Consider the following 234,027-nt stretch of genomic DNA (forward strand, 5'->3'; position numbering starts at 1 on the left):
TTTCGGGTCCTTTTAGCAGTCGGATTTATCATACAGAGTTGGAAATTCTTTGAGATGTATCTCCAGTACCCCTCATCAGTAGAACTCGAAGTTGTACAACCCGCAGATGTTGAACTGCCGGCTTTCACAATATGCAATATCAATGAGTAAGTATAACAAGAGAATTTTTATTCGTAAGAAAATAATTCTCTTCTCTAAATTTTTTGTTCTATCATTCATGTTTCAAAATAAGATTTAAATTATGCAAATATTATCAATAAAAGTTTATTAGTTTTGAAATTTATGAAGTACACAAATAAGTTTTATTTAGAAATAGAGAGGAGGAATATGAAATGAATATTTAATACTTAAATATTAAAAAAGACCTCTTGTTGGCCATATAAAAAAGTCAGGCGAAGTCTAGTTAAATTTTATAAAGAGCATATTAGAAATATATTTTTTAATTACCTTAGAGAAATTCTTATTACTTGATGTATTTAAAAAATTGCAAAATGAATGTTTTATTGACATTTTATTTTTACAAATGTATTTTTAAAAGAATAAATTATGGTAATAGTTAAGAAAAAAGGTTTTTACTGTCTCGCAATTTTCCGTTGGGGATAATTTCGTCTTTAATTAATGGGAAAATATCAATTCGCTTTTCATTATGAAGTTAAAATTTTTGGAATTAGAAACTCAATCATAAAGGAATTTTTGATTATTTAGTTTCTCATCTTCTTAGCTAGTCTAAGAATAACATTTTTTATTGATTATATGCTTTTATAGGATATCTTTTAAAGATACCAATAACGGTGTAAATCTTGAAAATCTTATCAATTTCATATAAATTATAATTTTTTTTTCTTTTACCAAAAATTGCAAAATTTTCTTATCAAAAATTAGTAAAGAAAGGAATTTCTATGTAAAAGGATTTTGTTCTTTCAGGATCCGTTCCACTACATACTGTGAAAAAATATCCAAAATATTGCGTGATTCGGGATTTTTTTTGAATGCTTTTATAGGATATCTTTTGCAAAAAAAAAAAAACCAACAACGAATTAAATCTTGCAAATTTTATCAATTTCATAAAATTTATAAATCTTTTTTTCTTTTACCTAAAATTTAATTTTTTAATCAAAAATTGTGAAAAAAGGATTTTTATGTAAAATGATTTTGCTCTTTCAGAATCCGTTCTACTCCCTACTGTGAAAGATATCCAAAATATTGCGGGACTCCGGATTCTGATCCTCAGTTTTGCGTGCATTTCGCTGAATATTGCAATCTCGTTAATACTTCGAAAAAGGTATGAAGTTTGTTTTTAATAATTATCAACATTAATAACCGAGTTAAAAATTATTTTTTATGACTACGAAATAAAATCCTAAATACTAATATAAACCCATATAAATTCTATTAAAATTAAAGCGAATGTGCATGCGTCTGCGTATGAGTTGGCGCATTGCAACATAGAAAATTTAACCAAGAGCTTACAAATTTTTCAAAATATAATAAATTGTAAATTTGTACTTGTTAGTGATTTTGTAAATTTTAATTAGAAATTTAATTGATTTAAAATTAAATCTCATGAAAATATTATTGCACAAAACATTGATATTTATATCATCTTAAAATTTAAAAATTGTCTTTTTATCTGGATACCAATTTTGTTGTCGAACAAATTTTTCTGAATTTTGGCAACTAAAAAATTCTAAAGATTTAATAAAAAATTTCATTTTCGCAGTGAAATCTAAACCACTCTTATTGTTTAATTTAATGCTTAATCGCTTGAAAACTGAGGAAGAAAGATATTGTTTACACCTCAGTTAACATAGGAAGGTGAAATTCCCGCGTCTCAAATGTCAACGCGCAATTAGAATATATGTTACTAAGAAAACTAAGCTTTTAACAGCACTTTCATGTCTTGGAATGAGTTTCTATTTAGAAAGCTCATGTATATAATAAACAGAACAAGTGTAAGGCTTTTAAGATAACACGGCTTTAATGTCTGTCACAATTTGATGCTTAAAAATATTTTGCTGAGTGGATCATGAGCAAAAATTTTTGCATAAAAAATTCAGTTGAAATGAAACGCAATCAATATTCATTTTTGCATAAAAAATTCAATTGAAATGAAACGCAATCAATATTCATTTTTGCATAAAAAATTCAATTGAAATGAAACGCAATCAATATTCATATCGAATCTGCTTGTCGTCAAAGGCGACTAATAAACAATAAATATCAATGATTTATTTAATCTGTATTAAACCCAACTACTTTTGATTGAGCTATTTTTCATACTTCATTCAATAAATTTTAGCCAATACATATTTGTATAAAAATATAATTTTTGATGATAGATGATGACAAAAGGCAAAGGAAGAATACTGGGATTAATGAAGTTCATTCATTAAAAATTTAGTTACGATAACACTAATCGAATTTACTATACGATTTTTACATTACGTTATTATTTCAATGGTGAAAATAGTCAAAATATATCATTTAGAAGGGTAAATTGTACAAAAAATTTAATTAAGAACAATTTTTTTCTCGAAATCTTGTCTAAGGCTACAAAATAAAAAGTGATATATGATTTATCAAAACAAGAATGAAATCAACATTAATACTGTTTTCGATCACAGACAGAAAAAAAACTGCGCTTATTTATATAATTTAACATATTTGTGGAATTGTTTTTATCGACTGTGTGAATATAAAAATTTAAAATTTGAACAATAAGATTTCTATATTTTAAGGATTGTGAAAATTTGATGAAAGCTTACTATCCACTTGAAAATAAATTATATATATGCATCTTTACAAAATATTTTAACTTTGGCAATTTATCTGTAGCAACAGATTCATTGTAAATATTTCCACTGCCGTGGAGATTTTTTCATTTATTATTTTTTTTATCCTCGTGTTTTCACATTGAGAAAATAACGTGACAGACAAAACAAAATCGACCTCCAGATTTTAGGGAGTATTGACATCTTAGATCGATCTGAAAGAGGAAAAAATATTGTTGTAATTTCGGAAATTATTTCTGAAAAACATCAAAATTCTGTAATGAAAAAGGAACAAGAACTGGAATAAACCGGAAATCAGCGGAAAAGACAATTTCAGATGCTTTTACAGTACTTTTATTGATGCAGTAGAGACCGCTTGGTTGTATAACACAAACACAAATCATGTTTAACCACCTGTGAAAATGGTAATTTGATGTGAAAGTACATTATAACTGTAGAGACAAAAATTTTCATTTTTTCTTTTCAATCATATTATTTCCAGATTAATTTTTTATTCGCAAATTGTATTTCATATTTTTTGGCTCGAGATCTAATGAAAATCAGAGATTTTTGTTATTTTTCGTTCCATTATTTTGAAATTTCAAATGGGATTTATTTTATTTATACACTGGTGTGTAAAACTTATGGCAAAAAAGCATCTGTTGCTTAATTCCACAAGAAATCATCTAAGAGACATGAAATTCAGAAATGAGAGATAGCATTTTGTACTTAAACCATGACAAAAGCATAGTTGAGCAAAAAATATGAATAAAGTATGGAATACAATGAATAAAGAATGGAATCAAACGAAAAAAAAAGACTTTATTGAACTCATAGTATTGTTAAACATGATTGTATGTCCAAGAAGAACAAAAACAAGCATATGTTCCTTAGTATGGAATATGCCCTCTCCGTACTTCTTTGCATCGTCTCTTCATACTCAGCATTATATTGAAGTAAGAGTGCCCATTCCTCAATCAGCATCTGTTTTAGTTTTTGGGTGTTCCCCGGTGGAGGTAATCGTGCCGCAAGGCGCCTCTCCAAAGCATCCCACACATGTTCTATGGGATTTAAATCAGAAGAGAATACTGGCCAATCCATTCGAGCGATATCTTCACTTTCTAGTAGCTGCTGAACATCAGTAGTTTGGTGTGGCCATGCATTTTCATCCATAAAAACGAAGTCTGGTTCAATAGCACCTTGGAACAGACGCACAGGGGGAAGGATCTCCTTACAATAGCGATCTCCGGTTACAGAACCTCTGTGGGAAAACTTGGAGCTCAGTCCGCCCGTTCAGCATAATGTCTCCCCGACGACAACTCCAGAACCACCGAAACGGCCTCTTTCCTTGATGTTACTGGGATGAAACCATGTTGCGATTTCTCTTAAAATCAACTGGCGTTGAGAATTTTTGTGGCACTGAAACGACTATCATCCGTAAAGAAGACACGACTCCATTGATGAGACGTCCAGTTTTTGTGCTTCTTACACCACTAAACGGTGCCACCGACGGCCAAGTTTCAAAGGGATGCAGCGTTCCGGACAGTAGGCGAATAGGTCACCTTTGTAAAGGCGTCTGGCCACAGAAAGCAGCTACACTTGTTGTTCTGTTGCTGTACACAGCTTCTGAGTGACGCTTGCTGATTGGTATCGGTCTCTTTTCGCCTAAGGACGATATATCGGTCATCCACTGCAGTTGTTATCCTAGGGCGGCTACCACCAATCTTTCTAACACCTGTACCTATTGTCTGGAAGGCTTTCCAAGAGCGCGAAACGATACTTCTGTTGATTCTAAACTCTCCAGCTACACTGGTCAAACTGCGCCCCTCCTCCAGTTTTCCGATCATTCTTCCACATCTGAAGTCGTCCAGGTGATTTCTTCTAGCCATGTCTTACGAAACAACTCATTTGCACTTGCAACAAATGTCTTTAATTGCGCCTCCGTTCTTCCTTTCATTGTAGTATTGAGCTGCGCGCCCCGACTGTACGCGTTTTGTGTACACTCACGTCATCTATGATGTTTTGTTTTTGACATTTGCATACGCATCACCTTTTGACTGAATTGCGTTCTCATTGTACTGATCGCAATAACCCCTTTTCTGCAATTTCATGGCTACTTGCTTAAAATTTAAATTGTTGCTTAAGCTTTGCTAATCAGTCTATTTTCCTAGCCAGTTTTCTCAAGTAGTTCGTTCATCGGGAATAGTGATTTTACTTAATTTCAATTAAAACAACTATACATAATTTTCAAAAAAGCATTAAATTTGGATAGAAATTAAAATTGTTTATTTTAATAACCATAAACCTACTTTGTCTATGGCGAAATGAACATTTCTAATGGTGTTGAGTCCTATTGCTTCAAACTGCTATCAAATGTCTGACTGTCAAAAGGTAATCAGTCTTCTATTTGCAAATTGTGATTCGCGGTTCAAAAACTTCTCCCCATGTAGATAATGAACAAAATATTTCTTTTTTGTTTCTCAAAAATAAAAGGGAATGACGCTTTTAAATATTCGATGGAACGATGAAAGCGGTGAACAGTGAAAATGTTTTTAAAAAATTAAACTAAAAAATAATTTTTAAAAATCAACAAAATGGTAGCATTATCAATAATCAATAAAGTGATATCATTAAAAATTTTTTTTTAAATTTTAAAATGACATAAATATAATTTTTTCACTATAATATTTTCGGAAGTTATTGCAGAAAAATTCGTCTAATTTTCTTCATATAAACACATACACATTCTTCTTGACTTTTAGGAGAGATTTACCGCGTAATTGGCAGAGTATTGAAATATTGTTTAAGAATTCCTTTTCTACCTGCAATTTTATTTTGGTTTGTTTTGCAGGTTCCCCTTTTCAGCGACAAAGCTTTCTTCAGACATCTCTCTCGCTACGAACAACAAGTATTCGGACACCAGTACAGAGACTTGGTGAATACTTGTACAATTGAGACAGATGACGAAGAAACCGAATGTTCGTAAGTGAATACACATAATATTCAAATATGGTTCACATCCAAAAATTCTTCCTTTTCGGCATCTGTATATCAATTTAAAGATTGAAACTTGGTAAATTTAATCATCGTTGTTTTTGTAATAAATTGATGCACAGTGTTAAATTTTTTTGGGGGACAGATTCTAAATATAATTTGATGTTATTGCATTTTGGATACATTTTTAAAGAAATTGTAAGGATGGACATGAACAATATTATAAGATAATGCTTCTAATGCTACAAAATTATGTTCAGACTTACCCTACTTTTTCTTTATATTGTTTACTATTTTAAATAACTGAGCGTTTTGTTTAAAATATTTTATTCAATTAGAATATTATAAATTAGCCTCAAGTCAAGGATAAGGAAATATCAACGACAGTGGTTTTCTTGTCAATAAATATCGGCATTTAATATAAAAAAAACTATATACATTTGCCAATGTTTTATTTATCGTTTGCTTAAAAAAAAGGAAAAATTCTTAAAAATATGTAGTTTATTTGGCAAGCTATAAATTGAACTGCTTTATTGACATTCTTTTTTAAAAGAAATTTGAAAGCTAATTTTTGACGCTATAAAATTTAAAACAAATTTTCCAAAAGTATTACTTTATTTTGTTGCATAAAGCATGTTAAAAATTGATTTTAATATTCACAAAGCACATTTTGGCCTGTTTTATATTTTCAATAGTCATCATTTCTACATTGGCTTTATTTCAAAACGTTTTAACATTAATGCATTTCTCATTTTTCTTTTTGCAACCAGTTCAGAGCCAGTATTGGTTCCGGCCTTGAGCTTTTCTTACGAAGTTCCTTTCAATTGTTTCATGATCTATTCTCTTCATAAGAAACCGAATGGAAATCCTCTTAAAGTCCCAGTATCAACCAGTAAGTGATGCCAGTTTTTGCAATATAAAAGATGCAAAATTGTATTCGTAGACGAGTGATTTGCATCGTTTATATGCAAATATACTTTCATATTTTTGTGTCATTTACTTAAGCGTAGGCATGCCGTATTTGAGAATTTTAAGAATCATATTTAAATATTAAATTCTAATCGAACTCATTTATCTTTAGTTGAACATACTGGACGTACTGATTACATTTGTTCGGGCCTAGAATATATGATGAAATATTAAATTTGAATGTTCAGAAAGAAATCGAAATTCGGAATTTTTATTTACTTTGATTTAAAACTTTCTTGACTGTTTTCTTTGCGCAATTGTAATATTAACACTTTAAGCCCCTTGCCAGTCATCGGAGACTGACACTGAATTTTTTGTTCAGTTTCGTCAGTTACTCCTGACTGACTTAATACTTTTCATTCAGGCCACTTCTGTCTGACTGACTTAATACTTTTCATTCAGGCCACCTCTGTCTGACTGACAATAAAATTTTCATTCCGGCTGTATTAGTCATTGATGACAAATGATATACATTAAAAAGTTACATTCTCTTAATAAATTTGAATGTTAAAATCATGAAATTATGCACCTAAATGCATACTATCTTATCGCAACTTCGCATTGATCTCCGGTTGTCAGTGTATCAATGAAATCGAATATCGTGACTGGGCTGAAAGAATATTGGCGCTTAAACTGTAAAGAGAAAAAAAAGGGAAGTTCCATTAAATTCCCGAAATAAAGTCCAAAACATTTTTTTCACCTCAAACTGAAAGGAATGTTGACATGTATGTTGGAAGAAATGTATGCTGACAAATTTGCATAAAAATTTGAGTATGTTCAAAATATATGCTCAACCAACACAAAAACCACTCTTCATAATTCAACCCAAAACTGAAATTTTTATGTTCTTCAATTTATAAGATTTTGCTCAACAATTAGTATTTACTTTAGGCAATTTGATGGGTACTTGATTTGATGTAAAAATTAATTAAAGTAATATTGATGTCTTTCGGAAGAACCTAACAGAAATTACTGAGTTTGAAGGAAAAAGTGCATACAAAGATAAGAGTATTAAGAATTCAGCAAACACTCATATTTCCAAATTGACTGGTAATTTTTTTTTTTTTCAGAATTCCACTTGTCACTAAATTTGGAGGTTTCAGAGTATCACCCCTCTCATCTCTCAAGAGGCGCTCAACTTAGTATACACTCACCCTACCACGTCCCCTCTCCTGTGAGCGAAGGTCTCTTCCTAAATATGGGAACCGTTTACAGAATCTATGTCAGACTCGTAAGTTCAATACTATCCGATAACTTTAGCTGATTTATACAGTGTGCTCTTCAAATGGATAAAAAAAACTCAGAGGATTGTTAGTAGACATGAAGAGGAACTAAATTTGTAATGAAGCATGATGTTACAAACCACTTTAAAGAAAAAACGCAGAAAGGTTTCGATGTAGCGTTGGAGGACAAGAACAATGATGAGCATGCAATTTTTCTGATTTTATTATTACAAGATTTGTGGGAAGAGACGATCGTTGACGTCGTTACATAATCTACAAAGACGTAAAAACGATTTCTGAATGAGCTCGAAGATATCAGGTATGCTTTCGATATCATCAGCAGAGATGTTAATCTGCTCTATAATTGACTCTCTCCTCAAACATTGAGGTAAATGAATGATTTAAGATGATTCCATAGAGAAGAGTATAACGGATTAAGATCTGGTGAACGTGGAGGCCTATAAATGAATTCTATGAGTCTAGACCACCTGCGATATCGCGATGATTATGAAAATCGCGTGGAAAAATATCTTGAGGCGATATCATGCATCAATCGCAGGCCTCGCTCCATTGCGGTCCGTACACATTGCAACATTTCAGGAAAGACGCGTTTCTTTTCTTTTTGTCACAGAATATCCCCGAACTTAGAATCTCTAGGATTCCCTATAGGTCGAATGGATAATCGTGAAAAGATTTATTAAGAAGAAAAAAAATGTTAAGGTATAATGTTACACTGTATAATTGTTATTTTGTATACATCCAGTATACAAAATAACAATTATACAGTGTATGTTTGGTGGGAAGTATGAGTTCAAGAATTTGATTTGAAAATATTTCTTGGAGAAGGGCTTGATTGAGGATGGAGATAAGAATTTTTCTGGGCTTGAGGGAAGATGTATTGAAGAAAAAAGTTGCTCCATTAGGCGTTCGGAGAAAAAGGACACCCTGAAGAGAATCATTGAGAATTTCTGCCTACACAATGGCAGGCACTAAACCTCTTTTGAGATTTCTATGGTACACTAGCATGAGGATTATCCATCGTCCACATGTTTGCCTTATGTGTGTTAAAAAAATGTCTTCTGGACTCAGGGCGTGCGTGTGTTTTTACCGAATTTCTTACCCTCAATATTCTTTGAGATATTACGCTTCTGTACAATTTTTGTTCTTCTTAATAGCTATTAATTATTCTTTGAGTCTGTTGGTTTATTAACAAGACACCTTAATTATATATAAATTTGCCTTTTAAAGCAAAGCTGAGGTTATTTTGGCACACACCATGATATTTTAAATCGTGACTGGCAAAGTCGAGACTGCATATTTCTCTGCAAACGTCCGCATCTCATGGGCTGAAGTACTCTTGACATCAACATGTACACGAGGAATCGTTGATGGTATCTGGCTTTTTATAAAAATTTCATGCTCTTTTTGTTACTTGATAAAATTACTTCCTCTATTCTTAAAGTCTGAAAGATATTAGCTTTCGATTTAACTGTTGGATATATGTTTTTTCATTTTACAGAGATTCTTAAACTTTTCTCCCGTTAAATTTTTCTTCTAGTAATAAGACATTTCGTGCCTCCTATTTTATTAGCAAAAAACATTGTAGCGTTTAGCAAATTAAAAAAAATGATACAAGAGAAAATGACGCTAATATATTAAACAAGTTTCATTAAATTGGCTGAATTCAAAGATTAATGACTGAGATTCATTTGGTGACATCCTGGTGCACCAAGAATATTAGTTTTAGTTAATTTTAATTAAATCTTTCATATATAGATTGATGTTTATTATTTCAACAAAATATTTTTAATCATCAAAATGGAACGGACATTAAAATTGTTTTATTTTACTAACCATCCATCTGTTCTGTTCCCTGTATACATGAACAATTTAATGAAAAATATCACGTGAATCAAGTCCTGTGATATTATACAGATATTAAAAAATATAACTGGGCAGTTTACAGTCTTCTGTAGCATTATTACAACACTTTCTTATTCCTCCCGTAAAATTACGCACATATTAAAACAGAATTTTCTTTCCTTGCTTTTAATAACGAAATAAAGTCGTAGGATTTACATTTTGCTGAAACAATGAACTTGCTTTCAATACCCACGTAAAGATTTTGGATATCTCCCATAAGAGTTAATGGAAACACATGTTGCTTCTGAGCAACCCTGCACATAAAGAGTTAAAAAGACAACTTTTTGAATTTTTTAATGATCTAACAATCTTTGTGCAATAATATTTTCGGAGGTTTCACAGTATAATTTCAATATTTTTCTTCATTTTTAATTATTTAAAATTTTGATCAAAGTCTTAAAATAATCGTGTTTAGGTATACATTTCCTCCTCAGAAATATATTTGTTTCAAATTTCATTGATCTGTGATAAACAGTCTGACCTGTAGAGCGCTAACAGACAAACACAAGTTCGTAATAATTAGGAAAAATTAGAATCTTATAAATAATGAATCTAAAAAAAGCAGGAGCTTGAAGAAATTTTTGCAAAATCCATTTGGTATTGCTACCTATTGTTTAAAACGTTCCACTATTGAACATACAAGGGCTGTTTAAAAAGTATCCGACTTTTGGCCAGGAAAAATATATTACTTACGAGACGAAATTGAGACCCTAATCCCCTTCAAAGTAGACCCCTTGTGCTTTCACACTTTTAACCCACCGATCCTTATTCTGCCAGAAACACTTCTGGAGGCCTCTTTTGGAATGGTGTTCATCTCCGTTGTCGTGTTCTGCATTGTTTCTTCTTCTTCTTGCGTACAGCTGACCACCCCGCCACCACTGAACGTAGTAGTACCAACAGGATGCATTGTCTTTTCTGTATTCAAAATGGGATTTTTTTTAAAGACATCTTCAATTTCGGAAACAACCAGAAGTCACAAGGAGTCCTATCTGGAGACTTGAGAGGTTGGGAGACGGTAGGAATTCCATGTTTCACCAAAGAAGTCTGAATCAGTCATCTTGAGGGAAATCGAAAATCCGACAAACACTTATAACAGCACCTTATTCAACGGACAGCAGGCAGCGAATGACACATTCGAATACGGAGAAAAAAAATTCAAGCAAACGCATTGTTGCGCTCAAGTTGTCTTCTTCCACTAAGCACGGTGGCATTATTAGCATCATTACCATAAGCAGGAAAATTCAAGGTCCGATACTTTTGAGACAGCCCTCATATTTTGCATGTCGGTTAGTTGGTTGACATTGTTATGGAAAAGAAGAGGCAGTGTTTGGACATAATTTTCGTTATGTTCATTTGAAAAATGTACTTGCCTTGTCAGAGAGTTGTGTTTTCCAGCTAAAAATATTTCAGTTTAATTAATGTTTTTTCTTTTTTCTCAGGCAGAAAAGAATTTGTTGCCTCCTCCTTACAAAAGCAATTGTATAAACTATGAGAAACAATGGAAAGAAAATGGAGGAACAGGACCAGTCACTGAAAAGGTCAGATACCTCATATTTTCTTTGTTTAAAAATATCTTCATGCACCAAAATGAAAAACTTAATCTGCTGATAATATGAGGAGTAATCATTAACTTTTAAACAACTCATGAGTCTAAAATTAATCATTTAATAATTAATGAACAGTGAATCTTATTAGATGAAAAAAGCTTTCGTGAAGTTTTGAAAAAACTCTTTTGGAGTGTATGCTTAAAATATCAGTCATTACAATAAATTATTATAGTTTAAAACATACGATTTGACAATCTTTGAGGAACTTTAAGAACAGGAAAAAGTCAAGAAGCAGAATGAACAATTTTCTCCTGTCACTTTGCTGTACTGATATCGCTTGGAGATCATTTTGTTTGTTGTTGAACTATTATTATCCATTTAATAATTGATAATGAATTTTATTACTAATTTATTATAAAAAGAAAGTTTATTATTTCAACAATTTATTCTAATTTAGATGTGCAAAGAAAAGTGCAAACTGGAAAAGTCCTTGGATGCATACGGGTGTGCTGAACGTCGAATAGATTATCCTCATAACAAAACCATCTGCGCTAACCGTAAGTTTTATGGAAAGGTCATTATTTGTTTGTTCTTGGTAAATTTTCCATATGAATAGATTATTTGCAAATTATTTAATTTTTATTTTTATTTTTATTATTAATATTATGTTACATAGTGTTCTTTTTTGTTGTTGTTGTTGTTTCTTATGGCACTTGCCATGGACAAGCCCGCTGTTCGAAGACAGCCGATTTAAGCCTGAGGGGGAGCGCCTCTGGTTTCTATAGTAGCGCTATCTAGGGCCCAGAGAACGACTTAGCTACACACACGTCACAACCCTTTTTACTGGGCGGACTTTCCTTCACGCATTCACTCAACCACAGATCGTAATTTAGACTTGAATCAGAGAATGATCACCCCTGTTCCAGTACCCCCAGTGGTATTACTCTCGACATGGAGGACTTTGTGACCACGATAGATTTAACGCGCGTCAGTCACATAGCACGCGGGGAATCTTCGACCGGCGGGGTTCGAACTCGCAACCTAAGGGACGCCAACCAGGCTATCCCGGCCTCGTGTTCTTTTTTAAATATAATGAGTGCCTTTTCATTTTTATGCTAATGTTATCGAATCTTTCATTATACCAAAAACCAACAGAGATAAATTTCTTGGAATTTGGTAATTTTCTATGAGAGTTAGAACCCTAAAAATATTTATTCGCATGCTTGCATGTAAAACGTTTATGATTTATCTTAAGTGAAGAATAAATAATTATAAAAATGTATAAAAGAAGTAGTTTATTTTTCGCTAATACGAAATCATAAAAAAAATGTGACCGATTTGAAGCATAATGCGATTGTACTTGTTAATTAAAGGTAAAAAATTGCTGATAATTTTGACATCTTAATTTTTTTTACCATCTTTAACATTAATACTTTTGGCATTTTTAATACAAACAATGGAAGAAGATGTTTTCTTCGTAAGTTAGAAACGCATTCAAACACGCTCTTGAGATTTCAATGCCAATTTGGTTTTGGCGCTACATTTGGCACGTTTTGGCTCCTTAATTTTTAATTAACAAGTTTCACGTGGTCATGATTATGCTTCATGATTCATGAATTCCTTCGGTTTTTTTTAGAAATAATGCTCGTAAGTTGGATTCTATTTGTAAACTGCATGATGTAAAAGTTTTTACTTTTTAAACAGTAGGTGCTCAGTACAGTAGAGAATTTTATAGCTTTAATTATATTTTTAAATAATTAAAGATTAATTCAAATTGTAACTCCCACCTCAATAATTTCGAAGAAAGTTATTACACACACATATATACATGCGCGCGCACACACATGCACAATCGCTTGCGTTTAAAATTTCCGAAATTTAGCTTTTAAATGGCATTAAATTTATTTCCATTTAAACTTTCTTAACTTTATTGAAATTTTCAAGATTAAATATAAACACAAATTTGTAGTTATGCTCTTCCTTTATATAAATACATGCGATGAACTAGCAAGACGGTGAATTATCAATGCGGATATTTTAAATATTATCATATGACTGCAAATAAAAATAAATTAATTTTTTTTCAAATTATTATTAATTTTAACACATTGCATGTTTCTTAAAACATGATAATGTTTGTATGCTCCCATTCTTTTTGCAAATTGCACGATTAAAAAATCTTTACAAAACAGAATGCAACGGTTGATGGTATTAAGCTATATGAAGACAAGTTAGAGGTATCAAATCTAACATTTTTATGCTACAATGCTTTGGGCGAGAAGCTCGAATCTCTCTCCTTCCTTTGGTTAATTCTTCTACAATATATCAAATCTATTTTGTTATCAATTAAATTAATTATTTCATTTTATTCATTGTGATTTCAAATTATTTCGATTTAGTTTTAAATCCTCTAAGATTAAACTTAAACGACTTAACTATGATTTTACTAAGACTTAACTTAAAAGCGCATTTTATTTCGGATAATCCTCCATTCATATCTCATTTCAGAAACATGATCTCATCAATTTAAATAAGTAGTTATTAAATGAACGATTTACAGCTATTTAGATTTTTAGAAAAAAGAATATGAAAAATGCAAGTACATTTAAACAAAGCGATTCTTTTCAAAATATTTCAATATTCAAAAACAAAAATAAGTAATTTCTCTCTGGTTGATGCCTTCAGTAATATCTCTGAATTCTGAGCATCCGAAGATACAGCACCGATTTCTAAGACAAAATATTATAGAAATAAAGCCGATGCCACTTTTATTATTTGACTTTCCATGCATCTATTTCAGTTTTATGATACTTCAAATTTTGATACTCACGTAAAAAAAATTTATTTCTCAGCAATTTTTAACTTCGGAAGAAACACAAGTTTTCAATGTGCCAAAAGCTGCTCATCACCTTGCAGGTAAGAGAAAATTTTACATTAGAAGATCTCTTGTAGACATCTTCGTCAATGCTTTTTATGCCACTAAAATATTTTCATTGTTCTTATTCTAAAATGTATCTGTGCTAATATTTCAAGTATTTCAAATTTTACAAAATTTATTTTTCCTTTTTATTGCAAACGATTACTTAAGTCTGACATAAGTTTAAAATTGAAAAGATTGAATAGTTTCTTTATATTATAGTTTAACTCAAACTGATGGTTTTTATAGTATAAAATAATATTAGTATTAGAATTATGATATCGATATATATTGAAGAAAATTAAGAAACTAAAGAAACAATGTCAAATTTCCAGTTTTTTAAAGCTCACTTTCTACAATTTTTGTTTCATATAAGAACTTATAGTCCCTGAATTTGTCAGTGTTTGCCTGTTTTCATACACCCTTCATTTTTGAGGTGAGTTTTAATAAAACCTACTTCATGGTACATTCTCTACGCAAAAAACTGCGTTAGAGTTCACCAACCACGACCACTGAACCGATTTCAAATTTTTTTTTATATATATATATAAATGATCATGATCTATATATACGACATCACTTTTCGACTGCTCTACTACAACTGAAAGCCTCGAGAGATGTTAAAAAAACATTGGAATAGTACCATACCTTAACAATTGAAATGATTTCGCAACTTTTATTTGCCAGTTTGAAACATTGCTGCCCAGTTATTCTTATTGAATAGTAATCAGAATTCCTAATCAATTAGTAATACACTAGATATGGATTAATAATATATAATCAAACCTTAATTTAAAATAATATTTTCTTTTTTGATCATAAAATGTATTTCATCAAAATTGATTGACATGAATCGTTTAATACTATTAATATAATTAGCAAACAACTAGTTACCGGAGGCGGCTGTAATATTAATATAATTAGCAAACAACTAGTTACCGGAGGCGGCTGTAATATCAATATAATTGGCCAACAACTAGTTACCGGAGGGGGTTGTAATATTGATATAATAAAATCATTCATGATATAATGAATATCCAATCATAATATTTGGTATGCGTTTCTTCTTACAGAATGAGAAGATACGAAGTTCAAGTGCAAGAAGCTGATAGTGAAGGAAGTCGAGTAAGTTGTGACGAAAACAAGCATTACATTTATTTACAGTAAAATTTCAGCCGGGATAAATATTTTGAAAGTTGCTTACGAGAGATATGAATGTTGTATCAGCAAATTTCTCCACTTTGCAAATTTTGTTATGAATTCTACATAATTAAACCGTTAAAAATTTTCCCCCAAGCAAAATTAAGGCCCTGCTTTAACTCACCAGGCCCACTGGTGAGCATGCAATGCATAATCTAAGACAACAGTAATATTAGGTTTGGCAAACGCATTGGTTAATGCACGGGATTTTATTGGTATGCGATTTCATTTATGCATTTAAAATTTCATATTATTTTCCAAATGCCCAAGAATTGATTGATTTTACTTTGATGCAGCAGGAGATGGTTTCAGCGATACAAGCTTATTTATAAAATATAAAACAAACTTCTTTCCAAAAATCAAAAATTTTTCCGACATGTACTTATTCCAATATTTTTTTATTATCAAAAGTAGAACGCGTGATGGATTTTACAAACGCTGGACAAACCCGATGCAGTTAAATCTAATATACAGAATTGATTTTCCTACAATAATAATAATAATAACTAATATGTTAATACTCATCCGTATACTGAGCAACACAATTTTATCAGCCTTTATCACCAACATTACAGGCTTCAGTACATCTGTATCACGATTGTATCCCATTTTCTACATTCTGACAAATTTATTTATGCTTTTTATTTTCAACATCCATTGTCAAGCAACTTCAGTTGCGCTTTTCGCATTGATTTGCTAACCACTTCGCTGGCAAAAGATCACACAGGTGCATGCCAACAAAGTCTACTGTTACTCACAGCGAGGCCATATAAAGTATCCAAAGATACCTTATAGAAATCGGAAAAAGAGTTACATCTTCCAAATGAATTTTCGAATATGCTCTTGCAAATTGTGTTCCGGCTAACAATTTCACTCGACGGGTCGCGAACATCATTTTTACATTTATGATAATTACCTGCCGATCTGTTCAACACGTCGTTAGCGATTTTGTGACAAAAGCATTTCGACATGCTTGGCACATCTTCCCGGCGCAAATGGTTCAATTCAGGGTGAAGGGATTCGAACAATTCCATAGTGAATATACAGATAATTTTTGCAATTGATCTTTAAAATGTCAAATGCGGGTATTTGATTTGTAATATATCGCATCTTCACATTTTTTTCCCATTTTTTAAAAAATCTGCTTCCTAGTATAAACTTACTATTACACTTTAGATTTTATAACTAAAATTTGAACCCTTTTTATCATTTTTCTTAAATATTATATCCTACAAGCGACGGCGTAGTTGTTAGATGGTAAAACTGGAAATAGCGGAGAGCCATGGTTTTAAGAGGGTCCGACTCGAGGTTCTTTTTATGATGAGTGAATTATTTTTAAACTTAGTGATTATGGGAAGTTTAATTACATTAGGGGTTATATTATAAACATGTACTGTCCAGTTACACCATTGCTAATGAGTATATCAATGAATATAATAATTTAATGAGTATTTGGATATTCCCTTTATACATGCTATATAGTATATTTTCGTTTGCGTAAATTGAAATATTAGACTGGCAGAACGTGGTAAATAAATGCCTCCTAAACGAATGAAGAGCCCTCTAAGTCAAATGAGAACATTACCATACAAAAAAATATCACCCAAAACGGTTCCCAAAAGCTATAGCTGAAATTTATCGATTTAAATTCAAAACTTAATAATGAAAAAAAAATAATTTTATCAAATACAGCTTAACAGATTGGAACTGTATTGAACAAGATCCAAAATATATGTTGTACAGTGTCCTCATTAAACTCCATTAGCTTAACAGATTGTAATTGTATTGAACAAAGAAAGGTCCAAAATATATTTTGTACAGTGTCCTCATTAAATTCCATCAGCTTAACAAATTGTAATTATATTAAACAAAGAAAGGTCCAAAATATATTTTGTACAGTGTCCTCATTAAATTCCATCAGCTTAACAAATTGTAATTATATTAAACAAAGAAAGATCCAAAATATATTTTGTACAGTGTCCTCATTAAATTTCATCAGCTTAACAGATTGTAATTGTACAAAGAAAGATCCAAAATGTATTTTGTATAGTGTCCTCATTAAACTCCATCAATCATTAGTGGCGTATGTTTAGTGATAGAAAATATGCGATACATATATATTTTCTATATGAATCTTCAGAACCTTAATAACTTCACAATTAATTTTAGCAAGTAAAAAAAATATATATAACGTGGACCATTATTACAATATTGATCCATCTCAAAAGTACAGACTTTATATTTATAATAGATGTTTAATAGGGAAAATCCAGGGTTTTTCCTTTTTTATTAAAGAATATAGAAATGGTAAGTATAAAACAAAGTTTGCTGGTAGATAATGTAAATTAAATGTTAAAATAGAACAAAACATAGAAAGTGTAAAGCTATTTTCCAAAAATAATTTAATTTTTTTATTTTAATTTTCAGGGAAGCTGCGTAACAGCAAGTGATTTATCGTAAGTAAAATTTTATCTTATAATTCATAACCCTTTTATAATATAGAATTAGCATTCAAAAATTGGTTTGATATTAACATATCTTTTATCAATTATTAATCTTGTTTCAACAGAAGAAAAAAATCCTTTCAATTGAACTAAAAAAAATTAGGAAAATGGATCAAGGAACTCCAAGCATTATTTTGTAAAATGGAGCTTACAAAAATTTCTTTCTAAAAGATCAGTATAGTTACATAATGAAACTTGAAGAAATTGTTGCATATAACTTCAAAAATGAGAGACAGCAACTTCATTATCCAAAGTATTTTTTGCCAATTAGATTTTTTGTTTAATCATTAAAATAAAAAAAGGTTTTTCCAAAAATAAGTTAGATTTTTAGAAATCCTCAGATCAAAATTAAGTGTTAGCCACTTTCTCTAGGGATGGATATCGAAAGCATGAGAATTTTTCTAACAATTTAATAATTCCTTTCAACAAATCTTATTCTGAAAATGTCTTTAAAAATTCGTTAAATAATTAATTGCAATGGTGATTCACGTCTTTGGGACTTTTTTTTTTCTTGTGCAATTCAAATATTGGAAATGTTTTGTTAGGAAAATGAATTTGAGATGCTACAATACTCAAGATATGCAAGTCTGTATTAAATACCGAAGTTGATGGTTTTAATATATGGAATGAATATTGCTATTAGAAATAGTTGGCATAAAATAGTGATAGATCAGTCGAATTGTCATGAAAAATATTAAAAGATAGAAAAATTTATGGCGATAATTTTATTCAAGTCGTTTAAGTTGTTGAGTTGGCTTTTGAAAACAGGCTTCTAAGTTTTTATCCAAATATGTTGCTGGATAAAAGGTAAATTTGGAACAACAAATTTTCGCTGGGTGTCAATAGCTATTAATTTGAGAGGGGAATTTTGATAAGAGGTTGCACTATTAAAAACGATCGATAAAATGAGCTGCCGGAAGTTATGATAGCTTAAATAGGTTAGAGTAAGTTAAAAAAAATCCAGATGTGAAAAAAATATTTCTTTTAAAAGAATAATGCCACATTTTTGAAATTTTACGCATTAATTTGAAAATAAGTACGTACAATTTAAAAGGAAATAATTGATAAAAGTTTTGGATTGGTGCAAGTTATTTTTCTCAAAAAAATGCGACTTCATTGAAAAAAAAAAAAAAATGGGGTCATCGAAAAATGGCTGCAATTACTTTTATTGTATCAATCTGAATCCTTTCCCGGACTGAAAAATAAACCTACTGTTAAAATATTTATCTTTGTTTTCAGATGGTATAATGATCAATTTTCAGAAAAAACTAAAATAAATGAAAAATATTTTTTAAATTTGCACTTTTTGTTAAAATTTATTTTTGACCTTATTAAGTTATTATAAATTTTGACAGTTTATCTTTAGGTTTTCTTCTTAAATTGCAACTTTTTAATTAAAAGTTTTCCTCTTAGACTGACAGCTTTTTATTTAAATGCGGAAAGTCAGTTACAAATTCCATCCCCCCCCCCCCGTATATGATAACAAATCCGCTTGCAGACTTAGACAGTCAATTCAATAATTTAAGCCAATAAAATTGTTATTATGCATTTTTTATGCCTAAATACAGTGCTGTTGAGCTATAAGCATACTAATAGAACCTACATCTTGATTTAAACTGAAATTTTTTTCCATTATTATTAAGTAATTACAAAAGAGAATCGATATATGAACAAAAGTAGGTGATCTAATCAAATGAATATTTCTATGGTTTTATATTATTTAAATAAAATCAAAGCCTTTTGTAAATATATGCATCCTTTTTGAAATATCCTGTTTAAAGCATACCTTCCTATTCCGGAATTACATGCATAGGAAATTTCCCCGACTGTTTGAAAAGAGGAAGTTATTTCAATTATCTTTTGTTTACTTTTTGAAGTTATTAGCTTTTAGTCTGATAATCCAATTTTCAATAAATAATTGCACTATACTTACTGTTTGAACTGCTGGCTCTTAACATTAAGAACTAAATTTGAGATCTATCAGATTTATTTGCACTTACTGAAATCAATTCACACGAAGTATCAGATATACAAGTGTAACTAAGCAAGTTGCCTAACATTTAACTGTACATTGCTTTCACCATTTTAATTTTGTAAAATCGGCAATAGAGAGGGTTTTTTTTATATATATAAACTTTATTATAAATATAGAGGCACTTTATTTTAGAGCCATAAAAAAAGTTACTATGAGTATCACAAATGGTTGTTAACTCAGAAATTATTTTATTAGAATCTTTTACTACTATTACACGATTTACGTTCTGTTCGATTGCCATTTTAATTTTAAAACTTTAATTCTTTTGATAGCATTTTGATTATAAAACAAATTATTTTGATAATGTCTTTCGTACGGATAGAGCTTGGATGATCAGCTTTTAATATAACAATCTAACAATGAGCTTTTGATCTAACAATCGATTTAACTTAATATATTGTCATCATTATACAACTCGCGTTGTATTCTGCAACTATTTTATTTGTTAAATTATATGCTCTCTTTGTAATTTCCTCAAATTCTGTAAATAACCTCTTAAGCTCAAAATTGATATTTTTTTATTTTTATTGAAACTAATATATTTTAATTGTTTAAAGATCTTATCTCACGGAATTGCTGTTGAAATAAAATCTCCAATCATTTTAAATTCCATTTTTAAAAGAATTCTAAATTATTATTTTATACAAAAGAAAAATCATCTGCACTAAAGAGTTGCCTATCAATCGTTTAAATACAGAGATTGTTTTTTCAAATTAGTAATTTTTTTTCCTTCTAGAATGCTACATTATTCAGTAGCTATCCTGTAGATTCAAAAATTAATTTGGAGATTATCACAATATATTGTAAGATATTCTGGTGATGTTCTGTACCTTAATGTTTCATGTTTTATATCGTGAAATATTTTTTAAAAACCCTGGCACACCAGGAATTGGACGATGAATCGATTACAAAATTCTTCTTTACAAACATGAAAAAATTCAAGTTCAATGAAAGTATACAAAAAGATTGAAATAAAATAAGTAGTTTAAACTAACTTATTAGTAATTAAAATATTATCTAAACAAAAAAGCTAGCTATCTTAATTATATTTATCTAATAAGCACTAAAACTTGAAAGGCTTGAGCGTTTATAATATTCCATGAAAAAGAAATCTGTGTCTATTTATTTATAATTTAAAATATCATTTTCTATACAATTTTATTACTGTAAGAGTACGAGTCTTATTCGCTTGCCCTGCCTTCCAATTTTATTATTTTCTAGTTGATATATCAATAAGAGACAATTTTCTTTAAAACTTTTCTTTGTCTTTTAAATATTATTTTTAAATCTATTCTTCCAGATGTGCTACCTTAGTTCACATCATTTTCGAGAATTTAGAAATAACGACCTTCACTTATACTCCAAGATACGAGGTAAGTCAAGAAATAGACATAATCGTGATTGTTCATGAAATGCAAAATAATATGTGGAATATCAGAAATTTGCTAAATTTTGCATGAAAACAATCATAGCACTATATAAAACCATTCCTTCAATATTATTGTAAGCTGATAAATAGCTATTAATAAACTAATAAAAGATTATTAGTTGTTATACAAAATTATATATTCATGGCGAGTATAAAGCTAAATACCATTTTGATAATGACTACCTGTTTGAGGCCAAACTATCTTTAAGACATGAAGTTCCAGGTTCGATCCAGTTCTAGTCACGTTAATTAGGCGATTGAGTATCAAGTTTCCTCTCGTTGACATGGCGCGGAAATTTGGAAAGTGGCTGATGATTCAAGTATGGCGGCCCTCGCTATCTGATCACTGTACAAAATTACGTCATTTGTCTCCACGTACCCTTTATGTTGCCAGAAAATAAATCGTTAATGTCATTAACTAAACTAAATGGACACTTTCATAAAAAATAGTGGAAAAAAAAACCCCCCAACTTATATTCGTATGAGTATTTTAGAAAGTTAGACCCTTAAAGAAAAGAAACCACAGGTTTCTCTTCTCACATCTCAAGTTTCTGTTAAGAGAAATCACTTATATTCAATATGCTTTCGAAATCAAACATTTATGTTAATTTATAATTTTAATTTAAATAAGATATGGAGTTTGATCTAAACAACGACTTAAATTTGGTATGTGGTTTTTATAAAGATAGTAAATATTAGTAGATTTCTAACACAGTTCTATTGAAATTCATTTACAGAAAATCTGTTTGCCGGAGTATGATAATTGCAAAACGTAAAAAGCTAGATGAATAAAATTTAGATTCACCATCTGAAGTAAAGACCTGCATCAAATTTTGAATCCAGTCACTCGAGGGGTTCTGTTTGTCTATTCTTTTATATGCAAGTAAATATGATAGCTAAAAAGAAAATTGCAATTAATCACATGAATAAAATTTGGTATGTGACCCTGTTTCTAAAACTGAAGTATTAACTTAATTTTAGTTTTAGTCCACCACGAAAAAAACTTCCTCTTGACAAGCTAGAAGGCAAAGGTAGATTCATTTACATCTGAATTACTATTTGGCAACATAAATTGTTGATGTCAGAAACAAAATTAGGGTTGGAAAATTACTTTTCAGCTCCTAGCGTCTGAGATACTGCAATTATCGAAAAATTTTAAGATACAAAAGTTGTTCGTTTTAATGAGGCGCATATTTGGCTAATTAGATTTATTTTTGTATCTTCAATATTAAGGAAGCTATAGCGAAATGAAGATTTTAACGCCCACCATTTCCATCTCCTATGAATTAGATGGGCCATTTAGGAGCTCGTCCAAAATTTTTACATTTCTAACATATTCCAAGCCAATTAAAATCACAAATAAAATTACTCTAATTATCCTGTTCATAAGATAATACGAGTAAAATGTTTTAAGCATAGTGGTTTTGGGTTCTAGAGAACATGGTCGGTGGAAAACTTCAGAAATTTTCTCGAAGTCTTGTCAGGAGAACATTGCAAAAGGTAGTCTTCCTATAGGAATCTACCTAAGAAAAAGGTGTTCAAAATGCATTATCGGTTCTCATCATTATTACTACGCAGTACTGTGTGGGATTCTCAAAATAAGATTCTGAGCAGTCATGACCTTCAAAGTTTTGTCTAAGGTGCATAATTCTATGCTACGTACAAGGGTAACGAGTAATATAGTAAAGTACATGTGAAAGTTTGAGAGAGATGCTTCCTTCTAGTTTTTTTACGTGCACGCATATAATGCGTACGACTTTTGATGTGGTATAAGAAGCATTTGCAGAAATACATTCACGGGAAGCCAAGAGTTAGCAAGTTAGAATCGAAATAGTTTCATGGTAGAATCTCGAGATGGAAAATGGATTCCTCTTTAGATCAAAGGGTGAGATGAAAATTGAATCCACAAGCGTCAGATGCTTTTCTGCTCAGTGGGTGTGATAAAAAAGCTGACGTCTTCGTCATCTGAATAAAGATCAAAATTAAGAGATCCTTTTTACTTTCTCGTATACGTAGCATAGAGAAAGCATAGTAATTTGATGAATCTTAAAGTTTTAGATCTACCTGAGTTCGAAAAACACAGTTTTGGAAAAGTCCGCCTATCTATCTGTGACAAAAATAATTTAAAAACGCTTTGGTTCAGATGGATGTAATTTGGTATACGGTCTTCATAGCAAATTTGTAGATTTCAATCAAATTTTGTGCAAAATCCGCTCAAAGAATGCCTGTTTGTCCGTATATAATTTAACACGATTACTACTGCAAAACCAAGAGAGCTAGATAGATAAAATTAGATACACAGAATTAACATCTATAGTCTAGATGCCTTTCAAATTTTGAGCCACAACCAACACGAGACTGTTCGTCTGTCTTTCTGTACTTTCAGAAACGTGATAACTCAAAGACGCAATGACTTAAACATATCAAATTTGGTATGAAATTTTGTGGTTACAATTGCAGTTTTGTGTCAAATTTTTGTTTCAGTCGGTTGAAAAAAACGAGTCTGAAAGACAAATGTGAATTTTGAATACTATGAATTGCATGCCAGGGATTATCGCCAAATAACTCACCAAGGATGACACGATAGATTCAGTAAAAATATTATATCCACGCCAAAGGTTAATACTTCGTAATTATTATACGCCGAGGCCATGTAAAGCGTTTTCGGAGATAACACTTTTATTAGATAATATGCGAGGAAGTTTACTCCTGCTCGTTGTTAGTCCAAATCTTTCCGTTTACCTAAATTATGAAGATTCATACCCGTCATGGGATGTGGGAATCCCTTATGAAATAAGATACAGGAGAAAATTTTAGAGAGCGATTGGCTTTGGTAAAATCAGGCCAATTATATATGTTTACGTTTCCTTTTAGCCAGTTGGCATCCTGAGTTTTATCGGCGGCTACGTGGGCCTTTGGTTAGGCATCTCTCTGCTGACAGTGTACGATTTCCTGGAGACGTGGATATTCCGCTGCATCGCAGCAGCCAGAAGGAAGTGGAGCAACCGGAAGGGGAAGAATCGAGTTTCCGACATCCATAAGAATCTGTCTAGTGTATCCATCAAATCACCGTCCTCTGCATACAGGAAGAGATTCACCTATGGATCGCAGGTATTTAAAAGATAGAACAGTGTTTGGAAATTTCATTTCCTTGATCCCACATTGCAATGAGTGGAGTCAGGACCTTTGTGAGAATTTAACCCGTTAACTGTGAACCGAAATATTTCACTGAAAAAGGAGCTGTACAAATTTAATTACTCGGTTAATAAAGTAATGATAATGGTTCGAAATTCCAAATTTACAGTTTGTTCTGCATCATAAATATTTAGATTGTTAAATGTGCACAGAAGACAGTATTTACCAGAGGAATTCAAACTAAAATGATTCTTAACTGTAAATAAATATTTTGCCGCAGAAAAACTCTAAAAAACGTTCTTTTCAATCAGAAATTTAGCTAAAATCAAAGAGGCCAATTGTGAGAAAATTACAAATTAATTATGAGCAAATTAACTCTATGGTACTTAAATTAAGGTACACTTAAACAAATGCATATTTTGATAAGAAATTTAGCCGAATCAAATAAAAAAAGGAAGGGGGGGGCAGTTATGAGCAACAAATTAACTTCATGGCATCTAAATTTAGATTAATCCCTTAAGAAAATTAACACTGTTTTTATTAAATTTTAGTCTATATCCTATATGTGCAAAGACATTGGCAAAAATGTTACATATCAAGATAATTCAAAAATTAGGAATAAGTGATATTAATTAATAATAGGATCCATTAATCATTAATTTATATTTCAAAATTTTATTGACTTTGTACTTGTGATTAGATAAATCTGCACAATATATACAGGGTGTTCATTCTAATCATGGCCCCACAGTTAATTTTTAAACCCTTAGAAATAAGAATTGGAAAAATACTCTAAATAACATGAATTATATTTTATGCTGTTTGAGGCAATGAATAAACTGTTAAATTATTAAATTACGAAATTAAAAAATTTAAAATTATAATTTTTTATAGTCTTCCTTTTTGTTTACTTATATTTAGCAAAATATTCTTGCTATGGTAAAGTTTTAATTAAAAAAAAAAAAATAAGTCCCATGTTTCTGTGACTAAGACCGAGTTATGAAATTTTGAATGACTACAGACCACTTAAATGACCATCTTGAGGAAGAATCGGTAAAAAAAGCAGTTGCTTAAGGCAGTCATTGATTGAATGCTATTAGTTTACACCAGTTTCACATCTGGGTCAGTTTCAGTAACATGACCTTTCCTTCTGATTAAAATGTTAGTGTCAAGAATGTTTAGCAGGTAAAATTGGACCGGAAAACTATAAACTTTACAATTATGTCAAAAAATTATAAATATTTTCTTATAATTATCTAAATGAAAGCATATGCATATCTCTAATTTTTTTTAGAGATTGACTAGAAGGCCATGACCAGACTAAAGGCCTTGTAGTCTATGTATATGAGAGGTCACTTATGAAATTAGGTGAAATTAGCTATGACAAGCGGAATCTATGTAAAAACAAAATAATGGGTTATATCTACAAAAAGAAAAACTTCACAGGTTGATAAAATAGTCTTTAATCACTCAAAAATAAGCTACACATATATTTTAAATACATAACAAATATAAAATGCACCATCAAAATAGTAAGAAAATTGGCAGAGACCACAAACACCAAGAAAAGTAGTAAAAAAAAAAAGTTCCAGAATACAAAAACATAATTTAAATGGAATATATTAAATGGTGCTTCTCACATATTTGCATTTTAATAATAATAGATTGAACTCTTTCATTTCAATAATTTAATTCAAAAATAAAATTTCTTTGCTAGGTTTTAAAACTGCTCAACAAAACAATTTTAATACATTATATTATATACATATATGCTTAATAAGAATATTTACAAATTATATATTATGAAACAAAAGGAACTATAATTTGAAATTTATGAAATAACAATATAAAAACTTTAATTTTTGAACAATTTAATAATAAATAGATAGATAAGAACATTAAATATATCTCAAAATAATATTACATATCCAACAACGGGCTTTTATGTGAATACTTAAAAATGTTGCAAATATACATGTACATTAGCTTTATTCTCAGACTAATGTGAACTTTCAATTAGAAACATTTGCATGGCATTATAATGCCAGATACAATTATTACTTTACTTAACTGAAGAAATAAATTATAATTGAATCATAAAATTCATATTAACAAAGAGTTTGTTAATAATAACAAAAAAGACTTTACTGCATAAATCTCAATTTCATAACTGTATTTAATTATGAAATAAAAATTTTCAACTTTTTATAATTCACCATGAAATACATTTCTATAAAAAGCAACCATTGTTTTATAATTAAAATCACAGTACATACAGATTAACATTCACATAATATTGAGAAGTGGAAAAATCTTTTGGGCAGTGAGAAAAAAATTAATGATTCAAAAGATGTGCACTATTACATGAGTATTATCCATCTCTTTAAGCATTTATTCAGTGAAATCATAACTGAATGTAGAACATTTGGAAATTGTCAGTTGAAATAATTCTAATTTACCATTTTTAATTCCTTAATAATTAAAAAGAATATTAAATAAATAATTATTCCCAAAATAATATTTATTTATTATGTCAATAAAGAAAGTAATATTACTTCACTAAAAGAAAATTTTAAAAAGTTATCAATCTTTCCAAGATGGATTTTAAGGAAATATGTACAGACGCACATATATGACCTATTAAACTTGAAAGGATTAAATATCAAATATTCGAAAGGTCTGGAGAGTAAGGTGGTGGGTAGAAGCAGCATTTTTCTTATTATACTGTAAGTCAACTTTCATATAGCAAACGTAATTTAAAAAAACAACAACAACAACTATGTTTATTATAATGATTTCATCAACCTTATAATGAATCAATTCAAACTTCCAAAAACAAACTATTTTGAATGGTACTGAACTTTTAAAATTATAAGAATATATTGCATTATTTAATAACCAAATGTCAGAAATTGAAAGGGAAAAAACCCCTTTAACATTTAATATTCTCAATAATATATTTTATAAATTAAAGTAAGTAATACCTCACAAAGAAGGAAGAATTAACAGTATTGTCAATAGATAAATGCTTTTTCTAAAATATATATATTATAATGTTTGCTTTGGCAATCTTTGTAATGTAATCTTTAAAAACTTTAAAAGACGAAACTCATTGAAGCATAATAGAAAAACAATACATTGAAATAGCATAAGCAAACATCAAAAGAAAATATTTTTTCAATTAAAAAAAAGAATCCTGTTGAAAATTGTTGTTTCAGTATATAATATATATCCTGGAAAAATTATCAATTAAAAATATACAAAAAACAATATAAAATAATGTGTTTAAATTTATAACAATCTGAATCATCATATGGTATATAAATGCATACGTTCCACAAATATCTTTCAAAAAGTCGAAAACATTTCTATGAGCAATAATTTGCGTGTCAGTTTAAACTCAAATGCTTAGTTCAGTCATTCCAAATTATTTATTTCAATCTTTCAGTCCAATAAGAAATAACTCATTAATTTTTTACAATTTCATAGAAAAAAAGCAAAATTTTCACATCAAAATTTAAATTACATTCTCTCTCACATGTGAAACATATATTTTCACATTAAAACATTGAGTGCTAAAACCTATTTTTAATTATTTTTCGATATCTCTCTATGTAAATGACACAAGAAATCCACATATGATGGACTTCCATCACCACCTCGATCTTCCACAAGAAAATGTCTAAACACAATCTCAAGCTTATCTCCTTGAACCATGATGCTCAACTAAAGAAATAAATTTAAAAAAAAGCACAAATTAAATAATATATTCACATAACTCATTCTCAAGAATATTACATTTGCTATTTAAAAGATCTTGAAATATCCATATTCTATAGCTTGATAAGTTAAAAATCTATTTTAAAGTATTCTATACATGATATGATTAAAACAACTATCTGAATTATTATAAATCTCATGTATAAATGCTTTTAAAATGCTTGAAATTCGTTTATTGTGTAATATAATAAAGACATGCCATTTTTCGATATATATATATATATATATATATATATATATACATATATATATATATAAAGATACTTTCTTTTAAGAAAATTTGAAAAATGCATATACTGTTTCTATAAAATTACATACATAATATCTCTACTAATAATAAAAAGAAAAAATGTAACTGTTGACACTGTACATTATGGATTGTTAGATGAAGAGCTTCCAAATTTGACACACATATATTTGGAAGAAAGGAAATATAGCTTGAGTATATATTTTGATTGCAAATTAAGCAAAATTTTGGTTTTTAACATCATTAATTCCTAGAAATCATTTTTTCAACTTCTTTAAATTAAAAACACAAACTTCTTCATTATGCAATTCAATCCTTCAATTTTTTTTCACTAACTTTAATAAATTTCCAAATATATTTACTATCTGTTGTTTGGGTCATTAATATGATTTTACTTCTCTTGACAAGTTTGACAGTTTTTATTGTATTATTAAATACTAGCCGACTTTGATGATCAGCTGATTCACCAGGATTAATGCTCACTACAATTTCCAGTTAAATATTTCAAGTAACTTGATCTCTTAATAACTTCTTCAGCAAAATGTTTTGAAGCATCAAATTTTTATAGTTGCATAATTCATACTTTTATAGAAGTGTTAAGGAGTTCTGTTTATTGTATATGTTTCTCTCTAATTATCTGTCAGCTTTCATGAAATCTGAACTTTAAATTAAAATGGAACTTTAATTAATACAAAAACATTTTTTTTTTTTTTTTTTTTTTTTTTTTTGCAAAAACCAAACATGTTTTTTTTAAAAAAATATGTGTATAGAAAAAAATATTATATACACTTCAGCATTGAAATCTTATATACAGTTTTTAGAATTCATACAATATCTTAAAGAATTATTCAATAAAAAATTCTGTGGTTAATCACACAATTCAGTTAATTTCTTTTCAAAAGCACTAAAATGATATAAAACATTTCTATCTTTTGTGATCAAATCTAACCGAATTATAGTTTTGAAAAAAATAAAAAAAATATTTAGAAAATTGATAATAAATAAATTCAAAGCTATTAAATTAGCATCATTATAATTTTTTTCAATATTGAAACAATGCAAAATCTAATTTTGTGCTATAATTCAAACTTATAGTGGAAAAAATACAAAATTTAGGTTATTTCTTAATTAAATAAAATTTCACTTTTTTCTTTTTCTTTCTGGGCTTATAAATGTGAAACCAGAACACTTATGTAACCTCCAAGGTATACATGGGTCAAATTTGGTAGTTGCAAGACAAACAGTCTGACTTGTAGAATGCCAACACATCCACACACACACACAACTATTAAATTGGTATCATTAAAATAACAACTTAAAAAAATTCTGAAACAATATAAATTCATCCTTGTGCAGTAAAATTTTTGGAAAAAAAAATGTCAATGAGTTTTGGAGTACCAAAGCTCTTGAAGTAAAATAGATATGAATGCAAACTATAAAACTTTCACCAAGTTAAAAATATTTCCAACAAATAAATAAACATAGCCTGAACTAATTTCAAAAAATATATTTATTTATATCCAAGTTAGCTTTTTTCAATGCATAAAAGGTATTTTATTTCATTAAAATTTTACTTGCACATCATCTGAATTTTTAATAGCTGATATTTCTCTTTAGTAGCTTCATATTAAGTGTATATGCATTATTATAGTTATTACATCAAGTAACAAATCATGGACATTATCTGACACCAAAAAAGCTTTTCTTCGCATTATTAACCGCTTAAAAATTAATCTTTTTAAAAGGTAGTATGATTCTAGAAACTCAATGTTATTTTAATGACCAATTACATATTAATAACCCAATAATCTTATATTGGGTTATTAATATGCAAATATTGTATATGTTAAATTTGAGACTAAAAATGTCAGTTATCTTAAATCTTTACATTGGCAATTAATTACAGTTGAATGAATTAAAACTAGTAAAAGAGTACATTATTAAAAACTTTGTCATAAAAGTATTTATCTTTTGCCTCTTTAGTTTCATTTTTATAAAGAATAGATATGTGCAGGTGAAAATAAGAGCACAACAGCTAGTATCTAATAAAATTCATGTTTATAAAGAAACTTACTCTCATAAACCTCTGGCGTCCATTTTCAATTTCTTCAATGATTTGGCGAATCTTTTCAGACAAAGGATTATTAAGCTCTGGTAGAGAAGTCTAAAAAAAAAAGAACATGATATTTATATAACGTAGTGGTTTTAAAATCGGAATTACTATTTAAATATAAAAATAGAATGGTTAGAGGAAAGCTTGTACAAAGAATATAGTTTTGGATTAATCACCCGTAAGTTTTGGTTTTTAAACTTGCAATGTGTTACATGAACATCTTTAATCTTAAATAAATCCAAATTAATTTTTAAAAATAAAAACATTTTAATGTAAGCAAAGTTAAAAAATACTTTCCTATTAAATATAAATGTATAAAGTGAAAACATCAAAAGTTTATATTCAAATTATTTGTATTAATTCACAGTTAGGTTGATTAAGAAATACTTTTGATTTAGATATCAAATTTGATAGCATTTTTATTAAGGCAATTTCATAATAAGCATATACATTTTTAATATTCCTTTATACTTTTTAATTTTAATATATTTTTTTATATTAATTCTTTAAATTACAGAAAAAGAGAAAATGATTTAGAAACTAACCTTTTCCTTAAAAATTAAAATATTTTAGAAAATTTTCATTAAAATTTGAACAAAATAAAGATGTTATACAACCATTCACAAAGACATGGCAAATCTTACCTTCTGTTTATCGACTTGATTAGTACTCTGCACACCAAGCACATTTTGCAGCCAGTCTGGGTTGATTGCTTGCCCAATCCATAAAAACATATAGATGCCATTTTCTAGAAAGGTAGACATAATACTCTTTAATAATACAAGAAAAAAAATCACTAATCTCAAGATGGCTTCATTTTATCAAATAATGAAAGAATACAGATAATTTCAGAATAGCTTTAACTTGTTGGTTGCCATGCAAATCAAATGTGATTCAAACTTACAGTTAAAATTCTCTGCTAGAGTTAAAATGCAGGAAAAAAGTAGGTGGTAGGTGGCTAGGGAAGTAATTTAATCTGAAATCACAGGCTTGAGTTAATGGTCGTAAATATGTTAAAAATTGCAGTTAAGCAATGGAAATACATTCATTTTTTCAGTTCAAATAAATAAAGAGAGAGGGAGAGTGAGAAAGAGAAGGATTCTTTAAAAAGTTTTGCTGAAACAATCTTTACATAATTTTAAGGACAACAGTTCAATGGGAAAATTTCTTATTAATAAATCACAATTAACTTTGCCACTTGAAAATACTTTTGACCAATTTAATTAAATAGAAAGAAATTCAAAAAAGCATTCGTAATTTACAATGCAATTTTTAAATATATAGAGAAGTGTAAATACTTTTAGAACTGACAGTTCTTTATGAAATTTTCAAGGAAAAATTTCTAATTACAGGGTTTCCATTCTTTCCCAGACTAAAAATTTAAGGGCTTTTTAAGGGTTTATTAAAGGCTACTCTCCTGTTTTTCAGGTAATTTTTAATACAATGATTTGATGTATTATTAACAATGAAAATTAAATAAATTTATTACAAAAATAGTTGAACATGAAATTTTCATCTAGACACCAACATTTTGAGTTTGCCTTTATAAATAATTAAATAAAATATAAATAAATAAAAGACAAATATATATTTTGAAAATTTGTTGATTATGAATAATTTTTCAAAAGAATGAATATTAAACATTTTTATCATAACTGTACTCTTCATAACAACATAAACACAAAAAATTACAAATATTTTGCAATTTTTTTTTTTTTTTTTTAATATTTGAATACACAGAAAACAGCATTACAAGGAGGAAGGGATAATGTTGCTTAAACTCTTTGAGCATTATAATCAATACTTTTTAATTTTGATTTTTTCCCCCTCCTCTTCTTCTAAGCAGTAAAAATTGACTGATTGACAGACATTTTGTATGATTTGTCTGGTAATTTTTTAGAACTTTTTTTCAGTTCCACAATTGACCTTTGGAAAATATCCTTTCTTATTTTTAGCTATTCAAATCACACAATTCTTATTCTATACTGAATTTCTTTTTCTTTTCACATCTGATCTTTCAGGTAAGCCAAATATTTTTGTCTTGCCCTTGCTATAGACAATCTTAATTTCTTGGCGATTTCAAGACAATGTGGATTTTTTCAAATAATCAATATTTTATTGAACATTATTATTATTATTTTTTAGATTTCAACGTCAATTCTTTAATTACAAGAAAATCCTTTGTCTATTAATCTTTCTAATCTTTTTCCTTTTTACAAGAAAACTATTAATACTAACTATAGCTAATGGATCATATGTCCTTAATTTTGAAGAATTTGGTTTCACTACTTTGTTTCAAAAAGACTTATACTCCATTACTATATAATCACATTCATTTTCTTTCAGCAAATGAGAATACTTTTTTCAATTTGTTATAACAATTACACTCTTTATCTTGTGGAAGAAATATAGTCTCCTTTATATGCAGGGGAATCTTTAAATAAAGAAAACTTCCACCCAAGTGCTCAAATTCCAACTTTAAATGCATTATTTAAAATATGCAAAGAGCAACTGCCTATATTCACCCCCTCGATATGGAACTCATCTCTGATTTGTTCTTGGATGATGTTAAGTAATTTACAGTTAATTGCTGGTCCACCCATTAAAATTCTTATCACCTTCCTCAGATCTAACTTTTTGGTGATCATCACTAAGTGTTTAAGTATCTTTTGCAGTAGAATGTCCCACAAAAACTGTGGTTAAATACCTTGTTTTAACTAGTTTTCAGTCCCAGAGTCTCTCTTGTATGTCCATCTGTTTGCTTTATAGACTTGCTTAATTATTCATCAATTGGTATAATTTTCAACATTGTGTAACAAATTATATGATAATGAAGTAAAACATGGAGTAATTCTAACACAAAAGAAATATATACACATTGTTGGATCACAGCTTCACTATTCAATTTCACTATCAAAAAACACCTTCTTCCTTCTAGTTTTATTAATCGTCTGATTCATTTTTTTTTTTATCCACTGGACATTCTTCATAAACTTTATAAAAGTCACAATTCAGTGAAAATTTTTCAAATTTGCACTGTGGATAAATCAGTTTTCAGTTCTGCACATTTTTATACTGAGAGCCATAATGAAGGAAAAATTATAGACTCAGAATTAAAAAGACTAAAGCCTTGACATAAAAATTATAGCTTTCATAGAGGCTATTAAAAGGATTATTTTTTTTATATTTATTGCTTTTTTAAGGCCTTGGAAAATTCATTTAATATTTTCAAATAACTGTGGCTAATAGAAAATTAACTTTGAATATTAATTAGAATTGTAATCAGAAGTTGAATATTTTCTTGTGTGACATCTTATTAACATTTGCTGTTTAAGTTATTAGTTATTATGAAAAATTAAAAAGAAAAAGAATTTAAGTTTAAAGAGTAATTTATAAAGAGTAATTCAATGGTCAAAAATAATAAAAGAAATAAAAAGAACTGCATAATACAAACTAATATTATAATATGAATATTATTCACCTAAAAGATAGGCTCCATTGTCACTTAATTTTTCTATTGAGCATCGTATTGGATTCGGGATTCCAACAAAATCAGGATCAACATCATGCTAAAGATTAATATATACATATATTTAGTCGAAATTCCACATACATATATGTCTGTAAAAAACAAACAAAAAAAAAGCATGACGGGAAAAAAATGCTTACCAATGGGAAAAGAGTAGGATAAAAATATGTGGCAGTGCTTTGTACATCCATACTGTTGACAATGAGCATTGCAAAACTTCGATCATCTAGTGATATATCAGGACCTTAGAGAAAAGAAAGAATCAAAAATTTGTAACTCTACAAAATCAACATGCATGTTTTCACAAAAATAAAGAACTGTATAAATATATTATTAATAAAGAGATATCTTAATACACTAAAACTATATATATAAAACCTCATCATTATTTTGCAAATATTTAAAATGAATTTCAGTGACTATGAAAACACCATTATTTGGTGTTCATTATGTAAACAAACATCCTATTTTTCATCATAATATTAGTCATCAATTCATAGACACATTTGCAAAAAATATAAGAAATGTAAAAAATCTACAAGAAAAAAATTTGACGTGATTACCATTACCTCCAGATATAGCATCACTCTTCAGCAAACAATTCACATAGAGAGGCAAAAGCTTTAATGTTTCTGGCAGTATCAGTTGTCCAGATCCGGTGCTCGTAGAACAATTCTTTCGATAGCAAGCCAAAATCTTTACACTTCGACTAATTAAATTGTTTTTAATTTGTTGAGGGCTGTGATCTAATAACTGCTTCAAAGCTATCAAAAAACAAAATAAAAATTATTACACAAAAAATTATCAAACTCGTATTACATCTTAAAGATTCATTCAAGGCTTTAACTCATGGTCATTTTACTATAGAATACATTTCTAAAGAATACAAGATAATTACCTTGTTTTGCCAAAAAGTTGACAGTTGTGTCCATCTCACAAGACTTGTATATGTCAGGCATACCAACAGATGTAGGGAAGGCTATATTGTGAACTCTAATACGTCTGTCCCCTGTGCGGGTGGTGTATAGTAATGCAGCCTGGACGAAAACAGTCTCGCCTTCAGGTAATTTATCATCATAGGCAAACTCAACAGTAATAGCTTTAAAACAGTCTATTGCACTTAGTTCAATATCCGTGGCATTGGACATGTAGAAGTTTCCATAGTAAAATACAGGACTAATACCTAATCATACACAAGAATTTGAGAAACAAAGTTATTATACATAATAAATAAAGAAATAGTATTCATTTATAATTCAGAAACTGAAACATTGAACCAGTATATATTTTTTTAGAAAAAAAAAAAGAACAAAATGATTCTGATAATATATGACAACAATAAACAAAGTAGAATAATAGTTTACCAGCACTAGTTCGTACTCTTAGAACAGCATCGAATGCAGCAGGTGTTGTGATGTTCCTTTCTAGATCTTGAAGAAACCTATCCCCATCAACATGAGACTAAAATGAACAAAAGAACATAAGCATAAGAAATTATTTCAAATATGGTTTGTTTATTAATACATTATGCAATAAGTTTGTTTAACTGTTCTTTCTGTTGAGTCTGTGATATCTTAAAGACATGTTGACATTCAGTCATCTATATAATGACTCTACAATAAGACTATGTATTTAGCTGCATCACTTATTGATCGCCAGATTAAAATTTGTTAGGGAAATATAATTTTTTATGATTAATGATATATTGGATGAATTGTTGACTGATAATATCTATACACCATCAGAAACAATTATAAACACAACCTGAATGAAATTATATTATCAGTCAACAGTGACACATTCCAAATGAAAGATATATAGTTAGTCATTGGTGATAGATGAGGAATGAAATAAAAGTTTACTATCAGCCACTCGTAACTGATGTCACCAGAATGGAAAGTTCAGTGTCAGTCACCAGTGATGACCAACATAGCATTTAACATGCTAATTATTAAACTATATGATGCAATGAGTTTCAACACCTAAAATTATTACAGGATCATAATTAGTTTTATATCAGTGTAAAAATAAATATAAATGAAAAAGCTTTAAAAAAATAATGCTTCTATAACTCAAAATGAAACAGAATTATTGAAAATAAAATTATAACATATATATGAATAAAACAATCACAACTTAGACAATATTAATAGCATCTAATAGCTTTGAGTATAAAATTTTCATGCTTTCATAAACAGTGCTTTATTTTTTAATTCTACTATTTTTTAATATTATTTTAACATTATTCAAATAAAGTCATCCTAATTATGTCTTAATCTGATTATGCATATCTACAATTTAAAATTCAAAAGTCTTATGAATATTTTCTTTGTTCATTCAAGGATATTATAAATATTTGAAATTAACATTAACTTTTAAAATTTTTTCTTATAATATATATATATTACAGACAGATTCTCACACAGATTTTTTTTTGAAGTGAGGATTTAATCAAGAAATAAGAAAAATTTTAAATAATAAAGCAAAATGGGCTAATTTATCAAAAAAAAAAGTTAGGATTTCAATTATTATATATAAGACTATTATCTAATGAAGACAAAAGATGATAATCCAAATTGTAATATTCCACTGTTCTTTATAGATTCATATAATTATTAATGTCATTTCAGTGAAAAAAATTGTTTCTGCTCCAGAAAAGCTTTAATGGTTGTTCCTGTAGTCAGCTGTGAAAAAAATAACCCAAATAATTTAAAGGATTTGATAATGATCTAAGTAATAGAATATATTCTGTCTGACTATACGGCAACTATGATTTTATTCATTGAGACATAGAATGTACAAAGATCTCTAAACTAACTACAGTGGCTTTAGCTTAGACAAGATAAAGCAACTAATTTCAACAAAGAAGATCAGAGACTTGAATCTTGGAATGATTATTTCTTTACTGATGAGAAACAATGATGAGAAATTTCAACCAATAAGAAATATTTGGATTTTAATGAAAACAAGTAATTTTCCGAATCTTAATTATACATGAATTAATTTATTATATATAATCTACTTTAGATGAAAAATATACATATTAAAATTAAAGAAAAATTAACTTAACCCTAAAAAAATAAAACCATGAAGGGATAAAAAATATTTACCTGGAAATATGTGTACTTATAAATTTGGCCACCAGTATGCCTGCACAAAGGACTCATGCTAGCTATATCCACATAAGCATTAGGGAAAAGAAAAAGATCTACAGCACATCCAGCAGCAACACATTCTTGAGCCAGCTTGCTGTAGAAATCAGTTTGTGGAGATAAGGCAATCTAAAAAATAAGAAATTGAATTTATTCATTCAAATTCAAATGAGTAAAATCATTAAAGTTAATTAAAAGTAGATCAATAGATGAAAAATAATAGAATATTAAAAAATGGATTGACATTTGAAACATAAATGCCGTGACACAGCAAATGAGGTTCAAGGGAGGTATAAACATCAGTCTTAGATTCCAACAGGGGGACAAAATATTAGTGTGTTCTGAATTGCTTCAACCAGCTATATGACTACATGATTTATGATCCAGGGTGGAAAACCCTTGGAAGCAACTTAAATTTGATATACCACTACTTTAACACAGTTCATTAATCAGTTAATAAACCATAAATAAGATTAGCAACGATGATTTAGAGTCATTATACTATAGTATTACTTTGAATAATACAGAAATATTTTTACTAGATACTTTCAGTTAGCAATATTATATATATATATATTTTCAAAATTAAAATAGATAAATATTTAAAATTTGGAAGTCATTGATATTCTTATATTATTGCACTTTTTAAACATGATGCTTACATAAAGAAATTAATTAAATAAAAAACCTAAACAATCAAATTTACCTTTTCATATTTTCACTTACTTGCATTAATTATTATGAGTCAAGTACAATTACTTGTATTTATCGGAGTATCTCTTAAAAATAAGTTAGTAAAATATTTTTCAGATTCCAAAGATTTGATTGCATTATTTAATTGGATCATTAACTTCAAAACACTTACCTTTTCAAAATGAAAATTTTTAGATCAAAACAAATGACAATTTGGTTAGTTAACTTTGGATCAGTTTCTGAACTTTTTTTTTTAGAAACAAATTTCTTAATCATTACTTTGCTTTTTAATGAAGAATATTATAAATAATATCTTATGTTTCTAAAGTAATTATTCTTAAATGGAACAAAGATAATTTTAATTCCTCTAAGTTGCCAATTACTTTGATTAAATAAATTTAAGCTTTCAAAAATGAGCATAAGAACTACATATTTTGAAATCTATTCAAAAATTTGTAAATTCAAGAATATTTTATTCATAAGAAAATACACAAATAAATACGAATAATTCACTTTTGAAGTAAATTTGGAAAAAGGATACATACACCCACATATAGACATATAATATTAAGAAAGTAAAAAAATGAAATTGTTAAGGTTAACTTACAAATAAATAAATTTCAGTCATAATGAAACTTATTAATAATGTTGCTTTCTGCAACAATTATAAGCAGCTACTCAAGCAAGAATATTATTTTAAAGATTAAAAAGTAAAAATCACTCAATTAGATACCATGGATTTCTGCAAAATTTTAAATGATAAAATCATTATAATATTAATATTTTCTATTAAGTTGGTATAAGATAGTACCCTCAATAGTGACATAATATTAACCCACCATTATTTTAGCAAATGTCAAACTACAAATTAACTTTTTTTTCATTTAGAATTACAATGATCTATTCTACATATAAAAGTAGTTAAATCTTGAGCATTTAAGTAAATTCTTAGCAGATTATAAATGTAAAGTAAGGTATTTTACAATTAAGCATTTAAAAATAATTAAGATGCTTGTAATAGGAAAAATTCTATTTCAATATAATCAGCATAAAAGATAAATCATGACTAAGAAATTCTACCTCAAATCAAATTAATTTGTAATCTTTTTATTAAATGCTAGACGAGCCTTTTCCAATCATCATCATGCATTTAAATGAAAATAATTATAAAGAGACTGCTCTTATTCTGCCATTTTCACAAACAAAGAAACCAGAACACAGGATTTCATGGGAAAAACTAGACTATAAATCATTCCCCTTCCACAATTTATATTCTTCCAAAATGCATCATTACAAGAAGATACAGAAAAAAAAATTACAAAATTATCTTTTAAACATTTCTAGTTTAAAATGATTGATTAAAACAAAGAGTATTATTAAATGATAAACAAATGTGAAATGTTGATACCTTTTGTTTGTCCGTCCCTAGCAACTTTTGACCTTCTCTATGAGGTAACTTTCCAGGAGCATCAGCATTGGGAATTGTAGCATGGAATATTAAAAGCTTTCCAGAGCAATTGGCATTCTTGAAAAAAAAACAAAAAACAAAAATTTATGTACTCTACTTTTAATGTAATAATATACAGAATTAAAATGAAAGAATAAGACAAAAAAATTGTTTAGCATAGATAAAATAAAGCATTTATTTGATATATAAAATATGAAATGACTTTCTTTGAAAAGAACAGACAGAACTAACTGGAAATCATATTTTTATTATTTTTCTTCATGGCTAAGGAAAGAGCTTAATTATTAAGATGCATTCCAGAAATTCTTTGTTAGAACCATTTTAATAGGAAGATAAAATGCAATGGAGGGGGAAGATAGTATGGAAGGTTTTGGAACTTATGCAATCTTAGAAGGGAATCTGCTGACAGGGCATTTTGATTTTGGCTCATATTAGATTCAGTGTGGGAAAATAAGAGATTGAACAGTTTAGAAGTTAAAATGAAATCCGAGTCCAAGAGATAACACAATCATTATTTATAGAATGTAGATAAATTAATTATACACATACACACACATATAAGAATTCCTGAAACCTCAGTTTAACGAGAAAATTACTTTAAAAAAATTGGCAATACAAATGATAGACAATGGAATGTTTAACAATACTAAAAATAAATAAACAGTCTCTGTAGCAAATTTTATGATGTAACAAAATTAAGCATTAAGATAAAATGAAAACAAAGAAGTTCAGTATCATGAACAGTGTTTACATTTTTAACAACAATGTTTATAAAATGTTTAGAGATGAACTACAATAAAAAAAATATACATTAATAAGTTTTAAAAATAATAAAATAGTACGTAAATATACCTTTAAAGCTTCCAGTCCAACTTGTATAACAGGGCCCAAGATTATTTCAGTAGCTGGTTCATTCATAAATATGCGAGGTATATGGTCCATTAAACTACAAGAATAAGTAACAAACAATTAGAATCAAGGAAATTCTATGGTACCTGATTAATATAAAAAGATCAAGTATGAACATTCTCATGTCTTGGTCATGGTTTAATATGCAATCATTTTAAAGCAGAAATCTTATAACTAAACCATTATTGCAAAGTTTTAAAAAGAATTTTTTCATCAATATTTGAAATCAATCAATCTATAGCGATTTTCTGATTATTGAATTTAGTTAACAAGTCAACAATTGGAGATCAGTAAAATTATGTAGGAAAGCCTTCTTTATGATTAAATAATCTAATGTTTTATCTGATAATATGTAAAATAAAATCTTTCTCTATATGATTGATATTGTTCAACAGATATGAGTAGAGATGGGTTAAATTTGGAAATATAAAATTTATTGGTTACTAAAAAAGATTCAAAAAATACAATATAACCAGTGACGTCGAAAGCTTTTAATTCTGAACAAGCCAAACACAGATGCACTGATGACAGATGTAAATCACAGCTGTATAAGTACAAATGATAAAGAACAATACAGAGTGACTGTCACAAAGCAAACTCTTGGCACAAACATCATACAATGAAGAACAGAGAAAGAATTTTCATATAAGAGTACTTAATTACATAATGCATTCAAAATCCTTATGTAAAAAAAAAAAAAAAAAAACTTTGGATTAAATATAGTGGCTATTGAAAATTTAAAAATATTCCAAAAACCTTTCATTTATTAAAATTTAACAATCTTTTACTTTAAATTGATTTAATGGACTTCATTACTTTGGCCAATATCAATGAATTTGGGTGCTACAATTGTTATCTAAAACATCAGGAAATTTCTGTAAGAAATATTCAGACTCTTTATAAAATACAATAACTTATATATTCAAGCTTTGAAATTTGCTGATATGGAATGGTCATTTTCTGAGTTAAATTGTGGAATTCAAGTCAAAGATGTCTTGCCAAATTACAAAAAGAGTTACATGTTTTAATAAATTACTCTTAATAAATTACTTTTAATAAATTACTCTGTTTTAATAATTTAATAATTACATGTTTTAATAAAGGAAAAATTCAAAGTTACATTTAACATTACTAGTATAATATAAATTATCTTAAAATATTTTATTTTCTATAATTACTACATAAACAACAAAATGTATGTTTCAAAATTAAAACGTTTATTAAAATTGAAATTAACAATCTATTTGAAGAAATTCTATTCAATGTATTACAGGTAATAGGAAGCACTGACAACCCTTCAAATAAACAACTAATTTCCTTTTACAAAGAAGGTTTATAACTAATGGCAAACTACAATTGATAAACTGAAAGCAGACATTCAAAGAGAATGATCCCAAAGGCAACATGCTTAACAATGTTTGTAATTTCATAAATCAGAACTTTTAATATCACCCATGTAATAACTATCATCATTTTTACCATTTCTGATAAGCTGCCAAGAGTTTGCAATTGTATTAACAAATTGCAGTCATGAAAATTTAATATGCATTAATAATTCTTTATATGATAATCATTTCAAGTGCCGATGCATATTTATTAAAACAATATTTTATTTATTATCAAACAAATATTTTATTACAAATGTCTAAGTGATAATACTGTATAGTATTTTAATGTTAGAAAAACTAAAAATTAAATAACATACCTATCAACAAGACCTTCTGCTTCTTCAAGAGTAACAAGGAATCCCTCCAATAACGGGACAAAAGCATTATGAACATCAGACAACACCATTATGTGTGGTTGAGAGAGATTTTTCTAAAAGGAAAGCATTTTTTTTTTATAATTCATTAAAATAAAGAATTATAAGACATGCATAAAAAAAGAGTTGATATAAAAATATAATTCTTTAGCAAAAATTCATAATTTATTATTTTAACATTTAAAAAAAACTTTTACAACTAATTTTAATTACAACTAATATTCATAAAACTTCCCTTAAAAATATTCAAACATTAAAATACATTTACTGATTTAAGATAAGATTTACTCATTTGAATAAAAATGACTCATACAAAATTCTACCATCAAAAAGTGAAAGAAAATAATTAACATACATTTAAAAAAAACAAGAAATTTAATAAAATAGTATTTACAGAACAAAACTAAAATCAAAGCTAAATGATAAATAATAAATGTATATTCATTTTCATAGTGTTTGAAAATGATGAAAAAAAGTACCTTCATGTTATAGAAATGTAAAACATTGTTGTAAGTGACAAATCCCACTCTCAATTTTGAGGTGTCATTTTTCTCATCACTAAAAAACATTAAATATATTTTAATAAAAAATAATTTTACATATATATAACAAAAAAATTATAAAAAGCATATAAAATTAAGGTTGATGACTTAAATATCATACATAATTTAATAAAAGTTGAGGTTATTATATGTAATAAAAAAAACAAATAGAAGCACTGATGAAAACTGAAATATTGCAAACAGTGTTATGTAATAAGAAACAGTTGTTTAGAGATAATAAAGAAAAATAAGTGAATCCAAATTTCATATTTACTTTTTCAAGGAGCGCAATACATGTTTCATATTTTCACAAAGTAATGGAACCAACCCATTACGAAATGTAGCACTGGAAACTTCGATCATAAAAATATATGCTGGAGGATTTGGCATTTCATCATTCTAGAATATAAAGCATAATCAAACTATTAAATATTTAGTAACATCAAAATGCAATAAAATTCAATATACATTTTACAAGCACCTTAATTCTTGAATAGATATATGATAGAAGAATTTTTAAAATACTTTTATAAAATTAAATTATATAAAATAAATTTAAAAATTTTGTACAAAAAATAAAAACTTAAACTATTTTATTTCACTCCTTTTTCAAAACTGTATCATCACATTGTATAATGCATATGTAAAAATTGCAATTTCACATATGTGAATATTTTTTTTTAAGTATGCTTGTTAATCAGGTCTAAAATAAAAAAAAAAATATCTTTAAAAATATGCTGTAAATATCCCTAATGCAATGAAGAACATCAAAAATTAATTTGGAACAAATTATACTCCATGTTAAATAACAGTTTAAATTGCATCAAATGTATAACAAAGAATTATGCAAGGAAGATAATAAAATCAAATGTATTAATCATAAATAATGTGTTTGAAGAAATCAGTTCATGTACTCCAAGTTTCTATTGAGAATCAAAGTGAATAATATAAAAAGCTATCTAAAAATCAACACAAATCCATAAAGTTAATTCACTTAGATTACAATGGCTTTCAAATATCACACACACAAATCATTATATAATAAGTTATCGGAATCCATAGTAATATTTTTTAAATTATATCAGTACAGTAATTTAAATGAACTATATAAATAATTACCCTGCAATACTCTTTTGTAGCTATATATTCATAAGAACCAAGGCAAAGCTCAGGACGATGATATTTGTCAGTTCTTTCTCCCATTCCATCCAGAAAGCAAAAATAATCTTGAGGTACTAAAATGAAATGCCACAAAGTTTTATATTTCAGAACAAGAAAATAACTACATATTCATAAGGAAAAAAATATTTGAACAGAAACCATTATTTAAATATTTTTATCTTAATTTTGTTAAGTTAAAAAAAGATTTTAAAAAAATCTGAGAAATCTAATCTTTCTTAAAGTATACTTATTAAAAATTTCTGCAATGAAATTAAGGATAGTTAAAAAAAATCATTTCTTATATATGTAAATTCTATTGACAAATGTTTAAAATGAAAGGATTCATGACACAATGAATATTGAAAATTTGACTATGAAATTTCATGTTTTTTACTTTGCTTTGTAGTTAATACTAAACACATTTAGAGAATTTTATAGTAAATTTCCAGATAATTATTTCTAAATACTGTTGAATTCTATGTCTAATCTAAATAAATTTTTTTATTCATAGTAAAAAGGATAATTTAATATTTTTCTCTTCTGCATATATAAATGTCCTTTTTATTCAATAAAAATAGAATTCAGATTTTTCATTAATTATTTCAATAGAACAATTTTTACAAAGATATAAATAAAAATTAACTTTATTTAAAGGAAAAAAAAAAATATTTCTCTCTCTCTCTGTACTCTGTCTTTTTTTTTTTTTTGTTCAATGGATAAGAGCCTGTATTGCTACATAACCACTTATTTAATCATTAAAATATTTTTTTTGTTAAATTGGCTACTGAATTATTAATAAAAAAGTACTTCAAGATATTAAAAGATATAGTTTTACATCATGCAAAATTTTTTTGATAGTTAATTTTTAAGAAATATTAAATAACATTTAAAAATGCTAACAATTTAAAACAAATGATAGAAACAGATTACCTTCTGTAACCACTTTACAAAAAGCACATTGGAAACTACGACCACCATCTATGAAAGTCATAAAGGGGCAGATATATGCTTTACATCTTTTGCATCTAAGAGGACCTTCTTGTCTGAAGTGGCATGTAGGAGGTTCTTGCTGACAGAGAAATAAATGTACTTGTTAAAATAAATTAGTGGTTTTTAGAAAGAAAGTTACATGCCTAGAAAATGATTTACAAAATGCAATTATATTTGCTTTACAACAATTGAGTAGTACATGCAAAACACATTTAAAATCATTCATTATAATTTATTTCATTAGATTCTGGCCAGATTAACCCAATTATCAACCAGTCTTAAGTTTTTTTCTAAAATCATTTTTCTATCCCTTCTTTAACCTAAAAAATATTTTAAAGATTTTTTTAACTGTAAAAACATACCATTAATTAATAATAAATGAAAGAAATCCATGTATACTTACAAAAACCAATGGATTATTTTAAAGAAAAATTATTTTGGATGTTTCAATTTATCAGTATTGTAATATCTTATAGTGACATAAACTATCATAATTTAAATGAGGTAAAAATCTTATCTGTTTAAGTAATTATCTGTTTTTAAATCCTACTTAAAATTGAAATTTCACAGATTGAGTAATTATACATAGATTTATAGTTCTAACAAAAACTAAAGCAAGCTTTAAAAATAATGAAACTTTATCACTTGGAACACAAATTATCACATGAAAGCTATCATTAAATCCCCAATGAAAGGCAAACAAAGCATCTATCAAAGCCTTTAAATACTTCGTATAAAATTCCACAATTTTTTTCCTAAATAACCGACTTGCTAATTCAAGAAATACTAATTTTTTTCACTTATTATCACTTATTTTTACTTATTCTTAACTGGAATTTTCCTTTCCATTTGGCCTACTTACATATAATTTTATTTATACTTAGTTGATATTATCATTTTGCTTATTATTAGCTATAGTGAACATAACTAAACTAACTACATAACTAAAAATATGCACTTTTTGCATGTTATTAAACTAAGTTTGCTATTTGCAACAGAACTGATTTTTTTTTCTTTGTTTCTAATAAATATTATGATACATTCTTCTTTTAAATGCCTATTCAGTTATATGATCATTGTAATTATTTGCAATATCTTCAGTATATATGTAGTTATAATTGAAGATAAACCCTTTCCTTTGTAATCAAAATTTATTACAAATTACATGAATGGTTCTTTTGGCTAAAAAAGAATTTTTTTTTTTTGAATTTAGGTGTAAGAAATATTATAATAAATTCAGATAATTTATTTTTGCACAATTTACAAGAATAATTAAAAAAACTGATTTATGAGTAAAGGTATATAGTAATTTCAATACAAAATTAATATACGAGATTTACCTCTCCTTCACGAAGACTAGCTAAAGGACTAATAGTGACTGAAAAAGGAAGAGCAGTCTGTTTCAAAACATCTGGGTTGTTAGGAAGACAATACAATGATGACCTAATAAAACGAGGATTACAAATGCCTGGAATGAAATAATTATAAAATTTTGTTACTTTGTTATTTCTATATAAGATTTAAAAAATACACAATTAACAATAAAGGTCAATTCCATGATAAGTTAAAAGCTCTTTAAAATATTTCAACAAAAGGATGGATGGACACTTGAGGCGTTTTAAAATATCAAACCTAAAAAACATTTGAAATTGATGAGGAATAAGAATATTTATTAATAATTGCTGCTTCAAAATATTAACATCTTAAATAAAATAAATATTCAACAGCATATTACCTCTGTCTTGCACAATAAAATCAGTTGTAACTAGTGGAGGCAACTGTCCTTTAACATCGGTTGTAAAATAACCACTTCTAAGTTTCTTATCTTCATCACGAAACTGTACCTATATGAAAACCACAATAATAAAAACAATATAATAGTTCAAAATGTACAATAAAAGCAAAGTATTTTAAACTATGTAACTAACAAAATCTATTTTAAAATTAAATAAATTGGAACCTTCTTATAAGATATTAAATCAGAAAATAACAGGCTTTAATCCATACATCAAATATAGTTATTCAAAATCAATTTAAATACATTAAAACAAGCAATACATACTGTGCTTGGCATCTGGTCTAGATCCAGTTTTCTAGGTTGTTGAGTCTGAGGCCCTGGAGGTGATGATCCATAAGGATAGCTACCAGGACTTTGAGGACCTGAGCCTTGATACTGAGCTGATGGCCATGGTGGACTTCCAGGAGGTCCTTGGTTAGGAGGCATATTAGAAAATGGAGGAGAACCTGGTGGTAAAGAGCCAGGTATAGAACCCATGGGAGGAGGAAAACTGCCAGGAGGAGGAGGAGGCTGCTGAAAGCCAGGTTGTGGAGGTTGGCTTAGAACAGAGTTAGGGCTAGAAAATTGTTGGGGAGGATATGGTGAATTAGGGGGTCCAGTTTGTAGATTTTGTGGAGGATGCTGATAAGGCATTTGACCTTGAAGGGGCATAGATGGAGGTTGTTGAGTATTGAAATTTGGCTGTTGAGGACCAAGATGAGGTGACTGAATATTTTGTGGAGGTTTATTATCTTCATGACCATTAGTGATGCCATTGCTATACAAAGAATTACTAGGGGGGTGCAGAGGGCTTGTAATTTGATTCTGGCTAACCTTTTGTCCTGGTTGTGGGGTTGTAGGTGGTAGATTTGAATGACCTGGAAGATACTGGTTATTAATTATTGGAGAAGTGGGCATTCCTGGTGGATTATTATTTACGTATGGATATGTGGCTCGTGGTTGTTGAGTACTATAAGTTACAGTTGTTGGCATGATTGGTCTGTGCTGAGGTGATGGAGTTCCTGGTATCATCTGGGGATTGCTGGGTGGTGGCCTACTCATTGGAGAATTTGGAGGAGGTGGGCCCAGTTTCATATCTTGCATCTGGTAAGCAAGCTAAAATTTAAAAAGAACATTGTATATTGAAAGTAATGAAACTTTCAGGCATGAATGATATGAAAACAAATTAAATAAAGATAAAATAACTATCAAAAACAGTTTTAATACAATTAAAACTTCTATTATTCATTTGAGATGTTTGTTTTCAAAAAATTTTGCTCTATAGAATTTCTAATTAAAAAACTTGCTTTAAAATTTTTAATAAAAGAAATTACAGTTTAAAGTGATATAACACATAAAAGATTGATCAGAATCTATTAGCCTTTTTTGCTTATAAAACTGAATTGATAATAAAAATTGAAAATATTCATGCCTTTAAATCATTATTATTAAACACTTCAAAATTATAATCTTTAATTTTTATATATTTAATCTTCTTCTTATATTTAATTTAATATTAAATATAGGAATAAGAGGAAAAAAATATATACATTTTGAATTTCAGAGCAAATTATGCCACATATTTATTATTTTAAAACAACTGCAATTAATACATTACCTTGTTTGCGTTTTGAGAATCATACATTTGAGTACCACCAGGTGGTACATGGGAAGAAGGGGGTGGAATCATGATTATCTCAAAAGTCTTATACAAAGATTACAGCAAGATATTTACATCATTTTCAATCTGGAACAGAATGAGAAAAACATAAGAAAGTAAATATACAGATAAAGCACAAACTTAAAACTTCCAAATATTATACAAAACTTAACTTCCAAATATTATACATATGTATATTGGGATTCATTAAGTTTTTATACAAAATGGTAGTATATTAATTTTTCAGTAATTAAATATTATCTGTAAGTCGTTTGTAAATTTTAGCATTAAACACATGACTTTAGTGAAAATAGTCAAAGACCATATCAGCATGCAATCTTCAGTAATTAATTGCTAGTATGTAATTAATACCTAAGTATCTGTTTTTTCATATTACTGAAAAAATGAATCAGTCTAATAGGAATAAGATTAGTTTTATAAGTAATATATAATAGCTTATCATTTCTGGCCAATTAAGGTTTTATTCTTGAAGCAGAGTAATATGAGAATGATACTAAAGTAATTAAATAAAAGAAATTTAAAACTTTATTTACAAATTAATACATAATATATTTTGATGAAATCCACTAAATACAATTACCTGCCTTAATATCAAACAAGAGAAGTGCACTATCATAGGTGTAGAAAAGATATTACGGAGTAATAAAAATTCAATTCTAAATTAAAATATTATATCTGAATTTCAGAACTGTATAATCAAAGTAAAGAAAGAAAACTCTAAAAATATAGTATGCAAAATCCCAAAAGAATGCAGTAGACTGTTATTTACTTATTTTTGTTTGCAACATTATATAGTTTTTACATTTTATTAATTCTATCATAGTAACATTAATTTTTAAGTTTATTATCACTCACATTAAATTTTTTTCGTAATGAGTAACGTGAAGAAACATTTGTAATCATGTTACTCTTACTTTTAAAAATACATGCATAAATAACAAAAAATATTTCTAGACGTTCGAATTATACATAAAAATGGTGAAATTCTAAATTATCTGTTTTACCCTACATTATAATTGATAATACTGAAAAATGAAATGTAGGATACATTAGGTCACAAACTATATACTCTATATAAATGCTTGAATAATAAATATACAAAATTAGAACAAAATTTTCAAATTTATTTACATAGGTCAATTTATTATCAAAATACATAAAATTCAATGATCAGGTAGGATGAATTAGCAATAAAATTATCATAACGGTATCACGCAAATATTTTTATCAAAACACACTGAAAAACCCCCCATGAAATTGGGTTACCTATATTTTTATGACAGTAATATTTTGCGAAAATTCATCGTATGCAGTGTCTGAATATTTAAACTGTTGGAATCTTTTAATAATAATGATAAAAATTGAAGAAATGACAAAAATGGACCAATTAATTCTTTTCTTTTGAAAGCATGAGTATATTCGAAAATCATCAAATAATTAATAAATGTTTAAATTAATCAATATACTGAAATTGTAAATATTTTTTACTGTAACAACACTATCTACGTAAAAGTTCTGATATAAAAAAGAATTAACAAATAAAGTGCCGACAAGATGAAAATTTTTACAGCTGATACAGCAACTAGCCAGAAGATAAACATATGTAAACAATCAAAATTTGAAGAATTAATTTTCTAAGTACATTTCACACTAGGAAATGATCGAAAAACATATATTTATACATTTTTTCTTTAGGATTTCAAGATATTTATGTTAAAACTCACTGCAGGAATGAATCCAGTAAACCAGAACTACAATCTTATTTATCGTTGACAGACGAATTTCGACTTCAACGTGGATTGATAACAACACGTCAAGGAAGTCTACGTTGCCATTTTTTAAATAAATAAAAAGAATAATGCTACCATTCTAATGTCAAAAAAAAAAAAAAAAAAAAAAAAAAAAAGGTGCTTTGGTATTTAAATAATGATTGTAATACAGCAGATAAAATTTACTAATGTTTCCACATTGTTAAAGCAAACAATTTCAAAATAAAATGATGTAGAATAACTTATACGTATGTCAAATATGATTATCTTGTTTAGGCATAGAAATGGACATTCCATAATCCTTGGATATTTGAAGAAGTATTTTGCTTGAAATTTAAAATAGTAAGTTTTCATCCTTTCATTAGGTAATTTCAGTGATAATGCTGTGAAGATTCAAACAATTCAATCTCGATCAATACACAAGAGCTCGAAAAAAAATAAAAGAAAGAAAAAGAATACTGATGTGTTTGTTGGAGGACATCTGGGAATGATCAAGAAGATAATGATTGCAATATTTATATAGAAACTCGGAACTGGTGGCTTCTAGAAAAATAATGAAGCAACTCTATTCGAATAAAATCCTCATGATATTTTAAGGCATTATGGATACCAAAAGGAGGATACCAAATTTGCCTGAGCTAACTGGTAAGATTTAATTTATTTCAATAATTTAAATTATATTATTTAAAAAAGAATGTTGTTTAAATTATGTTATTTTTCGAAGCATGATTTGAGTCAACAAAATCGTCATTCTGACTTGTTTTTAAACAAAAGCGCGTTATCTGAAAGTTAATATCTAGAAAATGACCCAATCTGAATAATATTGTACGATGCTTTTTATATATAAAGTGCGTAAAATATAGGAATGTTAAAATGTAGAAATATTTTTGTCATGATTTTCAGCAATGTTATGGAATATTGTGTAATATTATACAATATTATATAATATTGCATATTATATTGAATTGTATTTTGTTGTATTGAAAAATATTATAGAATAATAAAAATCTGATCATCAATATCAAACATCTTTCAAGAATTGTTCACATAACTGGGTTTAAATCCCTCATCGTACCTTTTAAATTTATCATTTGTCTCTATATATAATCTTAGTTTTCGGTTTGAACTCGAGGCGTCTTGTGTTTTATATCGTTGTCTTATCCACGAGATTAACAAGATTTCAGAAATAGTGTCATGCAATTAAGAAATCCAATTCTGTGTATTTATTCTAATTAAATTAATCCCTTATAATCTATCATTAGTAATGGAATTTAAAAGAAAGTGGTTTTCGATTGCAATTAAGATTTGCTTTTAATTACTTTTAAAAATAAGAGACTTACTTTCGAAAACATTTATTGCTTACATTAATTAAAACTCGGTTGACTCATTTTATATCTTGGCAGTTTACCTAACTAGAAAATTTTGAGAGGGTTTAATAATTTATGTATTAAATAACAGTATCATTTTTTAAAATTCTGATTTCAATGTTTAGAGACGCTTTTAATATTTATTTTTATAGTATTGAAAATCAAATACAGTTTTTAAAAAAGATAAATATTCCTTAGTTGTTAAAGAACAGTAGAAATTTTTCAAAAGCATAGCGTAAAGTTTTATCTAAAAGTGGATTTTATTTACAGGCGTGAACAGATGCTAGCTTACCATAATGTACAGCGCAATTGAAAAATATTATAATTTCGGCATTTATTGATGTTAATCAATACAAATCTATTATGATTAGTGTTTAGAAACGTAGAATTTATAGTATAATTTTTATTGTATCGTATCGCATTATAATGTGACGTAATATTCAGCGTCAAGAAGAAGAATTGTCTCAGCGGGTTTTTTTAGAATAATAATTTAAGGTAAGCGGTATTCTAATTTAAAATTAATAGTACCAAATAAGAACAACAAAGAGATGCCGTTGAATATCTTGTGTTAAACTAGATTGTTCTTAATATTTTATTTACAGTTTCTAGACAGAAAAAAATTCTCTATTCATTTTTCTTTCAAAACCCGAATGAGGTTAGGATAAAATTAAGTTAATGTAAATCCTACAGTGAGAGTTTATAAAATTCATTCAGCTGTTTTAGATGATTTTAACACAAAACTTTGACCCTGACACAACTAGAGATTTATATTAGAAGTATAATGCAATTTTTAGCAATTAAATAATGTTTCATATTTTTTTTTTTTTTTTTTTTTGCTTCATCAACTTTTTATTTTATTTATGCTATCTGTCTAAGAAACTAGCATTGTGAAAACTTTATCGACCTAATTTTTTTAATTTTTTATATCAAAACTCCTTTAATTCGATATATTTTTAAAGGAAGTGCATAAGATTAACCTACCTCTCATTCCTATGATCATTCGAGTTAAACAAAGTTCTCGGAACGCCCGAGTTTCTCTTTCAGAGATAAGAACACCATCTAAAACTGTAATAACAGCCGTTTTATTAAGGGGTTGATAAACGAATGAGACTCTTCTAAGTAGATCTCTACTAATCAAAGATGTGCTCGAACATCCTTTAAGAGTATTCAATCTTTCCCGGATATTTGATCAAAGAAAGAGGAAAAAAATCTCATAATAACATCCGAGCGTCTGGCGTGCAGGGCGTCATAACTGTATTGAATGAATGTTTGGAGTTTTTCAGTATCGTTAGAGTAAATATTCAATTTATATTTGCATTATTATAAGGTTGGTTAAAGAACCGAATAATCTTAATATTATGCACTTCTTTTGAAATATATGCAATTTTAATAAGTTTTAAGATTTTAAGTTTAAAAGGTTTTGTTTTGAATGCATGAATCTCTAACTTTCCCTCGTGAATAATATCTGTACACAAAATAATCGCAATGAAAAACGAAAAATTGAAATTAAGTAAAATTATCTTTATCTCTTTAACATCCAAGCACTTTTCAAGTGGCACTCCCTTTAACATCCAGACTTTTTCAGCTTGTCTCTGAAAGACATGGACTCTTCCTAGCTGAGGGGCAGTTACCCCCTGCACTCTGAAGTAATAAAACTGTCGACGCTCTACCTTGAATAATTGCATTGCGGTTTTCGACAACGATATTCATTTTCCATCAGCTTAAGAGTTTTATTCTAATGTATTTATATTTTTTAGTGTGAAGTGTTTCGCTCATCATCTTTGTGGGGTATATTTTTTTACAAAAAATTTGAAATTTATTCTATAATTAAATTTTTTTTTGTAAATTTCATGTTAGGCTTCCAAACCATTTAAATAAAAACTGGCTTTACTAGCAATTTCAAAAACATCTTTATGTTTCATTTAATTCTCAATAGGCTTTTACACTTTTTTTATTGCCAAAATTAAATAATATATCATATATTACCATGTAAAAAATTTTTACATAGTAATGTAAAACATACATTATACATATATCAATGCAATTAGTACATTTTTTTACATAGTATAGATGTCAATGCTTTCCAGTGATAAACAAGATAATGTTTTAAATCTTCATTTAATACCGAAATAAAAACAATCGTTGGATAAAAAAAATGTTATTGCTCTTTTTGAAAGATGTTTCGAAAATAATATGTTCTTTCAACACTCAGCTAAGATTTTTTTTTATTGTCTTTAGCATTTTTTTAGTATAAACGATTATCTTTATTGAATTTTTAAATATAAAATATTACTTTGCATTTTCGATAGTGATACTAAGAGAAAAGTTTTAGAACTTTAATTAATTTTTTAAAGAAGTTTTCACATTTTTTCCCCCCAAAACCTTACGCATTCTTGCTTTTACATTAAATAATCGAAAAAGAATGTAGGGTAAATATAAATTCCAAAAATATCTTTATTTTGCCACTCATTTTTACTAATCTTTTAAAATATAACTATTAAATTTTTTTTCTAACCAAGGGAATATATTACGTCAAACGTTATATATCTCATCTATCGAATTGTTTCGATAGATGAGATAACATATTTTTAAAACTTCATTTAATAATGAAATAAAATTCGGGGGAAAAATTACTCAGCGAAATATATTTCGAAAATACATTCCTTCAGTTTTCAGCCTGAACATTTTACTAAAGCATTACATTCTTCATAAACTAAATATGAAGATTTAACACATTTAAAATTACATTAATCATAAATATTACATTTTTAGTATGAACTGTCATGTTGAATTTTTCAAGCTGAATTTCTGATTTTAAAATGTTATGTGAAGTTTTCTATAGTATTGTTAAGACAAGATAAATTTTTGAACGATAGCTTCATATGAAATTTCCACAAATTTCCACACGAGGGAATCATTTGCAAATTTTTGATAATATGTACATTATATAGCATTTTTTGACTCCTCATCTCTATCTCTCTCGTTCATCTGACACTCGTTAGTTTCATCTCCTGCTTCTTTGCTTAGAATAAACGAGAGATCAGCTAAAGTATCATTTTTTGGCCTACCATCATCTTCGTTGATAGATCACTGTCACTTTCATCAGAATCAAGTAAAATTGCTTTGATTTCTTCTTCTTCAGTGTGTTCACGATTTCTTTTACTCATAATGAAGAAATAATAAGCGTTTTAATAGAAAAATTACTCTGATAATCCAAACACCCGATTCACAGTACATAAAATAAAGATTCAGAAATTCACAACTGAAGAAAAATTTTCAGAATGGCATTCTAAAAAGGAACTCAGTATTTATATAACTTATCTCATTCTTTGAAGAGGGCGATACATCCAATCTTTTTTTTTGTTTTTTAATTTTTTTTTAAAAGCGGTAGTTTGTACACGGCCTCAGAATTTCCGACACTCCTTTGATGAAAGAATAAGATGCTTGGAGTGTAAAACGACTTCCTTCCATAGTAACAACTGTCGCTACCCATTTTGTGAGAAAACTGCGATGTGAATAGGCCGCATTGACAATGCAATAATGGTTTGTCTTTATATCATTACAATAGTCTTACTACTGAAAAGGGCTTCTGATGCTTGTCCGAAAAATAAACAACGTGTCGGTATCCTTATATATCATTCATCGTTACCAGAGAACTTCAGTGGAAAATTTCTTTTATAAATGGCCATAAAATCTTTCCAATTTTGAGCTAACAACACGTGAAAACAGAAACTAAAACCCTTTCAAAATACAAAATGTACGCCAACAACCCATTTAGTGAATTCCTCCTCAACCCCTACCGCCCTAAGGCACAGGGGAAACTACTGTGAAAAAGCCGCGATTGTCAAAGATAACGAGGACCTCCTGAAGTGTTCTGTAGAGTAGCCTCTTTTAATACCCATCACCCCTAAAACGGCTTACAGCCGCCCCAAACCGCCCCACGTGGATGTTATAGGGTAAATTCTCAAACCGCCCCAAACCGCCCCGCTGGAATCGAGAGGGATGTACCCAAATCAGTATTGATTTTTATACAATATAGATATAGAGTTCAGAGTTATTAGCGGAAATTTTCTATGAGAGATTAACAAGCAAAATTTCTCCAGTTTTGCTTAAAATAAGATACAATAATTAATTTTACATATAATTAAAGGTAATTAAATACTTAAGAGCTATTTTTGAATTCATACCATTTCATATCTTCTTCGAATTTAAATATAATAATCAAATGAATTTCCCAAATGTTGAATTCATATTTTTCATATGTAAAATGAAACCATTGGAAGAAGATTGGGGTATCTTCTTTGAAACGGTCACTGAAATGGTTTAAAATTGCTAGTTTTTATAAAAGAATGATATTCAAATTTCATAAATTAGTCAGCTTTAGTATTGATTTAGTTGATTGGAGTTCAACAATTTTTATTTAAAATTTTGGTATCTCTAGAATATTTTGTTAAATATGATTCAAAGGGCAGGGGATCTATGTAAAAATTTAAAATTCGTAATCCATCGGATCATTTATTGACTCAAGCTACATTAAATATAATTATTAAGCTGATTTAGATAATTTCGTTAGCAGATATACGCCCCAAATTAGCTGATGACCCCTGATTATAGAGATTATCATATATGTTTGCCTTAAATTAAACTGTTTTATTGAATTACTAATATAGATATTGTAAAAGATCATAAACCTTTCCTCCATTTAATTTTTAGATATCATATTTCAAATTTTTTCACTTCATACACGCAACGCTTTGATAAAAGTTAATTATTTTCCCATTAACGTGCAACGTGATCGTATTGCTTAAATTTTATTTTGCCTTAATAAATTGTTGAAAAATATGATTAAATTATTTTTTTAAAAATCATTAAAAATAAATAATTTATTTGTTGGTTAAAGCATTAGTATCATTGAAATGATTATTTTATTAAACTTCAATATGATGTAAAAATCAATTTTTAGCTGTAAAATTTTCGGACGTTACAGTGAAAAAACACCAAAATTTCGCTTAATTTTTAATCAATCGAAATTCAAATTAAAAATTAAAAAAAAAATTGCTCCGAGGTGCACATTCCCGGTCTCCAAACTATTCACGCGCCAAATGCGATACCTGAAGGTCGAACCGTCTGGCCTGTAGAGCACCAACACTCTCTTTCTTTCTCTCTCTCCCTCTCTCTCTCTCACACACACACACTGAGCTTTATTATAAGTATAGATTTGTTTATTTATTTATTTGTAATCTAACACAGATATTAAACAGACTCCACCCTATTTAATTTTCAACAATGGTAGTAAATCACGCGATTAAGTATTTGATGAAACTATGAAAAAACGGTTTGAATTTCAAGGCATTAATATAATATGTTGAAAATTGAGTAAAAAAAAAAAAGTTAAATTTCTAAAATTCAGAAAAATTCGCAATACCATTATTTTTGTATAATTAAAAGAGCAATTTTTTTAAATTTCGGAAACTGTATAAAATTTATATTTGTGCAATAATATTTTTGGAAGCTATCTCGAAAAAGACTGGTATTCAGCTTTTATTTTAATAGAAATTCTAATTAAAAAAAAAAAAACGCTGGTATGTGGCTAATACCTAAGTACCAGAAAACTAAATGCGTGTTTTGGAAGCTTTTTTGATTGATTTAAAGCAAAGATGATGTATGAAATTTAATTAAATGATTGCATGCATGAGAATGTTGAGACGAACAGTCTGCCAACGCTTTGATAGATTTTGCTCAAATTTTTTGAAGGATCTACCCTTTAGATACCAAAAATGTGAACGCGTTTGCATGAATGCAGGAATATAATCAACTTTTGGGATCTGATTTTAATTTTGATATGGATTTACATTTTAGATTCTAAACCGATATACCAAATTTTATCCATCTGGCTCTTATTTGTTTGTAATTATCGTAGTAATTTTTATTTAGGGAGCCAGACATACAACTTCTTAGAAAGGATCTCTTTTAAAATTTGATATAAATCTACAACATTACACCAAGGACCTGATACCAAATTTCATCTCCCTAGCTCTTCTCTAGGAAGAAATAATAAAGAAAAACCATTTTTTTGTTATCTATTTCGCATATTGACAGATAAAGTTTCAAAACCTTCATTTTTTCGAACCCAGGAAGATATAAACATAAAGATTGGTTAAAATCTCAAATTCGAATTTTTTTGGCAATAATAATATTTTTTCTTTATATATCTTGTATACTAAAAAATAATAATAAAGGAATAAAAAACAAAAGAAAGGCTATATTGTTCCTTACTCGTTTATGATGAATTTGTATTCGTCCAAAAATGCGATCACCAGATTTTGACGAATCTTCACAATTCAGGCCTAACGAAGTCGGAAACACACATTTGTAAAATCATGCATATCTATCTGTGAACATGACAATTCAAAAATGCTTTCAGCTAGCTGGATGAAATTCGGTATTGTATCTTTACAATAAATTTGTTGATTTATGTCACATTTTGAACAAAGCCCATTCGAGGTAGAATATGTCTCTGAGAGTAATGAATACTCTAATGACTAAACTAAAAAAGCTAGATGGATAAAATGTGAGGCACAATCCCAACATTTAAAGTGTATACCTCTATCAAAGTTGAATCGAATCTATAAACATCCACTTTTTTGTACTTTTGCATGTATGTAAAGCTACAACTTAAACGAGAGAAATTTGGTATGGAATTTTGTTCCTAAAATTGGAGCTCTGTGGTAAATTTTGGTTTTAATCCGTCCGGAAAAAAGACTGCCAAAATGCACATTTGATTTTCTTTTTATTATACTACGGAGCACAAAACGCACACGCCTGGGTTTCTGAAAATAAAAATGTGAGCACTCGTGGCGTTCACGTCCTTGACAATGGTCCGCAGTTTTTATGCAGGAGAGAAGGGAATAATATCTTTATTAGAGAATTTGCTGGTTTTCAATATATTTTTTAAATTTATGGGTGTGGTCTTCTGAAATATTCTCGTATATTCCCTAACAAAGAATCTCTCACTCTTCAGCTAAGTGGAAAAATTGAATAAAACTGAAAACCTCATAAATGCTCAGACTTTTATTTTCAGAATTCATCTCATGAGAAACATATACTTCTTAATATAATGAGGGAAATCCAGTATGTATATTAGATGCGTGTTTTTGACCGACTGTAGCCAAAAGTTACCATTTGAACAACTAGATCAAGCAAAAGCTGCAACGTGAACAACTAGATCAAGCAAAAGCTGCAACGTGAACAACTAGATCAAGCAAAAGCTGCAACGTGAACAACTAGATCAAGCAAAAGCTGCAACGTGAACAACTAGATCAAGCAAAAGCTGCAACGTGAACAACGAGATCAAGCAAAATCTGCAACGTGAACAACGAGATGAAGCAAAATCTGCAACGTGAACAACGAGATCAAGCAAAAGCTGCAATGTGAACAACGAGATGAAGCAAAAGCTGCAACGTGAACAACGAGATGAAGCAAAAGCTGCAACGTGAACAACGAGATCAAGCAAAAGCTGCAACGTGAACAACGAGATGAAGCAAAAGCTGCAACGTGAACAACGAGATGAAGCAAAAGCTGCAACGTGAACAACGAGATGAAGCAAAAGCTGCAACGTGAACAACGAGATGAAGCAAAAGCTGCAACGTGAACAACGAGATGAAGCAAAAGCTGCAACGTGAACAACGAGATGAAGCAAAAGCTGCAACGTGAACAACGAGATGAAGCAAAAGCTGCAACGTGAACAACGAGATGAAGCAAAAGCTGCAATGTGAACAACGAGATCAAGCAAAATCTGCAACGTGAACAACGAGATGAAGCAAAAGCTGCAATGTGAACAACGAGATCAAGCAAAAGCTGCAATGTGAACAACGAGATGAAGCAAAAGCTGCAACGTGAACAACGAGATGAAGCAAAAGCTGCAATGTGAACAACGAGATGAAGCAAAAGCTGCAACGTGAACAACGAGATCAAGCAAAAGCTGCAACGTGAACAACGAGATGAAGCAAAAGCTGCAACGTGAACAACGAGATGAAGCAAAAGCTGCAACGTGAACAACGAGATGAAGCAAAAGCTGCAATGTGAACAACGAGATGAAGCAAAAGCTGCAACGTGAACAACGAGATGAAGCAAAAGCTGCAACGTGAACAACGAGATGAAGGAAAAGCTGCAATGTGAACAACGAGATGAAGCAAAAGCTGCAACGTGAACAACTAGATCAAGCAAAAGCTGCAACGTGAACAACTAGATCAAGCAAAAGCTGCAACGTGAACAACTAGATCAAGCAAAAGCTGCAACGTGAACAACGAGATCAAGCAAAATCTGCAACGTGAAGAACGAGATCAAGCAAAAGCTGCAACGTGAACAACGAGATGAAGCAAAAGCTGCAACGTGAACAACGAGATGAAGCAAAAGCTGCAACGTGAACAACGAGATGAAGCAAAAGCTGCAACGTGAACAACGAGATGAAGCAAAAGCTGCAACGTGAACAACGAGATGAAGCAAAAGCTGCAACGTGAACAACGAGATGAAGCAAAAGCTGCAACGTGAACAACGAGATGAAGCAAAAGCTGCAACGTGAACAACGAGATGAAGCAAAAGCTGCAACGTGAACAACGAGATGAAGCAAAAGCTGCAACGTGAACAACGAGATGAAGCAAAAGCTGCAACGTGAACAACGAGATGAAGCAAAAGCTGCAATGTGAACAACGAGATGAAGCAAAAGCTGCAACGTGAACAACGAGATGAAGCAAAAGCTGCAACGTGAACAACGAGATGAAGCAAAAGCTGCAATGTGAACAACGAGATGAAGCAAAAGCTGCAATGTGAACAACGAGATGAAGCAAAAGCTGCAACGTGAACAACGAGATGAAGCAAAAGCTGCAACGTGAACAACGAGATGAAGCAAAAGCTGCAATGTGAACAACGAGATGAAGCAAAAGCTGCAATGTGAACAACGAGATGAAGCAAAAGCTGCAACGTGAACAACGAGATGAAGCAAAAGCTGCAACGTGAACAACGAGATGAAGCAAAAGCTGCAATGTGAACAACGAGATGAAGCAAAAGCTGCAATGTGAACAACGAGATGAAGCAAAAGCTGCAACGTGAACAACGAGATGAAGCAAAAGCTGCAACGTGAACAACGAGATGAAGCAAAAGCTGCAATGTGAACAACGAGATGAGGCAAAAGCTGCAATGTGAACAACGAGATGAAGCAAAAGCTGCAACGTGAACAACGAGATGAAGCAAAAGCTGCAACGTGAACAACGAGATGAAGCAAAAGCTGCAACGTGAACAACGAGATCACGTTCCGAATTTCATTTAATTTTTTCATGTACAAAAATCATTAAAAACACGTTGCAATTTGTTGTCTCTTTGAGTTATCGTGTTTCTATGCATATAATTAAATAAATAGACAGTTAAACTTTCACGGTTTTGATTCAAAATTTGATTTAAAAAAATCTATATTTTAGATGCTAAAATTGAGTACAAATTTTATCGATCTGACTTTCAATATTTTTTTATATTTATCCTGTTCATTTGTAATCAGAACCAAAGTTCCTCGGAATGGACTTTTTTCAATATTTGATAGAAATCTACATATCTAAACGAATAAATGAACACAGAAATTTGAATAGTGTTAAGATCAGACTCTAAACTCTGTTTATCTAGCTCAGAAAGTTTTTCATTTAATGTGTTCGCAACTTACATACATATAACAAGAAATATTTTTACTAGATTCAAGGAGGTTTGAAACATGAAGATTCGTCAGAATTTCGAATTATTTAAAGATTACAATAATTTCTCTTTGCATACTTCAGATGCGAGAAAGTAAAAATTGATAACCTAATGTAATATACTAATTTTCTTCTTAGAATTACAAAAATAATTGTTTAATGAGAAAACGTAAAAATGACGCAAAAAAAAAAAGCTTTAGTAAAATTTGTCTGGAAAATCAAATGCAGTTTATTTTATTTATTAATTTCTAACAAGCAGGAATTGTCGAACTGAAAAGTAAAGTTTTACGATTATCTGTCAGGGCCGCGGTGGTCTGGTGGTAAGGTTTCTGGTTTTCGTCCTCTGGCTAGTTCTCTCTCGGCCAAACGCTCTCCCGTTGATGTGGTGCAAAGCCAGTTCAGGTGACAACCTCGTCATCTGACCACGATTAAAAATTAAGAGGTTCGTCTCAAAATAGCCCCGGTGTTGCTTTAAAACGGGACGTTAATATAACTGAAGTAAAAGATTAATTGTCGTGTTTACAAAAATCTGTTCTCAAATACAGTTTTATTGGTAAATTCTGAGAGATGGATGCAACAGACTACCTTTTATCAAGCATTCGAGATGAATTTTTAAATACTGAGTAACGCTCCGCTCTTTTTACAAGAAAAATGATTCTTTTCCCCTTTATTATTTTTTCAAAAAATGTTGCATTTTAGTCACGGCACCATCGAAAAATCGAATTATAAGGGGAATTGCGTTCAATTATACTTCCAATTTATATATTTTTCTCTCGTAAAAATCAATGAAAAAAATCAAAATCAATGCCATTTTAAACCCTTTATTAATATAAGATAAAATATAGACAAAACGTCGATGGAAATATTCGCTCAGTACACAAATCCTGACATGTTTAATAAAGGAAACATGAAGTATATAGAATTATCTTCAATTGACGGATTCAATTATCTTCAATTGAAGCCGCCTCTTCACGTTGAAAACAAGAGTGACCCAAAAAGGGCCTGAAGCATTCAAATCTGCTTTAGACAGCACAATGTTGTATTATTTTTACCATTTCCTGAGCCTAAAATTTCAACGGAATTTATTGATTTCTTGTCCGCTAAACACATAAGTTGCGTTCTTAAATGCATCTTTTTGGGAAATTTTTAAAGATAGACAAAAAAAAAAAAAAAAAAAAAAAAAAAATCACGATATATTTCTTTAAAAAAATAATTCGAGTTTCTTGCTTTGGTTTTTATTTTGGTACTTTAAGCAAAATTTGATTGAAAGAATTTTTAAATAAAATTTGTTTTTACTGAAAAATGTATTTATTTTACGAACAATTTTTTAAAATTAATTTTCGTTTTATTAAGACATTCAAAATTCAGAAGAATTTTAATAACATATATAGATATATCTGCCGTGTAAATGCTCGGCAGAAGGAAAATAAAATTCATGTTTTTGATTTCATAATCACAGTGCTGCATATGCAATCATATTAATACAGGTAAGAACTGATTCGATTACGTTTTTGCATAAATTACTTACTATGGATAATACACAATTATATCATATATTTTTATTTCTGCTGACAAACTCATATCGAAAATATTTAATATTTTATTAATTAAATAACTGCATTTTAATGAACTAGATTTCAGAATCAGATTTTTTTACAGCTAAATAACTTCCTATGATATAAAAAGCAACATTTAGTATGCCCAAAATACAAAGTATGGCGACAGCAGCAGCTTATGCTATCAAAAAAGTAATAATTAATTAGATTTTAGTCAAGGAATTATTATAATGATATAAAATATAATAAATTAGCAAATCTTGCAAATTTATTACTGAAAAAAAATATGGGTAAATAAAGAGTCGCTTATTTCCCAAGTATTCAGCAAAATTTGAGCCAGAAAAATTAGTCGAAAAGTACCAATTTATTCGCTATATTTCATTCTTATAATATTCTAATTTTTCCCACTGGAGGGCACCTCAAAAATGAGAATGAGAAGCCTTCGGTATGGTGATTGGTTCTCGCCTCCCTGGTGGGTACAGAAATGGTGTGGGGTCGACTACACCCTACCGATGATGGGGCGTGCTTCCCATGGAAAGAATTGTACTGTGACCAGTAGTGGTCCTTATGGCTCAATCACTTTTTCCATCAGTGTTGCTGGTCCGGTTATTCCATTTTTTTTTTTTTTGTGTGTGTGTGCCATGGAGCGGTTCGGAGTAATCAATTTATGATAATCAATTGTAATTCGGAGTAATCAATTGTAATTTCTTACCTACTAATTGACTAAAAATACTCGGAAATGTGGCACCTGCTTTATTTATCATCATTAGCAACTACAGGCTGAATGTTCGACGAGTGAAACAATTGTCTGTTACAACAACAATCGAACAATTCCTCTTTCTTATTATACAATAACTCCGTAGGATTTAAATTATTAGATTCTTTGATAGCCAACTCTGCACACATACTTTCCGAAATGGAGAGGGATTTTGCGGACGAAGCTCATAATTTTCGCCGACGTAGGATTAAAAGAAGATAAGCGATCGCTGAGATTGTAAGGCTTGAAGAACCGCCCCTCTCCCCAGTTTGGCCGCCTCTGATGAAGATTATTACCACATTATGTGCGTCTGTCGAATAATTTAATGTAAATTGGCCTTAAGGCGACATTTGCCTAATTAATGACACCAAAGAAAAATTTTGTACTGCGGTTTATGCTTATTATCATAGGCAGCAGGAGGACCTGATATTGATCGTTTTTCTTCTCGTGCCAAAGCTTTATAGGTAACAGAAAACAGAACAACATATAATATAAATAACATAGCATTTATGAATCTAACCTTTTTTAAAGAAATATTTCTTAAATTCTGTGGAAGTGATTCATTAAATAATAGTATAACAATGTTCTCTCTTTTGTGTAGTAATATACAACAAGTTAAGTCTATCTCAAATTGTTAACCCATTTTTCGACATCTTATTATTATTGTTTCTGAATACAAAAATTTCAGGTTAACAAATTCATCTGTTGACTTTCAAAGACTCACTTACACATGATACAGGATGAAAGGAGGCAAAACTCACTTACTTTTCAAAGTAAAAGATGGCGAATTAAGATTAATTTCTTATTACGATATATTAAATCAAATAATTAATCTCATACCATTAAAATAAAATTTCAGTAAAGGAAGTGTCTAAATCAATTGATGAAGCAAGTTTCACCATAATTACTCCAGCCTTCTAATCGAAAGATTCTACCTACTTAAGATATCAGACTAAGTTTGGGGGGATTAAAAAAACTATTTTAAAATTTATGATGTTTTTTTAATAATATAAATATAAAAATGACAAATAAAAGTGAAATTTTTTAAATATATAAGTAGCTCTTGAAGAAAAAGCATATTTTGATGTAAATTTTAACATTTATTAACAAAAATTAGGATTGTTCCAAAGAAAAAGAATTGTTACAGTTTTTCATTTTTCTTTGTAACATTGCATGTGTGATATATCTTAGAGTGTAATTAACTATTATCAAAGAATTATATTGAAAAATAAAATTTTTGTGCATAATATATGAAATTATCTATGAAATTTTGGAATCATTTTCAACGATATTTACATTAAACTCATAAATCCACTTCTATAATATTCAGCATCAGATCTATAGTTTGACACTCTGCATAACATAAAGAACTTTAATTATAAGTTTCATTATGATATTTCGATTATTTTTTGAGATATGTTGATACTCGAGCAATATAATTATGGAAAAACTCGTTCTTCAGAAATTGCATTTAAAGTTTTTAAATGCTTATTTATAGGCATCACTTACATATTAATAGTTTGTTATAACTTGGCTTTTAATTGACACAGAGACCAAATAATCATACCATTGGAAACAGAAACGTACCTATTTTTTGAAGATACAACAACAACAACAATAATAATAAAGCGAATTTTCATCCAAATTCATGTTTTCAACCTAGTCAGATACCTTAATAGGGTTTTTTTTCATTCTAAGGTGGTTTGTATTTGAATTTCATGTCAATCGACCCAATGTGACTTTAAGGAAAGAATTTTTAAAATTAAATATAATATAATTTCCTTTAACGCCTTAAGTCTGGTCCGATGAAGACAAATTATTTGACAAAAGGAGTTCTTCGATTTAAATTCCAGAATTTTATTTATTGTCTTAAATAAAACAAATAATATTTTTAAATTTAAAATATTCTATTGATACATTCGGAAGCAGAATGGTGGTTTCAACGGAATTATAATTGCTTGCACTTTCCGTTATAATGAATTAGTTTTTAATTTTAGTTCTTATTGAAAGGAATAACAAAGAAAAATTCTAACAAAATTTTTACTTAACAACAAATATTAATGAAATTTTGAGAAGATCGTAAAAGGAAATTTTATATTGTGTACATTAATAATTTTTTTTCTAAATTCTTTAGTCTGTAGAATGCATCAAATTGTTTTCTAATTATAAATAAATCAAAATTTTTACCATTTACCCTCTTTTGTTGTAATTTATTAAATCATTTTTACCATATTAAAAATTTTTAAAAAGAAATCTAAAATTGTATATTTGCAGATAATTTTATTATAAAATAACTATGTTAACAGCATTTAGGAATAAAATATATTAGTGTACTATTACATCTCAGTCTTATGACAAGAATATTTTGCCGAATTACGGAAGTAAAATTTGATTTATTGATTGCTTTCGTTTATTAGATGAACACTTAAATTTAGAAATTACACGAAAATTAATGTGATCAGATATTAAACTTCGAAAAATTGTAAGATGACGAAGACTATAATTGAATCTACAAAGCATAATTAATGTAGCCATATCATGTCTACGATGAGGAATTTAAATGGAAATAATGGAGTTTAAACAGAATGCAATTTAAAGGGAATTTAAATCTGTTAGCCGTCTACATTGATTCGTAGACACTGTTAGCATGACTATGAATTCTATTTAAGTAAAATGCAAAAGATAAAAGTTTGTAACTGGTACAGGAATTCTTTCAAATCTTTTCACTTATATAGAAGACGAAACAAACTAGTGAGTAAAAGAAACAATAAAAAAAAAGAACTTTAAAATCACCAAACAGAACAAAGTTGATTGTTGCATAATTAACCAATGGTTCAACGTCTTCCATACAACTTTTCATATGATTATGAATATTGCTGAACTTACGAGGCAAAGGGATAGAAACAATATGAATTAACCCTCATAGTTTCCAGTAAACTTGCATGGCAATTCCCACCCTTTCTTTTCTCATTTTCTAAGTTTGAAGGAATAAAAATAAAATAAAAATATAATAAAAATAAAATAAAATTCTTGGAAAATAAAACTACATTGGGCTGAAAACTTTTAAAGATATTTACACGTTTTTAGAACGATTTCTATAAAAAATTTAAAAGATGCAAATGTTTTGGAATAAGAATTTCTGGCAACAGCTTTTTATTTAAAATGAGAAATAATGTCCGTTACATTTAAGTTAAGTTTTCTTTCAAAATTTCACATGTAAACAAATTTTGTATTGAAAGATCCGTTTTCTCACTTTTTGAAGAGAAATATTCATATGGCATGATTCAAAAACATTATGAAATGCATGGGATTAAAAATTCTCAGTGCCGAATAAGCAACATCATTAATCGGAAAGGGAAAAACCGTCAGTCATTACTTTTACATGAAAAGAAGATTCCAAATGAATATCCGAAAGATGTACTATTGTTTTAAATATTTCGAAAGAGAATTTGTTGGATTAAATAAAAATAAAAAAAAAGACAGAATTAGACCTGCGCAGAAATTAGTTGCAAAATCTTTGAATATATCTACAAAAACAATAAATTAAATAATTAACCAAAACTTACAGATTAAAAAAAAACTAAATAAATATAATTTTCATCAGCTCTTGTTTTGGTTTATAGAACACTGTACGAAAACTATTATGGGAGATAAATAGAAATATCTTGTGACCTTTAAAAAAAAAACTAAACAAATATTATTAGATTTACTTAAATAAATGTAACAAAATCAATTTTTTTATATTGAAAATTAAGGGAAAAAAATGAAAAACTTAATTTGTCATTGCATAGAAAGTTTCAAAAGAAATTTGACTGTTGCAGCTTTTTTCCATAATGAAAAATTAAAAATAAGAAGGGAAAAAATTGTAAAATCAGTTCAACATACTATCGATCCGATTCCAATCCGATATTTACAGCAAAAATTCAGTTTCTTTATTCCAGTGACTTTCAGAGAGTAAAATTCTATTAAGGCGAAGCTATACACATTGAAAATCTGTCGCTGTAATATCGCTTTAAAAAAAAATCGAGACTGATACAGATATGACGTATATATCCTTTCAACATATTTTTACAAAATTCTCTGACGTTTCACCCTAGGATTATTATATCTTTGTTCTGTTGTAAAAAGTCCTTTTAAGCGCAAACTCACCACGATTATCTGACTCTGGAAAGTAGTCGAAGAAGAAGAATGGAAATCAGGTAACTGATGATTTTACGAAAATCCTTCTATCAAGGAACTCATGTGCAAACTTACAGTTCAGAAAAAAACACTACAAGATTGAAAATTATATATATATATATATATATATAAAAACCGTTCTTTACATTTTAAACATTAATTAAACAGCTATGAGATCGTTCCAAAATGTGTAAACGTTCCCTAAATTTTTATAATTTTTAAACATGAGGCACTGTTTTTAATTACTTTTAGAATAATCTATGTGTAGAGATTTTGGACTCTTTATGATAATGGCCCAAAATAATTTTCGCGTCTAATTTATTACTCATTTTAGTTAATACGTTCACACCCGCAAGAATAGAGAAATCAACTTATAATCTTATCTGTTGACCAATTTAGTGCAAAATTGAATTCATATTTCCAATTCCAGTAATAAAAGTATACAACATTTTATTTTTTTGAATAAATTGAAGTCTGTTATATTTTTGAATCTTCGTGCCTTCTTTCGTGTAATATACTTCCAAAAATTGATGGGCTTAAGAATTCATACATAAAGGATCATCATAACCCAACAACGGAAATCATTATGATTATTATTACACGATTGTTCGGATATGAACGAGACAGGCAGTTCCAAAAATAGTTTGTTCAGACTCCAGGTTCTTCTATGTCATTTGAAATTTGTGACGGTTACAATAGTTTCTCTAGATGCACTTAGTGTATGAGATGGGAAACGAAATGGATAAAATCAGTTTTTAAAGATGTCGTGCCCTTTATTATTGTGCTAAAATTAAAATTAAAAAATTTCATCAATAATTTGTAATCATTTGTTATAAATATTACTTAATTTTAAAATCAATTTTATCCAAATTCATTATTTGATGCTAAAATTCGTATGGAATGAAAAATACTGAAATAAATGGATAAACTGAAAATTAAAATCTTTCACGGTTTCGAACGAAGACAATCAAATAGACAAAATTTCAAAACTTAAAAAACACATAAACGGGAATAATATCAAATATAAATACTTCATATTATATATATATATATATATATATATTAGAAAAAAATGAAAATAAAAATCTTTATTATTTTCTATTTTTAATTTCATTTTAGAATTCATTATTATAAATATTGTGCATTCCTGAAATAAATTTCTTTCCCGAATTCACAATTAGATGACAGAATTGTAAAGAATAAAAAATAATTAAATTAATCGATTATGAAGTAATAATTAATAAATTATTTCTCGTACTGAAACAAACTTTTGCCATCGAAAGCACATAAATGTACAAAATTTCAAAATTAAAACACATTAAAAAGTGACAAAAAAAATCGATTATAAAATATGATCTTCACAGACATGAAATAAATCAAGTGTTTAGGAATAAATAATATTTTAACCTCAAAAATATGAAAAATATCAAATCGTTGTATACTTAAAAAACAATACTAGAATAATATTATAAGTGTTTAGTCGTAAATTTTTTTTCACCATTTCCTTTCTCCTCCTTTATACTGTAATGCTTCGTTTTTCTCCTTTATTTTCTGAGAAGGTTTAGAAAAAAAAAGTGAAGATATAAAAGCGTCTAAAGATGTTTGATTTTCTCATGATAGTAGAAAATGTAAAACAGTTCCATTATCAATAAGGAATTCCTCTTAAATGTGTTTTTGATGATTTGAGTGAAAATCCTAAATTAAAAAAGAACAAGCACTCGAAACAGTTTTAAATTATTTTTTGGGCCTGCTAATTTAAGTTCTTTATAGAAAAAGAAAGAAAATATATTCATTTTTTTGGAATGAGAAATTCTAGATTAGAATCAAAAATATATTTAGACTAAGGGAGACTTTTGAGTTCTAATATTTCAATATTTTATAAATTATGGCATTTTTTAATTCAGCAAACGTTATTAAAATAAGCTTTATAATTAATATTAAAATGATTTTATTTTGGACAAATATTTTCAAAAGTGTTAAGTTAAAAATCTTTCAAAAGCGGAGATTTTTGAATTATAGAAATACATAATTTATTTTCATTTTTTTGTATCATAAATTTTCTTAATCGTTAATTAAAAATTATATCAAAATGATGCAGATGGAATGATGTTTCTAAAAGAGATCCTTATGTTAAAGTGAGATACGATGAAATATATATATATATATATATATATATATATATTATTAATTTTCAGATTTCAAAACTTAAATGTTATATTACATTTTCAAATAAATATTAACACTTTTGAATATTATCTCTCATTATATACATTATAAATAATTAGACATTAGAAATAATTTGGGCTATCATATATCACTTTTAATATATACTAGTTTTTATATATACTGATATTGTTCTGATTTTAAATGCTTAAAGTATTTTTAACCTAAAAATTGATTTTGCATAAATAATTACAATACATGTAACTGTTTTTTTATCCATTCATCATAACACATTATTTAATTGGTTGCCATTAAGACTAAGTCAGTTGAAATCGTCACTTTCTTTCAATTCTTTTAGGCACCATTAAGTTACTACTTTAAATCGATAAAAAAATTCTAAAAATTATGAAAAAAATTATCAAAAAATAGTGGTAGAGTAAATTAGAATATAGCCGTATTTCAAAATCCTTCCCTATAAATTTTAAAAGAATTAATAAAATAGAAGAAAAAAATTAGTGGTGAATGGAGTTTGGCATCACTGAGAAGGTAAATTAAAATATTTCTTTTCAAATAATTTGCTCCTAAATTATTGTAGAAAAATGTCAACATTTCATTGAATTTCTTACGAATTGAATATTTAATTAATTTTGTCATTTTGAAAAATTGACGCTATTTGTCTTAATCAATAACTGAGCTAAGTTTGGTTGAAACCGACTCCATCATTAAGAGAGAGAGAGAGATGGAACTTATATATATGTTGCAGTAGATGAATGATATTTGGCATATGTCAACATTTTCCAATGAATGTCGATATTCTTCGGATTAAAGTGTCGACATTCGCCGAAGAATGTTGATATTCTCTTACTCCAGGTAACATATACATGCAGTCTTTTATTTATATTAAGATTACAACTTTATAGTATTTTAAATATGGTTATACTAGATATCTTCTCAAAATGTTTTCCAAAAATAATTTCCACATTTTTTTTAGAAATAGGCATGTACTTACAATGAAAAAAGTATATATATATTAAAATAAAGAAAAGAAACTATTTTTTTAATGTTATTTGAGCCAATAATTCTGAAAGGTTACAAAATATAAATTTTTTTTATATAGCCAAACGGTTTTAGAAGTCATGATTAATAAAATAATATTGACTCGATAATATTTAAAAACAGCCTCGCTTTTCTTTGTCCAAAAATGGCCGAATAATAAAGATTAGAATTTCATTATTTCAGGCCAATCAACAAACACCTCGGAGAAATAGCGGCCAGTAATTGGCATATCTTTATGGAGGTGGTCGTAGAAACAATATAAAATTGTCTAAAATACTGGATTTAAAGTTTTATTTATTGGACAATTTTGATTGCAGAAACTTCTTTTTTGTTTAAATTGTTAGTAAATAAATTTTACTAAACAGGATTTATAAGACCTGAGAATGTATAAAAACTAAGGTTTCGCAGCTTTTACCTTTATTTATTCAATTTAAGATTAATTTTCTAAGTAAGAATAATAAAAAAGTGAAAACTACTAAAAATTATGATATATAATATTTTTGTAATATGTGTATTAAAAACAAACAAACAAAAAAAAAACATAAGAAATAATTCTATACTTTATAAAGCATAAATGTAAAGTATTTTCCTAATAGGTTAAGTTTAATTATATTAACGTCCTGTTTTAAAGAAATAATACGGATATTTTATGACGGGCCTAGTAAATTTGAACCCTGATCATACGACGAGGACGACACTGAGCTGGCTCACAAATCTTTCAAAATTTCGGCACCACACCAACGAGAAGACATTTGGCCCAGATGGTTTTAATACTCACCGACCCGTTTACACGGTGGTCCTTCGGTGGAATCGAATCTCGAACCCTTCGGTTCTGAAGTCGAGATTTTATCATCAGATCACCATGGCCTGTTTTCCTAGTAGGAAGAATATGTCTGTTTCAAAGAGAGAGATATATGAATACAGAATATGTCCGTCTATAACAGTAGAAATAATCGATTTTCTCAAATCAGAGAGAGCATCTTTCATGTTACAATTTCACAATATATTTTTACACACTGCAACACTTTACAGTTTGACTCACCTTTTCGGAAGAATGAGGATTAAAATAAAAAAGAAAATTTAAAGTGAATACCCTTAACAATAATATACTTATTTACAAAACTTAATTTGCGTATTAATAATTAAATTAATAATTTGCGTAATAATTAAATTACAATATTTGCGTATTAAATTTCTTGAGGAAGAGTTTATTTATAATCATTTAAAATCATTTAAAATTATATTTGCAGAACTTGCAGCTATTTAGAAAAATTTACGCTTTCGTTCAATTTTTAAAGACATATGCAGAGTAAATTTGCTCAATGTGTTAGTTGCGTGTACCTTTGCTTCTGTTAATTAATCGTTAAATATCTGATGTTGATAAATAAGACACTTTGTTGCAACAAGTCTTTGAGAAATTAAAATTTAAAACCAATTAATTAATGAAAATGAACAACAATTTCTTTGTTTTTTTTTTTGTTGAACACTGCCATTATTGATAAGCTAATTAGGATGCAAACACGCCGGTTCAATGGAAAAGTTAAGTCATTGAACATTTCATGCTAAATTTGATTAGAAGTAACAGAAATTGCTTCTACATAAAAGGGCATCTCGATAAAAAAAAAAGAGTTAAAGAGTAAAAGCCAATATTTTCAAGAGAGCTATTTTCTTTCTCATTACAGTATTGATTCGATGATTGATTGATGATAATCCATAAACTTCATTGAACGAACTTCGTTTATTTAGCAAAAAGTTTCAGCTGGATCTTTACTTTGAGCGTGTTATTTATTCTTCAAATTAAGAAAGATAATATCTTCACAATGAAATTTTCACTTTCTCATATGCGAAGTATAAAGTATTTAAATCATCAAAAAATTCGAACTCCGGATTTTGACAATCTTAACATTTTAGACCATCCTAAATTAAAAAACAACAACACATTTTTAGAAAATCTCTGTCTGTCTGTGTCTATGACTCTTTGAGATAGACTGATGGAGTTTTATACACAGTGTTTACACCTAATTTGTAAAATTTTTTAATCAAATTTTGTGCAAATTTGGTTCAGAATATGTTTGTCTGTCCGACTATTCAAATGTCAGTTACCACGATAAACGGAAAGAGATAGATAAATAAAATTCAGCATTTAGATTTAACATTTATAGTTTAGATATCTATCAAATTTTTAACCAAATACAGCAAGGGACTGGCGATCGGTTGGTCTGTACTTTCAGAAACATGTCATCGCGATAAAACAAAAACGTAATGATTTAAATATATGAAATTTGGTATGGGATTTTGTAACTACAGGTATAGTCTTATTTCAAAATTTTGTTTCAATTTGGTTGGTATGGAATGGTTTCAATCTGGTTGTTATGGTGTGGTATGGTTTCAGTCTGGTTGGCATGGTGTGGTATGGTTTCAGTCTGGTTGGCATGGTGTGGTATGGTTTCAGTCTGGTTGGCATGGTGTGGTATGGTTTCAGTCTGGTTGGCATGGTGTGGTATGGTTTCAGTCTGGTTGGCATGGTGTGATATGGTTTCAGTCTGGTTGGTATGGTGTAGTATGGTTTCAATCTGGTTGGCATGGTGTAGTATGGTTTCAATCTGGTTGGTATGGTGTAGTATGGCTTCAATCTGGTTGGTATGGTTTCAATCTGGTTGGTATGGTGTGGTATGGTTTCAATCTGATTGGTATGGTGTGGTATGGTTTCAATCTGGTTGGTATGGTGTGGTAGGGTTTCATTCTGGTTGGTATGGTATGGCATAGTTTCAATCTGGTTGGTATGATATGGCATAGTTTCAATCTGGTTGGTATGGTATGGCATAGTTTCAATCTGGTTGGTATGGTATGGCATGGCATAGTTTAAATCTGGTTGGGTTTTGGTACGGGATTTTGTGACTGTAAATGTAGTTTTGTGTCAAAATGTTTTGTTCCATTTGTTTTTGGAAAGAATGCTTCTAAAACCTAAATTCGGTTTTCGAATATTTTTAATCGCATTCCAGGAATTAATAAGGATTAAAAAAACTCGCCAAGAATCGCACGACGAATACAATAAAAATACTAAATTTACGCCACAGGTTCATATTTACTAACTATTGCAAGGCAGTGCTATGCAAGATGTTCACTGGGATAACACTTGTTAGAGAGTATACAAAAACGCTTTGGGAAGATCACTGCTTCCGGCTCTGATAAATCTATTTTCTCGCCTTTTCTAAGGTTTTGAGATTTATCACTAATCGAAATTTCAACAAAATTGAATTGACCAACAGTATTAACCGTCATGATATGTGGCAGCATTTGAAAAATATAAGAAGTTGAAGACCTATTTGATTTTCTTCCTGTTCATGAAGATATTGTAATTAATGAATATTCTACAATTGGGGGACTTATTACAAATTGTTCAGAAATATAATGTAGACAAATGTAGTAAATGAAGGAGACGATAGAGAAGATGATTTGAAAAAACATTCACTAGAGAAATTGTCAATACTATGACACAATGAAAAAGAGGGTAGAATTAAATTTAGTAAGGACCTTTGGATCTCTTACTCCCATTCAAATGTCTTTTATTTTTTTAAATTTAATCTATATAAAAGTTGTTTTCAAGTGACAATTATGACTACAAATTGAGATAATAAAATATTTAATTGAAGATGTCTTCCAAACAGTTGGTTTCAGCATTTCGTGCATAAAAGATTTAATTTTAAAAAATTTGATGCAAAATTATAAAAATGTTAAATTTTTTTAATCAATTCCAAATACATAAATAAAAAAAACTTATCAAGCCCATTAATTTAGGAATCCTTTAGCCAACTGTAAATGAAAAAAAAATCACCTGAAAGCGATTTTAAAAATAAGGAAAAGAAGAAAAATATTCTAAAGTTTAAATAAGACTTCATTTTCATTTGAATATATTCAAACGTGTGACCAAAATAAATCTAATGCAAGCACGAAATTAGTTCTCTTAAGATATTAAAAATAGGACAATTTCAGATCCCTCTAACTTAATACGTTCCTAAGCAGAGGCTTGCTTGATAATCTAGACCTGATGAAAATGGAATTGTTCAATTTCAAGAAATTGTAATGGATGTTGTGTTCCATTTTTAATAAAAAGGTGGAATTTTTATGAAACATTAGTTCTTTACCAGCTACCTTTGGTGACCAGCTGTTCCACGGGAATTAACGAATCAAATTTCCAATCAAGTAATTTTTTTGTAATTTGGTTTCTTAGTAGCTTTTTCAGCAGAGTATTTTTAAGCTTCAAGCTTCGATATCCATTTAACTTACTGAGTTTTACGCCGTTCTGTTCATGCATCTCTCTAATTTTTTGTCAGCTCCCGTAATATTTGAACTTTAAATTGAAATGGAAGTGGTTAAACTGAATTACTAGAAAAACCTTTTTCGCCGAAACTAGCATTTTTCTTTTAATTTGAGAAAAGAAAGAATCTTTCGGCACTGAAGTCTTATGTGCGTTACAGATTATTTTATGCAATATCTGCAAGAATAATTCAATAAAAAAATTTTTCTGATTCATCCTAAAATTCAGTTTTTAGTTTTACTTTCCAAGGATTTAAATTTCTGTAAATGATAATATTTTATTTTATTTTAATCAATAATTGTACTTCTGGAAAAATTGTGAAGTCTAAATTTTATACAATCCTTTAGTCTCAAGTAATAATTCGCGATGAAGTTAAAATCCTGACATCTCAAGTTTTAAGTAATAGCAATAAAAAAATTCTATCTTTTACCAACACATCTAACCGAGCCATTGAAGTTCTTATTATCAGTATTTTAGAACAATCAATAATTTCATTTTTTAGGCCATTCATCTAACCCAGTTAAGTCAATCAATAAAGTGGTCTAAAAACGCACATTTTTACTAAACAGTAATATACAATTCTTCATAACTCACTCAGTTAGAGTCAGAATAGAATGGACCGTTTTTATTAAAAATGTTAGGTTCTTAAGAATATTTTACTAAATATGGCTCACAGGATGAGGGTCTATATAAAAATATAAAATTCGCTATTTATCAGAATAGTTATTGGTTTAAACTGCATAAAATATTATTTATTTAGACCATTTTTCCAATTAGATGAATATGCCTAATTCTAACTGTTCAGAAATTCGATATTGGGATCCGATTATAATGGATATCCTTCATATACATAAGAATCATGTTTAAATACCTGGCATCTCAAGACATTAATCTTGAGACATTAATCAAAACATTAATCTCATCTGATATTAATTTTATTAATTATAAAATTAATTTATAGATATTTTTAAAATTACGAAAGCTTTTTCTTGCCCCTCCTTATATTTCTAGAAAATATCATATTTCATGCTTATTTCATTTCATATAGACACGCGCTAAGAATTACTCTCTTCTAGCTTTAGTTGTACAATAAGAGTTAAATTAATTTTTTAATTTGAGCTTCTGTCAACGCGATGGCAACACTTTGATAGAAGCTAATTTTTTCTATATGCGCGTAATGTTCTCGTTTCTTTCGTTAAACTTTATTTGTATTTTGCGTGAAACAAATTGTTGGAAAATATGCTTAAAGACAAACTTTGCTGCTAAAGATGTCAATTTATCCATTTCAATAATAATAATATGCTTAAAATAGTAATGTTGTTTAAAAGTAATAATAATGATAATAAATAGTAAAATTGTTTAAATGGAGAGACTTACTTTAGGCATTAAAATATTGGAATTATTAAAAAGATATATATTTTCTTTTAAATTTTAAGAAGACGTAGAAATTTTTTTCGTATCTTAGTATTTTCGGATATTATTGTGGAAAAGCGTTATCTCTTCATTTAATTTAAAATTAATAAAAATTCTAAGTGAAATTTAAAAAATCTTTCTGAAGTATACATTTTCAAACTCCAGATAACGCGCGCGCGCAGACAGACAGACAGACAGACAGAGAGACAGACAGACAGACAGACAGACAGACAGACAGAGAGAGAGAGAGAGAGAGAGAGAGAGAGAGAGAGAGAGAGAGAGAGAGAGAGAGAGAGAGAGAGAGAGAGAGAGAGAGAGAGAGAGAGAGAGAGAGAGAGAGAGATTACTTTTACTACAAGTACAAATTAATATTTTTTTTCTATAATGAGATCAAAGAAAAACAAATATTTCGAATTTTTTTGAAAAAAAGAAGTAATAAAGTATAAAACATTCAAAAATTAAAAAAACTTTCATTTAATTTTATGAACATAAAAATATATTTAGATAAATAAAATTTATGAAGGGAAAAAAACCCATCTTCAATTCTTTTATTCGGAAATGCATCGAAATAGTATTCAAAAAGAAAAAAATAATAAAATACACTCGAATTGGGAAGAAATATTAATGAAATACACTCGAATTAACAGCCGAAAATTATTAAATTCTTAAGATTCAATTTGCATCAGGTTCCTAAGCTATCTCGTGGTTTTAAAACGTTTCTAAACCTCTTACTTTAAGTACAAATTTTATCACATAAATGGTTTTATTCAAAGAGGCTGATATTGCATAACTTTTCAATTAAACGGCGAATATTAATTATTTGAGGTTACTCTATGATTTGGAATTGCGGTTTGGCTCTGATTTTAAGAATAAATCGCCAAATGTCTTTAATTTGGCGCGAGTTTTCAGTGCTATAATTATGTAAAAAACAGATGTTGCACTTCTGTAAAAGTTATTTTCTTGCACGTATTTTACTATTGTTGGGAAAACATTGTAGAACTAAGAAACTACTTATGCATAAGACAAGAAAAATAATTTATGAACTTTGTTAAGCTTTAAACTAAGTACTTAAAATGGAAAAAGCATTATATGGAAATGGAATTAAACATTCAAGAACGATCCCATAATTTATGTGCTCACTTAAAAATTTTTTTTAATAGTAACATCTGGAATACAGTAAAAACCAAATGCGATTTTAGGAAGTCGGATGTCACAAAATTTTGTTCGAAATGATTAACTTTTGGGGCCACATGAAATTAAAAGATAAAAGTTATTATTTCTTTGAAAAAAAAATCGTTGCAAAACTAACTATTTTTATCATAAAAGTAATAAAAAAGTATAAAACATGGTGGATTGATATAGAACCCACAAAATTCTTAGAATTTTTCTAGAACAAATAAAGTGGCAGAAAATATATAATAGCTGGATATGAAAATGCAGTCTGGAATTTAGCCGATATAAAATCCTAGCTAGAAAGAAGTACATTTTGTGGTTTTAACCGCAAACCAACGGGAGACCTTATAAAAACAAGCCTATTAAAAGGCGATTGTATATTGACTTTATTTGAACGAAGAGGAAAGAGGGATTATAGACACATTGTATAAGAAAAAAATTTAGATACGAGTTCCTAAGTGATTACATATGAATATTTTTTCCATCTTACCTGCATATAAACTGTTTATTTAAATAAAAAGAAATTATGAATGCACTTAGTTTAACATGTTATTCGAAACAATCAGTTACACTACAGTATTTATTTTACAGTTTATCTATCTTTACTTATATTTTTGAATTTGTGCTCAATTTTACCATATTGAAATCGGATTCGAGATGGCAATATATGACATTGTCAGAATGAGAGTAGATAGAAAAAGGTTCTAATAGTTAGTTATAAAAATGTTTTTTTTCGTGTATGTGTAAAATCGCGTTCAGGAAAGACACCTATACAGATAAATTTAAAAAGCAAAAATATTAAATATAAATACATAAGTAAAAATATAATGGAAACAACGCAACTCGAAACGACGACCCGCAACACACGCGTCATTCATGCTATTTTGGCCACTATACTGTACTTCCCACATTTCGAAGTGGAAGTGAAGAATATATTTATTTTAATATTTAGTATAAAAAATGTTTTTTTGATGCAAAATCGCGTTTTTTTAGGAATATATACACTTTTATAAATTAAAACTTAAAGAGCAAAACCTTATCTAAGTATAAAATTTGATTCAAATCTTTAGAGCCGTTTCCGAGATACATGAAATATATATAATATTATTCGAATCCTGTCGGCTAAATAATATGTAACATATTTTTGGTTTAAGTAGAATGCAGGTTCGAATCAGTGAAGAGACTTTTTTTTAATTTCGTTTTAATATCCATTTCGAGAAAGCATAATTATTAACAAGAAGACGCAGCGCGGCACAAACACAGAAGACAAAAAGGGACGAACAAATGATCACTAGTCTTATATAACATAGGATTTCTGGCCAGACGCCAATTCAATACACGTGTGACCTTTGACACCTTTTCAAGGGCAGCCTAAGGGATCGCTTTCATTTGAAACGTAATGTTGATGGCGCATTATTTTTACAGAGGAATTAATTAAACCGAATGTGGAATTGGATCACGAAATAAGAGAATATTTTAGAATGAAGTTACGATGGGCTAAATTAAAATAAAATCTTGGAAATTAATTTGGATTAAATTACTAGTTTAAAATATCATTACATATATATACAAGAATTGCTCATTTAAAGTTATAAGCTTTTTCTTGTCACTTGTGCCAGAATCTATAAAAGGAGTTTCCTTCTTTTAAGATCCTTCCAGGTTCTTTCTCATTATGTCACCACTCGCCATATTCCAATTAGTGGCTATTAACTGTACTTGCTGCTCGAATAAGTATTCGTTAAAAATAGGCAGTTGATTACATTTATATTTAGCAATTAAAGCAACTATTGCACTATTTCTATACTCATGCAACGGTAAAATACCTTATATTTTGACACTAAGAAATATTTCTCATTATGGCAATGATTTTTACATACGGACCATTTCATTGAAATGCATCGCCATCATGGGCGTCTCGAATATGAATAAAACAAGAAGTTAGGAAATATCCATTTTGATCCAGTTAATAAAATATGTACTTCACGAAATTTTCTCGGCTTCCTTGGAACAATGTTACAAAGAAAAAAAAAAACACACGTCCATAACCTTTGTTTTGGATCATTTTTGCTAGGTGTGGTCCTGCAGCTCGTTTGGCTGAAATCCAGGGCAATGGGTGATATTACCCAACAGAAAAAAACCCAAATAATAAAAAAATCTAAAAAAATTATATACTTTAATAAAATAGGAGCGTGAAGTAAACAGAAGTGTTCGAAAAACGGGAATGTTATCTTTTGTGTTTAAGGTGCTAATTATATGTCAAAAAAATTGTTAGAATTTTTCATTTAGTAATGAATGTTTTGTAAAATCAGAGTTAAATAGATGTTCAGTTTTCAGATCCTGTTTTAGTTGATTAATTTTTGTCTTAACAAATGAAATATATAATAATCAAAAATATTATGTTGCGATAGAACATTTATGAGTAGAGTTTAAATGATTCTTTGATTTTTAAACGCCCCAAATTCAAATGAATCATTAAAAACTCAAAATATATCGATATCCAAACTAAGTCGTCTATTAGTAGAAGATAATTAGAAATGCCTACTATTTATATCATTTTGAAGCGGAGTTCAGTGTATTTTACTAAACTAAGAGTTTAACTGATAATTTTTTAAATATAGCTTATATTTTCAGCTGAGAGGCTTGGAGGCGAAAGCTTGGCATTGTTTGGCTATAGTATCCGAAAAAAAAATTCCTGTGGGAAGATGATTTTTATTCATTTTTTAAAGTTCAAAGAATTGTTTTTTAATCTTTTTTTCTTTTTAATAAAATTTAGTTGCTGTAAGAGCCTTCAATTTAAAATTTAATTAATTTTTCAAGATATTTTTAATGGCATATTATTTTACGGTACTATTTTCAATGTAAGATTAAAAAAAAAAGCCGGAAAACTTATTCTGAATAATTCATATTTCAATACCTGGCAATATGTTGTAATGCGTTAACAGAGACAATTTTTATTACCAATTAAAAATCTAGGAAATCATGTTTTTCATTGACATTTCGATTATATGTATTTCTACTAATAATGTGTGAATATCTGTGTATATTCTTGGTTATCTACTGTCCAGATTCTTTACTAGAGAAGCTATCAATTTGGCACTCGTTCATATCTTGGAGAAGAAGAATGTGTTTTTAAAAATGTTAATGGATTAGAAATTAAACGAAATTTTGGTGTTATTTCGTGATAACTTCTGAAAAATTTTTAGCAAAAAAATGTTTTTTATTCAGTTTTAAGATTCAAAAATTATCTTTTCAATGATACAGATTTAGTTGCTGTAAAATCTTAGATTTAAAATTTAATTAATTTTTGAAGGTTTTTTAAGTATATTTTACAGCATTATTTTCATCGTTGTGAATGAACCTCAAACTATTTTCATTGTTTCATCAATTATTTAATCGCATGATTTTTTCCAATTATCGAATGCTACGGAAGACGAATTCTTTTAATATCTGTAAGGTTTAAATCTCTATTATTAGTGGAGTTAGTTAGCATTAGCAGCATTTAAAAACATATTGCATTTATGCAATGGTTTTCATTGGTTTAAATAATTAAGTATAACATTCTTATATCTTATTTAGTTCTCTGAATTGTTAAATCCAGCATTCATATCTGTTCTTTTTTAATCAACAACAAACCGACTTAATTGTTATTTATGCAGTTTCAATGTAAGGCATGCTTTTAATGTTTTTTTTTATTTCATTGTACTTATAATGAAGGTTTAATTTTATAATGTAGCAAAGTGGGAAGTTTTTAAAGGGCGTCCGTTTTTAAACACTGTTGCTTTTTTCTGTGATATAATTGGATGCATAAAAATATAATTAGAAAAGTGTTAAAATGCATTCCACAATGAATGGAATGGTTTAAGGCTTTTAAAATAGTACGATTAAAATTTGAAGTTCAAAACATTTTGTCAAAGAAACCTTTGAGAGAAAATTACATAAAATGTTTAATTGAAAATTTTAGCAACCACTGATCTTAACTAACTAATTAGTCGTCAAAAATAATTAATTTAAACTAATTGTCGATTGATTTCATGCAGATAATCAAATAATTCAATTTGGGAATGGCGTTCGAAATGATGCATCAAGTTCAATCAATTCAACAAGGTTAACAATAAGTACTCATGGTAATTACTAATTGGACAATACTAATTAGTTAACTCAAGTAAGTTAGAGTCAGTTCTGGTTACATGAGTTCATTACTGCTCCCAATCATCAGTGTAATCCCAAATTATTTAAGAATAGCTGATAGTTTTGAAAGGAATTTAATTGAAAAAACTGTGCAATAAACTCACATATTTGAAATGAATGTCATTGAATTGTATGGAGATCTTTCTACAGAAATGAATAAGTCAAGAGCACGTGTTACTTCTTACAATGATGATGCGATAGCGCATGAATTTTTCTATACTATTAACAGTATCCAGCCAACTACTGAAAATACTTTGCATTTCAATGTCACACAGTAAATTTAAATGTTACGTACGGAAGGATTACGGATTTTTAAAATGGTATGACGTCTTTGTAAAGTTTTAAAACTGTTAACTGTGTCTGAAACAACATCCGGAGATATAGTATTTTAAACATTAGAAAAACAGAGGTTCCACTTCAATAGTTTGCAAAAATTGCCATAAATGATTACTGATAAAAATGGAATAAAACCTGAAAGCAAGTTCTTTTTTTGTGTGAAATTAAGGAAATAATAGATATTTAATTAAAAAAATTTAATATTTATATTAATAGATAAAATTAATATATTAATATGGATAATAATATTATATTAAATTATATTTTAATAATAAGGTTAATAAAAAATTTAAATGTTACGGATACAAGGATTACTAAGTTTTAAAATGGTATGCATCACTGTAAAGTTTTAAAACTGTTAACTGTGTCTGAAACAACATTAACAACACATTCAGAGATATAGCTTTTTAAACATTAGAGGAAGTTCCATTTCAATAGTTTGTAAAAATTGTCACAAATGATAACTGATACAACGGTAATAAGACATAAAAAAAAGTTCTTTCTTTGGAATTAAAGAAAGAATATGTATTTAATGGATATTTAAACCAATTTTATATATAACTTTAAAAATGTTGAAACTAAAATGAAATTTGAAAAAATAATGATGACTAGTTTCTAAATAAATGACAATATCTATCTGTAGCGTATCTTCTGTCAGCGTTTCATTTGGTGACGATTTTCCCCATCTTTCATTATTTAAACATCTGTGATACATATGGCAAAACATTTTCAAGCCGTATTTTTCTAATTGAAGAAACTGAATTATAACAGCATTTAAAAACATATTGCATTTATGTAAGGGTTTTCAGTGGTTTAAATAATTAAGTATAACATTCTTATATCTTATTTAGTTCTATGGATTGTTAAATCCAGCATTTATATCTGCTCTTTTTTAATCAACAATAAACCGACTTAATTGTTATTTAACCTTCTTGAAACGGCAATCAGTCGTTTAATCACGGGGAAAAGAGCCGAATAATTGTGGATTCTTTATCTTTCGATATTGGGTAAAAACAACATATAAAAGACTTATCTTCGTATAATCATTATTCAGATATGCTAAAAACTCTGCTCTGGTAACGAATATTAAAGCGACGAATCTGTAGAAGGCAGTATCAGAGACTTTTTTTCGATTGGTCTGCATTTATTTATATTGAAGCTTGCATTCATTTATATTCAATTATTTGCTTAGCTGAAGCTGTAAAAATATGATTTTTTAAATAACCAAAACATTTACCCTTTATATAAAAATTTCTTTATCCTTTTTATTCATTTTTTAAGAGTAATTCCTGACAAAAGAAAAGTCATATTCAATAAACCACATGTGCTTCTGCAAGGGAATCTGAAACGAAACCGAAATATCCATAAGCAGTCTATAAAAGAAAGCGAACTTTGAATGGGAGTTATATATATATATATATATATATATATATATATATATATATATATATATATATATATATATATATATATATATATATATATATATATATATATATATATATATATATATATATATATATATATAGTTGGCTACATACCAAATTAGATCTGCACTAAGTTCAACTCTGCTACCTCAAACGTCAAACAAAGAAAAGGTTAATTTCCGTCTCCAAATTTATGATTCCACCGTGCGAAGGCGATTTTTTGTGTTTTCTAGGGTTTTCCACTGAGCAGTTACAACTAGAATTTCTCTTAATTCTTAATTTCTTTTCTAGATTTGATTGCATTTTTTCTGTTTCCTTTGATCACATGGAATATCAAATAAATTGAATAAACTTTATAATATGAAGGTTTGCTATAGGCCTAATGGACGAGCCATTAATGAATAACTTTTCATTTATTTTGATGTACCGAATCTGTTTTCGAAATTACTTCTATCACTACAAAAATATCTATCAAAATATTTAACATTTCTTTCAAATCAGTGATGCAGTTAGTAATCAGTTAAGAATTAAAGTGATATCTAGATTTCATCACTTCTCTTAACATAGTAAATATGTATGTTTCTTTTCTACTAATACATCTTTTAATAAGTCAAAGCTCAGTTTTGAAAGGAATGTTTGCACACCGGCACAACTTTACTAAGAAATTCTCTTTCTTCTGTTTCGAGTATTTGAGCGCATTGCATTGAGATGAAGTGAAATTTAAACTTAGAAACTCATCGAGTCTTTTAATTTTCCTCAAATTAATCTTTGCTCTTCAGAGATGCCTGAGGCGAAGAGGGATACTTCCGGTGAAAGAGACTTTATGAAAGGGATATTAAATTTTAAAGAGTTCCAACAGCTTCTAACAGATATCTTTCATTTTTACTTTTATCAGCTATTTATTTTTTTAATATTTGAATTGATGAAGTGTTTTTTTCAAGAGAAGCCATCTGAAAAGAATTCATTTTCAGAAATATAATTGTGGTTTAAAGGAAAATTAATTAGTAGGAAAAAGAGAATCTTTAAAATTTACTGATTACTGTTATTCCTTGACTGTAGGGATATAATGATTGAAAAATTGATATTTAGATTTCATATTGTTTATTCTTATCCAATATTCGAATCAAATTCTTTAATATCATCACCAGGTATTAAGATTTTCTTCTATTTTATATAAAAATATATTTCACTCTTCCTTAAATAAACTGATATACCTATGAAACTTCGATTTTCATTATTTTAGAACCATTAATAATTCTTTCGAAGAACTGCAATGAATTTATTAACATATTTTTTCGAGTAGGTTATTCAAACGGTCTAAAATAATCAGACATGTTGATATTCAATGTTCATAATTCAATTAATTTCAGTCGAAGAAAAATGGAACATCTTGTTTAAGATTTTAAAATGTCAAGAATATATTATTAAATATGATTAATAGGATCTTGTGACAATATAAAATTTTAGTCTTCGCAATTTTCTCAAATTAAATTCATTGATCCCCCCCCAAATCAATATAATTTTATATGCCATTTAAGATATTTTCTAATTGGTGATATATATCTATCTCTCTAAAGGTGTAAAAGTTAGCTATTCAGTCACAATTAGAGAACGGTTCAATTAGCGATTCGGCCACAATTAAAGAAATTTGTTATTGGGGTAAAAATAGAGAGCTATCATAATATAATAGTAACTCTTGAAAATATTCCTAAATTAAATTCAACCGTTACACTGACTGTGAATATTCGTACCTAGATAGTTTGTTTGCAACGTGTTTCGATGTGAAATTGTGTTTATTTCCAATGCCGAACTCACGTGGGATTTAGGAAAATTAGATTACACTGAATTATTTAAAAAATAACATATTATATATACTATGCTTGTTATGTATAGTTAGCTTATTTTATATATTTCCAAAATCTTTCAACGTATGAATACCAATAATCCAGTCGCAAGAGCACGAAAATGTGGTCTAACATTGTATTATTACGCATTATCTATAGCTATGTTGGAAAATCACTTCTTGTTCATTATTGAAAAACGTTTATGTAAGCTCAAGAAAGGATATAAATATTAAATTGGCATGACACATTTTTGTGTTTTTGTGGACAGAATATATTGCTTTACTGCATTTATTAATTACTGAATATTAGATCATCTTTGCTTTCATTCTTATAAATAGATTGAATTTTTTTTCTGTAAAAGTAAAAAATAAACGTTCTGGATAAATAATAATAATAATAAAACAGAAATATTTTTTAATTAAAAATTCACACTTTATTTTCATTTTGCACAAACTTACACATTATTTCACAGTTCAAACATCTTTTATTCGCGGATGAGATTTTCACAGCACGTATAACTACATTCTCAGTTTGAAAAATTGTTCTAAGTTTCGGCAGCATCTCTTCGATATTCTAAGCAATAAAACAGAAAAAAAGCATTGATTTTTGTAACAAGCACCAATTTGGTTATTGAAAGAAAATGAATACATGATATACAAACATTTCGAATGATATTACATAAATGATCTTCTAAGCATACCTATAATCACAGAATAGCAAGGAAATTTTAATACATATATTTATTGCATAAAGGCACTTAAAACTTCATTTTTAATTTTTTAATGAATCTAACTATTCCAATGGCTGTTTTACTAAAAAATACTGAGAAAAGACATCTTTTTTGGATAAAAAGGTCTATAACAGGTAAATTGATAACTAGTTATTAACCAAAAAAATTTTTTTTTCTTCCACTTTACGAAAGAAAACTGTAATTTTTATTGTTCTGGTTTTCAGAAAAAAAAATTGCAATATTGCCATGTTTCTAGTGACCTATGTAATTTGATTTAGAAATTATTTTAAATTTTTAATTAATTAATTATTTTTTATTTTAATTATTATTTTTATTTTCAAGCAAATGATTTAAAAACTAAATTTTGCATCACAATTTTCAGACATCCCGAATCAAATATTTTAGAGATAAATATTTCGAATTAAAAAACAAAGTAATGTTTAAGAGTTTCATTTCTGTTTTCAATAAATATTAAAGTTTACGAAAATTTCAGTAGTGTTATTACTAAACTGACACTGTATTTCTATAATTTCTAAATTTTTAGCTTACCAAAAGTAAGTCATATTACTTGATCACTTGTAACAATCGCCGCATTAGATTAAAACTATCTGTAAAACTGTTTATTCATTTGTCAGAGTCTACATGCAGGAAAACTATTTTCTTTCTTTTTTACCTTACTTTACTATACTATTTCTCTGGCTTTTCCTTTATTTAACCTATTCGTTAACACTTCAAGTACAAATGATCATGTAGTTACACGTGAAATCATGACCGTCCTCCGGAAAAAAAGAGCATTAAAATAAATTGTACTGCAGCACGCTTTTGACTAGAATATACAGAATTATAATACAGTCAGGTTAACAAAAGGTCTCCACTCATAAAGTTTTTCTCCTTATAACAGAAATACACAATAGTTCCGAGAAAGAAATATCCTTGATATGGAGGAACCAGCATTATGATGAACTTTTTAAGAGCATAATACTTCACACATGATACGAACAGAAACGACTAGCTTTTTGCAACATGCATAAATTCATCATCCTATACATGATATTTGTTGAATATACAGCTTGGATAACAGTTGCATTGGAAATAATATTTGTTGAGTATATGCAAGTAATCTGAGCTCTTGAAGCAGTCCTGTTAAAAATGTTTTATACAATTTCATAATCCAGAATAATAAGAATATAAAATAAAGTAAAATGTACTGGTTACAATACCACAGTCAGAAACACTGATTTCACAATATAAAGGCTAACGATTTTTTAATAAGCGAGAATTGCACTTTTTAAATTTCAGAATGCTATATCAAGAATTTATTTGTTAAAAATGTGACGATTCTATGGAAAAAACTAAACTATAAAAACATATGACTAAAATGGCTATTTTTGTTATTTATACATGTTTATTCATTCACATTATAATTTATTTTTAAATAATTACAAAGTATACCAAGAAATAAATAAATATTTTATCAGAAAACATGAAAATTTCAAAATTATTTTCCAATGAAAATCTGGACCAATATAAATATTTTTTTGGAAGTAAAACTACCAATTATAATTTTGTTTAAAATATTTATCAGTGAATTTCCGTATTAATAGATTGTTTTTTTTTACCTATATAAGCTTTTAGATATTGTTTTAATGAGTATTTTATGAATATCCCAATGTCGGATAAACTGTACATGATATTCATTAAAAAAATTACGAAAACAATTCCCTAACTGGATGTTAAATTAAAAAAGAAAAAGAAGATATGCATCATTAATATACAAAATGCGAAATTTTTTGCTTTACACATTATTTGCAACACATTACAAATGTTATTTACAATGAGAACAAGAGACGTACTTTTCAAATTGGCGTAGCTGAAAAAAACATATTATTCATAGCGGAACTACTAATATTCAGGCTATTAAAGTCAATAGGAAATCTTTCGCATAAACAATGAGTTAACAAAATATATGAAAGATTCGAACGGTCGTGTTACAATGCAGTATAAAACTAATATTGCATTTATAATTTTCTGTTATTTTATTATTGCAATCAAATAAGTAAGTTGAAGAGAAGAAATGTTACACTTCATGCCTAAAGATATGAAATAAGAGCATTTAATGAATGTTATGATTAATTTTTTTTGTTTCGAATAGCTCTTTGGTCAAGTATCTTGCATCTAACCGGATACTGTGCACCACTAATATGCAGCTACAATTGAATTCAGGGTCTCGATATTGCGCTTATGTCAATAATCAAGTTCAGTCGATAAGAAAGTTGAGACAGACTGAATTATTCTTGAAAAATGTCAAGTGCACATATTTGGATTATCAGAATTCTCGTTCGAAACCCATCCATTGCGCTGTACTCGATTGTGAAACTTAACCTTTGGCAGATTTAGAGACACCACAATTTTTAACTAGGGTTGCTCTTGGCAGAATTCTCAATGGAAATAAGATATGCATAATTTTATGCTCAGTAATAATTTAAAATGTGATGTATCCAGTTAGTTGCAAAAGATTGCAGAATTGACATGTATTTTAGTAGCAGCATCAGCATATTCAGAAAGTTCAGCATCAGTGTAAGTGTAGTATAAACACAGCAATTTCTTTTAGAACTTCAATAGTCATAAAAGAAGAAATGAAACATATCGATATTTAAAATTTCAAGTTGCAAGAACAAAACTCGGCCATTATTTACATGCTATATGTCTAATCATTTTTTGCTACTAGAATTTATATTTCAAAGAACGCATTCAAAACATGTCTCTTCCATTAAGTTAAATATATATATTGAAATAATTAGTAATTTCTCATTAATTTTATAATGGAAATGGTAAAAAAATACGAAAACGTCATTGAATAAAGAATCTTATTTTTGTACTTTCTGAGCCAATTCTGTTTTATGAATTTCTACAAGGCATAGAGTAAATTTTAGTTGCTTTTTTGAATATTTATTGTATAGCTAATTTTATTTATATGGTATTTATTTATTTGCATAGTAATATTGGTTTCTTTAAGGGTTAATTATTAGGTCTAAAACAGAAATTCAACATTTTATTTTGGCATTATTTTGATACCATTGAAATTTACATTTTAGGGTAGAAGAGGAAAAAAAAATCTTGACTTTTAAAACAAGCATTTTCACATTTCACATTTTAAATAATTTACCTACGAAAAAAAAATCTGTTTAGTTACAATCTTTTAAGTTGGAACCTATGAAAACTTTTGATATTTTTTTACATAAACTCAGTTTAGAAATCAGAGGCACTCTATGAAATGTTTAGTTTCTTCTCATCTTATTCGTTAAGTTCCTCAGAGGGAAATTTTAATATATCAATTATAGTTAGCAAATTGCTTTTTAAATCTATGAATCTATTGATAATTGAACTACCTAATTTGAGATAGTAGTTTTTTAAGAAGGTAAAATATGAATTGTCAAAACCTGTTTACTATTTAATTGTTCATAAAAACAAAATTAAATAGCAATGATCCAACTAAATTCTTAAAATTTACCATCAGTTTGACTAGATGCACATTGCGAAGCACTTAGAGCACTAATTTCAACTGGGACATTAGAATTTCAAGTCGAATTCCTAGGATACTTAAATAATGATTTTGCAATTTTTTTTAAAAATCACTACAAACGAATTATTATTAATGTTCATTGTTATTTATCCATAAGACAAACAGTAAGAAACACTTATAGCCTGCATCAAAAAAAAAAATATTCTTTGAAAGCCCTTTTTAAAGCACCATAGAACTAGATCTTTAAATTTTCTCCATTTTTAAGATCATTAAAGGACTAGATTTCAGCAAATAGTATGTCTCCAATAAAGTATTTTACAAAATTGTCGTTTAAAATAGAACCGTAAGCAATAAGAGAAGATCTCATTAATTTTTTCATCATTTACATATCCGAAAGCAATGCAATAAAATAAGCGATATAATATTTGTATATCAAGTATTTAACAACAATTTATCTCAAATTATATTTTAATAATCAGAAGTGATAATATAATTTTTCCATTCAAAGAACTGTTGAAAAACTAATGGAAGAATATAGTTTCTTTTTCTATTAAAACTTCGATTTTTTTTTTGTAAAAAAGTATTAAACAATTTGAAATTTATGATTTGTATATGATAAATAAAATCATGTGAAAAATTGAAATCTATTGAAGTATAAAAACTAAAGCCTTAATTAAAGTAAATATACGCATGAATATTTGTGACATATAAATGCCAGAGAAAATAATATAATTTCTATATTTTCTTTCTTTCAAAACATCGTAAAAGAAAAGAAACAGCAAATTAATAATACTCTACGTGAATACTCAAAAAATACTCTACCTGATAATAAAATTAGGTTTCAGCCCTCATAGTTATTCTAAATGAGAAATTTCTTTCCAATAAAATGGTAATATTATTATCTGAAGTCATAGTTAAAAAAGAATAGATATCCACCATCACAGTTCAAATCATAAGAAATCCTAAGTAGTATATGGATCAGTACATCCAAAATATCACTACTTTGATATACGCATTTATTGTTAAATGTCTCGTCTTCTAAGCAATACTAACCATTGTCCACTCAAGATCCATTGTCCAATGACATTATCTTTGATCAGAATGGAACAGGCTCTGGAATAACAATCCGGGCGCGCTTTCTGATAGAAAAATCATGATAAATCGGAAACATGTTTCTCTTTTTTTTGGGGGTGGGGGTGGGGGAAGGATAAATGGATAGTAACAAAAGTACTATCGAACATTGATTCATTGGTATATTTTCCGTTATCATTTTGCTCGGAAAAAATTCGTTTAGATTACCATCCGATTCACTCAAAGCAAATTGCTGTATTGAATCCGAAATTTCTAAATATAAATTTATGCATCCAATGGATTGTAAAATAAAAGAGAATTAATGTTAGTTTATAAATATTGGTGATATTTATAAATAATCTATAAATGTTATTAAATATAATTATTTGTATTAATAAATATATGTTAGAATGGGTCAAATAACGCAGCCATTATTTTATTAGTTTTAATGCGATATTATAATGTTTTTTTAAAAAAATGAGATCTCGAAATTTATTAGATGGATAATTACTTTGCAAATTAAATCGAAACAACTATTTTCAAAAAATTTCTTGTTTTAAAATGCCAAGAAAACCAAAATTCCTCTTTTCAGACAAAATGACTTCGAATCAAGTCTTGCCCTTTTTTGAATATTTTCCTTCTTATTTTGAAATAAAGTAGAGGGCTTGGATATTGTCTTGATCGCTTGCAATATTATTAAAGCAATAAAATTTTATTCCCTAACATTTTATATGAGTGCTCCAAACAAGATTTTCTTTTTTAATTTGAATAATAGAAGTTCTATAGTTACAAACATTACTTTTAGATTTAAAATGTCAAAATATCATAAAAAAGTGTTGCTCAGCGGTAGCAAAAAGGAGTGGTATTTCTTTTAAACATATGAGCCTTAATTTTTTTTTCTTGTGATAAAAATGTGTTTTCGTAATGTAGTTTTATGCTTTTATCAAAACACCAAACAAAATACTCAAAAACTGCTATGTATGAAAATGCAATATTCAATATTCCTGGATTCTGGATAATGAAACCATCAAATATTACTATAGAAACAAATATTTGTCTGCCTACTGTTAAATGTAAGCAAAGCTGAAGCCTATATTTTCTTTCTTTCCCTAAGTGTGTAACATCTGCAGATTTATGATTTCTTCCTGCAAATTAAATATTTATTTTTTTATAATAAGAAAACATAATTTTCTGATTATTTTAAAGTATGCTGTTTTCGTACCAGCTTTTTCAAAATCGTTCATGTAACAAAATCCAGAAAAAATTGAAAATTTTGTTGGAAACAAAGCAGTAAGAGAAAAAATTTGATCGCTTGTTATTCTAATAAATACATTATAAATCACAGTCGAAAAAAAAAAACTAGCAGATAGTTCATATAAATATTTACGTGTTATAAATTATTATTACCGAAATAAAATGATAAAATAAACAATGAACAAATGATTTTCAGTAGTTTTCTGTTCATGAATATAGATATTCACTATTTAGTAGAACTCTTTGATGAAAACCATGAAAAACTGACAAATGAAATTGAGACTCTAAAATATTATAGGAATAGCTCATTCACTAACCTTATTGTCTTTAGTTAAGTTTCGTAACGGCTAGGATTGACAAAGAAAACCAAAAAGATAAACTAAAAACGAATTTGATTTAAAAATAATTTTCATTTCAGAGTTCGGAGCAGGAATCTGAAGTCAGAAAAGTCATCATCCATTTACATGCAAGACTTAGTTCAGTTGCAAAACTGACATTGAATTTAAAAGAAAAACAATTAGCCAAAATTATATTTGAGAAGGAATCATTCTTCATTATAAAGTACGAACTCTTTACAAGCATAGTAAATTCCGAAACAGAATTTATTTTCGCACAGTGTTCAAGGACCTAGTCCAGAACGAATCCTACACTGGTCTCAGAATTCAAGAACGTTATTAACTCAATATCCTTTTTATAGTAAAAACCAACCTTCCATCCGAATGCACGCAACCGGTGTATAATTTTTGTGCCGATATTTGAAAGCATGCCAGTCTAACCAGTGTGTAATCACTAGTTTCTGACATGAAAAATCTTCGTTACAGAAAGAAAGGGCACTATCCTCAGCTGGCGGTCTGTTGCAATTGTCTGGAAAGAAAGGCATCTCTCAAGGACGCTTCGTCCCCCGTACAGGGAGTCATGTCCCTTACCACCAAGGGAGTTGGTGGCAATGGGATATCATCCTCGACGTTTGACACCACTACCACTTCACTAAGGGGATGGCCGCCAGCGAGGGGATGGTCATCATTGGCGGGGGCACTGTCTGTGACAGAGGTAAGTGTAGTCTTGGTGGATCCTGTCTCCACGTTGGCGGCTGTCGGCAGAACGGACGAGTCCTGTCTTAGACCACCACCGCAGGTGGAGATTGTTTCCTCGTGGTTAGATCCTTGGTGGACGCTCTCCGTGCTGCCCGAGGAGTTGCTGGTCCTGCAGCTGTGGAACTCCTCTTCGTCGGGCGAGAAACGCTTCTCCTCGCTCTTGGCAAGTACGTTTGCAGTGAGCTCGGCGGCAGAGAAGACAGCCTGCTGTTGCTGGCTGCACTTCTCCGGTGCGTTCTGCACGTAGATGATGCGGTTGAAGGCCCGCCACCGCTTGAACAGTTGAACGTACATCTTGCACTGGACGTACATGAAGACGAGGCCGCCCGTGAAGCCTATGGCCACCACGATGAGCTTGGTCCAAAAGGGCCATTCCAGGACACCCGTGCGCATCTCCTCGGCGGTGCGGTCGATGAGCACGTACAAGGACCACACCACGCACGTTATGGCGACCACATGGAAGGTGATGGAGCATAGAACCTTGCGCTGTTCCACCGGTGACATTTCCAGCTTCTCCCACTGAAAAGAAATATAAATATAAATAGTAATTTTCTTATGCGAAGGCAAAGCGCAAAGATAAATTTGTGTAATAATTTTGATACAGATTTCTATTGAATATTTTTTTATTTCTTTTTATGTTCCTAGAATACGAGTAAAGAATTAGAATACACTGATTAATTAGAATGTCTAAAATTGAACATGACAGCAATTCATATTCATATTTTAAATATGTATATAAGAATATGTAGCAATTACTTTTAGATACATCATCGATATAAGATCAACAATTCAAATTTGAATATTACACGATGTTAGATCCTGGAATCCTAGTACGAGATCATGTCTTTCTTAAATAAAAAAAAAAAGAAAAAAATAAATTCAAGATTTCATTCCAGTTTATAAGTAAGAAAGCCTGTAAGGTAAGGTAAGGTTCGTAAAGGTATTCCTTTTACGAAAAGGTAAAAGGAATAGACAAAACAATGACCCTTGTTTTTTGGTTTCCTTCATTATCGGATTCGCAAATCCCAGCTCCTATTTCGGCGTCAAAGAAATCAGATATTTGGTGAACATTTGGCAGTCAGATTAAGTTAAACAGAAGTTCTCAAGAATACTAATATCTCTCATGCACACGTTATAGATTTTACATTACAAATCAAACGTAGCTAAACGAAACGTAGAACTAAGCGCAGTTACAAAAACCCTTAATGAAGCTGCTTGAAATGTTCGTATTGCAGTTTGTTTCCATTTAACTGTTGCCATTCGATAATATCCATCTCTACTACTAATAAAGATGAATGCGTTTGTCTGTCTGAATAATTTTGTGTGCTTTAGTATTCTCAAGTTAGACCATTTGATCTATAGCTGCCATGTTTAACATACCTTGAAAGGTGGAAATGTGATCCTCGGGGTGATTAAAAAAGTATTAGTTAGAATTTTAATTAATTAAGAAGCTAAAATTTGGCTTTTTTTAACAATAGTATTCAAATATATTACAGCAAAAAAAAGTTTCGTAACGTTTAAAAACTGAAAAAAATTACCTTTATAATGATACCAATTTAATCGTGCGAGTTTTTTTTTTGAATTTTATCATTTAAAATTTTTTTTTGTCTAATTTCCAACGTTGTTGCCCTGAAATTCAAACCGTTTTCAATGTTTCATCAAATGTTTAATCGTGCGATTTCTTCCATTGATGAAAGCTAGAGAAGGATTCTGTTAAATATTTATGCGGTTTATAAGACAAATAAATATGCGAAGTTACAGTACCGCAAAATTTAGGTATAGATGAATCTGACATTTTCGATTTCAATAGCTCTGATATTATGGGATTGTTCTCCATTAAAAATCATATTCGCAATAAAACAGAGCTCAAGTAAGACAATTATAGGAATGCGTCTTTAATGTTTGCCAGCTTCGAGGAATCAGGGGCATGGATTTATATCGAAATAATTTATTTGAAATTCAATATAAACGGCTATTCTGCTGGTCTTCAGAAGCGGCTAGTAAGAAATAAGAACAATTTTTGTGCCTTTCTCGTTAATATTTTATAAATATATATGTTTAAATTGATTGATTTATTGGTGTTACCATAACGATTATCACCCTGTAACTAAGTTTTATTTATAAAATGAAAATCAGTCATTGGACCGTAAATTTCACATTTCATCCAGATATTTTTTAATGACAGATTGTAGCAAAGACCAAAGAGTTGAGACCTGAAACCTTTATTATTCTATATTTATTATATTCTGACTTCATGGACAAGTTGGAATTTATAACTAATATTTTAACTTTCAGCATTTTTTAATTTTGTATTTAACATTACATTTCTTTCTGCTAACGGATACCTATATATTTTAATATGATTTTAATGATTAGTTTTGATTTGATTTTTCGTAAATATCAAGCATAGAGAAGGAAACAAAAGTTAGCAAGAGAGAGAATGCACGTTATTTTTTATAATCAAAAGCCTATTCTACTTTTGGCAACTGTATTCCGTTATCACTTTTTTTAGTTTCTCGAATACAAACTTGTGCTTCAAATGACAGGTCTTTTAAAGCAACGCATATTTTATACACTAAATAACAATAAGTTGCTTATCATATGCTATTATGGTCTTCTATGCTTTTGAGGTTTTCATAGTCTCTTAAAATATTTCCCACCTTTAAAATCACATTTTATTAATGCTAAACTGAGCTATATTTCTTTTATAATTCATATCTCACTGAAATGAAAATAGAAAAAGTGATAACATGATTTAATATTTCTAGATTTATAAAGGATGTGATCAAAGTCGTGAAATTGATTTATTTCCGAATAAACATTATTTACATCATTACAAAGAGCATTTTTAGTGTAATTTCAAGGTACTGATTTCATTAGTTTTACTTTACTATTATTTTTAACAATTAACTCACAATATTGTAACGTTACTCTACTAAGGTTTTTATATAGTTTCCTGATAATTAGAATTAATTAATTTAAAAAGAAGTCAACCACCACGCTACAGATTTCTTTAAGCATAATGCTAGTGTTAATAAATCTGACCTGCAATGCAGAATTTTATTGTCATACGGATAAAATCACAACAGAAAAAAATGATGTATGTCGTCATTAAGTTGAAAGAAGAAAGTATTTACGTTCAAAACGTACGTGTTCCGGTAAAACGAAATGATTTATGACATATTTTAGAAGAAAGGTAAAAACCAATAAAATTTTTACTTCAACTCAGACAAAGAAGACCAAAGTTGTCCGAAAATTTTCTTTCATTCTGGATAGTGTCCAAATGGGCACAAAGACAGATCAGAAAATGGGCAATTTGTCATTGTATGAAAGTCTGTCAATGCGACGACATTTCTTTCAAACATCTTAAAAAATTTATGGTAATAACCGATTTTATTGTTACAATTTCGCATAATAAACCTGAATATGACAAATATTTAGAATGTATACATTAAAATACTTTATTTATGGCAAGTTAATCATTTTGAGGTATACTTTTCAGAAATAAATAATTAAATATTTAAAATATGTTGTACCATAAATAACATAGAGGGTATTGCATTTAATTCAATGATTTATTGATTAGAAAATTTACTTTAATTGGCCAATGAAATTATTTAATGTGTATAATTAAATCATATTTCAGGGATATCGTTTATTGAAAATGAAAATGGTTTAAATAATATACATTTGCCTTACTTTTTATACTTTACAAGAAAGTTGGAGATGCTTTCAATAATATTTAAAACTTTTGAGACAGAAATATATCCCAAGAACTAATAAATAATCATTAGATAAGAAAAGATGCCTAACATCTTAGAAAATAAGAATTACAGACCTGAAAAGGTTTTTTGGACGTGCTGTCATGCACATGGGATAAGAAATCAAGGCCTTATGGGTTTGATACTATTTTCATTTGAATTTATTATAAAATTCTATAAAATCGTAGAAATCTCAAAATGTTTTTTCAGAAATTGTATAATTGAAATATGTCCAATACACAATATTTGTATTTATATATGGTATCATCTTAAGTAAAAATAAATTTGAAACAAACAATCCAATTATTTTACTTTTAGAACAAATTGAAATGATTTGTGCTTCAAGAAGTAAGTTATCAATACTGGATTAGCAAATTTTCTATAATAGGTTCTTAAAAGAATTCTAATTTGAGAATATACTAAAAGAAGATATCTACATGCAGCCTTTATCTTTTTTTCAGGGAAAAACAAACAAATTAAGAGCAAGATAGCCTATTAAAAGTCTATCAAAAATGTTACTATATACTGAGACATAAAAATTTTAGTGTCATATTTTTTTAAATATAAAAATACTTACATTAAATTTTAAAAATAAGTAGTAACTATGATAATTTGTAGATGAATAAGCCTAATAATGTTTGTGAAAATAAATTACGCATGATCGTGGTTACAAGTAACTCAGTTTCAATATCTGTGATGCTCTTGGTTTTTTTCACGGTACTAATGTATATCATATGTTAATTGGAATAATTCACCAGCAAAATGAATATTGCTATTGAGCGACAGAGAAGAATGCTGGTGGGCAAGATTTGCTCGTAGCAAAAAATCAATAACAGTAATGAAAAATGAAAACCGATACAATTTAAATTCACCAGATTTATCCGCTGCAGGAGTATTTTCAATGCCAGTTTAATAAAAGATTGAAAATACAAGAATAGAATGTAAGCAAACCAGATTTTTGAAAATCGAGACAAAACTATTTCTTCTACGTTGAATTCGCCGCCCTTCTGATTAAACAGCTAGAGAATGATGCAAAATTTAAATGCATACATTTATTTTATTGCCTAATGGCAACTGTTTAAACGATGAGTATAATAATAGTCCGAGGAGATTTTTTTCTTGAAAGATACTGGAAAATAGATCCATAATAAAAACTCATCTGTAAAATGGAAACAACTCTGAATATCTTACTTTAATATCATTCACGTTCACTTGCGATGTTCCGTGATAAGTAGAGCAATTTTAAACAGATCAGTATGTCCGCTCACTCATTGCATACGGTGGTTCTTATATTGGTTCAGTGGGCATCACTTGGATTTCACATTGCTTCCAAGGTCAGATAAGACTTATTTCTAACATTTTTCCGAGAAGCTAATTGAAGTGCAATGTGGTATTCGTCAACGGACAATGATGGTGAACGCACTTATTTGGACGAAAAATAAAAATAAATGCTCTTACAAATTTTATTTTATGTTAAAGGTATTTCAAAAGTTATTCTACAGTTCAAAAGGATATGAGCCATCATTTATGTTATATCTGGTTTACACAACAATAGACTAAACCATATAATTTTTGATTTAGGGCCTTTTGTAATATTCAAAATATAATCTTAAATACAGCATTTCTAACGCCGAATATTTTGAAACATTTATGTCCTCGCATGTTTAACACTGACATTTTGAGATTCCAAAAGGGAACTGATAATAATGCCCGTCATGTTAGTTTCTATATTAAAAGTCGACAATATAGTTAAAAGTGAATTTTTAAAATAAAATATGAAATTATATTCTTTTTTGCAATATTTGAAACTGTTTATTTTAAGCTAAAATCTATTCTACTATTCCCTATTTTTAAAAAAGAGAACTAATAGATTCCTATTATTCTTATGAATAGTTACAGCTGTAAGAAACTCTCGCATAGAATAACTTTAATTATGAAACTCCTATTCATCTACACGAAACTGAATAATTTTATACATCCACTTTTATTTAATTTTTATTGAATTTCTGATGATGTAAACATATTTGTTGCAATATAAAAGGGACAAAAATGTGAAAATGGTATCATATAAAATATCTATCAAAAACAGCAGGTATACTTCGTTCCGAATTTTCTCTCTACTTCTCACCGATGTAATTAATACATCATTACAGAGTACTCGATATTTCTTTTCGCTCATGCATAATATTTATAAGGTTATACGTGTTAAATTTAAGCTGTAGTCGCTAAAGATAGAAATTTAGGGAATCAATCGTTTGTAGAATTGTTTGTTCTCTAAAATTATTTCTGAATATAGAACGCTAAGGAATTTGAAATTTCGCGTATATTCTACGATCTTTAGTTTAACAAATATTTGTTAATGTTTCAAGTGTTAAGGTGTCCTTAAGGATTTAGATATTTGGCAAGGATATTTGTTAAGGATTTAGATATTTGTCATAAACACAGCATCCAATCTTTTCCAAATAAAAAAAAATCATTTCAGTAATAAGGGAGTCCTTTTCATCTGAATCGACTGACCTTTCTAAAAGGTTTGATCTTTGTGTGCATGATGAACTGGAACTTGCAGAGTTCGCAGCAGCGCGTGTCCGAGCTCTTGATCCACTGCTGCAGGCAGGACTGGTGCACGTAGCGCAGGGATCCAGCGCAGAAGCAGGGGGAAATGAGGGGCAGTTCGGCGTCCCCCTCGCAGTGGCAAATGCGGCAGATGTCGACGCCGCCCAGCGAGCTCGACACCGTCGACGGCTGAGAGGAGTGACGGCGATCCATGCGGGGGCACGTCGGGGACCCGGCACTGAAGGTTTCGGGCTGTCCGAAAGAAAAAAAGCAAACAATCATTATATATAATTCACTAGAAAAAAATCGATATTCAATTTTTGAAAAAATTTTACTAGTGGTCAATATAAACAAATGATTTATTTGTCGGTGAAGATGATAATTTCCTCTTCTAGTCCGAAACATTGTAAGAAGGTAATGCTTTGCACTCGGTTCGTCTGGCTTGAATTGACTCCCAAACTCACTTGACTGGGAAAAGCATATTTAATATCTTTTGTTTGCAATTTACAAAAAAAAAAAAAAAAAAAAAAAAAAAAACTTAAAAATATTATAATGTTAAAAAACAGTTATTCAAAAATGATTACCATATTAAAAAACGGTGAAGCCTTAGTTATCAGACATGAAAAGAGATTGTGGACTTTAGATAAATGAAAATGCTGGAAGAAAAAAAAATTCTAATACTTTTTATTTATGGAATTACTATTGTTTCTTTATGATTTATTACTTTTCATAACTCACACTCATATTCATGAAGTTATGTAATCAATATAACCATCCTAACTTATCTTAACGAAACGGAATAAAACGAGATTAAAATGATTCTATAAGACGACATAAACTTTTTTAAAAAGAAGTTTTTACAGAAAGTTGTATATTAGTTGCTATATAAAGCCAATTCAGAAAAAAAAATCATATCCATATTATAAAGTTCCTGTTTGATGTAGTTTAAAGCTGTTTTAATAATACTTTCAATATCGCTAATGAATTTACCATTACTGACCTTGCAAACGTTCGTCCCCAATTATTTTCTGTTGCTCATTTCTTCACTATTAAGAATCTATTCGGGAAAATCTTTTAATCTTTAGTTTACATTTAAATTTTCTTTTTATGATAACAACTCATTTATTTTAATTACCCACAACGGGATCTTCTTTACTGAGTACTATTTAAAATAATTAGCAAAATGAAGGAATAAGGCTACTATCCGCAATCATTGTACCAATATCCCCAGCCTTTATTTCATGTGAAATCAATGATATATTTCTTTGAACCACTCTCTATTTTCGACAAAATTTCAGAAGCATTACTTCAGACATTCTGCAAAGACTTTACCCCGTGGAGAAAAGTTTTGACAAAATTTTCCAGTTACAATGTCTAAATAAAATATTTAATGTGTCGATTTCGTCAATTTTTATTTCAAACAAAAGCTCATGATTTCCAGATACGCCATCAAGGGTTGTCTCCTTCTTTTATTTTGAGAGATATTATAAAATAGACAGAGTTTCCAAGATAGACCGATTGATCGAATTTTGCCCATTTTGGTCACTGTTAATTTCGGCAACTGAAAAGTGTAGTTAACACTGGAATGACTGGACTAGTCAAAATGATTGCTTGATCTCTGGTAGAATCTATGTCGATTACTAGTAGTTCTAGTTTGACAATTAGAATGCTTTATCTTTCATCATTTAATCTGACCAACGTGATTGGTCATTAATAGAGTCACCGTATACGGCAAATGTTAATGAGATTAATTTAGTCATACAGTCATTTTTAATGAAATTTAATGCAGCAAAATATATAATTTTTAAAATTATGTTTCCGCATACTGATTGAGCATTTTGAATTGATTGAATTAGTAGGAAAATTCGATAAGGTTGAGGTCTCTATTTAAGTTTTAATTTGAAATCTAGAAGAAAGTATTGGATGACCATAAGTATTCAGATAAAACAAAAATTTAAAAAAAAATGGTACAGTGGTTGCAACTGCAGACGCATGCACGCGCTCATATACGAGATTAACGACGACATTCGCTCGCATGTCGGATTAATTGGCATGCGGTCTGCAGCAACACTAGCTGCACGTTCACTTGAACACCTGGTATTGATCTGATTCGTATGTCCTATAGATAGTGAAATGAATAACCATTCAACTATCACAAATATTAGGAAATGCACTTACCGATTTATGACTTTTAAGCAAAATGTCGCTAAAACGGCCTATCGTAATTGGAAAATCTACTCTATATGTACAATTTAGAAGTTAATAATGCTAGCAGCCTAATCAAATTTTAAAAAAGTGTTAACAACAGAAACCAGTATCAATTATTTTTAATATATTTTATTTTAATATAAGAAACTAAAAAAGAATCCTATATAGCCTTTTGCAGTTTCAGTTTTTATATTTCTTAATTTATGTCGATTGCTGTGATTGAGTTAATTCGAAATCCGTGGAATAAACCACTCGAAAATAGAGTTTGTATATTTTATTTTAATTATTGCATGTTTAAAGTTTATGAAACTTATTAATAAATTAGCTAGAAAAATAATGTAGATAAATGATGGTATTTTTCACCATCACTGTTTTAATATGAAACAAATCATCTGAATATTATAATTAAAAGTGTAAATAACATAAAGAACTTAAGATATTATTCATTATGAAAACTCATAAGTTAAGCGAATGCTTTATACGGTATAATATAGTAAAAATTTATGCGACTTTCTTACAAACTGATTCGTAGTCTTGTTTCTAAAACGTACAAGACATTTTGAAAAATAAAGTATTTTACTAACGACGATTTATGACCAAACTACTCTATGTAAAGCCCTAATTTATTTATAATTTGTATAGCTTTTACAACATATTTCAAACTGAAAGATACTAAAATATATATTTGTTTCGATATTTCTTCTTCTTCTTCTTCTTTTTTTTTTAAATATTTTGGAGAGAATTCAGCATTTTAACACTTCATAACGGGAAACTATATATTTTCACTTTTGCTATCTCTAATACCTTTTTAATAATCAACTTTAATAAAATTCAAAACAAAATTTAATTTAAATTTAAAATCAAATCTAAATTAAAAAAAACATAAGCTAATTAAAACTCGTTTTAGATGGTACATTTACAATGAATGGTGTTAGGAATAAATATTGATTACACAAAAATCAATGGTTTTAATGATGTTCAGTGATTTACAGAAAGGTTATACCAAAATGTACACTTATTTCAGATTCACTGCGAAAGAAAGTTTCACTTAAACAATCATCGATATTTCCACTGAGACAATATCTCAGAAAAAAAAATGCACACACACACATTCATACAATAAATCTGCATTCTGTCATAACATGTCTTTAAGAAATCAATTCAAGGTTACATAGTAAATATATCACTAGCAAGCCATTCTGTGTCAAAACAATAGAAAGAAACCTTTGGTGGATTTTAAAGATACATCCATCATCTGTTTTTTCCTTTTTTAGACAAACCATTTTTCAACAAACAATGCAAGAAAGAAAGAGGAAGGGAATCCAGTCATGTCACAATTCTTTCAAGAACTGTTTGTAACATTTGACCGGGGAAACTGGAGTAAGATGAAATTAATAAAACAAACTCCCCTCATGCACTGCAAATCTTTCAGCATTTCATATTCTATATCAAACACTTACAATCCCCATTTGTCTTTTTGGATTGAAAAATGAAAGAAAGGTGAAGCATCCCAACCACCTTAATTAGCCGAGGCAAAAATCCATTCCCTAAAGGTCCAATGACATAGCGAGGAATTTGAATAGAAAATTTAGGAAGCGCAAGATGGTGGACTCGGCTTAATGAATTAACTTTTTCCATTCGTGGGAGGATAGGACAGAGAAAAAAAAGCAAAGAAAATGGGTAATAAGGTTGATGTCATCAATCTCTCTCTGAGGTTTGCGGGCGACGCCGCATCGGTTGATCAATACTAACTTTTAGAAAGAAGAAAATGAAAGCGTGTAAATTCCGTGTTGCCTTTTGCATCGACTCATCTCAAATAATCTTCTTGTGCTAGTAGATAATGGTATTCAGTACATTTCCATTCATTGCACTGACAATGGAAGGGCTACGAGGTACTCGAGTGTGCTGATTTGCTTATTTAGAATAAAGGAAAGTCAGACAGTGTCTGGTTATGAAGTGAAGATAGACGCCGGATTTTAAAAAAAAGGCTAGATGGCTAGAATAGGGTAGAAAGGATTTAGTAAAGAAATAGTATGCTTATATTGATCTTTAATATAAAGAGGGTACTGCAAATTAATGAACAATAATTTATCTCGATTATTTCATTTTTCTTTTTATCTTTCCGATACATTGTAAAGAGTGACGAAATATTCTTGAAGGAACCAATCAATTTGCAAGAATCTATGAATCTGTTGTTAAAGACTGATAAATTATGAATACATCAGTGGTTCTGATGTAGATATTATCTTGCTCAAGGGAAATCTAAAAGGCACCTAGTCATGCTTAGTTTTTCGGTTTTAAACGGAAATTCAAAATTTGATGTATAAACAGATCATATCGGCAGAATGTATTCATATGGTAAAGGAAAGTAATTTTACAATAAAACGTTACTGAATAAAATATTAATTGAACAAAAATGGATATATTTAATGATTCACAGTGATTTTCAGGAGGGTTATGAATTAAAAATCAATGATTTCTATTATAAAATGGCGGACAATTGGGTTGGTTCATTTTTTCATTAACACTGAAAAAAAGATATCACATAGATGAACAATTATGAATACTGATTAGCAGTAATTTTAAATTTCGGTTTGAATTATCTACACTTGCCATTGTTAAGTCCTTTCAGTTTCTGTCAAGGAAAAAAAAACATTCCATATCAATTGATAAGTCGTGATAACGCATGCAACAAAAATGCAACCTTAATAGATATATAACAGTAAGTATGTGTTTTTTTGGTAAAATTTTAAATCCTTCTTCTTTTTGCCTTTTATCGAATTGACAGTATTTTCTCTGGCATTTCATATAAAAGATATTGAAATAATATAAATAAAATGCATTTAATAATTCGAAATCTGATCGTTATTTCATATCAAAAAACATCGTTGCTAAAATTATCTAACTTAAATAATTTTTTAAATGTTAATATTTTGAGAGTCGTTTTGAATTAACGGATAATAAGCTATTATTTACATTGCTTTGCTGGGAATATAAGAATGGAGAACCGACTCAATGCAATAAATATCCGCTATTTATTTACTTTCTTGTTCTCTTATGATAACTTTCCTTTCGGAGTAGCGTTTCCTTTTCTCATTATTAAATTTCTACTCGGCGGTCATATGACAACCTATAGATTTTCACTACTGCAAGCAAGCAAAGGTTTTGGAAACTTGAATAAGGACACTATATTGCAATCTCTCGATGTTATAATGCCATTCAGAGAGTAGTGTAGATAGAAAAAGCTTTAATCTGCTTTGGTAAATAGAGTTGAGATTTAAAATTACCACAGCACTCAATATTGTTTGGACTTGTTGGGCCACGGGAAACTACTGATTTATTTTACATGTAAGTGCGTGAAACAAGTGCATTTCATTCGTCCGATACATACATAGATACATTATGTATAAGATACACTTCAAGCGTTGATAAACGTGTTAATATGAATAAGAGAAGGTTTAAGCAAGGGAGACATTTGTGTTATCTTCGAAACGATAACTATTCCTGCCCACTTAATAAAATTCCCCAGTTGTAGAGAAATTCCATGAAATCTCACTATGCTAATATTGTGTTCTAACAATATTAGAAACATTGTAGAAAGTTCCTAACAGCTTGCAAAAGCTACTTTCTCTCAACGAACCTTGCAACATTTGTCTGATTCTCTCCTTCCTCTTTTCCTTGAAAGAACGAAAAAGAGCAATAGATGTTGAGTAACCCATTTTACACGTTTCCAAGGGTGGAGAAGAAAGAGGAAAAAAATCGAGTAAAGTTGGCTTTCGATCGATTTCCTGTCAGGGACAGGATTACAGTGACCTGATTCGCTCCGTGAAACAGAATTACACGAAATAGCTGAGCGATGAGAATTCTCCGGGGATTCGTCTTCTTTATTTGCTGGACACGCGGTTATCCGATTACAAGTGGCTATGAAGGGAAAGCGTCAACATTCTCTAATTGATTATGGAACACGTAACGACCCACCTTCATGGAAATGAACCTTCTGCTTACAAAGAAGAAAATGGGATCAGCACTGTTATTTTCTCAGAGTGAAATTTTAACGTAATTAGTATGAAATTAAAATAGAAGATTTTTGAGAATCCAAAATGCTAAAAATTGAATTTCAATGTCACGATTGCAATTGAAATATTTTGGAATCTTTGCGATGCCAAACGGTTTTAATTTCATCGTCAGAACTGATATTATTAAAGGAAAATTTTCGAACCTTTCTTATGTATTTTTTATTATATTTCATTAGAGAATAATTTTCGCGAGAATGTACTCTCAGCTCTTACGATTTTTAATAGCATGGAGCTAATTCCCCATATTTATGAATGTGTCTTCATTTCTTTACCAGAGAAATTAAGATTATTGTCAGTGACAATGTTTAGATTCACTTTAAAGTTACTAAGCAGTCATAGTACGAATATAACCTTTAGAACACTACTGTATAGTGTATATTAACAATTTTTTAGGTTTAACTAATATTTTGTGACAGAAGTTTATAGCTTGCAACATCGAAAAGACTTGCTTCTAGATTTGAAAATTTTTGCAACTGTAATAATTTTGGAAATTAAATAATATTCCAATAAATTTGGAGTATATACTATGGCAAAACAATTTTAATTCTACAGTCTCATGACATGAGAATTTATAAATATAAATATTTATAAATTCTCAAGTAGTTTAATTACATTTCAGAGATAATTTGTACTGTACTTTAATAAAATGGTTAATATACTGGAGGAAAAAGCTTTCCCTCTCAATGATTGTGAAAAAACACAAAAAATGTTTCTCGAGCATTTTATCTTGAAGCAAGTTATTTTTAATTTTATTGTACTCGATCACATTAAATTATAGTAAAGTTATCAATCTAAATTAAACAGTGGTTTACAGAGTGATTAAACGTAAATTGTTTACGGATTTTGAAGACTTCAATCCGATATCTTTGATTCAAATAAAGTAAATTTAAAACTTCTAGAGAAATTTAAAAGCACACAACATTAATAACAAAATATCCTATGACGTTTCAGATTTTTTGAGAGTAAGATGTTTTATGAAAAAGATAATAAGAATGCTTTTAAATCTGAATTTTATGTAAGTGGATTTTTGTCTCGAATAATAATAAAAGCTAATATATGTCAACGAACGTTTTGTACTGCTATATTTATGCGTAAGACATCCTTCGACAATATTTCAAATATCCCCCTTTCATTTTCCATTGATTACGACCTAGCAATACTCGCACAGCATTGCTCGTGGCATAACATACAAGAGGAAAAATTAGCTTTAAACTTAAGTCTAGCCTCCACCCGATATGAGATGGAAATCAAACAAACGTAACAATTTGGACATAATGAGTTTTGAATCGCTGTTTAAAATCAGACGTAAACAAAGAAATGTATTATCGCATATGCATACCACAGCTCTTGCTATTTGCGCATGCACAGTTTGAGGTTTTCGCACATGTGCATAAGTGCAAAGCATAGATATTGCTGTTCTACGCATGCGCGAATCGTAATAGGAAAATAATTAAAATCACAATTACAAAACTTCTTTTTCTATTTTGATATGATTTTAATAAAGCCTTCCAAAATAAATGCCCTACAAAATGGTACAAATATCTCTAAAATCGGTTCTGTATTTCTCGAGTTTTTGTCTTTCAAATATATAGACGCTTTCAGGAGACTTCATTTTATACTATGTATAGATAAATTTGTATTTTTAATAAGATTTTAACTTTCCCCGTTGCTGTTATTAGAAACACAATTTCAAGCTTTTAAGTTTTCTCAATATGTACAAAGTAATTACACATAATAAAGAATAATAAATAATATTCCTTTTTTACCGTTAACCTCCTAAAATATTATTGAAAAAAAATAATTATATTAATAAATAAAAAACTATCTTTCATTGGTTCCAATTTAGTTTTCATCTCATTCTCCTGTTTATTTTAACAACTTTTAAAAAATACTTTTATGCGTAATTTGCAAAGATATTTTTCATAATTGGGATGGAATTAAAATCGTGTTCATTGCTAATACAACTATTTAGTTATATATTTCCATTCCATATTAAAACTAAAAAAATACAAATTCTATTCACTTATTTCTTTGGTAAAAGCATAATGAATTTTACTTTCTTTTTCATTTACATCATTTTTTTGTAATCAGTAAATAAAGCTAATAACATACATTATGGAAAATAAAAAAACGGCAATACTTATACATTAGGAAAATTCAACTCACCTAGTTGATTATAGCAGTCACTTTTTAAAATTCTTTTTATTAGCATAGTTTAATCTAATTAAAATTCTGTTGGACTTTAAAAATATCGTACTATTTTAACGTTGATATCAACTGTATAGTTTTCATGGGAAATAAGGAAGTGAAGAATTAGCATTGCCAACATGAAAATAGATATTAGACGTTGTGGACATTTATGTTTTATGATTTAATACCCTTAGGGACTTTAATGAACATAATAAAAAGAATAAATGTAAGAGTTCTATGATAACATGTTCTACATATCCAACACAATTCGAATTTTAAAAAGAACCATTGAAAGAAGCGTAATGCCAGAGGCAGTCTGTATATCAATAAAACTGGCTATTCAGTTCTATGATGCAAAAGTGTAGTTTTGCATTAAAAAAAACTGGGCTTGCTTCTCTGCTTCTCACAAGGCTAAGCCTTACAGAAAGTTTTGTTTAAGAAAGACAGCAGATTTCATCAAATTTAAGTGACTATCAATTTTTTATGACCATGAAACTTAATTCTGGTTTTTCCAATACCATGCTATGATTGCTAGGTCAAAATGTCGTTTACATATCGGCTGCCCAAACTGTATAGAATCCTATATCACCAATGAATCACCAATGGATAAATTCAGGAGCTTGCGTGACACTGGAAGAAGGGCAGAAAAATCGATGGCATATTTATTTACACTAAGTATTTTCGTCTTTTTGCCGCTAGGTTGGTCCAGAGATCAAGAAAGAAAAAAAGAAAGGCCTAGTCGCGACCTTACAGAAAATTGTTTCTTTTGAAGGGAACTGCGTATTTTGCAGAGCCAAAGGGTAAAGAATCAAGTTTATCGTTTAAGTTAGGCGGTCTTTGTTCGCTTCTGGTGGACTTTTGGGAGGAGAACGGAGAAAAGTTGCTGCAAAAAGTTTATTCAAGTGGAAAAGAAATGGTTAGTTCACAACCGAGACAAGGTAGAAAGAGAGGAATTAGGTTGTGCTTTTCTTTTCTATTTGATGCCATTACTGATTCGTTTTAGAAAAAATTCGTACCTTTCCTACTTTTCATTAGATTGTCGATTACGTAATACGTTATGTGCTTCATTATTTAGAAAGATTTTCAAGGCCGTGGGGTTTCTTAAGCCAGGTAGAATGAAAAAGTAGTAGGTAGACATATTTTTGAAAAGAAATAGAAAAGACAGACATTTTTTTTTGAAAATCTAATTTAATTCCACCAAAAAATTTCTGCAAAGTCAGGTGAATCTATAAAAGTAGGCACACTCAACTGAAAAGTTCATTCAATTAGATACAAATTCTTCTTTCTGTTATTAAATGAACAAGACTTAATTATTTAAACACAGTCCTTTATTTGGCATTAGTTTGAGAAAGAAAGTGAGGCTTTTCTAATATTTTACTTAAACAAAAAAAGTTTACTTTGAGATACCAAAATGTTCATGTTGAGCGACCTTTAGTAACTTTTATATTTGCTTTAGCTTTAATACATTTTTTTTCCTTAATAATTCCTATTGGTTATAAGATTAAGTACATTTTTTTTATTATTAGACACATGGTAATCCATTGATAAATATCAAGGAAACATACTGCATGTGCTTAGTTGAATAAACTGATATTTATTGTTTCAATAATGCGTGAGAGATGTCCGTGTACCATCATTCCTGTGCGCAAATAACGCACACAAAAATATTTTGCTATTTTAAAAGCAAATAGTCCGCGCTTTAAAATGAGAACTAATAGAAACAGAAGCAATAAAATTTGAAAATTAATTATTAATGTTCTAATTATAGAGGAAAATACTACAGATTAAGATTGAAATCATTTTTTTAGTAATTAATGACTGTAATAAACAGTACTTTCTTTACTATAGAGTATTTATTAATTACTTTTACGTTCTTAACACATTTTTTAAAAAAATATGCTAATAATAATTCAAAGTGATTAAATGCATTAGTTGTTGTTGAGATAGAATAAAAGACACTTTCCGGGTAGCCTACTGTTTGTGAGAAGGAAAATTATCCTCTTTATATATACCAATATGATGAATTGATTTCGTTAAGTTATTAAATACTGTTTTTTTTAGTTTGTTTCGCGTCTTATAAAAAATTAACATTTTAACATAATTATGTGATTTAAATTGGTTGTTAGCATCATCTTTCATCATATGATTTTTGTATTAACTATCTGTTTATTGATTAGGATTTATGAAACATTGAAGTTTCTTTTAGATCATTTAAAACCATTTTTTTGTTTTGTTAACACTGATTTATTGAAACTTAGCAGACAAAAAAAATCGCCTTTTTTTTTTTTTTTTTTTACTGAATCTTAATGTCATTTCTTGCTTACGGAATTCATGATATAGCATGTTAGATAGAAAATATTCAAAAGAAGACAAAAAAGTATTTAACATCTTGTTAGTAAAAAATTAAACATATCCGGAGCCTATCATGGTTGTTCAACATAAAAATGAATCTAGCAGTACAACTTCATTTACAAATATTATTTGCAATTCATTTTTTAGCTGCATCAGTGACAACAATAGTTGAAAACATATAATCAAATCTATCTATTATTTTTAAATATTTTCTCTTCAGATTTAATGCTATTTAAATGAATTAACGATAAAAGGCATAGTGCTTTTAGCTCTATCTATTGACAAATTGTTTCTTATGATAATTTGGCTGTATGGTTTTTTTTTATACCATGAGCTATTGAACTGTAACTGTAAGGTTTTAATTTAGGTAGAAAACATCTGAATCTTTGCATCTCATAAATGTAGAATATCAGAGTAATAATTAGAGAACTAGATGAAAAATGTCTATTCAGAAAACAAATCCTAAGGTTTTGAAACTAAAATCCTGTAGAATTTGGATTACTGAACGATATATAAAATGTAGCATAAAATAGAAGTTATTAGAAAATTTTTAGTTTTTGATGACTACTTCTTATGTGGGATTTCAGTATTTTTCTAATATACAGTGAAAAAAAATTAAATTCCTTATGGTTTCCCACTAAACAAAAGATTACTTATGGAGATATCGCAGCTTTCTCAAATAGATAATTATCCTATAATCAGAAACAATACTTTACCTGTAAAATAGAGCGCAAAATCCAAGCACATAACTTAAAATCTTTATATGTCTCATATCATATATTTTTTGTTTCGCAATGGAGTTTTGCTTGCCAGAATTCTTATTTATCACTATAGGTCACTTGATTGCCCTATAAATATGTTTGGACAGCTTTGCATATCACGCAACACAATATCCTCAAGGCTAGAATATGAGAAACGAGGTAGAAAAATTGTCGTTACAGCATGACAACTGTTATATGACCGAAGATTGTCTGAAGAAATGGGAATGTTGAGATTTCGAGTCGATATAATCTCAAATTAAAAGTTCTGATCAATAGTGCAAAGTATTGATTTGATCCTCAAATTTTCTGGAACTTGATGAATTAATGATGTATAGACAATGTTATTGTTTTTTTGTGATGCGCAAAAATTAAGCATTTCAAAGTATAATGCATTTCGGTTGTGGAAAGCAACACTTTTGAAAATAAGGATACAATGAAATGTAACTTTGATTGTAATGAAACTTTATCGTCTCTAAAAGAATCGAAACCTACTTCTAAATATTTTTTTTCACAATATTACAGTTGTGCCATCGTTTTTTAAACTTACTCCAGTATGCTATGATTTGATATTTTACATTTGCCTTGAATTACAAGACGGTTAACTAGTCAAATAAAATTTTGTCTGAAATAAGTCCTCAGAACATATCCTATTTATAAATATTATTAATTACAATAATGTAATTAATAATTACAATAATGTAATAATAATAAAAAAGAAAGTTTTTGTACTTTAGATCAATCAAAATTGAACGTTTAGGAACGTAAATGCCTTCGGAAGTCACAATTTCAAATTGAAATGTATGCTTTGTAAAGTTCATCAATGAGAAGTGAAAAATTTTCAATAAATCCTTTAGTTTTCATAAAAGTAGTATAATTTATAGTAAAATGAAAATAATAAATATTTATTTGGTATGCATTCATATTTATGTACCAAGAGAAGCTAATAGTACTATTTTAAATATCTCTTATGAAAAGTCAGCAGCCCTGTTATGAATTTGAAAATTAGAAACGGAGGCATGTATTATTATTTAGACATTTAAAATTGTTCTATTAATTCAATTCAGACTCCAAGTTACAGTTTAATTCAAATTTGAAAGGGCTCTGCTCATAGTGTTATTAAATTTAAAATAATTGGAAAGCCAGAGTAGGCTTCTATACAACGAGAAATATACAGATTGTTATATATCTTCAATAGACAAATAATGCTGTATGTTATTAAAATAAACAACTGGTTTTGTATTATTAAAACAAATATTAAATATAATATTATTAAAAAAAACAACTGGTCTGCAAATAATACAAAAAATAGAATATGGAGACTGAATGATGCATGAGTTTTATATTTTGAAGTTATTATAACGCCAATAAAGATTAGACTTCTTTTAATAAAAAAGCATAAACATGCTTTAATTTATATAGTTCTTTAAGAAAATGTTTTTTTAATTGATAGGGGTTCTCAATCAAAAAATACATGAAAAGCATATTAAAGACATCAAAAGGATGACAAACCCAGTTTGATATCTAAATAAATAGGATATAAATTATAAAAATGAACGGAATATAAACTACATAAAGATTTTAAAAATATTTAAAAAAATTCATCACTTGTCCGATGCTTTTGAATTTCTATATTGCAGAAATAAAATATTATATTTGAATAGACAAACAGAATAAATTTAAATTCTATAATCGAGTATTCATACATTGTTGAACTTGAATATTTCAGTTCAATAATGAAAGAATACGGCAAACTTATCCTGAAAGAATAAATCCGCCGTAGATATTTTAAAGAATAAGTTTGTCTTAAGCCGTAATAAAAGCTGGATGAGAGGTAATTCTCCTTTTAAAAAGATGTGCCAAAGAACGCAGTATAAAAATACTATTGAACATAAATGAATAATCAAAGCTAATAACTGATTTGCAATTGGAATAATTATAAATTTAACTACAAGAATTAAAAAAGCAGCTGAAATGAGAGTGAAAGCGCTTTTAATCATAAGAAAAGGATCAAACTTTTCTATGCATTTTGATGAATAGTGCGTGAAATAGTTCAAGGTAGAAATCTCCCTGATTGCTCCAATTTTTTTGAGATTTCTAAAAATAATAATGCAAGAAGTAGAGACATCTACTAAAATCTTCAATGTTTCTTAATATATAAGAGAAAAACAGAAATTGTATTCTTATTGTTTAATGGAAAGAATTTGCGACAAAGAATATTAAATTGTTTTATTGAAACTTATTAAAATAAATAAACAGTTTTCTTTGTCCCTTGGAATAACTGCAAACGGTATTTTTTTTATTTTACTTAACGTAAATAATTATTTTAAAATATTGCATCTCATTATGTTTACAAGATACTACAGAGTACCTTCAAAATTACTTTGTAAATCTTATAATAAAAGGAAAAAAATATATATATAATTCCCCCCTAGGGACAAGATGCAAGGTTCGAAAATATTTTTGGGTAACTTTTTTTGAAAGGAAAATGATAGGAAAGTACATATAAGAAACCGGAAGGGAACAAAAGAGCACCTTTTAGCGTCGCCAGAAGGGCAAAGCTCTTTCAGAACTTTTTGCAGAAACCTATTCTTTGGTCACGAATCTTACTGGCACGCGAACAGTTCCTTTTCCCGCATAGAATGCACAATTTGAAAATCTATACCATAATTATTTGTGTATTCAGAACTTTCCGACGCAATTGTCGTAGTTAAATCAATTAATCTAAGTGAAATACAGAAATAAATAAATCAGACCTTACAAAACGAGTCCTTCTTTCTTAATATATGTAAAACGTTTCGTATTGATTCCTATCTATTAGAAGAAAAAGATATTATAAAATAAATAAAGAAGATAACTAGTGTTAAATTTATGAAAATATATACTTAATTACCTCTGTCCGTTTTTCAAAATAATGACACGTTTCAAAAAGATAATCTATTGAGAAATATGTTATCAAATTTAATTAAAAATGTCTGACAAGAAGTTTTAATTTAATAGTAAACTTTTATCAATAATGAAAAAATAGTAATTACTACCATTTAAGTTGGTTACTATTTTATTCAAATTAAAGTGTGAAATATAAATTGCTTTTAATTATAGAAAAGCAATCATAGATAGAAATGAGTAATACAGGATCTTCTTCAGTTGGTTGGATATTATAGCAGCCATTATAAAAATAAATAATATTATTTTATTTTTTAACTATTTTTAACGATTACTTGTCAATGAAAATGTTTTCAAAAGAATACAAAAATTGGAAATATGCCCACAGATTAATTTTTAATTATATATATATATATATATATATATATATATATATATATATATATATATATATATATATATATATATATATATATATATATATATATATATATATATATATATATATATATATATATATATATATATTAGCTTATTTTGGTTGAAGCAGAATTCAGGTTCGAAGACACTGAAGAGACAATTTACAATTTAAAATTAATTTTAATATCCATTCCGGGAAAGCAATTTATTTAAAAGCAGACGCTGACAAAGCACGTCCACAACAGCGCAAAACAAAAGCAGAAGTAAGAAAGGAAAGAAACAAAAGATCACTAGTCATATATAACTGAAGGGATCATTTTCACTTGATACGTAGACTGATTGCGCAGTAATTTTTACACAGCTTCATACGTAGAATCAGATCAGGAAATAAGAGAATATTTTATTATGGGTTAAATTAAAATAAAATTTTGGAAATTAATTTGGATTAAATTAAGAGTTTAATATATATATATATATATATATATATGTGTGTGTGTGTCTGTGGAGAGAGAGAGAGACAGAGAGAGATAAGTTAACATTTCGATTAAATTTAATTAAAAACCTAATTAGGATTTAAAAAAGCCTTTCTAAACACCTACTTCCCAAGAAGTAACTACCTGCTAAATTTTGTTATTCTTGGTATAAAAATCTGTCTAGTGGAACATTTTGTATAAGTTTTAATCATACATAATCAGATCACTTGCACAGCAGTTTATAAACTGGTAATAGTATCAGGATTGCTTACAAGTAAACCATTTTGGAACTTCACCCAATACGTAACGTTATTGAGTACCAACAATTAGAACATCACCGGAAAAAATCCGATAAAAATATTATGAAATAATTTTACTGGTGAGGTATTCAATGAAGTAATAATAATGAGATGATATATTTAAAATGCCTAATAATAAAAGGACAATGCTTGATGTTGTAAAACGTTCATAACAGTTCATAGATGCGTGAAAAGAATCAAAGTAATCGATAATAATCTAATATTTTCAAGAAAAAACAGTAAAAAAATATCACTGCCTTTAGAACCTAAACCATTAACTGTTATGCTATATCTTAAATTTTAAATGCTAAGGAAGTTCTTAGCTTTTATGTGTTTAAAAAAGACAAAAATAGTAGTAAACACTCTGGCTTATCAGAATCATCTTTTGAAACTCATATTGCAGATTCTATTCAGTGACGAAGCAATTTAATATATATCAATGATGAAAGTAGTTGAATTCAAAGAAATTATTTTGTTATAATCAATCAAATTATAAAATAATTAGTTAAACATAAAGGAACAAAATTTTTTCAAAAATTACTTCTTGATAGATAATAGTTCTTTTCTTGCAATTAGAATTCTTTTGAAAATTTTATGTTTATTTAATTAGGAATAACAACATTATCAATCAAATTAATGATTAAAATTAATTATTTGACTTTAATTGTAACAAACAAAGTAATTATCACACCTATAGATGAAACTGCAGAAAGCTGCAGCGTGTTTAAAAGAAAATACATAACTTACTTTTAAGAAATTCGAAATGGCAATTGCGTTCATCCTGTGAATGCGTTATCAAGTAGTTTTAATAGTTCTATTTCTCAACAAACATAAGGTGTGTACTTCTGCTTGTTAGATAAAATAAGAAACTATTTTCGTTATCTGGGAAAACATGTTTGTACCGAAAATTGGGAGATCTAAATAAGATCAAACTGAGGATATTTATATTAAAAAGTAACACATCATAAACGTAAACGAAAAATCTGATCTTTTAGAGTCAGCGAAATAGATTTAAGCATAATAATTACAAATTAAAAAAAAAATGAAATTAAATTTCGCATCGGGAAAAACTACAAAGGAAACGAAATTTTAAGCACCACATTCTAAAAACAACACAATCGTTTTTATCTAGCAATGAAAATACGATATCAATATCGGATACGAAATTAGCATTTATTCAAGTAAATATCTTTCGATATCTTAATCCCCCACAGTTAAATTTTGATGCTATATGTGGCAAGAGATATTTTTTGATTAAATTTCATTCACTTTTTAAAAGGAATTAAGTACAGGTTTGAGCTCCGTTAAAATAAATGCCCATTTTGAAGCCCTACGAAAGCTATTTTGGAGTGTACCTCGTAATTTCATTATGGTGAGATAACCATAAAAACTGTTCTCCTGCCCTTTCTAGGCATTTGAGGAGATATGATCCGGCTGCCATCATAGCAATTTTGTGTTTTGTGGCCGATATATAACAGTTTCCGTTACTAGTGATACAAGCAACGAACTCTCAGCGGGAGGTACGATCTGTCATCGGTGATGTGTCTGTTTACCAATTCTTTTTCTCCAGAGAAGCGAGAAATAGTTTGTTTATATGGCAATTTCAGCTCAGGTGCCGTCCTCGTCACCTGACAGTGGTTCAAAATTACGAAGTCCGTCCCAAAATAGCCTTAGTGTTGCTCTAAATCGGGACGTTAATATAACTAAACTAAACGAATCTATTTGCTGGTATCGAACACGAGACTTTACCACTGTGCTATTCGGTTTTCTTAAATGAATATAGAAATTTTCACTAAGTTCCAAAACACAACAAGAAAAAGAAATGTCGATAATTTTATTTTTCGCAGAGTAAGAATAGTAACTATCTTATTAAAATTATGAATGGTTAATTAAATGGCACTGCGATACCTCTTAGATCTGCCATGTACAAGATTTACAAAATGATGCACAAAATTACCAGACTCCAAACATACATTACAAATCCATTATTTGGGTTTTGCAACTTTGGTCAAAAGTTCATATATCTCAAAGCAGCATTGTTTTGGTATAGTAAGTTGGTTGAATAGAGTGAAAACTTGTAGTATAACAATGATGAGAAAAAAGATTTCTTTTACCTTTTTATACTATCAATTTTTGAAAACTGACTTATTTATAATTCATTGGGAAAAAACTATTCAGTTCATTCGATCTCATCGTCTCTTTTGTTTCAGCACGAGTTTTTTTCCTTGGGTCAGGAGTATAAAAATGCCAGTGAAGTAACCTTCTCCAGAAGGACCTCTCTCCAATTCATTGAGCGCCTGACATATTTTTAGAAAGGAACGATTTATTAGATCATCATTCCACCCTTCTTCATAGCCTTCACACACCCTGTCTAATAACAGCACCATGATCGATATTTAGTCCCCTTTCCCGCCCTTTCAATGGTATGAATTCTTCGCTTTTAAAAGATGGTCTCGAGCTTTTTGATCCTCTATCAAAATGAGAACTATTTTGTATTTATATGGAAGGAAAAGTCAGAGCTCTTCAAATGTAAATCTTTTCGGATGTTTTTAAAAATGCATATTGAGGTAGGATACGAGATCATATATACTTTTACGTGAGCCGGAAAATATTCCATTGATTTTTTTATTGCATACGAAAAATTTACGATCATATATTCTTTCCTGATTATGACAATTAAACTGGCGGAAAGAGTACATTTCTGTTGGCTTATTAGTCATAAAATGTTTATGGCGAAACAAATTAAATTTTATTAACTAAATTATGGATATAAAGAACCTTATCTGAAAGTACTATAACAAAAGTTAAAATTCATATATTGATGGAAACATTTAGGATACCTGTATTTTATAAAATTTAATAGATCCACAAAAAATGGATAGATATTTAAGTAATTATTCTTATATATAAACTTGCTTTAATATTAAATTTATTATTACGAAAAGATTTATCTTGATGGGCACTTTATAGCAAACCATGATTTTCCTGCTTCAATTAGCAGTAAAAGAAAATCTCTTTTGAAAGGTTAGACCAATTGGTTTTTCATGAACTATCAATTTTAATCAAATAATTTTTTATAATGAACTAAGATTTGTTTCATAAGTTCATCATAAGTTTAATCATTTGTTTATAAAGTTAATCAAATTTTATAAAGATTTATAATTTTGATTGAATTTATAAAAAATTATAATTATTTTTCCACTTCATTAGGATTGAAATATGAATATTTTTCATAAAATAAAAAAAAAAATAGTAGATGAGATTTTAGTTTTATGCATTTTTATTGCGCTTAAAAGGCACAACAGTTTGTTGAAATAATAAGGATTGTTTCCCTAGAAATAATACATGAAACATCTTTGCAGATAAATTGACGTAGTGTTAATATATGCAATGAATGTTTTTTTTCTTTCAAATTTTAATATTCTAAGTGAACAATTTAGTTCTTTTTATATGGCTAAATTTATTAATTTTTTTTTCAAAAATATGTTTTGTTAGAAACAAAGAGAAAATTTCTTACAACTATTTTTCAAAATTCTTCCTAGCTAGTAAATATTTCATGTATATTAATATGAAAGTATTAAAAAAATTCTTTATTCAGACACATTATATTTCTTATTATATAGCTATCATTTTACATATAAAAATCATTTGAAAAGAATCAGTCGTGCAATTTAGAAAAGACATAATAAATCGCCTTAATGATAAGACTAATGACTCAAGTTAATAATTACTTACTTACAAAATATAGAAAAATATACTTTAAAAAGAATGTTTTATGTCTGACATCGCTATTTAAAAAATTCCAAACAATGAGCACAATAATTTGTACAGCGTAACATGAGATTTGAAAACGAAATATTTCAATATTAATGATTCATGTCCATAATTATATTAATGCATAAGCAGAAATATTTGAATACAAAATAATTTGTTAAAATAATTCACATTAGTAGACATCGTTATTTAAAAAAAAATTAACTAAGATAATTCCTTTTACAATTATTTAAAAGAAATCTTCAATTTATAAAGTACAATTTTTCAAATAGGTAAATTAATTTCTTCCACTTCAATTGTTATTCATCAGACGTTCACATAATCTAAATTAATAAAAATTAACAATGAAAAGATTTTTGTACAAAGCATTATGTTCTCTATAAATCCTCTTATTAAACTAATATCATTTATTTCAGCTCAACATTATTGAAAATTGAAAAGTGGAATATCATTATTCGCAGGACAGATAGTAATGTGTCTGATCATTAAGTATGTGTATAGATATTTCAAAGGATAGAGTTTTAATATATTTAAGATAAAATCAGATATGAGTAACTCATTATGGAAATATATTTCGAATAATTCTGTTATCACTGTATAGAAGTCAATTATGTCAATATCCACTAGGGCGAAACTCTTTGAATTTTGTGACAGCTTGATGGTAAGATTTAGTATTTGATATTTAGTGACTGGATCCAACTGAATGTCTATTAAGTATTTATTTATTTGCGATGTTGGTAAACTAGTGCGAACACAAACAGCCCTGTTGCTATCAATAGTTATGTTATTTAATCAAATCCAACACAGTTTTTTGTAAACATCCATTCTTTTACTAGATTCTTAGATTAATTGTAGCTTAAAGAAATTTATAAGTAATTTAACATATTAATTAACTTAATAGAATTCAAGAAGATGTAAAAAATTGTTCTACATATTAATCCGATCATGGAGTTTTGATTTTCGTGAAATAAAAAAGTTTCCGTCCAGAGTTGCAATACAATGCTACACACTCAGCTGGTCAAGTCAGTTGAAAGAAAGATTAAAAGAAATCGCAATCCAATTATATAATTTATTTAGCCTCTTGATATATGATGATTTCAATGAATGAATTTAGAATAATGAAATCTGTACGAGCAGTTGCAACTGAAGCTGGAATGAATTGAAGTATGCAACTTCATATAATTTTTCAAATTTTTGCAAGTTGGTGTAACATCAAATTTTGGCATTGTATAGGAATACTGAACAATGCTTCCAAATTTTATTATTTTACAACGGCAGTATCATAGACGCCTGCGATGCACTTACTTATTCAAGATGGAGTACTTCCTCATACTGGATTATGTATTCGGTTAGTTTTACAACAATGTTTATAGAAAAACAATTGACCAAACGTGCATTTCTTTGTTGATATCCATTGAGTTTCCCCTTTCACCATAGTTGTGAAATTTGGTTCTGGGATCAACTGAAAAATATTTATAAAGGAAGAGTTGATAATATAGCATCTAGAAGGATTGTATAATGCTACAAGTCTGACAAATTTACTTTGAATAGCAGTTTTGTGAAGTAGAACAGGCATATTTTGTACAGTGGGGATGGCAATTTATTCAGTCATATGTATCAGTGACTGAAAAATAAAATTTGTAGTGGAAATTGTGATTTCTGAACTTCTTTAGATTCATTAACTAAATAATACTATACTGTAGCTGATAATTAAAGGCAGAACTAATTTTTTGGATACATCAGAATTTCATGGTTATAATAGTACGTACACCAAATTTCGTTACATTTGGCCGAGCGATCTTTTTACAAGCTAATTCTAAATGCCTTACGTTATTTATAAATATCCAGTGCATGCAATAAATAATTTTTAATTTCATTCTCAATTTAAACCGATTTAAGGATTCATTTTGTGAAAAGCTAATATATGTAGCCATTTCACTGAGTCAGTTGCAGAGTGATTATGATGCATTTCATAGCCCATTTTTCAATTTATCTTAGGTATCTGCTTTGAAAACCAAACAGATGCATTTAGGAAAAAAATTTGAATTATATCCTGATAGCGACTGAACTTTTCATTGTCGTCACTGAATCGTCAAAGATTATGTTTGCATGATTTCAATGCATTCTCGATAGAGGTGTACCTACCTTAAGATGGTACTTCAATTAAAAGGAGAATTTATCTTAAGAGTTACTGAATCTAGGTGTAAACTATAAGATTCCAATGAGACCAATCAATAGCAATCCCAAGAATTAGTAAGTTAGAATATAGGAACAGTAGCTTAAATATAATGATTCGATCTTCAACTGTGGTGCAGCGTGGTCCTCGAAAGATGTTATTTGATCCTCAGTGTCCTGATTTGATATATGTTGCTAAAAAGAAACATGCAAGCACTTATCTTCAAGCTATCAAGATACCTATATTTGTCCCTCTAAAGCTAGTGCTGAGAGCAACTACAATCCCTTTTCCCCCATTGGTGCGCCAATGAACTCCAGAGAGTCAAGTGACGCTTAATTGTTAATGTAAATTCTCTGCTGTTCTAAATGCCCTAATATAATTATGCCTTTGTTGTCAGTTGGTATATGTCTTGATGAATCTTTTTTTCATATCGTTATCATACGAAATTCTATATTTAATTTTATCTTTAGTTATGATGAAATATATTTGATGCATTTAAATTTTATGAAAAACTGCTAATTTAATAATAATCTACTAAAAATACTGTAAAATAACTACATTTATCATCACAGGAAAAACAAAATTTCACTTCCTGAAAAATAATTAAGATTTTTAAGAAAACTGATTCCAGTTATAAATGGGGAAAAGAAATTCGTTGAAACAGTTCTGTCAACAACTTCAAATGAATTAAAAAAAAGTGAATGGAATATTTCATTTGAGTGTCTTGAAAACACTATTCTCACTTCGTCTTTCTCGGTGTTTGCGTAAGAAGGCAGATAAATATTCCTAGACGAATGAACGGGGCTATTTTTATCCATTCCTATGTAATCTCGTTGACGCAACTGCTGTAATAGACGGAATAGAGACATGAAAAGTGGAATATTTAGCAATCTCATCTCATTAGCAGCGATTCATAAATATTTTGAAGCATTTTTTGCCCTCAAATAAAATTTAATAATTCAGAAAAAACTTCTAGTAATATTTTGAAATAGTTTTAATTCAAAAAATGAGGATTATAATACTATTTAACATTTGGATATTTATTCATTAGAATACTGATTTTACATCCTCTGTAAAAGGCAGGTAAAAAGAGTTGAATGCACGAGCAGAAACAAATGAAGTACATAGAAGTACACTAACATTTATTTTTAGAAATCTCTAACTTCTTCCTTCATAAATGAAGTAGTTTGCATAAGACAACGAAAGAATGATTAGATGACATTCTTTCCATAAATGTTTTTTTTTTAAATTTTTAAGACGATTTATAGCCCGTTGTTTCATATAAATCAAATGAAATATTTTATAAGTAAATACACAACACAGGACAAAAATTCTAAACTAATCATAATATATAAATATCGTGGTTCTTTGCTTTTTAATTGTCATGGTTTTAGTAAAATGGATTTCGATATGGAAATTCGAAGAACTAAAAAAAAAAAAAAAAAAAACCGAAAGGCTGTTAAAATTTCAGGTAATTTTGTTGCTCCGAATCGTATAGATAAATTTAAATTGTAATGTTTATTGATACTCAGTAAGAAAAAACAATATATAGTCTAGCCAACATATATACAATAAAAAACGAATTTATTTTGGAACAATTAAGGTACATCAATCTTTTCCCCTATAAAACGTTTCCAATCTGGATCAGCAAACTTGTATCAGTTTTGTTTCCATTGTTCAAAATATCTTTGCAAACCCTCATCAATCAGTATCTTAAGCATTCTTGTCATGTCACTGCTTATCGCCTTTACGCAGTTCAAGTCAATAATATTATTTCAGCATTTAAGGAGCAAATATATATAATAATATAACAACGGACTAAGTTTGAAAATGGGGAGGATGAGCAACGTAATGATCGGATTATATGTGGAATCTCTGGGATTTCGTGATGAATTTCGCCACGAAAATTTTTCAGTCCCATATTTCTCCACAGTTGTTTGTATAATTGATTTATTCAATTATTTCATGAAAATCATTCGGACAATCAATCAACGACCGGAAAGAACACAAGACTGCACGATTTCGGAATTTTCATCAACATATTGATGAGATCAACGAATTGGTATATAATATCCATACGTGTTTCTGGTACATTTCAACTAATAAAATGCTAATAAAATAGAATTTCCCCATCAGAATATTTCAGTCGCATATGTTTATAACAGTTTGTATAAATGATTTATTCAATTATTTTCATCAAAATCATTTGGACAATCAATCAACGACCGGAAAGAACACAAGACTGCACGATTTCGGAGTTTTCATCAACATATTGATGAGATCAACGAATTGGTATATAATATCCATGCATGTTTCTGGTACATTTCAACTAATAAAATGCTAATAAAATAGAATTTCCCCATGAAAACTTTTCAGTACCATATGTTTATAACAGTTTGTATAAATAATTTATTCAATTATTTTCATCAAAATCATTCGGACAATCAATCAACGGCCGGAAAGAACACAAGACTGCACGATTTCGGAGTTTTCATCAACATATTGATGAGATCAACGAATTGGTATATAATATCCATGCATGTTTCTGGTACATTTCAACTAATAAAATTCTAATAAAATAGAATTTCCCCATGAAAACTTTTCAGTACCATATGTTTATAACAGTTTGTATAAATGATTTATTCAATTATTTTCATCAAAATCATTCGGACAATCAATCAACGGCCGGAAAGAACACAAGACTGCACGATTTCGGAGTTTTCATCAACATATTGATGAGATCAACGAATTAGTATATAATATCCATGCATGTTTCTGGTATATTTCAACTAATAAAATGCTTCTATTTTTGTTTAACAACATTAGAAAAATTCTATAATTAGAAAGAATTTCTTTTTTTTCACGCTACCATAATATTGCAGAAAATAATTCTATTTTAAAAAAATAATAATCTATTAAAGGATATTTTTTATTAAAAGAAAAAAAAACGAATTCCAGTTAAAACTTATAAAGCAATAAAAGTTTATAATGAATGCACATATATCTTTAAGCTTCCTGAATATCATTGACCAATTTTTATGGCTAAGAAGGGTAGCCCTGATCTTAATATTACTAGAAAGAATCGAAAATATTAATAAAATATTAATAAAATGATATTTCAATGAAAAGACTATTTATTGAAGGTATGTTCTCTATGAAGAATTTTTAATTCGTAAAATGCATGAATAGATATTTCAAAGATAGCTTTGCTTTTTGATCAATTCATGGAACTTACAAAAATAGCCTATTAATGGTTATGTTAATATACGAACAGACAGAATTAAGCAAAAACTCTTCTGTAACTTCAACACTAGAATAAAATATAAAAGATAAAGGTAGGAGTAAAAGGTTCATTTTTTGTGGAATATTGATTTTAAAGGAACTTATATTTTTTAAATGATTGAGAAATTTGATTTTAATTATAATTATCATTTCAATCTGATTTTATATAACCAGACTTTCTTCTCATTTGGATGTTTTCTTCATTTAAATTTTATTTTTAATTAATAATTTACTATAAAAAATGAATATTAAAAATAACAGAAAGTAACAGAAGTTCCATTATTTTTTTATTTCAGAAAAATGTTTTTTGATTTCTGATTTATCTATATGTAATGTTACAATAGAAGCAAAAAATAATTAGAACATAAATTTTTACGACTTAACTACGAACACCTAAAAATATATTTAAAAAAAGCAAAAAATATTGTTTCAAAAATTACCTTCATTTATAAAATTCAGTAACAATACTTAGAACATTTTAAATTTTGGAGTCAATATTTGAAACATAAAATTTTTCAAAATGATGAATTTCATGAAATCTGTGGTATAAGTAAAATAAAAAGGATATAAATATTAGAACTATTACCTGGTATTCCACAATGAGGTATAATATTTTCAGAAGATAATAAAGGCAATTTTCCAAATACTTGTTGCCATGGTAACAACTTGATCATATGACGTACATTGCTTGTGCAGTAATAGTTCAGTTTTATGTGAATAGCAGATAATAATAAAAATAACTTCAGTTTCAAATTATGGCTAGCGATTTTCAAATCAATATATCACATTAGAGGGTTATGAGCTGAATTTCTAAATTATATTGCATTAATGTATTCTTCCAGATATAACGAGCGCAATATACACGTAACGTACAAATTCTCAACGATGAATAGAAGAATAAGTTGAAGTACAGAATTTTTACTATGTGAACGATATTTTTAGAATTGCAGATTCACGCGCTGATTTTAAATTTTCTTTTGAATAAATAAATAAATTTTTAACATGAATACAAATTTTTAAAATTTAGTTTTCCAATAAATTTTTTAAAGAACGGAAAAGTTATTTTATTTTTAAACAATAAGTTGAATTTTAAGAACCGATCTTTTCCGATCTTATAAAAAAAATCTATTTTTGAATATTATATATTTTAAATTAAGGATTAAAATTATTAATTGTAATTCTAAAATTTTTAAAATGGCAACAAAATCTTATTAAAATTAATTCCATTTTTGAACAAATAGGCTTCTGATAATAAAAATAAAATAATATTAAAATATCTATATTGATAATCTGGCAACACAGATTTATAGTATATCAATATGCAGTAATGATTTTTTTAAAAAAATTATAAGAATGATTTTAAATAATATAAAAATTAATATTTAAGAGAAGTCGGTATATGAAATCTATGAAAAATTCTTTAACAGCTCTACAAATGAAAACACGAGCCCATTTTACATAATTTTCTATTAAGTTTTTATTTTTTTCAATATTTCCTAAAAGTCAAAGAATTTTTGTTCTAAATGAAAAAAATGAATTGAAAAAAGAATTTTTGTTCTAAATGAATTGCACAGAAGCTAGTTACGAGGGAAAAGTAAATAAAAAGAAATGTAGAAACATGTTCATATTATCTTACCGGAATATTATTAAATCAATAAGGACCGTCCTGCTTTATATTAAAACATTTATCGAACATTTTATTAGAGTTTAATTATTCTATCTATTTTGTGTAAAAAAAACACAACCGAAATCTAAATAACAGAAAATAAAAACGCAATTAAAAAAATATAAATTTTGAAATAATTATTGTCAAAATTATTAATTTAATTAATATAAAGCAATTAACATAAAAGAATGACTGAGATTAAAAGAAACAATTTTCATTTTCCAGTTTATCTAAATAAAGCAGCCCTAATTTATTTTATAACTTTACTCTTTCAACAGTACACAAAAATATTTTTAATCAAAAGAGAAACAGGACTGAAATATTTTTTCACGATGAAAGTTAATGGAATGTTAAAAGATTTAAGTGAAATAAGGCAGTTAAATAATTAGATAATCGATGGATCTTTCATCTGTTTTAATTATACATTTTTTTATACAAATGAAATATTTAAACAAATTCCAGGTTCAATATTCAGGCATTTTCCTCCCAATCCTATTTATTGTACTGAAAAGCGTTTCCAGCGTTTGGCAATTAATAAAATGAATGGTCTTTTAAAGACTTTTGCGCCGAACATAATAAACTTTATTGCAAATGTAATTGCCATAATAATCAAGTGATAAAATGGTAGAAGAATATTTTATAGGCAGTTTAAAGAGTATTAATCATCTCTTACATACGAATCACATGCATTTGCGTTGCATTTACTATTCATAAAAATCATTCAAAGTTTAAAGGGTATTCGTATAAAAAGATTTCACTAAATGTGCAATGTTGAAAAATTCAAAATTTGAACAAATGATATTTTATTAAAAAAATCAACTATTAAATTTTACAGAAAGTATTTATTTGTATATACCTAAAGATTTTGCTAAAATTTAAAATTAATTAAATATATTAATATTTAAATAAAAAAATATACTTCATTTTTCAACATTTAAGTTATTTTTTTCTCTCTTAGTGTTGTTTGCTTGCGAAGTTGTACTTGAAACTAGATTGACATCAAACTTTTATACTTATTTTCTCGTCACCAATTTACTGGAAACGCATATGAATATTAAATTAAATGATTTAAATATGCGACACAATTTTCTTTTAATTTCAATTTAATTGTTGTATCTAAAATTGGCAAAAAGGCAAATTGAAAAATTGCATTTTAAATAGTCTCTCTTTTATTATTCGAAATAATTGTTCTAATTTGAATTCCAAATAGCACGCTCTCTATTAATTCAGTAATACCTTAGAATTTATAAATTTTTAGACTATTATTAAAAGTTATCAGTAGCTGAACTTCTCAAAGGATTGTATTGACAGCAGATCGTGTTAAATAAAACAACTACAGGATCTAACTATAATTCAAATCAATTATCAAAAACTGAATCCTCAAACGACTAAAGAGAAAAAACTCAAGGGCATATTGTGACTGTTAAGTAATCAGTAAACTCTGACTAATAAAAAAAAAATCAATAAAATCTCTGTCTTAGAGCTATTACTTTTAATTAATTTTACGAGATACAGTTTCATATTTTGCTATTTAAAAGCAAAGTCTTACAAATGAAGGAAGCTAAATAATTACCTAAAATCATTTATTAAATAAATTAAAGAAATTTAATAAATAATTTAATTAACTTTATTCAATAAATAACAAACAGACTGTTGCAGTTCATTAACTGAAAACTGCAATTAACATACTGAACATCAAATTGCTAATTTGCTCTAAGAGTTTACGAGTAAAAGGCTTCGCTCTAACAGCTATATAACTGGCATCTGTTATGTATTATTTCAAAATATCCAACTTTCCTTTCTAGCATTTACTGAAGCAAAAAAAAAAAAAAAAAAAAAAAAAAAAGCCATTACAGTACCCTGATTAAACAGTCACAACTGACGCACAAATTCTGACGATTTATTGGCAGCTTCATAGATTTGAAAGTTACACTACCTCATAAAATAGTCAACATTTTTCTCAAGTTCTTCTGAAAACAAGCTTCGAGTTTATGAAAAGAAAAAAAACCCCACCTACTAAAACCTTTCCAATTTTTTTGAAATGATTTTTTATGATTTAAAAATTGTTTTATGATACTGAAAAGCCGAAAGATTCTTCACAGAATGCTATTTCATCGTCCCGTATTGTATATTGTTTCATACAGATTTTATGGTGTATTCTCCCTTTTATGTAGTAATATATTACGGGACGTCATTTTTCACTGGTGAAAAATAAAAATTGGCAATAAATCTAAAAAATATATAAATCGATTTTTTCCCCATTTTCTTATAGCGACTGAAAAATGTTATGTAATAATGTTGATGCTATTTCACTTATAGTTTTTTTCACGTTTTCGGTAAATGGTGATGTATTGGAAACTGAAGACAGATTATAATATTGTGCCAACATTCTCAAGAATTGAAAAAATAGTATTGTAACATCTATAAAAAATAAATCATCGGATATGAAACGGAGTCTCCTATTAGTACAAAATGCCTAAAAAAATTTTTACGATATATTTACGATACTGGCTGGCATTCAGAATATCGAATAACATCGTGGAGATATCGAATAATATCTTGTGCTAATATGGTCATAATTTCAGGGTACAAATTTTCTTTTTGAAGTATTATTTCCTATTATTTATATAATATTATCAATATATAATATTATTAATAACATCAAACAATTACCGGTATAAAAAATAACAGAAATCTTAGATGAATTACAAGAGGAAAATTGTATTGCTGAAAAATGGATAAAATTATCCTTTTCATTCTGAGAAGGCTTACTTCGTATAGATTCAGGTGATCAGCTCTTGCTAAATAACTTATTTAAGAATTCAACCACTTTTAATTAAACAAGATTTTGTGACTTTAATATTAAGTTGCACATTCCGTTATACTAATTGCAGAAATTTTGAATATTTAGTTGCGGACAATTTAATGTAACAATGTTGGTCTATAAGTTAAAAAAAATTATGTAAAATAATGTGTATTTGATTATGCATATTGAAATTCACCAATCCAAAAACTATGGAAGTTAATATATTAGTCAAAATGGTAACAATATCGGGCAATGATTATTATAAAATAAAATAATGCCATATATTTAAAAAATACTTTTAAAGTTTTGCCAATAAATGGCGCTGTACGAAATTTACAGAAAGCGAACAATATATTTTTAAATTCTACAGTATAAATTTGAATTATGAAAATGTGATTTTAAACTATACTTTCGCAATAAACATGCAACATTCTAATTAGTTAGCTGGGCTCACAAAGTGGCGAAATTAGGAGAATAAGTCAGAACCAGTTCTTGAAACTGTATTAAAGTTTTATTTTTCGTTATAACTCGAAAATGGTGAACGAAGAGGGAGGGAACAGACGGCCATTGATGATGTATCTAAACGTCATGAGTTTTAAAATGAAATAGAACGTGGTGAAATCGGTTGTGGAACACTAGCGAAATTCTTTGCTAAAGGAATACAATGAAACCTTATTTTTTTCGATTTTGCTCGACTTTAAAGAGCGGTGAGGGGGATAAACTATCATTGATGATGCATATAGAAGTGAATTAGATTATTTGCCGAAGTGGATTATCGGTTATGATTTGGTGACTAATTCTTTAGTTTTACTAAAATTTTAAATATAAAAATAAGAAGCCTTGCAAAAGCTTAAAAAATAATTGGAACTAAATTTAGAACAGAAAGCTTCTATAAAAATTTAAATTTGTTTCGTTATTAGTTAATGGTATAAGTACAACCAGAGTGTAGTGCTCCGAGCTTTAGCAACATTGATACACCTGAATGCTTTTTAGGACGCAATATGGAAATAAATTAATAAATTGATAGACTGATCAAGTAGGCTAAGATGTTGAAAAATAACGTCCCAAAAATTTTGGATAACTCGATTTATGTACAAAAATCAACCATTTTATTTCGGTGCATAATCGGTTCCGACATCATGTGTTTTCCTTTAGGGGATTTCATAAATGACCAGTCAATCAGTAAGCGCTGCGTAAAATTTACAAGTATTTTATTTGAATTTTTTCACTTGATAAATGGGGTCGTATCGTCTGAAAATCCTCCAGACCTATTTAGGTAAAAATAATATTCTCCAGACCCCTCTGCATTGGTTAAGGGATTTCGAACAATTTTGCATATGGTCCTGCAGTTATTTTCAAATGCAATTAATCACATTCTAAAAGTAGTTTTGAAAGCAATATTGAGTTTGAATAATTGACAAGAGAACTTAAAAATATCAAAGAGGGAAAGCGACTTTTTTAATATGCTGCCTTTTAAAAACTGCAAAATTTCAACAAATACTTAAAAAAAAGAACAAAAAGAGTTGCTTAAAAATTAATGACATTTTTAGTTTAAATTGTAACAAGCAAAACTATTAGAATATTTATCGTTTCTATTCATCTATTACTCTAAGAGTATGGTATGGAACGTGCTGGTTTAGCTTCTAATGGACCCGTAAATTCAAAAGTACTTATTGGAAAATGAATTCCATTGAGATGAATGCCATCCATCAAAGAACTGGCAGGCTTATCATCCACCAAACCGCATTTTCAGGAGAAAATGAACGATTTGAAAATAAATGAAACAATAGAATTAATTTATATTTTCAGTTCTTTCTTTTAATAAAGAAGGAAGCATTAGCTTGCAATTAGATTTTAGACATTCATACCTTATTTACCATTTTAATCTAAATGAATCACAAATTTTAATATTATCTTAGTTAAAAATAGTTTATTTGTTCCATGAAAGTGAAATATTTTTTTAGAGAATTTTCTATCTAGCTAGGAGAATTCCTAGAATGGCTATCCTATCTAGGCGAAAATGAACAAACAAACAAACAAAAAAAAAACCATAACGGAAAATGAAGTTTTACATAATTTACATGGAAACTGCAAAGTTTAGATGTAGTTTACAGTCTCTTACTAACAACAGAAGTATGATTACTTAAATTGTAAGTAATTCATATAGTTTTTTTCAAGTAATTTATATAATTACTTTTATATAAATTGAGTTAAGTGAAACAGAATCAAACTTTGATATCTCGTTTTATTAAAAAAGTACATTGATCACTTATTTTGCCATTAAAAAGTGTTATGTCTACAAAAAAAAGTTATCTATTTATTCTTACGAGTATCGTATTGTAATTTATGAGTGAGAATCTTTTTTTTTTGAATTTTTAAAATGAAAATGAAACAAAAATCCCCAGTTAAAATTCTTTTGTATACTTCCTTTGTTATGAAATCTATTTAATGAGCAGAATTCTATGGTATGAAATCGATTTCATATCTAACCCATAAAAGATATGAAGCAAAATATTACGTTACTGATGTTACAAATATTTCAAATATTGTTATTTATGAGTCATGTAGCTCAAGGAAATCATGGAATAAAATCTCTGGCATTATTTGCAAGAAAATAAATCATCCCATTTTTATGGCGGCATGTTGTTGTATTCTTCAAAAGCAAAGGAATGTGAGAAAGACACGTATTTTTCCAACATTCGGATCAATTAAATATCGTTTGCTCATTATTTAATTTAACATATATGATAAAATACCGATTCATAACTTGGAATGTATTTATTAATAAGGAAGAAAGTTCTAATTAATTTTTCTCAGTACTTTATGATTATTGAGATGAAGCATTATATTTTAAATTTTAAAAACATTAACAGAAATCATACACATTTCTTAATTTTAAAGAATACTGAACTTTTTTTAATAAATAAAATCTTTCTCGCTTTTTGGGACTATGTTTGTTATCGTTTGGTCTTTTGCTATTAATAATTCTTTTGTTTTCATTTTTTTTGTCAGCAAAATAATTCGAATGACTTGCTTGAAATCTTTATCGTATGCTTTCCTGCTTATACGTGGTTATATCATCATGAAAAAAATTATACATAAAATTCCAAAATTACATTACAAAATTATTACTAAATTTTTTCTCTCTTTATTTTAAACTGAATATACGAGAAATTGATTTAAATCTCTGTTGAAATTATTCATTGAAAATCTTCTAATTTATAAATGTATTTTTCTATTTCGTATTCATCAGCAGATTCTAATTTTTCTATTATAATTTAGGAAAACGAAGAAAAAAAAGAAACATACAATCAAACACCGAATATCTTATATATTTAGTTTCATAAAAAAATCGTTTGTCTTGAGAAAATTTTATTAAATTTTATTCCATTTGAAAATGCACTCATAGATTGTGTCATTTTTTAAATAGATAGTTCCTATATTAAAAAAAAGGTCCAACATCTATTTTGAAATATATGATTGCCTATTCAAAATTTCTTATTTGATTTGCCTGCTGAGGAAAATGCTTTTAAAATAGTAAATAACTAAATTTTAACTATCAATTACTTAGTTTCGGGTTATCTATTAAGTCTTTAAAAACATTTTTCAGTTCAGAATGTTGATGACATCATGCACCCGTATAACAAGAACTATGACTCTGTTACAAAATATAGGCAATTTGCAGAATTGCAAGATAATAAGAATGAATTGTGAAAAATATTTTGTCATTTTCAGTTCGTTAAGTTTTGTTTTCAACTCTCCAATGTTTGTAAAACAAAGAATTTCTTAGAACAAGACGATGACTTCTTTTAATGATCATACTTCGAATGTTTTTTCCTCTTAAAACAATAAACTGATATAAATTAAAGATACGATACAGCCTTTCATTTTATTTTTTAGAAAATTCCCCAAAAATGTAAACAAATAAATAATATTCATTCTTAGAATAAGTAAGGATAGTGAAAATTTTGTAGTTGACAGTTCAATCGAGGTGTAGTTAATTTGAACATATTTTATAAATGAGTATTCATAACAATTTTAGCTTACCTGAATTTCCGTAGCATGGATTCATGTAAGATATCGCCTCTTTAATGAATTAAAAACACCATTTCGAATTTCGTCCTGACTAATCAATACTACAGCAGATGGTTAAGCCTCGACCCGATTTCTTGCAGGAATTCCATTGAATGAACTTTTCGGCAGACGATTTTGGAAAAAAAATTCAAAGTTTTTCTTTGGAAATTTAGAATATCTACTCAATGTCAGTGGATAGAGATTGTATAATTAAAACTCTTATTGAAAAGACCCAAAACGTATTAGCAGTCCAGTCTGTGGATCAAGATTTTCTTAGCCGTGTTGCTAACAGGAGTTGCGGCAAAACGACAACAAACAACAGTGCCCTCTGTAGGCAGGTAAGTTAAAGAGAGCAGAGTTGGCTCTTAACGATTTGTTTTTGGCTATGTCTATTTCTGAATGCCGACGACAGGACTTGAAGAGAAAAGACCAAAGACCATATCTTTACAACAGTTTCTCGAGTTTATATACAAAAAAAGTTTTCAATACACACAAGGGAAACACTCTGCTTTATGTGAGTGCTCGAGGCAGATAAAAATTGATGAAAGTAAACATCGTTTTCTTAGTTGGAAAAAATTATGTTTGCCAGAATCTATATTAGAAACATTTTATCATGTTATAATAATTTAAGTACTAGTTCGTATGAAAGATTTCTCTCTTGAATAAGAATGAGAACTATGTATAGCAATATGAATAATATGGATTTTTATAATCAGAATAATCTAAGAGATGAAAGGATGAAATGAAACTTAAGAATCTCCTGGTATGAGCAATGAAAATAAATCAAAGTAATTAAACAATCCATCTTTTCAAAAAATAATTAATTTCCCAGCATATGATTTCTATGTATACCATTGCACTGCTTGCAATATTACTTTAGTTTTGTTGGGAAACAACTGATGCTTGCTTATAAGAGCTAAATACGACTAATTGTCTCGTTTTTGAAAGACTACTGAATACATTTCTTAGTAATAATATTTTATTTGGAATAGAGTACAAACAATTAATCTTAATTTCATGTATGATACTCGCGACAACCTGTAACACTTCCTCGAAAATAAAAGTGTAGACCTTAGGAACGTATAAAATACACGCTTTTTTGAATAAAAAGATATTAAATAAGTAAAAATCAACAAAAAAATGTTCTGTGGTTTTGTAGAAATTAAAGTTGAAATCTGAACCCAGGACAACATTAAGTAAAATCAATCTAATGCAGTTTCAAAATTATGGATATTTAGATATTTTTTAAAAATGCAAAATTATTATGAATTATTCCCTTTTAGTTAAAGTCCTTCAGATATATTGAATAAACGAAATTGATTTCATTTATAAGATATAAAACAAACAAGTAAATAAATTTCTATAAGAACAAATAAAAAAGAAAACATTTCTTTTTTTCGGAAAGAACGCAATGAAAAAAGACTGGTTATGGTACTTTGAGCTTTGTTTTGGGCTTCACTGCCCAAACGGTATGTTTAGAAGGAAATGAGTTTTACAGACGCGTTTGGGACAAATTGAACTACTCAAAAGTATTTGGCGTGTATATTGGCGATTTTGGGAATGCCATTTAGCATAATTCAGGTAATGCGATTCACATTGCAATAAGGGATTATACGATTAGGTCGTAATTCTGAAGTATTTCAGAAAATTATCTATGAGTAATGGATAGTTAGGAAATTAACTATGAAATGAAGAATATTTTCTCACGTGATTTATTTTATTTATTTATATTTATTTCATGAATAATTACATCTATTGTTGACTGATATTACGCATAAATTATGTTAATACATTTTTGTGCGTATGGAAGCATAGAAGCATATATTTAAAGGAAAGTTACTGAATTTGTTTTCAGTAACTTTTAATTATTTTTAATACAAATATTAATTTAAATAAAAAAATATTGCTATTTTATTTTTCAAGGGCAAATTTCAATCATCATTTATCTGATTACATGATTGCGATGAACAGAAATGGTAAATAGATGCTAAGTATTTCAGCAAATGATGGAGAAAGAACATATAAAGAAATCGAATTAATTTAATTGGAAAAATCAAAACGTTTGTCCATTGATTGATTCCTTTTGATTGCACATAATTACCTTTCCTATTAGCACAAAACATTATATGATATTTCCACGATGTTCTCTGATATTCTGAATGGCGTACAATACTGTGAAAATAAAAGAACACGAAAAATATAGAATAAAAAAATTATAAATAATTAAATAATAATCAGAATTAAAAAAAATCTGAAAATATAACTGCTGATTTTGAATTGTTTACCTTTCATATAAGCAAACGTTTAACATATCTGGGTGTCTGATTACGTCAAAATGATATAAGTCATAATTTTTATTATATTTATCGCTTTTATTTTAACACATTGACTGCCGCATGACACGCCAGTGCGTTACAGATAATATATAATTGTACCAAACCATCTATGTTATTAGATGAAACCTTCTTTACTACAGTCAGGAGATAGCAAATGAGGCGTCATCTAACAAGATAGAGGACCCGAATATTGGGTGTGAGTCGTGGCAGCGAAAGTGTTAAATCGCTTTTATTAAAATTCATTTAGTATTAAGACTCAGAGCTAGGTTAAAAATATTATTAATTTTGCAGAATTAATGATATTTTTAAAAGAAATTCAAAACCCATACATGAAAAAAAAACACCTCAAAATTTTTTAGCCACATTATTTTAAAAGTAATTCATAAAAGGATTTTATAAATTAAATTATTTAAAGAAAAATACAAGGATTTAAAATTTTTTTAGTATAGCATGCGTTTTATATTTTTAAATGAATTAGGGGATATATTTACATTGATTTGATGATTTAGTGGGTATTTTTGTGTAGAAATTAAAAAACGTCGTCTAAAAAATTAATTTCAATTTTTTCAATTAATTTCAATTTTTATTTATTCATTTAATTTCAATTAATTTCAATTTTAATTTAATTCACTTTATTCAAGGAATACATGGTATCTAAAAAACAAATTTTTTTAAAAATTATTGATCTTTGGAAACGTTTAAGTCGATGAAGAAACTGAACTTAAAGCTGAAATTAACTCAAAGATGAGGACAAAGGTTTTCAAAATATTTGAGCAAATTTTTTCTTATTCAGTCTGTTAAAATATTAAAATCAAATTCATTTTTTATTATGTATCCCATAAAAAATTTTTTACAGAGCTAATAATTTTTTAAATGCTCTAATTTTATCAATGTATTTAAAAGTAGTAGATTAATAAATATTTTTGTACTGATAATTATTCATCTAAAATGCTTTTAAATTATCACAGTTTAAATACGGTTTTGAGTCAGTATAAATACAATATGCTGAATACAGGAGTAAAGACTAGACAAAGAATTTTGTTTTTTGAACACCTATGCACCTGAGACATAGCTTGACTTATTTCAGTTTTAAAATTCTCATTTAAGCAATGAAAGATTTAAAATAAAGTAATAGAACAAAATATAAAAGCGTCTGGAAGTAAGGCAGATTTTGAATTAAGCCACTTATCAAAAATTTTCCAGAATATTTTGATAAATTTACAATACTTCATTGAACAATAATAAAAAATACCTATTTTACCAAATATGTTTAGTAAAATAAACATGTTACAATTGGTAACTATAGTGAGACAATACAATCTAAACTTTTGGATTCTTCATTGAATTGTGGTGATAATTGCTTATAGATAATATTAACATAAGATGTTAGAAAGTAGAAAGATATGAATGACCAAAGAAGAAAGAATGAATAAAGTAATGAGAGGTTCTTGAACCTCAAGGCTATTAAAGAATCGCCCTCATATGATTGATTCTTTCGTTAATCACATTAATGGGCTAAAATTAAAAATAAGGTAAGATCTTGTCACTAAACTTGTGAAATATTCTCCAGCTTTAAAAATTCTCACCAAATAACTATAATCTTTCAGCAAGGTGAAAAAGAAAATTTTACTTGAAAGAGATTCAATTTTTGTTTCAAAGGTTTTCCATATTTGTCTAATTATTTCTTGAAAAACTTTATAATATTAACAGTGCCATATAACGAATGTATTATATATTGTTACTAAAGAAGGATTATATATAATTTCATTATACAGGTAATCAAAAATGCGTGCGTAAAACTAAATTAATTCTTTTTCAAGAAGATAGATTGTTATAAAATACAAAAAGTCAATTTTAGGTCCTACCACCCAAGCTTTCTCTTTAATGAGAAAATGTAGATACTTATTCAATACCTTAAGAAAGAAATATCTCTTTCGACCAATATTTGGAAGTCCCCACTAGGGACATCTCCACCCCAGAAAGACAATCTTAGACCCTACAAGTTTCGAGTGATTTAAAAAATTCAGAGTTTGAAGGTATAGCAATTTTCTCTCATCCACCTTATAATCTGGATCTTAAACTGTCAGATTAGTACTAATTTTGCTCTATGATGTTTTTATTCTATTCTACTCTTAGCACTTTTCGTATTTGGACGATATTTAAAATCACTGCATAAATTTTATAAATCATATTAACAGAAAGATGTTAATAGTAATAGTTTTTACAGAAGAATTATCGAAAATTAACTATTTTTAAATTATTCATCAGTATGGCAATTTGGATTTACCATTGCATTCAATCGAAAATTTCAGTGATTGATGTCACTTGATAAAAAACAGGCAGTATTGAGGGAGTTTTTGGAAATTGCGACACTATGATGGAAATTTTATCTGCAAATGACAATAGTAAAAAATATTTTCAAAAATTATATTAAAAATCTGACGCATGAAGATATTTTATATAAGAAGACATTACATAAGAAAGACTTTATGATACGAATGTGCTAACCATTTCTTCTTCCTGTAGAAAAATTGCATCCTAGGAAAATTAGTGTCATAAAAAAACCCGTTTGCTTTACAGACATTGAAAAATTACTCTCAAAATATTATTCTAAAACTGGTAATTTTATATTTATACATTAATGCTTTTTGAATTGGAAAAGGAAAACAAAACATTTTATTAAAAAACCTGCGTAAATTTATTTTTGATTCACTATATTTCTATTTTCATTTAATTGATGTTTATAAATTTCAAGATTAAATTTTGAATTGCTGGGAAGATAAAAAAGTACTTTAATTTACAAATGCTTCAAATGTAAAAAAAAAGAATTTCCAAGAGATTGGTTTATGTGATATAATACTTGAAAGAAAATTGATACTAAAAATATGTTTCAAAATAAAAATAATACTGTGGAAAATATCTTTTTACGTGAGTTGAAGTAACAAGATTCATTTTATCTGATTTATTATTCCATTACAAAGCAATAACAACAAGAAAAATTATCCATTTTTTGCAGACAAAACGATACTTTTTTGAATCTAAAATAAATTGTTTATCTCTTAAAAGCTTGTGAACGAAACTACGCTCACTATATTTTCTAAAGCAGATAATTGGATGGTTTCAACAATAAATAGATAATTGGATAGAAATGATTTCAAAAATAGAATGCCAGAAAAAAACCCCTCCAGTCTAGAAGATCATATTTCCTCTTGGTATATTATGAAAACGTTCATAGCTATTGGAAAACGTTATGTCAAAATTGTTTCAGGAATTTTTCCCCTTTAGAAATACGGAAGCCAAATCTCCAAGAAAACAAATTTCACCAACGCTTTCCAGAGAACGAAATGTTATTGATTTACTTGTTAGCATCCAGGCGGGGGTGGTTGGAGCGAAGAAAGCTTGTTCTAGAAAATGGAATTTCTCGGCAGTTTTGCTACTTCAATCAACAAGTAAATAGTGTTTTGAAGAGCGAGTCATGATATGAGGGAAAATTATATTTTTTTGACCAAATTATTAAAAATTATTGGAATAAGATTACAAGATAATCTTAAAATTATTCCCTGATTAATTTTTTTTATGAAACAACCTTTGAAAGTAAAATGTTTTATTTTAAGACAGCCGTGGTTTTGAAATTTTTTCAATTCTACAGATAGCTCAACTAAAGCAGAAGCAGTGATTTTACATTCGATTTTCATCAAAATGGCATCAACGAAGGAAAAAGTTTAATATATTCTTTAGTTCCATTAATTTAAATTGGCCTTAATTGTTCTCTATCATTTTGAAGTTACATAAAGGACAGAATGTTTGCAACACCAATTGAAAATATTAATACACTCAAAGTTAGGGTCACAAATGTTGTGTCTAATTGGCAGTCGATATATTGGATAATAATCGTGAGAGAAGGGAATAATCTTGGCATTTTTCAAGCTACCGAGGATTCTCAAAGTGAAATTTACTAGCCAAAATTGTTTTATTAAATCTTTAAAATATATTAAAATGACCATACTCCAAATTGTAATAGTCTTTTACAGTCTCCTGTATGAAGTATGTAGAAAATATTATAATCATAAAAAAAAATCGTATTTGAGACTCCATGAATATGAAAAATACATTTAAAAAAAGTGTCTGTATGTCTATCTATCTGTGACAAAGGTAACTCAAAAACGCTCTGAGCTAGACGGATGAAATTTAGTACATTTTTACACCAAATGTGTAGATTTCTCTCAAATTTTGAACAAAAATCTGTTCAGAGGAAGTATGTCTGTTCGGTCATTCGAATATAAGTTAGTACTATAGCTACAGAACTAAGAAAGCTAGATAGATATAATTTGGTACATAGATTTAACATCTATATTATAGACATCTATCAAATTTTCAACCAAATCTAACTAAAGGTTGACTTTCTGTCAGTCTGTACTTTCAGAAACGAATAAACGTGATAATTCAAAAATGCAATGACTTAAATATATCAAATTTGTTATGCCAGTTTGCGACTTTAATGGCAGACCTGTGTTAAATTTTGGTTTCAGTTGGCTTAGAAAAACGCTTCTGAAACACAAATTCAATTTTCGGATACTATTAACCGTATGCCAGGGAGCAATCGCCAAATAGCTAGCCAAGGACGATACAATAAATTCAATAGAAATTCCAAATTCAAGCCAAAGGTTTATACTTTATAATTATTGTACATCATTACCATACAAAGTTTTGTCTGGGATAACATCTTTATTACAAAGTATGCTCAAAAGTTGTTTTTTTTTGGGGGGGGGAGGACTACTTAAGCTAGTTTACTATACTTTTTTGCAGTTAGGACATGACTTCGTGGCCATTCTTTATATTCTTGCCTTTCAAGTTGAGTTGTACGAGTTAATATTTTTTTTTCTCTTTGACCGAAATTAGAATTTTAATTTTTAAGGAATCTATTATTTGTTTATTTCGAAATAAATGGAAATGCATTAAAAGCTAAATGATCAATTTTAAGTTACTCAGTCAACTTAATAATTAAACGCATCGGAAATATGTTGTGACATTTATTAGAAATCATGAGGTGTTTTTTTCTTTCTTCTTTTTCTTTTGAAAATGATTGAGGTATTTATTTCAAAACTTTCATCGTAATAATTCTTTCTGCAAGTTTCCTTTTTAAACTTTTCAACATTTTTTATTTTTTATTTTTACCCATTACGTTGTTGAAGAAACTTCTCATATCTATAAATAGAATTGCTCTAGAAAGGGGAAGATAAAATCGATTATTGCGACCTTATTTGAGTTTTCTTTTAGGAAAAGTGGCATTTACAAATACAACAGCAGATTTCCAACCAAACAACCGCTTTACGACTTCAGGCCGCTTAACTGAAGATGAGCTGCAGAGAGGTTAATGTAAAAACATAAATTCATATTAAAAATATAAAATCCTAGTTGCAAAATAAATAAATCTATGAAAAAAATTACAAATTTTAGGAAATATTAGATTTATAATATCTATTTTCATTGAATTATTAAAATATATATTAATTAATTTGAAATTTATGTATATAATTATAGTTTATTGAAATATAAACTATTCATATAATTAGCCGTGCTGTATCTCACTTATCAAGTTCCGTAAAATAACAATTTTGAAACTTATGATTTTTGAAGTTATTTATAGTCTAACATGACAATTAAGTACTTTTCTTATAGAAGGAAAATCTTTAGCCAATAGTTGTGGCTAAGTCGTCAAAAATTTTAATATTTTAGCTATTTTTCGATGATATGCCTAATAAAAATAAATAAAAACATTCATTTGTGTAAAAATTAAAATAAATGAATAATTAGAATGCGAGTTAATTAAAAATATGCTGCTTTCAGATGTAATTAGTTCTGTTCAATTAAAAAGTGTTACTATTCAGCATTTATTTCAATTATGAAAGTATTATTCTTGGCTAAATGCGAAATTATATTTTCTGCTTAGTTACAAAGGGGCCTAATAATACGCACTATCTTGAGCTTATAAATACGTAACTCCGTTTCGCTTCCAAATCGAGTCTTTTGCAATTCGTCTATTTCTTAATTTCGAGAGAAAAGAGAAATCAGGCAATTAAAATAAGGACAAAGAGAATATATGAGCATGAATTACACCATAAAAATACATGTTCACAATTTTTTTAAAAATTAGAATCGAAATGCCAAATCAAAACATATGAGTAACATTTAAAAATGTAAAATTAAATTCTTACAATGATACGCGTAATAAATAATTATGGGTTAAAAATATATTAACATCAAAGCAAAATTATTCTATGATTAAACTGAATAATAATATGAGATTGAAATTCTCTGAAAGGCAATCTATAATTAATGTTGTATGATGAAATTTAATTGCGTACTTATAATTCCTCTGAGAAATAAATTAATCTGAAATTCCATGGCAGAGAATTATCTGTAAAATTTTAAAAATTTGAATAAATTCAATGAAATTAATTGAAATGGATATTGTCCATTGCATTTTAATTAATGATGAGTTTTAATCCGGTCACATATACGGAGTTCGTACTATTTAAACGTTCCTTGCATTCCTTTCAATTTTATTTTTACCGTCAAAGATGAATGGTGGTTTATTATAAGCTGTTTCCTAGAATGCATCTGAGAAACATACTTTTTAATTGTTGAATCACTTCTCAAAATAAGAATGAGTTTAATGGTCATAAACTTTCATCTAAAATAAAAATTGACGTAATCAATGTGATACGTTTGCATTGAGGGAAGAAGAATATTTTTTTTAAATGTTTTTCTAAAAATGGAATGTTTTCGTCTTTAAAGAAAATACAATGAAATAGCGATTTGTGATTTCCGTCGAAATTCGATAGTGCTGTGTGTGGTAGGCGATCACATCGTTGTAAACGTGTTTGGAAGTCACCAACTTTCATTTGAAGAAACTAGCAAAGGGGCTTAGACTAAATTTTATCACATATTCTCTTATATATGTAATTCTGTATCATTATCTTATGCCATTGGTGAACAATAGTTTACAAATAGCTAATTAGAGTGATAGTTTTAGCGATAAATCAGTAGCATGTGGTTAATACACAAGTATCAAAAAACCTTATGTGTATTTCGGTCTCATTTTTTTCCCGACCAACTGAAACCAAAATTTGACACAGAACGCAAATTGTAGCCTCAAAATCGCATACCGAATTTCATATTGTTACGTCTTTGGATTTTTGTGCTATTGCGTTTGTAAGCTTGTGAAAGTAGACATACAGATGATCAAAGTCTTGATATATTTAAATAAAATTTGACACATTTTTATACTTTAGAAGCTAAATCTGTGTATTAAATTTGATCCATTGAGCTCTAGTTGTTTTGTAGTTACCGCGCAGACAGAATTCCTCTGAATGGTTCCATGGCTAAATCCACGTACCAAATTTCATCTGTCTAGTTCAAATCAATTATCGTGCTCACAGATAAACAAAATTGTAAAAATGATATATATATATATATATATATATATCAGGGAGGTCTGAAACATGTAGAATTCTCAAACAATCGAGTTAGGAAATTTTCGACTGTTAAGATACCTTCTTTTTGTGTACTTTGGATGCGAGAAAATAAAAATTGTGAAATAAGTCCAATGGTTGCAATTGGAAACAGGTTCTTTGGCTTTGCTTTTTACTTTAGATATGGAAGTTTTTCAATTTCAGTTGCATTTTAAAAATATTTATATGGAAAAAAAAGCTGAAGAGATTAACTATATATTGATAAATATCCATAATGTAACAATCTTGAAAAATATCTCATGTTTTTAATAAGAAAATGATATTTAAATTATAAAAAGTTGGATATTTTATTTCTTGTTTTCAACATAAAATTTATTTAAACGAGAACCAAATCTTTTTATATCAGTTTCATGCGTCTAATACAAATTTATCGCAAATCTTGTGACTTCCAAGCATTTTAATACATACAATAGATGTAACTTGCATTCTGTAAATTGAAAAGAAAGTGATAAATTTGGGCAGAATTTCAATGTAAGCACTTTTACCATATATATGTAAAGTTATATAAAAATTATTTAACAGTTCAGAATATAATCAAATAATAAATCCTTGTTAACACTTTTCTTTGCCCTTTTCATTACAATATTATTACGGAACTTCGGAGTTCTTTTCTAATTTGTTGATCGATGAAGAAACAGTCCTTTAGTAACAGACGACGATTTTTATTAACACGAATATAAAGACAACAAATACACAGTCGAGACGAACACATGCAGCACACTATAACAAATAGTAGCCCACAAGTAGTAATTGGTAGTAATAACAACCACAGCACACAAAGCGGCCAGAGAGAATTCAGCAGGAGGAGGGAATCTACTTAGCTTTACTCTACGGTCTCACCAAACGTCTGCTCCCTACTTTAGCTGTACCCAACTGCAGACTCCCTACTACACAACCGACTAATCCACACACGACTCAATGCTGCTTCTACAATAAACACCAGGACTCAGCACATAGTTCAATTCAGCAATCACTTGAGCTCCACTCAACACCTATGCTTCGCCGGACTAATCCAACTGATTCGCTGTTGATTTCCAAAATTCAATACACGACTTTTTTCACTACTTACTTCTACTTGAGACTGCCGGCCTTTTACAGTTTACAGAGATGGGCGGAGAAATTTCTGGAACATTCAGGCATATCTCGGTTCCTATTGACTCTATCACTAAAATTCTGAAAGATTCCAATATTATCTATTTTATTGCCAGTCGCCAAATTTGTTGCCAAGCCCGGAGGTCACTGATCCGGCATCGGAAGAATTGAATAGAGCTGATCGTAAAATGGTCTTTCCTTTGATTGAACTACAAGTGCTGGGAAGTAATATTACAAATTTGTAACAATATGCTAATCAAATCCAAGCTTTAAGATCTTTCTCTTATACAATACCTATAAATCATGCAAATCAACACAAAAATGTATTTAAATTTGTAAGATTTTCTCGTTTATACAAATTGAATGTTTAACTTCTGTTGAATTCTCAACGCTAACGTAAATATTTTTAAATGACCGAATTCTTCAACAAATACTAGAAAAAGTAACTGATAACTTGTTTCAAAGAATTCTAAAAGTAATTTCAAAAAGTCATAAATTATAGAACTATTTTTTAAATATTCCACAAACGATTCGCTAAATATTTTCTTTTTAGAACATGCATTTTGTGCTCAACAAAATTTTAATTAAAATAGAATTTTCCGTTTATCATTGCGTACTTTCGAAATTTCGAAGTGATTACCTAAAGACGTTGACAAACAGTTTTTTAATCTGTGTTTATTTTAAAAGCCTACTAAATTTGTCTTTTACAGCTGATCTATGCATTTGTTTTTCAGCAAATGAAAAAAAAAGTTTGCGTTCGCCTTTCTAATAAAAAGAATATTTTTCATAACACGAATAACAAGTTATCAAAAAAGAACAAGAACACTCTAATAAATATGCAATCTACGAGGATGGAAATCAGCTGAATAAAAGAAATCAAGATTCTTTTTTTTTTTAGCTCCCTAAAGTTTCACCGTTGGGCACGAGTTATTTCCGTGTGTTTTTAGCTTCGCACGCGAAAGGAGCATTAACGCTACTAAAGAAATCAATATTTTCGCATTTATCAGATTATTTTTTATTTTAAGCTTTCGCAAGTCAATTTACTTAGTTTGCTAGTCAATTTTTCAGAATTTGTTATTTTAGATCTGATAAAAACATCAGAGAATAAATTTATATCGTTTGAAAAGTTAAACTCTAGTTTGTAATCTCTGAAAAGAAGCAAAAAACCGCTAAAACTGAGGTAAAATAACTCCATGTTTTCTTATTTATACAAATAATAAATATGAATGCGTGTGTGTGATCGCACAGAACGTGACCGTTTTGTTTTACAGCTACCAAATTTGACATATGTATACCATGAAGGATGTGTATGTGCACCTTGGTGCGATTTTTTGACATTTTAATTAGAATTTTAATTAATTAAAATGATATCAACTATTAAATGCTAAGCTGATTTTTGTCGTTTTCCAAAAATATTACAGTATAAATATAAATTTTACACCATTTTGAAATTAAAAAAATGTCATTTTAATGATGCCAATTTAATAGTCAGGAGATTTATTTAAAAATTAAATTTAGGAATTTTTTTTAAAAAGTATTTTTTTACCTAATATCCTGCAAAAGAAGTTCTTATCGTTTTCACTGCTTGATAAACTATGTAATCGTATGCTTTTTTTTATTGTTGAAAGTTAAAGAAGAAAAATTTTGTTTAATAACTTTTAAGTTTACGAGATGGATAAAAAAAGTGGTTACAATTTTGTGAAATTTATAAGACAGATGAATCACATGTTGATATTATTAATAGCGCCATGATGTCATGGGACCTGTAATAAATAAAGAAACATCTAACGTTGTATTCTTTATTTATAATAAAGATGAATGTGTATTAAAGTTCTACAAGTCAGCCCATTTGATCTGCAATTACTAAATTTGATACATAAATAACTTGGAAATCGATGAAGCGCAACTCGGATTGATTTTTCTGAAATTTTAATCAGTATTTTAACTAATTTAAAACAAGATGAATATTTCCTTTTCATTGTGATAAATTTTGAAAATATTATTGCACAAAAATTAATTGTGGAATAATATGAATATATATTGGAGTTTTATTAGTAATTAATATTGTAAAATAATTAGCACCTCAAAAATTAAAAAAAGTGTCCATTTAATGATATCAATTTAATAGTTATGGAAATTTTTCTTGAATTTTGACAGTTAAAAGTATCCTTTTACTTAAAACAAAACATTAGATTACATTGTTGTCCTGAAGTTCAAGTCGATTTCATCTGTTCAGCCCCCGTGTAGTTTACAAGACGAATGAAACAATGAAATTATAATAATGAGAAATTTAGAAGATAATTGAACTGGCATTTTACGTCTCGATAATAACATAGTTTGTTATGGTATCTTTTAATAACAAATAAACGTAATTTGAAAATTGGAGTTTTTTTGTTTTTATTCAAGGATGCATAAAGCTTATATATCCTTCATAAACTCGAAATAGGATTTTTAACGATTATTATAATTTTTGTTTTTGTATTAAGTGTAAAAAATGGAAATCTATGTACTTAAAATAATTAGGAGAGCAGATACTCAGGAGAGTTATTTCGTCAATGGTTGTTTGTCTTTCCCGTTTCTGTTTTCGTAAGAGATTTCTACAAATTATTTACAGGAAAAGACCTAAAAAAAGTCTCCAACTCCAACCACTAAAATAATTTTGCGAATTTTTATCTATTTGAAAAATTTATTACCTCTAAATATGTCATAAAAGGTGACTGACCATCATCTGTCATTTTTGAGAGACATTCCTGCTTCACTGAACACTCTATAACACAATAATAGAATACCACAATTACAAATATTGTACCGATTTCCCCAATTTTAATTTAATTTCAGCCCTCTTCTTCCACACTCCATCTTTTAGAGATATCTCAAGGCAAAAAAATGGCAGCATTCAGCTTCAATAACTGGACCGATCTCGCCAAATTTTTTATTTATTTATTTCGCCAATTTACCTATATGGATTGCAGATCAGTATATCATCTGATTATCATGTTAATTTGATTTAAACTAGTAATCTTATTTAGTGTGATAATATGCAATTCATTTAAATTGTGTGACATAATTAAATGAATGCTACTGATATCGTGGAGGAATAGGTGGTCGCCAAAGACGGCTAGTAAATTTATTTAAATCAACAAATAAAAACGCATACAAATAGCAGTAATAATTTAAAGATGATTACTAGGTCACACGACGGAATAGGAAATTGTAAAAATTCATTTAATTCTATTAAAATAAAAAGAAATAACTAGGGCACTTTTGAGTAAGCCAAATAAAAGTTATCATCATTATTTTGCCTGAGTACTGGAAGCCCAGTGCCACTGAGTAAAGAGAACCGATTGTTATTAGCTTCGGTTGTTATTTGGCTGGTTGCCATAGACGCCTCTATTAGTTTTCATTATTCACAATGATTAGGAAGAACGTCTGTTGTTCCTTTGCATTTTGCATAACTTATCATGTGAATCCAACCTTGAAAGAACAAATATGTTACCCATAACTCTATTGAAAATGCTGTATATTACAAAACAGAGGGACAAGGAAAGATATCTTAACTATGCTTTTCACTATGTGATTTCGATGTGAGCTTAGAAATATATGAGTATAACAAAATTTCTGACGTTGAAAAAGGTATTGATAGTAAATATCAGGAAAAAGAATGAAACTTCGCGGTTTTTTAAAATTTGTAAAAGCTAAAAAACGGTTTTTTTTTCAATCTGAATCTATGAATTTTTGTTTAACCTCTTAATTATATGAACATATTCTATATGGTATATTTTTTTAAAAATTCGTTTCAGAAAGTAAAGCACATGAGGAGTATTTAAGTATGATTTTTATTCTTTAAATTAATTATTACTTTTACATTATTTTTCAACAACAAATTCTATAATGATTCTTTGATGATGATATTGTGTCCGCGTTACCACGGAAAGAGGGTGCAGTAGCTTCTGAGGGTAAAGATCCCTGAGCACCCGAGGGCAGAAGTCTGACTTCTAGCTCATATGAAGATGAAACTCACATATTCACTTGCATAACCTCTTTTAACAGGGGGCACATTCACACACCTCACAGATAGAACACAGATGAAGAACAACCATGCCTGAACGGGGATTTTAACCTGGGACGCCCAGATCACGAGGAAGATGCACTACCCCTATGCAAGGACGCCGGCTCTGTAATTTGATGCATGTCAAAATAAGTTAAATAAATTGACGAAGTGCTCCTGAGAAAAATTAATCCTACATTTTGACTAAAAAGTATCCTAAGTACTCCCCTCACAAGAATTACAGATGCTGTAAATACAGATGGAATAGAATCATTATGATTTTTTTAACTTCGAATATATTTTTTAATATTTCTTTTGTAATAAATATATTGAATATTCAAACTAAGATGATAAGTTAGCAAAAGTCTGATTTTATAAATTGAATAATTAAAGCTGGTTTGGATGAAGTAACATGAGATTTTCTATAAAAGAAAAAAAGGAATCCATAGATGTCCAGGAATTTTGATTCTTTGTGAAAACAAACGAACTATTAATTAAATAAAAGTAGGTAAGTAAGTAAGCAAAATGTAACAAGTAAAAGTTAAATTCAATAGAATATATTTTTCTTATTCTTAAGTCTTGGTGACACTCACTAAGTCTTCGAAAGTGGGGTTTTTTTTATAAAGTAAAAAATAGTTTTCAAATTAAATTTTGGGTCTAAGCATTAATTTGTGATGAAATATACTTTGATAAAAATTATTTTACGTACCAAGTAGTTTTTGTGTTACATAATATGAAAAACAAGAAAAGCGACATATAATTTCATTTCGAAAAATTGCATTTGAAATTTTTATTGAATATTTTTACAGTTTGAGCTTACAAAAAAAAGTAAATGATGTTACTCTCCGCATAAATTTGTGGAATTTAAGCAAGGCAGTGAATGTCACAAGTGATCAAATTTATATCACAGTCTGATGCATGAGAGCTTTATGCTTTTTAGTACAATAAAGAAAACAAGTACTTGTGTATTAACTGCATAGCATTTACAAACAACAGTTAGAAAATATTGAATTTTTTTTTATTGAATCTAGCGTTTTTACTGAATCTAGCTCTCTATATTTTACAAATAATTACTGCCATGCAGTTAATATCTAATGCCTGTTTTGGATGTTTTTTTCGGACCAAAACTGAAACAAACCTGAAATTCTGAACTAAAATTTGAGGTAGAACTGCAATTGTAGTCACAAGATGACACGCAAAATATTTAAGTTACTGCGCTTTTGATTTATCACTCTTATATGGATACAAAAGTACAGATACATAGTCAACCCCTAGACGTATTTGATTCCAAATTTGATATGGATCTACATTTTAAATGCTTAACCTGTATACCAAATTTTATCCATCTAGTTTTTTTATTTTTCCAACTATCGTATTCACTTGAACTCAAATAGTCGGACAGATTTCTTCTGAATGTATTTCGTTTAAAATTTTGACAGTGAAGTACAAATGTGTCATAAACTCCTGAAACCAAATTTCATCCTTCTAGCTCAAAGCGTTTTTGAGTCACTCACAGACGGACAGAATGACGTACAAATACACATAATTCCAATGTATTTTTCGGATTCAGGGAAGTTTGAAACGTGGAGATCCATCAAAATTGCATACGAAGCATATAAGAAAATAAAAATTCATAACTTATTTTGTCCTTTATTTCAAAATAGAATATCAAATCAGCAAGAGTAACTGCGCCACAATATCTTTATTGAAAATTTATGAAAACGATATCGACAAACTCGACTAACGATTCTTTAGGCTAACACGATATAGGTCCATTTGTGTGTGAGCACAATTACATAGCAGCATAAAGATTGAAAAGAAAGACAGATTTTTATGTCGTTTTGACATCAAGATTACAGATCAAGTTTTAAAACCAATCGAGAAAATCATATTTTCTGTCCGAAAATCTGAATAGAACAACCTATCTTGGTTTCTGCAATGCATTTTTCCAATAAGATGTGCCGCAACATTAAGCCGAGTATGTGATTTATGCATGACAGTGCAACTGCACATTTTCTCTCGAATTGCGTAATTTCCTGGATGTCACATACCGAAGGAGGTAGATTGTACAATGGCCTCCACGGTCACCGGATCTTCACCCGTGTGACTCTTTTCTATGGATTCACCTTAAATAACCTTTTAACGTACGCCTATAAACGCAACGGAGTATCTCACATCGTGGATTGTTGATGCTGCGACTGAGGTAAATTGAGAAAAATCATTTCTTCATCGTTATAGACTGTGCAATGACACCAACAGCAGCCATTTCGAACAATTCTTGTAATAATTAATCCAATATATCTCTTTATAATTATTACTGTACTTGTTGTTTCAGCATGACATTAAATGTGTGTGCGTTTTTCGCGATTTTCACTTTCTCAACATGGTTGACTACATCATGTTCCATTGCAATTTTTCTCCACTAGATGTCACCTAACAGTTTTCAGAGTTTGGCAGTCCATTAAAAGAGCAATTATATATGCATAATGATCAATATGTGATAATATACGAAAAAGTAGAGGGAAAATATTGCTTTCAGTACAATAAGTGATAATCTTAATATTTTATCGTAGCAGTTATCTATATGATGATTTCAGCTTGTACACAGCAGCTTTTAAATCTCATTTTAAAGCGTTCGATTTCGAAGAATAAGGCGGGGTCCTCGAAGCTGAATTTTTTTTACAGAATTTCGCAACAATTGTGGTAGGCTTAACTATTTTTTTTGTTATAGTCCTAAAAGGAATTTGCTATCAATTCTTGTGACCATCTAAAATGGTGTTTTTTTTAGTGAGTTTCCAGACGCTTGGCACAATTCCAGCGTGATTGGCGTGAAATCGTACCGTGATATCAAGTCTTATCACTTTATCAATTATTTATATTGCTTTTTCAAAATGATGGCCCAGATTTATGAACACCAGTTCTCAGTCAGTTCTTAAATAGAGTGATTCCACATCAAAATGAAATTTTGATAAAAATTTTCATAATATTAATACATTTTTTATACTAAAGAATATGAAATAAATTTTTAATCTAATAAATGAAGTATTTTCTTTTTAACAATCACTGATGGTTTTGTCACTTTCCTTAAATTACAAATTAAATTGTTTCGAAATATTTTTTTTTAATTCTTACTTCCCGCGCAAGAAATTCTGCACTAAAAGTATTCCAAACAAGCCTAATTTGAGATTTGTAATCACTTACGCAAAATAACTTTTCATCCGTGAATCTGAAATGTTTCTCCGCAGTAGCAATTCAGTTCGGATTATTTAAAATTCAAAAACGGAAATGATCTCATAATGACGTCATATTTTAAAAAAATTGGTTAAGGTCAAAGGTCAAATTCAAATCAATAAAGTATACAGATTTATTGTTCTTCGTAAAAATCAGAAAATGACAATTTATTTGATATTTATTTCACATTAAAAACCTAAAATTAAATCTATTACTTTTTAAAATTACATATCTTTGATTTTATTTGGAATCAATTATATACGGCATTGGATATAACAAACCTTTCTAAGTGCATAATTACCTCCTAGATGTATGTTTTTTAATTATTATTATCCTGTACAATTTGGTAATGACCAAAATAAGTGAATCAAAAGTCATATAGTGAAAATACATGATTTATCTAACTATTTTATCAAAGAAAACCCAATCCCTGTTAAAAAAAATAACAAAAATAATTAACAATATTGATAATGGCATTATTATAGCAATTATTTTTCAGTTTAGCTGCAGTTCTATGGCAATTACATTTAAAAAAATCCCAGTAATCTATATTATTGACATTAAATTAATTATTTTTTTCAGTTTTATTACAATGCTACGGCAATTACATTAGAAAACAATGTAATCTACAATATTGATATTGGCATGTAGCAGTGCTATGGCTACTGCATTAAAAAACACAGTAATCTACAATATTGATATTGGCATTATTATAATAATTATTTTTTCAGTTTACTTACAATTCTATGGCAATTGTATTAGAAAAACAATAATCTACATTACTGATGTTGGCATTATTATAATAATTATTTTTTCAGTTTACTTACAATTCTATGGCAATTGTATTAGAAAAACAATAATCTACATTACTGATGTTGGCATTATTATAATAATTATTTTTTACGTTCACTGCAGTACCATGGCAATTACATTAAAAAAAACACAGTAATCTTTGAAAATTGTTCTTCATTCTTTCCGTTTATGTTTCGATTTTATAGTAAAAACACAGTAATCTTTGAAAATTGTTCTTCATTCTTTCCGTTTATGTTTCGATTTTATATATTTTATTCATGAAAGAAAAAATATTCCGATTCCATGTGAATACCTTCAAATAATTTCCTTCTAACCTATTCCAATATAATCTTTTTCTCTGAAAACATTTCTATTACTTTTTCCCGCCCCTTCTTTACCTATAGCCCAGGAGGAAGATTGATGTCTCGCTATTCTCTTTGCGCAGTCGAGTTATATAAAAGTCATCCGTGCGAAGGGAAACATATTTCCTGTTCCCCAGGAGAGATCAAATAAACACGGAGTTCTCATGTTTGATTGGATTGTATGTAAGACAATATGCAGTCTATTTCAGAAATACGGAGGCACCTTCTGGATTTCGGAGTTATGGCTATCGTCTAATTTGGGATATGCTGAGAAAGCTGAAAGACTTAATAAAACAAAAGTTGCTTAGTATTTTAGCATATTATAAACTTTTGGAAATTCAGAATTATGATTATTGACTGATTGCTTTTTGAGATATATTAAAGAAATTGAAACACTTTTTTGAAATGGATTAATTTTTACTTTTTCTTATACGAAATATAGAGATGGTATTGCAAATGTCAAAATAAATAAATAAAATAAAATAAAACTCAAGATTTTGACGTTTCTGCAACTTTTAGATTTTCCGAGTTCGACAAAGACATTTCTGTCAATTTGTTTGTCTGTCCGTCTTTCTGTGACATAGACAACTGGAAAACGTGTCGAGTTAGTCAGATGATGTTTGGAATTTAGTATTTATGCTAAATTTGTAGATTTCTTAAAGAATTTGAACGAAATAGATTCAGAGGAAGCTTATTCATCCAGTTTATTGAATAAGTCAACACGTTAGTTACAAAAGGATGTGAACTAAACGGATAAATTCTGGTACGCAGGTTTAACATCGAAAGTGTAGATACCTATCATATTAGAAGCTAAATCTGTCAAAGGATTGATAGTCTGTGGATACTACAAAAACGTAATAAATTAAATTTGTAAAATTTGGTAAGTGGTTTTATGACTATAACTGTAATTCTATGTCAAATTTTGATTTCAATTGACTGGACACAAGTTGGCATATATAACACAAATTTGAACTTGTGGCTTTATTGCTAAACTAGCCGCCTTTGGCGACCAGCCGGTTCGCCAATCTTAATGTTCGTTAGAATTTTAATAATTAAATATTTTATGCAATTCCTACTTTAATAGCTTCTTCATCAAAATATTTTAAAACTTCACATTTTGATTGTCATATAATTCATTCATAATATTATAAAGGCCTTCAGTCATAACGTAATATGTATCTCTCTCATTTTCTGTTAGCACCCGTAGAATTTATGCTTTAAATTAAAGTGGAAAGAATTAATCTTCAATTAATATAATAATATTTTTTACTGAAACAAAGTATTTTTTTGTAATATGATTACTGAAAACAGAGTCACTGAGCGTTAAAACTTTATGGGCACTAAAGAATATCTTTTTTAATTTATTTAATGTCTAAAGAATTTGTCAACAAAATTTTTTAGATTCATTATGAGAAGATCGATTAATTAACAATGTTTAATTTTAAATGTATCAAACACTAAGAAAATAAAACGAATCGTTTAAAATAAACGGTTGAAAACAGGTTTTAAAAAAACTACTTAAAAAACGATGTACTTAAAACTATAAGCATATACAAAAAATATATAATTAACATAAATACATTTTAATTACAAAAGCATACAGCGAACCTAAAAATAATTTAAATCCAGTCCGCATCCGTTGATAATAATTGTCAACACAATGCGAAATTCAGAACACAATGCGCATGCGTGAATTTTCAACGCCAGTTACGTAACGCAAATACGTGATTTTTTTCTACGCCAGTTGGGGCAACGCTATGCTGATTAGAAATTTTTAATTTCCTTTATTCTGTTTTATTTTAATTCAAAAGTACTTCAGAATGAATCTGAAAGATCGATTAATTAACAATGTTTAATTTTAAATGCATCAAAAATTAAGAAAATAAACAGAATATTTTGAAATAATCCGCGGAAAAATGCTAACCCTAGCCTCATTACTGTTGGGAGAAAAAAAAAGTACTGAAAACTTACTCATTTGGCGGTGGGGAAAATGGAAGATTTTTTTTGGCGGGAACGTTATTTTTTAATTAATGATTAAAATTCTAATTAAAAGTTCGAAAAAAGGAACCCCAGGTGCACATTCCCAACCTCCAAGGTATACATGTACCAAATTTGGTAGCTGTAGGTCAAACGGTCTGGCCTGTAGAGCGCCAACACACACACACACACACACACACACACACACACACACACACACACACACACACACACACACACACACACACACACATTGAGCTTTATTATAAGTATATAGATGGTAAGAATTTATCATCAACAATTGCACGATACATGAAAAGAAAATTTTAAATTCACCGCAAAAATCAATATTTCGCAACTATAGTTCGACAATATGATGAAAGGTTATTTATAATACATACGAGAAAGTTTTGGAGGGACCCCACTCCCTTTGATTTTTACAGATTCCAAGTCATAGTTAATTTTTGAAGTTAGTTATGCTGTTTAATTTTGAGTTAATTTGATTTGGGAAACACTTGTTTGTATTTGTTTATTACCATTCTAAAAAATTTAATTAAAGCATGCTTTAGTATTAGAATAACTTTTCATTCAAACAAGAAACAAAACACAAACATAATAAGAAGTATCATACATTATTATATTCAAAGTACGATGTCTCTCTGAGTCTCAGATAATCTTTTGACAAAAACTGTGCAACATGATTCAAAAGTCATTTGATTTTTTTTTTATATTTTCAGTTAAAAAAAAAATAACTTCGTTTATCTATCTTTTCACAGAATTTTGGATTCAGGATTTGATTGATGATGGTCTAAATTAGGCATATTCGAGGCACACAAGAAGCTTTTATCTATATCTTAGCAGTTTACTATTGTCTATACATAAATAGATTAATTCTCATAACAGCAATTGGGGAAAATTGCTAATCTGTGGATGAGATTTTATTTAAAATTACCATGAAATCTGAAAGAAATAGTATGAGTTTTAAGGTAGCTTGATGATAGTCTATTGGCAGAGATAAGAGAAAGTAAGAAAACCATTGTTGATACTGTCTTATTTATCGTACAGAGCTTTCAGCTGCAAGCAAATGAGCCCAAAGATAAATCTTTCTCTCAAATTTTAAGAAAAAAATGTAAGATATTAAAACTTCTCTGAAACAATATTTTATATTAACATTTTAGACTTGATTTATTTGTCTTGCGTTTCGTCTAGTGTAATTACATTAGTTTCTGCATTCTGGGTGTAGCGATTATTATAATTAATTAATTGCGGAATTTAGAGAGCAAGCTCTAGCCTACTTACATTATTATGCTAAAGAAATAATGAATGTATTTAAAACTTGTTCAGAGATTTGCTACCAATAAAATGAAAAGGAAACTAACATTTATTTTTGCTGATTCAAAGCAGAACCATAAAAAAATTAAAGCTGTCATTCATAATCTTGTTATATTATTGTAAATGGTTATGCTTAAAATAAATTTTGAAAATACTGTCAAAATCAAAGAAAGTTTTGAGGGGAAATAAAATTGATAGAATTAAAAACTTGAATTTTTAAATTACTAATTGGTGTAATAATTCTTTTTGTAAGATAGATGTTTCGAAATTAATGGTGGAAAACTGTTAAAATAAGGATCATTTCTTAATTAAGGAGTTTCAAATGCTTTTTTATTGAAAGAGATATTTATAACAATCTAATTAAAATTTTGGAAATCCTTCCTTAGTGATCTCCCTATAAAAGAAGGAATAATTATAAACGTCTGCATAACGGACTTTTGAATTACTTATCTCACGGAACGCAATTTATAAAAACTATCCAGTTTGTTAACATTATAATGTGTCGATAAAGTTTTTAAAGTTCGGATCTGAAAATATCTTCTGCTTTTCCAACGAAATCGTTTGAAAACATATTCGTGCACCCGCACGCACACATGCACGCACGCAAACGCACACACGCACGCGCATATATACACACAGACGCATACTCACACATTTTATTATAAGTAAAGATTAAGATATTTTTTTCTATAATCAAGTAAAAAAAAAATAAACATTTTGAATAATTAGAAAATATGTCATGTTTTCAATATACTCTAATAGCTTTTTGGATTTATTTGATCAGTTTACAAGTATTTCTATTAATAAAAAAATAGTTTCCCTTTCCGTTGCAGATGTTTTAATCTGATTATAAATGCCATTAAGTAATACATTAATGTAAGTATTTTAAATTTTATCTTTACATTCTTCTTAACAATATCCAGGACAGTACGGATACATTAAATGACTTTCTAGTAAATCGAAATCAGCGTTTAATACAGCAGTTGCCACCGCGTATAGAGAAATTTCATCATCGGAAATGCTGCTTAATAATTTAATGCCGGTCCGTTACGCGATAATGAGTTTCAGCTCCGAAACCGTCATTAAAATGCTTCGTTTGCAAAAGAATATCCAGTTAAGTCTTGCTGCGTGAGCGAAACGCTTTATTATTCTTATCAGAGCAGGGAGAGGATGTTTTTGTTAAATGATGTTTGCGAATTCTTTGTTACTTTAGCTCTCGGGAAATAAAGTTAAATAACTTTTTGATGTTGCCTGCATTGTTAAAGAATTTAAACACGGCGTGGAACGGATAATACTCAAAGTGCAAATTAAAATAAAGCTTTAGAATTGTTTACAGTTTTGGTTAGTTAGATCTGTTTTAAAACAAGGCTCAAAGAATTCTATTTTAAACAACGTTTCTAGAATTTTATTCTAAAAGATTTATTTTCAGCAGAATGTTTTTTTTTAAATTTTTGTATGAATAAGCATTATTTATGATTCTCTCATAGATTTAATACTTTCATTTAGTTAAATAAATATGAAACAATTTTTATTCGAAGGGTAAATCGAATCTAAGTTGACTATGAAAATTACGAATTACATAAAAAGAAATATAAAGAAATAGAAATATTTCTTGACTTTTCATTACTTTTACTTTCTAGTATACATAGTAGATAAAGAGAAAGTATTCTAATTGCCAAAAAATCGAACGCGAAATTTCCCAGAAACTTCATGTTTTAAACTTCTTTTTATCCAAAAAAAACCAACACATTTTTGGGATTATGTCTGTCTGTCTGCCTCTACTAATCTGTCTGTGAACAATACAATAATTCAAACAATGTTGAGCTAGACAGATGAAATTTGGTGTATGAGCATTCTAAGAAATTTGTAGATTTCTGTCAACTTTTGAACGAAAGATGTCCAGGAGAAGTCTGTATGTCTGTCTGGCTGGCTGCTATAACAAGTGAACTCGATAACTCGAAACTTTAAAAAGGTAGATAGGTAAAGTTTTGTACACAAGTTTAAAAAAGTAGAATTTCGAGCAGAAAATTTCAAAAAAGCTGATCGTCTATCGAACTATAATCCCACATCCAGAAAGTATCGTAATCGTCAAAAACTTTAGACGAATTTTTAATTTCTAGAACTCCATGAGTTCGAGAAACACATTTCTGCTATTATGTTTGCCTATCTGTAAACAGGATATTTCGAAAACATTTTCAGCTAGGTTAATGAAATGTAGCACTATGTTTGCAAACTTCTATCAAATGTTGGTAGAACATTTCTTTAAGAGGAAATCTATCAGTCCGGCTGTCCGAATAAAAGTTAACTTGATGATTACAAGAAAACAAGATGGATAAAATCTTGTAGATATGTATCGTACTTGGAACCAATTCCTGAACATGTATCAACCTACACTTTCTCAAATCTGCAAACGCGAAAAATTCAAAAGCGGTAGATTTAATATTTGAAATATAGTATACTTGCGACTAGAATTGTAGTTCTAAGTAACAATTTAGTTTTAATAGGACCAAAAGAAAGCGCACAAAATACAGATTCGATTTTCTTATACTTGTGTATGCCAATAATTAATGACAAACAAATCGACGAAAGATCGCATGTTGGGTAAAAAAAAGATCGATATTGTTTTTAAATCTCTTGCAATTAATTCAAAAGAATTAGTTTTATTTATTACTATTTGAGGCAAACAATTCTTATATAAGAAAATGAAAATCCGAGCATTTATAACATCCATGGCCTTTCCCAAGATCCAAAAATGCGGGAAAATACGATAGAGCATGCTAGAAAGTTTCAGGGAAACAACTTCCTCTTGTTTAAAGAAAATACGGAATAAACAATAACATAGCTTTATGATCTTGTTTAAGGAATCAACAATAACATAGCTTTATGATCTGCAATTTTCACGGAATTTTGTAAAAATAAAATCTTCAGCAAAGTTATTAATAATTTTGGTGAATATAGCACGGGTTTATACAGCAAAAAATACGAAAATGGATTTAGATGCAACAATTCATAAACAATTGGTGAAGCGATATTGGTTCGTTCCATCATTTTCAAGTGAATAAGTCCCAAAAATTAGCAAGGTAAAAGTTTTATTTAAGCAATTGATACACAAAATATTTAAATTTGTATGAACACATCTATTTAGTAACATTTGTAATCATAAAGATTTTAAACAATTGAAACCTTTTACTTTTGAAGTTTCTATTGTCTAATCATTTTAAGCGCACTTTTTTATTTTATTTTGAATGCCAAGGCAAGGATTGGCATTGTGGATCAAAGATAATATGAAAAAACAACTTTTCTCGAAAGTGTTTTTTTGCGTAAATTTTATATCAGTGCAACGCTCTTGAGAATTCGAGATTTTTGAGACGAAAACAATATCTATGAGAAATTTTAGCATTACGAAATATAAAAAAATTGAAAACTTTCAACAAAAATATTTTATCATCATAAATATCAGAATGAAAAATTATAAATGGTGTCAAAACGTCTAACGGAATGAATAAAAACATCATATCGTAGAATCATAACGAAATGGTAATATATTAAAAAAAATCTAATGGTCATTCTTTTCCTTCACAATAATTTTTCACTTGAATCAGTTGATTAATGTTTTCCTTCAAGATATTTTTCTCAAAGGGAAATTTCCTAGTTTGCTTTGTAAACATATATATTTTTCCCTCTGAAATAAAAACGATATTGTTTTCACATAAAAAAAAAGTGCAGAGAAAACACAACAATTCTTGCTAAACTTTTGTTAGAAATGCTGGTAAACTAGACAGTAAAGAACGGAAGGAAAAGAAAAAAATGGGAAACTTGCATTCCAAATTAAAAAAAAAAAAGATATAGAGAAAAAGAGATGACGTTGAGCATAGTTTTCTCATAAAGTGATTTTCATTAAACAAGAAATTATCTTTATATCAGACGGAAAAACTTACATATGTTGGGAAAAGGCGAAGTTTTCTCTTCAAAATATAATGCTAATTGGAGTTTTAATATCTTCATTCAGTACCTAATTCTGATAAAACTGCTTTACCCAAAAGGAAATGTTAATAATATAACCAAAACTAAATTGAATTTTAAAAGTAAATCATTAGTTGCGAAGAGCATCTCTTAATGAGACTTGTTTCCTTCAAAATATTTTCCTTCTCTGTTCATACAACGCTTTCAACATCTCATACTTTGTTGGAATAGCTCATGGGAATAAGTTTTCGAACTTGCATGTAAGGATAACCATGAAGTTTCTTCGTTCATTTCTGTAGTTTCAAATAACAGATTTTTCAAACTGGCTTTCAAGTATGGGAATAAAAGAGATCAAATAAGAATGAAGATTTGTGGTATGCTATAATTTATTTTAGAAAGATTTGATCCCTTTAGAACGCTCTAGCATCTATTCACAGACTATGAGGTAATTCATGTTTTGCTGCATTTTGACGCGATTGCCGATTTTAGAGCAAAACTGTTTCAAATGAGGTGTTGTTGAGCTTAGAATTTTAAATGACGATTTGTACAAATGAAAATAGATATTTTGTTGAGTGAAGATCGCCCGTTAAAGTGGAAGGGGGCTTAGGGGCATTTGATGAACGTCATTGATCCATTCATAGCATTGGAACAGACTAAAACAATTTTCGTTATAATCTAATTCCAACATCTAAAATGCTTTTGTAAAATTTTTCCCCAAATATACATAAAACTTTTAACAAACTCATTGCTCTTCCATTTCCGGAATGTTAAAATTACCAACTACACCACATATTTGCTTATTCTACCCCTCATAAAATAATGATGAAACGACGAGGCTTTCTTGAAATAAGTATCAAGGTGAATGCTATATAATGCTATTAGATTCTGGTCGATAGTTTAATGCATTAAATGCTACTTCAAGACCTCGATTTTATGAGTCAAGGATTTAATCAAAACAAAATAATCCATGTTACATATTCGTGATAAAGAAACTTTAAATCCAATTAAAACTTATTTTAAAATTATATTATAGAATAGTTATTGTTTCCTGAAAGTATACTTTTAAATAGGATATTTAATATCGCTGTTAGAATGTGACTATAAAAACTGATAACTGCATTTTAAGAAATAATGTTTTTTAACTGAATGATTTTGCATTGTTGAAACATCATTAAATTTGTTTTGATAAAACTTTTGGTCTAACGAAATTTGAAACAAATAGTTATTGAGAGACATTGTGAAAGCAATTTTGTATCTCGTAAGTAGTTATGTGATTTGAACTAATTGCAAATTATTAAATGGCTATCCTAGTTAACACGTCAGGTAAAAAAACTGAAAGATATCCATATGCTATATTTCCAGTTGTTTTATCATTACATTTTTTTTATCCAATATCCATTCGTTATTTTTTACGAAATTCTAATTCTAAGCTTTATAGCTCTAATATATGATACTAATTCTTATTACAAAATATTTAATACTTAATATATTTTAAGTTTTAATTATACCATTGTAAACATAGCATTTTAGCTCTTACTATACAAATTCCAGAAGCGAATAGAAGAACCATCTAGCCTGCCTACTGATTGAGATATTAGTTATGGAAAAGTGACGATGTTCTAAGTGACAATTCAAGTAAGAGCATCTGCTTCCTGCAGTTTCATAACAGAATTGATGCTCTGACAACTCAAATGACCGAATTCTAGTGTTGAAAGCATTGTAACAGTAAAGTATCGATACTGTAAGCGACCACTAAAATTGTCAATATGTTAAAAAAAAAACCCTTCTTCATTAACTATGAAGATTTAATAATTCCTTTTTTGCTCATCTTCGTGGTCACAGAAAATACTCTTTGAAGTAGGAGGACTTAGTTTTATTTAACCCTTTCTAGGGCCGTGGGAAGTATGCTTCCAATCAAATTTATCAATCTTTGTATGAAATTATGTAGGTTGGCTGACAAATTTTTTTAGTAAGTCAGAAACTTAGATGCTTCAGTTCTTTATCTCAGATAAAATGTCTTGATTTGTTACATAATTATTAATTAACCAAATTAACTAATTAATCAAATTAAATGTATCTAATAAGCTAAATGAATCCCTTTTCTTATTCTAATTGAATCCCTTTTCTTATTCTAATTTCAAGCCTAAAAATATTATAACAATATGACTAGAAACAAATGGCACTTTAAAAGGTTAAATAAAAGATTTCAAGGTATATCAAGCGCATTTCCTTCAAATTTTCTTAAAATAGTGAAGTTAGTATCAAGCGATTACTATCTTTTAAAATTAAATCGCTTTTGCTTTTAAGAATTATAGAATAATAGAACTAATTAATTCTTAACATTCTCCACATATTCTCAATTTGATACTGACTGACGAGGTGACTGTAGTGGACTAATAGAAAAATGACGGATGCGTCGGGTTTGAAAATAAGAATTTATGAACATGTTTTTGAAAGTACAGACCGACAGACAATCAACCCATTGTATTTGGCTCAAACTTTGATAGTTTTCTACACTATAAACGTTAAATTTGTGTACCTAATTTTATCTTACTATACCATTTCGCTTTGTAGTTATCGAACAGCAAAACTGGCAGATTTCTTTTGAGCGAATTTTACTCAAAATTTGATAGAAAGCTGACATTTGGTGTAAGGACCATATACCAAATTTCAGCCGTTTAGCTCAAAGTGTTTTTGAGTTAGCGTTATTACAGGCAGATAGGCAGACACACAGACGAATATTCTCTAATAAGGGGGGTTTAAAATATGAAGGTTCGTCAAAATCTCGAGTTCGAATTTTTTGACGATTGCTACTTTTTATCGATACCAAGTATACAAGAAAGTAAAAACAAATGCCTTTCAGAATTTAATGTTATAATGCAGATGGTTAGCATAATAAAAACTGAAAGATAAAGAAATAAAATATTAAGTATTACCATATAAAAAATTAAGGGAATTTCTTCCATCCCAGCGGCTTTTGTCTCACACATCTGACCATACAATGTTAATCCTAACTGTTACTTTGAGTAAATAATACCGGCGAAAAACAATGCTTTAACAAAATAAATGAAATCCTGCCGCTGTTTATCGCTATTCATTTTTCATTATTACTGAAAACTTGCACGTCATAGTCAGAGGATTTATGACTCAAATTAAACTGCGAGAAACAATTCATAACTCGCATTAATATTTATGTTGACGCAGATACATGCAAAGAGTCTTTTTTGAACTCGAAGTATTCTTCACTCAATTTTAATAATGCATGCCGAAACCATTCTTGTGATGAATGAATCCAAAATAAATTCTTCAAAGTTAAAAAAGCAATTTTTGTTTTTGGAAAAAAATAATGACTTGTGTCGTTCATTTTGGGACAAAAGTTTCAACGACGCTTTCCGGTACTTTTGAAACCAAAAGGCCATTTTGATGTTGACGTTTCGTTCAGTGAAACGTTTCAGATGTGGAAACTGACCGAAATAACCTGCTCTCTCCCCGTGTTTATTTTAGAAGCAGAACTTCGATTTTTTTTTCTTTACCTGCTTTACTCAACGACGTTACTGACAGATGAGGGGTAATGGAAGAAAGTGTTACGTGCGCTATTTTTTCTTTTGTTTACTTGGCACCAGAGCATGTAGGCAACATGAGATGCATTCTTGGATTTGTTGACAAAACAACCTTGTGAGTTTTGATTTCAGAAACCACTTGTCCTTGCTCCACTAATCAGATAAAGCGAGCATGGGACGTTGCCGTGCCGAAATACGCAAAATATATTTGACGCTAATTTATTATTTCTAAATATTTAAAATTTAGAAGAAAATACAGCAGTTTGAAATCAAATACTATCAGCGGAGTCTCCCCTAAACTTTCTCGCATACTCTCATATAATGGTATTATCTCAGAGAAGGTCTAGCATGGCATTGGAGTATGGTAGTTAGGTAATATTAATTTTTGAAGTGAGTTAACATTTACTGTATCATGTCATCTTTGGCGGTTAATATCTGATTTGAGGTTAACAATATCCGAAAATCGCATACTTTGTCATAAAGGTGCCATCCCTAAGAACGCCTTACATGGCATGTATAATAATTAGGAAGTATTAGCTTTTGGCGAGAATTTAGCACTTTGACTGAATTTTTCTTATCATCCTTGGCGAGTTTTTGGCGATTAATTACTGGCATGCGGTTAATAGTATCCCAAAACAGAATTTGTATTTTAGATGCATTTTTCCCAACCGATTGAAACTAAAATTTGATATAAAACAACACTTGTAGTCGTAAAATCCCATACCAATTTTGATATATTCTGGTCATGCGTTTTTGAGTTATCGTGTATACATATTTCTGAATTTACGGACCGACAGACTGTTAATCCCTTTTTGGATTTAGCTCAAAATTTGGTATCTGTCTACATTATAGATTTAAATATGTGCATTGAATTTTATTCATCTAGCTCTTTCCATTTGGTAGTTATCGTATTAGCTTATATTCGAACGGACGGGCGAAAAGATTTTCTTTCAACCGATTTTGCACAAACTTTAATAGAAAGTTAGAAATTTGGTGTAAAGATCGAATACCAAATTTCATCCATCTAATTCAAAGCGTTTTTGACTTATCTTTGTCAGGTCGCAGTTCAAGTGTCGTCCTCGTCATCTGACCACGGTTCAAAATTACTAGGTCCTTCCAAAATAGAGCTAGTGTTGCTTTAAAACGGGACGTTAATGTAACTGAACTGAACTGACTTCTCTAGAGGCTTTGTTTTTAAAAATTCTTCAAAATCCCGAGTTTGCTTTCTTTGCCGATTATAATACTTTCTATGCACTGCATATACAAGAAAGTACTAAAGCATTGTGCATACTATATTCAAAAGACTGAAGTAAAGCGGCATATAAATGACAGTCCGTTTAATTGAAATTTTAAGTTTTTCATTTAAAAGTGAAAAGTTTCTTAAAATGTTATGCGGAATGTATTCTTGCAGCCCTACTTCTGTTAATGATGTTCTATTTTAAAATTCCAATTTTTCAGTGAAAGTGTTTCACTCTTTAGAGGCGGTTTAGGCTTTAAAGATATAAAAAGAATAGTAATACAGAAAAGAGGAAATGTCGGAATTCAGAAAAATATGAATTCAAATACGACATTCTTATTAAAAGGACCGAACCAGTGAAAAAAACCTCTCATTATTCGTTTACCACAATTCATGGGATGTTACCAAACGTTCCGCTTTTCTTTCGACTTTTATTTGAAAATGGTAGGAAGAGAAGTGTGTTATTCTTCGTCTATCCTTATTTTCTAGGAAAATTCTCTGCCTTAGGAAAGGGATAACACTGACAGAGGCAGGAAATAAGGGAATTTCAGATAGGATTGATGGGGGGGGGCATACAATAGTGTTTTTTTTGTCGTATAAAAAAGTATTTTACGAATTAATCAGACTTTGATAAACAGGACAAAAATTTAAATGACGTGTAAGTGAGAAGCATATAAATAGTGTATTACTGTGTATTATTTTGCATCCGATATACAAGAAAATGACAAAAATAATATTAGTTCAGTTTAATCACATTGAGGCTCTTTTTTGAGACTACAAAAGACAATATTTAGAAATATCGTGTAATTTTTATAATATTTGTTAGGACGACACTTGAACCGATATTTCTAATTCCTGTCCACAACAGCTGATGGACATTGGATCTTGGAAGGATTTAATGGATAGAGTCCCAGCTTGGTATATACGCAAGATAGCCCATGGTATCCGGTTTTGAACTCGCGACCTTCCGATCATGAAATCAAGACTGAATTCAGATTCCTTACTTGAGACATGGTAGAAAATGCCATCCAGTTTAACAATTAAATCAGATCAAATCTTAAAATCATATCAAATATATTTTGTATTTTTACACTTAAAATGATAATAATTCATTGCTACTTATATAGCACATGTCAAATAGACAGAGCCAATTTCATTTTGAAGTCCATTTCGCACGCGTAGTTTATAGAAATAAAAGGAAAACATGTCACAATACAGCATAAAGCAAAGCAGAGTTGGATATTAAATGGCATGGTCTGTTAAGTTTGTCATGTAACGATTGAGTAAAGTTAGATTGCTTCAGTAACATATAATCTTTCAAAGTATAAACTTTATTTTGCTCATATTGTAATGAGAGCCATCTAGAAATCGAACATAAACATCAAAGAAAAAAAACAATATTTTAATTTTCGTTTGTAATTTATAGAAATCTATGGAATATTGTTTGATTATGTTTTGTAGCAATTGTTATGTTGTTATATTATATGTATTATATAACAACAGTATTATATTATATATTGTGATGTATTATAAATCGGGACAGCCTGGCTGGTAGAGAGTTGCATTCGCATCTCTTAGGTTGTTAGCTCGAACCCCGCCGGCCGAAGAATCTACGTGTACATGGTGGCTGGTGAATGTATAAAGCGTTCGTAGCCACGAAGTCCTCCAAGTCCTCCACTGGGGGTACTGGATCAGAGGTGATCGTTCTCTGATTTAGGTCTAAATTAGGATCTGTGAATGAGTGAGTGAAATGCATGAAAGAGACCCTCCCCGTGAAAAGGGCTGTGACGCATGAGTAGCTAAGAAGCACTCTTGGCCCTATATGGCGCTACTGAAAAAAGAGATGCTTAAAATCGCTGCCTTCATCAGAGGGCTTATCAGTGACAAGTGCCATATGCAACAAAAGCATCGACTATTATAGATAGATCTAGCAATAAATGATGTTTTCTTTTCTGTTTGTTCTACCAATTTTCAAGACTAAACTCATGGTTCATCCGCAATGCCTTAATATCATTTAGATTCAATACCTAACAACACAGACATTGATGAATTGGAAATTAATTGAATCAAGCCAAAAGGTAAGTCTAAATTAACTGTTCTACTATTTAATGAAGTTCCGAAGGAGATTTATTAATATTAACTTTTGCAACCTGCTTTTGCTACAACTGCATTGACATAAAACAAACCACCTACTTTTGTGCATGACAGCATTTTCACGTTCTGTTGATCATAGAGGTACTTATCAAGTATTATTAATGGATTCAGGATACATTAGGTTCAATTACACGCTAGCGTTTAGGTTGCCATGGAGTATGGTACATATTAATCGGGTGAGAATATGAGCTTCAAATGGTGATTCCTTAATCCTCCAAATATTTTTTTAGAATCTTATTTCGTAATAGATTGATGATTACTGATTAGTAATTGAGATTTTTGCATTAATTTAACATGAGTATTAAACTGGTTGGCATATGCGAGACGATTGAAATTTAAGCGAGCAACACAGTTTAAGTGTAATGGCACATTTTACAAACTTACTGGTACGGAACCGAGTAAAACCGAGGTATCCGACTACGTTCGAAGGAATATTTTTGAAAAACTGGATTTCTTAAAAAACTATTTATGGTTTTTAGATGTATTATCAATTATAAACACTATAAATACAAAAAAATATTTGAAAATATAATATATTTTGAAAAATAGGAAAATTTGTAGTAAATTTTAATGAAATTTAACCAAAACGGTTAGCACTCTATACAAAATTGTAATGCAGCAATCCTATTTTTCTCTGTACACGAGTTATAGAATATAATGATGAATGAAATGAAACAAAATCTAAGAAACATTTTGAGATGCAAAGAAGTTATGGGTAAAAATATACGTATATATACATTTTTTCCATAAATTTACAACTTAATTTTTCTAAAAACATCAATAAATGAAAAAGTATTTTACCAAGAATAAAACTTTCGCTTCATTTCATTGCCCATATTATTTAAAACACACACTGAAAATTTTATGTAAATACCTCTATTAGTTTTTGAGATATCATGTTAACGGTGGAGAATTTTTATGAAAATTAAAGTTTGAGAAAATTGAAGTTAAAGACACATTTTAGCTTAAAAATTGTTTAAAATTCTCCTGGATGATAGGTCAGGCCTTCCTTTTCCTAGAAAATACTATTTTGGAAAGAGGAAAGTCTGAACTACAAGAAAAAATAATAAAAAAAGAATTCGCCAATGTAGTCGATAACCAACATTTTTAACGTAATCGGATACCTTAGTACTTCGTTCCAGCTTTGTGAATTTAGAGGACGAAAATTGTCTTTTATTTAGGAAATTTGACTTCTAAGATTGAACTTATCAAAATTTTATCAAAAAGAAGTGTTACTAAATTAACCTTTTCCAAAACAGTAGGCTTTATCATCCAATTCATCAAATTCAATTTTAAATGTTCGTGGTGAGCTATAATACTACATTTGAGTAACGCCGCTGCCTTTTAGTGGCATTAGATACAATAATATATGAATAATAATTCACTTGATTTTTATTATTATGTAAAGATAGTACTATGCCAACTTTTATCACTGAATGGATGCTTAGAGTAAGTTGTTATCAAACATTCGATGAAACAAACAGGCAAGAAAATTATAATCAAAACTAAAATAATAAATCATAAATTTTCCAATTTTTTTTTATCTCAAACCACTAGAAGATATTTTGCTTTGTTAATTAATAAAATTAATCCAATATGCTAAATAAATTTCTTTTTTTAAATCCATCTCAATTTTAAAAATATTTTATATATCACTAACTGATATACTCGAGATTAGAATTTGATCGAGATTAGAATATTTTCATGCTTCATATTTTTAATATAGAAATTACTTTCATGAAAAATGCAACACGAATCCTTTCTTCGTCTGAAATGCTTTTCAATTAAAAGGAGAATATCAACTCAACCAGATGATATTTTTAAAAGCCTGCCGATGACTCATTTTCTATATAAATTATTAATATTTGTTATATAAATATTTTAAACTTTGCTCAAAAATACTGAAGTTTAAGATTGAACAAACAATTACAAAAATAATCAATTTCTCATTAATAAAAGAGTTAAAATAAATCAAGTTAAAAGTTGTTAATATGGTGAATTATAACTCATCTGGTTTAAAAAGCAGATTTAAGGAATGTATTGTTAAAAAATAGAAATAAAAGAAGTTCAGAAAAATAGCAATGAACGGAAACAGCAATAAAAGATTAATTCTAACAAAGTATTGCAAAAAAAAGATCAAATATTTTAACTATTATGCCGGGTTTACACTCGGCCAGTTATAAGACGGCCATTAGGCAGCGCATGCGTATAAAAGCTGAAAAATGCTTTTCGGTCGATGGCATGTAATTGTCCCAATGGGACAACAACATACCGTTGTATTGTATTTTTTTTCTTATTGCGCATGCATTTGTGGAATTTGGCGTTTTTTTTGGTGTGAAAAAACTAATCACTTATTATAGATTAATTCCGACATTTTTTGCTCTTTGTTCTTTCTGTTGGGAAGTTATGTTTCTCTTTTCATTTTGTTTGCCATATCTCTTCTATAATTTTCCTAATTTAGGTATGTTGATCATTTTTTTATTTTATATTTTACCATGCTTCTTTGTGTAAATATTCCTAATTTTAATACGATACGCAGTGAAAAAGAAAAATTTAGGGACACCAAAACAGCAATTTATTGCCAAACATGGAAAGCCTGGTTCTAACTTATGAAATTGTGACAAACATAAATCAGACCCTTTCTGCACATGCGCTGTTTATTGTCCGAGTGTAAACCTGGCATTTATAACAGAAAATCCTATTTCTGTAGAAGAAGAATTGAGTAATAGATTGCTACGTATCACTTTTAATTTTTAGTCAAATAATTTAAGATTTGGTCAACACAAATTAATGTAAATAAATCCACCATAGTAGATATTAAAATAAACATTATCAAAATTCTAAACGAAAAAGTTGATTAGTAGTTAACATTCAAATACGAAAAATAATAAAAAGTATACGAAACTAAATAAATTATTATACTTGTGGTTGGGTTTTCAAAATATTAAAAAAAGTAACTTATTGAAAAAAGATAAAATAGAATTATTTTCTAAAAGATTTGAGTCACAATAAGCAACCAATTCTGTTTTCTTTTTTCCTAATGAAAATTTTGATTTCTCTTCCTTATAATGTTGTTTTTCTTTGAGAGCAAAATAATATATGTTTGTCAGATTAAAAATGTGGAGAAGTTAAAAAAGAATACAAGGGCAAAAAGAGTTATAAGTGTATATTAGAAGATTAAAAAACTTCAGACAAAAGATGATTCACCAGATCAATTGAAGAAATGGAAAATCTGAAAATGAGAATAATATTGAGCTTTTGATACTGAAATAAATATCATTTTTACACATTGTATTGCCTAAAGATAATTTTGTTTAGGAAAAATAAATTTATACCGTTGCAGCATTTTCAGCGATGTATCAGCATTATTTTTTTTTAAGAAAAAGAAAATTTATACATGTGGTTTAACGTTTGAATGTTCAAAATAACGCATGGAATCATTCTATTTGGTAAAAATGTAGCGTATTAAGCTGATTCTGATATATAATATATATAAATAAATGGCATGTTAAAAACTGATTGATAGATACTATTTTAAACGTTCTTATAGTTTATACATTGAAAGAAATTGTTACATCTTATTATGAATTATAAGCTATTTAAATATAAAGGTGGATATTTTAGAACACTAGGAAATATCAAAATTATTGTAATTCATGAATAAATTATTTATATAATATTTGTATAGTATCCACGAATTAAGAATAATACAGTCTTATATAATTAATCGAATTACCGTGTAAAATGATCCATGAGATGATGACAAGGGTGAATAAATCGGACATGTTCTCATCTTGTTCTGACCAAATGGACAAGGAAACTAAAATAACATTTGCCGATGATATCTGCAGCCAGCATTTCATTTAATTTCCCTTTAGTCAAAGTGGTATTATTGATAATTTCGTTGAATTGTGCTAAGTTTGTTAAGAATTAAACAGCTGTGAAAACGAGAAACCGCAAAAGTGAATCTGTTGAAATCTGCTGAATGGACGAGTCGATTTTAAGTGTAATTGCTAAATGTTGTTAAGAGCTGTTGCAAAATTTTAACATTTCTCTTGACTGAGAAAAACAAATTTGTGAGATAAAAAAAGACAGTAGTGTTTTCCTGGTAATGCACGTGTAAGGTTTCCACGTGTAAAAGTTTTATTGATAAAATTAACTGAAGTGAAATTTCTAAATTTTGGCTCTATGGAACTTTAAAAAGAATGCGAATTTCTTAAAACTTTGCCAGAAAAAATTATTTAAGATGCGATTGGAATTGGATATTTTACAATATATTTTCCTGATTAAAAAATAGACAGCAGAAATGATTCATGAGAATGGGTATTATTTTTCAAAAACATTATAAAGAATGTGTTATTTATATTGCAGAAATATAATAAGACTTTCTTTATCTAAGTATCTATAATTTCAGATATATAAAGAAAGATAAAACACAGAAAAATATTTAGAAAATAGTACTTAAATATAGTTCCAAATTAAGAAAAAAGCAGATGGCAACCTATGTAAAAAATCGTTCTTTTATAATTAACTTTATATTAATTTAGGATCGATTATTTCGCTGTAAATATAAAAATTAAATAAATTCTATAAATTATTTATATGTGATTATAAACTTAAAAATATTTTTCTATGCAATGTTACAGATTGATCGAATTTATCTAGAATTTAATTGATATTTTTGTTCCAACTCCATTTTATATAAGTTATAATTTATATGTAATTTCTCTTTTAAAAAATATATAAATTAATTTATCTCTGGTAGGATAATGGCCAAGGAAAATATTTTCTGCTTGATGAGAACTTTTTTCCTTAAAGAGCTATTGTTTTTCATCAGGAACTATGTAAATAAATAGAATAAATGACTCAATTCATTGTCAAAAATTTAAATACATGTGACTTTAAAATAGAATGAACTATCCGAATTTCATCAGAAGGAAAAAAAAAGCAAACCTTATGCTAAGAAAAATTTGCTTTAAGGGTAAAGGTGATTTTTTTCCATCTTAATAGAATAATAAAACTGTCCTGGCATAGGAGTAGCGCGTCTTACCCGTGATCTGGGCGTCCCGGGTTCGAGTCCTGGTTCCGGCATGGTTGTTCGCCCCCCTGTGCTCTGTCTGTGAGGTGTGTGAAAGAGCCACCCTGTAAAAATGAGTTACGCAAGTGTGTGAGTGTCATCTTCATATGAGCTAAAGTCAAACTTTTGTTCTCGGGTACTCAGGGGGTTCCTTATCCTCAGAAGCTACTGCACCCCTCTTTCCCTGATCTCCTTGAATTGGTGTTCAATCCAAGGGAGATAGGCAACAACAACATAAAACTGTTTTAATCTCTCTGAATTCTGCAAAATTAATTGCAAGCTATAAATTTATTTACAATCAACTTCCCAAATCACTGGAAATATATAAATTAGGCAAATATAGTTACAAGCATCAGACACTAATTCTGTGTATTTGTAAACAGAACACCTCTATAAAAATATTTCCGGCGATAAATGAATAAGATTCTATATCATGTGACAATTTCGAAATAATCGCTCAGCAATGGAAAACCACGTGAGAAATTATTATTCTGCGTCTGTTACTCTACATTATTCTTCCTCCTCTATGCATTGTGCAGGAGAAATGTTTTTCCGCTGCCTCATCTTCAAAAATTGGCATATTTGAAGGCTGTTCGCTTCCATTTCCTCGATTCCGAAATACTTCATGTGTCATCCTAATCGTTTCATTTCCCGTTATTTGAGGAGATTCATTAATTCTATTGATAGGAAGGTATTATTTCTACTTTGTGTTTCGATAGCATTTTTTTTTCTCGAAAAATGGGGAAATGAACTAGCTTGGGTTTCTAATCAATTGTTTTGGGTTTATACAAAAATTATTTCTAGTTTGTGTCCCGATAGCTTTTTTTTTTTTTTTTTTTGCAAAAAATGGAGAAATTATTATCTTAGATTTCTAATCAATTGTTTTGGATTTACACAAAAATTATTTCTAGTTTGTGTCTCGATTTTTTTTTCTTTTTGTGAAAAATGAAGAAATGATTAGTTTGGATTTCTAATCAATTGTTTTGGATTTATACAAAAATTATTTCTAATTTGTGCCTCGATAGCTTTTTTTTTTGTGGAAAATGGAGAAATGGCTAGTTTTTATTTCTAATCAATTGTTCTGGGTTTATACAAAAGTTGCTTCTAATTTGTCTCTCGATAACTTATTTGTTTTGTTGTTTGCGAAAAATGGGAAATGACTGGCTTGGATTTCTATTCAATTGTTTTGGGTTTATACAAAAATTATTTCTAGTTTGTGTCTCGTTAGATTTTTTGTTTTGTTTGTTTTTTTACGAAAAATGAGGAAGGGACTGGCTTGGATTTCTAATAAATTGTTCTGGGTTTATACAAAAGTTGCTTCTAATCCGTCTCTCGATAGCTTATTTATTTTGTTGTTTGCGAAAAATGGGAAATGACTGGCTTGGATTTCTATTCAATTGTTTTGGGTTTATACAAAAAATATGTCTAATTTATGTCTCAATAGCTTATTTGTTTTGTTGTTTGCGAACAGTGGCAAATGACTGGCTTGTATTTATAATCAATTGCTTTGGGTTTATACAACAATGATTTCTAGTTTGTGTCTCGTTAGCGTTTTTGTTTTGTTTGTTTTTTTACGAAAAATGGAGAAGTGACTGGATTGGATTTCTAATCAATTTTTTTGGGTTTATAAAAAAAAATAATAAAAAAAAATTTTAATGTCACATTCTTAGAACTACTATTTGAAATACATTTTAAAATTCGAAATATCGAAAGAGTTTTTCGCAGTTACAGCAAATACCTCTCCTTTTTTATTTATTTTATTTTTAAATAAAATTTAAGACATTTTAAATTTTTATTCAATTTTTGATAAATTGTTTTAAATATCCAACATAATTTTTTTTAAATCAGCAGGAGTGGCATGTCAAGCATTCTCGCATATTTCAAAAGAAAATCACATATTAAATTTCATTTATCTAAGTCACTGCATTTTGAGTCATAATGTTTATATTCGTGCAAATATTCATACGACCAACCCTGTAGGAGATTTTATCTGGACTTTGATATGAATCTTCACTATCAGAGATAAAACTATGTACAAATTTCATTTATATAATTCATTGCGTTTTTGAGTTGGCGTGTTCACAAGCATACAGAACTGGGAACTTACAGATGGTCAATGCCTGGATGGATTTGAGAATTTACACTTTTGATACTAAAATATGTACCAAATTTTATTCATTAGTGTTTAAAGCTTTGCATTTATAATGTTCACTTGAGCTTGTACAGCCATATTGACAAACTTCTTACGAATGGGTTTCATTCAAAAGAAACAGACAGAAATCCATACAATTGTGTAAAGATCCATACCATCCATTTGGCTCAAAACGCTTTTGAGTGATTGTGTTTACAGGCAGACAGACATAATTCTAAAAATGTGTTTTTCGTGCTCAGGAACGTCTACAACATTAAAATTCATCAAAATCTCGATTTTTTTTAAATAGTTATAATATTTTCTTTGTATACTCCGTTAATGAGAAAGAAAAAAGTTAGAAGAATATAAAATAACACTTACATTTTTAAGTTACAAATAAGTAAAACGAATATTTCTCATGATCATTTTTAAATCCATAGGAAACGCGATCAAATTTTTAAATAAATAAGCGTTGTTTTTGTTTCCTAGTAGAATTAAATGTGGATATGCTAATGAGAGCTATATTAATGATGTTAAAATGCCTTTTTTTAATACCGCCTCTCAAATTCCAACAAGGTGATGGGAATTCATCCGAAAAATTACCCTACACGTTTCCAGAAGGTACTCCAGAACAATTTGCCAAAAATAAAATGATTAATTTAAATAAAAGACATCCGTATATTTCTGCATAGACCGTGGCCTTCTTAAAAGGATTCTGACATAATTTAAGGGTATTATAGTAGAAAATCTCTTCAAGCACTGCGATCGAATGCCTTCTTTGGTTTGTTTATTCGGTTCAGTAGTTTCTTTAATTATATCTTGAGATATTTAAACAAATAGAAATTTATTTCTGTTTTAAAGAAAATGAGTTTCATCACAAAGATTTACTAAAAACACCTATTCACCAAGGAAGAAATGGATGAAATTGAATGCTTTGCAAACAAGTCTTTTAATAAAATATCTTTTGGGTTGAATTCATTAACCGCCGTACTCATACGATCAAAGAATTATCACTTTTAGAATTCTTAAACTTAAATTAAATCATTCAAAGACCTTATAAATAAAAACAAAAATTAAACACAAAATTATCATGTATATTATGATTTCTTAATTGAATTTAAAAAGTAGCACATTTTCAAAACGGAAAAGTGTCATTTAAATAGAATATAAAAGGAGCAAATCAAACAGAGAGCTAATTAATTCTTTGATTTTTCTATTTAATTTTGATCTTTTAAATCTAGATTTAATTAATTTCTTTACTATTCATATGATTCACTAAAAATTGATTTAATGAATCCAATGTGATTTCTTTTTGGTTTATATTTATTTTGTGTATAATCCTATTAAATATTATGATTTGATTCATTATCTATTTATTAAAAATCTTTTATTTATTCTATTTTGATTTTTATATTCTATATGGAATATAAAATTCTATGCGATTATGAAAAAAAAAGTTAAAAAGGGTTTGAAGAAATTGAACATTTTTTTTTACTATGGCAAAAATCATATTTCTGCACTTTTTTTCTTGTTTTTGCTGAATGATATGAAATTTAAAAAAATTAATTCATTTTCTTGTTATTAGCCATCAAATGAAAGAATGAAATATATTTTTCATAGTGCTATTAAATAGCATTACCGACATGACAGATTTTTCAATTTAAACTTTTCCCTTTAAACGAATACCCTAAAAAATAAAAGCTTATTCTTTTTAAATGTTTGCTTTTACTTATGCATGAATATAAAACATCTCATATAATTATGTTAAAAATCTAAATCGCTGGATATAATACAATGCCTTTCTATATTCTTTATTTTATAAATCGAGTATAATAGATACTTCATGTTTAATATTTTAAAGGTTAAATATTAACACATTAAACTCATATCGAATTTCCAATAATATCACTCAATTGCAACGTTTTTTATTTGCATTTAAACCGTCACAAACATATACTAGATCATGTTACATACAACCAGATCATAAAAGTCATCTTTCCATAAAGATTAGAGACGTATATTATATTGATATTAAATGACTCAAATTTACAAAACATGACACTGACCTCAATATTACTACTGATATACTTTAAATAACACAAAAACAATTACAATATTATTTATAACGCATTGATTTTTTTCATACTTCTTTTTGAGACTTAGTAATACTAAGATTTCCTTCCCCCTTCCCCCCCATTTTTTCGAATATGAAGAAGATTTTCCCGATAAGGACGTGACACTGAAGAGACGTGATTTGGTCGAATCTGGAAATAACGATTGACAAATGGTTCTAGCTGAGCAAACACGAGGTGAAAAAATTACAAAGATCGATACATGCATTCAGGGTTCCTCACGTGCATCGATTAATTTTTTATACACATTATCTGACTTCTATTCCTTTTGTGTGAAATGAAATATCGGACTCTACTGCTTGCTGGAATATAAAAGCTGATGCACCATTTTAGAGTGTTACGTTATATTTTGTGATAATGAAGACGGAAAGTATTAAAAGATTAGTTTTGGTAATCATGAGTTAATGTGGCCTTAAAGTATTTTTAAGACCTTATTCAGTATTGATATAAGCAATAAGAGTAGAATATTTGATCATAAAATATAAAATCATGGCAAAAAGAACGCTGACGTTACACAGAAATATTTTAAAATTCGTTTTTCATCAAATATATTATAGCCTATGGAACTAACTTTTTCCCTACAAATAAGTTGTATATTACAATTTGAAATTTTTCCTTTGTTTGTAATAATATAAGTTATAGAAATGTTACGAATTTGATAAAAATGTAAATTTATACGAAAATAAATCACCTTTTTCCCTCCATGCGTATGAGAAATAGTCTTTTAATATGAATGAAATATCTAGGCACAGTTAAACAAAATCAGAAGGTAGGAAAAGATGCAAAATTTCTAAGTGATAATTTCTGTTGAATAAAAAGAGGCATTGCCTTGGAAAACTAAACTAAATAACCTGAAATACATTTCAAAAAATAACATAAAGAAAAATATATTCTTTAACAAGAGCTAGTTATCATGATTTTCCAAATAATAAATTTTAAAAATATGTGTTTTTAAAATAAGAGTAAAAGAGAAAGTAAATGAAAGTAAAATGGTTTTTTCCGTTATTTCAAGCTGAAAATAACGGAAATTATTTGAAATACATTTCAAAAAATAACATAAAGAAAAATATATTCTTTAACAAGAGCTAGTTATAATGATTTTCCAAATAATAAATTTTAAAAATATGTGTTTTTAAAATAAGAGTAAAAGAGAAAGTAAATGAAAGTAAAATGGTTTTTTCCGTTATTTCAAGCTGAAAATGTTTGGAAAAAAATCTTAGTTATAATAATAAAGAAGTGAAAGTAGAAATTTATAATTAGTTAGTTATGCAATAAATAAATGTATATTATCTATTATAATAAGTATGAATTTGTAATTGATCGAGAGAAAATTTTAAAATATTAATCTTATCGAATGAATAATCATTTCCTTCAATGTGCATGAATTAAAAAAATATATATTTTATATTGTAAAAAAAATACTGCAGGAAAATGGAAATTTATCTTTGAATTAATATAATTAAATTTGAAAGAGGGCAATTTTGCTAACCATAGCTTTAAAAATGTAAAAAATAATATGATTAAATGATTTGGTAAAAAAAAAGTGAAAGCGGCTTAGTTTTCGCGATAGTTAAAAAATTCGATTGAAATCCGAAGATTTCTTTAAAAATTTATTGAAATTAAAAAAAAAACAAATAATTGATATCATTAAAAGAAATCTCTTTAAATGATTGATTTTGTGATAGGAGAAAAGACAAATGATTTCAAATGATTAAGTTTTTGCATTAGTATGTTCGAATACTACAAAAAAGCTAAAATGTTTTAATTAATTAATATTTATTAGCGCTTGGAGCCATTTATATTCTAATAAATCGCTCCAAGAAATGCAATACCATTTTTCAATATACATTTGTACCAAATATCACAATACCGGTTTTTCTATAAAATAGCAAAGGACATACACAAATGGGTCTTTATTTTTAGTTAAGATAGTTGCATTTTATGATTTACCATATACTAAACTCCCTCATGTGAATTATCTGTGAAATACGAATGAATTTCAAAGAACAGTAGGGCTTATTCAATGCATTGTCTACTAAACACTTCGTTGATTTGTTGCCATTCGGCGTTAATTCGGCTAAGTCCAGATTCATCCCCATCTATTTTAATTTTAATAGAATATTTATAATTAATCGCCTTTGGTGACCAGCTGATTTGCCGGGGATATTGATTATAATTTATTTCAGATAAAGTGTTTAGATATAAATACAAGCTCATGATGCCATCAAACTATCAGACATTAAAGTATAAACTATATCTTTTCTCATAAATAAAGCTTAAATTGTGTCATAGCTAGTCAGTAGATATTGGAGCGTTTCAAAAGGGATCAAAACTTTCTAAAATAAAATATACCATAACCATAAATCTTCATTGTTTTGTCTTGTATGCTCGCTTTTATTCCCGTACTTGAAAGCCTGTTTGAAAAATCTGTTGTTTGAAACTACAGAAATGAACGAAGAAAATTCACTGCGATCTTTACATGCGATTTCGATAACTTATTCTCATGAGCTATTCCAACAAAGTTTAAAACGTTGGAAGCGTTATATAAATAAAGAAGGAAAATATTTTGAAGGAGACAAGTCTCATTAGATGGTTCTCCTAGCAACTAATGATTTACTATCAAAAATTCAATTTATTTCTGATCATATTATTATTATCTCCTTTTGAGAAAAGAATCTTATAAGAATCAGATGCTGAAAGCTGATATTAAAACTCCAATTGTTATTTTAGTCTAGAGAGAAAACTTCATCTTTTCTAAATACATGCAAGCTTCTTTACTCCGGATTTGATGATAATTTCATATTTAATTAAAACCGCTGAGTAAAATATGACATCTTTGTTTCTCTATCCCTTTCTCTTTCATTAAGAATGCAAGGCTCTTTTTTTCTTCTTTCTCATATAAGAAACACAGAGAAAATATTGTAGCGTAGAAAAAAAAATCGAAATAAAGATTGTGACGAATCTGTACATTTTAGAATTCCCTAATCGGTTGTCGTCGAACAGCGGGCTTGTCTATGGCAAGTGCCATAAGTAACAACAACAACAACAGAATTCCCTGAGTTTGAAAAACTCTGTACATCGGTGAAAAAGATAACTCTAAAGAATTTTTAGGGACCCAACTGTTGACAATACATACTTCTAACGCATGAGGGAACGCATGCCATTAAATGGCGACAACTTCCTTCACATTTTTTTTTTTTTTAATATCAGAGGGAAATTTATTTATTTGCCTTTTGGACACCGCAACTGCTCAAAGGAACTGCTTTATTTAGTTAATATTCGCAGTTAACTTTTTTATTAATATGATTAGCAGATGATTATTTTTAAACAAATCTTATTTTATCACTAAAAATTTAATAATTGCATTCCAACTAATGGAACTAATTAATATATATCGAATTATTTTAAGAGGCAAATAAAAATCTTGAAATGTCTGCAGATACGTCAAAGCGTTCTTATTTTTATTGATTCTTTTGTATTTATAATAGATTTCAAAAATGTTATTAATATCAGCTTCATAAAATAGTTTATAGGTGGCGAAGAAACTTTTTCCACTTCTTGAAACATTTTTCTTGAATAGATTCTCAGAATTGTTTTCAAATCAAGCAATGAAATGAATTTTCTCAAATATAACCTTGTAATTGAGTTCATGTTTGTTTTCTGTATTTTGTTTAGTTCTTACTGTAGCTTTTATATTGCGCAGGTTAAAAATATTTGTTAAGCTAAGAAAAGAAACCATAAATGGCACTATTGAGCAGGTGAGTTAATACTTCAGAAAAGTAGATTGGTCGAGGGAATTTATTGCATCCTAATACCACAGACGAAACACTGCTCAAGAAAAAAGGAATCATTAAAAGTTTTATGATAAATATTAACGGTGCGTCCATACAGTTATCTTACCAGCTCAGCTGCACGTTTATCAAAATACAGAACAGAAACGTGAAAGAAAGTAAATATATTCATTATTAATTTTCAAATAATAAGCGGTAATGCAGGGATACACGTGAAATATTAAATGATTATTTTATTTTAAAAAATAAATATTAGGGGAAAAATTTATATGAAACAGCTATGTAAAAGAAAACCTGTAATGATATTAAATTTAAAGGGTAAAATTGAACAAATATTATTATTATTTTTTATTCTAATATTAATTTTATTTCTATCACAATTAAACGGAAAATTATCTTTTTTATCATTAATTACAGCTGTATGTGCATTCTTTGATTACTAGAAAGGATTGTAACTTCAAAAATGAAAATATTTGAATTTTGACAGAAATAATTTGAATTGTATACACAAAACACAACAAGATATACAAGCGATTTTATAAATGAAAACGATAAAATAAAAATAAAATACGACTTTAAGTTGATAAGTGACGAATGAAATTTTTCAGATGCGCAAAAATGATCAAACGATGTTTAAAAGAAAAATATAATTTGAAAATAATAACAAAATAAAGATAATTCTGTTACCAAATTTCGATATGAATGCGTCACATTCATACGTATAAGCGACAAGAATATTAATTATCGAAGATTCATATAAATCATTCAAGCACAATCTAGAATAAAATAAAATATAGATTATTTTCTATTCTAAATGAAGCAGAGATTTAATAATCAAATTTAAAACCATTTGTTCTAAAGTGATTAACACTTAAAAAATGAAAGAAAAAGTGATTAGGAGCTTCCAAATCTTAAAATCCTGGCAAGCTTTCAAATATCTTAATTAAGAATCATTTGTTGATAATTTTGCCAAAGGTCACATGACTGGTTTCCCGCGTTTAGTTATTGCGTAATGTTTATTCTGACAGAATGAAAAAATATCAATGAACGCAGCATATCCAACAGAAAATAATATTTTTGAAGAATAGATTATTTTTATGAGAAATTCAAATTAAATATTTAATTTTAGAAAATTCCTGGAATAAGGGTTCGAAGATTTAACTATAATTGGAAGTTTTTAGAACATTATATATTGCACTTAAATCTAAAGAAAAAAAATTAACGTTTTAAAGCAAAGGCAGGAATTTCAATTAAATTATCGTATATTTAATGGTCTAAAGGACATTACTGAATGTTTAAACTCGCATGGAAGTTTAAATATCGATGCAATATTTAAATTCCCATATATCTCAGTTATTATTTTGTTCAAAAAATAATAATATTAAAAAATTTGTGTTTGAAAAAAACTATGTAATTTATTATTTTGTCCTAAATGTCATATTGCATCGCATAAAAGTATTAATTTGTATGCAGTACTAATATTTAATGCATTTACAAAAGAGTTTGAATTCCTGAAAATACTTCGGTATTTTATTAAAAATACTAACATAGATAAAGTTCATTAACAGATAATGTAGACAAAATGAATTTTTTGAACTTGTTATTCTAATTACATGTGATTAGATTTATAAATCTGAATAAATTATAAAAATATTCAAGTGTAAGCTAGCATCCAAGATTTTTCTTAAAAGTGATTACATTGTCAAGATACGAGATTTTCATAATATTCATCAGGAAAGATGGCTCAAATCGCTTAATCAACATTTAAAATGCCAAGCATTGTTTGTTTTCTCAGAGAAGTCATAATTTGCTGTAGTTATAAAGAAAAAAAAATCTGCTGCAATGACGTAGTAATGCACATTAAATATTATACGAATGGTTATTATAAGATTAGCATCTTTTCAGTAATAATGTGCTGATTTTTATTTTTATGATAAGGAATCACTACTGTTGACTTCCTATACTGATAAACTTGATGTACAACATTAAAAAGAAAAAAAAAATTTAATAAAGAAATCCTGAATTTTTTAAAAAATGATTCAAATCTAAATCAAAATTCCATAAATAATATAATATTAAAAACAATTTATTGAAATAATTTAAATAAAAAATATTGCATATTTTAAATAAAGAAATCCAATCATATAAATTCTATTTATTCCACATTTTTATTAAATAAAATTTTCATATTTAATCAGTTTTTTAGAACAATATTTGGATTCATTTCTAATTTTTTATTCCTTCTAAACAAAGAAAGATTTTTAAAAAAAAATTATTTCCCGTTTTTTTTTATATATACGTATATTGCTGAATCAATGCCACTAAAATTGTAAAGATAAGAATTAAGAATAAAAATCTAAATCGTTGTAATAAGTTTTTATAATATCGAATTATTTTAATTTAAATTGAGCTATTTTCATTCAAATAAATGAATGATACGTTTTTTGTTTATTTTCGTGAATTGAGGCTAATTAATCTTAAATTCTGAGAGGAAATACGTTGAGAAAGAAACCCCGTTCATTCATAAGTAAAGAAAATATTTTCTTAGATTTAAAAATAACAAATATTTTTCATTAGTTGACATACGTAACGGAAAAAATAAACATTTGAAAATTAAACTTTTTAAAAACTATTCTCATTATAAGCGTTGAAAAATAACTGAAATATGCTTCAAAAAATTAGTTAAATAAGATTTTTGTTTTTCTTATGAAAAAAGTTCTATCATTTTCTTACTTCCAAAATTATTCTAAATTTAATTAAGGTATATATACTTATTAGTAAGAAACAAAAAATAATCTTGAAAGATTACAAAATTTTTTTAAGTATCTGCCAATGCCCATTATATATACATCGTAATGAAAATTTATAGTACTTTTAAAAAATGTTTAAATTTTATCATAATATAAAAGGGATATATTAAGTCAATTAAGAAAAGAAAAAAAAATCCGGAATTATTTCTTAGAAATTCATATCCATCTTGAAAGTGCAATATAATGCTGAATCATTCATAATTTTATTATCCGTTCTGGATAAAAACAAGGCAACATAGCTTGGGGGAAAAAAATCAGTTTCGGTATTTCATTCATGGATATTGTACTTACCTTAGTATCATATTTAACTTTTTCCTTTTCATTAGAACTCTTTCTATCCGCCGGAGTAACCCGGATTTGCTGCAAAGGCATTTTTTGACGCGCACAACACAAGCCTCATGTCGAACCACAACACCACAAGCCGAGATCAGCACCAGAAAGCACCACACTCTCCATAGCACCACAGAAGACGATAGCAGACACTGTCTCTTACTCTCTCTCTATCTTACTCTTTGACTTCAAGTTTCATTTTTCGGAATACAAAAACAAACAGGCAGACGATCAATCAAAGAGCAGATAACGATCTTATACAAAAAAATACAAATGGTTCGAATCGTTTGGTTTTAACGGTTGGGAGAATAACGAAATAAACTAATTTTTGCGCATCAAACGCAAAAAGTAAATAAATAGTGGGAGCGAATCTTTTAGGGTGACTATTTTGAGGTTCTCATCGTGGATTCTTCACTGTACCCGGCAGCACACGACCAGAGTAGCTCGACTGTGGGGATCGTTCTCGTCGACAGGAGAGGTCGCACGTCAATGCGCGTGCGCGAAATGGGATGACGTAGGCATGTGATGAAACCGGGGTTGTGTATGAATTGCAAAAACGAGACTGGGTTAATGTTGAAATAGGTTGTATTCCTGGAGTGCCCGGAAAAAAAACTAAACATCTTTCCTTAATCAACATGAAATATTTTTGGTGTGGCGTAAATGTTACATTTTTTTTTTTTTTGCTCTTATAGCTTTATTGCGAGATTTACTTTTATCAGAATAATTTTTTTTCTTTTATTTTCCCATAGAGTTTCAGAGATAGAAAAAATATGCATGAATATTAAAGAGATATTTAAAAACGAAAGTAATTAATTAATTGAATGTTTAAAAAATTTCAATCATTTAATTCATTATTGTTTGCAAACGATTGTAACTGATTTTAATTAAAAATTCTGATAGTACTGTGAATATTTATTTCTTCATTAATTATATTATTTAGATCTATAATATTTATTGTTAATATAATAATTATTTCGGAATAATACATGAAAATTTACAAGGATGTTTTCTATATTTTGATGTATAAGATAGATAAAAATATTTTCTTTTCATGTGTGTTTATGATAAATTACCAAATATTTTCTTTTAATGTGTTAAATGATAAATTACCAAAAAAAATGTCGAAAAATCAAAATTTATTCAGCATTTCATCACAGAGTTAGATTCTGATTTTCTAACGTACAAAGACAGCGATATTAAAAAATCCTTTTTTATGGGAAAGAGTGCATCAATTATTGTATGCACTTTAATAAAGTGGGTATCAAAATTTTTCATTTCTACGAGCTATGGAAATTCAGATATTAGAACAATTTCACTAAACAATAAATAATCCCTATCTTCTGAAATTGATTCTAAAACAATACAGTACATACAGTACAGTATACAGTACTTACTCATTCCTGGATGGCAATAGGAAATGAATGCAAATGAATAGCAATTTTTTTTTAAATAATCGGCATGAAATGAATAATTTTAAATATGTGCTATTTCCAAAAGGTTTTTAATGATTAATTTTGTTACAAACAAATGATAATTTCGAATGAATAAAATTAAAAGGATGTAGTATATTATTTTTTTATTTAAAAATGTATAGCTGAAGTATTGTCCTTAAAAATTAGAATCATATTTCTTAAATCATGGTAGAAAATCAAACTTCTGTGTTGACTTTTGATGGTTTTGAAATTCTGCGTAATCATATGCATCGCCTCAAAATTTTAACTATAAGAAGTCATAATTTAGTAAAAATAAGAAATCTGGTACACAAATGAAATAGAGGATGATTTTATTACTTGTAGAGAGTATCAATTATGCGAGATTGAATCCTCCTCATTTCTCCCTCTTCCACTTTGTTGAATTAAGTCAGTATTAAGTGAAAAATGGAACTTTTTATAATGGAGGCTTTCACGTAATTTTTATCCTATAGAATGTGAAAAGGTTTCTCACTGTTATAATATACTTTCTTCACCTTTCAAATGATTTTACGGAATTCATCGATTTCTTCAGCGAAAAGGGGAAGCTTTTTACCATTTAAGATTCGCTATTTTGTTATATGTAACTGTTGGTTGTTTTTATATAACATAACTTTTTGTTATACAACAGTTTTAAAATAAATGGTAAAATATATTTAGTCAACTGTGCTACATTTACTTTTTTAGTTTTTGTACATTTTTTAAAAAGTATTTTTCGTCCTCGTCTTAATTAAGCTTTTTTTTCGCATCTCAACGCACTAGAATTCTGAAATGTTTTACAATTGTGTTTATCCTATTTTATTAAAATATTTTTATATTTTTAGGTATTAATTTTTTTAGCAATTAATTTATTGAATTGAAGAAAATTCTAAGATGAAAGGCGTTATTTAAGATGAACTAGAGAAAAAATTATTGTAAGATAGTATGATGTTTATAATAATAAATTATGAAATCTATTAAAAAACAAAAAATAATAAAAATCGAAGATATAATTTTAATATTTTATTAAAAAGTAGAAATAATGTAATGTCGAAAATTTGAAAGGAAAAAAATAGCAAAAGCGAAAGGAGCTGAAATCGAAACCAATCCATAATTAATGTTAAAAAAATTCGCAATTTCTATTGTCACATTTCTATGCCTTTATTTTTACACCCAGAATTTTAGTAAAATACTTTATATTTTATTTTTTAAAAATAGTTTTTCGGTTTATTTTATTTTTTTTATTTATATATTAAAATAGTTGAGATGGGTTAAAGAATTTGCATGAAATAAAACTCGGTTTCTTGAATCTTATTACGCAATGGCTTGAAATTTCACTGTTTGTCTTAAAAACAATTCAACTAGAAAACAATGTGAAAATTGTACGCTTATTAATGTTAGATTTAATTAATAAGGCAAAAAATGACAATTAAAAATATATATTCCATTTCTGAACGCAAATTATATTATGAATCTTTAATTTTTACATTTTATTGGAATTTGGAACGTAATTTTATTGCTCCCCAATACACCATACATATGCTTGAAATGATTTTGCAACATGTAATCTGTGTAAATAAAAGTAAAACGCATAAATAGTTTGTGCTATAAAAATCTAGTCTACAGAACTGTTTTATCAAATTTTACTCAGAATTGTTGCAAATCACAAATAAAATTTTGGTGAATGAATCGCGATAATTAACTAAATAGATGTTTTACATATTAAAAAGTATATTTCAATAAATGAAAAAATTATTTTATATTAAATGTTGCCAACTGTATTAAATGGAAATATTATAGATATTGAAATCACTATTATTATTGTTTTTGTCTCTGAGTTGGTATTTACAATGTTTGATAAAATTTTGTATTGTTTTTTAATTAATTAATAATTAATGAAATAAAACAAGGTTTTGACGAACTCATGAACAATCTAAAATTTCGAAAAGCTGAAATGCGAAAATCGTTTGCACAATTTTTATTTTCATTTTATTAAAAAAGAAAGCTGCAGAGGATAAGAGAATTTTATATTTTGTTGTAATTTTATATAATTGTATTTATACATTAAAAATATCATACATATATGTATGATTTAAGAAATAGCATAAAAATATTTTCATTCTGAGCAACGTCGGGTTTAACAGCTAACACACACAAGACACAACGAAGCATAATTTGTATTCTTTCCTTCTTCTAAAGTGCTTAATCGACTTACAGATTGAAGCGGAAGAAAATAAATTACCGGTTTAATAAATGCCGACCACGGACGAAGAAGGTTTCTATGTTGAAATAATTATCATATTTCAGATTTTTTTTCCTTTAAAAGGGAATTTGTTTCTCAGAGTTATTTGACCAAAAAAATAATAGGAACACTTTTATCCTTAGCCGAACACTTTAAAAAAGATAAAAAAAATAATGTTCAGCTTAAAATTATTTATAAACATGATTATTTAAATAAATATATGATACTTATAAATTTGAGAACAAAAAACTAAAGTTTTACATGTTTAAAGTAAGAGATTTATATTACAATCAAGTGGATATTTAATAACATGCTTACCAAGAAGTTTTAATATGACTTAGAACAGGAAATTCGAAGTTAAGTTGGCTAGTTGACCTTCAGTTGTGGACACCATTGGAATTTTTAACAAGTTTGACAATGCTGCATATATGTGACACAACGGCTTGAGGGAAGTGGTAGATTTCTTTTTATTTTCAAGTTAATTTGAATAACTGATAATTTCACCTGATTCTAAAAGCAGATGAGTAAGCAGCATTTTTTTAAGTAACCAAAGAATATTAGTAGCAATTTTCTATGTCTTTTCACTTGCGTATATAATTAATTTTTAATAGGTAATTTCGTTGATTGATGCACACACAAAAAAAGATGTAATGATGCTTAGAGGATTTCTATACATTTCTACTACATAAAGCTCTTTCGATTCTATACTAAAAAGAATCTGACTTTGTAGCTGGCAATGAACATTATTATGATTTGCTAAATAACTTCCAATGTAGGAATTTATACGAATTTAAAGCATGATAACATTAGTCACAGCCATGTGACTAATGTTACTGCGTCTGTCAGTAATATTTTACTATGCAGTATCTTACACTGTGTTGTGTCATGTCATTTTTCCTCTTGAAAGATCTGTAATTCATACAATCTGCTGTAATTGACAATATCATGTGAACGCCTCTTTAATAATGCTGATGGGGTGGTGACGGCTGTTTGACATTAAGGTTTTGGCTTCATGCCCGTTGTGAAATGAAATTTAAAAAATTATTTGTTTTATAACATTTTATAGGAAATTTTTAGACGATGCAAGTTCAGATGCCATCTTCATCCTCAAACCATAGTTTACAGTTATTAGGTTTGTCCCAAAATATTTCTCGTATATCTTGAAAATGGGGCGTTAGTGGGATGCAGCAAATAGTTTTGTGGTTTAACCTCCCGACTCCTGAAGATATTTAAAAATATCGTAGCCTAGTAACTAGTAGTACTACCTATTTAGTACTATCGTGATTTAATCCTCTGTCTACTGAAAGTAGCCAAAACCTAGTAGTTGCAGCTTAGTAGTTAATAGGACGTTTCTGAGACATAGCTAGTATTACTGTGGTTTAATCCTCTAGCTGTTGAAAGTAGTCAAAATATAGTAACTAGTAGGGCGTTTGTGGGACATAGTATTATAGTGATTTAATCCTATGACTACTGAAAGTAGTCAAAACCTAGTAATTGCATCCTAGTAGTTTATACGGTATTTGTGTGACATAGCTAGTATTACCATGGTTTAATAATTTGGCTGTTGAAAGTAGTTAAAAAATAGTACAAACCTAGTAATTAATAAAGCATAGCTAGAATTATTGTGGTTTAACTCTCCGACTCCCGATAGTAGTTAAAACCTAGTAGTTCAAGCCTAGTAATAGGACATTTATGGGATATATATAGTATTATTTTGATTTAACCCTCTGACTTCTGAAAGTAATTAAAACTTAGTAATTATGGCCAAGTATTTAGTGGGACATAGCTAATATTATTTTGGTTTAATGCTTTGACTCTTGAAGGTAGTTAAGACTTAGTAGTTACGACTGGGTTAATAGTGAAATGGTTAAAGGTGGCTTGACTGCTTAAACTGATATTGCGCATAAGTTAATGAGAGCTTTGTTTAATTTCAATTAATTATTTAGGGCTTTAATCATCATAAATGTTTTATTATGTTTTTCAATACAGAAATAATGGTATTTTAATTTTTTTCTGCATCCTACTAGTTTCTCAATTTTATTAAAAAAGACAGTCTAAGTTTGAAAAAAACAATAATGATCTAATATTTAGAATCATATAAAAATCTAAAAGACTAACTCTTCAGAAATACGGAAATCGAAAGGAAATTAATAAATCATATGTTATATCCGGTGATTGCACAAATGATGGTACTAACCCTGAAAACGGATGGCAGGAAGATATGCAGGAAGATGAAACGAAAACTTCTGGATTGCCAAAGTATATAGATTTAGAAATTTCCATAATAAGGTGCTATTTCTTTATTTTGTTTCGGCATATATAAACAATTTTTCATTTTTGATAGTATAAAAGTCTTAACAAATTACACGATAGAATAGCAGTTGTAAGATGACAAATAATTAATAAAATACATTTAATGAAGATCCTAAATATGTAAAGATTTAGATTAGGTTAGGACCTTTTTCTTCATTTCATTTTAGAATTTATGTCTTATTTATTTCATAGTAAAGATAATATACCAATAAAAAATTAATATTAACGCAATGTGTATATATATAAAGACAATTACTAAAGCATCAAAATATTGTTGTAAAGTATACTTGAAATAGCTTTAATAATGTTAGAAAAATATACGGATATAAGATTAGTATGATTGAAAAGGATATTTTAGGAATTTTAAAATAGCATGAAAATGAATTTCATGCAATAATTCTATTTACAGTTTATGCAAAAAATCGTAAAAATATCGAATAATTCTTTAATTTGAATTCGATGGATATTTAAAATTGTAGATTAGTCCTTGCATATATATATATATATATATATATATATATATATATATATATATATATATATATATATCATAATGTAATTTAAATCTTCATGAATTTCCTAATCTTCATCTTAAATTTGCCCATGTTCCTTCATTCTAAAATATTCTCTTATTTCCTAATCAAAATCCCAATGTATTTATTTAATTATTTCTGATAAATGATCTAAAAAACTGCTCACATTTAGTTTTCTTGACTTCACATTTTTAAAACACTACTTTTCTCTCTTTATTTTGTTTACAAAGAAAGAACATTAATTATGAATTAAACAAAAAACAATAATAAATTAATAAGTATCTAAAAATATATATCAAATCACTCCTATAAACTTTCACATACAGACAAAGTTTTCTGAAAATAAAATATTAATTTGTATTTTGTATACCATTTTGGAAACAAGTGAGCATAAGCAATGAAGGATATATGTATGATAGAATTCTTGATTCCACATCTTTTTATAAATAGTTTGTGTTATCATTAATAATGAATTGTTTAAAATGATTTCATATATGATTTGATCTGATTTAAAGTCTAATCCTGAAAACTCGAATATAAATCTGGAGACTTTTAATTTTAAATGAATATAATTTTATTTTTAATTGCTATGTCATTTAATATTTTGAATATTAGATTTATTTATTCAAATCAAAACTGACCTCTGTGAAATAAACAAATATTATGAGAAAGTAATTCTTAATTTTAAAAAGTGCAATTTTATTATTGAAGACAAAATAAATAATTTGTTATAAATATTTATGTTATAAGAAAGAAAGCTATAGAAACAGGATTTTTTTCAAATGTTAAAGTTTATTTAATTTGGTAGTGTTATCTAACTCTCATATATCTAGATGCAAAGATTAATATAAGGTAAGGCAAATTACTTTGAATGTTTTAGAAGATAATACATAAAGTAAGTTACTTTAAATGTTTTAGAAGATAACCCATTAGACAAAATATAATAAAAACTATTACGATTTTTAATTTTTAAATAATTTTAAAAAAATGGTGTATGTTAATTTTATCTTATTTATTTATGTGTATGGTAAGTTTTATATTTAATTTCGTATCATAGTGAAAAGAATTGAGTATGCATTTTAGACTTCTTTCAGCAGTTTAATTTTGTTTGTAGGTCTACAAATAGTTCTACAAGTTTGTTTTGGTGACATAGTTCTATAAATCTGATGTTAAAATAAAATAGCATAAACTAAAATAAAACAGATTTAGCAATGTTTTTCAATTAACAAGCAACTGGTCGATGGAACTGATAAACAGGGGATTCAAATCTATAATTTTAAAATAAATAGCATTTACTGAAATAATTTGTATTGCCTTTGTCGTCGTGTTCAGATACCAAAAGAGCGGCCGTTAGATAATCCCAAAGATGAGTTATTCCGGACTCAAAGAATACAACAAAAAATAAAAAAAAATTTTTTTTGGTTGATTATAATAATTTTTTGTGTGTTTCTTTTTCAAGAGCGTAAGTAACATCTCTTCAGAAATGTGTTTGATAAATAATACTTAACTATCAACTTAAATTATAAATATAGCTTTCGTAACAATCATGCATTGTTTATTCTTAATTAAAAATACGTTTTAATGAGATGATTGTTCTAATGTTATAATAATAGCTGCAGATATGTTTTCCACTTGTTTATTTCTTGATTTTGTAATATATAATGCAAACTCTTATACGCTTTGTGAACATATTCATATATAGATAGATAGCAAAAATTGTTACATAGCAAAATTTTAAGTCCTATCACATTGCTTTAAAAAGAATTAAAATGTAGAAAAAAATTCTTTTTCTGAAAACGAAAATTATACTTCTTGAAAACGTTAAATGTGCAAACGTTCGTGCGTGTTTAATTAAGACAAAACGTTAAATTCAAGTTAAATTTTATTACTACTTGCTGAAAATGGACCATTATAGTACCATCTGATATAGAAGATCTCTTCTAGAATTAGATTGTTTTCTTAAATTTCAGACCATGAATTCTGTGTGATGTAAAAGTATTTATAGACATTTTTCGATAACCCTATTTCGAATTTTCCAAAAAGTTATTCGAGTACCGATTTGAAATTTTTACCAATATAAAATGTGCACCATTAAAATTCCAAAAATTTCACTTAAATTTTTAAAAATGAAAAATTCTTTTCCAAATTTCTGCTGTTTAATATTTATTTCTGATCTAATTTAATATTTAATTCTGATGTAATTATAGAAATTTTATTAAATTACTATAATGTTGGACAGTTAATTTTATATGCATTTTTAATATTTATCACTATTTAATTTGAACACCCACCTTTCTGATTATCCTGTAACACATCCGAGTATAAACTTAGGGCATGTTTTAAATACATAATTTAAAGCACGTAAACCGATAATATTGCTTTAGAATTTGGCAGGAATGTTTGTGACATCTTAAGACACTGATTGTGAAATAAATTATGCACAAATTCAATATCTTCAATAACCTACTTTTTGACCTACAGACAGTACCAATACAATTCTCAAGCGAAAAATCAAGTCTACTGCGTTTATTACATAAAACACTTTTCTTCTGTTGAACCTAATTTACTTCTCGACAGTCAGAAAGGTAAATAAGCAGCAGGATCACATTAGGGAATGTAATTAAAACCCAATTAGCAAAGCCCCTACTGGGCGAAACCAACTCGTAAAGATACAGTTTGTGGTCACATTAAAATTTCAAGTAGTCACAGCTCCCGAAAAGCCATTACTCACGCCTCAAGAGTGCTCGATGTGGTGCTTGACAACGAGAATTATTAACATTCCAAACTGATCGTTTGGATGGCGTAGGTCACGAATGGAGCTTATTTCATTATTATTTGAAAGCCACTTTTAATTTAAAATCTTAACCATGTCTCTACGTTAATAATTGAATGGTTATTCTATACAGATAAAAATAAAAATTATAAATAGTTTTAAACACTTAAGAATTTCTAACTACTGAATAAGTTTTCTTCAGATTTTGCTGATCATTGCTATGTCATCTCAGGAAAGTTTTAATAAAGGTTTTGTGATTAAAAATTTATTATTTTTTTTCATTAAATAAAATGTTTTCCACATATAGAAAAGATTTTTTTATGTTTGGTTTGAAATATTTATGGTTTTAAGATATAGCAAATATTTAATTACATTTACTTTTATTCTATTTAAATAAAAATCCAATTTTTGTAATAGTTTTATCTCTAGAGAATTCGAATTTATTGCATAATTTTCCTTCGGAAATTTACGCATTAGATTCGTGACATTTAAATACATCATTAATTTTTTTCATTAAATAAAACAATTCCCACTAGTGGTAAAGATTATTTTATGTTTAGTTGCCATTTTTATGAAACGAAAATATCATGAATATTTTACATCTTTTATCTGTTTACTTATGCGTCGTTTTCACAGTATTTTTTTAAATTTTGTATCATTACACAAACTATTAAAAATATATATGAAAAAAAGTATGGCTGTAGGCAATTAAAAAAAGAAACATGTAATACAGTCAGTTAAGCTACCTAAAGTTATGAGATTTGAATTGTCTGATTTTGTGCTACATAATTTCTCATTTTAATTTAAAGAACATTTAAAACAATAGCAGAATTTTTTACATAATTTTTTTTTATAACAGAAGAAATTATTTTGTGCAATAATAGCTGTATATATATATTTAAATGCATGTAATGATATCTCTTAATTTAATTTAAATTCTAATTACTTCCTTATATTTTTCTTAAACTAATTCATGTTACTTCATTCTAAAATGCTCTCTTATTTTCTGATTCAAATCCTATTTTTTATTTAATTATTGCCAACAAGTGTTTTAAAAATTCCTGTTATATATATATATATATATATATATATATATAAAGGTACCTAAGATTCCCTTTCTAACTCGACATCTATTAAATATAAATACCGATCAAAATCTCATAGTAAAATCACTGAAGGGAACTATTTCTGTCTCTTTTGCCTTGTATCGCCATATCGACTGACGCATTTTGTATCGCCGTTTGTTTCTGGTACAAATTACACCTCCCGACATCAAATAAATCGAAGTTAAAATATCGAAAAAGTTTCTTCTATTCGGTCAGTTAACTGCTAAAATATGTTTACATATATACGTTTATTAGGCTTCAGAATATTTTAGTTATTAATATAAACTCGCAATTTACTCTATTTTTAAATTTGTAGGATTAAAGAGAAAGCCTAAATTCTGTTTTCGGTATTATTGTCAGCAAATCTGAACACTAGTCATTGGAAAGAAACACAGTACATCTTGGTCAATGAGAAAATCAACCAAAAAGTAACTGTTTTATTTCGGAAAGAGGACAGTCGATATGGCGATTTAGATTTGGTTCCAGCTCCTAGAAAGTAGCTGGAACCAAATCTAAAATATTGCTTGTTTAAGACAATTTAAGTTACAACGATTATGTTCCTACTAGCATGTTATACGAGTGCGAATCAGAAAAAGTATTTTATAATGAATTTGAATGGATAGCAAATAATCAAAATGGAATTATTACAATTCTTTATCACCGAAAGTTTCGTATGACAACAAAGCCCTTGCAATCATAAGATTCAAAGAAGATAAAAAATATTACTAAATATGTTTAAAGTTAAAAAAAAATCAATGATTAATGATCATGAATTGGAGTAAATAGTCAATATACAAGAATATATCAAAATAATTTTGAATGCAATAGATAAAGCATCATAGAGTTATAGAGCAGAAGCGCAGTTAAATCCGTATAAAATATTGAAGTCAAAGGTAATATTGGCATGATGAAATCACATATAATGATTTTGCAAAATTATTTTAATTAGAAAAAAAAAGATACTTTTTTCTAACAGAAATGTTTAACACCAATGACCATTATTTGATATTTGTTTTTACTTTTGAATGTATAATTATCTTGACTCTTGGTAATTTAAAAAAATAGCGTTGTTTTAGCAAAAGTTGAAATCATAATATGATATTATTTGTGTAACAAGAGGCTAATTTAATGAAGTTGGTATTTAACAGAAAAAACATTTTTCCTTTAGAAAGAATAATACAATGAGCATCTATGAATTTTTAATGGTCAGATCTAGTGCACCTCACATTGGATATATTTCCAGAGAAAATGATTTAAAAAAATAATATTAAATCATGTTTTTTTTTAACTTTCTGAATACAGAATTGACCCCTGGAAAATTTAAAATATATTAAATGGGTAAAATAACATTTATTTTAATAACTTACAATTAGATTTTCTAAAAAAATCTAAGAAAAAAACTGTTCTTCATTGATCTGAGAGGTTAGGAAGTTAATATAATATATATTTATTTTTCATTTCTTCCATCACATTGTTTTTTTTCTTTTGAAATGTGAATGAAACATTTTGCCATACTCAAACGGCACCTATTGTTTAAATTATTGGAAATTAAATAAATAAACCAGAACAAAGTTACAGGACGAAGCAAATGAAATAAGTAAACAAAAAGTACTTACAATAAAAACTCTAATAAGTTTAATAAAACTATAATATTTCAGATCATATTTTGTAAATTTGATTTACCAACATTTTGAAGAATTTCTTTTTAATAATAATAAATCCTTAATCAGGAAAATTTTCTAAACCGCAGCATTTCAAATGATATCAGTTTGAATTTGATTTATTAGCAATTTAATTTAAAAAAAATAGAAATACTTCTTAATAATACTAAATATAAAATATATCTTGATTTCAATTTCAGAATATAAAAATGCATTATAAATAACTTTTAATAAAATTTCAACATTCATAGACCTTCAAAATAATTTGCAATACAGAATAAAATCAGTAAAATTCCTTTAAAATATAATATTATTTCAATTATTCAATATAAAAATTTTAAATGAATAGATTTTATAATTTTCAATAATCAATATTTAGAATAAAACTCTTCCAAATATTTTTAAATGTTAAAAAATTATTTTTGATTCAAAAGCAAGTGAAAAATCCAATCAAATCCAAAGAGCCGCATTTTTCTTCTTTTTTTGTGTACACCACTAATTTTCAAGATGCATGTTCATTATTGATTTTTTTCATCTATTTCTCACTTTTTCTTTGGCAATATAAGATTGATATGCTTTAGTAATTTTCTTTTTTTTGTGTTTATCCAAAGAAGATATTTCGCTTTTTTTTAAAAAAAAGTTTAACTTCGGCAAAACTGTTTTAATTCCACGAAACGGCAGTTGATTTCTATTAAACTGAAGCTGGTGAATATCTTCAGAATACAATATTAAAATCCAATGACATGACACTTGAGCGACACTAGCAAAATGTAACAGGGATACACAGCTCTCCTTAGAAATATGCCTCGAAGAGAAAATTTTTAATAATCGAAGAAGCCAGAGTATCGAAATTTAACTCCTGCTTGTTTCTTGTTCGAGGGAACCAACGCTGACGATTTCTATAATGTTAGGCACACGGGTTTTGTGCTTTAGAATTTTGAAATGGATTGCAGCCATAGATAAAAATCCATAATTCAGTTTATTTCCAAATTTGCAGATTGGAGAGGAACCTTAAAGACTATTTTCGATATTATTATCATCGAATCCCAAACATATCCATTGTAGACAGATACATCTTGTCTTCGCCTCTGAGAAAATGAAACAAAAAGAGAGCGAAAGCGGAAGTTCACAACATTTTAACAGTTCAGAAAGGGGACTCCCCGTTTTTGTAAGTGGAAATGGAACCAATATTAAGTAATTGCTTGAGCAGTATTTAAGACAGTTGAAATTATAGTTATTACATTTTGAGAGGAATGGCATACCCGCACAATTCAGAAATAAAAATGCTTTTCGAAATTAAGTAAGTAAAAATCATTTGATATTATATGGGTGATTAATATAAAATTATTTTATATATGTATATTTCAAAATGCATTTAATACTGTATTCTTTGAATTTCTGTCGAATACTTATCTTTATAAATGAAAGTCATTATGGCTATGTATAAATGTATGTAACACATCTCATCTTAAAAGTCATAACTAAACTCCAACAACTTTTCTACACTATCATTCATATTTTCAAAATATCATTCATATTTTCAAAATATCATTCATATTTCATTATCATTCAAAACGAGAGAAAGAATTCTGTGATCTTTTAAAAATGAAAAAAAAAATATTCAATTAATTTGAGACAAAGAAAAATTTAGCCATTTTTCTGTGATAACTTCAGAAAACATTATTTTACTAATATGTTCAAAAGAGAAGAAATATTTTATACTGCCTTAAAATACAAAACCTTACCTTTCCATTGATAGAACTTCTTTCAATTTTGTCGTAATTTAATAAATATCTAAAGAGATGTCGGCGTTTTTGAAATGAGAAAATTCTGTTGGTTGGAATTGCAGATTTATTAAAAATAAAATTGCAATCCTTAGAAAGATTTTATAGGCTATTTTATTTTGTATAAAACCAAAAAATGCATTAAAAATAGGTTGTCTCAAATTTGTTCATTTATGGAGGGAGTGGTATTTTATCAAGTGTTAATTTTAAATGGACTTTTACTTTTACATATTCAATTCATAATTATTTTTTTTCCCAAAACGGAAGTACAAGCAAAGTTTTCATGACGATTTAAGTTTTCTTAAATTAATAAATAAAAAAATGTAAAAAAAAAAACATGCTAATATCAACCTGGAAAAATCAAAGTACTTAAGCTAGTATTAAATAAATGTTTACCTTCTTACATATGATGTTATATACAAAGTAACTATCAATGATTTATTTTATAAGTGATAATTATAGCATTTGTTATGTTATAAGTACTTGAGATTTTGCTTACACATATGCTTTATAAGAATCCTTGGTTGTTTCGTAAAAATTAAATAGTTTATATTAACGTGATATTTTTTATAAGCTGATAAGTATCTATTAAAATGCGATAAACAAAACGATCCCGGATACGAATATACAGGATAAAATATTGAACTTATACAATCAAATTTGTTATTTAGTTCTTCTTATGTGCTAAGTCCACCCTATGAGAGATTTTTTTTCAAATTTTTAAATGGATTGTTTTATTAAAGTTTACAGAAAATTTATAAATCTGTCTCTAAGAATTATTTTTTCTGTGTCTCAGAAAATTAAGGTGTAAAACACATTTATATGTTATTTTAAAAGCAAAAAGATATATTTTTCATTAATACCAATTTTAGGCAATGTCTTTTCTGAATTTAATAAATTTTAAAAATAATTTAAAGCATATTTTACAGCAGTACTTTTTCATTCTTAAAAATTCATAACAATTGTTCATGTTGCAGGGGATGTTAATTGCCTTTTTTTAAATCCATTATTTCACTTCTACATCATTAAGAGTAAATTCAAGAATTAAAATAGATTACTGAAGTTTAATGCATTAGCTTATTACGATAATTTAAAATAGGTGTGATTTTTTTACCTTTTATGTACATCAATAAATAAATATATATATTTGTATTTGTAAAAGTAAAAAAAAAATCACAAAGGTATTTTGTTTTTGAGTTCTGTGGAGTATTCAGTAAATCAAATAAATCAAATTAAATAAAGCGATAAAAGTGAAATTTCATCTTAGAAAGAAATAATACATTCAAATACTCTCTCTCATCCTATGGTTTCCTCGTTGTTCAATATGAAAGAGGAAATTTTTTTTTTATCTTCATGAAAAACAATTGACTGGGATATCAAAACAGTAGATCGTGCGTCAATGGATCCAACTGCCTTGAAAATAATTACAATAGTGTAATTGAGATGTGTTTTATTTTGAATGATATGTCAGTTTGGGGAAAATGTTGCAATGCTGTATGAGAGAGTGAAGAAAGCATACTTTTATTTATTTTCCTAAAACTGAAATAAGTATCGATAATAAGTAGAATGAATTATTGAAAGCGGATTAAGTAAGTGAATTGAGTAATTAAGTAAGTGAATCACAGAAAAAAGTATTTTCATCTAAAATCAAAGAAATTGAAATCCTGCTTTTTTGTTTTGTTTGTTTGTTCCCTTATTTAAAACGCATGTCCTTTACCGTGGTGTCATTATTCATTGTAATGCCTTAAAAGAAAGGAAAATGTATTTTTTTTTCTGAAAATTAAATGAACTAAATTTAATACACATGCTTTGCATTGTGTTATCCTTTGTCACTATCATACTTTCAAAGGAAAGGAAATTTTTCTTTTTGAAAATTAAATGAACTGAATTTAATACACATCTCAATATCAATACACATATCAATGATTATCGCAAAAAATGCGATGTCTTCTGGATTAAAAAAAAATTAAGAGCATGAATATTCCGTGGTAAAAATTTCCCAATATCGTATTCAATGATTCTTTTTTTTTTTCAAATTGGAGAATAACTTCATGACAAGCCTATAGTATTTTGTAGTAGAAATGATGTTGATTTAAAAGAAACAAGAAATTACATTTCTAAGAGCTATAGAAAGAAAGCTCAAGAAATTACATTTCTAAGATCCATATAGAGAGTTAAGGCTTTCCCCATTATGATAGCATATCAAATGTTCAACCAATTCTTTCACTTTCTAACTGAATTTTACTATATGCAAATTCTTTTGAATAGATAACATAAAGTGATAAAGATCAAATGTTGATAAAATTAAATTCGCGAACAAAATAACCAATAAAATGGTGCGAAGATTACACTTGTATTTATCTAATGTTTTTCCCTTTGATCCATTTGCGATTCACAAATCTTATCTCCCGATTATCATTTCATTTTTTTTTCTTTTTTTGCATCGTAGCATGTAAAAAGAAAAGTTTCACTTTCTTATCATCCAGGAGAAAACTTCTTAAATGTAAAATATTTCATTGTTTCAGATTTTTGCAACACGTTTCCCAAATTTTGTCGATAACAACGGATTGCTTGCTTTGATTTAAGTTCGGATGTAGTACACATCCTAAAATCATTTTATCACGCATTTATTTCAAAATCCCAGTTTCAATAGTTTTTTCAAAACATATCAAGAGAAAATATTTGAATATTAATCTTTTTTAAAAATTTGCTTACAATCTTTACGATTTAAATTAATAATTATCGAAAAATTTATTGGTGTCAATGATGTTTGCTTTGTTATTGCTTGCCCTGCATAATTATCTTATATTAATCTCTAACCTTTGCTTTAAATGTGAAATACATACTTTCACAACAAGGGTTTTTCTCTGCAATCGGATTGTTATAATTAACATTATCTTAAAATTAAAATCCAATTGTCCTTATACAACTAATCTGTGTGATCTTTTATCCATTTATAGTAAACGTTAATTCCTTTATCGTGCAATGAGTATAGATGGATTTCTCACGAAAATTTAAAGCAATAGCTGATTTAATTCCTCAATGTTTAAAGGTTGGCAAAAGCACATATTTCTTAATTTGTGAAACTTATAATGTTAATTTTTTAAAGTTAGTCTAACCTTAATCTAAAGGTTTATTTGAAGAATAGAGACAACTTATCTTCATTTAGAAATAATTTATTATTCAGGGTTAAACCACTTTTCTGAACATGAAGAATATATTGACATTATGTTTAATTGTTTTAGGAATTTATTTTATCATGATCATAAATTGGAATTTTTAAACAACGTGAAAAAATTATTTTAACATCTTGACAGATCTGGCTTTTGCATCAAAAAACCGAACCAACCTAACTTCTAATTAAATTTTAACTTATCAGCATTTTAATTTATTTGAGCAGCATAGCAATTTAAATTCAAAAGAAGCACATTATTGCAGAAAAATCATTTTTGAATAACTATAAAATACGAGAAAATAAACTTTTCATTGATATCAACTTTATATAAGTATAATTGTTTTCTCTAATTTCAAAAGTTTATTCGTCACATTTTATCCATGTTATGAATTCAGAAAAATGTTCATGTATGGCATAATTTCAAATAATTGAAAAATGGCATAATTTCAATGGAAAAATGCCTACAAGCGGAAGAATATGTTGCATAGAAATAAACCCCGAGAACTTTTTAAAATATTGACAGATTATTCAGGAAAAAAAAGGGGGGAGGGGAAAGTGAATACCACCAAAAAAAAAGAAAAAAAGATAAGATTTGAACACAAGTTTAATATGGAAACTCCTCTTTTTATATATGTATGAATGTATGAACTTTCACGAAAAAAAAAATCACCGATAAGAAAATGGTGGAGTATTTTTTAACATTTCACTTGTTGAATTTCCCTTTTATTTCTGTATAGCTGTTTCGTAGTATTTTGTAAATCGCTTCATCCAGCTAATAATCAAAGATTTTCTTTATTATTCTAAAACAATTGAAAGCAATCAACATTTATTTATTACGGTTTTTAATTTAGCCTTGGTAGTATAGTATTAGCAAATTAATTGCATTCTCTTTTTTAAAAAAATTATTATTCTAGAATAAAAAATTTTTCCAAAATGCTTGAACACTCTGAAAATATTTTGAAATTTTTTTTATTATATTATTTTTTATTATATTTGAAATATATTTTTATTATATTTACAAAATATTTGAAATGTTTTATAATATTTTGAAACTTTTTTTTTGGATAAATTATTTGAATTTTTAATGGAATAGCTTTAGTATATTTCATATCAATCATACTTATTTTGAATGCAATGCTTGATAATTTAAAGTAATGAACTATTCAGTTTTGTTCATCAATACAGGAAAATATTCCACACAAATAACAGAAAATTTAATTTCAGAATAAATAATTTTGAATTAGAATTAAAAATTCAAAACATTTCAATAATATCCGTTTTTAATTCCAAAATTCTTTTCTCCAATTTATATGATTTGCATTTTAAAGCAATGCTTTTCATGGTTTTAGTTACTGACTTTTTAACACTGAGCAAATATTTTTTACACACTTTATCGCTGGTTTATAATCTAGAAAGAACTTCAAAAATAAAACAGACGGACGAATAAAGCCGAAAATATTATCACGCTTTGGTGTTTCAGAAAGAAAAAAAAAAGACTAAAATCTCCATTAATGTTTTTCTTTGTATCTAATAGTGTACAGCAGCTCAGGTGACTAACAAAAGAAGTCATTGACCGCAAACTGTGTATGGTTTAGTTTAGTTATATTAATGCTCCGTTTGGCGGCATTTTGGGCAGATTATTTTGGGACGGAGGGCTTAGTTTTATCGCAACTGTGGCGGGCTTTATGTATAAGTAATTAAACCTGATTGTTATCTTTCATAAACCCTTTTTTTTTCTGCATTTTAGGCATTATACCTTGCAATATTCGGAAAGACTCAATGCGGATGAATATGAACATGCACACCTTTATAAGCAATCGAGTCTCCGTAAATATCTCTGGACATATCATTCACAGAAGTGACTGGATAATGAATCTGAGACATTTTCAACATTCAAATAACAGATTGCTCAATATTAATTTCATAAAATATGGGTGATTTCACTGATTCCGTAAATGTGCAATTTGCTTATTTTTCAACTGCCAAAAGCTCATAAATAAATAAAACTGAAAATAAAAATATTATTTTGTAATTACATATATAATATTTCTGGATTTTTCTTAAATCAGGTTTATGTATACTCATATTTGTTTGCGTATGCTAAATTATTTTAATTTTACAAATATCAATTTTTTAAGTATTATTTATTTACATAGTACATCTCTTAAATTTTTTTTTATTTATTTCTGAGCAACAATATATTATTTAGATGCTATTTATAAAGTATAACAACATATATAATTTTTCATATTCACAAGTTATATAATATTAATTAATTTTTATTTTTATTTTAAACTGTCTGCCTTTAGCGACCGACTGGTATTGAAAGTGGTTAGTAGTTGCAAAATTTTCAACTAAATATTATGTGTAACTATATTTTAATCGATTCCCCAGTAAAATAATGTATGAAATAAATTTTGCTAGACATATAGCTCGTACTATTTTAGAAGTCTTGTGACGTACATTTACTTATGCTATGCACTTCCTTAATTATTTAATAATAACTTTATACAAGCAATTATATCACCGGAAAAAAGCAAAAGTATATAAAAATGGATGCACTATAAAAAGTTTTTACCAATAGTTAAATCTTAATTATAAATACATGAGAATCTCAAAAATTTTAATGAAGGCATACCTTATACTGAAGCCAATTCAGTACGCTTAAAATAAGCCGAATCTTCACCTGATTATCAAAAAATGAAAAAAAAAAAATGAAGGAAAAAAAAATTAGCAACAACAGTGAAAACGATTCGAGTTTCAATTAAGCAATGAAATATTTTGTTGTAAATAGTTTAAAAATTGATTAAAAACAAGAACAAAAAATTGGCAAAAAAACATAGTATCATTCTTTAATTTTTTTTAGAGGCTATAAATATCATTTATGTTATTTTCGGAAGTTATTGCCGAAAAACTGCTAAAATTTAGAATAGGTATAATGAATTAAAACTTACATAAACAGTTGCCAATCACAAATGCACTCATTTTTATTATTATTTGAGATATATTAAGAATGATTTCCTTGAAATTACTGAATCTCTGCTCTCATGATATGCCAAATTTTTAGGGGATGAATATGTTTTTTCAGAATAGCTTTTATTTTTAACATTACTCATTGGTGGGTACGCATTTATTATTGTATCACTTTATATATTCGATTTGCTATTGAATACCACAAATAATTTATCATGGAATTATTTTATATCGTCTTGTAAGGAAAATTTCGCCTTATTTCTATATGTATTTCATTTTAATTCTATCATTTTTTATTGAGAAAAATCCACTTGGTTCACCATTCAAATTTCGAGGATTTCCGTTTCCGAGAACGTTCCAGTTCCCTTCAGAACGTATGCTCCAATGATAACCAGCGACGATAACAATTGCTAAAACATAGAAAACAAGACCTAAACAGAGGCTATTACCACTACCGAACAGACCATCCCGACTCAACAGATGCCATAAAAATCGTTCCCACTACTTTCTGAATTAACCCGAGAGGGGAATCACAGGCTACTGAATTACATAATCGATCTCTCGGACACCCTCTGTTGCGCGAACACCTGCCAGCCTCCTCTTCAAAAAAATAGGGGATCGAATCCTCTGTTCAATGACTCTTCGAATTTTTTGCTCATTCGCCACCCCTTTTTTGGAGGTCCTTTCTATTTATTAATCGGCAGCAACCCCCTGCGAAGCGTGTGCATCTGTGACTGAGGTCGCTTTTAGGCCATTCGACAAGAGGGAGTTATGATTGGCGTTAGGTACTGAATGAAGAGCTCTTCTTTGGGGGTCGTCGAGTGTTCGGTTGACAATTGTGTGGTGCCGATGGAGCAGAAAATATTGTTCTACAGGGACGAGAAGGACATCTTTGGAGGATATGTCAATCTTTGATACAGCTGATTGTTCAAGGATGGTTAATTTTGGCGAATGTTCAGCTGTTTCGGCTTCAAAAGGAGCAACCACTCATGGAACAACAAGTTACAGAATTTTCAAAAATTTGAAAGCTTCATAGTTTTGTTTGGTTGAAATTATCAAAACCAAATTAAATTAAATTTTAAAGAAAATGATTTTGTGAATTTTTTTAAAAAACTTATTTGTCAAATGCTGCTATAAAGGTTATATTTTTCAAATTGTTTTTAATTTTTCTATTTTTGCAGCAAAATGTAATAAAGGGAAAAGGAAAGGAAACTTGTCTATAAATTTGCCAAAAAAGTCCTATTTTTTAAAACAAAAAATAATAATAATATTTGGGAAATTTTATGTTATGAATGTAAAAAGAGCAAAAGCAAAGGAAAATGTGGAACAATTTTTAACTCATCTATATCCAAATAATTAAACTTCATAATTAAAATAAATTAATTGCATACATTTTATAATAATTATATTAAATTTGAAAATGCCAAAAAAAAAAAAATGGAAACTGGAAAATTGCTTAATTTAATTCACTTAATTTTATTTGTTTTCACTGAATGAGTGCCAAATGTATGAAAACATAAATATCTTTTTGAAGCATTATTTGCACAAAAGCAAGTATACACTATTCCAAAGAATATTCTTTAAAAGTACACATTTGAAACAAAAGCAATTTTCATATAAGCAGTCATAGAGATGAAGTAATAACAATAATGTGAAAATAGCTTTTCTTCCAAAAAAAAATTTATACAGTAAATTCATTTAATTGGTGTAAATATTTTATTAAAAATATATTTTTGCTCAAAAACATTTCAGCTTCTCTACCAAGTTTTTTTTATCAATTTAAAATTTTATATTATCTCATGAAAATTCTGCGTTTCAAAATTAATAGTCAGTTTTGATTATTTGTTGGTAAATGCGCGTGCTTTCAAAAGATTTCTCTTTATAAATATATCTCAGATACGAAAGCAATTTTTTATTGCATAATGATAATGTTTGCAATTTAAAAATAATGAGATTAAAAATATTGTTTAAAAGGGGTTCATACAATAAATTTTTTGGTAGAATATTAGTGGAAAATATATCGCAAATCAAAACTATTTCAACAATTCTACAAAGTTTCTTATCTGCTGAAGTAAATTTTAAATAATTTATCATTTTTCATGGATTGATTTTTTACAGTACAGAATAAATCCAATTGAAATTATATATTGGAGAATCAACTCGAAATTACACATTTTAGGGCAAAACTTGCCCTTTCCTATATAATGAAATATATACGTTAAAGAACAATTATTAAGTTGCATTTTTCTCATTTAATTATTGCATTATAAAAATAAATTGAGTTGCACATTAGAATTGTTACAATATTTCATAGCACACTATATTCTCTTAGAAAAAAAATTGTAGTAAAAAAAAATCAAAATTTTTGAAATAATGGCAACCCACCTCAGCGGAATTCAATTATTCATTTTTATTTTATCTTCTTTTACTTTGAATAAAGTATAATATTCTATTTAAATATTGAAACAATACTACGAATTATTTGATAAAAAAATAGAAATTAATAAATATTGAATGTTTCTAAAGTATTACTTACCCCTCATATAGAATATATCTAAGACTAGAAATGCTTAATCAATTTTTTAAAAAATTGATTACTTCAATTGATTTAATAAATTCATTTCGTAAATTTGATAATAATCATAGCAGCTGTTACAAACCCAAAATACTAGTTGAGAAAAATGAAGCATGAACACCGCTGCAAACATGACAAGCTAACAGAGTTTGTGATAAGAAGCATGTTAAGGTGAAGGATCGCTTTCAGTTACTAATACTTTCCCCATTCGTTTTCCCCAAACCACAGAAAAACAAGAACTGATAACACTGCGGTGTGATTTACGAAATAATATGTTCTGCAATGCTCTATTTGGATAAGAGGGATTTGGCTGTCAAAATGATAAGTAAACAGGCAGAAACATTTTATTGCATCTATTTCGAAAGGCTTAAATATGACGGAAGTTTAGAATTTAGAACTTTTAAAAACCAGACATTTTTGACTTAAAATTCGAAAACTCTTTTTAATCTTAAAAATTGGGTTGCCTAGTTTTAATTTTTTAAATGCATATGATAAATGCCATACAAATAATAAATAGCGTATGGAGCGTACAAATAATAGTAGCATTTGGAACTCTATATGACAGATATATGCTAATGAAGATAAAAAATTGGCATTAATATATTCCAGAAGATTAAATGTGCACTTTAGAGCATCTTTTTTTTAAATTGTAGGTACATTTTCATTTTTAATAATAATCCAAATTAAAAATATACTTTTTTTTGAAAATTTTTTGTTACAAATAAGATTTTTACAATATCTTAAAATTAAAAAAAATATCTTGCCAGTGATGCAAATTTAATTATCATGCCTTTTATACTAATATTGTATTTTCTTTAATACTGTTTATTTAAATAATAAAAGATGATGCTTGTATAAAACATCCTTTTTTATTATTTAAATAAATAGCATTGTATAAATAGCAATGGAATTTCATATTTTTTTTACAAATATTTTATCGGTTTCTTTTCTTCTTAAAACCAAGATAAAGATGTGCATATATTCGGCAACTTTCATTGTCAAATATGTTTTAATAATTTTTTTAATTTTCTTGAAATATTTATAATTAATGCATAAGCAAACAGTGATGAGGAATGTGACTTCTTTTATTTCGAAATTATGATCTTCTTTTTAAGTAGAATAGTGCTTCCATTTTGTTTTAACTCTAGCAAAAATTTATTTAATTAGATGCGCATAACTTCCTTAACTGTTTATTTATTTATTTATTGTTTAATTAGATGACACCTTAATTCTCAGGAATGTGTTGATCTTACCAATTATATAAAAATTCAAAAAATTACTTGAGATTTTTATTGATTGTATGCAATCGTTTTATCGAATTACAGGGAATTTGAATAATTTAATTTCAGCTTATAAATTTGATAAGCGATAATTCGATTCCCATATGACGAACGGCTTGACGATTAAGGAGTTAACTAGAAAATTGAATGTATTTTCGACTGCACATAGATGCTTGTGAATTACATTCGAGAGACATCTTTTCTCATCTCAGATAGCACAGCATGTAGCACAATATTGAGTGGTATTATATTATTCAATACTCAACAATGCAAAATTGCTAATATTGTTTAACATTATATAATACTGTATATGTGGTAGTATCGTGCTTTGAAAAAATTAAGTGATTAATTTTAACTATCAATGCTTCAAATGTTGAAATTAACAGGTCATATTAGCATTGATTTTTACTGTATCTTCCCGCAATATAATTTGTTGTATAAATCTATCAACGCTCTGTTAGCCCGAAGCTTCATCTTTTTTATATAATGAATATAATTTACTATTGAATTTGTAAATATGAGCTATATTATATAAATTTAAAAATATTACGTAAATTATAAGAATATTCGTTCATATGCCTAAAACTCCAATGGCGAATGATTCATCTCATCTTACCCTCCATCCATTTTACATGAGTGTGTTTCAATTCAGCAAGAATGTCATTTAATTGTTATTTCTGATTTTGCATTAAGTTTCACCTTTAAAATAAGATTACAGAGTTTTATTTAAACAAGTACACCAGCATAAAAAGAGGTACACCAGAAGATGTAAGATATCTAAAATAATGCAGATTAAAAATATTTTACAGTTTGAAGTTTTAAACATTTGTTTTTTCTGGAGGAGCTGTGAAGCAGAATTATATAGAAGAGATTGAATTGAAATTGCATGTATGTAATTTTTGAAATAAATAAGCAAGCATTTCCTAATAATAAAAGCACGCGCGCACGTGTGTGTATATTTTATTAAATTATTATTATTATTATAAAATTCATTTGTTTAAATTACTATAATATTTTCTACGAATAAATTTTATAAAATTCAAATATGATTAGGATATTCAACGAAATTCTAGAATATTTACTTTCTTGTATATGAAATATGCAAAACGAAAGAATCATAATCTTCAAAATATTGATCAAGAGATCTCGATAAATCTCCAAGTCGCAGACTTACTTCTTTGAGTTTGAAAAACAATTTTGTGTAATTCTGTCTATCTGTCCGCCTGTCTGTGAATACAATAACGCAAAAATATTTTGAGCGAAAAAAGCAAAATCTGCCATATAGAATTTACACCACATTTATATAGTTATATCACGCACATCTCAATTCTGGGGAATTTGTCTATCCGGCTGTACAAGTGAACAGATAACAACAAAACTTAAAGAACTAGACCAATAAAATTTGGCATATAGCTTTATCATCTAAAATATAGATCCAAATCACATTTGGAACTAAATTCATCAAGGGATTAACCATCTCTCGGACTGTACTTTCTTTTATATGGAAATACGATAATTGAAAAAATACAATATCTCAAATGAATAAAATTCGGTATATCGGTATATTTTCGGACACAGAATACATAGTTGTAATTTTGTGTCCAATTTAATTTTAAAGTTGTTAAAAAACGGCTTCTTAAATGCATAAATGTTTTTTTTATTCTACTATGGAGCAGAAAACTCATATTCTATAATCTAAAAATGAAATTCTGAGTATTCATGGCGTTCACAGTCTTGGATCTAATATGTTTATTAGAGTATATGCGAGATTTTCACTAGTTGGAATCAAGTATATCTATCACTCTTTGAACCAGTAATTCAGAAATGCATTAATAACAAGAAATTATTTTATGCAGTTTTTAGAACCATATTCGTAGATTGCTCTCGAAATTTCAACGATCCCTCCGTTCTTTAACTTTTTATATACTTAGTTATTTAATTAAATTATTCATAATATATTTCTTCTAAAAAGGAGGACAAAACTAAACATTTATTAGATATTAAAAACGCACTCGTAACTTAACTACACATCATAACTTGCGTTCTACAGTATTATTATTATTTTTCGGTTCAAAATATCTGGCTGTTGCCATTCTGATTTTTATATTCTGTCCCTAATAAAATAAATATAAAATTATCCTTATTTTTGACAGTTATATATAAAAGTATGATCACACATCTAAGCGAAATCTGTATGTTTGTATCACCGTATTCATATAAATACGATAACTCAAAAAGACAAATAGCAGCCTAGATGATATTTGATACATGGATTTAAGATCAAAAATGGTTGATATAAATTAATTTTTGAACCAGACTTATTGTATTGTAACTATTTGTTGCTCTTTATATTCATTTATATGCGATCCTATTTAGCTACGAAATGAAACGACTGAGGAAAAATAAAATTAAGCATGCGATCTTCCGGTCAGAATTGTGGAATCCTTTGTAAAAGAAAAAAAAATCGAACAAATTTGCCCTATTCACAACTTTATTCATATCACTTGTATAGAAAATGAAAGAAAACGATTTTTTTAAAATTCATAATTACAATATTAAGTAGCTTAGAAAAAAATGCAATTTTCCTGATATCAAGAGAAGGTTATAAAAAAATTCCCAGAAGTCTACGGTCGATTTTTTTAATAATTAAAATATAGGATATCTGAATACATATCATCCGTTGATTATTTATTAATGTTGTGATGAAAAATATCGGGATCTGATCTTTAGATACAGAAGAGAGAAATAATGTGAAAGTGAAAATAAGGAATGAAAAAATGATTCACTAAGACTACTGAATAGCGTATTATTCCTTATCAACAATCCTTTCGTCAACGAAATAAAGTTTCTTTTCCGTTTGCATTCCAAAATGATGTTTATTGGTCAGAACCATTTCCCGGTTTAAAAATATCAACCACGCCTCCTTCTTAATACGTGACATAGATAAAAAAAAATATCAATTTGGCTATGAAACTCAAAATAATTTGAAATATTATACAAAAGTTCCATTAGTAAACTTGAAAATGCCAATGCAGTTTTTATTTTCGGATCGTTTATAAAACTGTGATAAAAAAATGGGCGAAGTCATTATAGAATAGCCATGGCAATTACTTACAATTTAGAGCGAAATTATTTAAACATGATGATGTTTATTGGATGGAATAATAATTGCGTTATAAAGCATGTTTGATTAAAAATTGTGCCAAATACTCCATAGGGAAAATTGTTGGCTCAAAATTATTTAATACAATAATTATTACTTGGTATTTAATTATTTATTGTTACAACAATTATTATTTTGATTTTTAATTACTTTTAATTAAAAATCAGCAAAAATTATAACGGTTTTTTTTCAATATTTTCGTAGCATATAATGGCTTTAAAATATTTTTCACGTTATTTTAAAATTTAAAAAATTAATTTTTTCAGTTTTATATCACTATTATTTCCATGGACTTTTTTTCGTAATTTTAATAATTTTTAAAAAATATTTTAAACGAATGTTATAGCAATATTTCTCATTGCTGCAGCAATTCTTATTCTTAACATGTTCTCTTTGACATGACATTAAATAAATTTTTGTAGGCACTTTATCATTATTATAATTAAGATATAAAATTTTTAACAGATATATGAATATATATACGTATATATAGTACACAATATATACATAAAGTAAGATGAGTTAATCCTAAAACATTTTCACGCTACGCTTCTGTTTAGATTTTCAGACTTCTTTTAATTTTTTTGAATAAAATTTAGAAATTTTAATTATTAAAAATATTTTCTTGTTTTAAGTGTTTCAAAAACAAAATCGAAATTTTGAATATCGAAAAAATGTATTTCAACATCTGAAAACAATTACAAAAATATGGATTTTGACTATAGGTATGGCGGTGTTTCGTATTTGCTTCGGTGAGAACAATGATTATTTTACCTGTTAATCGGGTAATTAATTTATATTCAATTTGTTTTATATTCAAAATTTTGTCATGTCCGGATAACAAGTTAATAACGTCGATAGTTAGATTAATAGGAATAATTATTGTTGTTTCAGAAATACCGAAGATGGAATATCTATTCTTGGAAAAGCCAATTTAAAAATGTTCTTCTGAATATATACACTTGTACTATTAATCTAAGAGGCTACATTTCCTTCATATTAAAAGGTTTAAATTATCTTTGTAAACATATTTGTGACAAGGAGAGAAAGGCAGGCAAAGTGTCTGGTGAAAATCTGAATATACTACAGAGACAAAAACCAGAAGTGTATAATCAGAAGATCTGATTGCAGAACAAATTAGGCCAATCATCTTATAACTTTATACGAGCAATTCTTATATATATATATATATATATATATATATATATATATATAATAGTGATACATCCGTGCTTACAAGGAAACTGATGGTCAATATCTCAATCTGAAATGAAGACATCTTATACTTCATAATTTGTGAACAAAATACTAATGCAACATATACCAACTTTTAGCACTTTGCTGAAATCACAACTTCAATATTGGATTGAAGTTATTATAGTAGGCTTAAGGTTTATGCTTAATGCTTATTTGCTTAAGGTTTAAAATACATGTAATTCATTATTTTATTCATGGTAATGATGCCATCACTTTGATTAGCAATCAAAATTAGCAATTCTAATCTCATTAAATGTTTGTCTACATTATATGAATAAAAGGTTGAATAATATACGTTTTAAGCCTAAAATATGCATTCAAACTAATTAGCAGCTCTCATAGAATACTAGAGGTTCAGAACTAATGGAGAAATTAGCTATCAGCGTTTCGTGAAAATCGCATGTTTTAACTGATGAATTTATTTTATTTGAAAAACATTTCAGACGATACTGAGAATTTTTATAATCTATTATTTTATATAAAAATAGTTCTTGCATTGAAAATGCTATACAAGAAAGGATGTATCAACTAGTACTTGTATGTATGTACATTTATTCTACATTTCTATTAAATAATTGCGCATATTCAACCGAATTGTGTATATTAATAATTTAAAACAAAATATGGAATACTATTAACTTTTCAAAGTATAAATATTAATTCAATATTTTACTAATTAAAAAATCAACCAAACTTTAACATTTTCTATTGTAATATCGGAGGATATAATCCAAGAAAAAGTATTTTTATATCATCCTAAAATTCCCAGTTTTACCTTTTAAACGATGGCAGTTTAACTTCTGTGAAATGTTTTCTTCATATTTTAATAATGTTTTCTTTTAAATCAACACAGACGTTTTTACAATAAGAAAATTGCTCCTTTGTTAAACAATGGTAAAGTGAAACTATTCTATCACTATTTCTTTTTTAATTTAATACATATTTTTTATAATATTTCTATTGGTATTTTTATATTTCAGCATCGGTAAAAAAATCTGCAGTACTAATATAACGTTAATAACTAAGGAAAAAATTAGAGAGAAAAATTATGTCTCAGTTGTTTAAAAAAAATCATCTACTTCAATGGTTATACTTATTATTTTTTAATTAAAATAATTTCAGATGGTAATCTTATGTATTATAATATTTGATACAAAAGTAGGTTTTACATTACAATATAAGACATGATTTTGTTTATCCTAAGAAACATCGAGTGTATCACATATTACGAAAGTCAAATATACAAAACTTTGGGGAATATCAAATATAAAAAATTAGATGCACTGACTGTTCATTTCTTGGTAATTTGTGTTTCAAAATTATCAGATCATTTCCTGTGGATTTTATACACAGTCAAAAGGGGATGCTAATGTAACAATATATTACAAAATATTTTAGATATGAGGAAATTATGATTATGATGCAATAATTTTTATCATGTGCCTTTGCCATAAAGAAGATTACTTCACAGAATTTAAAATAAGGAATTTGTGGAGAATGTAGAACTGAAACAGCGTCCTTACGTAAATTGCAGGTGAAATTCACAAAACAACAAAGCATTCTCCAAAACACTAGGAAATAAACAAGTTGGAAAGGTTTCTGCAATTTCTGTTTGACCTTTAATTTGCTTTTCCTTTTAATTTATCTAGATTCCAGAACCCATAGTAACGATTTAAAAAAACACTTTCGTAAAGAAGCTACAATAAACCTCAAAGAATTGTTGTTTTCCTGCCGTAGAGAGTGAGCTATTTTTGTGATGAAGAGCGTTGGTCTATAAAGATGCATACGGATTTATTCATTCTTTTACAATCTTTTTACTTACAAATCCTTTCAAACTTACGAAATGGTCTGGAGATCGTAAATGAGGAGATCCTGAAACAAATTTAAACTTTAATTCGTTTTTAAAATATTAAATTAAAAGATTTTTTAATGTATTGGTTTGATCAAGTTATTTTCATAAGGAGAGTGGAAGGTTAGAGTATTATTTATAGGAGTTGAACGGACAGGATATGTTGTAAGAAGAATGGAAAACTGGGCCGGATTCATAAATAAGCTATAAATTTCTGTGGGAATGAAGGTTTTATTTGAAATATCCTTAGAAAAATTTGCAACTCTACAGAAGTTTAGGAATAAAATTTTTTTTTTCGCAAATTATATCGATTTTCATTCAACATAAATATTTGTACCTCATTGGGAAGTTCTCATGTGTTCAATTCCCATTTTTTTCATCTTCATAAATTAAGATCAACTGAATTTAGAAATATAAATGACAGTGGAAATAAAAGATTCTATCTTTCATTTCTACTTCAAACGAATAAAAGGAATATATAGGATAGAGGTAAATATATCTATCAGCTTCTATTTACCCCTACATTACTCAAAATACCACCATGTCGATTTTTCGACGATTACTTTCTCTTTTAGATAGATTCCTATAGGAATATTACCTATTGCAATGGTTCTAATGACAAGATTTCGAAAAAAGTGCTTTAGTTCTTCACATCGGGTTGGAACATGTTGTAAGAAATGTGAAAATCTCGGATGAGGTAGTAAACGAACCACCTAGCCCCAAAAGGGTGGAAATGGTAGAGGGTTGAAATTTTCATTTCGATATAGCTTTCTTAATATTTGAGACAGAAAAATAAATCCAATTAGCCAAATTAGCGCCTCATTAAGACGAACAACTTCTGTATTTAAAGTTTTCGATAACTGCAATATCTTAGAAGTTAGGGGCTGAAAGGAGATTTTCAAGCCCTAATATTGACTGATTCTAACATCAACAATTTATGTTGCCAGATTTTAACTCAGATGTAAAGGTTTACCTTCTAGCTTACCGAGATGGATATATATATATATATATATATATATATATATATATATATATATATATTTACTTTGTAATGGTGAAGTAAAACGACTTCCATGCAATTAATATATTTTTCTTAAAGCAAAAATTAAAAAATCCATCCATTCTCTTCATTTAAAGTTTCATCTACAATTTCTATCCTTTTCTAAATAAGTCAGCGATTAGAGTTTGGTGACACAGTTTTTAGATAGCGACTGAAAAGTGGAACCAAATACGGATTTGATGTTTTTTTCAAATATCCTCCTCATAGTGTACTGTGGAGGTTTAGGCATGGGGATGCCTTTTTCGTTGCTACCAGTGTCAAAAAAGCTACAAAATCAGTCTCAAATTTGTCCTGAGGTAATAAAAAGTTATTCTAATTTCATTGAACTCAAATCACACAATTTAGTTTCTGATTCCTTTTGTTCAAGACTTTTTAAACCTTGGATTTGGACTAAAATAGGTCACTGAATTTATGACCTCTTCTCCAGAATTAAAAATAATTTTCTTAAGTATGTGTAAGAATGAAATTGTTTAAGTTTTTTAATACCTGAAAGAAATGTGTCGTTACAGAGTCAAACATACTCTGTGAATTTATAATATGCTTCTAACAACAAATTTATCATATTTTAGTGTTTAAGAGTATAATCATTAGTCCACATATGCTCATTTCAAGTTACTATATAAATCTAAGTAAAAGGTGATAGAGATTTGGAATCGAATGTCATATTCTTTGAACTTATAAAGGGTTTGAAAGCAAACTTACTATATGATAAAATTTTAATATAGCTGTAGACGGTAGTGCAAAGTCATTCCTTTAAATTACTCTATAAATCTCCACAGTGTAGATAACGAGTTTGAATAAAACTGACCTCATAGTCTATCAAAGGTAATTCACCTGGATTTAATTTGAACTGGTGAATAACCTTTTTATTTAAAAATTCTTAATATTTTTCAACAAAATATGATTTAAATAAACCTAAAAAAAGAAATCATTCAGATATGCGTTTTATAGAAATTATTTAATATACTTGGTGTTCATATCTGTGAAATATTTTTAAAATAAAAACTAGTTTTGTATGAAATATTACACTGTAAGAAATCATTTTTCTGTCTGAAATCTTTATCGTCTGCTTTTAATTAAAATGAAAATATTAAATGAGCCAGACGATTTTTTTGAAAACAACAGATGATTAATTTTCTCCTAAAGTTATTAAGATTTGGTATATTGGAACTGCAAATTTTATTCACAAATGTTGAATTATAAGAATGGTCCTTCATTTGAGCGATTGACTTTAGTATTCAACATGGTTCAATCAGCACTTTTAGATCAATGAAAGCATTGTCTGCTAAATTAAAAGAAAAGTTTTAAAATATAGTGGTAGAATAGTTTAAAGTGTAAGAAAAGTAAAATTTGTGTTAATTTCTCATTAATTGAATACTCAAATAATTTTTCTGCTTTGAAAATTTGACAATATTCTCTGGTATTCTCATGCGAAATTTAGTTGAATTCATTAAGCCTCTTTAGCAGAACATGTGAAACATGCATATATGCTTTCATATATGGCCACTATGGTTTTGATTAATATTAATATCATTATTATTGGTATTAACTTTTTTATAAATTTTTAAACTTTATTTAGTTTGATGTTCTGTAGTACATGTAATTTATGTCCAAAAATTTGAAATACGAAAATAATCCAGCATCTGTACACTGGACTCATAAAACAGCAAGAATACAGTAAATTATATTGATCAGATAGATAGTTTATTTTTACATCACTTAGTTTTCAAATTTGAGACATTCACTGACCACGAAATAGTGAATTTGATTGATATTTTTTAATATTTTTGCACTTGAATTCTTTCGTATGTATCATCAATTGCGTAAGGATACAATAAATACATTATTCTTCATGGATAACTACTTTACTAATACTGTTTATTATTAATCTTTATTTAATAGCAAATAATGTCGAACCAAAGTGATAAAACTTTTTCATCTTCAGATTTCTTGCTATGGTGTATCATTTTTTTATTTCTTATAATTTTATTAAAATTTTAGTAAGTAAGTAATTTTAATTTAATTTTAGTACTTTGATGAAATTAAGTATTTGTAATTTTAGAATCTGTAGCAAATCTAAGAAATATACTAGTATACAAATAGATATTGTTATTATTTTACTTGATTAGGAAAATATAGTAAAATTCAAATAGGAAAAATAAGTTATAATTGGATAATCTGGAATATTAAATTAATTTTAGCAGCAATTTATATTTGTATCAGCAAAACTACATCTTTTTTAAAATATTATTGAATTATTTAAGTGGCAATTAATAAACAATTTATTAAATACTAGCCGCCTTTGGCGACCAGCCGGTTCGCCAATCTCAATGCTCGTTAAAATTTTAATAATTAAATATTTTATGTAACTCCTATTTTAATAGCTTCTTCATCAAAATATTTTAAAGCTTCAAATTTTGATAGTCATATAATACATTCATAATATTATAAAGGCCTTCAGCCATAACGTAATATGTATTTCTCTAATTTTCTGTTAGCTCCCGTAGAATTTATGCTTTAAAATAAAGTGGAAATGGTTAAATTGCAATTAATATAAGAACATTTTTTACTGAAACGAAGCATTTTTTTCAATATGAGTACTGAAAACAGAGTCGCTGAGTATTTGAACTTATGGGGACAAAAGAATATCTTTCTTAATTTATGTAATATCTCAAGAAGTTTTCCACAAAATTTTTTCAGATTCATCATGAACAGATCAATTTAACAACTAAACAATGTTTAGTTTTAAATGCATGAAAATCTTAGAAAATAAACAGAATCGTTTGAAATAATCAGTCGAAAACATTTTAATCCTTCAAAACCAAATCCATATCAGTTGAAAATAGAGTTGTCAACAATCAGAATACAATTTTTCATGCTTGAATTTTCCACGCCAATTATGGTAACGCAAATGCCTGAATTTTCTACTCCAGTTGGGATAACGCTATGCAGATTAGAAATTTTTAATTTCCTTTATTCTGTTTTATTTTAATTCAAAAGTATTTCAGAATGAATCTGAAAGATCGATTAATTAACAATGTTTAATTTTAAATGCATCAAATATTAAGAAAATAAACAGAATCCTTTGAAATAAACTGCTGAAAATATCTTAAGCCTATCCACTTTAGCGTAGGAAAAAAAACAACAACTGAAGCCTTACTCATTTGGCGGTCGGGAAATAAAAAGATTTTTTTGGTGGGAAAGTTTAATTTTTATCTTATAATTAAAATTCTAATTAAAAATTTTAAAAAAAAGAACCGCAGGTGCACTTTCCCGACCTCCAAGGTATGCGTGTGCCAAATTTGGTAGCTGTAGGTCGAACGGTCTGGGCTGTAGAGCGCCAACACACACACACACACACACACACACACACACACACACACACACACACACACACACACACACACACACACACACACACACACACACACACAAACACACACATTGAGCTTTATATAAGTATAGATTTATATTAGAAGAAAGAAAGTTCTTATTATAATTTCGATTCATTAATTAAAGTTTTAATTAAGTATTTTTATTTTTAAGAATTCTAGATAATGTCTTTATATTTATTTTCCCAGTATATTCATCCAAATAGATTTACATAAAATTAGATGAAACTATTTTAATCAATTAAATTTTATTAATAGTGAAGCTCAATTAATTTTTTAATTACCTTCCATGTATTTCATTCATCATTTTCAAGATAATATTAAATTATTAAATAAGTAATTAATAAACCATTTATTACAAATTTATATAAGTAGGAAGAAAATTCTTAGTGTAATTTCAATTAGTTAATAATATTTTAATTAAGTATTTTTTATTTTTAAAATTTCTAAATTTATTTATATTTATTTTTTTTGTGTCATTCACCAAACAGGTTTGCATTAAATTAGATGAAAGTATTTTAATAAATTAAATTTTATTAATAATGAAGCTGAATTAATTTTAAAAAAATATTTTTCATGCATTCCATTCTTTATTTTTTAATTGTTGCTTCTTCTTCATCTATTTCTTTTTCTAGTAGTTGCTTCTTATTTCTTCATCTTTTTCAAGATAATATAAAATTATTTAATTAGTAATTGATAAATCATTTATTACAAATTTATATCAGAAGAAAGTTCTTAGTATAATTTGAGTTCATTAATTAATGTTTTAATTAAATATTTTTATTTTAAACAAATCTAAATAATTTCTTTACATTTATTTTTCCTGTATACTTCATCTAAAGAGATTTATATAAAATTAGATGAAATTATATTAATAAACTAAATTTTATTATTAATGAAGTTTAATTAAATTTTTTTAGTTATTTCTCATATATTTATTCTTCTTAATAGTTACAAACATATCGAAAAATATAAAAATCTTCAGCATTTGATTTAAAATGATATTTTCCTCACAAATGTTATAATGAAATCAATGCACCGATATGATTCTACGTGTTACCAGTAAAGTAGATTATTAACCCAACATTCGCCTCTTCGAAGAAACAGCTGTTTCAATAACACCAAGAAAGGTATGAGATTTATTTCATCTGAATACACAGAGGAGCAAGTTCGTTTGCATTACGACTGCTATTTGAGACACTGAATCTATGAGGACCCTTTATTTGGGTTTAAACTACTAGGTGGGTTTGGTCTCAGTATTGAAGAAAAAAATTTATTGCATTTTCTGAAACATAAAATAATAATTTTATTATATACTTTGTTTTATTTTTAACAACGAAACAACGTAAACTGTTACAACTCTGCCAGGTTTTTTTTTTTTTGTAAATATGGTGTTTGGTTTCTTACTAAATTCCTCTAACAAACAATAAAGATACAATAATTTCTTTGCATAGGAAAAATATTTAATGATAACTTTTTTGCACGTTTTGACCTTTTAACTTATTTACAAGTTTGGATCAAAGCATTTGTTTGCAATTTGCAGTCCATTCATTCACACATGTTTACATAAAAAAATTTCTTGTTTTTCTTAAACAAACATGTGATTCCATTCCAGAATCGCTTTTAGATTCAAATTTAATGTTACATTTCGGTTTAATAATATAACATGGCATAGTTGCATAAAAATCTAGTTAAAAATTGGACAACTTTGCCAATCTAGAATTTTGTCTTTTTCTTACATACTTGTATAAGTCTGTTTATTCATGTCTTTATTTTATAAATATTTCAGGTCTGAAGACGCATTAGAACCAGGTTAGGAAGCTGCTGATATTAAAATTACGATAATACTGTGTTGCTATCTTTATTGTGATTAATAAGGAATTGATCAGCGGGTAAGCATTTGAATATTATAACATTTCTCAAGTTAAGTTTGTTTAGTTTAGTTATATTAACGTCTCCTTTTTAAAGCAACATTAGGGTTTTTTTAGAGACTGTCCTCGTAATTTTAAAGCGATGTCAGATGACGAGGATGACACCTGAGCTGCCACATTCTCTCCAAACTTCCACACCACATCAACGGTAGGACATTTGATCCCAACGTATTTAACGCGCACCAGACCCACTTACATGACGGTTATTCGGTGGAATAGTATCTCGAATATGGAACCTTCGGGCCCGAAAGTGAGACCTTACCACCAGGCCAGCACGGCCTTAACATCCTTCGAAGAATCATCGAGAAAAAATGATACGTCTCCATTCGAAGAAAGCAAGACGCCATACTGATGTCAAATATGTCTTTACTAGTGCACACCTGAGAAAGCTTCTTGATGCTTTTCAGGAAAGATTTCTTTGATTCTTTGGGGAGGTATATTCTTCTGTTTTATAGATGACAGGAAAATACTTTTTCTTCCAAATATTTCTTTAGCAAATTAAATCGGAGTTTGGAGGAAGGCACTCGGAAGTGGAAGAACAATCAGAAGGATGGTTATAACAGAAGCGATGAACCATATCATGCATTTTCTGCACATGACACATTTGGCGAACATGATAAAATGTTGAAGGTCAACTTGAAAAAGAAGTTTGAGGTACGGTTCTTCAAAAGTGATACAAAACCTTATAAAAGCGCTTTATTTCTCATGTAGAATAAAGCTTTTTTTAAATATGTAAAATATTGTTTTTCTAGGTAATAAAAATTGTTGGAAATTTACCCTTTTCTGTTGAAATTTTAAACATTCTAAAGCTTTTGAATATTTTTGCATGTTTTTATTTTACAATAAAGTATGTTTTATTTACAACTAGCCGCCTTTGGCAACCAGCCGGTTCGCCAATCTTAATGCTCGTTAAAATGTTAATAATTAAATATTTTATGTAATTCCTACTTTAATAGCTTCTTCATCAAATATTTTAAAGCTTCAAATTTGGATAGTCATGTAATTCACTCATAATATTATAAAGGCCTTCAGTTATAACGTAATATGTATCTCTCTAATTTTCTGTTAGTTCCGGTAGAATTTATGCTTAAAATTAAAATGGAAATGACTAAACTGCAATTAATATAATAATATTTTTTACTGAAACAAAGCATTTTTTTAATAATATGATTACTGATAATAGAGTCACTGAGCGTTTAAGCTTTATGGGCACTAAAGAATATCTTTCTTAAGTTATGTAATATCTCAAGAATTTGTCAACAAAATTTTCTCAGATTCACCATGAACAGATCGATTCATTAACAATGTTTAATTTTAAATGCATCAAACTTTAAGAAAATAAAATGAATCGTTTAAAATAATCGGTCGAAAACAGGTTTAAAAACTACTTAAAAAACGATGTACTTAAAACTATAAGCCCATAAAAAATATATATATAACTAACATAAATACGGCTTAATTACAAAAGCATGCAACTAACCTAAAAATAATTTAAATCATCCGTTGATAACGGTTGTCATGGCAACAATCAGAATGCGCATGCGTGAATTTTCTTCGCCAGCTCCGGTAACGCAAATGCGTGAATTTTTCTACGCCAGTTGAGGTAACGCTATGCAGATTATACATTTTTAATTTCCTTTATTCTATGTTATTTTAATTCAAGAGTACTTCAGAATGAATCTGAAACATGAATTAATTAACAATGTTTAATTTTAAATGCATAAAACATTAAGAAAATAAACAGAATCGTTTGAAATATTCCGCCGAAAAATGTTAACCCTAGCCTCATTACTATTGAAAAAAATTGAAGCCTTACTCATTTGGTGGTGGGGAAAATGGAAGATGTTTTTGGCGGAAAAGTTGGCAGTGGGGAAAATGGAAGATTTTTTTGGCGGGAAAGTTAGTTTTTAATTAATAGTTAAAATTCTGATTAAAATTTCAAAAAAAAGGGACCCCAGGTGCACATTCCCGACCTCTAAGGTATACATGTACCAAATGTGATAGCTGTATGTCAAATGACCTGGCCTGTAGAGCGTCAACACACACACACACACACACACACACACACACATTGAGCTTTATTATGAGTATAGATAGATAAGTGTTTATGATTCTAATGCGTAAAGTGTTTGCGTAGTTTAACTTTTTAAAATTATATTCTTAGGAGATTTCGATTTATCTTAAGGCAATTGGAAAAGTTTCCCTATTCCAACGTAACTTCCCAACGCTCTTTTATTATTTTTTAATACAGAGAGGTATACTTAAATTATCAGTTTTCTATAGGATGTAAGTTCGAGATTAATGGTTTACAACAGTTTTAAACTAATTATATTTTTGATTTAAAATGCAATTAGAAGAAAAGAAAAATATGGTAAAATTGTTCTCAGTTATGGTATCAATAATTGTAATTTACTAACATGAAGTGAAAATAATATACAATTTTGCCGCGTTTGCTCTAGTTTATACAAATAAACTTATTCATGTTATAGCAAATTTCATTTCAAACAAACAATAGATAAGATATTATTTTATATGTATCCCAAAATAAAGAGAGAAAAAATTAAGACTAGAGGAAATAAATTTTGGGAAAGTAATCATCGAAGAAGAAAGAACATTTGGATTTCCCCTTAAATTAAAAATTTGTTTATCCAGATTTAAATAAGAAATATGAAATTTGTATTCTATAATAAATGAAATCTTATGCTTTAATCATGACCTTACCAACTACAGTTACACTAAGAACTTCGAGAAGTGACAATCACGATATACATTGAAGAGCTAAAATATTATGGCAACTTATATAAGTCCTTGATATCAACTTTTAATTCATACAGCTGTTTAAATGCATGGATTATTTGAGCTTATGATACGTTTCCAGAAACATGATGAAACCAGATTTAGAGATACAGAATTGTTAATATGCGTAAATTTAACAGTGATGGATAGTAAGTATAGTTCTAATGATTTTTCATACATTCTCGTTTGGTCTAAAATCTTCGGAGTTTGAAACTGGAGTGGAAAGAGATTAATAAATGTTGAAACAAGTTATAAGGATAGAAAAAAAAGTACCGGTCAAAATATTTTATTTCATAAATTCTTTACTCTCTTACATTCAAATTCGGCAATACTTTGCACATGGGATATAGCAGGCGATATTTTAAAAAGTATTGGTTGATGAACATTTAAGCTGTAATTGCATATAACTTGAACGATACTATCCAACACGAGATTCGATGTATTCCTCTTGCAATAATTCATACTCCATTATTTTTTTGTTTCTATCTCTTTCTTTATCTCTCTTTTTTTGGGTAATCTCCTTTTATGGCTTATGTCCACATGTTATAATTTTTTTTTCGAACAGATGTCTATAATAGATTTAAATATATAATGTTGGTAAAAAAAGTAAGATTAAAAAAAATTTTTTTAAAAAAAATTATAAAATTCTGAAAAAAAATGGCAAGCATTTAAATAGTTATAATTAAAAATAAAATGTTTTAAATTTTAAAATAGTGTAAAAATGAAACTGATGTTAGAATACTTTTCGGGAAAACTTCAAAATTTTGCTAACTTTTAATTAAAATATCAAAAACTTTGTTACTAAATGAACATTTTCTCTTTTTAATGTTTATTTGTGCCACAGTTGGTGGCTCTAGGTGTAATATTCTGTCTAAAAGAGTATTGGAGCTCATGAAGGAATTCCATTTACAAATATAGAAGTAATGAATGATTTAGAATGCCGTTTTATTTGGAAATTACTTTTATTTAAAATTTTAATTTATCACTATATTTTGCTTAAAAACAAAATTCCTTTTACAGGAATAAAATTAAAATACTACTGAAACTTCATTTGAAATTTTTTGAGATATTAATAACATCGGAATTTCGAATAGGCAGCTGGATAGCCGCCTTGAGCCACTTAATTAAGCGGGGCAGCAGAAATGTCAGTTAAAAAATGTTATTAGCAAATTTGCCTAAGAAATTTTTAAAAAAATACAAATCATTTGAATTATAAAATAGTCGAATATAAGTAGCATTTTGTTAAATATAATTAGTTAGTTCACTATCACTTTTAACTTGTTCATTAATTATGACAGTATATATTGATGCTGAGTTTCTGCTTACAAAATGCTGTGTTACTAGAAGTAGCACCGTTTTATCATGAGTTGTAATAAATCTCTATATATTACAAATAATATAGAAAAATGTGTGTATGTCTAGTGTGTACTCTGTACAAGACAGAAAGTTAGGCCTAGAGGTATCAAGTCTAATCCAGACATATATTGAAAAGTGATAATATGCTCTTTGGAAAAATATTTTTGAAGTATTTAAATTAATTAAATATTACGAGAGAGTTCTGTGTTTTTCCACGATAAATTCCAAAAATATCAACCTATAAAAATTATTTTTGCACTGTTTTAAAGTCCAAAAAATGATATTTTTTATGATACCTATTTAGTTGATATACAATTCTTTTGTTTACATTTAATTAACTTTCAACCATATATTAAGTATATTTTACTATAATATTTCCATTGTCGTCAAATATTTAATTGTGGTGTTTCTTTTCCATTGTTGAAAGTTAAGAATGGAGAATTCTATTTAATATTTGTATAGTTTATATGAGAAATAATTATGTGAAGTTATACAGTATCGCGAAATGGATACTGAAGCAGATAAATGAATCCTGAACAAGATAAATAAATGAATCCGGAACGAAAGCTTCTAATAGCATTATGATGTTATGGGATACGATTCTATTAGAATAATTCATATGCACCATTTACTGAACAGATAAAAGGTTATTAAATAATACAACTTTAATACCTGGAAGTTTGACGGAATCCCAGACATTAAGTTATGTATAAGAGATTTTATTGAAATTAAAGACAGCCAGCATCCTTGGAGAATGAGCTCATCGCCAAAAGAGACTAGCGAATAAATAAAATTGCATGCGTTTTTACACGGTTTTAAGTAGTTGCTATAAAAATAAATTTAAAATAAATCAATAACATTTTGACAGAGATGAAAATATATTGAAATATGAAATAAGTTTGATCAATTTACTAATAGAGGAGAATTAATTAGTTGACAAGTTTATTTTTAAAGGCTAGAACAAACTAGTTGACAAGTTTATCAAAAGAGGAGTCTAATAGTATGTACTGCCTAGAACCGTAAAAATATCTAAATCCGCAATTGCAAAATAATGCTGCAGAATCATTTTTTTCTTTGCTTATTGGAGAAAACTGTGTATGTTGGATCAACTTGATTTCTGGAGTTCTTTATAGGTTGCACAAGGTGTCATAAACCTGAAATATTGGCTCAGATGCTCGTCTTAATTTAGACTTACAACAGTGATTCAGATTCTTTCTATTGGAGGAGATGTTATAAACTGCTTTTTTATTTCATGAGTGCATTTGGGCGTCACTGGGTTTCAAGATCTTAGATAAAATTTTATATAAAGTGAAGTACACGTTTATCTTGAAAGTTTCTGTTTTGTTTTTTAATGAACACTCATGTTGTGCTGGAAATTTCTGTCAACATGAAATTTTTGTAAACACCTGACGACTATACTTCTAGTGCTTAGGAAATTTTTATAGCCCCTCAAAAGATATAAAAAGTATGAAAGTATTAAAAGGATTTTGGTTTCTCCCATAAGTCTCGATTTTAGAAAAATAATAGATTTCAAACTTGCTTAAACTGATATTTGTTTTTTTAAATATATCAGTAAAGGACTTCACTTATTTTAATTATAAATTTTAAGTATTTTCTAGTTCTATGTAATTTTTAGATAAATTTTAATCTCCGTTTTCGAATAGCTTGCGATCAAAACAAATAAGTCTTTGGAAAGTTATAGTTTTGTCGAAAATGAAAGTGAGAGTTTTGGTATTAATTTCAAAAATAAAAAAAAATATTACAAATTTATGTTGGAAAACTGAAGACATAAATATCAAAGCTGTAAAAATTTTTCTTCGTTTTTTGCTTTCTCATTTACGTAGTATAAAGAAAGTACGGTAATCAGCAAAAAAATCTGAACTCAAATTTTGACAAATTTCTACGTTTTAGACCACCTTGAGTTCGAAAAACACTTTTTTGGAAAATATCCTCTGTCTGTCTGTGACAGAGATAGTTCAAAAACGATTTGGGTTAGACAGTTGAAATTTGGTATGCAGTCTTTAAATCAAATTTGCAGATTGTTGTCAAATTTTGAGTAAAATCTGTTCAGAGGAAGTCCGTCTCTCCAGCTATTCGAATGTAAGTTAACACAATAATTATATAACGAAGAAAGCTAGATAAATAAAATTCTGTACACAGATTTATCATCTATATTGTAGACACTTGTCAAAGTGTGAACCAAATACATCTAAACTTTGATTGCCTGTTGGTCTGTACTTTCAAAATAAGCAAACACGATAATTGAAAAGCCTAATGATTTAAATATATCAAATTCGGTATGAAAATTTGTGACTACAAGGGTAGTATTTTTGTGATATTTTTGTTTTAATCGCTTTAGAAAAACATGTCTAAAACACAAATTTTATTTTAGAATTCTTTTAACCACACGCTAGGGATTAATCGCCAAATATCACGCGGTAGATTCAGTAAAAATGCTAAATTCTCGCCAAGAATTCTCGCCAGAATGCCAAATTCTCGCCATTTCGTAACTATTGCACGCCATTGACATGGAAAGTGTTTTCTGGAATGACAAATTTATTACAGAGTATACGAGAAAATTTTAGGAAAACCACTCCCGCTGGTTTTAGAAGCACAATCTGCTTGGGAAGGAAAATTAGATTTAAAATTAAAAAAAAAAAACTTTTGAAGAGCGGGAATGTTGATACATCGAATGGAACTTTATCTTTGTTTGTTTTGTCATTCATTGCTATCTTGTTGTCTTTTTTTTATCAGATATTTCGTGTTTACTATTTTCTGATTTGCAGTTAATGGAGCATTTTGATAAAGAATTTCGAAACTTTTATCACTAGAATGGTCACGAAATGTTTAAGTTTTTACCAAATTATTTGCCAATCTTCGCTAAGATATTACGTCTTATCTCTCAAATATTTCATTGAAATTTCTCTATAAAGCCTTACTTTAAAAATAGTTAGTAATATCAATCGGTATTTTTTATTATAAGTAAAATAATCTGCAATTGGCAAGTGATTTTATTTTAAGCAAACAAAAAATAATTTGTTAAATTAAAGAAAAAGTACTTATGACTAATTAAAAAGTGCAACTAAAGTGAGTCGATATTTTAAAATAAATAAAGAAATAATTGATTCGGTTATTTAAAAGAAAGATTAACCGGATAGTTAAGTATTTTAGTGGCTACATAAGTCCATTAGGAAGGTTCGTGGGCGTAATAAATAGAACAGACATAAAGCTATTAAAATGACACAACAGGATACTTAAAAACATTTCATTGAACAAATTCTGATCATCAAGATATGCATTAGATATTTAATTTAAATTGCGCGCAATCAACATTCTTCAATTAGTATCCAGAAATAGCTGATCACGCAAACATTAAGGAGACAGTAGACTTTAAAATAAGCAAAAACGGACGAAAACAGGAAATTTTATTTTTATGATTTCATTATCAACTATATCCAGATAAAACAGCATCATAAAATATTTTGTTCAATAAATATTTGAATATTATAAGAGCCTAGATAAAAAAGTAGATTTGAATGACCTTTCTCAAAATGCTATTCTAATTAGCTTTAAATATCTTTGCAATGTTCTAGGAGTCGAAATTTTTGGGGAAATTAAATAGAATAGATAATAAAGTTTTTATTTAAACACTGAAGTTAAATAAGGTATGCATTTTATGTTTTGAGTTTTTTTAGATGGCTAAAAGTCAATTTTAATTCAGAAAAACATAACACTCGTATGAAAATTCGGTGCGCATGCATAAAATTATTTCCAAAAATTAGCATTTAATTGGAACTGCAAAATATTATACACTTTTTTTCCAAATAAATTTACTTAGGGTAATCAAGAAAAAATAAAAGAAAGAAATTATAATTAAGTCATCTAAAATATCTTGAAAGTTTTAGAAATTAAGTAACTGTAATTTTTTTTAAATAATATATTTAATTTTAAAGGTTTTTTTAAAGATATCTGACGTATTTGTATTTTAATATATACACATAAAAAGTTTTTTTAACCCTACATGAATAATTGTCAAAAGTTTCCTAATAAAGTCCACTGTTCCCTTAAACACAAAACAAAATGTTTTTAATATTTTATAAATTTTCGATTCAAAATTAATTTTTAATTATAATGTATTCATATAATAAACATTTTTAACATTAAAAACCTAGGTATGCCTTTAAAATGATGCGTATTCTTATGCTTTGATTCTTTTTCGTATAATTTCTTTTCGTGGAAATTAAATCATCTGAATAACTTTGAATTAAATGCAAATGGTTACAAACAGTTTTGTTATTAAGCGCAAATGATCTCAAACGGTTCCAACGGTCAGTTCAGCATGTGGATATAAGTCATATTTGAAAATGAGTGAAAAACATGATAAACCTCTTATGGATGAAAAACAGTTGGAGGTGGATTATCATTTTCTCTTTATCAATAAATTAAGTAAAATAAATGGGTATGTTATTATCAAAATATGAAATCCAATGTTTCAAGGAATATCTATTTACTTCACGAAATAACTAACTGATCATGTCAATTCAAGCGTATATATATCTTGCATTATATGATTAAACTAACTAATAGAATGGCGATTTACAGCACTTTAAAAGTGTAAAGCCATCAATATTATACATTTAGATTTTTAGCATTAGTTGTTATATTGAAATATAAGGGATGATTTTAATTAAAGTTGAAACGGCTGTTAAACAAAAGGTTGTTAAGTTAGAGATTTAAAAAAAATTACCATATGGAACGCAATCTGTAAATTAAAAAAATGTATTAGTTTTAGAAATAATATTTTATGTAATTCTAAGAGTGATTTTAATAACTAAAACTGACTATTCCGCCCTGTATTTTAACATATGGATAAACTGAATGGCAGAGTACTCTGATATTATTGGTGAGAACTATAGGTGAGTCCTATAGACCATTATCGACCACATAACAACACCTCCCGTAGGAGGCATGTTTTGTCATTGATATTTGTCAACCAATCTCACACCGTTACTATACCCCTACAGGTGACGAGAATCCACCACCAAACAGAAGCTTCTTAATATGAGGTGTCCTAGGTGGGATAATCATCTTAGTAATCCCTGCCTTTACAAAGAACTTCAATTGTATTTTTTTTATAGATATCATTTATGTACGCTGTTTCATTCAGTTAAATAATTGATTTTGCAAATTAGCAGTAATTTATTTATTAATTTATAAAAATATTTCATTTTTACTTAAAAAACTAGTTAAAATGTTCAATCATTAATTTATTAAACATTTTAACTCTCTTGATCGATTCATTACCTCCTGAAATTAATAATTATGCTAGGAAATAACTGTATCACGTACTTGAACGGAAGTAGATACAACTGATAAAACGTACAACACAGACTGAATGGAATACAAGTGTAGAATGGAACAACAACTCTGTTTCATGAATAGTAAATTGAAAAGTATGTATAGCTGTGGAAGCCAAGTCATCTGACCATTTATTTTAAGCACTTAAAAGGTTTGTTTCCGCTGTTACTTTCAACTCGACATTTGTTGTTTCTGTCTTGTTGCTTTCGACTTTTAATGCGATTATTCATTGTTCATAGTTATGATAAACTTTTATTTCATTAAATCTGTGTTGTATATTCTGGTGCGTCATTTTTTTTTATGTTCACATATACAAAATATATAGAGAGAAAGTACTGGAAAATGTTCGTACTCAAGATTTTGGATGAATCTTCATGTTTCAGATCTTTCTGCATCTTAAAAAACATTTTGGGAATTATGTCTGTTTATCAACAAACACGATAATTCAGGAACCTTTAATAGAAATACAATTACAGGGAATCAGTCTTTCTGTTTGCCAGTGTGCAAATTAAAACAGTAGTTACAAAGCATAAGTAATGTTAAATTTGTATTACAGATTTAGCATTTAAAATATATATTTGTGTAAATTTTGGAATAAATCCAAGAGATTTACCAACTATCCTTTTGTACTTTGTCATGCATGTAAAAGCTATTACTCAGAGCGCAATAATTTTGTAAATAAAATTTGTTGCACAGTTTTACTATCTAATTTACAGATTTATGTCTCATTTTGGATCCGCCTGAGAGTCGATTCTCAATACCACTGTGCTTCCACATCAATGTAAAAGAGAAAAAACAAAAATGCAATAAAATTTGTGCTTATTACTAAAATTTTAGTATCAAATGATTAGTATATTTTAGTATGATCTCAATCAGTAAGGAAAAGGCACAACAAAAATCCATATTCGGTTTTCTTTATTACACTGTGAATCAAAAAGCAGTCATCTAGGGGTTACCATTTTGGTTTATTATACAAAATTATACAATCATATATATTGGAAGAAAGGAGAATATAAATTTTACTAAGAAGTATGCAAGGAAGTTCTTGAGAGACCAGTTTCCTCAGAAGATATCAGTACTTAACCAACCATACTATGTTTCAATTTTCCAAATTTTACTAAAAACTAAAAAATTATTTTATCTCAATCAATAACGAATACAGAAGATTTTCTTTTGTTAACTGTTATAAACATGACACAATGTGTTTGTTGAGGGAAAAAAATTGCTATATTCGAGTTTAATTGAGAAAATTACATGATTTTTTTCCAATTTCTAAAACTTTGAAAATTGAAAAAGTGGTGTTATTTGTTAAACCGCAACATATTTTGTGCATGTTATCGACAACTTAATTATTATTTCAGATAATCTAAATTAAACACTGTTTTTTGTTTCTAAGAAATAGAAAATAAATATTTTTCACAACCTATTTCCATTTTAAAAAACTCATCTAAACTTTTACATATATGTTCCATACATATTTTGGGTTTCCACGTTACGCATTTTTTATTTTATTTCTGACAACAAGTTTGTTGTCATAATAACGAAAAACATAAAATTAATTCAGGTGTGATTCATTTTTATTAATAATATATTTATATTTATATCAACATATTTTTGATATGTAAGAGGGATTTAAATTGAAATCAGTGCGAATTAAAAAAATTAAGTTGAATTAATTATATCTTTAAACTGATAAAATATTATTAATTTCTCCACTATTTTTATATGAAGTATTTTTAAAGACGTCTTAGAATTGTAGAGAAGAAGACAAAGTTTTATTCTTTTAATTAAAGTTTATCTTAGAGTAAGTGTTTTTTTTTCTTTAAGTCCAAGAAGATGTTCTTAAATCCTATTTTAATTAAGCTAGTTTATAATTACGTTTCTACTTGTTTATGTTATTAGTTAATAAAGGTTGTCAGAGGCATAGAAAAGTAGACAAATGAGAATGCGGATTATCTTTCGAATATGCTCTCTATTATCCTTCTTTATTTTTATTTTCTTTATAAAAATAAAAATAAAGAATTAATGGCTTTATTATTGATTTTTTTCTCAATGAAGATGGTGAAATTTATGTCGTTATAAAGTCCACTGTTTTAACATATATTCCTTCTCAAAATCTTAATAATATCGAATCTTTTCGTACTTTGATTTTAAAATAATAAATCTATGACTCTATAAATTCTAATTTATTATATAAAACCGTGTGTGAGCTCAATATAATAATCCAGTACATTTTATTTATTTTTATTACTTTACGAAATATTAAATTCAAGATCTTGGCGCATTTCGATTGCTCAAAATTCCACTGTAAAATCGCCGAGTTAAAAACTGTTATTGAATTATAGACTTTTTAAAAGATGTGGGTAAGGTAACCAACGTTAATATTATAAAAGTCCTCATTTCAATTGATATAAATAATAGAAGTATAGTTCAGGGCAAATATACTAAAAAAGCATTTAATAAAATATAAATATTAAGCCAAAAAACTTTTAAATATTATGTTGTCAAAAAATTTTCTCTCTCAAATTCATTTAATAAAAAGTGAGTGTGTCCATTGGATATTTGAAATATTACTTGAATTTCAAAAACGCACTGATTTCTAAGATATTTTCATTTAAAAGGTTGGAAATATTTTCTTTAAGAAATAATATGTTTTATAAATGGATGAACTGAACAACAAATGTGCTATGAATCATTGAAGAAAGTTTTATCCAAGTTTCAATGCTTTAACTGCATGATCCGTTTTAAACAAATGTGAGGTAATGTAAAGGAGTGGATAAAAAAAGTACGATAAAGAAAAATAATAATTTTTCAATTAGTTTATTTTTACTCTGCCTTAAATTATAGAAATTCATTACGGAAATAAACTTGATTTTAATCTCGTTATTTCCTTTTTAATATTCCCTTACTTTTCGGCATACGACAGTAAATTTCTTCTTAAACTTACCGATTATTCATTAAATAATCTCTAATATTATAATATCTGATATTAATTCAAGTTGGAAATAATCTATATTAAATGAAATAGATTTTCTCAAAGGAAAGTTGCAATAATAGCAATAGGTCGTTCAAACATATCTCTGTGTCTGTATTATAGTTGCATACGCTTTATTTTAATCTTTCTTCATTTGTTAGCTATGATATAGAAAATCCGTGATGGTCAAGTGATAAGGATTGGGCTTCGGGAAGGAAGGTTCCAAGTTTGAAACCCGCTTCCACCGAAGAATCATTCATAAGTAGGTCTGGCGCATGTTAAATCCGTCGGGGTAAAATGTTCCCTTACTCATGTGGGGAGGGAGTCGCAGGCTCCGGTGTCGCCTTGTTTATCTGACAGTGGATCAAAATTATCAGGCCTTTCGGTTTCATAATAGCCCTTGATTTACTTGAAAAAGAAATGTTTATATAACTGAGCTACATTCGTTATGAATATGAGTGTCCCAAAACTCACGCCAGATTTGAATTTTGCGTTATTTATGCGATTAAGTTTTACCAATGAGAAAAAAAAAGATTGTATAACTACAGACATTCCTGGGTTATTAAAAATGTAATGTCACACGAAAAAACACGTTTCAACTGTTGAGTGTTATTTTAAAAATAATGAAGTAATAGCAGTTATAGCAGTTTTTGTACTGGTTCCATATGCCATACACTCCTAGAAACAATTCAGTAATAGCATGGATCATTTCTTGGTGGCGTATTTAGTTTTGATGATCGGAATTTGCTGCCCAGATCATGAGATTGGGCATTATTTTCTTTCTTTTTTCTTAGTTAAACGTTTGGTATAATTTCGATTATACAAAGCTCAAGTTTCTCGGTCAAGTCGTAGATGGTCATGAGCTTGTTGGCATAAATCTGAAATTAAAAAAAAATTCTTTATTCTGTTATATAATGCCTCATTTTTAATAATTCTGAACTGTCAGCTGAAATGTTTCTTTTTTCATTGTCGTCTATTTCGAAAATGGCTCAAAGTTTAAATCCTTCATGGATTTTTCAGACACCCCATGCAAGTTCCTGATTTATTTTGAAATTATATTATATGATCAAAAGTATTGTTCATTCTCGGATTCTGAAACTTTCAGCGCTTTTGCTCTTGCGTCAGAAGAAGTTTATTTCGTCAAAACAGAAGGGAGAGGAAAGATGGAAATAGGTGTTGTATACATTAAATAATAAGCTGATTAAGTTTATTCGCGAAACTGAGAGTGACTCAACGAAGTGACTGCGTCGAAAGGTTCTAGTCTCGGGAACCTGAAGCGAAAGGTACATAGGCATATTTAGATTTATGCATTTTCCATAACTTATCATGATAGTCTGGACTAACTGTCTTTGGCTTTCTATCATGATAACTATATACTTAAATTTCGGTCTCAAGGGAGGGGGGATTTAGAGAACAGACCAAAAATTGATGAAGAATAAAAGGAGTTTGGCTGATAGCATTTCATAAAAAGCAGATAGAGATTTGAAATTTAAACAACAATGGCATTATTTGCTATGGTCAATACTTGCATGTATTTTTGTCAAAATAGACTGCATATAAGATGTTTTTAAATTAATTTTTTAAAAGAGAATTTGCTTATGGAATGCAAAGTTTAAACTTAACTATATAAAACAGAATAATAACAAAGTATTATTAAAATTTTATATTAAAATTCTTTAAATATTCAAGGATATATATTTATTATTGGAATATAAATTTTAATTTCTCACGCTCGAAATATGCATTATTTTTACTTTTTCGTATACGTAGTATAAAGAAAGTATAATAATCGTCAAAAAATACGAACTCAAGATTTTGACTAATCTCTACGTTTTAGAACACCCTGAGCTCCAAAATTTCCGTATTCTGTGACAAAGATAACTCCAAAAGATTTTGTGCTAGGTGGATGTAATTTAGTATACGGTCTTTTCCCCAAATTTATAGATTTTTTAAAAAAAATTCGATCAAATTCCGCTCA

At 28.1% G+C, this 234,027-nt stretch overlaps 6 protein-coding genes across 8 annotated transcripts; 2 read left to right on the forward strand and 4 right to left on the reverse strand.

Moving 5' to 3' along the window:
* Window positions 1-54: 54 nt before the first annotated feature.
* LOC129973873 (uncharacterized) lies at window positions 55-12,043 on the forward strand. Its single transcript, XM_056087521.1, has 7 exons — window positions 55-146; window positions 1,165-1,282; window positions 5,623-5,753; window positions 6,536-6,657; window positions 7,805-7,965; window positions 11,320-11,418; window positions 11,885-12,043. Exons 1-7 carry the CDS (start codon window positions 55-57, stop codon window positions 12,041-12,043), a joined length of 882 nt encoding a protein of 293 aa, XP_055943496.1.
* A 921-nt stretch (window positions 12,044-12,964) lies between these two features.
* Window positions 12,965-24,767, forward strand: LOC129975222 (uncharacterized). Of its 2 annotated transcripts, none has more exons than XM_056088247.1 (6): window positions 12,965-13,074; window positions 14,280-14,343; window positions 15,418-15,469; window positions 17,972-18,000; window positions 21,384-21,456; window positions 24,387-24,767. In XM_056088247.1, exons 3-6 carry the CDS (start codon window positions 15,419-15,421, stop codon window positions 24,636-24,638), a joined length of 405 nt encoding a protein of 134 aa, XP_055944222.1. In that variant the 5' UTR covers window positions 12,965-13,074; window positions 14,280-14,343; window position 15,418; the 3' UTR covers window positions 24,639-24,767. The 2 variants fall into 2 exon arrangements, with proteins under 2 accessions (XP_055944222.1, XP_055944211.1); XM_056088236.1 differs by lacking the exon at window positions 12,965-13,074 and adding an exon at window positions 13,511-13,664.
* Window positions 24,768-26,179: 1,412 nt separating this feature from the next.
* Window positions 26,180-50,276, reverse strand: LOC129966974 (protein transport protein Sec24D-like). Its single transcript, XM_056081601.1, has 21 exons — window positions 50,176-50,276; window positions 48,389-48,517; window positions 47,056-47,886; window positions 46,729-46,837; window positions 46,334-46,461; window positions 44,934-45,072; window positions 43,962-44,077; window positions 43,117-43,241; window positions 42,780-42,858; window positions 42,244-42,356; window positions 40,482-40,575; window positions 39,570-39,686; window positions 37,427-37,597; window positions 35,681-35,777; window positions 35,215-35,499; window positions 34,886-35,080; window positions 34,457-34,560; window positions 34,269-34,356; window positions 31,432-31,535; window positions 30,749-30,838; window positions 26,180-28,373 (listed from the first exon to the last, which is right to left on the reverse strand). The coding sequence occupies exons 2-21, from the start codon at window positions 48,458-48,460 to the stop codon at window positions 28,236-28,238; spliced, it is 3,195 nt and encodes a 1,064-aa protein (XP_055937576.1). The 5' UTR covers window positions 48,461-48,517; window positions 50,176-50,276; the 3' UTR covers window positions 26,180-28,235.
* Window positions 50,277-59,898: 9,622 nt separating this feature from the next.
* LOC129973889 (gastrula zinc finger protein XlCGF17.1-like) lies at window positions 59,899-60,921 on the reverse strand. Its single transcript, XM_056087523.1, has one exon. It carries the CDS (start codon window positions 60,919-60,921, stop codon window positions 59,899-59,901), a length of 1,023 nt encoding a protein of 340 aa, XP_055943498.1.
* Window positions 60,922-73,355: 12,434 nt separating this feature from the next.
* On the reverse strand, window positions 73,356-73,889 carry LOC129973905 (adhesive plaque matrix protein-like). Its single transcript, XM_056087524.1, has one exon. It carries the CDS (start codon window positions 73,887-73,889, stop codon window positions 73,356-73,358), a length of 534 nt encoding a protein of 177 aa, XP_055943499.1.
* Window positions 73,890-86,156: 12,267 nt separating this feature from the next.
* On the reverse strand, window positions 86,157-183,498 carry LOC129958018 (E3 ubiquitin-protein ligase MARCHF8-like). Of its 2 annotated transcripts, none has more exons than XM_056070210.1 (3): window positions 183,012-183,498; window positions 99,685-99,972; window positions 86,157-93,925 (listed from the first exon to the last, which is right to left on the reverse strand). In XM_056070210.1, the coding sequence occupies exons 1-3, from the start codon at window positions 183,090-183,092 to the stop codon at window positions 93,152-93,154; spliced, it is 1,143 nt and encodes a 380-aa protein (XP_055926185.1). In that variant the 5' UTR covers window positions 183,093-183,498; the 3' UTR covers window positions 86,157-93,151. The 2 variants fall into 2 exon arrangements, with proteins under 2 accessions (XP_055926185.1, XP_055926260.1); XM_056070285.1 differs by lacking the exon at window positions 183,012-183,498 and adding an exon at window positions 133,134-133,436.
* Window positions 183,499-234,027: the final 50,529 nt, after the last annotated feature.

This window comes from Argiope bruennichi, chromosome 1 (genome assembly GCF_947563725.1).
Source record: "Argiope bruennichi chromosome 1, qqArgBrue1.1, whole genome shotgun sequence".
In the NCBI taxonomy this organism is placed as follows: domain Eukaryota; kingdom Metazoa; phylum Arthropoda; class Arachnida; order Araneae; family Araneidae; genus Argiope; species Argiope bruennichi.

What these genes read in the sequence shown, in the direction of transcription:
- LOC129973873 (XM_056087521.1), top strand. Translation starts at nt 55, where the DNA reads ATGTATCTCCAGTACCCCTCATCAGTAGAACTCGAAGTTGTACAACCC. An exon ending in ACAATATGCAATATCAATGA is followed by an intron (nt 147 to 1,164) that starts GTAAGTATAACA and finishes TTGCTCTTTCAG; the next exon opens with AATCCGTTCTACTCCCTACT. An exon ending in GACGAAGAAACCGAATGTTC is followed by an intron (nt 5,754 to 6,535) that starts GTAAGTGAATAC and finishes TTTTGCAACCAG; the next exon opens with TTCAGAGCCAGTATTGGTTC.
- LOC129975222 (XM_056088247.1), top strand. Translation starts at nt 15,419, where the DNA reads ATGAGAAGATACGAAGTTCAAGTGCAAGAAGCTGATAGTGAAGGAAGT. An exon ending in CTGATAGTGAAGGAAGTCGA is followed by an intron (nt 15,470 to 17,971) that starts GTAAGTTGTGAC and finishes TTTAATTTTCAG; the next exon opens with GGAAGCTGCGTAACAGCAAG. An exon ending in GTAACAGCAAGTGATTTATC is followed by an intron (nt 18,001 to 21,383) that starts GTAAGTAAAATT and finishes CTATTCTTCCAG; the next exon opens with ATGTGCTACCTTAGTTCACA.
- LOC129966974 (XM_056081601.1), bottom strand. Translation starts at nt 48,460, where the DNA reads ATGATTCCACCCCCTTCTTCCCATGTACCACCTGGTGGTACTCAAATG. An exon ending in ATCCTACTCTTTTCCCATTG is followed by an intron (nt 34,357 to 34,456) that starts GTAAGCATTTTT and finishes ATTAATCTTTAG; the next exon opens with CATGATGTTGATCCTGATTT. An exon ending in GACGCCAGAGGTTTATGAGA is followed by an intron (nt 28,374 to 30,748) that starts GTAAGTTTCTTT and finishes TTATTTCTTTAG; the next exon opens with TTGAGCATCATGGTTCAAGG.
- LOC129973889 (XM_056087523.1), bottom strand. Translation starts at nt 60,921, where the DNA reads ATGAAAAAATTAAATGAAATTCGGAACGTGATCTCGTTGTTCACGTTG.
- LOC129973905 (XM_056087524.1), bottom strand. Translation starts at nt 73,889, where the DNA reads ATGCCATACCATACCAACCAGATTGAAACTATGCCATACCATACCAAC.
- LOC129958018 (XM_056070210.1), bottom strand. Translation starts at nt 183,092, where the DNA reads ATGCCTTTGCAGCAAATCCGGGTTACTCCGGCGGATAGAAAGAGTTCT. An exon ending in AAGTTAAATATGATACTAAG is followed by an intron (nt 99,973 to 183,011) that starts GTAAGTACAATA and finishes TCTTTCGGACAG; the next exon opens with CCCGAAACCTTCAGTGCCGG. An exon ending in AGATCAAACCTTTTAGAAAG is followed by an intron (nt 93,926 to 99,684) that starts GTCAGTCGATTC and finishes ATTTCTTTTCAG; the next exon opens with TGGGAGAAGCTGGAAATGTC.